The sequence below is a fragment of the Falco biarmicus genome, chromosome 12, assembly GCF_023638135.1.
Source record: "Falco biarmicus isolate bFalBia1 chromosome 12, bFalBia1.pri, whole genome shotgun sequence".
NCBI classification, from domain to species: domain Eukaryota; kingdom Metazoa; phylum Chordata; class Aves; order Falconiformes; family Falconidae; genus Falco; species Falco biarmicus.
Window position 1 is genome coordinate 13,422,549 of NC_079299.1, and position 288,358 is coordinate 13,710,906.

At 41.0% G+C, this 288,358-nt stretch overlaps 1 protein-coding gene across 7 annotated transcripts; it reads left to right on the forward strand.

Moving 5' to 3' along the window:
- The first annotated feature begins 60,468 nt into the window (after window positions 1-60,468).
- On the forward strand, window positions 60,469-223,464 carry EML4 (EMAP like 4). Of its 7 annotated transcripts, XM_056357045.1 has the most exons (25): window positions 60,469-60,830; window positions 112,261-112,278; window positions 149,770-149,952; window positions 161,524-161,653; window positions 167,359-167,532; window positions 169,662-169,790; window positions 173,056-173,081; window positions 173,534-173,566; window positions 186,142-186,265; window positions 190,841-190,990; window positions 192,499-192,568; window positions 193,917-194,027; window positions 196,406-196,501; window positions 198,653-198,787; window positions 199,020-199,155; window positions 200,965-201,116; window positions 202,628-202,753; window positions 202,895-203,026; window positions 203,653-203,720; window positions 208,165-208,253; window positions 209,433-209,530; window positions 214,165-214,252; window positions 215,512-215,610; window positions 219,998-220,128; window positions 220,626-223,464. In XM_056357045.1, the coding sequence occupies exons 1-25, from the start codon at window positions 60,806-60,808 to the stop codon at window positions 221,088-221,090; spliced, it is 2,988 nt and encodes a 995-aa protein (XP_056213020.1). In that variant the 5' UTR covers window positions 60,469-60,805; the 3' UTR covers window positions 221,091-223,464. The 7 variants fall into 7 exon arrangements, with proteins under 7 accessions (XP_056213020.1, XP_056213022.1, XP_056213021.1 ...); XM_056357047.1 differs by lacking the exon at window positions 112,261-112,278; XM_056357046.1 differs by lacking the exons at window positions 60,469-60,830; window positions 112,261-112,278 and adding an exon at window positions 99,272-99,393.
- The last annotated feature ends 64,894 nt before the right edge of the window (window positions 223,465-288,358 follow it).

Below are 288,358 nucleotides of genomic sequence, written 5' to 3' on the forward strand. Positions count from 1 at the left end.
AAGATTTTTATGGGCTATGAGGAAGTCTATGAAATCATTACATTATACTTCCTAGTTCTTATGCATAACCCTTTATAAACCTGAAACCTGATGATGTTCTCAGAGCAGGCTTTATCTCTCTGCTTTAGACAGAGGGAAGTAAATCAGGTTGCCCCAGCCAAGGCCAGGAGTCAATGTCCAAGTTGTGATTAGCACCCTGGACCTCAGCATGCCGTTCAGCCCCGTGCAGGGATGGTCTTTGACGGACAGTGGCTCATCGCGGTAGCACTGGTGGGCAGCATTGCAAGCTTCAGCCAGAGGCTGCTGGGGAGGTGCAGTTCTTTATGCAATTGGTAAAAGGGTTCTAGGTTACCAAGAGTTAAAATAAAATCAAAGTTATGACCCAAATGAAAAGTAAAATTGAAATTTTGTTAACTTGGGCTGTTTCTGAAAGACAACATCAAGCTGGTAGCTAGTGTGTAATACAAGTTCAGTCACCTTAATAATGCCCAAAGAATTCATAGCTTGTTCAGCTTTAGAATTTAAAGGACTGTTGTTTGTGCAAGCTCTGCTCAGAAGTATTTTGCTGTCAAAAACTGGAAAACATCCTACAGACTGAAACTTCAGATACTGTTCATTTGCCCAGAGCACAATCTTGGATACTCTTTGTGTGACCCATCTTTCTGAAGCAGCATATGCATCATTCCTCCTGGAAAGCAAAGCAGAGTCACAGAGGACTAGGAGCTGGACAGTGTCAGAAGGGCAAGAAGTCAGTTTCTGAACAACTGAATCACACCCACTGCACTTGGGTAATTAAATGGAAAGAGCCAGGGAGGCTATTATCTTACCAGGAGCTCTTCGTATCAAGCAAGAGGGATGAGTAAAACACTTCAGATTTCATTTAGCTCTAGTGTTTCTTCTTCTAACTCCAACAGCCTGATCAACACCCAGACCTGTGCATTCACCTATTGCCACTATTACAAAGTATCTCCAAGTAGTGAATGCTTTGCATAGTCTAATAATTCCTTGGCTAGAAATAAAAATCCTCCTTTTCCAGCATCCAGCTTAGATTACATTCCTCAAGTCCCTTTCACTACATTGTAGCATAATGGTGGAAAAGGCTATAAAGCACCTCTCAGTATTTCAGCTTCCCACCATCCTTGCCGTAAATGTCCACGTAGATAGCTTGTGTTCCAGCGCACTGAGTACTGTGTTTTTAAAATTATCATACACACTCACAGAAGAAGTTGCATATGCCCTTGAAGGAAGAAATGAGTTGCATGCTCGTGCCTACAGGGCAATCACTTCTAAACTTTTTAATTTTATTTATGGCAATATCATCTAGCTTCAGCAATTAATTACCTTGCTTGGTATGATGCAGCTGCTGTGACTTAGCAACTGATCATTCGTATTCTGGTCACAGGGTGGAAACCCCAAAACAGGTACCCTGGGAGAGACCAAGATTCCTGACCTTAACTGTAGGTGGCATTCTTCATCTGTTCATTTGAGTTATTGCTCAAGAAACAGAGACAAATGAGTAATTTTCATGTACCTTTGATTAATTTTATCAGCTCTCTCCTAAGTTTAATTAAATTTTACTTTTATTTGGAAAGAATGTAGTTCATAAAATCTGAAGTTGTGTAATTATGTTACCTGGAAAGATTAAAACAATTTTCTGCTGTTCTTGCCCTGAAAGCTGAGGAATTGACATGTGTTTGAGTGATCTGGAGCGTTTCCAGAGAAATTCTTCTGTCATGTGCTATAAAGAAGAAAAAGCTGTAATGCCCGAAGGTTTATCCATGGTCTAGAGACCATTTTCAATTACCTTGCAGCACTAGTGAGTAAATCCAACTACACTTTAAATTATCAGTGTTATCTCTAGGGAAATCTCAAATAATTTCCTTTAGTAGAGGGATTTTGGCATGCCCAGAATTTCTCATGTGTACTTGGTTATCTGAGACAACTCTGCACTCTTCCAGCAGCCTTAGAAAGGTTACAAGGAAAAAAAAGAGAAGACATTTTCTTCTTCAACTTAGCAAAAAATATAGTGAGCTTGAAAAAGAGAACAAATCATGCTTGGCTAGAGTCAGACTGAGCTACAAGCAAGCAAGTTATCTTTGAGTATCCCATGAAGCTCTGAGTACATTTTGCTCTCAAAGCTTTTCCAGCCCTGATTCTTCTGATGTAATGCCATCAGCGGTATCAGATTATGTGCATCCTTCATGACGCAGGCAAACATCCACAGAAGAGTAGGCTAAGGACACAGGGTTCATCTACACTTGTGACCTGGGAGGGTAGACAGCTTCTAATCCTGCAAATAAATCTTCCAAATAGAAATGCAATTCAATTAAATTATTCATTTCCCTTCTCAGCTTAATCAAGATTAAACTACAAGAGATACGTACTTGTGCCAGATAACTGAAAACAGATGGCTAAGATTTGTTTTGTTCATCAGAGAAAATGGTAGGTCAAAGACATTGAGTCCCTCAAATAGTAGGCCTTCTTTCTTTAAAAAACCCCTTACTTTATGGGTGACCCATCTTCTCTTAATATTTTTTTCTGTTGTGACAGTGAGGTACAGTCAAAAATGTTAAATGAGCTGTTTATCCACATGGCTGAGAGGATTACAGGAAACATTTCACAGGGATGTACTAATTTTTCCACATTTTTTTCTGTGTAAAATATGTTATCAAAATATTAATTTCAGTCTTCTGTATGACTGAATTAAAATCAAGTATTTTAGTTTTATCTGAGGAAGAACACTAAGATAAAGTCTAAATTAAATATTCTGGAAAGTTTAATTTTTTCAATGGCAGTTTGAGGCCCAATGCAAACAAAACAAAATACTGAATTCAGCTGCAGAACTGATGTTATTTTTGACCAGTTCTAAATATTATTGCTTTCTATTTCCACAACACTTATGAGCAATAAACCTGAAAGAATATGAATTCTTTGGTCCTTGCAAAAGTTTAGCTGGATGGAAGTGCTGTTCTATTTCCTTTGTAGAAAAATAAGTGATTGAAAGACAAAAATTTGGCAAAGACCTTTCCAGGAGTCATGGCTAGATTTCACTTTACCTTGTGTGGGTGTTCTGAAGATGGTGAAGGGAGACTAAGTGGACTGTACTCATCTCTTTCCCCTGTCTTCCATCATCAGTGCTTGGGTCAATGTGCCTTCACTGATAAGTGATAGGGAAGATGTCATGAGTCCTGTCTTTCCCATTCACAATATTGCTGGGTTCAGCCTTAGCTGAACAGAGCAGAAATACAGATCAGTCACCATGAGAAAACTGTGAAAGCCATGAAAATCCTGTATCATGCTGCATAGCACACAGATACACTTATTTTTTCCTGATAGAGAATAAATGAAAAGGTTCTGCTGTGCTTGTTTATGGCTTATTATTATTAAACATGCACAGAATGGTGTATTAGAATCTGGGAAAAGGGCATTAATTTATTGGTTTTCCCATTTGTTCATCTACTAAGTGAAGTGTGATTGTATGAAAACTTGAGAGAGCTGCCTATCAGGCCCAAGCCTCAATGGGTATCTCAAAAGGAACCGTGTCCACTGGGTGCAGGGCTGGGCTGCTGCCTGTGGGGAAAATACCATGGAAGTGCTGTGTAAGTGTAAAGACTAATAAAGTCAGTCTTAGATTTGCTGCTGATTACCACAAAATGACAAAATATTTCAGAGTTCACTAGTATGAACAGAATTTTAGATCATTTAGCTGTAATAAGTGGATAGAAAATGCATTACTAAAGCTGGCTCTGTACACTTGAGAATATATTACAGGACAAAATCCTGATGAGATCAAAGCTCCAAACTGCAACTTGGTCTTTAAAGAAGGCAAACATAAATGAAAATTGTGCAGCCCAATCTGCCTAAGCTCGTGGATGATTTAAATTTCAGCCTTACTTACCTGAATTTTGGAAAGGGTCAGCATAACAAGTTCTTGAGTTTTGGCCTTTTGACTTTCAAATTAGATCAGCGTTGATGAGGTCTTCAGTAGCATGGCTGATAAATATGAACAGGCGTATTCTGCATGAGGAAACACACCAAGGCTATATAAAATAGTCCTCTACTACGTTTTGCAGCTCCCTTCATGTTCTCAGATCTGGAAAACACATTTCACAGTGACAATTTAACTAGAGAGTGTGAGCCGAAGCCTGCAACAGGTTTCTAGGTTTCATTTTGGGTAGAGAACTAAAAATAAACAGCTTTGGCTTTTGTAAACGTTAGCCATTTTGGTATTAACTCCATCCTACAACTCGGGCTGTTTCAGATATACATGTTTTAGCACTGGAGTCAAGCAGTAGGTAAATGACTCCCTCACTCCCTCACAAGCATACTGCCATGCAGAGACAGCAAATTTAAAATATACATTCATAAAGGTGCATTCTACAGTGCAATATTTTTATCCCTTCAGTGAAGAGACACGTGATGTGGTGCTCCAGATGATATCACATATGTCACAACTCTGCAGGAAAACTGAGGTTAGCAGCATTGCAGTCATGTTGGCTGCCTGGGATCATAAACAGAAGTATCTTTAATTAATGGGCAACTGTGCAGCTATTTAGACTCTACCTTAATAGATTTAAAACTGCTTCAATGTCTTTCCCATGAATTGTTACAAGGTAAAATTCATGTTCACATAAACGTAGGTTAGTCAGATGGTTGTAAAACCTCTCCATTATGCACACAGTGAAATGAAGACGAGATGGTCATGGATCCTTTACAGCAGCCCAGGGACTGAACTAACACATCAAGGAGGCTGCACTTCATGTTCTGTGCCATGGCATCTGATTCTTAGAGGTGGTTGTAGGAATTAGTTTCGCAAATCCCTTTCCTCAGGTTTAATAAAAGGATTTGGCTAAAACAAAGATCACCATATAATCTGAAGAGAAACATTCAGAGGAGAAATCCTCATCACATTATAGACTTAATAATCAGAAGCTTCAGGTGACCCACCTGGACCACATCTTTGCAAACATTGCAGTGATTTTTCCAAATTAAATTCATTCGATGCTTTGGAAGAGTGCCTTGGAAAATGAAGTCCATGTTTCTTCTTGTATCGTGCTGACAGTGCGTAGGTATATTTTCCCATAGCATAAGAATAGATAGCACATTTTCCCACTCCCCTAGAAACTGAGTTAATGCAGAATGACTAATGCATCTGTTTGGACTATCAAAATACTTGTTGTAAACTCGATGCATCATTTAGCCTAAGTACATTGTAGCAAAGGATACAGTCCAAGGAACACAGTTTCTTTTCCCTTGATTAATAAAGGCTTGGAAACCATGCTTAAGAGCATTCTGTGGTCCCTCAAGGTCATGAAAAAGATCCAATACTTAGGAATTAGAAGTGGTTCACTCTGAGGCATTAAGCAGTACTTTAGCTCACCCTACATTGCTCAATAATTTACTTTAAAAACTTCTATGTGACTTCATCTACCCTTCCCCTCTCTCTCTGCAATGTTTTTCCATCAGGATGGACAGTGAAGACCCTAGGGCTGCCCACTCAGTCTTCAAGCCATGGGCAGTAGTAGCTCAGCAGAACTGTTGGAGGGAGGCGTGCACTTCATTCTTCTATAAAGCATCTGCTTCAATGGGAAATACTGTGCAGACCTCTGACAGGAATTAGGGCAACAACCCAGATTTATTCGCCTTTTTATGTATGATTTCTTGAGTTTGGAATTTGCCAACAGATAATGCAAGCTGACTTCACAAGGTTGCTATAAAACTTAAGGAAAGGTGGGGTTTTGTAGGAACTACAGGGTCAGGTTTTGTAGGAGCTATATGCAGCATCAGCAAACATTTTCCTTGCAGCCTCCTTCTCAGTGATTTATTTCTGCAGTGATTGTGTCCGTACTTAAAACAACTGTTCCCCTGACTCACCAGTGCTAATAAACTTTTGAATACACAAGTAACAGGGGTGTTCAGGCAAAACCAATGAGTCTTTTCTGACATAATACTGCTGAGGGCAGCAAAGAGAAAGAAAATATTCATGAAGAAAGATTACCAAACCAATGAGCATCACTCGGGACCTACCCATCTGATGCAGGAGACAAAAGCTGGAGTAAGGAACAGTATACATGACTCGTGGGGACACGGAGCTGTACCCAACAGCACTGGCTGGAAGGTGAAAACCCACTTGGTTTGATACATTTGAAAATGTATCGCTATGGCACAGCTCAGTGGTGAACAGAACATTTTCAGAATCCAAAATTTTATACCTTCCTCATGCTGTTTTACAGGGGGTTTTAGCCTTTTTACAGACAATGAAAGTGTGGTTCAATGACAACTCCTGTGTATTTGTTTTCCATAACATCTTGTGCACAACTTAGTACAGTAAGTTCGAAGAACTTGGTTATAAATGCTTTTGAACGGTTTCTTCAAACAGCGACACAGTGAAAGTACTATTTTCTCTCTGGAGAAAAAAAATATCTTTTAACAGCTTATATAATATACAGCACTGAATGTCTTGACTAATGAAACCCCAAGGGATATGGAATAAAGCTCATATCACAGGAGCGATTTTAAAGGCCCAGAAGCCTATTATTTTGTATGAATTACTATGGAAATACAAGCATTCATTGCAGCATGTTCATTAGGAGCATTTCTGTTTTATCATCACTGGAATACTCTTAAGATCTGCTAGTCATTTCAGGAATGTGAGGTTGCTACAGGAGGGAAAATTTTATAGGATGGAAGGTGTTCATCTATCTCAGGAGCTAGACTGGACAGATCAGGATAATATTGCTGTCTAGAAAGGAAGGTGCTTGGAGCACTAGAAAAAAGATGAATATCAGGTTCAGGTTTGTCAACACAGGACCTTAAAATCGTGTATTCCAAGTGTGCTGAATGAAGAGAAGGAACAGTTACCTTCTGGTCATCAACAGAAGGAAAAAAAACCTTAAAAAATAGGGGAAGTGTTTTCACTGCAGTTATGAATTTGAAATGCTCACAGATAACAGCTCCAGTATCATTTTACTGTTCCTCCAGTAATTATTGATCAGCTTAAAAAGAAATTAGAAATACAGTTTTATGGTTGTAACTGAGAAATATTAAGAAAGATAGATGTCAGTAAATACAATAATTTCACATTAGAACAGTTCACTTTTATTTCCAATATTCCTCTATAGAAGCCTACAGTTATCGAATTATATACAACTGAATAAAAAATAAACTAGAAGCAGATATTCTTTATGTCAATGAAAATATAGCTAACTTTGTCCAAAAAATATAAGGATTGGCAACAGCACAATACTATGACCAAGGCAAGGAAAGCAAACTGAAATACTCAAAAGTAAATGAAGCTTTAGTGAAAGTATGCAGTGGCAAAGAATATAGGAAAGAAAAGTTCAGGAAACATGCAGCAAAGGGATATAGCTAAAACAAATGGGAAAGAAAAAAAAATAAACAAGGAAAATGTTGTTTAAAAAAACAGAGCATGAAATACAGTATTCTACCTTCATTGAAAACAAATCTACTGTCTACTTCTTTTATACACAGAAGTGTAAACACTCGCTAAAACACACTGGCTTCCAAACAGCATTGCCAACATAAATACTGCCAGGAAACACAAGTTGTGTGTAGTGCTTGCCCCATAGTTAATTCTGTTGTTCTGACTTCTACAAGCACAAAGCACTGCTTACATTGTTCGGTAATGCTATACCTGAACAATGCACATTGAACAAAATGCTGCTGGTGTGGACGGATTGCTCAGCAAAGTGAGAGGGAGCCTGCCATGGGGCTCTTCCACGGTGCCCTGCGGGGCACCAGCCACAAACCCATGGGCTCCCTCACTGCTGCTCATAAAGCGGTTCAAATAGAGTATCTTTCAAATCTGGCATCTTATCTCTGAAATGCAGAAAACCTACATCGCATCGTATTTTACACTGGTGTCCCTCCACAGCTAAGGGTAATCTCACAGCTGCACCCTCGACAGCTGGAATCTGCACTCGGATCTGTGCTAGCTGCGTGACCCATTTCCCTAGCATCCATCTACACACGGTTGTGACAAACTGTCTGTGATCGAGCTTCCCTACTGACTTCAATAGTTTATCATAAAATAGCAGAGTATGAGAACCATTGGGAAACGTGAGGGATTTAAGTGGATGTTGCTCTGGTCAGTTAGAACTGGCGTGGTTGCCAAAGCTTGTGGACTTCATGGAAAACATGCCCACTGGCACGCAGCTACCAGATTCTGCTGGGAACAGACGTTACTGTCCAAAGGCTTTCTGGCTCTGTCAGTATCCTCTTGTTTGGTGACTTCTGCCCCTGGCTAAGAGAGGAGGCACAGTGGTGAACAAGTGGTTCTTAGAGTTTACAGACTCTGCATAGGGTCCACAACATATGCCTGGCATAGCACATACCTGTTCTTGGGACTGGCTTTATTCAATGCTGACATCAGTTTATTTGCACTCACTTTGACGTGTGAGTGAGATCATGTCTTTGCAGCCAAAGAAGACTCAAGTTGAGTTAGTTCTCAACAAACCTTCCTGAGGCTGGTATGTGCTGGCCACCAACAGTCTGTCCAGCAGTGTACATGAGCCAGTCCATGCCTACCAGTTCTGCTGGGATAAGATTAAGTAAATACAAGGTTGATTTAGGTCTAGAATATCACTGAGACTGGATAAAAGTCACAATTCTTTTCCCTTTCTGAAGAATTGCTGTGGTTCCTCCACACCCTTAAGACACTCAGAATTATAATCATTTTGGGAGGAAATGATTAAATACTTTTATATCGTGTTGTGGCCTTTTCTCCCAAGTAACAAGTGAAGGACAAGAGAAAATGGCCTCAAGCTGTGCCAGGTGAGGTTTAGGTTGGATATTAGGAAAAAATTCTGCACCGAAAGGGTTGTCAAGCATTGGAACAGGCTGCCCAGGGAAGTGGCTGAGTCACTGTACCTGGAGGTATTTAAAAGATAATATAGATGTGGCACTTAGGGACATGGTTTAGTGGCGGACTTGGCAGTGCTGCTTAACATTGGACTTGATGATCTTAAAGGTCTTTTCCAACCTAGATGAATCTGTGATTCACTGATTTAAAGAAAACCTTACCTGCCATGGCTTTGCCTTGAATATTCTTCCTTTGATGTAGGAAAGGTAGTATCATACTTAAAATCTTTTCATGGATGAATGTAATATATGTTGAATTTGTGTCAGGAAGAAACATTTCTCCCCTTCTTTATTGCCTCACCAATTAATTTTGTAATGAAATGTTTTCCTTATTAAAATTTCTGAGTTTGTGGCATAGACTTTTTTACAACTAGAAGCGTGAGTTAAAATAAACATATCTTGACTTGATCACTGTCTCCTATATATTTGAAAAGGTAGCCTATGAAGATACTTGCTGAACTAAAAATACATAGTGAGCCATCGATCTCTCAAAGCTATTTTTCCGATAGCCTAGAACCTGGAAATTAGTCCAAAGCAGGAATCACTTAAATACAGCATACATATAGGTAGAAAGTGTGACTCTCAGTAATGACCTTTTAAGGTTCACATACTTCTCAACATTTTCTTACCCAAGAAGCAATGTTCAGCCATCTGAGCCCTTGCAACGAGGTAGCAAATTTCTGTTGACAGCTATGAATGCACTGCAACTCGGATTTCCCTGAAGTCCAAGTCTTGACCCCACGAGGCTGATTTCCTATGTCACAAGTAAATCAAGTAATAATTTGATGTTAAATGTACAAAGGCAGGTGTTAGAACTTTTCAAAAATGCTGATTTGTTATTAAGCAGCATAAAAGTTTTAAGAAAAAACAGATAACAGCTTGTGTTTTAACTAATCACTTCACAGAAATAAAGTTCAGCTAATGCTTAAAATGTTGTGCAAACATTGCACATTGACTGTCTAACAGCAGAAAACTAGGGGATGGAGTAATCTGCAGTTTTCATTTCAGTAGACACCAGTGATTTTTATGGTGGAGAAGACAAACAGAAAACCTGTCTCAGGTATCTCAGGAAAGAGCTGCCCAGCCTGTTACTAAATAAAATTACTGGCAAAGTGTTTCCCAGCATAGTAGCATTAAATTCTTGTTTTCCCCATGCCCTACCTTGAGAATAAACAACAGGTAACAAGAATGACACTTTTAAAACTGTCCAGTGTTACAGTTTGGAACATACCAGATTTCTGAATGCTAGAATTATAATGCATGCATGCATACAGAGACAGATGTTCTTAAGTGTAAAATTAGAGTGCAAAATTAATGCTTGACTATGCAGCCTCTGGGCAATTTTAGGAGAAGGGACATCAAGTTCCCTGACTTCTTTCCATTTATCCTAAAATATATGAGCAACATTTCATGAGGGGTTTTTTTGCTTTGCTTACTTGATGGTTGTTGTTTTCTTTTACTACTTTTGTTTACTTTTACTATTTTCACATTTCATTTAATAGGTAAGCCTTTTACTTTTTTTTCCTTTTTTTTTTTTTTTTAAAGCTAGGCAATTTAGACTATCATAAAAATAAGACCTATGTGAAAAAAAATGCAGGCTGGTTTAAGTTAGAAATTCAAGAGGGTTAGAGTAATGGTCTCCAGGTAGCAAATTCCAAATCTTTCTGCCTGCCCTCCATGAAAAGTTAGTTGTTGCTCCTTTCTCCTTTCCAAGCAGTCTGACAATAGGAACTTACAACAGTGAAAATGCAGAGTAAATACTCCTGAGAGCACTTGACAGAAAAACAAGGTGTGTCTCGAATGGAAAGCTTAAAAAGACATTTTTTTATGGCAGAGGTTTTGCAAAAAGTTTGCTCTTATAAGCCAATGATTCAGTAGCATTTTCAAGATCAGGAAATCCTTTCTCTACAATAGATACTTTGTCATGCCAACACACAGATCCAAAATTGAGTTGTGACTCATTCATAAGGCATTCAAACATTTTTATTTTCTTCAAATGTCTGGAGTTTGAATCATCCAAATCTCCATCAAAAGAAGCATCAAGCAAGCACTTTCTTCTTTCAGACAGGATGTTTTGAGAAGAGGCTATGCCTTTTGCTGGCCGGCATGGACACATGTGGCACTTGGAGACTGGCAACAGCAGTCAGTGGTGTTTGCAATATCCTGGGCACTAAGGGGCTGCTTACCAACTTGTCTCTACAGATTTTTACCTCTTATAGAGCCTTTTAAAGAACAAAAGTACTTTGGCTGTGGTAAGGTATGTGTACATCATAATGACTTTGTACAAGCTATGTACTGTTGAAATTAATCTGTTTAGACAAGTTCCTCATCTGATTCACAGCTTAAGTAATGTACCCTGAAAAGCTTTTCATGGGGTTTTATTAATTTCCTGTGTTGCCTCTACTCAAGTATTATTTTTTTTTAGATGAACACAGGAACAGTGAAGTTTTTCATCATTGACACTCACAAAACTCCACAAATTGCTTTCAAAAGTGATTTTATCCTCTGGTACACTGTATATTCTAGAAAGCAACAATAATGAGTTCACAGGGGGGTTAAAGAATTAGTGCACAGATATTTTAAGTCAGTATTTGTGAAATCTCACTAATAATCTGTGAGGATTTATTTACTTTCTGAGGAAAATCTATTGTGTTGGGTTTGTTTCTCATTGTGATTATCTGCTGTGCTGTTCAATACTGAGCACTTTTTACTTGTGAGTAGTGGAAAATGGAGTCATAGGTGAAGTTAGTTTTGGTGTCTTCTCCCTTTTTCTTTTATCTGAGAGTGATTGGGTTTTATTACAAATTTAAGTAATTGCTGCATACAGTGAATTCAAAATGGATATGAGAAGAACCACACAGGGTGAAGGATCAAGAATTTTGCCTTTTCAATCAAGTGCCAACCGTACTTTGCCATTTGTTGATCAGGCACAAGTGCATCACGTCACAGAGAAAAACTAAGCTCACATCTTTGAACCAAATAGTACTGAAATGGCTGGTATGGTTATTAATATCATATAGTTAACCAATGATCACTGAACTGTAGATTCATGGTCAATATTGATAATGCAACAGATACACCCCAGTACCAGGCATTTATGAAACATTTAATCAACACCTGTTCTAAACACATTTCTAGTACCTCTGTGGTTACTGCTGGTTCACCACCAGCTGCAAAATTTCATGCTTCTTTATAGACCATCCACCTCTTCCAAAACTTATAATAACTATTAGCAATCAAGAACTGTGAAATATCTAGGTTCCTGCTTACAAGCCAAGCAAATTCACTAAGCTGTTACAAATTATTCATTCAGCTGCCACTGAAACAAAATACACCACCTCAAATTTAAGACTCTGTTCCTATGGGCTCCTACAAGCCCCTGTAGGACTGACTAATTTTACCTTGGGGACCAGTTCCATTTGGTCACTGACACAAAGAGAATAATGTGAGTAAAGTAAAATTATGAATGTTTGTTAGATTGATACTTTACGTCTTAAAAGCTGGTCTATTGAAAAAAAGGTACTCAAAATGTTCATTTAAACTTGTTGATTACTCTGACTTTATTTTAATGATAAATCAGGTTTTAGTCTCTTCATTGCAACAGTGTTCAGCAGCTATTTGCAAGAAGCTTTACAAGCTATTTTAAATTGTCTAGAATTACACCATGGATAGGGTTTTTTATTATTTTTCAAAAAGTAGTTTGAACATTTTATTAAAACCAAGTCAGTTCACAAGGTTTTAATAGACAAAGTTCAATCAGTAATGAGGAAATATAAAAAAAACCCCAGCTGCTTGCACAGTGTGGGGGCTAGTGTTTTCAAACTCACCAGTGACACAAAAAGGCATACCAAGCCAATGAGATTCCAAGTCTCAGTATCTCAAGATTCCCAAGCACTCAACCTTAAAAAGCCTTATGAATAGGAAGTACAGGATCTCCACATCCCCAATACTTGCTTCTGACTTCTGCAAAGCAAACTCTCAAATGCTGTGAAGATTGGCATATGCAATTATCAGTTAATTGAACACATATACCATGGCCCATATACCATGCATAAGTCGGTGCATTTCCACAAATGGCGTGTCTGACTGTAGCAAGATTTTGGAGGTACTAAATATGTAATTCCATATTTTGCGATCTAAAATTAGCAACATTTTTTTGCCATTTCTATCAGTTATAATGGCCTTTAAAAAAACTTTAATCTCCACAAAGTAGTTCTACCACATTTGTTTCACCATCAGCTAGAACATTACAGAAAAACAGTCTACCTTTTCTATGTCAGGTTATTAATCCATTAGAATTACCTTTTCAGATTTGGAGATACACATGCAATATAATATTTCCAGTCTTTGTTCACCTCTGTTCAGAGCTGGAACAAATCTATGTAAGAACTGCCAACTGGAAAAATACTGGTAGGACAACAGATTTGCCAGGGGCTGGATTACACCATGAAACCATAAAACCCCCAGGAGCATGTTTTAACCACTCTTTCTGGAATAATTTGTCCTTGTCTACTATAGCAAGTCTTATTAAATATAGAGCTAGTTCAACAGCAGCCTTTACTGACACCCACCAGGAGCAGTAAGTGACATTTTAATGTAGATCATGACTGTGGGCAAAATCATGACCTCAGTCTCTCTCTCTGGAATACCATTGACTCCAGTGGACAGAGGGCAAAAGACCATTTGAATCTAATTGCTATTTTTGGGGAAAAAAACAAAAGTCAGATATTATGTATGTCAGATAATATATTAAACAGCAAAGTAGATTGACATTTTTGCTTTATATGCTGGTGTCAACCAGCATCAGGCAGCATTTTAACTTCCAAAGGAAAGTTACGGCCAATAAAAGTCACTACTACCTGCCACTACTTTGCAGAGAAAACTGGCCATTTCCCAGCCCGTATTATGTACTCAGTTGCCATTGGGGTGGATGTTTGCCTCTGTGTGCATTCGCAGCCCTTACCATTATGAATACTCATGCAATAGTGAATTGAAGCTTGACTCTCTGAATTGAACTGTAAAACACACACTTCCCCGGAACAGGATATCCATTGATATACCAATCCATCTTAGAGAGCTTATGAATGGCTGTCATGGCACAATAAACTTACTTTGAATAAAAAACAATTAAGCTCTAAACAACACTTCAGCACAAACTGAACATGAAGTCTACATAACAGTAAAGCAAACAAACAGAACCTACTAGGAAGGAGCTTAGGCTATCACAGTAAGCCATGTCACATAATTTTCCTCGCTACCAGCCCTGTGGACCCATGAAAAAGAAAGTAAACATCATTAATGCCTCCCTGCAGTCCACCAGTCACTGGGTACCAGGCTGTCCTCTGCTTGTCGTTTGCTAGCACAGGTTGGAGCCAAAGTCGGGATTATCTCAGCTGTACCAAAAAAACCCCATCCCACTAAAGGAAGAAAAACTACAGCCTGCATTATCTGTGCTCATCCTCCCTTGATCCTGCCACCTTAGTGAAGAAAAGTTCAATGCTAATTGAATATGCAATGCAGAAAAATACTTTCGTATTTCAAGCAGAATGTGAGATGAATATACCCAAATATAGTTCAAGAAAAACAAAGAGCCCAGGAGTATTACTACTAAAACACTCCTCCAAGAGGGGCACGTGATTCTGCTGTTCAAAATTAGTTATACATAGTAAGAAGACCCACATGGTAATGACCAGGAAGCTAAGTAAGAGACTAACTTTTCAAGCCCCTTGTTCAGTAGGAAATGTTTAATGCGGCACATTTACATTTACTGTTTTGCTGATAACAAAAATGAGCTCTGTCCTGGAAGATGATGTTGGCAGTTTCTTTGGCCAAAAGACACGTGGCAGCAATTTCCTTCAAGTACTCCAGACAGCACAGTGACCCCCATTGACCTACCAGTCCTCCCAGCTTCAGTGTTGCTCAGAACAGACTTCTCTAGGGATGCAGAATGGGCGACAGAAGTGACTGTCCACCCAGATCCAGCAGAAAGCATGTCTTCTGAGCTCTGATACCAGCACAGGCAACTGGCAAGAGGGTTCCAGGTTTAGAGAGTAAGAAAATGATCAGAGGACTAAGAAAAATCAAAAGCAATTACTCATAAACCTGTAATCAGTCATTTATGGTAAGAGATGGTAATGGAAAAAGTTACCTTTTACTGTAATCCTGTCATGCATTTTGACCAAACTCTTATTTTAGAATTACTGTCAAACTGTTTCAGCAGTAGGCATGACATGAAGAGCATCTCTGGCTCCTACCCTCATGCACTCAACCTGGGTAATTCAGTGGTCTCAGAAACACCCTAAGGCTGCTGATGGCTTTGTACTGTGCACACATCTGTGTCCATTACAATACCCAGCAGTGCTTTCCTTTTGGGAAACCAAAAAAATACTCAGGTAAACATACTTAAGCCAGGAGAGAAGAGGTAGAACATTTCAAGCCTCAGTTACTTCCCAGGTGACTGCTGGTTACTGGTGACTTTTGACCATCCCAAACCAACACATAGTTTCAAATGGAGTCATCCTATTCTCAGATTCAATGCAACAGGCTAACAAGGGACATATGAGGAACAGGGATGGGACTTCTTCAGAAACAGCCCCACTTAGAAAAAATCACGCTTTTTCACTCATTCTTTCTTCACACTTTATTGTGAGTGCTAACACTGTACTGTGAGCATCAGTGATTGCAACGCAAACATGTCATGTAATCATGCTCTACGGCTCTATTTCCTCCATGAATCTCAAAGTACTTTACAAAGGAAGAGAAATATTGCTATTCCTATTTAAAATGGATGGTTCCTATTTCACAGATGTAGTTACCATAAAATACGGTCCCCTCAGACAGCAGCTTCCTCAGTGCAGCTCTAGCTATAAAGAGAATCAGCCCAGTGATGCATTCGTACCAACATGCACAGGAGAGACGAACACATGGCTTGAAGCATTTTATTTCAAAGTCTGTATCTCCAGAGGACATATGAAGATTAGAGATCTTTCTCACAGACACACAAGCTCAAGCACCTGTATGCTTTTTTGAATTTATTGTATATGATTTTTCTTTCCATTCTGTTTTACCAGCACATCTTCCTGACAACTGGAAATGGTTAGAAAACGGCAGGAAAATGGGGGTGGGAGGGAAGCAGGGGAAAAAGAGAATATTTACATGCTGCTTTAAATATTTTCCAGATTTGAGGTTTCAGGGTGGGGGGAGGAAAAGGAGGGGCCCGTTTTTCTAAAAAGCATGGGAATCCAAAAGTTGAAATCTTTAAATTTCCAAATGCCAAAATTACATGGCATTAAGTCAAAACAGATGTTTCATTTTGGTTTTGCATTTTGAAAATGGATGCAAGTTTGAATATTGTCATTTCATAACAAAATGTTCCATTTTTAAAAGTGCTATGAAGAACTCCATTTTCCTTTTACTTGCTTTTTTTGACAGAAGTTTCCCCAGGGAATTTTCAACAGGAAAAAAGAAGGGGCGTTCTGACCTCCTCTATCTCCAAGCTTGACTTTAATCTGCAATGAAAACGGCTCGCCTCATGGTCTTTATTATGCTGTGCTCAGAAAAGGATGACCAAAGAAAGTTTTAGAATATTCCCTATTGGACCTTATATGATGATACAATGAATTATGGTCATTGCAGACACTACCTTTTACCACTTTTAATTTAGGGGGGAAAAGTAGGATATAAAACTGAAGAAGTGAGTACAGTTTTCATTTTGCAATGCAGAACTGTATACTTCTTATAATTTTACAGCTCTGGGTGTCTTTATTTTGTATTATTTTCCCTGGCAAGTTTTGGATAATATTTAATGTATTTTTTATTATCAGTACTTGACTTTTTTTTTTTAGTTGCCATTTTTTGAAAGATGGTATTGTACTCACTTGAAAGAACCTTAGAGCAGTCCATGCAAACATACATATTTAGTATATGCAAATATGTATACCTCTGTATTTTCATTTTTAATCTACTGTGATACAGCATGCCTTCAATACAAAGGGGGAAAAGGAATTCTAAAGGCTGATTTTCCTTGGCTTAACTATTTGCTATATTGAAAATGCTGCTTTGTGAATGGTATAGTTGACACATTTGCCAGGAAATGTAAAATCTTTTATAAATTTTGAAACTAATCACCTGTCCTCTGCAATCCATTTCCCTTGTAAAGATTCCTGTACCACTGCAGTAACATTTATGCAAATACGCCCACTGAGATGAGACTGAAAGATTGGAAAGCAGTTAAAGGGATTTTTTTGGTACAACATATAAGAATAATCTGAGAGGAAGAAAAAAAGCAGTTGCAAAATAGAGTTCACGGTGTGGATCCTGTGCGGGGGGAAGGAGTAGGGAAGGAGAGGAGGGAACACGTGCCTGAGGACTCAAGCTAAGAAATACTAGAATTGCTTTGCAAAAGGCAGAAATAGTTCGTGTGCTATTTTTGTCTTTTGCAAAGCAAGCCTAAACAGCACACTAGAGCCCAAGGGTCAGATTTTCTAAAACACAAAGGATGTAGATAAGACACTTTGGGTGCAGAGAGAAAGTGTTATCTGGCATCTCACTCCCACTGCAAATCAGGACATAAGCAACCCATTAACTTTAAAAAGTGAACCCCCACCTCCACATGCAGCCAAACTGTAAAGCAAGTAGCATTTCCTCATTAAAATATTTCCATAATCCTTTGAACAGTGATAGCATACAAGAGCTTTTTGGCAAAGAGCAAAGTACAGCAGGAGCACTGCAGTACAGCAGGACATGTCTTCTTTTCACTATTAAATCTGCACCCTCAGTTGTCCCTTTGTAATACAGTGCAAGAAAATACATCCATTACATTGGGCTCCTTCATAGCTGGGCTGAGCCTGTGGTTTCACAGGCAAGAAGAAAGCCTGCAGCTTTCTGAAAAAGTGATTTTTGCTCCCTTAGTCTGGACCTCAGCCACACACTGTCTGCAGAGATGGGGCAACCTTTTATTCTTTTATGAATTACCAAGAATAAAACTTCAAAGCCTGGTGGGGTTCATTTACCCAGAACAGCATTTTCTGGGGGTGACGAGGTGGCTCTGGAAGTGGGTGAGCTGTAAAACCTGGCTCCTCCAGAGAGCACAAGCTTGCTCTTCAGTCCCAGAGAAGCAGGGATATGTTGCCTGTGGCAGGGATGGGTGAAGCATGTGTGGGAGCTCCCTGTGCGCTGGGTTGGCTCCATCCCAGGCTGTCAGTGTAGAGGCCCATCACAGAACAATGCTATGTTTACCATTAAATGTATTAGCACCACTGTCCCTGTGCTGGCTTTTGATTCATCTTGCTGCCTACAGGATGAGTAAATCCCATTTTATGATGGGAGTGTGCAGCTAATGTGCTCAAGGTTGCTTTTGGTCTGCGATGGGGCAAAACACTTCTGTGCTTGGAAAAGAGTCAAAGCAGAACAGCAGCTGTGGCCCAAAAAAGCTCTCTCCCTTTGTTTCCATTGGGATATTTTCTGTTATTATGCAACTTTAAGAGTAATCAAAACCAAATGATTCCAAGCAGCAGCTAAATAAAGTTAAGGAAGAGGTTAATATAAACTACACGGAAAGATACAGATCACATGGAAGAGTTTTCAGTGTAAGCAGACAAGGAGGGTCGGCCAGTGAGACATAAGGAGAGCCCGTATCCCACTCAGCATCTCACAGGGAGCTGGTGAGAGTGGTACAGCTTTCTGAAGTTAAACTTGAATCTCACTCCGTTTGTCTAGCTATAAACCCATGTGTCACAGTCCCCTGTGACACTCTTCAGTGGCTCAGGAGTGAGTCTTCAGTTCACGAAAAGCAATTCTTCAACTTTGTTTTTACAGTTTGGGGCAAACTTCCTCTTCCTTAAGTGTGTGGTAAGATAGGTATTTCTGATTCATTAAACACAATATGTTCATATGACTGTGTGTTTCAGCACCAGAGTCTTATTTCTGTGTTTACTAATATTTACAGAACACTATTTACATTTCTCATAACAATCACTAAACCATTGTTACTCAGAATGGTTGCTTTTTCCCTCAGAATCGGCACTTCGAGTTCTCTTTTCCTTTCTCCTTAGCCTATTCTCATTCCCTTTACTTTCCAAACCCATCCTGTTTTCTCTTTGGCGATTTACAAGGTCCTTGACCTACCACAGTTCAACTCTTGTACAAACTGGATGGACAGAATTTAAGAAAGAGGGTAGGTAGAGGGGTCTAAATGCTTGGCTGGTGGTGCAGCTTCCCCACAGCTCCGGCTGGGGCTGGGCACTGTTCACAGAGCTAGACGACATCGTTACACACCATTAGCTGCCCAAGGATTAAGCAGGTTATAACACTAAGTTTGCAAGAAATTATTACTTCTTGACATCCCTTTGTTTTGACATTAGCCTCTATTTTACTGTAGTGGGGTGATTGCAGTATTTCTTGTAGCATTTCCTCATTACTCAGAGCTGAACAAGTGCAGCCAGTGATTAATAGCACATGCATTGTGGGTCTTGGATACCTGGTGATCGGCATCACAGTGCTTAGTTCCCAACATCTGCTACATTCAGAAAACATTATGAAGAATGAGGCCTTTGTAATGTTTCTCTCAAGGTTTTTTAAGCATGTTTGCTTGCAGTGTGTTTACAGCAATCATGTCTATTATTCCTGAGCTGGTGGAACTTGTGAGGCCTGAGCTATGTCTTGGCACCTGCATGCAGACATTGTATAAATACATACAAGAGCAGATTTTTAGGCTGCTCAGGACTGGACTAGCTATTGCTTTCTGGCAATATCTTAGCAAGCAAATTTGTTGGCACAAATACTCATTAGTTAAAACAAGTCTGAAGTGGCTCTTACAGAGTTCTATTTTGAATTGGTATCATGAAAAATCTCAGTAGGAGCCCAGTTCCCTGAGGTATAGACATCTGATCGAGGAATGTACTGGAACAGTTGCATTCAGCAAACACACACTCGGCTTCACGTTTTTGTATGTTATTAAATACTTGCAGAGAATTGATATTTTCTACCGCCACTCCCCATCCTAAAATTCCTTGTGCTTCCACTACAACACTTTCCCTCGTGGGCTTTCATCAGCCAAGTCCCCAACAGGAGAAAACCTGCCCCCCCAAAACATCTCCCAAGCAGAAGGGATGCTAGTGTCTGTGCTGCTGGGGATGTCTGGGGCAGAACTGGTGGACTGTAGCCCCAATGAGCTGCTTCTCTCCCTCCCTGCCAAGGGAGCAGAGAGCTCAGCCAGTCTGCTCCACATCTGGTTGACTGCTCAAGCTTTTGGCACTGAATCTGCATGGATATTTGAAGTCTGTCAAGTGGTTTGATGAACATGTCAATACGATGGTCAAGCACGTCAGTTTTCATTTCACGTAGCATTGCCAAAGTATGTTTTTATTTAAAGTAAGGCTATTTTGAAACTCTCTTTCATTCTTCTGTGATGTCTCACAGATTACTGAAACTCATTTTTGGAAGGCTGAAGTGGCCTTTACAGCTTAACCTCCATTCTTCCCAGGCTGCTCAGGGAATCTGCACGCTCTTCTCTACCACAGACAGGTAGAATGGCTTTCAATGTTACAAGTTATGCGTACCGAAAAAATCCCAGTAACACTCACATTTTGCAATGTTTATACATAACTGCAGAACGATCTTTCTTCCTGTTGGAAGGGGCTGCTGGATCCAAACAGTGTAAGAGCTGTCCCACAACAGGGGAGTCTTCTTCAAGTGACTAGTACACAACAAAGAAGGAAAAAATAAATGTGTTTGAATGTGCCTTTCTGTATACAAGGGTTAAAATCTGCTCCCTTTCTTCCTTGCTCCTGTCAAATTCCCCCCTGCAGCGTGCTTCTGTAGCAAACCCTTCCCTAGGAATATTTTCTGCTCCCTTTCTGCTCCTGAACCATTACAATTGGCCTTATCTCACCCATATCAGTGGTTACAGCAAGGATTATCTGGAGGGACAAACAAAATAAGTATCACAGAAAGGCTAAAAAGCCTTTAAAAAGGGAGCTTCTAAAAAAAGGGGTGGAAGGATCAACTAATCCATGATACTGGGGGAAGGTTCTTCAGAAAAAGGTAAAAAACCTGTACACAGGGCCATCTCCTCATCCACTTCTTTGTCTGTAACGTTCCAAGGAGGAGACACCTGCTCTGCCCTCCTTCCTTGAGGTGGCTGGCGAGGGTGCCCGGAAGGCACCGCACTGATTGGCATCGCCTACCAGATAGGATGCAGTGTACCCCATTAAGCCTGGTTTGAATCTCTCCCTTCCTCCCTCTTTCTGCACTGGTCTTTTTTTTTGGGGGGAAGGGGCCGGGAAATATTACTGACTTCAAAGAGAAGCATTGTATCAGCCCAATTAGCCCAGCAGTCACTACAGGAGAAATGTCCCAGCATTATTTAAGTTCAGGCTAGTAACATCCGAGAGGGCTGTAGGCTTGTACAAATGAGGACACCCAGGAAAGTTAATCCTTATTTGTCTTTAAAGTGGATTGGTTAAACTAAATTAAATTCCCACATAAATGTTTTTACTCTTCCAAAGGGAATAAACACTGGCAGCCTCAGTGGTGTGTTTAACAGTGTCCACAGCGCAGTTTAATTCAATTTAATTAATTTATTTTGGAATTCACTCCTTTAATTAAATAAAAGCTCACTTTCTAAATATATGATTTGTTGACAAGCCCTAAATTAATAGCCCTTCAAACAAGGTTGTCTTTTTTGCTAATCAAAAAATGGGAGAAATAATTCTAGGATGCTAGTGCCGCTTAAGGGGAAGAAGCTGTACAAGAGTGCTTGGCTTTGTTTTAAATTACTAGCCTTTCTATGACATTTTGTATCGCTTTTCTATTCCTGTTTCAGGTTTCCAAGGAAGAGTTCAAGATGCAGTTAAATGATAAGACTGTCGCCTGGTTTGGTAAGGAATCATCCAGTTTCTGTAGATTTGTAATGACTTGAACCTTATCAAAAGAAAGACCAAACATCTTCCCTTAGACAAATGCATTAGAAATGGAGACTGCTCAGCCCAAGGCTTCATCCCAGGTACCAAGAATGGACAGAAAGTATTACATTCATTTTTACACAAAGAAATGCCAGCGATTTTAGTTCAGTGAGCTGAAGACTCAGAGAGATCCAAGACCTGTTGGATGACTAGATGACTACAGCTTTTGGGGTAAAAGAAAAATAAACTGATAATATAGGGTGCATTTATGGTACATTTGTTTATGTTCTGACGCCCCCCAGCCCATGGTATTTTCAGGATGCATGACTACGCTGGTGCGTAGCAACCTTCCAAAGCCTTGTTAAAAGTCAGATGCTGAGTGGAAACCTTCACTTTCTTGAATCGCTGTTTATTATCTGAGAAACTTTGGGCAGCTAAGATACGATTCCCCAAGGGGTTATTAGACATTATCTTAATCCAATGAAGCACTTAAGCACTGAGCTTAAGAGCTGTGCTGGATTTTTAAGACAGAGGGCTCTGCAGCACCTTGCTTATCAAGTCCCATGTGAAAGCTGCTTGGTGAGGAACAGGAAAACAAAGCGCTTCCAGCTCACTAAGAGTTAAAAGCACAGCTGCAGCATTCCAGTAATAACATCCGGGAAACATCAGTTCCCATAAGATCACATTGACCACAAAAATGTCTCAAGCTTAAACACTCAGAAAATTGATTACTGCTACTTTTTACAAAAGCCCTGTTCAGTGACAGCAGGTTTATGAAGTAGATTTATGGCCACCAGTTACAGCCAGTGTCAAGTGGATTTCCTCTCTGGAAATAGAGGATAGCAGCAGACACTGTCCGCCAAAGGTCTAAGAAAATAAAAACTTGAGGGACAGTTCAGAGACCTTTCTCTTGAGCCCTCGAGAAGAGGGAAGGTGGGCATTAGCAGTCATCGCCTTCCACAGTTATGCAAGCTCCAGATCACACACACTCATACACATGCATCCAACATAAAGCCAGTTTTCAGACTGGTGTACCAACCTCGCAGCGCTGCAACTACGTCTCATTCAACACCCAAGTGTTTCATACAGTCAGACGGATGGGTCATCAGTTTTGCTCAGTGATGATAGGGTATAGATACGTACGTTTGCTGGAAGCGTATGTACAGATTCATCACAGTCCCAGATGCATGAAACAGCTCTGTGGGTATTCTGGAAATTATCCATGAAGAGGCTGATTGGGTTTGGTGTACACACCCATGGTGGTATCGGGGCAACTGACCTTTGCTAAATGTCTGGGTGCTGCCTCAGCTTTCCCTCTCTGAAAATATATTCCCTGGGGTTGACTTGTCCTGAACTTCCCTTTCAAAGAAAGGAAGAGTCTGAGCACACAAAGTAAGTCAAATGTCTTATCTACAGATTTTCTGTTCTTCAGGGACTCCACAGGGAGTCTTCCTGCCTGGAGGGTGATGCGTTGCTGACTCTTATGAGGAGAGTTTTACCTTATTGATTGGGACCTTTTCATAACTCTTTCACATCACTACTTTCTTCTGGCCCTGGATGGTCAGCTGTGCACTTTACCCCTTCTCCACTTCAAGGAAAATAGCTTATGAGCCAACACCTCCTCTGGTTTCCACCTCAAGGAGTTCATTGATCGAAACAGTATATGGCTGATTCTTCCCCTGCCCCAGCTCTTAAATACACCACTTCATCTTTTTTACAGGCCTTCATCTCAGCCATCTTACACTTTTCCTTAGCTTCTCCTTTTATTAAAAAAATATTTTTTAGAGGTTGTGTTCCCTGCTGTCTTTCTGCCACTACTGCCCACCTACAATCCTGCCCAAGGCACTAGAGAGCTATTGCCCAGCTGCTGACCTCTCCAGAAACCTCTCCCCGTGATGCAGCACCAGTGACTCTCTGGGTTCCCATCACAGCCCTTTTCCATGAGGATTCCCCCCTTGTGAAGCCCAGCATATACGGGCCTCATCCCACCACTGCACTCTGCATCCAGCCTCCAAGCCTGCACCTGCTGCAGACACGATCAGGGAGGAAAAACTCATCGATACTGTGTAAGTTTGGGTCCAAGCCTTTGTTTCTGTCCCAGGTCAGTGCTGTCCTCTCCAGGGAGGCAGAGAGAAACCTTGAGTGAGTGGTGGCTGAGCTGCAGAAGACAGCCCCGCTGCAGTAAGGGTGAAGCCGAACTGCAGAAGAGGGAAGGGGGGGATTAACATATGGGATAACACCTGCAGCCGGTGGATAACATCAGGCTGACCTAAGAGGCTGAGCAAGGTGGAATGGCCCCTGCAGCCTAAGTCTGCATGAAACCTGCCTCTGATCCAGGCTGGTAATGAAACATAAATGGGTAGATCTGAGCCTAACTTACTTTTAAGCATGACAGCACCAAACCCCACGATCTTAGACAATACTGTAGCACTTGAAGACTAACAAGGTATTAATTTTTCTTCTCCAGGACTATTACTTGGGTTGATTGTCCTCAGCAGGACGTGACTGTGCATCCATGCAGACATATGCAGGGTGGAGAACTCACCATGCCTCGGTAGACATCTGTAAGATAGGAAACTGTCTCTTCCTGGGTGGTATTGATTTCAGCTTCTCATCATACTGATTCTTCCATGGCACCTTGACAATATTCAGATTTATCTGCATGTCTGGCATTAAGTACTTCAAAAACACATACATATGCCAAGACTAGCCTGAAAAAAACGTGTGTGAGATCTGAAAACTGTATGTATTTTTCCTGCTTTTGATACATCTTAGCTCCATTTGTAATGATTGCAGCCTCAAATGGCCATAACATTAACAGAACAGCATGTGGTATTTAGAGAGCAAGGATGATGCAGCAGTTGAAGCAAGGTCTGTAAGCAGAAGCAATACATTTTATTAGACTTGCTGCTGTTACAGGAAGAAAGAGATAAACTCAGACCTTGTGCACACTGAACATCTTCTGAATATCTTTTGTTTCCTTTTTTCTCTCTGCAAATGATGCCTTTCTTACGTCTTATGTGATAGAGGTAGGTTAAAGAAACAACAGGTAAAAATAAGAAGGCAAAGTTGGTTCCATCAGAAATAAAAAAATGAATATAACATTTTTCAAATGTTAAAATGTTAAGTAAAATCCTGGATTCATGCATGGTCTGTTTATTCCACTTTAGGTCTTAACATCTGAAATATGGCCCAGTCCATATATCTGACTTATTGCTTTCATTTTTATCAAAACTAAGTAGCCCAGAAGCTCCTTGCCAACCCATCTACTTGTGCCACACATGCAGAAAGCAGATTCTTTTCTGGTTGTTCCTTTTTTTTTTTTCCGAGGAGATCTTATGTCACTGTTCAAATCTTGGTAAAGGTCTATTCTCCAAGGCATTATAACCGCAGAAAATCAAAATTGCAGTCACAAATGCAAAATGTTTAGATTCTTGTTTGGGATCAATCTGTAAGTCTAGAAGATTCATCTAATTCTATTTCTGAAACATATGCAAGTACAGATGTGAAAAGAAAGGAATTATTTCAAGATATGAAAACTCAGTAGTAACTGAATCTCACGGGATTTCTTTCAACTTTGGCCAAAACCTTTGCCTTTGCTAATACCAAGGAAACTTGAAGGATGCAGTAAAATAATAGACGGAAATTCTTGCCTGGCAATTGTTTATTTAAAAGCCAGTTCAACACCACATAATAATAATAATAAAATAATAATCTGGGGCAGGTGAAGAAGGCACAGCCTTCTCTTGAAAGGGCAGCTGACAAATAAGCAGCAGTACAGACAAATAAGGTGATCGCTGAACTGCAGTTTACGGCTTGATCTAAAACTTTCCACAAACAAAACCACAGCGGGTGAATCAGAGCTTTTGCTAGGGTACCCACACTGCCATCACTATTCACGCAGGAAAATGCCTTACTGTGGCAGCAGGCCAGAGCCTCACGCCCTGGCTGGCAGCGGGGCCGCAGGCACGGAGAGGGGCACCCGCCAGCCTCGGCGGTGACCCAGCTCCAGGCCCGTGGGGTCGGAGGCGGCCAGGCTTTGGGTCAGCGCTGGTTGAAAGATGGGTCTATCAGCAATCCCTCTAAACTCTCTGTAGGTGTGCTTGAGGGGCTGACTCAGAGGGAAACATGTCACCTACTGACTCTTGCAGCAGCTGGGATTTTCCCTGAAAACTCCTGTTCAAAACTTCACACGGAACTTCACTGATTTACGGGTAAGGGATCATGCAAGACAAGCAAGACTCATCACACAGAACGAGAAATTGGATCTGCTTACTGGACTTTCTCTCTTTGCTTTGTACAGTTTAGACTTCAGTTTTTAGTCAGCTAAGCTACTGTAGATGTCAGAAAATTTTTCCTGAGAGGACCTTGTATGGTACTGCTCACCAAGTACTGTACAAAACAAACTGCGATTTTCCAGTGAAACAATATTTGCTTCAGTTTTATGGGATCATTCTGCTCAGGGCTATTCCCACAACTAGAGCCTCTGTGATTTGTATACATTAGCGTCAGTGGACTTCTTGCCCAGATTTGTAGTTGTCTAGAGTCAGCCTCCTTCCGTACATAGATTGTAGAAGCTTTACATCACTAAAAGAGCTCTTGATGATGACTAGTGGAAGAGTTCTAAAATCTGTTATTTTTTTATGATGCTGTTCTTTTACTTCTTTGTCTGCAGAGGGAAATTACTGTTATCTCTCTTTTTTGTGTGTGTGCCAGGTTCTGCTTTTGTTTACATTACTGTTAATTTTTAACAACTATTTTTGTTTATCTGTATTATTATTTGCATTGTTTACAGCAGAAACTGGAAGGCTTTTTTTTTTTTTTTGACAGCTAGTGAGCCATACCATACTTTGTTACATGACCATGCACTTAAAATAAACCCTTTCCAAAATCCATTGCATTTAGCAGAGGTAGCATTCTCTCTCACAGTTTTCATTAGTGATTCCAAAGTCTTCTTTTCCTTTGCATGAGATAACTCTCATTTAGATCAACTTCAAAGAGTCTTTCCTTGAGAAGACAGTGTCAAAGCCATTGTACACATTTACAAGCTAATTAAACTGCACACCAGCACTACACTTGCTGTTTCCAAAGCTGTGTAAAAAAAGAAGGTTCATTTTTTGCTGAGTGTGGTCCCAAATACTTCCAGGATGCTTTTGTGGCTGTTTCATTACAAATTCAAATTTTATGTATCAGAGGATTTAAACAAATAAATAGCTGAGTTAAAAGCTGTGCATATGTTGCCTGGCCTGGCTTTCTGACAAGATACCACCTATTTTTAGCACAAATAGACAGAAACACTCAGAAAAGAGCTCTGTACAATTCCCTGCTGTGTAGAAGGTGAGACTGGATTTAGATGTAATCACATTCTGGTGCATGCTCACTCATGTAGCAATTTGTCTTTTTGCATCAGGAATAAAATATACAAGCTGCCAGTTTAAAACATGCATTTTCCCTTCTTCTTCTGTTATTCTTTCACTGGCAGGCCCCAAAGTCCATATTCTGAAATGAATTTCCAGAGTTAGGGTATGTTTGCTTTCGGCAGATCAGATTTCAAGGCTTTTCTCCTACACGTGAGAGACCTGAGGTTAGCTGAGCCTCATTGCCTTAAAAATGGGGCTGAAAAAGGGGTGTAAGGAAAACTGACTAATCTGCCAGAAGAAAGGGGTCAAGCACCCACAAAGAGTATGGTATCTAGTAAAAAGAGTTTTCATGCTATCACTTGTTCAGAGCCTATTTTTAGTTACAAATATGATCCACGGTCAGATGGCTTTTTGTTGTCACAAGCAAAATGCCTGTTGCCTTCCTTTCACTGTTGGGTATCTCTGGCTGTTTTCTGCCAAAACCGGGTGAAGTTGAGTGGCCAGAAAGATCGCTTGCTACTGATGTAGGGCTTGGCAGTGCCAGGTCCTTGGTACCGGTGTAAGAGTTCATGGCTACCCCTCCTCTGGAACAGATGAGAGGACCAAAGGACAGGACAGCACAGAGGAACTGGTGGCAGCTCAGCACCTGGGCAGATGTGCTCCTTTCTTGGCCTCCTCACTGCCCCTTCATGGAGCATGGAAAGGCAGAAAGTTTGCAAAGGTGAATTTAGAGAAACATCAAACAGACAGAGGAGATAACATGGGGGAGGAGGAGACCACACTCTGTGTAATTCATTCACTCAGTCTCCTGTTAACATCCAGTATCTTCCTTATGCAATGTAATCTCTCACCCTGTAATTCTTCATTTCTGCTCTTTGTTCTGTCTCCCATGAGTGCTACATGCTCATGTTCCGGCTCCAGTAATTTGGAGTTGCCTCCTCCCACAGCCTGTTGAACAACTATGGCTCCCCTTAGGAAAATGAACACCACTTCTAGCTGCACTGAAAGCTGCTAAATTAATTCTTCAAGCATCTGCCAGCGCATAGGGTTACTTCCCATTTTTGTCAGCATTCAGCCTTCTGGCCATAATCTCAGCCGCTCAGTCTCTATCCTTCTCCCCTCCAGCCTGCTTTTCATTTCCTGCCACTCAAATCCAGCCCTCCCAGCCCCCTCACCGAGAAGGAAGAAGAGAAAATAAAACTATCCTAATAGCCTTTCACAAATTCACAAAGAATAAACTTATCTGCCAACTGTCAGGCACCAGAACTACCCACATCTAAGACACATTTTTACTTGCACACTGAGCAGCATTGTATATTGCCTCAGAGAAATTCAGAAAGAAGGGAGATTTTTGAAACCTCTGCATTTCTTGCCGTATATTCATTCTTTTCCTGCAAGGAAATGTAGTGCAGTCAATATATAAAATAGTGTCATTTTTCTTTGATCTACAACCATACCCATATTTTAGCAGGAGAAAAAAAAAAAAAAAAAGAAGATTTCCTAACAGCCAAAGGGAAAGAAAAAAAAGATTGCCTATTAAATAGCCCCAGTGTTGGTGAAAACAGATTCCGGCAACTTGACATTCGCATTGTCTGTTGCTCATTACAGCAGCACACAGTTGTACCGATTACAGCTGAGACTGTCAAGATTTCCATCCTGCACCACTTGACCAGATGTATTTTCTCTGGGCTGAAATGTAGCATGCTGGACATGGGGCATCTTTTATTAAGCAAACGGCAATTGAAATAATAGTGAGACCTTAGCCAGCACCGAGTTTCCCTCTCAAACCCATAAGCCCATGCAAACTACTACTAAAAGCAAGAAAGAAGTCTCCTGCACAGCAAAGCACTCTTGCAGCAGACGATCGCAAATAATACCACATTATTCATCACAATAGTATCTCGTAATAACAGATGGTTATCACTATAGCTATAAGCAAGACAAGGCTTCTAGGGAAAAACAATTTCTTTTATTAGACTAGTTGGCATATTTGGAAGAAATGAACAAGCTTTGAGGAACACAAACTCTTCTTCAAGGCACCATCTGAAACCATTTTCAGCCCGTTCTTTCCCCAGCCACTCCTTACTCCACAGAAAGGATTTTTTTTTTTTGTTCAGGGAAGTTTAAAGATCATAAAACAAGTTACCCTCTCAATAGATTTTGTCCTGGCAGATTGTGTTTACACCACAAATGTTATTTGTACCATGTAGCCAGGATGCCTGACTGTGCGGGAATCAGAGGAACTGTATATAACAAGGCATAAGTCAAAAGGAAACTGATGATGAAAGTTTTGGTGTAAAAAGACATCAACTTCCCGGCTTTAGTGATTTTTTTAAAGATTATTATTGTATTAGCTATGCACATTGGGATGAACACTGTAGGTGAGAGGATCAGCAGCTGGTAGGGAGGTCTCCAGCCCAGGCTGCTGCTCAGGTCAGGGTCCAAACTGGGCTATCGGGCTGCTGGGCGTGTGGCCTTGTCATGGCAGCGAGCACCCCACAGCAGGAGGGGGGCACCCACAGGGACAGGAGATGGGTGATGCTGGCATGCCAAGGGGGTCCCCTGGCCCCACAGCCCATGCAAAAGCCATGCCCTGTGGCTCTTCCCTGCTGCTACCCCCAGGTCTTCCTCTGGGTCTCCTGGGGGATTGTCACGCACCATAGTCCAGCACAGGTGAAAATCGGCAGGGGCTCCCCTGGGTGCCTCAGGCCAGAGGCAGAGCACCACCCTCCTCCTGCTGCCAGGCAAACCCACCCCTCACCCTGCCCTAGCCCCAGGTGACGGTCCCCTCCTGGCCGTGCCATAGTTCTCCTGAGGTTCAATTCCTCCAGGGCCCTGCAGGCAGCACTTCAAGTCCCCATCACACATCTGAAGCAGGGAATTGTGCTAGAAGGTGCAGGGGGGTGGGGGGTGTCACGGATCGCAGGAAGGCCAGGGAGGCTGTGCTGGCTCACTGCTGTCAGCTCCATGAACCCCAGCTGTTGGTAGGAGCGGAAGAGCTCCCGGCATTGCAGCAATGCACATGCCTTGCTTTTGAGGAGAAGAGCAGAGGACGCGTGTGGCAAGGGCAGTGGATGACAGCCCGGGGCAGATGCCGCAGTGCCGGGGGGACCTGGCCTGACTCCCAGCCCCGCTGCCCAGCGCGGGACGCGGCTCCCACCCAACAGAGGCACGGCTCACCCAGCACACCGGGGCATGCTGTCACACCGCCGGCTGCACGTGCCTTTCTCATCGGAGAGCTGGCAGCTGCCTCCAGCAGACTGCCCTGCTCCACCTCGGGCTTCAGTAGTCCTCACCTTCTCCTAAATACCTTCTCGGCTGGAACGCCGGGCTCGTGCTGCAGCCACCTCCCAAAGCCTTTTGGGGTCTCTAGTCCTGAATGATGAATCTTCCCAGATTAAGCCTGTCACAGCTTGCCTACATCTTTCTCACTGTGCTTCCCATCCCGAGCTCTGGCCGTACAGACAGGTTAGCTTGCACAATGTTATCAGAAGCTCATGCAGTCTGTAATTTTCCCAAGATTCCAGCTCTTGGCACACAGCAAGGTTTTGGCTTTCTGTTTTATTAAGTACAGTTCCAGCCCTTACAGAAGTAGGAGATTTGAAAATTAAATGCTATCAGTCCAGAAAATAAAAGGCAACCAAAACCAGATTCTATAGTTATTCTTTTAAAAAAATACATGATGTCAGACTGTCTCAAGATTTCTGAAGCTTTGGGGTTGGCAGTACAAAACCTGCCTCCAGTTCCTGGAGTCTGGAGAGACATGTATCTGTATCCAAAGCACATCAATAGAGATGTCATCCTCACCCTGTTATCACCCATCATCACTTTGCCAGGCGCAGGCACACACACACCCCCCAAACCCCATTTCAAGCAGTCTGGGCCACATCCTTGTTTAGAGAATAGTCTCAGCTTCCTTGTACTTTTGTTCAGTGCCCGCTTATGCCATGCGGCACATTAACGTAACAGCTGACAGAACTAATCAGCAGTAATAACTGCACTTGCATGACTTGACCTGTATAATCTATTTCAGGACATTTCTCTCTTGCCTGCTTTTTCACTCACCCTCTGCTTTTATGTCTAGCTCACTTATTTTTACTTGTCATCTGCAAAGCAATTTAAACACGCTGCAGCGCCAGTGTGATTGCTGAGTTACACTGCAGGAGTTACTTTTGGCACTGGCTATCATACAAAGCAGGTCAAATGTGTCTGCAAAGCTGGTTTGGGGCTGCCTTTTGTTAATTTCCCCCTCTCTCTCTAAATGAAGATCTGTATTGGAAAAATGTCATTTGGTGCAAGACTGAAAAAAACACCTAAAAATAAATCCAATTAAGTTTTCAAAAAATATTAAGAAGAGTCAAAATACAAAGTAAAAAAAGAGGAAATAAAGAGAAGGAAAAAGTGTTTCTTGGAAATGACCACAAGAGTTATTACGCTTGACAGGAGATATCACTCTTTCGTCCTGGTGTGTTATTGTTGTTAATGAAGTACTTTCACCTAACCCAAAGACACAAAAAGGAAATGCTCAGACTAGGGCAATGAATTTTTTTACAGATCTGTGGCGCCTTCATTATGAGAAGAGCTGAAAATGCCTGATTTTATTTCACGTGCAAAGAAGGAAATTATGAGGACGTGAGTAATTCAACAAAGCCAATAGAAAGGACCATTCAAGAAGAAATAATTTTCAGCTGTATTCCAGGTAGGACAGCTGTCTGCCCAGGCTGGTGGTGGAGACAAGGCAAGTCAAACACCAGGAAATTCCTTTTCATGAAACTACAACACATATGTGTGTTTTTCCCTGGGAATACTGTTTTGTGCTACTTCCCAAGGGCTTATCCCAGGACATTTGTGTCTGTGTGATCATCTGAAGGGTGATCTTCCACACTGACCATCCTGCATGGCATCTTAGCTATGATAGCAGGCCTCCAGCACTGGGCTGGCTCTTCCTGCTCCCATAGGTGCCAGGATGTGCAAGGAGAATCTGATACTGTGACTGATGTGGAAAAGGATGTCTTTCTGCCCCCAGCTTCTCATGCACATGGTGTCATTGTTTAAAGCACAGGCAGATGCAATTCCCTATGCTACTTTTAGATAGATGGCTAAGCTTCAAAAGAAAATGAGCATGATTATGTCAGGTTCTAGAAACAAGCTCATTTCTTTGAGGTGTGCAAACCTTAACACTGGTTAATCTTCACTGTTAGGGTGTTCAAAAAGAAAATCTGGAAACAGAATGTCTTGTTTGTTATTTACTGAGCTCAAGTAAAGAGAAAGAATTGTTGGTACAGATCAACAAATTCAGAGTAGATGGGAGAGGGTTGATTTTGGTTTTGAATTTTTCCTGTGCACCTCCTCCTGACAATCCTTAATGACAAATCTCCCCTGAGACTTACTGCTATTGGTTCCAATTAGATTTGTTAGAAATATCAGCTATTTTGGATAGGCACTCTGGTGTCTCAGTGTTTGAGCCAGGCCATTCACCAACTGAAGAGGTTCCGCAGTAGTTGAGGTTCTGGACTGCCCTGCACACCACACAGATGTTTCCAATAACTCCTCTTTCCTTGCCTTGTCAAAGCATAAAACTTTACCCCAGGAGGGGTTCTTCAGCTCTTTCTAAAATATCATCAGTTAATTAGCAAGCGTTTGAGGCTTCATGAACAGGCATCTATATTTGCACATGCTTCTCACTGGTTTAACTTGCAGATCCCCAAACTCAAGCTGATGGTGTTTCTCTATTTGTCTGTCTGCATTTTAATGAAACAATAGAGCTCAGGAGGGAAGCTTCACATAAAACTGAATTGACTGGCAAAGTTTCAGCCCTTCTCTACGCAAGTCTTTTTACACAGTGCCTGGCTGAGTTTTGGAACTCTTTGTCACAGGGCATTGCAGTTCCTAAGTGATGACATAATTTCATAGAGTGGGTGGATTAAGATATGTAAGTCAGCATTTTGGGCTGTAAAACCCAAAAAACGTTACCTCTAGGACAGGAAGACTCCAAGCCAGAGTTTTCTGGAATTGGAAGAAATACTTTATTGAAGTTCTTAAGCTTCTTCCCAGGATATACTATTGACCACTCTCTGTGGGAGGACAGAGCAAGGTGAGGCTATACAATCTTTGATTATCCGTTGTCCTCTTTTTTTTTAATCAACATATGCAACAAATAAGAAAGTTCTACAGGTATTTTAATTCACTTTAAATTTCCCAAGTGACTTCTATATGCAGTCATACAACAACCAGTAATTGCGCTTTCAGTCTGTCATGTTTTCTTCCCTAAAGCCAGTTCTTGGCAGCTCTGCTGAGTCTGATCCACAGGAAAGCTCCAACACTACTTGAGACCAATGGAGAAACTGAGAGGGTCTTGAGCAAGCATATTCAGAAGGTATCACTTGCTTCAGTTAAACGTAGAAAGAACTGGCCAACAAGAAATCAGCTAGAAGGCTCAACCATTTATATCTAGGATTGCCACAGCACTAAAACTAGTAGGCTGCAACAAGGCTTTTACCATCACATACCAAGTTAACTTCAATAAGTAGTTCCCACACCTTGCCCCAGCCTAGTCACCAATCCCCCACAAGGTTTCAACAGTTCATCTACCATTCATGCTGTTTCTTCATACTCTTCAGGCCAGTCGTTGTCCCTTCTCCATCCAGGGCACTCTTTCACCTCCCTCTGCTTCTCCCAGGTCTCTCTTCATTAACAACTCCTCCTCTTCTATCCCCCTTAGAGCTATTTAACTACTTAGCAGGAGCCAGTCACAGCTGCACCTTATCCACATCAGCCAACCCACCGCCCCTGAAGCCAGCCCACAGCTGTATTTTATCAATGCTAATTAACCTGCCTTCATTCCTCTATAATTCCTCTACATAGAACGTGGAAGTGGATGAGCCTACTTTTCATATGGTGGAAGGCAGAAAATGGCCAGCAAGCTGTGACCATGAAAAGGAAAAGAACTGGGTAAAACTGTGTAGCTGGAGGACTCAAGCAGCATCAGCAGCACAGACAAGATAGAAAGCAGCCTTGAAATTAAAAAATAGCAAGTAGAAGAAAAAAGGAAGTTTATAATAAAAATATGCATTGGAAATGCATTTCACAAAGCATTGTAAAAGCTTGAAAAGGGAATTGAAAAAATTAAGGCCAGCACAGTTAAGAAGAGATTTTTAAAAGATTGGGAGTGAAAGGACTAAGTTGTTCAGTGCATGTATTGGAGCAAATGGTCAGCTTTGAGAAAATGGCCAGATTTTCAATAGTAATAAATAAGTGAGAACATCTGATATTAGTGGGAAGGCCTGGAAAATTTCGATTCAAGGATCTTACAAGAACTGGCTGAGGACTTTTCTGAACTCCCTCCTTGAGTAATTTTTGGTTATGGGGTTTTTCTTTTTCTTCAGCAGATGTTGGAATGTAGGGGAAAACCTGGGAAGAGAGATGTAAATCCTTTAGGATTGTGCCAATATTTAAAACAGGTAGGTAAGATGAAAATTATTACATGGGTGCTTGTCTCTGAATCTTGAAGGATATATCCACATATCTCTCATCAGTCTTAAAGACTATATCTATATTGCACAGTGCAACTCTGCCGAGATAATATCTTGGTTTCAGGAACAATATAGCTGTATCAGTGCAGCCTCTGCCCTATTTTAATTAGCCTGGGCATACCACTGTGCTGATGTAGCTAAACTGTTCCCAGTTCTGGAGCTGGTTCAGTTGGAGTTATGTCAGGTATTGTAGCATATTTTGGTATTGCACCATAAAGACAGAAAGGCTAGACTCCATGTGTCTGACCATGTATTGCTCAACAGAAGGGTCATACTTGCAGCAGTAAAGAGAACTTGGTATTGGAAGAACAGGCAACAACACAACATAAATCTCAGCAGCTCTTCTTCCAGCAGGGTAATTTGTACTTGTCTTCAGCAATCGTGCACTTACGGTGTTACAAACAATGATATATGAGCATCCATGTGAAATGTGGTTCAGATGTTGCCACCATATCATGCATGAGACTTCTTAGTGCAGATGAGGTCAACAAGAAGGTGCCAACCATGGTGATTTATGCACACAGAACCAAAAGGAAAAAAAAAACAAAGTTGAGAGAAAACTCTTGATTAGAAGAGGGAATAAAAATACTGAAGACATAAAAAATCATCGCATATTCTAGAGCATAGTTTGTTAAAGAATACAAAATGGGATCTCTCATCTGTGTATCATTTTGTTTTCCTTTTTGGTAGTGGGATTTTTTTTTTTTTAATTATTTCTCTTGGAGTCTTACTTCTTCTACAGTAACTGCCCTGGAAGCTATTATCCTAATTGCACAGATAATTTGTGCAACCCACAGGCTAGTACTTGGACTTGGCTTTCCCTGCTGCCAACTCTTCTTTTTCCCCATCAGGTTTTCTTCCTTGTTTAGTGCCGCACTCCTCATCTTTCTCTTTCCCTCCCTGCTGAGAAAATATGTTTCTTTTCTGGTCTCTCTAAAGCTACTCTCGCCTGAGAAGGGTATCTGGGATCCTGTGGAGCAGTACACAGGCTGCTTGTAAATGGGAAAACAGGGTCTGCAGCACCTTAGTCTGCTGGCTGCCTGGGGCAGTACCCTCCCAAGTTACCTCCAGCAAACCCCTGCTAGCTGAGAAGCATCACCAGTCATTCCTGGAGGAGTGAGTACATGGCTATCCTGTTCCATGAAGCCAGAATTTCCTGCTCCCATGTACCATCACAGTACCTGGCGAGCAGCGCTTGGTGCCACCAGCTCGCTGCAGCGTGGCTCAGGCTCTGGCACAGCTGGCGCAGGCTGTATGCATATGGCCCTTTTGCTTTGAAGAACATCAGCAGCCCATCTTGAATGTACTTAATTGCCTTCATCTGCATGGCAAGCAGATAAGATTTATGGGAGCATGGACCAGAGGTAAGCCCACCTGAGCTCAACAACTGGCCCTCCCTCCTGTCCTTCAAAACATAACAGAGATGACAGACTCCCACCAATATCTGCCCTGCTGTTGCTTGGCCTCTGTCCTCAATATTCATGAGTTTTTGCCCTTACTTACAAGACATACCGCCAACATCCCTGAATATACATGCAAATTCTTACGAACAAAGCCGTAGAAAGAAAGAATAGTTATTGTCTGTGTCTGTGGCTCCTTCAATGAGTGAGGCAAAGTACTGAGGGGAGCCCAAGAATATTTCATGGTGGCAACAAGGCTTTCCTTCCCAAGCTAACACCCAATCTGCTTTACCATGAGATTAGGGAAGAAAGAAATACAGTCTTCATGATTAGTTCCAGAATTTGCAGAGAGATGCTTAGCTCTCCTCTCCTCTCATAGAAGGGCTTTTGTGTGTGTGCATATGCTTTTTAAACTCTTTGGCAACCTCCCATCACTACAATAGATTCACTGCAAACATATGCATTGTATTAGTAAGTTATATTGTCCTTTACCTTCCTTCATCATGTCAGCAGTATCAAGTTCTGGAATTAATTTGATGTCCTCTCTCTTCATTCTAATCGTAATAGACCAATCCTTCCCAGCTACTCATGTAATATTTTTAGTGTAATATTTCTAACTCTTGCCATTTGAAGGTTTGTGGATTTATTTTTTTTTTTAACTCTGGTTTCTAGAGTCCTGTACATCTAATTTAAAGATTAATTTGCCCCTGGGTTTACAGAGAAAAATTGAGATGAAATTATAAACTTCTAACAATCAAAACCAAATGAAAAGAATTGCACAGCTAGTATTTTTCGATCTCATGATTTTTAGACCAATCTAATGATTTTTGTGATCTGCCTTTCAAGTTCAGAATGCATAGGGCTGGTGCATCTGCTTCAGTCCCTGTTGCACTGAGGGGGCACAGTGTTCACACACTGAAATTCTGGCACTTCTTAGGGAAGAAATCTTTTATTGGGAGGTAACTCTACCATGTAGTTCAGGATGCTGCCCACATCCCATAAAGAAAGGAACAAATACTGGGTAACAGCAGCTCCAGCTGAAAGAAAGGAGACATTATCTTTTCCATCAGTAATTAAAGGTGGGTTTTTGTTTATTAATTTTCTGCCTGTGCTTCTCATGCTTGCTCAAGCATTACCTCCCAGCCTTTGCTCTGCAAAAAGCTTGTACAAAGCAGACATGAGTTTTCACTTATCAGGCAAGGACAGCCCATTTCTTCAATTTAGATCTTAAACTCACTGGATCAAAAAAACTTTACTCCTGATCTACATCTTTACAAAGTAGGAACAAATCAGGTTTATGACATCCTATGTTTCTCCTGAGTTTTTTTTCAACTAGTGAGGTCTTGTTACAACTCTGTAGGCGCAGACCAGGGTCCGTCAGTGCAAACGGCTCATTTATCTGTCCCGTGGACACCCGTGTACTGCCAAGTCTCAGCTCTAAGCCAGTTCCCAATACACAGGCTGTACTGTGCAGCCCAGTACATATGCATAGTTGAAGTAAAGTAAGTCTTTTCCTGCATTCTCTGCACGTATTTTGTATCTCTGTTTCATACAGCTACGGTAGAGGTTATTCCAAAAATGAAGGTGCTAAAAATATCTAGGCTTCAGAACTGAAATAGCATCCACATACTGCAGCTTTTTTTCATCTAGGTATATCCTTCTTATCAAGAAATGTTCGTAAGACTATACACAACCACATTGCATATAAAACAGTAGCACATGTCTTTTTTATAATTTTTTTTAACAGCATATACACAGACGTCTGGCTAATAATCATTGGAAGACATGGCGCAGTACTACCCCAGTTCTTGCATTTATACAAAGCGCTGAACCAAAAGGAATCTAGAAGACTCTTCCTCTCTTCTTTACATTCATAAATTAAATACACAACATGCCCCTTCTGGCAAATGCACACCACATTTCCAACATTTAGTCATAATGAGAACCAGAAGGCCACAGTCTGGCTGCTCTGGAGTGTGTACACGCTGCGGAGAGAAGGAATAAGGACCATTTCCTCTGTTTGCATGTCTCTTGTGAAGGAGCTAAAGTCTCTGCAAAATGGTGGGGTGAGAGGCTGCGGCCTCCATGTCCTGAGGTTCCCCCCTGTGGGCTCTGCATCTGCATGGGGTCTCAGCTGATCATTCAGCTCTGATGGACATCAGAGCTGGGGGGAAGAAAAGACAGGAGGAAAAATAGCTTTTCTATATGAACTAAATCTGATTTCAAAAGGTTGGAGGAGTAGGAAGTGTCCCTCTCATCTCACTATGTGTTGACTCCAGGATCCTCATTTTGCACATCTTGGCCCTAGAGCTGAGGGCTCTGGAGGCGATGGGCCCAGTGGAGACAGCACCAGCAGAGAGCTGGGACAGCCTCGCCGTAGCCGAGCGCTGTGAGGCAGCCAGGGGAATGCAGCAGAGCCCCTGGCTTTGTGGGCCCTCTGCAGAGGGGAGCCACGGTGGGCTTCCCCACCAACCTCCCATCTCCCCAGATGCCTGCGGACAACCAGCTGCCACCGCCATCTGCACCTCCATGGGCAGCAATGAGAACAGGGACCCCCTGCCCACAGCACAACTCAGCCACCTGTGAAAGGGTGAGGAAGTGGCACTTATGGTCCACAGAGGCCTTCTAAAATATTTTTTTAAAATTGGATAGGAATATAACATGCTCTTAGCTAATATACCTAAGAGTCAGCTGAAGGCACTGGGAACAGCCAAATCCTTTTCTCCTCTGTAAATACATACAATTTCCCTCCATCTGTGTACAGCACTGATGGATAAGAACAGCCACAAACTGTACTGAAATGTACTTTCCAAACAGTAATCAAATTTGCTTAATTTATAGTCACATCCTTTTCGGATCCTCTTTCTGAAAAGATCCTGCTGAAAACATCTCTTTTCAAGACTGCTCGTCTTGAAAGAGCAAACGTAGAAATTCATAAAGATATCGTGGAGGGGGTAGCAATTGCAGATTTGCAGAGACTAAGGAGTGGGCTGAGACAAAACGGTGTCCCAGGCAGGAATTGCTGGGTCTGGAGCCAGTTGTTCGGCTGGTACTGCTAGAGAGGTACCACCAGGAGCTGGTACTCAGGTGTCCCTCTTTCACTGAGTCTGCCTATGAGAAGTCCGACTCCTACACCTGCAGTGAGCTGAAAACATGGGCTGACTGCGTGGAAAAGGAAGAGAGGCTGAGCTGAACATAAATAATTAACTCTGTTGCCTCTCAGGGAGCCTAGCAGCCCTTTCAGGGTACGAGTAACACCATTAAAGACTGGTGACTAGCAAGAGAGGAATTTCATGGTGAGGGAAGGATTTGTTACCTCCTCCACATAACAAGTGGAAAACTATAAAGAGGGGAGAGCACTAAATTACGTATGCAATCTGCTTGAGGAACAGTTTGGAGACATGGAAAGTCACAGGTAATGTACTGTTGACAGGCAGAGCACAGGAAAAGGAAAACGCTCTGTTGTGCTAAACACATTACACCACTCTCCAAGGGCTCGCAGGAGAGAACGCTGAATTCTCCAAAGGATGCCAGCATGGAAGCCAGCAGGACAAAAGTTTATTTTCTAGAAAACTCATCAAATCCAAGCATTAGGCTTTAAAACAGTAATAAAGGAGAAATATAAAAGACCACTGAAATAAATAAAGAATTCCAAGAATTGTACGCAATGAATCGTGAAACAGAAATTAATGAAGTAATTGGTACATCCAGATCAAAACTCCAGATCACATTGTTTGAATAATAACTGTGTTACTTTGCTAGTGTAGAAATAGTTCTTGCAAAATACATTCTTCATAGATAGAACAATTCACAATCCATGGGGAAAATGAGAACTGCATTGCAAGTATAAATTAACGCATAGCTTTTGTTTGAAATACACTTAGATTTACATGCACCAGAGGTGGATCCAGTTTCCAGTGTTTTTTTGTTCTACTTGATGTTAACTGGCGCAGTAGATCTGACCGTGTTCCTATCTATTTGCCCATTCAGAGCAAGCACAAGGGATCTATTGTTCATCCATGCTTCCTGCAGTGGATTAGAAATAAAGATCAGGTTGCTGTCAGGGTGGCTGTTGCAGGCAACCCATTGATGTGATTAAGGCACTACAATAGCAAAAGAGGAAGAAAGATTTTTATCTAACCATTATCTCCCCAGTTTTCCTGCCAGGTAACACTTTTGTATGCCAGGTAACATAACTGTATAGCATTTTCTTCATCATAGATAGACCTGCCTTAATATGAGATTAAGGGTAACAGCTATATTTATGAGGATTTGGAAGACATCTATATTTAAAACCAAATCTTGGGAATGGGAGCTTTAGGAAAATGTTAAATTTATAAGATGTGGCCAAGCAAAAAGCTGTTATCACATCTAGACAGGATTTTGTCACGAAAAATGCTTATGGAGATTTCATACTTGCAGCTTCACTACAAAGGGATGATACGGTGCCGTAACGGAGTGTGTGAATTTGCAGAGCACCAGTTATCCAGCACTAGCTTCCTGCCCGGACACCCCTAATGCATAATGGATGTGAGGTACCTTATTCGATGTCTTAAAGTAAAAGTGGTAGCTTTGCTATGAATACATAAGCCCAAGACTTTGTCTTTTATGACAAAGTGGAGAGGAGGGGAGAGGCAGTTTGCAGAGAAATGCGTTACTGAGCTGTTATCTCCCCGCATGTCCCAGATGAAAGCAAGGTGTCTAGAGTGTTCACAGCAGGTACTGAGGAGGGTTTGGGATGATACCATGCACCTGCGCTTGACCTCTCCTATGTTGTCCAGCAGCAGATGCACAGTGCTGTATCTCCATTTTATTTTCAAAATGAGACAGCTAATGTGCAATAGAAAACGGCCAAAGCTTCATCCCTACTGTTAGAAAGGCGCATTTTTACTGTGTGCTTCCTTTCCCTTGCATAACCTTTGTGGGTGCGAAGCACTGAAGATCTACTGGAAAGGTGAAAAAGGTAAGGTTAGGCATCAGTAAATATTATGCTGGCCTGTTCTTGACTTAAACAAAAAAGACAGCAAAACCAGTTGGTTCTTTTCTTCACTTTTCCCACTAGCACCAGTTGCCTTATTGTAGAAACCATTCTTGGTTCAGTGAAGGGAAAGGACTGGGTAATGTGAGCTAGTAGGAACACAAAGCCCTAGGATATGAGAGGGAACATTTTTTTCCAGAGAGTAGTAAAACTTCAAAATTCCTTAATTCAATGCAGAATTAGCCCAGCAATAGCTTTCAGCAGTCATACATGTGTCTTTTATGCAATGTCTTGCTCTAATTCAACACTATTCTAAATAAAAAATTGTTCCATTGAAACCAAACTCTATGTAGTTTAAAAATACATCTTAAATTTTGACTGATACTACTTGGTGAGGGATTAACTCCTCTTTTGAAAGAAGATAGGAAAAAATGATTTGACAATCAACACAGAAAGAGGAGCACTCTGCCTCCCCGAATAATACCACCAAAAGGACTGCAAGAATTACTGTGGATATTAATAAAAACAAACACTGGAAATTTATACCTGATATTTATTTGTGAGTTCAGTCATGAACCCTTAAAAGGAAGGAAGGAAGGACGGAAGGAAGGAAAGAAGGAAGGAAGGAGGGATAAGAAATGATAAGGTTCACATGGTGTCATTTTAATCCTGTACTACATATCCCACCAACTACGGGTAGAGCGGTAATGGGAAACAGCAGTTCGGAAATTTGAAGGCAGTGGAGGAATGTCTTCTACCAACTCATTTTATGCAAATGGTGAAAGGGCACAGACTAAGTCATGGTGGTTTTCCAGTACCAGTAAACACCTAGAGAAATAAATTAAGCTAACACAGATTAGGAGGTGGATGTTAAAATCTTTTCCTGATTTTTTTTTTTTTTTTTTTATGTTCACAACACTCAGTGCCTGAAATGTGAGACTCCATCTGGCTTACCAGCCGCAGATTCAGATCATCTTGACAACTGATGGCCACCTCAGCATTGCCCTGGTATATGCAGGGAAAGAAGAAAAAAAAAAAAAAAAAAAAAGAGGTGATTTTAAACAGTGAAAGTAAAAAATAATTTCATTAAGACATACAGTGTCCTAGGAAGGTTTTCTTAAGTATTTCTGTCTTCTATAGGCAAGCAAACATAGCTTTACAGACTTTAAAATCTTCTTTAAACAATAATGGGGAAACATTAGTCATTACATACACTAAAATATAATCATATAAAATGAATTGAATTCATGGTGGAAGGCTATCTTTTCAATCACTGACATTATCACTTAAATAATATTGAAGTTTTGTCATTGACTTCAAAGAACACAGGATTTCATCCTTAATTAATTTTTTCTAGTGAAATTATAAGGCCTAATGCAAAACCTTCTGAAGATAATGACAAATACTCTAGTTGATGTCAGTGGATTTAGTGGGAGTAGGCTGTAAATTAGCAATGTATGAAGGAGCTACTGAAAATATGCAAGAATATTTCCCAAATCTTGCAGAATGCCTGTTTCAAATTCTGTACAGCATATTGGTTGTTCAGGCATATATCAGTAAGTTGGGTGAAATGAAAGGAATATTTTAAACTTGAGCCTACTGGATTTGGAGTAAGTGAAGGCTTGTCTCTCATTTTCGTTGGAAGCAGTCCTAGTCCTTTCCAAGGCAGAGCAGATCATGAAGTGAATCAGTGACACAGTATTGCTAAGGCAGGTTTTTCTCCTGAAAATTATTCGTGTGCACTCAGTGTCTGCTAGACACAGTCCTTGCTTCTTTTTTATGTAGTTTATCACAGAATCTCCTAATCTCTGAAATGATTACTGATAAATAATATTAAGCCACATTTCATCAGCATTCAACTGACAGTTTCATTTGGTTGAAGAAAGGTTGGAAAAGCACGGTCATAACTGGAGGGTATGGTACCAGACCTGTATCATTGCTTTTCTTGCTCTTGCTCTGCCAATTTATCCTTCTTTTCAAAGAGATGATGAAGAGCCATGTGTATTTATTCCAAATCAGATCCAAACTCAAGGGCTACACTGCACAGCCAGCCTGTAGTCGTTTGTCACACTGGATGTCCCCGACTTCCCCGGGGATCCCTCAGGCAAGGCCATGTGCAGGGGATGGTGTCCGTATCAGTCATGGCCAACCCTTCCTCATAAGGCAATGCTGGTGTGGTGCGACTGATAAATAACAGGTGGCTAGTGCAAAGGAATGCAGGCACATTACGAAGGCTGTATAGGGTTAAAACATTGGGATTTTGCCTGCAGCTGTCCACAATAAATATGTATAAGTTCATTTTTTGCTTAGTTATGGATTCATCCACCTGTTTTCCTGAGTGCCAGACATTTTGTACTCTAATTATTGCCAGGTTCTATCCCAAGTCCATTTAAGTTCGCAAAAAAGAAGTTGTCAGTGATCTCAGGGAACTGGGATCAAGCCATATGGAGCAGTTTCACCAGAATATTTATATTACAGGTTCTCAGTTTTGACCTTACAAGAGCAAGGCTTACAGAAAAAAAAAAAAAAAAAAAAAAGTGTTCTTTGTACAAGGGACATAAGATTCTGCGCCCTCCTTATTTCCAGGTAGTTTTAAAAAATAAAGCTGTGCTCCTGTTAAATTACAGATATCTTTGCAGAACCACAAAGTCAATGGAGGGTTCAGAGCTGCGGTCCTGGTCAGCAGAGATCGAAGCTGCTCTGCTGATTGATGGCTCCCACCTTGATTTAGACTTCAGACCTTCCCTGGTCAGCTTTCACACTCCAGGGAGCTGCTTCATCTGCAGCACAATGCTGCTTGTAAAGCAGATTTTATAAAACAAACTGTTGCTGCCACAAAAATGAGCACATCCCCTCCTTCTGACCACCACTTTGCTCCCCACTAATACATCTGATGGTTGCTGCTTTCTACCTGTTCTCTTTGACTGTTATCTTACCATCTTATGTCTGCCATTTATCTCTGTTGCCTGTGTACCCAATTAAGGCCATAGGGCATCGTACAGATGTAGTTTATCAGTGAATCCACAGGCAGAACAACAGCCCTCAGAAACACAAACCTACCAGGGAGATATAATCTGTAAGTGATGCAGAAAACTTCAGATACAGGCACCAAGATTTACCAAAATAAACAACCACAAAACAAAAAATAAGAAGAAAGGAATACCTAGAGGTAAGTTCCCATAGGCATAATTCAACAGCTCTGTAGATATCCAGATGTACACAGCATCGAGCATTACCAGTTTCCAGTGAGTTTTAGGATCCATTTCATAAATCTGCAACCACACCACATAATATACTATATATCAGTTATTAATACATTTAATGATGTAAGCCATCATATCATGCAACCTGGCCTCCTCTGTACTCCCTTTCCCCTCTTAATGAAACAATCAGTGAAGCAATTTCTTGAACATGGCTACTCTGAATTGTTAAATCTCATGCCTTATTTTATAACAAAACCTCTAGGTAATCGACATCAGACTTATCTCTTTCTATTACTGTCTGGTATTTACATTGACGATGTTGGCTAGAGTTGAAACTGAGGTGGTAGAAATGTGGTTTGCATTTAAACAACGAACCCATGTTCACTGACACCTCTCTGCGCAATTATTTTCTGGTGTGAGTCCTTTGGGATGGAGATTCTTGTCAGCCAGGTTTCGTGAGGTTCATGGATATGATTAGGTGACAGTGTCCCAAGTGGCTAGTGCACGCAAAACGATATGAAATCTGTCTTCCAGTCTTGGCAAGTAAATGGAAGAAGAGCTGGCCTAGATTTTTTTTCTTTAATGCATCTTTACTTAAATTTCTACATTAAATTTTTACATTTACATTAAATTTTCTACTTAAATTTCTTCATTCCTACTTTATCCTTAAGTTAGCAGACTAACCTAAAATGTTACGGGTGGTTTTCCTCTCTTCAATATTGTGATTTACGTTAGCTGTTAGCGTAGACCTACTTATGTGACCTGTCAGTAGCGGTCAATGGTTTGGAGCTGGGGAAAAAAAACCCCCAAGAAACAAGAAGATTATTTCCCCAAATCAGTTTGCTTTATAAAGGCTGGAAGACAAAGTTCGAAATATCTGCTCCTAGTATCACACTGGTGGGTCAAGATGTATTTGCTTGCTGATGACCATTTTTCACATGGTACTCTCGTGACTATTTGAGTAAGAAGAGCAAGAGGGCCCTCCCGATCCGATGTGGGATGGGAATCCCTCCGTCGGATCTGGATGTAGAGAAGCAGAGCTGCTCGCCCAGAGTGCCCCAGGAGAGGCTGAGAGCTTTGCTCTCTGCAGCCCAGGTTGGTGCCTCCCCAGCTGATCCATGCCTTCTCTCACTAAGTGTTGTGCAGTCAAATCTAAGATCAGATCTATTCCCTTAATAGATGCATTTCTAAAAAAATAAAATTGTGCTATGATTATTCCAGCACAGAAACACCGTATAGTATTTTCTGCTTCTGAAAATTGCTGCAGCTCTGTGGATGTCTAATGATTTACTCACTGGTTTTTTTGAGACAGACATCAACATTTCAGAAAAGACTATAGAACTTACAGATTTTTATTGCAATATATTGTATTAAAATACAATGTATACCATAGACTATATATCATCTAGTCAATACATTATTATGTATCTATCATATCATTATTCTTGTCATAAACTATAAATACAGTAAGATTGATGATGAAATTAGAAGTCTTTTCTGAAATCCTGAAAACATGAAATCTGATTACAAGAGAATTTCAGGTATCAGTTAAAAGCAATTTCCATATCCTCTAGCATGAAGAAAGCTCAAAAACCTAAGCTGAATGCAAACTGAAGAGACCAGAGGAGAAGAAATGTATTTGTCAAAGCCTTCCATAAGGTGATTTCATACTGTGAGTAGAAGCCAGATAAAAGTTGATTAGACGCCTAAATAGTAAAAATTGCTAGCAAGCAAAAACTGAAATGGTGCTTTGTACAAATACGAGGCTGTTACTGAACTCTGGGCCTGAATGCCTTCCAGCCTTCCTTGGTATGGCCCAGAAATTTTAAGAGCTACATTTTCCTTTTAAACTAATATTCAAAAGAAAAAAATAAGAGAGGACTTCCAGAAAAGAATCTCCTAGGGGTTGAACGATGCTTTTCACTGGAGTTTGCTGCAGCAAGTCAGACTGTACTGACTACTGCTGAGAATTAAAGAGGTGATTAGCAAAAAAGCAGTGAGAGATGCCCAGCTGGGTGAACATGTACAGCTCCGATGCAATCCTCAGCCCAGCATCTGAGATGAGATGAAGACAGACTTAAGACTTTGCTTTGCATTCTCCTTTGATATACAAATGCACATGCACAAGATTAAAGCTACATTTTTAGTAAAATCATACAGCTATAATACCCGATGCAAAATCGCGCTTGGCTTTAGAGGCCTGGCCTGCATCATAAACCTTATGTATGAGAAGTCAATAATTGATTTGGCTCTGTATTCAAGACAAAATCTTATTTCTCAGAAGCATCAGCATATGCTGTAAAGGGACTTGAAGCTTATGGGAAAAACATGCATCGCAGAAGCATGCTGATTTTACCATAAGTAATCTGCTTCAGGAAAAAAGTTCTGCAAAGAAATATCCCCTGAACTTAATAAAAAATATAAAGTGCTTATTCCTAGTAAGCCTAATTTTTTTCTGGTGAGATTATCCCATGCAATAAATTTGGCAAGAAACACCCCTTAAAAAATTAACTGGTCTTACTAAGCATCATTAATAACATATTTTAAATCCAAGACACATATGCAAAGATTAATTTAGCAAAAGATTTCCAAATTTTGCAGCAAATTATTTTCCTTACAGATGAGCATCCAGAATAATTTCAGTGTAAGTGGACATCAGCAACAGAAGACTTCATGGACACCAAGCAAGAATTTGTCCTTGTTTTACATAATACTTCGTATGTAATGAACCTAAGAACCTGGAATAGAATAAACTATATTACTAGTATATTACTATATAAACATAGTACTAATGCTAGGAATACTAGTTATGTTTTATCTACCTAATGGTATTAACATTACTGCAAGTGTGGATACTGGTATTTTAATGGTAAGTAAAAGTATCTTTGGAGTACTTTCAGAATGTAAGTGTTCTTTTATTAGTGTCTTCAAAGAGCTTGAAATAAATTTAATAAATCAGAGTAAATCTAGTTTAATAGTGAAAATCTTGACAGTCTGTTTTAATACTGTGTTTAATATTGCTGTGTGTCCTGCGACATTATGAAAAGATTTTGATATTAGGAATCTGAAGAAGTAAATAATTAAGTATAATTTTGCTAGCAGATGGATCCACTATTCACAGGTACCAGTTTTTCATCATTTTGCGTCTGGTGTAGTCATTCAGAGATCTGCAGAGTCAGTGTAAAACATTACAAAATTAGAATCAGGTCGTTCCAAATCCCTTTATGAAGGTGCACAAAATGTACGGCAGGAAACTGGAAAGTCACTCCCAGTGTCTTGTGGGTCTCCTACTGATACTGGGCTGGATTCTAGTTCTGTTCAAGTAAATTCTTCAGATCTGATCCTTTTTACTATCAATTCACAGTCAAAGAAGAGATTTAAGGACCTGAACTCACGAGTCCAACCATGTACAATGTGGCTTCATTGAAGAAAAGGCAAGCCGCACTAATAGGGGCAGACCTTCAATTAGCTTCCGTGGGGCTTTTTTTTAGGCATTTGCTAGAATTCATACAGTTAGAGTCTGCTCCGTGCATTTTGCTGGACAGAATATGCACAAAAATACTTTCAGACTAAATGCAGCTGGTTCTAATCCTCTGATAATTCAATCTACATGCATCCCTAGCTTTAACATGAACCAAGCCATCTGTAAAATGTTAGTTACATTAGAAGACACAAATCTAGTTTTTGACCAGACCTGAGTCAATCAATACAACTTTTTTTCTTTGATCTTTGTATCTTCTGGAATAATGGCAAGAAACTAAACAAAAGTCACCACAAAATCAATTCAAGCCATAATGCCGTCTTAAAACGACTAGGCGCTCTTTTTGATGAGGGGCTTCGCTGCTGGTAAAGTTTCTCTGCCTGCCACATGCATTCCAGTGGTGATTCAAATTCTTCTGCTGAAATGAACTTAGAGGATAAACTGTACTTGCAATCATACAGCAAGCAGTAGGAATACTAAAAAGGAAAGATGAATTTTATCTTAAAAGGCATATATGACCCTCCTTGCTTTTTCAGATGAAATCCAGACCAAATTTGTGTAAATAATCAGTATAGACAGCAGGAAGAATGCTGAGAAAAAAATAAAACGCAGCCAATTCTAAGTACACCAAAAGCCTTTTATTCACACTGTATGTTCACATTGCATTCAAACTGTGCTTATTCCATACTCTTACATTCCAGCTATAATGTGGTTTCAGCAAAACATTTACCAATACAGTCTGTATTTAAAATAAACCCAAGGTTGTTATAGTAAAAGGAAATGAGTTCACATGACAAATGCCATTTTTTTGTGAACGTCCCTTTATGCATCATGTAGTTTTCCTCCATTTGTGAGATGCACGTTCTTATGTCAGGATTCTCATGATCCTACAGTTCTTTAAATGAGAGCAAGCTGAGCAGGAATGTGCATTAAGCACTGCTGCTGGGGCAGGGCAGTGTTTTGATTTTGCTGGGTGCAATTGTCCATGCAATGGGCAGATGAGCAGAGTGGGAAACTCATACCTGCTCACCAAATCCTCTCTGGACCATGGGGAAAGACAGTAGCACGCAGAATGCCCTCAAGTAATTTTTTTTGGCTACGTGCAAAGATGATTCAAATGCAGCTCTTCACTTGCTGCCTGAATTAAAATGTTTTCAGCAGTACTCCTCCTACGAACCTAAACCCATAAGGCACAGAAAAATTTACTGCTTGACTTCAGGTCTGTTAAAGCAAGGCTGCTCCGTTCTTCCCATAATCAGGCATAAGTAATAAGTTCTCCTCCTGTTCCCCTCCCCCCCCCCCCCCCCCCCCGGGTGCTGCAGACTTGTATTTTTCTTGCAATTTTAGTTGTGTTTATTAGCTTTAATCTACATTTTTTGCAGTCCTCAAGATCAGTCACTCTTTTCTACTGATGTCAAACCAGCTAGAATAATTTAAAAGCCCTTCCAAACGTCCGTCATCGCAACCAAAATGTTACTGTTTCATTTACTTGAAACCCTTATAGTCTAAGTAGTGATATTTTCATTTAGACTACTGACTAAGGTCTACTAGTGCCTGATGGTGCTTTTTGCCATTTCCACATAGCTGTTATCTTTACAGTCTCCTCATAAACCAGAGGACTAGCTGCTCACCCCCTTCTTCCACGTTGGTAAAAGTTTTGGGCAGACTCCATCCTTTCATCCACTCTTCTGGTGTGGTGTGCCATGGCAAAATGGGTGGAAATGGTGTTATCCAGTTGTATGGTCAGTACAGATAACCCCTCTGGCACTCCCAGCCTGGCAGGATGCTGACATAGTTAGGGAGGGACAGGACAAAAAATATTCAGTGCAGATCTCCTGGGCTTCAGAACATTGCCTGAAACACAAAATATAGTAGCAATCATACTGAAATAAGAAAAATAAGAGAAATAATCTCCCTTTCCTATGCTGCCACCTGTCCTCTCCCAGCAAGAATCTGGTTTGATAGTCTTTGTAGAAAGAACATTTAAATCACATTTTGATCTCCATAAATTGTAACAGCTGGAACAGCAAAATATAAAAGAGCTTGCAATGGTTTTCCTTATGAAGAAATGCTGGACACATCTCTAAATCCTTTGATTTGGCAGAGAAAAGTAGTATGTATAGCCAATATAGTCTGTCTGGTGCATCTTTTATTCAGAAAGAAAACGAAATTCATTATCATGCATACTTCAACTAAAACATGCAAAGAGACAGAAAGAGAGAGGAAACCTTTAAAAGGCTTACATAGGAAGATCACTGTAACTTTGAAGTCACTTGGAGATCATAAGAAATTGTCTTTTTTAAATCTGAAACAAAGAACCTTCAGAAAATCACTGTCCGTTGTGGACTGGGACTGGAACATGCAGTCAACCTGGCAGGGCCATCTGAGCCAAAAAATCTCTTATGTTCCACAGTAGAAAAGAACATGGTGAAAGAATTAGCAGAGTAAAGAAAAAAAAATTTAGAAATATGTAGCTCTGAAGAAGACTGGGTTGCCTGATCTGAAATGTGGTAAAGGAATCTACAGAGCTTGAGATATCTGCATAGTCAGGGTATAATGTGCAGGAAGAGAAAGAAAAACCATCACATAAGAATGTCTGTCAAAACAATGGAATTGGGAGCTTGCTAAAAAAAACCTAAAAAAAATAAAAAAGACGCTATTCATAATGTCACAGGAATGCTTAACTTGAGACATTTTTGATGAATTTGATTCTGTACTGTCCCAATGCACTTGCTTTCCTCAGCTATCAAGCTGTAAAGGAAACTTGCCCTTTACACAGTTCAAACTTTATTTCCCTAAAAGATATTACACCTCTGCAGAGATGGAGCTGCAGAACCTAATATCGATGCCCCAAACTACCTGTGGAAATCTTACCTCTGCTGGCTGCTGTTTAAAGGGTGAACTCTTGAGTAGCTGGATATTAAATGAAACTTTTGTCTTTAATGCCTGTCTCACAACTTCGGTAATATTAGCTTTTGAACAATATTTTTCTTTCCCTTTTGAAAAGCATTGCCTTCGCCTATGACTCCATTTATTTATCACATGATGCTCAGGCAGCAATTTTCTCATACGTTGTTTCCAGTCTAAAACGTTCACTGCATCCAGCAGTAAACCCTAGGACTTGCAGCCCTGACACATGAAGGGAAGGATTTTGCCTATTCACCAATATTATATTTACAACAAAATAAAAAGATAGAATTGCTCTGGGCACTCCCTTTGCCTTCAGCATGATTTCTCAAGCATTATAAACCACATAAAAGGACAAAGGTTACTTCAGTGCCAGGCCAGAGACCTGAGCCAAGAAATACCTTTCCAGGATGAAGATCACAGATACTGAGATCACATGCGTAAAAGAAAAGGGAATTTTCAACTTATATTTTCATCACCAAGTAGAAGAGATGTCAGCCAATAAGCGATTCAGAGGCTACCCACCAAAGCAAGGAAGGCAAACCCCAGATGAGGATGCACGCTGTCTCTCTTGCTGCCATCTGCTGTTTTCTTGTGGAAGCATGGAAAATTCCAAAAACTGTACCATGATTTTTCTCTCTACTTACTGCATTAACCCTACCTACAATTTAGCAAAATTTCATGGGCCATGTGGGGCGATGTGTTATTCACGCTGATTCATTCACTCCGTGGTTGCAGAAAACAGCACGCGCAGCTCTTTCATTTGCAGAGTCACCCACAGCAGCTGCTGTTACTGAAGATGCCAGACTCAGATCTGCACCTGCAAGAAAACCAACCTGTGGAAGGCTAATGCTAGCTGCACACCTGAAACGCTCTGCAGAAGCTGCTCTGCTAATCCTTCGGGAGCAGAAGGGCAGCAGGGATGCACTAAAGGGCACCCCTTAGGAGCTGCCAAAGTTGTGGCGTGTATTACAAGAAACTTCACGGATGCTGCATGAAAATTGCTCCCACGCTTAGTGAGAAGAGTGTATGCCAGAAAGCTTTTGGAAATAATTTTTTATGTGTCTCTTTTTGGAAAGCGTCTGGTAAATTTTGCTCATTATCTTTAAAAGGAAACCCTGAAGTCCTTTGTGGTGCTATTATTGAATGGCTTGCTTTCTCTGAGATAGGGGCCGTCCTGTGGCAGAGGCGGCTCAGTCCCGTGACGTTTTTCACTTGACATGAGAAGGAATTGGTATTGTGTAGGACCATGTGTTTTCAGTTTTTAAAGGCAGTCCTATAAGCAAAATGAAAGGGAAAGCTTTAATTGTCCCAATCCTTTATTTAAGAACTATAATTTACTTATTTGACCTGAGAAATTTTCCTTTACTTCTGCTGCCTATTTCAAGGGAGTTTTTTTGACATGAATTCCCATTTGGGGGAAAGGGAAAGGATGATCACTTCTGCTGAAAAGCAAAGCAAGAAGATTAATAGGGGGAATAATGTATTCATTCTGGTGTATTATATACTTTCTATGAGTAAATTTTAATTGGAAGTCTTGCATAAATGGAATGTAAATGTGTCTACAGCACAGCATGGGTCTGGTGCTTGAGAAGCCAAAGTTCAACTCCTGATGTCATTATTTAGGAACTATAATTAGTAAATGTAGGGTAGGTAAAGGAAATTAAAACAAATGTCCTTTATTAACTAGTTCTTCAGGTACAGATAAATCTATTTGAAAATGAGTTCAGCCACCCCAGCTACGCACTGCATGCCCAAGACAGCCTTATTCTGAAGAAGTTAATAATCTACTGCCTTTGACTACAGAAAATCTAACTCCCCTGGTTACATCGGTTAGGGATGCACATCCAGGAATCATGGTGCTGGACAGGTTTGAAGGTTTGTCTTTGAGTCTTTACAAATTTGGTCCAAAGAAAGGTCAGTTATCACTGCCCCTGTTACACTAGCTGCATAAATGACTTTGAAGGCCTTCTTAAAGCAGGAGATATTCAGCTGAGACATGTTTTCATGACCATTAAGAAATCAAGATCAGAATTTTTATTTTCTTGATTGATAATGATGGTCCTGATATTATTAATTCACAAAGATGCAGTCAGGTATCTCACTAGGCTTTGCAAGTGATACACTATTTCTGTATGACTCGCAAATGCAGTGATGGTATAAGGGTGTCCAAAAGCCTGGCAGCCTCTTTGCTAGATCTACATTTTCTAATGGAGCAGTAAAGTAAATGTCTGATAGTGCAGATATGGAAGTTCAGTTGTGTACTGTGGGTATACAGAGAGCAGCCTTGCCCTTAATCCAAGTTATCTATATATAGATACTATTGCAGGACTAATAGTTTTTTTAATGGGAATAGAGTTTCTTTCCACTTTATTTCAGTTTAGCCTATGCTGACCTGGTTTTGGTCTTCATTTTCCAGCCTATGGTCTTACATAAACATCCTTGTTGGTGTTCGCAGTCTGTAAAAGGGAGGATGATCACTGTGCTGCTCACTGAATTTGGGTGCTAACACTATCTTTCCTAAAAGAAAACATCACACACCTGCCCTGCTAGCTAATAACCAGGCAATAGGACGGATGTCACAGCTTAAAAATGTAGAAATGGAAATGGGAAAGAATCCCAAACTCCCAGAGGGGAAAAGGCCAAACATAAGGGAGAAATTTATCACTGAGTATGGCATAGCTGAAAGACAATAAAAGATTCCTTAATCTGGGCATAACAACAGGACAAAAGAAAACCAAAACCTAAACCATGTCTGTTCGGTTTTATTGTGGGGTCGGCTGCAGACTGCCAGCCTGTTTTAAAATCAACACTTCAGAAACTGTACAGTAATGTATCACTTCTCTGCAGGCACTTCCTTCCCCCGACAAATGGTTCAAGTGGAGTAATAGCTTAAACAGAATCGCACAGAGGGGTGAGCAGCACTGATGAAGAAGGCTCTGTATGAGCATATTTATTTACAAACACATGCACACAGGCGATTGTGTGGACCAGCTTCTTATTGTGGATAATGAACTGTATAAAACACCAAGCTAGACGAGATGTTTTAACAATCAGGGGAAAAAAAATATAAATTCCACATGTATCGCTAATTTATTCTGTCCCCAAGGGGGATCTCCATAAGCTTGTCAGTCTAAAAATCAGCTCATCTTGCAGCAGTTTTAACACTTACTAGGCAGCATCGCTAGTTAACACTGCTAACCTGCTAGCTTTACCTTTTCCCAGTTTTTTTAAGTAAGGGGAAGAGAAAAGGAATTGCTCCAGAGCTCATCATAGCTCTCTCAAGTACAAGCTGAAGCACATTTTTTCCTGAGGCAGACAATAAACTGCACCCTAATGTAAATGGCTGATACTAAGCCAATGCACCAATTTATGCCTCAGCTAAATCCTTAACTTAGCACTTATGTAAGACATTAGGCTTTTATAGGGCTTGGACCAAGGTATGAACTTCATGAGGAGCTCACTAATTTGAGAAAACAACTGAGTGTGCTCTTTAGTACGACAAACCAGACCACTTATCCATCAGGGAGAGATGAAGGAAGATAATATTCTATTTTTTCAGCTTTCTTAAATGTTTTTCAGATTTCCTCATTCAATATAAGCTCGATACAAACAAAGTTTCAGAATAAAATTTTTAACCCGCTCTCCAGTTAAAATGCTAAGCTTTTCCCCTCATGAGAAAAAAAAAAAAATATTGCGCACACAGGGTTTCAACTATCTCTGCTCAAATTCTGCCAATTTTCAAATGCTTAGGAATCACACTGAATCTGCTCATTCCCCACCAGGGCTGGTGAATGAATTAGCACTAAAGCTCTGCTATTTTGCTCCTACTCGATAGTCACATTTCTAGGAGTCTGCCATTTTCTACATACATTAACACAATAACATGAAATTTGGCTTAAGCTAACAGGGTTTTGTAGGTTCTACACTTGAATGAAAATACACATTTAATGAGGAGCCCAGGAAATTATGCAGTTCTTGCTGAAGTTTCATTAATGGCTTGGAATTGCAATTTTGAGATAACCAAAACAAAGCAGCAATGTGTAAACTTGATTCTTCAGGAAGTGAATGCTCAGCACTTCCTCAAAATCTAACCATCTCTATTGAGCCTCTCAATATGTGGAGGCCCTCACAAATCTCTAAAAAATATGCTTTTTATTCTGACTGTTCGTAAATTGTATTTATCCTATTAAATTAAGACATTTCTGAACATTTGGGAACAACTTGGCAAACTGTGATCAAAACTGATTTGCAATAAACTGAAAAACTAAACATGCAGAAGTAAAGATCAGCTATATATAGCTGCAAAAGTCAACCCTGCCTCTTTACGAGTTTTTATGTTAGCCAGCAATGAAGTAGTAGCATTATAGAAATAAAGACTACCATCCACCGTACTACAAAAGAACTCACATAACCAGAGTTTAGCCACTTGAAACCTTTTGGCAAACTTTGATATTTTTGTGTTGGAAGACAATTTCTGTTCTTACTTTACACGACAATGGAGGAAGACCAGGAGACGCTCGGGTATGCCTTAAACTCAGACCTCTAGGAACAATTCACAAAACCTCAGTGAAGCAGATACACAGCAACATCAAGAAGGCTGGCATCTAACATTTATTATACACAAGTAGCTAGGTGACTTTATCAAAATTAATGAGGACAGACACAATAGCCAACAAACTCATCCCCGTTTAAAAAACCCTATGCCATATTTTAGTTAAATTATTTAATTAAGTGTAATTAAGAGCTATAATGGAAGCTCTCTAGTTCTCCTCAAGTCCCTGGCAAGACTCCTAGTGCCTTCCAGCCTATTCAGCATTACAGGTGCTGATTCATGCCCTTGGGTAATTTAGAGGGACTGAACCTTAAGTTGGTTCTGTGGGGAGGCAAAATCCCAGCTCAGAAAGAAAAACTCCAGAGACTCTGTGCTGGAGGTAAGAGAAGTACCCTCTATAAATCAGGAAAAAGTAATTTAATCTTCCTAAAGGTCAGGCATCAAATTTTTTCCCTTACATCAGTGACCCCTGGGAACTTCTTAAAACTCGAGCCTCACTTAAGAAAATTAACAATATCCCATGCCTTATGGTAAGCCAACAAAGCTGTTGTTCTTCAAAACAAGGCACCATAAAGAACCCCACCTTGGCTGCGAAGGATCAACATCTCAAACGAGATCCGGGAGTGATCCCACGCTGATCACACCAGCAGCAGCAGCTGTGGGGCACAGCTGGTCACAAATCACATCACCTCGTTCCCCCTTCCCAGGCCTGCAGGTGGGAGCAGGGGAGAGGCAGGACTAGGCTGGTGGGGTTGGGGCTCAGGCTCTCTGGCTGCTCCTTGTCACACATCTAGGCTCTTGCTGCTCACTCTGAAGAGGTGCACCAGAAAAACTGCAGGAGGGAGAAGATTTCTTTCAGATTTTTCCACTTTGGTCCTGGAAACCAGACACCATTTTGAGTAACGGGAGATGAGTGCTGCGGGAAGCACGTTGCTCTTTCTAACAGGTAAGATGAAGTGGCTCGTAGCTTCAGACTCCCAGCTTTGCGTACAAGAATCTCAGTAATTTCATTTTCAGTTGTTAATCATTTTTATGTTTCCTTGGTGGAAAAATGCTTAAATATAATTTACATTCAAGCCACCAAAAAGTGATAAACAATTCCCAGGCTGAAGGTTGCCAAACTATGTCAATTAAAACCAAACCCAACAAACCAAACAAGATAAACAAAGGTATTCTTACAAGAATTACTGTTCAAAAACCCCCAGTCCAAGAAAAATGTGCCAGAGAAATGAAACAATGGGGGAAAAATAGCCTGTTTCCTTCAGGGGCTGGGTAAAAATCTCTGGAATGTGCGTAGCCTCCACTGTGTATTTCAAGGTGACCTCTTTCTGTGGTTCATATTTTCCATAGCTTCCTTTTAGTAAGAAGGAGACTCCACATGTATGTCCAGGTCCTCAGCTAGGGTCCTGTCAGCGTAGTATGACTACTACCTACAGGTAGTAACCACTAATGCCACACTGATATACTGTAGCAGAGGCAGTAGCTCACTGCTCACCTGCTGCCCCAAGCAGCACAGCTCAGGCTTTCCCTCCCCCAGCATCGGTCCAGCCACCTCCCGCATCAGTGGGAATTGGAAAGGGTCGTGCTGCAGACAAGAATTTGGATTCCCGAAACTGTCAAACTGATGTAAAATTCCTGCCCTGTGGTATCACAGTTGTCTTTGTTTATTTACCACCTGTACATGCAATAAAGCACTGCATGGTTAGCTGATTTGAAAATTGAGGTGAGATATTTTAAGTTTACTCCATCCCTGAATAATGTAATCTTTCCTTAGCATCAAAATGTAAACCAAAAAGAGACAATCCTCGAGCTTGTTAAAACTTTGTAAGAATTATCTTGTTCATGTTTTTGAATCATTGTCAACTAAGAAACAGAAACTAAACCCTTTAAAGCACTATACCACTCCTCCTCCTTCCTCTAAGTTGAGCACTAGGTACTATACCGGAGTTAGGAAATCGCTGTGTCCTTAGGGTTTGCACCTGGAACAGTCATATTGTTTATCAGACTACAGGCTATATTAAGTAATTTGCCAGCACCTGTCTGAAACCTACACAAACAAAAGTATTTTTTGCCGTAATTGTAAGTTACTTTGCTCAGCAGCCAAGTAAAATTCTTAAAGATGATATACATGTACCTGCATATGTATTTACTGTAGATTTTTTGCTAAAACTCTGCTTGTGTATAATCTATACCACAATGACATCCGTTGTGTACACCACAAACGCAACCAGTAAATAAACACTTCAATCAAAACCCCTCCTAAATTTAGGTAGCATTCATAAAACTTTCCTGAAGAAGTTAACATAAGGACTTAAAAGCTGGAGTTTGCTATATTTTGTGAAGTCTGCATAGTGTTTGCTCTTCAGAAATTCCCAATTAACAAGTCACACTAATGCAAACTCCTTGCTTTTTAAATTCTTCAGTTTTGTTCAGTTCCTTAACTCCGCAGTGATACAGTTTTATTTTTAAAATGTTGGAACCAAAGTTTGAGACTTCAGCAGTACTTGAGTTACATTCTCATCTTAGGTTTAAGATAAGATTACAGAGAACTAGCGCTTTTTGCAGCTCTAACTTTTTATGTACTTCGGGCTCTGCGTGACACAGATAATCGAAGGTATTCATTCACCTCCTAACCAATTTCAGTAGGAATTAAACATCTAGATAAGGATTCATGCTGTCATCTTTACCTTTGTGCCTCAGTTTTCAGTCTATAAAATAGAGGCAACGCTTCTTAGAAACGTGAAGATGTTTGCAGTAACTCCGTCACTGCTGTGCCTGAAGGACCACCCTGCTGAGAGCAAAAGGCACAGCTGGGCATGCTTTTTGTTTGGTTGGTTTTTTTGTTTGTTTTACAAAACAGCACACAAGTTCCACCTGAAAAATTTACATAAGGCTCTGCCTCAGGGGGAAGGGGCCCTTTTCTGAAGGAAACTGTCCACAGGCTTAGAATTCCCAGGGCAGTTTTCCTAGCTGGAGGAAATTTCTCTCTGTACTCCCAAAGCTTTAAGCATCTTGAAAACCTGGCCTGAGGCAAGTAATAAATGGGGAGTGGAGAGATAGGACTGGAGGTGTAGTGCCTTGTTGTTCTTGCTTTTGTTTGTAAAATGAAGCATTTAAAAGGGAATTTTTACTGGACTGACTGCAGCACTTATTTGCAGTAGCTAAAAGACCATGGAAGTCTATACAGAGCCATCCTACAGCAACAGATCCCATGAGCTGATAGGAAGTCTAATACCTGCTAGTAATTAAGGCCAGAACTTAGTGGCTAATGATGTCCCATTTATAGCAGATTGATTGAAAGGCATCTCTTTTGACAAGACTACAGGATGTACGAAGACAGATTATTTATGTAGTTTGCAGGCGGCCACACTCACATTCATTGCTGTGGCAGATGTTCAGTAAAATTTTCTGGAAAATCTGGTGGAGATTAGGTTTTGATGAAAAATTTCAAGGCATTTTCTTCTAACGTGAGCAAGGATAAACCCCTCTGGGTTATTTTATATTGCACATCAGCAAGATAATGACACTTTTGCCTAAGCAGATGGAAGGTGCTGGGGAAGTGTGTGCTGCATCAGGTCTGTGCTGCTCTCCAGCACCACATTTCTCCCCACTCCTGTTCAACAACATCCACAGTCATTAAAGGACATGGCTGCTGTAGTGGGTTTGCATGGCAAGGTTGTTTTGGTAACGGAGGGGGCTGCAGGGGTGGCTTCTGTGAGAAGATGCCAGAAGCTTCCCACCATGTCCAAAGGGGCCAATGCCAGCTGGCTCCAAGATGGACCCACTGCTGGCTGAGGCCGAGCCCATCTGTGACAGTGGTAGTGCCTCTGGGATACCATATTAAGAAGAAAAAAAAAAAGATAATCTGTGCCAGTGTGAGAGCAACCGCTCTGCAGCCCCCCAGGTCGGTGCAGGACGGGGGGCAGGAGGGGCTCCAGGCACCGGCGCAGAGATGCCCCGGCAGCCCGCGGTGGAGCCCACGGTGGGGCAGGCTGTGCCCTCAGCCCATGGAGGTCAGCGGGAGCAGATCCCCACCTGCAGCCGGGGAGGACCCCACGCCAGGGCAGGGGGTGCCCAAAGGAGGCTGTGACCCCGTGGGAAGCCCACGCTGGAGCAGGCTCCTGGCAGGACCCGTGGCCCCATGGAGAGAGGTGGACACACGCTGGAGCAGTCTGCTCCTGAAGGTCGGCACTGCGTGGGAGGGACCCACACTGGAGAGGGAAAGAGTGTGAGGAGGAAGGAGCAGCTGAAATGATGTGTGATGAACTGACCTCACCCCGCATTCCCTGTCCCCCTGTGCCACTCAGGGAAGATGCAAAGAAATCAGGAATCAAGTTAAGCCCAGGAAGAAGGGAGGGGTGGGGGGAATGTGTTTTTTTCTGATTTGGATGCTAATAAACTCATTTTCCCCAAGCTGAATCTGTTTTGTGTGTGACAGTAATTGCTGAGTGATCCCCGGGCCCCTGGGCTGAGCTGGGGAGTGACAGAGCCACTTTGGTGGGCACCTGGTGCCCAGCCAGGGCCAGCCCAGCCCCAAGTGCCAGGGCCGTGCTGGGGAGGCGATGGCCTGTCTGCCTGTGCAGCCACAGCACCAGCACTTGAGCGCGTTGCAGGGAAGTGCTTGCAGCAGGGCAGGGTGTTGCAATGGGGACGCAGGTTTTCCTGACCAGGGAGAAAAGCAATGCCTCGCAAAACTTGGTGGTGTTGCCTAACACGCGAAACGCTCTCGGCTGAGGCATGAGATGGTAGGCAGCATGGCTGACTTGAATTTCTGGTTCTACTTTCTCTTTTCCCTCGTCATCAAGCACATGGCTGGCAGTTGCAGGAGGCAGCCGGGTGGCTGGTGGCGGGAGAGCGCCGGTACGCGGCTCCGAGCAGCCCGAGGGTGCGGAACTGACAGTTCCTCTGGCTCGGCGTTAAGCAGGGGCAGCTTCCCCAAACTAGTGTGACCCAACGTTCGTGCGTTAATCGAAGCACGTCTCCGGTGTGAGGGCTGGGATCATTATATTAAGCCGCCCCATTAACCCTCCCGCAAGCTGCCCCGCGTAGCGGCTCCAGGGCGCAAACCGAGCGTGGTGCCCGCGGGCGAGGAGCGGGGCCGGGCACCGGTGCCCCCGGCCGAAAGCTGCGCTCGGCGCCCCCCGCCCCGGGGGCCTTTCGCGCGCCGCGCCGGGGCTGCGGGCCGGGGGCTGCCCGCCGGCGGGGCCGGGGCCGGGGCCGGGCCGCCCGCGGGGGAAGCGGCGGGTGCCAGCGCGGGCGGAGTCGGAAGCACGACAGCACGGGGCGCTGGGGCGGCGCTGGCGGCGGCGGGAGGAGCTCGGCACTAGCGGCTGTGCTGGGGTCGCGGCGCAGGGACGGAGCCGGGCAGCGCCGCCGCCGGCCCCGCAGCAGCAGCAGCAGCGGGAGGTGGAGGAGGAGCAGCCGCCGGAGCCGCCTCCTGCCGCCGCCGCCGAGCGCGGGGAGCTGCCGCCGCCGCTGCCCCGGGCGGCTCATGAGCGCCGGGCTGCGGCGCTGCCGCCTGCCGCCTCGCCGCGGGTGAATGAACCTGTCCCGGCCGGCGTCGGCGGCTTCGCCTCGGACTGCGGCGCCGGTCTCCCCCCCCGCAAAATGGACGGTTTCGCCGGGAGTTTGGGTAAGCGGCGGCGGGAAGCGTGAGGGGAGCGGGCGGGACGGGACGGGACGGGGCGGCGTGCCGGGGGCTGCGCGGGGCGCGCACCTGCGGCCGGCGGGGGGTCCGGGCCGTTCCGAGCCGTGCCGCGCCGTGCCGCGGGGGCTGCCCGGGGACGCGGTGCCGGCCGGGCCGGTGCGCGCAAACGCCGCCCGTGCGGCGGCGGGCGGGGAGGGGAGGGGAGGGGATGCCAGTGCGGAATCTGGTCAGCTTCAAACCATCTGTTGCGAGCGCTCCGGCTGCACTTGCCTCCTTTGTTCTTTCCTCGCCGTGGGCTTGCGCTTCCCCGGAGTTAGTTGCTTGGGCTGTTGCTTTTCGTTGGTGCTTTTTAATTTTATTTTGAAATTACTGTCATGTTTTCCCTTTTCCCCTCTGGCTGCGGGGGCGGGCGGGCGCAGCGGGCCCGGGTGCCGCAGCGGGGGAGCCCCGGGAGCGCCCTGGCGGCGGGGAGCGGCGGGGCTGGGCTCGTGTCCCCCCGCCGTGCCCGGGCTCGTGTCCCCCCGCCGTGCCCGCCCGCCGCGGAAGTGCGGAGCGGCGGGGGACCAGCGCCTTCCCGGTGGCCGCGCATCCGTCCGTGTGCCCGGGGAGCCCTCCCGGCCCCCGCGGCGTCAGGCGCCTCTGCTTGCAGCTGTGGGGGGATCGCAAACGTTTACTGCTCGTTTATCCCAGTGTTCCCAGAAAACGGCCGGGCTGCGTTCTCCGCAGTTCTGCGGAGGCAGGCTGCGGCAAATTGTCAGCGGTTTCTTTAGGCAGAGTTACTTCGCCAGCCCACTTTCTGAATGATGCGGAGGACGGGCTGCGCGGCGTATGCAGTCGTCCCGATTAAAAGCGTGAGCCGCAAGTGTCGCCAGATGCCGGGGCTGTATAGCCCGCGCGTTCCGGCGTATGTTCCGCAGATGACAGGGTGCCCGGGCGCTGCGCGCGTGCCTACCTGCGCGCCTCCCCCGCCGGCCGCGCGCTCCCAGCGCTCCGCAGCCGCTGCGCGATCCGCCGCGCGCCCTCTCCCCTAGCAGAAGAAATCCGTGACTCTAAAAATCAGATTAATTTATTTTTACGGCACTCCTGTGAAATCTGTAATAATAGCGAATAGTTCTCAAATTTCTGGAAAATTTGACTCGTTTAAATACTGGCGAGCGTGATCCTAACCTTTCAGGTTTTCAAAATGTCAACTCCAGCATTTTGGGCACCTGTCCAAGCCAAACTGGTGCACCGTAATTAACAGTACGCTTTGGTAGTTTGGCTCTTTGCCTGACACACTCTCCTTGCTTAAGTAACTTCCACGGTCATTTAATATCCGACAATCAAAAAGCGACACAGGGAGGAATTGTAGGGGTTCTGTGCCCGGTTTTCAGAGGGGAGCTTGTGCCTGTGGGTGACAGATGCAAATGTGCCACGGTTAATATTAATGAACCTCTTTACCCAGTAGCGGAACTGATCACCGTATCAAAGGGCACCGATATTGCTTTTAACGCCCGGAGTATTTGCCCCGCTGAGGTGGATGTTTAGAATAACTGTTTTCTGTTGGAAGTGGAAAAAACCCCTAATTATTTTGAAATAATAAAGCATCATTTCTCCTGTGCGGAGCTTGCTCCCTGAGCGATGGCGTGGGCTGGCCGGGTGGCCCAGCACCTTGCGCTGGTGCAGGGATGGAGGGGTGATGGGCGCTTCGGAGCATCCCGCTGGTCTTATTAAGGGAGGCTCCATCTGGGCCTTTAATTTGTTTCACTGTTTGGTCAGGAAGGCACCGTGGTTTTATTAGAATTTAATGAGGATTAAGCTCAGCTCAACCTTTTGAACTGTGTATCGTGATATTCACTGTTAGTTGGCCTTTGATTTTGCTTTTATGGCGAGCACTGATGCGCAGTGGTTTCCTGGGCTTGGGCTGAGGGGAGGGCATTCCCAGAATCCGTGGCTTTGAAGTACACGACTTTCTTGTTCTCAGGTTTGAATCGTTTTGCTTAGTCCTCTTTGTATTTATAATCACTTGTTGGTTGCTCTAGCTGCTAACAAGCCTGTAGTGTCTGTCCACGACGGTGTGTGAATTGTTCTGAGATAATTTTTTTTTTTTAAACATCTCTAATTAAAATCTAATGGCTTGAATTTAATTAGCTGTCTGCTAAGTGTCTTTTAGGAAGGCCATAAATTAATGTAATTTAGAATGAAATGTAAAAATTAATTGAAATTATTGTTGGCAAAACTGTGCTATCTGTGTATGTGCATGCTCAACCAGTCAAGCGAGCTTATTAGAGAGCAAGTTGTCCTTTTAATGCCTCCTGTCATTATCTGGAAGGCAAAATGTTATTACAGATTGTGCCCTCCAGCACAGGCAGAAATACCTTCTTACATGTCTTGCAGTTGAAAATACTTTACGCAGCTGTTTTCTTTTGGCTTCCACACTGAAATTTTTATGAGAATAAAAAGATGAAAGAAACTATTTTATATGTAATTTAGAAAATTCTTTTGGTTATTGGTTTAGTAAATGCTTATGCAGCACTCAAGAGTATGCAACTACTGTATACAGTAAAAAAGTATCTCTGTATTATGAGTTAACTTGTACAGCTGAAATAGATGTTGATTTACTTTTTTGATAAAACACAGAGTTATTTCACATTTGCTGGGACTTCAGTATCTTTTTGAATATCACCAGCAGCAAAGTGAGTATCACCACCAGCATTTATTTGCCCCAAGTAGGAGAGTCGTACCTTACATTTGAGCATTCCCCACGCGACTATTGTCAGAGGTCTCAATGGATTTTGGCCAGCTGCTTTTTCAGATGCATCCCTGGAAGTGAAAGAATGTGCTTCTGAATGGGAACAAGAGGCCCAGGAACTTGGACGGAGCACCTAGGCTCCTGCCTTGCGCCTTTGCCGAGACAGGAGCACAGCATGGGTGTCTGGCTCTGGCTCTGCCAAGTTCTCTCGCGGCAGCATCTTCAGGGAAAAGAAAACACTGTTAATTCTACCAAAAGAATCAAGCTTAGAGTTCTACCAAAAAAACCCACCAACCCCCCCCCCCCCCCCAAAAAAAAAAAAAAAGGGCAGGCTAACCAGAAAGCCCATGTAGGACATAGTACAGCCAAGGCTGCCGGTAAGGGTCGTCCCGCTGTAGCCCTCTCCCTTTGTCCTGCGCTACTGCCCTGCATCATTTCCACCCTCACACTGCTGCTTGTGAGCCCGTGGTCAGCTGGTTCGGAGATGCCCATCAGAGGGCTGCAAGACTGTAGAAGACCAATGGTTTTGCAAACAGTAATTTTGATTTTTACGTGTCATCGTGGAGTATATCGGTTTACAGCCTTCCTGCCTGCCCCAGCTGTTTCCGTGGTTTTCTGCCGAAATTGGCTTTTTAGAGGGTAGGAGAAGCGTGTGGGGCAGGGGGAGGGAAGTGGTAGGAGTCCTCAGCTGGCGGTAGGTGGGATGGTGGCAGTGTGTTGTTGGCAGCTCTTAGGTGGCCCTCTTAAGCTGTTTGTTTATCTCAGTTTCTGTAAGGTTAATTGGCTAAGGTATGAGATCTACTAGGTTTAGGCTGATGAAGAGTAAGCTGTGACTGGCTGCCTGGGGCTGGTGAGGGGTGCTCCTTGGTGGACAGTTTTCCATTGCTTTTAGCTGTTGCATTGTTTTCCCTGCCTCTGCTAATTGAGTTCTGTAACAATAACTCATTGTAAACAAAGATATGGAAGCATTCATCAGATTATGTTAAAAAATGACTACAACCGTTTCCAAGTTTGTCACCAGTGTATGATGATAACATGGTATAAAGCATTTCAATAGAACTCTCTCCAGCGATGAGGTCTGTGGCACAATAATAACTCATAAAAATAAATGAAGTCTCAATTTCTGAGTTCTAGCTGTGGTTTTTGTGCAGCTGTGCAGGACGTCCTGAAGCTTATAAGTAGTCTTTACTGAAAAATTCTCTTATGATTGAAAATATTTTCATGGAAAAAACAAAATCAATCTTCTCTTGAGGTCTTGGGCAAGCAGAATAATTTAGGTTGTTTTTTTTAAAGAGTAGTTGAGCTTATGCATTTTTTTTCAGAGAAGCAGAAGACAAAGGAGAGCTGTAATGACTAATTGGAGACCAGCGTTTTGCTCTGTTGTTGATGTTATTGGAGGAAGAACTGGAGAAATAATAAAAGAATAATTTTTTCATTGTATGTAGGATCTACATACTGTTCTGTCACTGTATATATACTACTGCTAACTGCAGTATATGTACCAGCTACTTACTGGAGGGGTGGCATGTGGGTCAGTTCCTAATTATTCCCCTCTCCCCCTTTTCTTTTACTACATATTGTATAAAAGTTGTTGGGAAAAGTTCCTGTTCCACAGGTGTGTCTGGTCTGCATCGTGTAGCTGCTGGGGAGGTGACGTGGGTGCGGGCTGCTGCTCTGCGCTGGAAGAGCCAGCAGAGCCTGTTGAGCCCCCCCATGGCTTTGCTAAACCCCAGTCAGTGGTCTCCTCTGGAGCCCCCAGCGATGGGCCGGCAGGTACGCTGGAGGGGCCAGGGGAGCTGGAGCTGAGGAGCTGGTGGTGCTCGGAGCCTGGGGAGCATGTGTGCATCATGATTCATCTCTGGCTGGGTTCAGTACCGAGAAATGCGAGCATGTGGAATGACTGGCTACAGCAAGCTGGGGTATTTGTCATTTATTTGGGCTAGAATGTGAAGTTTTATGGTTGCCCGTCTAGACTGCAGAAGCGGCAGTGGTGCTGCAGAGCGATTGCTCATCGCCAGGGCCAGTTCAGCTCGGTCTGCGGGGCGCTGCTCGTGGGGTTGCTGTGTGCTATTGTCAGTGTGCTGGTCTTCTGAAAAATAAAAACTTTGGCAGGATGTCAGTCTCTCTTGCCTGAGAAGGATGGCCTTGGTTGGTGCCAGGGATGATTAAACTATAGCAGCAAGGAGAACAGGCTGTTTGCTTTAGAAACACGGCGGTGGCCCACCTTTTGCTGCAGGGGTCTCTACTTAACGGGCAGCGAGGAGGAGCCCTTTGCTCTGTAGCCAGCTGAGAAGCAAAGGATTGTGTATTTACAAAACAATCTTTTTTTTTTTTTTTTTTTGCACAGAGCAATTGGCAATATTTGGCCTGGTTGTGAGTAACACTCTTACTTTTAAAAACAAAAAAAGAAACAATCCCAAACACAGCATTCTCTAATAGAGAGACTCTCTTCTTAGTCCTCTAGAAAGGCTTTTAATGCCTGGGATGCTGAGAAGAATTTTTGGCCTCACAGTGTGTTTTTCATACTCTTTTTAACTGAATATTTTTGATATGGGAAGTACAGTTATTTGACACAATTTTCTCTTGCCTGAAGAGCCTACTCTGAAAGGATATTTTTTCTTCTGTGCTTCAGATTGTGAAGCATGTAAGAGGGAAAAAAAATGGTGAAGAGCAGTGCTCTTACAAGCCCTCTGAAGCATGGTTTTGTTTTGTAAGCAGCATTATGTTGCTAATTGTGCTGTTAGTAACATACAGGGAGAGCTCTATGTCACTCCTTGCTCTGCAGAGTAGCAGCTTCCCTCCTTGGTGTGGTTTCTGTCAATTATCGAGGTTTATTTTCCCTTCTCTGTTTAGGTCCTTGCTAAATCTAATCCTTAATGAATGTAATTTTAAGGCCAAGAATGTTATTCCTGCTTTACCCACACATAATGTAATAGGAAGGGCGCTAGAGCATAATTAATTTTATAGCACGTGGCATGTATGATGACAGTGCAAGTCTCTGCTCTTCTGGTGTTGAGCATTTCTAGTAGGAACGTGCTTCTGTTCGGGAGATGAGAATCACCTGATAAACAACAACTCAAAAGCTTCCCTACTTTCCTTTTCAAGTAATATTTTTATAGTTAGTTACGAGCTCAGGTGAAGCCACTGCTTGCCTCGTTTTTCCTCTCTGTAAACAAGTGAGCACAGGCACCAACAGTTTAAAGAGGAATTGTTTGCTTTCATCTGCTTGTTGAAACGGATACAGAATTTTGGTTTTCTAGGCTTTTCTGTCATTGGGTGCTGAAGGATGGGTACCTGGAAACACCACGTGGTGAGGTGCAAGCTCTTCTTGAGAGTTTTGAGTCGACTTCAGGAAACAGACATGAACTCAGATTTAGGAAGGCTGTGCTCGCGGGGCAGTTTGCAGCCTGAGCCCATAGTTCAGACAGTGGAAGTAAATGGGTGGTGCTGTATGTGGGGTGGGATGCGAAGAGAGAGACACCACAGTCATTAAAGGCCTGAGCTTATTGCTAAATCTTGGAACATCCAGAATGTTTTTTCTCTTTTGGTATTGCCCCCCTCCCCTTTTTTAATTATTATTTTTTTCTTTTTGCTCAGTGTTGTAAATAGTACATACCATCAGTGAGTACTGCAATCTTCTTAAGCTTTCTGCTCTAAGACTTCTTACTGGGTTGGAAAAACTAGGTTTTTTTATTAGGTTTTTGATTGTTTTGCCTCTCAGTTGTCTCTTCTGCTCATCATCAATAGTTTCAGCCTAATGTTTACTAAATATAGCTATGTCTTGATCTTTTAACTGCTGGTTTCACAATTACTCTCCTGACTTTTTAATGTCTGTACTGCTCGACTTTGCATGACAGTACTGTTCCTTGGGAAGGACAACTTTTTTTTTTTTTTTTTTTAGCAAGTCGGAGAATCCAGTTGCTTTCTTTGGTTGATGGTCTACGCTGCCTTTCTGCCCCATTTAGTGATGTGGATTGTGTGCTCTCACAGCTTTCAGGCCAGACACTTTTCAGTGCAAATTTGTCTTACTGTAGAAGTAGTCTTTTTGTATTTAAATATATTTTCTTTAGCTTTCTGGGGCTGTTTGTACATGAGTGACATGCATAATACAAGTGCAGTGGAAGGGACAAAAGTGGAAGCAACACAGCTGTGCTCTATAAACAGTTAAATATTTGGGAGAGGTACAACTACCTTGGATTTCAGATGTTGTATTAAATTAAAAAGAAATACTTATTGTTGTCTCTCGCCTGATCCTGTCTTGTTTCACTGAAACTCAGCTTGTGGCTGTGAATGCAGTGCTCCAGCCTGGAGTCAGTTCCCACTTCTCCTGCCAGTTTCTTTGGGCTTTAAAAAAAGGGGGGGGGGGGGCACTGAAACCAAACTGTTTTATGTTTGAATGTATTTTGGATTTGTGTAAACAGTTTTAATGCATCAAGCTAAATTGGCAGGCTTTCGTAATCCTCTGGGAAAATTGGGAGTTTGAAACCCAGTGGATAAATTAAAGTCACAAATGCTTCTAAGCCCCAGATTTGGCTCCCTACAGGGACGCTGTAAATTAGTTAGGCCTAGAAATGTGGTTTAGCTAAAGTAAATGAAAATACTTTTTCATGAGAACTTTATAATTTTAAAGACAGAAGAGTTGGATTTCTTTATTCTGAGTTGAGGACACAAAAACAAGAAAATGGCTATTAACAAGAGAAATTTATCGTTGCTGTCCAAACACAAGAGGTAATGATTTCATCACTTTTTATGGTTTTTAATGAAATTATGACATGAGGGTAGTAGAAACGGGTTTAAAATGCTTGATTTCAGTCAGCAGCTGAGGTAAGCAAGCCCTCACATGCGTGATGGCTAAATTAGCAATCCCAAATATACATAAAATGAATGGTAGAACTATTAGCTTGCTTACAGTTTATTGTATGTTACATTTTTTCCTCTTTTGAGAACAAAAGGAAAATGTCGCTTTTACGTCAGGGTTCTGACAAGCTTTGCGCCCAGCGCTGTGCAGAACAACAGCAGTAGGATGGGCTGTAGTTTGTTTCCTTCCCCCTTATTCAAGACCACAAGCAGACCATGCCATTTTCTCAGGAGGTTTCCTGTTGTGTGTGTTATATGGATCTTGAGTTAATTAGACCTCTGAGTTTCAGTGGCAAGTTCCGTTTAAGAACGGCAGAATAAAGCCTGGTCTTGCAGGTTCCGTTTTTGAGGATGGACGTCACCTCCCCAAACTAACCAGTTCTTTTAGACTTTTTATTATACATCTTGCAGTACCTCTGGCTTTTACAACTAATAGACAGACTTTGGAGTGGCTTTGGATTGTAGACGTAATCCTTTAGGTAGGGCACGGCTGACCGAATTCCTTTCCAGGAGCAGTGGATACTGGAAACCTGACTGTGTGGAATGGAAAGAGAAGTGTTGCTGTTAGAGATTTTCTCATACATCTCTAGTGTGATGTAGGTGTGGTGAAATCTTGCTTTTGAGTTGGAGCAGTTCTGAGATGAGTGCTCCACATGTACATCTGGGCTTCCCTGGGAGCAAAGTCCACTTCAGATGTGTTAATGTGTGTTAGAACTGTGACGGTTTGGGGTTTTTTTTGGATGCAGTTTGACTGAATGGAATTTCAGGAGAGCGTACCTAAAAATGTGCTGCTTGGTGTCTCCAAAGAGAGGTGTGGAAAGAAGGAACCTTGAGTGGTAGGAACTGTAAATTAAACTTTTTCAGTTGCAAGATTCAGAGACGTGGCGATACTTACGTCTGCATAGTATCACTTGACTTTTTTTTAAACAAGAGCTCTTAACAAGGAGAAAATTACAACTTTGTTTAGCTATGAAATCCTGCATTGAACTGCTGTCGCCTGCTCTCCCAGCATGTACTGTGCAAATGCCATCAGAGGGATCTAGCAGGAAATCGGTGGTTTGTGTGGCTGTCATGCTTGCTCTCTGAACTCTGAATGTGTCCGTTAAAGTCATGAGGCAAGGGGGACAACAATAACCAGCAGCTCAAACTTTTTTTTTTTTCCTAATAGGATAAGCATGAAAGAGCTCAGAGTCCTGTTGGCAGGTTTGCAATAGCTGCAATAAGCGCTGCTGTGAGATGGTTTTAGTCTCGGCATGCAGCGGGATAGGTGATGGGGAGGATTTCTGCGTGCCTGTTTTCTGAACACTTAACATGTGGGATGGCGTTTTTCCATGAAAATGATCTGATGTATTTAAGAAAGTTGACTTGTTGGCAGTGCTGTTCCCCAGATTTGGATTTGTTGCTGTATTTTGTATAATCTGTGACCATTGTATTTTCTTGAAGATGCCCAGAGGGGTGAAGGCTTGGTTAGGATGGGGTAAGGCAGCAGTTAGGTTTTGACCGTGCTAACAGCCTGCTTGGTTTTTTGCCTGCCCCAGTTCTTGAAGTGAATCCTCAGTAGAGGAGTGAATGTATAATTACTGTGAATATGTAAGTTGCTTTTGGAAGTAGACACAGTGAAATGCTTAGGAGCTTGATTTATTTGAGTTTATTCTTTACTGTAAAGAACCAGAGTAGTAAGGCCATTCATTTAGCCAGTGTAGACTTGATGATGGTATTCCTGATGTAAATGTGGTTTTCTTAAAGTATTATTTTTGAATTAAAAATGTGTTAGGGGAGATGCTGTATCTGTTAACACTTTTATTTTACATTGTTTTAACGTCTTTTTAATAGGCTGGATCTGCAAAACTACTGTAGCTTGGGCAAGTGTTTAGCCTGAAGCTAAAAAATACTTGAAATCTTGTTCTGAGTTTGGTACATGTGTTTGTTTTCCAGAAAGCTTCCCGAGGGATATATGTATTTTCTGCAGCATCCCTCCCGGCTTGTTTTCCTTTTGTTTCTCACCCAGTACCAGAAATCTGCTGTAGCTGACGTGGCTGAGGACTCTATTTCGGACAGGCCAGGTTAGAGGGAGTAGCAACTGCAAAAAGACACCATGTTGGTGCAGGGTTTATGGTGAAAGTGGTAGACTGAACGTGTAGTGTGGGGAGTGGTGATGAGGACAGATCCAGTAAGGCAGGGTAATACAGGTATTCATATAATTCCTCATGACTTCAGGTTCTGCCTAGCAGCATAATATTCTTTAATTCTGTAACTAAACCTGTGTTTTCTGGCTTTGGTAATCTAGCAGAGCTGTGTCCTCCAATTTGTATTGTTGGTTTGTTTGTGGTTGGGCTTTTAAAATCTTTTTTTCCCCAAGGTAGAGTATTTAGCCTTCATTTATACTTCTTTCAGTTCTGTTTGATTTTTAAAATCCTATGAACATCCACATATGATTGGTATTGTGAAGTGATTGGAAGCTGTAGCTGTGAGTGTTTGGTGGCTTTAAATGAAGAGGTAGGAGATTTGAGGTTTTCAGAGTAGCTTTAAAAAGGAAATTGCTTGTTTTCCTGTTAAACATAGAGGAAAATGGGTATTGGGTATAGTAGTAGAAAACCGTAAGCAAATCAGATTCTTGGGCAAAAACTTTTTCTTTTTTTAGTACTTGATCTGGCTTACTAGTGTTCCATGAGAAATGCAGTATGGCACCATTCCTGTGCTCTTTGCTAGCACAAATGGGTGGTCAGATGCAAGCATTGAATAGGTGTGTATCCATATCTATTACTGCTCGTGTGCCTCTTCAGTTCTGGAGGTGAACGTGCTCACCAAGTGGGACCAGTCCGGCTGGGTGGCTGGGATGCTCTGTGGATCGTAAGCTAAGGCGTGTCATGGTGTGGGACTGCAGTACCATGGAGGAACAAGGATACAGAAATTAATCAGCCCGGTTCTCTTGTGTGTGAGGGAGTTGGGAACTGCTGGGTCAGGAGCTCTGGTCTCATCCCGTGGTGGGCTTGGTAGGAAATGATTGCAGACCCCAAGTGCGGCAGAGCCTCAGGTGGGGCATCTCCAGAATCTACTCAGCACCTCAGTCAGTAATTATGGTACAAATTGATACACATTTGATTTGAAAACTTCCAAAGTGCAGAGAATCCAAGTAATTTCTGTGTGGGATTAACATCAGGCCTCAAGCTTTTCCATGACAGCTGATTTAGTGTAAAGGAAATAGATCAGGGCTTGCAATCTGCAAATTTATAAACTCTGATGTTTAGAACAACCGCAGCCAAGAACTGAAAAACAATCTGATTTTATTCATGATGTGGAAAAGTACATATTAGAAGTTACTGTTTAATCATAGAATGGTTTGGGTTGGAAGGGACATTAAAGATCATCAAGTTTCAACCCCCCTGCCACGGGCAGGGACACCTTGCACTAGATCAGGTTGCTTAAAGCCTCATCCAGTGACAAATTTAAATCTAAAATAGACTTCAGTTTTTCATTTTTAGACGCCAGATCTGTATATGTTAATAAGTGTTAGTTATTTAAATGTTGTGGACGCAAGCTTTTGTTTTAAGATGCATTGTATGGAAAGTACCTGTTTTTAGTTGGTAACAGTGCAGATACACCCAGTGAGTTGCTTAAAGACTTTAGGGTAATCAAAGTCTGACTGATTATATGTGCTAGCATTGGAGAGAGGAAGTGGGAAAGATGCTGATGCAGGTGAAGGGAGTTAAATATTCCAGGTAATCTGCATCAATTACTACTTTAGAACTGTTAAGTACATAGTGTGTATGGCACAAGAGGAAAAAGAACCCTCCTGTCCTGGTCTTTTGAGCATGACACTTCCATATCTTTAGATTTAATATGTGCAGGAGTCCCACCTGTGAGAGGGGGTAGCTCTTGTGACGCTGTTGTGTGCCCTTCTGGGCTTGCAGACAAACAGCTTTGTCACTGTGGGTCCTGCAATGACTTTGCGTGTGTTTTGGACGGGTTTTTTTAAAGATAAACTTGACGTGTGGTTCTACTTTTCACTGTTGCTGTTCAAGTAGAGAAATTAGATCCTGTGCTTTGGTGCATCTGTAAACAGCCTACTAAAACCTCTATTTAAAAACTATTTCCTACTGAAATCCTAACCCTACTTGGCTTTTCTGTTTCTTTGTCTGTGCCAGGCCAGCAATGTGATGTATGACATCAACATGCTAGTTTCCACTTACCTGATTCTGCGTGCCCTTTCACAGTAAAACTGCTGACCCTTTCCCCAAGGAAGAGCTTAGAGCTGTGGTCCAGGTGGCTGTGTTGCTTTGTGTCCCTGTTGGAAGCTGAATTCCAGCCCCGTGAGAACCAGGGTGGAGGCTGGCTCGAATTCATAGGAGATGCTGCGGTCCTTCTGCAGCGGAACCCACAAAAGGCACTTGTGAACCTTGAAGAAGGGCTGAGGATGCTGGCAGGAAAATGAAATACATGTGCAGGGTCTGTGAATGTATTGCCACAGTAACTTTGGTGCATCGGATTGGCAGTTGTTACCGATCTCTGATCTCGGTGTATGGCAGAATGGTTTCTTCTGAGTTGTGTATCTTGGTTTGCATTAGTAAACACAGGTTGCTTTTTCATTGGGATAATTTGTCAGCGAATTGTATGTTATTGGGCGGGATTTCAGCTGGCATCCTATTGTCTGAACTGCGATGAGAGGTCTTTTTTAACATAAAGTCATCCGAGTCTTGAACAGATTTTTGATCATTCCTTTTGTGTGTGTGCACCAAGCTTGTGGTTCTGCTGCAAAAGTGTTTGTAGCTGTGTAGAGTGTTTAATTGGAATTTTAATAGTCAAGCGTTGAAGTGGCCATTGGACTCAAGCATGAAGAATGTAAGCTGTTTAATACTGTGTGAAGGTATTGCAAAACACGTGGATGTGAAGATGGCGAACGGTGCAAGTAGCAAGCAGCGTCTCTTTCTGTGTACCTGTGGAAAGCCTCGTACGTGACCTGTCCCGGAGTGTGGCTGGAGCTGTGCGTGTGGAGGCTCTGGGCTGCTGGATGAGTGCTGCTGTACGTCTCTGCTCTGGACCCGGGGTGCTCGCCTGGGACCGGCAAGGAATTGTTTTGTGAGAGGGAGGAAGTTGCTCAGTGCGTTGAGCAAGAGAGTGTCTCTGGACGAAGTACGAACGCGCAGCAGCCCCTCCCCAGGGATTGCTCAGCATTTTTTCCTGTTGCTGTTACAGGGGGCTCAGACCATTGATACCCATCTGTTTCCTCCTATTTATTTGTCAGATCTTCCTCTTTTAAGTGGTACTGCAAGGCTGGGCCACCAAGAGTTAAACATCTGTCCTTTAACATATTTATGGGTTGTAAACTATGCATTTGAAATTCTGGCTGTGCTGAAGTCCAGAATAATAAAACCAAAAAATGTCCTGTTAGTGCTGATGGTGCAGATTTCACTTTCTGTGTCCCTGCCCTGCAGAAGACCCTGCTTCTGTCCTTGTCCTCCTGCAGCCTGGTGGCCTCTCCTGTCCCTGCTGGCCCCAGTGGCGCTGAGCATGGCTCCGCTGCCCTGAGCCTTGCCCGTGCGGGGTGGGGGCTGGGGAAGAGTAAAGAGGGAAGGTGGTCTGAACGCCAGGTAGGACTTGACTGACTTGATCATCCTCCCTTCTACCCCCCCAGCATACCTAAATACAGTGATCTGAAACCTTCAGAAATATGAAAATGAGAACAGGTGTTCGTGTGCTCTCTGGATATCGGTTTGGTTATTGCCTGGCTAAGTAATAGAGGTGTGTGTGTAGGTGTATTTGCTAATATGCTTTTAATTATCTGCATTTACGTAATTATTTGCACTAGAAATTTCAATTTCCTGTTTCTATAGCTATAGCTGCTTTACCAGCAAAAGGGCTTTAACTTGGCTGTTGGTTTTGTGAATTAATGGCAACATTTGCTGTTTGCTTTTTATAGACCACAGAGGGACATTTTTTCAAAGCTATAGATAAAACGACAAAGGGAATTGCAAGAAAGCAAAAGGGAATTGACAAGAAAGCATGCACAGAGTGTTTGCAGCATATAACGTGTATTTATTGGTATGTGCAGATTTGTGTTTGATAGGGTCACTTCCATCTGCCTTTCAGCCTTTAGTTGAAGTTAATTTAAACAGATATATTTTGAATGGGTTTTGTTTCTAGAACTAAATTTCCAGACTCTGGTGTGTGCATGTATACACACACCCTGGTTTTATTTAAAGGGCCTGAAGTCTGACCTTTTCTAGCTCATAACTGAACATTTCAAAGAATGTCGTTAGTTTGTTCTGGACCTGGTAATATCTTACAGTTTCAGCATCATCTACTACAGGGCTTTTTGACTTCTACAGAAACTGCGTAAAATCGTTACAAAGTGTTCCTATAATCTCATTCTTCAGTTGAAACATTTCTATTATGTTATATAGCCCTACTTTCAGGTACTTTATGTATGATTAATAAATATTTTAGTTTCTTTTCAATATTACCGGGTCTTGATTATGTCATGCATTGCAGTATATATTTTGGTTTTGCAAAACTTTAAGCTAGCTTTGAAGTAGCTTTTTTCCTCTTTGCTATATTGCTATTTACAAGTCTTTTGCATACAATATATGGATTAAAACTCAAATACCATCAAAGTTAAACTAATGGGCAAGTAAAAGAAGATAGAAATCTTTTCTAGAAGGAAGTAGTGACTTGCCTAAGATGAACAAGAAGCTACATTTGGCAAACAACTCTTCTGTACTATCCTATGATCTGTGTATGTATTTTTAGAAGAAAAATGGGTAGGGTTGATGTCATATAAGAGTTGCCCCTCTTCACTCTTCTTCATGAGCCTAATTACCCTTGGAAGTTCTGGACTCTTGAGTGGCAGTACTGGCTGAACAGCCTTGGGTACCGGCTTCTGCTTTTGAGCTGCATCATTCTCTGCTGTGGAACAGGGGTGCAGAAATCACCATTCCATAGCAATTTTAATCATCTGTTTCATCGGCTTTGATGTGTAGGTGTTAGTGTCCCCTCTTCTGTGCAGTGCATAGTACGTGTTGTATCCAGTGTTTTCCTCCAAGCTCCATGATGACTGTAGCTGGTTGGTGACCTTAAGCCACATGCTACCCATGGGCACCATCCTGCTGGGAGGCAGAGCTGGGTCCCCACTGGAGTTTGGGGTAACCCGTCTGGGGGAGAACCCTTCGCGCAAGATGAAAACCATCGCTGCAGCTGTTTGCTAATCCCACTGCACATGTGGTCCTGAGCAGTGCCTAGGGAAGCTGGAGATGGGCGGTGTGACAGCAGAGACCTAAGTGTGCTTGCATGAAACAGGGGTAGTGTTAATCATCAGGTATTAAGTGCAGTTAAGGCTTGCTGTGAACAAGCAGCATATTGTAGTAGGGAAGGAGAAGGCAGATATCTGCCCCTGGAAGAAAGGCCTCTAAATCAGGGGCTGTGGGAGCCACCCTGGTCTACCCTGGGCAGTGTCACAGGGATGCTGACAAGCTGGAGCAGTGCTCTGCAGAGCATGCCCTCTCTCTTCCTGTTGTGTTAGGCTGCCATAACATGTGCTCCTCACGATAAATGCCTAGGTTGTCCAACCCTATATAATTCTGTAGAACTTGCTCTCCCTGGCCCTTGAGTATCTATATGGATGTTTAATGTGGTTTTTTGTTTCTTTGTTTGTGTGTTAAACTTTCGTTTCTTGGAAAATACTGTTTTCTGGTTTTCACTGACTGCTATTGAACTTCAAGTTTTTGCCGAAAGTTTATTGAGGTGGGTCTTGAGTATTTTTGCTGTTTTTAGAAGCTGCACTCTGATCCCCCAAGAGGAGGTGGGGAAAGGTGCTGGTCATCCTGCTGGTATACTTTGCAGCAGAGAAATATGGTACTGTGGTCTTCCTTTGCAGTGCTGCTGCACTAGGGAGAATGGTGGAGGTGACATCAACTTAAAGTTGATTTTTATACATTAAAAATACATGAATGGTGAACTGGGGAGGCCATCCGTGCTTTCTCTGACTGGTACCTCGTGGATTCCCTAGCCCCAGCTGGTGACTGCACTTATGTTGATGCCCCTGGCTTGGGATCCCCAACCGTGTGTCCCCGACCCTGTGGTGGTGACAGAATAAAGCCATCCCTCAAATCTGGGGGCTGCTGGGGCATGCAGACAGCAGGGCTAGCACAGCCCTGCTCTGCAAATAGTTCTGTTTGTCCACATCTAGGGGTATGCAACATGCCCCCCTTGTTCTCCTGCTGCCCTTTTAGTTATCATAGGCTATTTTATGTCACGTCAACCTTTTTCTAACCTGTGCCCTCCTCAGATGCTGACTTTGGTTTCAGCATTATAGAAGCTATTTTCTGTCTCCTGGAAGCAGCTGTTAGAATAGGTTTTAGCATTTAACTTCCTATTCTCGAAATGGAAAACTGAATCATGTTGATGCTCTGAGAACTTGACGTGTGGCTGGGCCACTTCCAGGGAGCTTAGAGCAGGAGGGTGCTGCTGCTGCTGCTGCACGGTACTGGCTGTTCAGTCCAACCAGGATCTTCTAACAAGTTCTCTTCTAACAAGAACCATCCTTCTTATTAAACAACATGATGGCAACCATAAGGCTTTCTTCTTTCCCTTCTTCCCTTCTTCTAATTTTGCATGTGTGTTTATGTACTAAAAGCATCAGGAAGACTATTTTCCATGCCAGTGTAACACTGAAAGTGGGTAGATTTGTACTTGTTATTAAGGACAGTTTAGTGAATTAAGAAAATGTTTGGTTGATGTTGGTAAAATAGACTCCAGGTGTTCCTGAAGGCTCTTACATTTGTGGGGTTTTGATGTTTGGATTTTGGGGTTCTTTTTCTTTTGTTTGCAGAATGGTTAATGCATTTTAAAATAATTTACTATGGAAGTATGACTCAACTTGTTTTTCCAAAATAGAGCTACGCTTTTGTAATGTCTAACATATAATCTTATTTTAGAAGTATTTACATTGGAGAAGAGGTGGGGTTTTTTGTTATACTGTAAGGGATGCTTCACTACTTTGTTAATCATTACGGTTTGATTATTTTGTTTGATGTGTGACTCATTTTTCCAAGGACTTTTATGGCAGCAATTACACACGTACAACAGGAAGCCTAGAAAGAAGTGCAACATCAGATCACTGAAGATTCTCTGCTCCTTTTACAGATGATTTTTATGTTTTATGGTGGCAAAGTTAATGATTTCTTGCTGTGCGTCTTCTGTTCCACATGCATAGTGTATATCATGTCTGCCTTATGACTGAATATTTCTTGAACCCACATGTGCCAACATAATTAGTAGGAAACTAGGGTTTTGTAATCAAACACACAGTTGTACATAAGTGCTTTCCAGTGCTGCTGCTTTTGTTGATATAAGAAGTGACCTGTAGTAGCCCTGTAGAATAGTTACAATTATGAAGAGGTAGTGCAGCTCTTCAGCTACATAGTGTGATCTTGCTGTTGCTATAGGTGTTCCTCTATAGTCACTGCATTTCTCTCTCTGCTCCCTTTTGAGGAAGCCTTAGGGAGAAGCTGCAAATTGAACAGTTCAGCTATTTCCTAACTACCAGTGAAAGGTTAGTTTTAGTTTTGAGGCAGTATTTGCAGTCCTCTGGTAGGTCGTTGTTCCTGCCTGCGTGAAAACATCACTAAAAGTGTTGGTGAGGGCAAGTCGGGTAGACTGGAGTTCTGGTTGTGTTCTCACTGTGTTCCCTCCTTGGGCCACAGGCGATACTGCCTTTGGGACCATGCTCTGCTCCGTGTGTGTAAACGCATCTGCACGGTACCGTGCTGTGCCGCACCCGGTCTGGAGGTGCTCTCGGAAACCTGTGGCTCGAGCCACGTGGCTCGTGGGGCTGTGCTGGGGGACGGCAGTGGGCTACCCAGTGCCATTCAAGGAGCAGGCTCCCCAGTGTTGCTCTCCCGCCTTGGGGGAAAAAAAGGTTATTGAATTATTATTATTATTTTTTCCTCATCCACTTTTATAAAACTTCTTCAGGTGAAGACTGCCCCCAAGTGTAGCTATTACTCAGAGGCATGAGAAAAATGAAAAGTGAGTGCTTGAGGCCCCAGTAATATCTAGTATAAAATGTTTAGGATCAGCCGCGTGCCCATCAGCATGATAATGGGTACATTTCTGCAGAAAGTCGGCTAATCAATGATTTGGGTTGCCAGGCTAGATGGTTTACCTCATGGTAACTGCTTTCTTGTGTGTCCAGGGGTGGTGGCAGCAGTGACTCTTCAATCCTTTCAGTCATGCTGGAGAAGCCCTCCAGCCTTTCTGAGGAATTTGAGATGCTGAGCCTTGCAGGCTCAGCTTTGCCTTCCATGAGGAGCCCAGGTGCAGGAGGTGGCACCAGTGCCATCTGTGCTGCCTTTGGCTTCGGTGGATTGCTGTTAGCGGCTGTATGGGAGGTTACCGGGAGGAGCGATCTGGCATCTCTGGAGGACAGAAGACGTGGGTCTTGGAAGCGAGTGGGCGAATGGCGGTATGAAACCTTGGTTTGGAAACTGTAGAGAGAGCACTGTGCCTTTGCCAAAGCGTCTGCTCCCCCATTGCAAAGACCTGTCTGTCTCCATTGTGGAGCTCCTGTCTGCCAGCCTGGTGGAGCTGGTTCACTTCCCACCCCAAAGGTGAAAATAACCTCCTCGGGGCACGGCTCCGGGGCTGATGCTGTGAGGGAGGAAAACCTACTTGCTGTGGTGGTAGAGCAGTTGGGGAGCCAGTTGGATGCAGCTGAACATCCTTCTTCCTCTCTCCAAAACCTAGCTTTTTTTGCCCTTCTGCTCCTTTTCTTCCACTTCTTCTCTTCCTTTTCCTTGTCACACCATCCTCAAAAAAGGTGTGTGAAAAGGGTCCAGGTGTTCCCATCTTGGGAATGGGTTTTCCTTTCCAAAGCCTTCTGAAAAAGGTGAATGTATAGCCTTAGGCTATGTCATTGTGTAATTTCCAAAATCATATTTAAACAAATGTATTACTGGTTTTTTGAACTGAGCAAACCCCAACCTTCAATGCAGCAAATGATATAATGATCCCTGTTGATTATCATTATTTGTCTAGTTCTCCTTATTAAGGTAGTTATATGTTCCAGATGACAAAATATATTTTAATTTGGTTTTACTGTTCCTGTGTGTTAAAAGAAAAAGAGAAGCTGACCTAATTCAGCCTTTTAGCATGTATATGTTTTATGTAAATGGCCTCAAATTAATGAATTAACAACTTTTAACTTAGTATTTAGTTTACAAGACCAGATTGCAAGCTCCATATTCTAAAACGAGCATGTTGTGAGGCAGCTAATCATAAGAAGGGCAAATAAGTATCACATTACAGAATTTTTCTACATTAAAAATACGACCATATGTGCCTTTGAATAATTCCAGATGGAAGGCTGCTGGTTTATAATTTGTTGTTTTGGATTTGAGTTCGTCACAGTTCTTTCTGTTTTTTTGTAAACAGGTCGATCATAGGTATGTTACAAGCAGAAGAAAACCATGTATTTGTTTTGCAAGGTCTGTAAATCTAAACTTTTCACCTATTCATTCTCCTTTCCCACTGCCCAATGTTTTGGTTGCATAGCGAGCTATCAGGGATGTGTCAGCATTAGGTTGGTTGTATAGACCTTTACATATATTATCATTATGTAGTCCCTGAGCGATCACATTTTACAGTACAATTATTTTTTTAATATGTATTTTTAATAAGCATATTCAGATGCTTATCAAGAGTGTTCCCAGAGTGAATGTGAAACCTTTCAAATAAAAAGGTAAATATTTGAGAAAGTTACAAACCTCTGAAAACAGCATTATAAGGGAAATTGGTTTGCAGCCTTGGCTCTGGCTGCAGCACTAGTGCACGCTGCAACTGCTTTTGGGAGAAACATGCTCTGAGAGCTTGCCAGCTTATTCTCTAATGATTTCTTTCTTAAAAAATAAAAAAAAGAGTATTTTGTGTTTATCAGATAATTTTAAAGACACTTTTTTAACAAAAGCAACCTTAGAAATAGGTGTAAGTTTGGTTCATGTTGTCAGAAGCAGTGGTTACACATCCCATCTCAGTATCTGCGGCTGTACATGATGAGGTGAGAAAAATGCAGTTTTAGGTTATAGTTAATGAAGTCTTAATTGTTCCTGTATCTGAGGTCACTTGGGACTCCGTTGCTTCAGGAGTGCTTTGTAGTAATCCTGTAGTGCTCTTACCCTCCTGCCCTGAGCAACTTGATCGTTCTTGATACCCGTGGGGAGTGCCCGAGTCATGTTTCAGGTCCTTATCGATCCTTGTTTTTTATTCTTCATGATAAGGTACAAGGATATCCCAAGGTAATTCAGGATGATCATTGCTGTTCTTACTATGTGTGTCTATTTCTGTTTTCCTTGGGTTTTTTTATTTGTGACTTCCTCGCGTGGTTTTAACAGTATTTTGTAAGTCAGTATTGTAGGAAATAATAACTGTACCTGTGTCAGTAGGTTATTTATTTTTAGTTTCACTCAGAGCACCACATGGGGTCTGTGCATGACCAACATAGATGACGGGCTTGGCATCAGAAGTGCCTGTTCTAAGTTGGTTTTTCATCTTCAGCCCTCCCTTGTTTTATTTCTGCTGCCACAGTCCAATTTCTGGAGTTTAAGGAAGGCTATGTACTGTATTCACTCCATGGCAGGGGAAGGTGTAGGATTTAGTCTTGGCCATGACAATTACCAAGTCAGAATATCTGGAAAACTCATTTTCATGGCTGAGAACTTTATCCTTCTTTTACTGCTTCTTGGGGCTAAAAATATTGTTTATTGATTGCTCAGGAGTCATGTGTAGTATAAAATAGGACTTTCAGAACCTTGTGGCTTTTAAGCCTTTATAATCTTGCCCCAATGACTTTCAGCTGGTTGTTAAGAGGCTCCTCACGTGCTTTGGTGAGGTATTAGCTGTTCATGTCTGCAAACTGTGGGTCGCCTCTATGTAATGCAGGAAAACAGAGGTTTGTGATATGTCCTTTTTAAGATAAATGTAAACACGAATTAAATGTGAACATTTTCTAAAAATCAGATCAATTTCAATCCATGTTATGAGTATGTGGGATTTAAGGGAAATCATCTTGATTACTTGAGAAGCATCATCTTTGTGGAAAAGTGGAACTTGAGTAAAATAGTTTTGGGAGTACAGAACCTACTGTACAGTGCTATTTCTGAAATTCTGCTAGGAAAGAGGCCAGGATTAGAAGGAGAGCAAAATTTAGCAGTATGGAGGACTAGGATTGCTAACGGTAAGCATTTTCTCATGCTCGTGACTGTACCATTTTTACACAGCAGTCTTTTAAAACGTTCAGAGGAGGGGTGACGTGATAATGCCTCTTTGGGCTCAAGTACTTCTGTGGTCGTCTTTATCTGTGGTTTAGACTTTTTTTTGGTTTGAATTCTGTATTTTAGAGGGTTTTGGCACTTTTCTATGTGAAACCTTTGCCCAGACCTTTCAACATCTTAGGTGAGAGAGTCCTGTGCAGCTAGATATTCTTGTTGACTGGCTTGTATCTCACTTGGTGTTTAAGTTTAAACGTGTTCACAAACCCCTGTGTATAAGGAGAAAGGTATATTTCCCTGCAGTTGTTTTGAGAAACCGAGGAATGAATGAGCTTTTGCAATATTAGGCTTGTTTGTGCAGTGGCTGTTCTAAGAACCCCCTCAGAAATGCTGCCTTGCGAATGAAATCCTACCTACTGTTCGATTCATTTTGGAGTTAAAGACAACTTATTTGGTGAGCAGTTCACCTGGAACACTTGATGTGTAAGGCTGGTTCATGTGTACAGTGTGATGTTCTTTGCATGCATTTTTGTGTTTTTAAACAGCTGATGTAGCAGCAGTGAGGCACCATCTGGCATTTTGTTAAGCTCAGTGATCATTCTCCTCCGTCAGGGTTTCAGGAGGATGCTGCTGCCCTACCCACCAGCAGCTCCCTCTTCTCTGGGGACTCCTTTTTCTCCTGTTTTCTACAGTGCCTGTGGGATTCAGCCGTTCAGAAGCATTTGTTCAACTTGTTCTATGAGGTGACAGGATTTTTGCTTGAGAGTAAGGAGCCCTTGAGCAAAACTGTCTCAAGCTGAGAAAATCTGCCAGCGTGTGCCCTGGCTAGGGGCGGGAGGCTGGTGGGGGGTGTGGGTGCACCTAAGACCTTGGAGTAACATGATAGAAACTGCGTTTTGGAGCAGAAATGTGTAGATTGCTCAGTTATGTCAGCACCAATTTTCTGTGCAGAGCGTAAGGAAGCTGCTGTGGGGTGGATGGATAGACACCTTGAGAAGTGGCTGAATCGGTTATATTTGGTCTTTCTACAGAAATTACCTTTGGGTAGAAAGTGGGCATGAAGAGCACGGGCCTATATGGAATTAATTTGCTGGAGCTGTGGAGAATTAAGACTTGGAAAAAGGAAAGGGCATGCTGTAATGGGAGGTGTGGTTGGCACCCCCAGCGTATCCTTCTGCACAAGTGAACGGTGTTCCTTCAGGTGAAATGTGGGCTAGCGCAAAAGACAGCATTATATCTCTAAAACACTTAAAAATTAATATGCCACACAAATCTACGTAAAACTGAAGGTGTATGGAGGAGGGGATGTATTAGGAGCTATTACACGGTGTTGTCAATGCATTCCTAGAGGTGTCAGAGGTGACTGACTTACTTTAAGGATGAAATATTAATTGAAGAAATACCAAACGTTACCACAAATAAGACATCCATGCTGTCCTCTCCTGCAGAGCAAAATTTGTTATGAAAGTATGGACTTTTTGAATATGTAGTAATTTTTGTGCTATGCATAATGTGTAGTCTCACTTCTGTAGTCAGGGATGCCACAGGCAATTGCAGTAACCTAAATGTGTTGAAGGATAAGGTGATGCATTGCATAAAAATCCAGAGTATTGTTGAGTGACAGGACTTTGTGATACAGTTAATTTCTTCTCTGTGAAGAAATTGCTCAAAAACATTACTCAAAAAACATGCCATGGCTTTTGGCACAGATATGTTTATAAACGCAGAGTATTTGGTCTGAAAGGTACCTTTTGTTTACTTTGATTTTCTGTATGGGTGTGTTTGAAATTTTTAGTTTGAGACTACTGAAGAGGAAAATGGTAGGCATGTTCTTGATTCTGTAAAAAGGTGGTGTACCAGAGTAAAACTGCTAAAAAGAGGAGCTGCAACTGTTTAAAAAATACCTGTAGGCAGGTGTTCTCAGGTTAAAATCCTTAAATGTGTAAAAATGTACTGTGAAATGTTTCATATTTTTGTTTCCCTGCCTGGATTAGACAGTGGTTTCTCCAACTTTTTTTGGTAGTCTAGTTTGTTTACTTTAATTGTCCAGATAAGAAAATCTGGAGTGACATAAGGAGACCACTGGGGACAAAAGGGTGCAGTTGTACAATTGAGTTTTCTTGCTGTTTTTGTAGACGCATGTAAACCTCTAATCTGTATAACCTTCCTAGTTTAATGAACCGTGATACCAGTATTAGTTGTGACTACATGCTTTCTTCAAATGTCTAGGTGTTTGCTCAGTTTTTCTCTGTTTTCTAAATGGGTAACTAGGTGTATCTATTTAAATCCTGCATTTCTGATGTCATGCTATCTCGAGTCGTGAAGTGTGTCTTGTTCGCTCAGACTGCATTTTTGTAAATGACACTTGACAAGCCAGCACAGGAATTTACAAACTGGTCGGTAAGCGTTGGCATCTTCAGTCACTGATCAAACTCTGCCATAGTTGCGCTCTCTAAGCATTTTAGTGTTCTGATGTTTTTTCCCTTCTCTTTACATCTTTTCATATAGAACTTATTCTTTGCTCGTTAGCTGATTTGCAGCCATATGTTAGTTTGGTTATTTTTGTGTTTATTTCTTTGCAACCAAGGAGCTAGCAAAACCTGTTGGAATTAACCTGAGAGATGTGCAAATACACATTATTGATGTATGTGGTTTTACTTTGCCACAATGTGATGCTCAGAGTGTTAATTCGCAGCTCTGCAAGAATGGTGAATTTTAGCATTTAACATCTTTCCTGTGTTTTTGACAGCATTCCTGTGCTACCTATACAACACATTAAAATGCACTGCTTTTGTCAGATGTCTCAGAAGACTTAGCATTTTGGCCAGTAAAACAGGGAATCTTCTACTGAAATAATTTTCCCCCTTTTCCATTTTTTTGGTGTTTTTTTTTCCTTTTCTTACATGTATGCATATATAAATTGCACCCAGCTCAGTAACTCTTTTTCTACATCTCACGCAGAAACTCTTACAAGAGAGGCTACATTTTCCGAATGTCAGATTTGGCATTCTTACTAATGGTTGAGTACCCTCTCTGCAACGTGTCTCAACCTCTGTTTTTTAATTACAGACCTTTTCATGCATAACCTCTCTAGTATTTCAACTTCTAAAGTTACTTTAATCCAGAACTGGTCACCTCGGTCTCCTTGATTTGCTTGTGGACTTCTTGTTTGCAAATACCTGCAACTTTAAGCAAGGTGGAGTGAGTGAATATATTTTTTGGCATTGTAGTGCTGGACAGTCCTGTTTTCTTTTATCTCCCTTCCTTCTCCCTCCTCCCTCAGGCTATTAGTAGAAACAGAATTCTTCAAAATAGTGGTTTTGAAATGAAAATAGCATTTTCAGCAGAATAGATGAGGTCTGTCCTTGTCACTACAGGAAGCAGGAGGGTGAGTGTGCATGAGGTTATTACTGGCGCTCATCTTGTCTTCAGGTTCTACTGGCACCTACATTTTTCACCCATGTAGGTTCCCCTTATTTGTTTCACCTTAATAGGAAACCTAAACTATGGCCAGATTCCAGTCTTCAGAGTAAATTTAAGTTAGTCTCCTAAAGCTAACATGAATTTAAGTGACACACGGTGTCTTAATTATATTTATTAGCAAAAAGCAATAATTATTTCTATGTGTAGACTGGTTTCACATTCTCCAAAATGTTGGTGTACTTCCGTCCACTCCCAGCTTAAACTGCCAGATGCTGAAACAACCAGCCTCTTACCCTATTCTCCTTAGCAGAATTTCTGTCGTGAGGACTGTCCACCAATGTGAATCAAAATTATCACAACAGACTTCACTTAAGTCTTTTCAACACATGCAACAAAAGCATAGCAGGCCAGGACCACTGCCCTTGATCGTTATTGATCCTTGTTATTAATCACTGCCCTAGCGATTGACATCGGCTGAATTTCTGGCCCAGCACGTCCAGCACTCCCAGTTCCCAAACATAGCCGTGGTGGCTCTGAGACACCAGGAGGACGCTTATCTGGAGAGCGGTTTGCTGTGTCAGTTACAGAAAACCTGTTTTCCCTGAGCTGTTTGTTACAGACTCTTTATTGTGACTTTGGCTAGCTATCAGATGCTTCTGTCTAAACAGAGAATTTTCCTCACCAGGTTTTTCTTAAGATGTTCTGCAGTGAGACACCTCTGGCTGAGACAAGCACACACCTAACACCCATTTTGATAGCGACAGCAGGATTTGTTCAAATGCATTGATAAATCAGTCTTGGAATTGTGACTTCAGAGTAGGTTCTAGTGGGAGTAAACCAGTGGATGGTGCCTTGAAGAAAATTTCCATTTCAGAGCTCTTGTCTTTTGTCGCAGATGTTCGTTTCCCTTCAAGCCAAGTCTGTGCTACCAGCATCTGTACTACCTGTGTCTGTTGCTCAGGGCTGAGCAGGAGAAAGCTATGATCTGCTGTATTTAAGGTAGAAGTCCTTACGTACAGGTATGTCAGGAAGAACATGCGTTTGCATTTCTGGGTTTGGGGTTTTTTCTTCCCCTTCCCCTTTCCCATGAGTTTTGACAGCATTTTGGAGCATCTGCTGACAAGGGTATGTCAAAAGACTGTAGAGTAGTTATCTTCTATTCTTGCCTTTTGATTGGCAGTGCGTTTTGGCTTGCTGGTATATTACATTTGTAATCCTATACCGTGCATGCCCTCCTAGAATAGATCATAGAATCACTGGAAAATGTAGGCTGGAACCGCTGGAGGTCATCTGGTCCGATACTGCCCAGCCTTGGCAGTGCTGGCTTCAAAGATGGATCGTGTTACTCAGGGTCTTGCCCCAGTTGAGTTTTGAGTATCTCCAAGGAGGGAAAGGTTACACCTCTGAGTACAAAGGAAAAAAAAAAATAAAAAATTGAATTGAGAATAGTGAAGAGCTAAAAATAAGGTGGTTGAATTGGAGTTTCCCTTCTTGCAATGTGTGGTGGTTGCCTCCTGCATGCCCTTCACACTTCTGACTAGTTTGGCATGCTTTTCTCTGTAGGCCCTGTCCCACAAGGTAGTGAGGAGTAGAACTGGATCCTGCTTTGGCTTTCCTCTAGGCCAGGTGAGCCCAGTTCTTGCATCCTCTGGTCATACACGATGTGCTGCAGCCTCCTTATCATCTTCGTGGCCCTCTGCTGCACTCGTTCCAGTTGGCCAGTCTCCACTGTACTGGGGCCCCCCAGACTAGATATGTGTCTAGGGGCGACCCAGAATGGAATAATCATTTGCATTGGCTGCACTTCTGCTCATACAGCCCAGTGTGTGGTCAGCCTTGGTTGCTGCAGGGGTACCCTGCTGATCCCTGCTCAGGTTGTCCACCTGGATCCCCAGCTCCTCTCTGCTGGTCACCCCAGCCCACAATGCTGCTGGGTAACTGGGATAACAGGATAACTGGGGTTATCCTGGCTCTGCTGCAAGACTCTCTGTCTTTCTGAATATTGTGGGACTTCTGGCAAGCCAGTCCTCCTCCGGTTTGGTGTCATCGCAAACAGGGTGGGGGTGTGCCCATCCCACTGACCGGAGGAAGCTGTGCTGACCTTGGTGCTGACCCATGGGGGACACCACTGGAAATCACCGGCCAGCTGGACCATTAGACCGTTTGTGGGTTTAAGGGAAGTATGTGAGCAGTTCTAGGGGAAATACATGACAGTAAAAGCACGAGTGGAAATCAGCCACCAGTTGGGCCGTTGACATTTGGTCCAGACCTGTTAGACCACAAACGCTGCATTGGAAGCCTGATGTTCCAACTTGTTCCTCACCCAACCTCTGAAAATGATCATGTATCTTCTTTTCTCACCCAATCCTTATGTTTCAGAGATCCACATTTAATAAACAGATCAGTGGAAAGCTGAACAGTGGAACAGAAAATTGTTTTTATTTTCAACTTCTAAAAGTGCATCACTGCTTTTGAGAAGGAATTGGGAATTGTTTGTTAAAAGGACAGAGTGCAGCAGATGAACAATTTTTTTATTTATTTTTTTAACCAGTCTGTATTTGTGTGGAAGGTGTACATTCAAAGTGATTTGAACTGGAAAGAAATTAAAGGGAGAATTGCAATTGATCTGAGTTAATTTGATACAAATTTACATTGTTTGAACTTTATTGCGCTGGTCGCATGTGGAGGACATTTATGGGAAAAGCAATTGAGGAAGCGTGCTTTTAAGGGAAATACTTGATAGAAAAACCACAAAGTATCAGGGAGGGTTCAGCATATCGGAACTATTTTTGAATTGTTTTTGCTTTAAATTCGCTGAAATTTTAAGCTATCTTTCTGTATGACTTATTTATGTAAGATCTGGGAGACACTTTTCTGGAGCTGGTGGCAAATTATTGCTAGCCAGAATTTGCTTTGTACATTTTTCTTCATCTGAAAATGAACCTCACTTTATTTTGAATAACCCCAAGGCCTGTAAGCAGGCCTGTCCTGAAACACTTTGAGTTCATCCAGGTGCAGATTTGTTTTTCTTTTTTCCCCCTAAGTGTTGATACAATTAGTTTGAAAGTTATAATAAAACTGTGTAACACTTTCTCTCCAAATAGCTCTTTTAAAAAAGCAAACAAAAAACCCCAAACCCAAACAAAAATCCCAAGAATTCTTGCAATGAACTTGGAAAAAATCCCAGATATGAATTTATACAGCTGTGAATGGTACTAGAGATACTGACTTGTCAAATATAAAGGTGACTGGAGATGCATTGGCCTTTTATTCTTAGACACTCGAGTTTGCTGGAGGCACAGAATAAAATCATGGTCTATTGCTTAAGATGCTGGACTGATGCCAGCAGTAGTACTTACAATAAAGCGAATGCCTTCAGTTTTGAGTAGAAGCCTGTTTGGCATACCTTGAGGAGTAGTCACTCTCCTAAAAATAATCTGTTGTCAAATATAGGGAAAAAGTGAGAGCTGTCAACTTGCAGCCTCATTTACCTGATGGAAGATGTGTATTTTTTATGTTTATTATGTTAAGTTTTTATTTATTGTTATAACTTTTATTATTATTTCTTTTCATTGTTGACAGTGGAAAGCGTGTTTTTTGTTTGTTTTTTCCCCCCTCTCTACATGTTGCCTGAAGCTCTTCTGTGGTTGAATGTGGAACTGGGCAGTGAGCTGTGCCTGCTGGAAGGAGCTGCAAGTTCACCTTTAACTGCTCTTGCTGCAAAAAAGGACTTTGGTGTTGGGGGAGATGGGGCAGGGTTTTGGGAGGGAAAACCACGTGTGCAGTTGGGAATTTCCCTTACGGTGCTGCAGGCAGAAACCGTTCATTCTGTTTTCCCTGTGTATAATCGCTGGAGATCTTGGTCTTTGTGGTGACTTAGTCAAGATCATGTGCGATCTTCAAGTTTCTGACACAAGTCAGTAACTAGTTTAGAAAAGACCACTGACTTCTAAGCAGTTCCATTGATCACCAGGTACACGTGCCACTAGGTGTAACCCTTGATTTGCAATTATGAAGTTTAAATTTATAATTAAAATGTTAATATTTATATTTAAATTTATAATTTAAGCAATAATATTTATATTTAAATTTATAATTTAAATTATGAATATAAATTATATGCAAATATGCTTCAAACATATTGGTCCATAAATCTGATTGAAATTTAAAAATCAAGTATTTTGGAGAATATAATTTTTATTCTAATAACTCCTAGTAATCTAGTCATTACTTTGCAGCTGCATCAGTCTGAGGAACAGTTGTATTGAGTTTTTTGGTTGATTTGTCTTCTGTGCTGTTAGAAATGAGCACAAGAAAACTTATGATAAAAATCTGACCCTGATCTGTAAGTTTGTTAGCTGGAGCTGGTGGGGGTGGGTATGGACAGAGCAGTTTCACTGTGTGAACCAGCGGTGGTGGTGGGATCCCAGACTTGCCATTTTTTAGCACGCAGCTTTGTAAGGAATTCCAGCAGAAGAAACTTTATTGGGTTGCCCATGGTGTTCTATACACTGTTTTTTAAAGACAGATATATAGTTGAGGGCACTGTTAGCTGGAGAGCTTAGTTTTTTACTGACAGCATCACATACATGCTAAATTGGGATCTTCAATCAGAAAGCAATATAGGTGTGAAAGTATACTATAGGTTGTGCATGTCTTATTATGTAAAGCATGTTATCAGATGATGTACAAATTTTACTCTTTCACAGGATACTGAGCCTTAAGTGCCTGGTTCTGATTACATATGACTTCGGTTCTTTGAGCCTGTGATGTAGCTTTCCGTTTGTTGGTTGGTTTTCGGTTGGTTTTTTTTTTAGTAGCTGGTGTTCTTGTAGATAACTTGTTTTTTCTAAAATTCAAAGCTTTGCATAATTTCAGTGGATTCTGTGGTTTCAGCAGGTATAAGGCAGTGGATTCTAACTAAAGCACTTGAGCTCTGAAAACATCAGACTATAATATCTTGTCAGGAAGAAAGCTGGTGATGAATTCAATGTGAATTTTTGTCCTTTTTTCATGATTTGCTGAAACAGAAGGGAAAAATTTGTGTGTTGCTTTGCAACTGAGATTTGATACTTTTCTGTTATGCAGTGGTCTTATCTGAGATTGCCTAAAGTCAATTCTGTTATGCAGGAGCTTTTAGGGTTTTCTGTTGTATGGATGCATCAGGTTTGGAGCCGGCGTTCAGTCCATAACAGCTTTAAGTTTTACATTCAGTGAACATCATGGTAGAAGAGGAAGAAGAAACTTCATTTCTGCAGGAGCCTGAAAGCCTATAATGGGAAAATACTATATTCTTTGTTTCTGTCATTGATTATGTCAATGGATGGCCAGAAACTGTCAGAAGAAACATTAGCATAGCAAGCTTTAAAATGAACAAATGGAATTAAACCCAAAGTTGGAGCTGAAATGAGAGGCAATTTTAAGAAATCTGTTTGCTGAGTTCTGTATGATCAGCCCCCAAGATTCATCCAATTAGATAGTCACTTTTACCACAAAGCAAAAGAGAAATGCAGAAGTTCCAACTACTTTCCTGAATGTTTTTTTCTCTTGCAGATTTGAAGCGCTGACTGAAGTTTCATCTGCTCTTTGTTTGTGTATGTATGCGTCTACGTATAAATAAAATCCAGACTGCAAATAATACTTTGTAGCATGAGAACTGAAGAGCTAGAAATCTCTCTTGGTGATGCACTGGCCTTTTCTCCCCCACCATCTCTTGTTGTGCTCCATCCCTCAGCTCCCCTGGCTCGCTGCTGCGTTTTCTTATTTCCCCCAGGTGCAGGCAGGTGCTTAAAAAAACTTGCTGGCAGGGTCTAACAGCTTTTTCCTCTTTGTTGGCGGGATTTGTTGAGATCACACAGGCACTTGATCCAGGAGCTGGGAAATTGCGTTGCAGTCTGTTCCAGTTAGGATTTTGTGAGTAACTGCAAGCTTCCCATATCTGTATTGTCTTAAGGTTTCTGTTGTTAATTGATTAAGCTGCATGAAGCTGTGATGGCTATGATAAGCCTTACTGGTTTTATTTCCAGTTAAATATTTATAAAATGTGAATTTCACAGTGTGGCTTGAAAGTCAGGTGGCGAGTCTCTCAATGTATTTGTTTAACCATCTGTAGCCAAGTACAATCAGCGTGTACTGTAAGGACAGCGGTAATTATCCTGTCTAGTAAGCATGCAGAATTCTTCCTTACTGGAAGATTATTTTAATGTTCCCTTCGTGTAGCTCAGGGCAGCAAGGAAGTGGATCCCCGTGCTAAAAATAAGAAAGGAAGATGCACATCTGTGTGTTGCATCAGCTTTCAGCAAGCTTAAAATAATGCATTGTGCAAGAACACGTCTCCTTCAGCTCATTCTCTGAAGACTATAGACAATCTTAACTTCTTCAAACACCACCCCCCCCACCCTCCTGCCTGTGCACAGGAATAGTTCACGTGGAGAAAGCTGCATTCACCATCGACGTTATAAAGTAACTCATCCATTTTTATGTGGTGCTCTAAATTCAGGAGTATCTGCACTTCAGGTGCAGATTAAATTGCATGAAGGCAAGGCAAGAATCTGTAACACTTATCAAGTGGTGCAGGTAAGAGGTGACTAATGTCTTGGGGCAAAACAAATTTGTTTGCAGTTTCTTTCTGAATGAAAAGGCTAGTAGTTTGTTTCCGTGGAAGAGGAGAGGTAGTGTTAGCTTTAACTAAAATATAGTGTTTTGGATTTGATTGACTTGGCATGATGCCTGGCCTAATGAAATAGGTGCATTCTGAAAAGGTTGTTTAGGTGGTCCATGTACCAGTGTACTTTCTTCAGTTTCTTCCACTGGGAAGAGAATTGGAGAAGGGATGTATAATGTGAAAAGGTTTTTTGGGACTGAGGGGGAGGTTGGTGGGGTTCTTTAGCTTTTTTTTTTTTTTTTTTTTTTTTACAAGTGAAATCATATATGAGCGTTTTGGCAGTTTTGGAGTTCTGGGAAGTCAAGGCTTATTGTGTTGCTGACTTTGGAAATGATGCAGTCTTACTGCCTGCTTACAGGGCAGGACAAATAAATGAAGGAATTGGGTGCAGGATCTGGGAGATCATTCTGTCGTGTCTAACCCTCAGCTTGCTGTTTAGGGAAGGAAGAACTTGTAAAAAAGCTGTTAGTGTAACTTTTCCAAGTTGACCAGATTGTTATCGCTTGTTGATGTTTGAATCAATACTGAAATACAGCTTCTAACACCTTTTTATATTGGTGGTGGAGTAAAATGGACTCATATCATGGGAAGGGTCAATGTGAGCTTTTTTAACATGCTGTAAAAGGACTGATCTGAAATCATACGTGTCTTAATTCTGTTGTTAGAGCCAGAATCTTTTGATTGCGGCTGTTGTAAATGCATCCTTCCCCAAATACTGATTACGTGTCACTGCATGTATTTGCTCATAAGTTGACTAAAATAACTGTAGTATGAAATACCTTGTACGACTTCTAAAAATAACTACACGTTCCTCTTTGCTGTTTTGCTTTAGTTGTAGAATAGTATTTTTGCTCTCTGCTTTGGTGAGTTTTGTGTTTTTCTTCAATATAGGTGATACTTAAAAGAAGAGCATAAATGGTTGTTCTAGTAGGCAAAGTAGCTATTAACCTAAATATTTAAAACTTAGCTTGGAGATGTGAGGTTAGAGTATAACTTCCATAAATAAATGGTCACCTCCAATGTTTAAGACTTATTTATTTTCTGTTCTCTTTTTCACTGTGACTTTTTTTTTAGGTGTAAAGAAAAAGTAATGGCATCATTATGAAGAAAAAGTAATGCATATGTAATTCATACCTGTTAAGACACTCACACACACACACAAATTCACGTACGCTGTTTCCAAGCAGGTATTTTCCTTCCGAGGCGTCCATCCCCCTCAGCTGGACCTTGCTTGGTGTGTGGTACATCACTGAGCACTCCACTGCTGCTCCTGTTTGTTAGAAAACAGCTGGCAGCAGAGCTCACCTGTGAGCTCCCCAGGACCCTGTGTCCAGTGCTCATTGCTCTGATCTTCGTCTTTTCTTGGGATAACAGTGGAAACAAAGATGTCTACAAATTACTAAACTCACCTGAACTGAGTGATGGGTTTCTTGGCGATATGCTGGAAATGCCTGCTGCAGTGTAGGATATAGTTTAAAAAGCATACATGGATAGTAGTGATGGTCTGCACTGTATGTTACTTTGTTGGGGAGGTACTGAATTGTAGAATGTGTGTGCTTGAAAAAAGCGGGAATATATTTAACTTGGAAGAGAAAAATGAAGAAGCTGAAGAAAATGTTTTAGAGTGTGACTGTAATACTACAGATGAGGCGAGGTGCAGAAAATTGCACTTTTACTCAGGTGGTTTATTCGTGGTCTCAGAACCAGGGAACTGGTAGGCATGAAACAGGTCTTTACCCTCTAAAATGTTAAAGAGAAACTCTTGAATAAGGTGATGTTTTTATTTGTTTGGATTTGGTTTTTTTTTGTTTTAAGGAAGATGTGTGTATGCTTTCAAAACTTGCGTGAAGAGCTGACATTATTGTTTGTGCGTTTGTAAAACACTGTGCCATGTCTAACAAAGTGAACTGAGGCAATACATTGAGGCTGTTTTATGATAATTATTTTCACTACTTCGGTCAAAATATGAACCTGAGTGTAGTTCACAAATTAGACTTAAAATTGCAAAATGGATTTTTGTCTTTAATTAAAGGTTTCCAGATATTGCCACATATGGGAGTCTGAACGTACCATTAGTACTCTATTAAACTGTATTAAAATACCACTGTATTAAAAAAACCCAACAAATCCGATCTATAAATGTGCAGAGTAGAAATGCTACCATACCTAATAGACTATTGATATTCTGACAAACTGTACTAGTCTACAGTTAAATAAATATAAATTAACATTTGATTATTTTTTTTTCTGGCTTGAATTTTACATCATATTATAAGGGGCTTAATCGTGACCCCATTGCTTGTTACCTCCATATTTTTATGTAGAGTGCAAGGTCTTTTAAAAATAAATAAATAACCTCTGTCTACACAGTGAATATTCCCAGCCTTAGCTAATTACTGATACAGTAATTGTATCGGAGGTATAATTAGAGTTGTGTACCTTAGAGTTGGGTTTGGGGTTTTTTTTTTGTGGTGTGGTGTTTTTTGGGGGGGTTTTGTTTGTTTTTTTGCTTATGGTCAATGGAACATTTTGTTATACTTAGTTCTGGTTAGCTGTAGGGTTTTAAATCTCTTACTTCTGAACAGCGCTTTTGCATTTTGTTGCTTGGTGTTTCTTACCTCTCAGAAGTATGAAGAATAATAATTTTTTAATCAGTACAAAATCCCTTTTATACAATCCTGCATTAAAAGGTGTTTACTGGATTTTGGTAGTACGTGCTGATCTGGGAAGATGAGCTGAGCTGCGCAACGTGCTTGAGCAGGTTCGTGCCGCTCCGAATGCCCACCCCCCATGTGCACCCAGTACAGAGGCAGCTGCTGGGGTTGGCCAAGTCCTGCCGCATCAGTTGTAACAATCGAAACGTAGACATGCCAGCTGTGATTTCAAAAAAAATTAACATTTTTAGAAAGGTCTTTCTCTTCTATCTCCATCGCCCCCCTGCCCCTTATTTAAAGTGAAATCAGATTAGGTCAAAAATGTTTTGAAAATCTTTGTGATAAGACAATGGAAACTAAGCAGTGATACTTGTCTTTTTTTACATAGGAAATTATCTAGAAAAACCTCTCCTAAGTATAATAGGCAGGGGTACTGCTGAGGTGGTAACCCTGAACCAGTAACCAGTGCCATGCCCAAACAAGCCCAGTGCGTTTGTGGAGACAGGGTTTAATTCCTGCCTCCTACCCCTTCAGGCAGAAGTGTGCCATCGATAGTTCGACTTGGGAAGCAAAGCGACTTGAGTAATTAAATTTAGGTCATTAAAGTTTAAGTAATGTTCCATCTCGGAGAGGATACATGTGCCTGGGGAGGCGAGGGGCAGCGAGGAGAGGGAATGAGGAAGGCAGGGCAGTGCACCAAGGCTGGGCTGGGAGAGGAGCTTTGGAAAAAGGGAATTCAGCCCTCCTGAAACCAATACAGAAAGCCATAAAATGCATCAGGCAAACGTATGGGAAGGAAACCAGAGGAGCGATAAGTCTGTGAAGCAGATGGTCTGCTTTATGATGAGTCACCTTACAGAAATAGGAAGTAGTAGTTAAAGGAAAAAAAAATGAGGTGGGACTGCGGTGGTAAGTAGTCTGGTTCTGTGAGGGTTTTGGGGTTCTTTTGTCGTCTTAGTAAGGATGAAATACTGTCAGGCTTTTGGGTGTTAAGTGTAAAGATGCTCCAGCCAGTGTATTGAAGCGCAGCAAACTGCTGTGACCCATTGGATACGCCAGAGAATTCTGGTAGCATTTAAAGATGATGGGGTTGCTCTGTTCCAAACGTGTGTTTTTTCTCTCACTGTGAGCAACGTGGTGAAATGGCAGAAATTGTATGACAATAATCAGTTATTTAATTTGGGTAAGATTAGGCATGTTTATGAAAAAATACAGAGTAACCTAAGGAAGCAGCATAAGTGAGCAACAAGGAGGTAAGGACAGCACGTTGGACTAAGAGGATTTACAGAGGCTTAATTACTGTCTTAATTTGCGAAGGAAGGGGGCAGGACAAACACAAATTTACAGATAAAGGAGTGCCTTGATACAGATGATAAATCCAGAATTGGGCAACCAAATTTTAAGTACATGGGATAAACCAGATTCCTTTATCTTAGTGCTCGTCTCCAAGGGATGGGGGGGGGGGAAAGATGGGTGGGTGGGGGAAGCATATGAAACAATGGAAAGGTAGAGCATCTCCTGTGAACAATGAGCACTCAGCAAAACTAAATCCAAGGAAAAGGAAGTACTCCCACCCGCTCTTTTTTCCTTATCCTTTTTCTCACAGAATTGGTGTTTACATTGAAAAACACATCTCCTTTGGAGGCTACTGAATGCAAGAGCTCTCCTGAGAATTGAGATTATTTAGGTATTCATATAAGTAGCAAGTAGGTGGTGCTGGAGTAAATAATCTGGTTTTAGAGAAGTGTAGAGTTATCATCACATTTTTCAGCATAAGCGCATTTCAGAGGTGTGGTGCGGTTTTTTTCCCCTCCAGAAGAAAGCATCTCTGAATCTGTTATTAATGAATGGAGAAGCAATTGCTGTTCATTTTTAGAAACATGGCATAGGTTGGATTCACCAGGAGTCTCACCAGACTTAAAAATTATTTTCTGAAGTACAGCCCTGCTGTGTGGGCAGCTCGTGACCATGGTGTGCGTCAGGTCCTCCTAGGATGGGAGGTACGTTCATTTGCTTCCTTTTAAAAGCAAAACAAAACAAAAATCAAATGCTTTGATTTGTACTTTGCTTGACTTTTGCCTGGGGAAACCGTAAGAAGCAATTTGTCTTACAAACATAGGAGCCACATCTTCTCTCCCACTTCTAGGAAGTCGGTATGAGATTGTAGCATCAATGGAGATGTTGTAGGCGCTTGGCTCTGTGAGTATAAACAGAATTAAGCAGGGATTGCTCTGGCTGGAAACTGAACTGCCTTAGCAGTTCACATGCCTCCAACCACTAGTGACTGTTGGAGCCGTGTTGCATCCATCTGTCCAATTCTGGCTACTTTGCAGCCACTGCTGTCACCAGGGAAAGGGATTGTGGGGAGGAGCTGAGATCTGCCCTGTAGCACAGGAATTTCTCTCTCAGATATGGAAATAAAGATCTGAAGGCTGAGCAAAGGCTGGTGCAGTAAGAGTCAGTCAAATGCTGTCAAATGCAACTCTTGACTTCTCTTTCTAAAGTGAGTTGATGTCAGGTTGTCGGAGTTGGATCTTCTTGTCAGTCCTTGAGATCTCTGGGGTCTGTTGTGCAGTTTCAAAATACGATGCAAAAATGATAAGCTGAATTTGTAGGACATGGGTATTTTGGCCAGTCACGCTGGAGAGCAGTTTAATGTAGTGCAGATGATGGCTGGTGGTTGTGCCCCCCCGTCTTGTGGCACAGGGAGCTCCATAGTTTGTGATTATGAAGTAAACTTTTCTTTTGATGGTCAGGTTAAATCCTATCCAGTTGTCATTAGTAAGCATCAAATGGAATGAAATATTTTTTCAGAGGAGCTTTAGACTTTATAATGCTCTTAACAAGTGTTCTTCTCTCATTCATTATGTGTTACAGAGCACGTCTGCAAAGCAGTTTACATGCCTACTGCACTTATACTGGATTTCTTACTTTTTTTTTTAACCCAGGTATGTGCGTGTAAATCCTTCATGCATGAATTGCTTGTGCAGATGTGTTCAAGTAGAAACCCCACACTTCAAAGTCTGTATGTTAGACTTAAAGCGCTTTATTTGGCATGAGGATGCCTTATGTCAAAGTGTTGCCTCAGTGCACGTTTGGGAGGCTTGCAAAAGGAAGGTGCTTAACGAACGTTTCTGCTTGGGGGAAGAAACCCCACCTTTTATTACTGTTTGCATTGAATTACTTTAGTTAATCATTGCTCTTTTGTGTATGAGTTTGAGAGAGAATGTGTTCACTGCAGGCAGTAAATCTTACCAATTCAAGATGTTTTCTTCAGCTCTGTGTGTGCAGTGAGATATTCAAGTATGCTTTTCCTGTGTTAGGTGCTTTGAAAGCATTTTTAAAACCAGTTACTGTTGGTGAACAGTGTCTTAAGAAAAACGGTCTTGGGGTGTTTGGGTAGTGTGTATTCTGAAGCACGGTAAAACTGAAGTATAGTTGTGCCTCCTGAAATAGAGTTAAAGCCACCAAAGCATCAGAGATGACAAGTCACACGTTCGTCATAGGCAAGAAAAATACAGCAATTGCATCATTTTCTTCACTGTCACTCAGTATTCAGTTGGCAATATTCTGTGTACTGTAACTGAAGGGTGAATACGCAGGTGAATTAAAAGAAACTGCTGTTTTTAACAGTTTTGTAGGACAGCCCTTAATAATAATTTCCACACACCTGGTGACCTTCAGTATGAGAACGTACTGTTGAATGTCTAGTCCGATATCTTGTATTTAACTTCAGGCACCATCAGCAAGATCAAGAAAGGTGTAAAACCTTCCTGCTGAACAAATGTGGGATGATCTTCCTCCTTATTCTTGATAGAAGTTGTTTCATGTCCTTAAGAAGAGTGCTTTGTATCTCTTCTAAAGCACTTGTTTGGTTTATTTTTATACTCTTGCCTATCATGTCTGTTTTAAAACTGGCTTTTCATTGTGGATTTTTTTAATGCCTACTCCTGTCAGTAGTCATCTGAATTTATTCATTGCCCTCCTGAAAAGAGTAAGTGGCATTTGTAGGAATGGTTGCAACTTTTGACTTTGCATTTGTTAAATGTAAATGTTTTTATTACTATAAATACAACAATACTTGAAATTAAGAGTGCTGTTCTATCTTTAAGGAGAATATTGATATAGCTTATAGAGCCTGATGTTAACAAATATGAAAATGTTTCTTTTCCAAATATACATGTGTGTTAGATTTCCTAATATAAAGGAGAACAAAGTCTGTAGTTAATATTTTTTTTTTCTCCTCTTCTCAAAATTGTTTTGAGGGCAAAGTTTTCTTCTCCCAACATCATTAAAATGAGGCATTTAATTTTGTTTTACTTTGGCAAAGTAATATGAAACATTTTGGTTGTAAGGAATGTTAAAAACGAGGTGTAATAGAGAAGAACATGAGCCTCTGAAATATTGATTGCCGTTTTTATGGATCTTTTTGTTCATGTTTATTTGTGGTCAGTTGGAGGGAAGTAAGGACTTTGCATCCTGCTAAGTGTGGAAGGCTTTCAATATGTGTTACTTGGTGTTAGCTTTTTTTAAAACATTACTTATGACTGACACATCCTGGTGTAGTTTACTCTTCCCGCTAGTGACCTTGAAAGCATGTCTGTGCAATAATTGCTTATTGCTGGAACAAAAAATAATTCTGTCTAAGATTTGTTTGAATTCAGGAAGCAGTGTTTGCCAAAGCAAAATCTTGGTGACGCAACTATGTCAGGTTTCAGCAGCCACACCTCTGCTAAGCAGTTTCAAGTTTTCAGCTTTAACCTTTGTTCATAGCTATATTCCTTTTCCAGCAGAACATCTGAGGCGGTTTTCTTTCTTCCTTTTGCAACGAAGCTGTGGTAAAGAAATGGAGAGTTCTAGCAGAAGCAGCAGCAGCGAGTACTGCTGAGGCTTGCAGTAATTTTGTGTTGAGGTAACTGCATGACAGACAGACAAATGGATTCTCTTCCCAATCACTGTGGTAAGGATAATGCTTGATATTTGGAAGTGCTGAATGGTTTAGATGGTGTGGGTTTTGTAGCATAGGATTTCATAATGAGCTATGCTTGATATCCGAAAAGCAACACGGAATGCCATTGCTGGGCTCCAGTCGCCTTCCGTTGCACGGGGATACTGGATCAAATTAAGTAGGTACATCTTCACTGCTGTAGTGTCATTTCCAGTGCGGCTTTGGGGTATTGCATTAACACTTGTCTTTGGTATTGGTGTTTAATGCAAGAATACCTTTCTAATGAGCCGTGCTGCTGAAAGTGCTCCCTCCAGGACTGGGTAAATGTAGTTTTCAGTGCTTTATGATGAGGATTTTCTTTTCTGTAATTATGGATTTGTAAGAATCCCTTCAAAATTAATAGTTTTTGGACAGCAAATACAGTTTTGAAGCATGCTTCGCTATTAATGCGCTGAGCTGCTGGGTTGATCGCTTTGCCTGCGCCGTGCCTCTGTTCCCATGCTGTACGTGCTGCGGTGAGCACGGGGCTGGGTCTCTGATGAGTGTAACTTCTCACCGTTATCAAACTGAAAGTGAGCTTGTAATTACAAATTAGCTGTTCTAACTGCTTTGGGGGAAAAAAAAGTTCTGAAATCCTAAAGGATCACTATTTCAAGAGGAGATCCATCCATTTCTGCCTGGAGCCATCCATATTCGTGCACTTGCATACACATGTGGCTTTTCATTATCAAATGCTGAAGTTTTATACTGAGACTTCTGAAATTTGCCCCTCGGATACAAAGTTTTATAAAGCCCCTAAGTGCTTTAAGCATCCTTTTTGAATGTTTGCCGAACACAGAGGGCAGGAATCGAGCCATGGTCTTGGGAGAGCATTCAGTGTGTAGTTCATACTCCTTCCCAGCCAGATGCGATGCCAGGGGTTGAACCCTTGTTTACAGCAGAAGTAAATAAAGCAGTCTTTTTATAAATGACTTGTGAAGAAGTGATAGTAGTAGCATATGGAGCCTCTGTAGTTTTTGTCGTGTTCAGCTATGCCTCATCTTCATACTGCCCTGATTTACTGCCAAATTGTGGAACAGCTGCCAAAGACCCTTACCAAAAGGAGTTTGTAATCTTCTGTGGGGAGTTACCTTTAAATACAGCACCGTGCTGAGTACTATGTGACATTCATCACCACAGTCCACTGTTATGAATTAAAATTGGAATGCAAAACTTGTCATTTATGAAAATAGACTTTTTTTTTTTTCTCTAACTTGCCAAGAATGCCATGGTTTTTTCTCTTACATTCCTGTTTTCTGACTTATTCCAGGACTCCTCAACACTACTCCTTTCTTGGGGGGGTGGGGGTGGTAAAGGATATAGGCATATTCTCTATGTTGAGGGACTAAACTGTAGTTTCCACTAGGCATGGACTAGGAAAATGAACTTACAAACCCAGTTGTTTTTCTTGGGCTGCGCTGTCCAACTGAGTGGCCACTAGATTCAGATATTTTAAAAAAATTATTTTGTATTTAAGATTTTAATATGGTTACTGCAGTATTTAGTGTGGTTTTCCATTAGAAAAAAAAAAAAATTTCCTCGTTGAATGCATTCCCAGTCATTGATATATGCTGACGGGCCTGCTGCAAAGCAAACAGAGATCTACGGTGGTCAGAGGTTACATCTATCCAGGAAACAGTGAGTATCTGCAGAGAGAACAGCTTCAGCTTTACTTGATGTAAATCTGTACGTGATAGATACAAGATACCTGGAACCAGATCCAGATGCTCGTGTCTCCCAAATGATAAATAAAAGAAAACTGCGTACCTCAGAGGAAGTTTGGGGAATACTTCCACCAAGAATCAGGATAATTGCTCAAGTATTTGATATTTGCTGAAAGTTTTCTTGGGGGGGCGGGGGGAAGTTTTTCATTTTTTCCCTTTATATAATAGTCAGAAATGTCAGGCCTCAAATTAAAATGAAATAGAAAAAGCTTGCTGTGAAAGGGAGTGAAAAAGAGGAGGTATACAACAGCTGTTATAGACGAAAAAGCTCTCCTAGCCTCTAGGAGACTGGCTGTTGCCTTCCCCTTGGGCCACAAAGTAAGTGGTGAATGCTAAGGTGATGTGAAAATGGGATGGTAAAAGACTTGGAAAAAGCATGAAATAATCTAATTCAAAAGTATTTTAATTGAGCGTTGGTTTTCTGGCTGCGTTTAGATATAAATGATACCCATTCACTTGGTGCGTGACAGTCTCTGAGAAAGGCTAGGGTATGCTGTGGGGTTTTTTGCTTAGTTAGGAAATACGTAAAATCAGGAGGGTTGATAATGGAGGACTTAAATTTATTCTATGCAGAGATGATCCTTGTACTTGAAGACAGATTTATGTGATATTCACAGCCCATAAGTCATTCTTGCATTGCCTCCCTGCAAGACTATTGGCAGTAGAATATGTTACTCAAAATATGCCTGTTTTCAATTAGCTCAAGGAAAATTCTCTAGTCACGGAAAGAACATCCATCTCTATTACCTGCCCCGAGAATTAAACACCGAAATACATTTGGGTGAAGATTACCAAAGCTTACTCAGCATGAATAGTGATTAGTGCTGATTTCTAAATAGGGGAGGATAGGAAGATTTAACACAGCAGCCTTTGAAATGTTTCTTATCCTGAGATTCAAGAGTTGTGAGCGATTGTGAGATAGCTCCAAAGTAACAAAGAAGTGCAGCAAAAAGCGTTCTCGGCTTGGAAAGCAGGAAAGGTTTCGGAGCACCATCCATGGCGGGGACGCTGTGTGCTGGAGCTGGTGGGTCACGGCTGCGGGGTGTCGGGGTGCACCCAGCTTAATGGCAAGGCAAGGTGCTGCCTCATGCCCCCTCGCTCACTTTTCCTCTGGGTGGGACAGCAATGCTGCTGTTTGCTGCTTTTCCTCTTTAGCAGCAGTTCTTTGTATGCTCTGCGTACAGCCTTCCCCCTTTTCATCTCTGGGGTGGGGGAATTTGAGAGCTTTTTAGTTTGGGCTTGTCTTCTCTGTACCACACTTGGACACCCTGGCTTCTTATTGCGTTATTGCCCATTTCATTGTGCTTTGGTTAAAAAATGGTTGTTTGCTCCGTGCAATTATAAGTTACAGCACAGATCGTTCTGTGCTCTCGGCATGTTTCTTGCATAGCTAGTTTTACCTCTCCTGTGTTGACTTTGCTCTCTTAATTGGAGAAAAGGCAAGGGACATTGCCAGCTTTTACAAAAACCTTCTTTTCTTCCAAGGGAAATTGAAATAGTTTTCGCCTGTGACTTTTTCTATTGAAAGCCTGGTTTGTGTGAATTGGCATACCTGGAAATGAACAATGTCCCATTAACGAGGTTGATCCTGAATCCCTTTCTGAAGGCAGAATGGGTGATCTTGGTTTGTGTGAGGTTGCCAAAGTAAATGTCAGTTGAAGTCTTGTGGCTTGCACTTAGCTGGAACAGTGTACCTGGCCTTTAAATAAAGCTTTTTTTCACTGCCTGATCCAGGATGCAGAGCTAATTTTATTCTGTTTTGCTGTTAGTGAACAGATTTCTGAGGGTACCAAATGAGTAAGCACAACTGTTTTCTATTTACTTCATTTACTTCAGCATGTACATTGTGATGTGTAAAACTTACAATGAAGATACAACATTTTTAGGAGTATCTTGTCAGTCTAGAGGGGAGTACAGCCTGCTTGAGAGCACGTGTGTGTGTGTATAGATTTGGAGGGGTCTGTCTTGTGAATGTATGTCTGCTGCTTCTAGAAAGTGAAAATTCTCATGAAGTGATATTGCTGCATGTGTTTAGATAAAAATCGTGGGGGTGTCTCTTTAGTCTGCTAAAATGCCAAATATCTATGCGTATAATTAGTGGCCTTTTTATTATGGTCAAAAGAAGTGGGTCATTTTGCAGTGTGCGTAGAACAGAAGTAATCACAGTGGGAGGTTACATTGAGGCTTGTTGCTCAGACATGCATAAGAGTACTAAAGAAATACTTTATGTACATCTATATACTCAAGACTGATAATTGCCATTTTTGTTAATAGCGCATAAGTCTGTGTTTATGAGACTTGAAAAATACTTTAGAGATCTTCATGCAGTTCATGGCTGTTCAAGAAGCTCTGTGTGATGCTGTGTCATTAGGGGTGTCACTAAAAAACTGGGCTTTTATGAAAAACTTTGTAGGGAATTTGGAAGTGTCCGCGTTTTACCGTGGCCTGAAGTACCTGACTGAAGGATCTGTGGTGGCAGATGCGTGTTGAGGAGGACCTTTGTCTGCTGGCGTTACGCTTCCCAAGATGCAAAATACTGTTTACTAAACCTAAAAACCTGTCTGTGGCTTAAATGTAATATTTGGAGGAATGGTATCTTTTTATCATATTTTTAGCTGGAAGGTGGGGATGGGAGAAAAGGAGGAAAGCCCTGATCGTGATAAGCTGACTTGTGTAGGTCCTAGGTCAAGGGGTAGCAAGTGCCATTCTGTGTCCTAATTTTTTATTATTTTTTATTTTTAAAACATCCATGGTCTCAGGCTTTTGAAGGCTCAGGCAGACTCATGCCCAGTTCTTAGCTGTACTGAAGGGCTTCTGGAAAATGTCATTTGTCCTTCACTTGCATAATAAAAAAAATAATAAAAATGTACAGCTGGGAATAGATTATTTATTACTTAACTGTAGGTTTTGTGCTTTAATAGCAATCGCATGCTTCCCTTTTACAAATGCTTTTACCTTCTTGACTATTGCATCCCATGTAAACACCTTTCACTTGAGGAAAATCATGAACTTCCTATTCCTGCCACAAACTTGACAGAGCCTGTATTTATTCATACATATTTATCTATATATTATGTATACATATGTAAAAATGTGAACATCATAGATACCTATAAAATAGGTATATATTTGGTTTATATACATATTACATACATATATTTGTATATAGGTTTTTTTTTTGGCTGGTTTTCTTCAATAACCATTAGTACGATGACGGGTTACGGGAGTTAAACCATTTTGGTACAACTGGAAGGGCAGGGGCGCTGGGGTTGCCCCTGTAGCTGTGAGGTGGCAGCGCGGGGGGGGGGAGGGGAGCGCTGCCATCACACACAGGCACGCTGTGCCATTCGGTGCGCCAGGCTGCTGCAGTGCCGGTGGTCAGCTCAGCTTCAGTTTGCTGGCAGTGGTGTTGCCTAGAGTCGAGTCTTAACAGCTGAGAGAGGTCCTGCTGCTTTTGGGGTTAGTGGGTGCTGCGCCCTTGACTTCTGGGGCAGAGAGCAGGTGAACTCCCAGAATAAATTGAGATGTGTGTAAAGCTAGAATCACGTGCGTCTTGGATGTGTTAATATTTTGTTGTCATCAGGAATGTTTTCTGGAAGAACTTTTCTGAGGGGTCACTGGGTTATTACCGCAACCCTAAACTAAAACCGCCTGGGGCGGGTGCTATACTGAAACGTTGCACCGGGCCGCGAGAGGTGGGCAAAGCGGGTGCCCTGCTTTGGGTCGCTTTTCAGGAATGGACGATGTTCTTTACAGAGCTCCATTTTTATGCTTTCCAGAGAGCATTTTTTTTTAATTGAAACATCCTGTCTCTTCAGGTTGTTTGGATTGAGCTCGCATGAGCACAAGCAAGAGAATAGATGCTTTATGCGTGAGGAAGCGCTCTGTTCAGCATAGCCAAAGGCTGGTATGTGCAAAATATATAAAAGCAAGAAAACTGCTCTTTATTATGGAGGGATAATGTATTTGAAAAGGAGGAAGGGGAATAGAAGGAGGGAAAAAAAGGTACGATGGGTTTCTTCCAGCCCTGAGTGATAGAATCTCTGTTGCTTACATAATTTGTGAGAAGGAAATAGCCCTAATGGCTTTCCATGGATCATTGGTTTATGGGCTTGGCTCCAGAAAATCTTGCAGAGAATAATTTAGTTAAAACGGTGATGCTAATCAAGTGAAACTGAGCGGGTAGATGCTCAGCAAGTTCAATAACAGGATGTTGATTCTGTTGTTGATGCTGTCTCTCCAAGTCCAGTAACTGTGGGCTCCCCAGCGTGACTCGGGTGGCACCCGAGAGCTGACTCCGACCCCTTCGCCCCCACCCCGTGGCTGCGTTTGCCATGAGCCAAGGAGCTGTGCATCCGCCGGGATCCAGGCTGGAAGGCAGATGATGCTCAGTGAGGCTTCTGCATTTGAGGCAGTGCTTTTTGAAAGTCGTGAACTCTGTGCCTGAGCCACCTTTGGCTCTGGCAGAGGCAGTGCTCTGTGGAGGAGTGAGTGTGCTAGCACCCAGTCCTGCCGGCTGCCCCAGAGCTAGGATCAGCAGCAGGCAGTGCCCAGGCTCAGCAGAGGGGTCATGGGCTCCCAACCCCATATGTTAATAGGTCTTTCCACCATCCTTGGTGGTCTTCCCCAAGCTTCCCTAGCAGCTCCTTTTTGCTGCTTGACAGTGAATGCAGCTCGAGAATGGATCGGGTCAAGAAGGCCCTGAACTGTGGGACACCTGAGGTTCCCAGAATGATAGAATTCTTGTTGCCTAAAAGAGTGTTAGTTCTTTCTGAACAGTATCGTAGTTTTCTGAACGAGTTCCTTCTTACTGGTCACTCCAGTATGCTTCCACAAGCAGGATTATTTTCACCAAGTTGCCAGTTTGAGCTAGAAATGGAGATACTGTTCCTTTTTACCCTGATGTCAAACTCCCTAGTGGGTCTCTAGTTCAGAAGTAGGTGGTGCCACCAGCTGGTATGAACTTGCACACAGGAGATACTGGGGCTCACAGCACTGAGCTGGCAGTAGGTCCTGGAGCTAATATTGCTGCTAATCACATACTCTGTGGAAAAGCTCTTGGCGATAGCTGGGTTTTTCATCCATGTTTTAAAAGCACGCAGTCTACAAGTTTAATGCGAGCAGTTTGATACTAGTACCAGTTTGAAACCTCCTCTGAACTGCACAGTGACCAGTTCTTCCAGTGGTGTGAAGGTATAGCAGCTGTGGGGGCATTCCTGTAGGGAACGGGGATAAATGGTTTCTTACACGAGATGTATCTGCCGTTCCTACGGGTGCCAGGTGGGTATCAATTGAAGGATGCTCCTGTTATGCTGGCGGAAGAAATGGTGGGAGTGCTTGCTTAGAGTGAGTTTCAGATGGCACTGATATTTAACCATTAGTGGTAATAAGCCCCATATTTAGCCTCTTGCATTTAAACACAATAATTTATATCTATAAAAATTTTCAGGGTCTCCAGTGAATTTCCCTTCTTTTCCCACTGCTATGTGAAACCAACAGCTTTGTTCAGGAAGAGTTTTCTTGCTTTTTGGTCTTTCTTTTCCCACTGCTATGTGAAACCAACAGCTTTGTTCAGGAAGAGTTTTCTTGCTTTTTGGTCTGTGTGTGGTTGTCGTGTTTGCTTTTGACTGCATATAATCCCCAAACAAAATTAACTTGATGTACTGTATTTTCAAAATCGATTTATAGCAGACAGAACGTGTTGATGTGCTGTCAAAAATAACCACACGTTCCTATGGAGGAGGGAAGGAAGGGAAAGGACAAGAGTTCCTATAAGCGCGACTAACTGTATTCTCATAAAGCAGAGAAAGGTGGTGAGAGAGAAATATTAAATACTCTGAACAGTTTTGAATAGGTTGTATACTGTCTTAATTTATGCTTTTCTTTAATAAAACCAGCAAAATAGATACACTGCTCTGTAAAGGAAGCTTTGTGAAACATTTCTAGTGCTTCTACTAAAAGCAAAGAAAAAAGAAGTAGTCATTCCCCTGCAGTTGGAAAGTCTTGATTTATTATTATTTTTTTTAAGCTGTTTGTCCTACCCAACTGCTTTTCTGGTATCCTTGCTTACTTTATCAGGTTTTGAACAGTAGAAACATCGGGTGTGGGTTGATGACCTGCAAACGGCAACACTTGAACATAAACTGAAATAAATTAGGATGTTTACCCTAGGACTATAATTTCAGGTTCTTATATGCATGCGATACCTTTTCTTATACACCAGTCTTGCCAGGGCTTTTCAGTGAGGTTTAGACCTCATCATTTATGCATAGAAAATAATGAGAAAATAAAAAAATGCTGAAGTAGGCTTAATATAACTTTTCCTTTTCTTCCTTTCTGTTATCTCCCCCCCCCCCCCCCCCCCCCCCTTTTATTGACTGTAAAGTTGCCATTGAGCAGGGATAAAATCAGAATCAGTTACACAAATCAAGTACGTTTTCCTGCTTTCATAGTTCATCATATTGCTTTGGACTTGACAGTAACCTGCTGCTTTTTGACAACTACAGGCAGTTTTTCACAGCTTACCATTGCATAATTTATTGAAAAACATTCAAGAAGGTAGCTTTTTTCAAAGCTCGCTACTCCAAAGTATTATAGGGTGTGGCAAGCTGAACTTGTCCTAAAAAATCCCCAACCCAAACCAAATGGCAAAACAAAAGTGGCAAAAGGAGGGGGCAGAGGGATGGCTGGTTCATCAGAAGAATGCTGGCGTGCTTTCCAGTAGGTAAGACTAGAGGTATGGCACCTGCAAGATAATATGTAAATTTACTGAAAAACAGTAATTTCTGGGCATGCATATAATTTCTATTGAAGTGTCATACAGATAACCCTTTTAGGCCTTATGCCTGCCTTACCAAGAATATGAAAACAAGTAACATGCATGTATGCGTATCTTTACAATTTAATCTTTAAAAATTAATTTTAGATGCTATTGTATTTTATATATTGCAGGCAGTGCAGGTATTCTTGTTTGCTGGATGCCAGGCAGACTTGGGAAGACAAAAAAAGTTGCTGTGAGGCATTTCCAAGCAAATGAATCCAAAAGTGTAGGTTTTCTTTATAGTCCAGAACAGTTAAACAAACCAAAGGTATTGCCAGAGAAATGGGATTCAAATTAAGTTTACAATATCTAGAGTTTGTGACTATATGAACCCGCTTTGCGGTAGGATATGTTGGAGGGAATTTCCAGTTTAATTTTGAAAACTTATTTCAGTTTGAAACTAAAACCTAAATAAATACATCCTTTTTCTTTTAGCACTGAGATTTTTAGCAGTGGGGAACTTCTTGTCAAAGTGCTTAGTGCATACCTTGTAATGGAAATTGTGGGAGAATGTGAATAGAACAGAAATAGACCCAGCGTTTATCTGACAGCTCAGCAGAAAGTAAATATTGAGATTTGTTTCTCTTCTTGTAATGGACTATTAAAGTGTAGCTGACTTGGGAATGGAGGGCTGGAGGGGACAATTTTCCCAAACAGTCATATAAAAAAGAAAAGTTGAAATCTAGGTGGGCCTGTTTCTCCCTCTCCCTATGTGTTCTAACAAATGTAAAGCATTAGTAAAAAGGCTTAAAGAGTGAATAAACTGTATTGTGCCCTCGGGAGACAGTAAAAAGATCATACACGTTGTTTTTTTTCCTGTTGTAGCAGGGAATGTACTAAATGTGAATGTCTAGCTGAGTGGGGGAACAGACCATACCTAAACTACAGAAGTCTGACTCAGGAAAGATTCACTCAAACAGTAGTAAAGATGCCAATGAGGTGCCATGCAGACCCTGCTGAAGTTTATATTCACACTGAGGTGCAGCTTGCCCTTCAACTTCCCAGCTGAAGTAAGACCTCTTGCTTGGGGGCAGCGGGAGCCCTTCCACTCCTGAGCCAGGCAGCGGGCTGTTGGAATTTTTCTTTTTCTGTCTCTCAGATAATCAGCAGAAGCTATCAGTACAGAATTTAAATTACTATAATATAGTGTGTGGCGTATTCATGAACCTCCTTTGAACTGTGTCTTAGGAAACTGGTCAGATTGAACACCTGAAGCCTTGAGCCAGGAGGGCTTGGGTCGCCTTTGTTCCTCAAATGTTTGAGGTTCTGTCTTGAAACAGTTTTTGCTCCTTTACCTGCCCCAGCCAGTTTGGCAGGCACTGCCACCCTTTGCACTGGGACCAGCCTTTGCTTTTCACCCCTACACAAGCCTGCCTTTTCCTGTGAGGTCTGCCCTGCTTTGCGAAGACACACCTACAGAGCTGTGTTGCTTTCAACACTTAATTACTAGGCTAGAGCATCCCGAGTGCTTTAGCTTCCCTTACAAGGTGGATTTTCTCTATCCTGTATATTCTGAGTAGCCTGCACCTGTTTCCCTTAAATTGGTTTTGGGGAAAGGTTTGTGATTTTGTTTTGCTTTAGACTAAGTAGCCGCAACTATATTACAGATAGGGGTTTACCAACACTTTATATAATTAATTGATCCTGGCTTTCTACTAAAAATACTTCTCTTTTTGTGTATGCTGCAAAGCATTGGTATTAAACACTTATTAAATAGACTAATATGATCCTGTGATGTTTTGATGTTCTGACAGCTCCCTTCTCCCCTTTTATCTCCTGTTAATGGGTCCCAGATCATAGCAGAAGTCATTATTCAGAATTGTTTTTCACTTTATATGCTTAAATTCCGTTGCATTTGTGTTGCTCCATCTAACACAAAACACTCTTTCATTTCTGAGATGCTTTCACAAACAGCGAATTCTCCAAACTTTGATTTCCCAGAAGTCATTAGTGGATACCTGCTTTTTCATATAGTCATTGCATAACTCGTTTAATAGCCCTGATGTCACAAAACATAAGGAAGCCACTACCTTGTCATTGGTTATCTTACCTTTTTATTGTCTGTCTTTAAGCCATCTTTGTCCATCTTTAAAGTGTTATAGGTCTGTTAGGTCTGTACGTTCAATATTCCATGAGATGTCATATCAGTTCTTGCTTTAACTCTGGATTAAGTTCATGGCATTATACTTTTTTTTAGGAATAAATTATCCAGGTAAAATCAAATTTGCCTTGTTTTTATTTCACTGTTCAATTACATTGCCTTGATTTCTTTTGCTCAGATCTTGTATTATCAAGATCATACTTCTGCACTTGTAGCACCAAGATTGCTTTTCCTTCTCTCCCAAAGTACTTCCTGTCCCCCTCCCTCTTGTAATGATGTTTTGCGTATCTGCCATTGTTGTGTGTGCCAATTATTTCAGGGAGGTGGAGATTATCCAGATCCCCTTATTTCTTTGTTGTAAATGGTCTAATTTTGTTCCACACTACATGTGGTAATAACCATTATCCTATCCTCGTTTTCACTGTATCATTTTGTTACCTTTATTGAAACAGAAGGCAAAAAATTCACTTCAATTGATATTTGTTCCTGATTATCTTTTCCTAAACGTCCTCTTAAAAATCAGTGTGTAGGTAGCTGCCTTTCTCTCCCTCTTTTGAAGCTGCAGTACACAGTAAAAGTGATGCCCCCAGTATTTCCTTGCATGGTTCAGCTCAAGCAAGCTCCTAGCTGGTTTTACTCTTCTGTTTGTACCCTGTAATCTCTGAAACATGCTTTTCTTTCTTAAGCTTTTTTTCTGCTTGTAGAAAAAAAGTTTTCTGGTTATTTTTAGCATTACAGGTTGGGTTTTTATTCATCCAGGTAGTCTGGAGTTCACCATATTTTGTTCTTTAACTAGGAAAACACACCTGAGTGGAAACGGGTTTCAGTTGGAGTGCAGATACCCTCTGGAATCTTGCCCCATTAACAGATTCCAGTTGTTTTGTGAGCTTTGCCCTTCCCAAATTCCAGGCTGTTTGACGTGTCCCTGGGAGGTGATGGGAAGTGGTCAGGATTGGCTTGTGATTGCTTGAGCGACTGGTCATCTCTCTTGTCCAAGCATGAACTGGCTCTGAGACAGCATCCCTATAGACCTGTGACTGACGATGACTGTTGACCAGAGTAATCCTTCAGCTATCCTGTCTGTGTTGTTGCTAACATTCATGGGGTTTTTTGTTGTTTTTTTAAAAAATTATTATTCTTTTGGGTTTTTTTAAATAAAATGTTGGTTTCCCAAGAGTTCACACTTTTTGTCAGCATTTTATGAGGGATAATCTGTGGACTACCGTCTGTGTTCAGGTGTAAATCTCTGTAGGATCCCAGTTGCTCTCCAAAGTGATAATCGCCAAAAGTCTGTTACATTTCGGTTGTTCTTTATTTCTTAACCACTTCTTTGGTATACAGTGATTCCTCATTATATATTTTTTTTAATTTTATTTTTTAAAAATCCAGCTTGAATATCTTGCAGCCTTTGGTGCCTGTGCTGCAGTTGCAGTTGGTGTGTAGAGGGTTGGTGTTGCCAGCATGCTGCACAGCAGCCAGCTCTGCATTCTGAAGTCAGCCTGATCCTCCTTGGCAATAAAACATATAGCAAGTTGAGCTCTTAAACTCACTGATACGGTCACTTGCTCTGTCTTTCTACACTCGTCAGTTTTGATGGATGGATGAATCCGCCGGTGATTTGTGTGTGTTGAGTATTTCTTTTCCTTTATTTTTCCTCCTCCCTCATTGACTATCCTACCCAGCAATTTTAGCCTCTGTGTAAGTACTGGCTAACCTCTCAAAGGTTATGTCTCTCTTAATCTACTTCTTGTATTTCACAATATGGCAACACATTTTCTTTTGAATCTCTTCATTGCCTGCTGTGGCAGGACACTCCAGTGCTAGTGTTGTTATCTTAATGTGGAAAGAGATCCATCATACGAGAGAAATGTGTGGCTGAATTAATTTTTGTGTGTGTTTAAAAAAAACTTTTCTGCAGGAGACTGTTACTTTAGGACCAAAGACTGCGTGGGAGAGCTGAAATTGCTGGAAACGTGCTTATAGGGGAAATTCTGGCAGATTTTTAAGTGCTGTACAAGAAATGTGGCTGTTTAAAAACAAGAAGTCGTAAAATTCTTTTTCCAGGCATGATCCATTTACCTTTAATTGAAATTTTAGGTTATGAAAACGTTCAGGAATGGAAAGACTCATCTAAAATGTCTAATCATACCAATAATTGACTTTTTTTTTCTTTCTTTCTAATTCCTTGTGCACAGTAATGCACCTGCTTGAAGGTATGTGTACTATATATGCAGTTGTTGGTGGTTCCTCTCTAAAAGTGGCATGATAGATGTTAATTGTGCTGTGAAATAATGTAAGCTTTGAATGGTTAAAATGTACTTGTACGTCTGGATCTGCTATATATCTTAGTGTACCATTTGAGTGTTGCCTTCATTAAAGATGCTGAGACCCTCTTCTGTGCTTGCTGGGTTTTTTGTGGCTTTGTTCTGTGTGTATATGTGCTTTCTCTTTTCCCTTTTCTCTCACTTTTTTCCCCTCTGTTGTTGGGTGAGTGGGTGTTTTTGTTTAGCTTTACTTCTTACTCCAGAAAGGGAAGACATCATCAGGTCTGTTACTTGTGGGTCTGTAGGCCTGGGTGTGCAGAGGGTGTGGGATTTTTTTGTTTTTTTCTTCTATTCTTTGAGTAAGTGGTGAGGAGAGATGGGCAGAGGGAAAGCATTAGCGAGTCATGATGCCTGGCGGGGTTTGATTACATTTGAAATAACTAGTTGTGATTTATGTTGCTTAGTTTTCGATGAGGAGGAAGAGGAAATGGGACACATCCTGCCTAACAACTTCTGTAATGCTCTATGGTTTATCTTTGCAGCAAGTGCAGTAATACTGTTCAGATTATTTTCTATGTGAAAAATGTTCAGCGTTGTCAATTATTGAGGCTTCTACCTAATATTGTCTGTGCTGGTGGACAATTCCAGGCTTGATTCTTCTCTGTAGACCTTCGCAGTCAAGTAGCCCCAGGCATATTGTTGCTGCTGCTCTCTTAACAAGTGAATGTGTTTTTAATTCGGTGCCATCAGATTCAGGGAAGGAGGCTGAGTGGTTCAGAAGGGGCAGGCTGAGACAAGGTCTCTGTTACTCTGTCTAGGATTTACAGAGATGTTAGTGTCATCTCCCTTTGACCAGTGACTCACAGCAGAGAAGGGGTCTCAAAACTTTTGAGCCCAGAAATTACTCATTTATAAATACAGTTTTGTCTCCTCACTTAATACAGTACTTCCTTCCTCTCCTTGATGATCCCTGAACAGTTACAGCACCTGTTAAAACTCAGTTGCATTTTACAGCCGGCACGCTGCCTCAGTGCTAAGCTTGTCCTTTACGCACCCTAAGCGAGCTGCTCTGAGGGGCCAGCTACGTACCTGCCTTCGCAGTCAGGCATGCGTGCGTGCACACAGACACGTATATGCAAATAAATCGGACTTGCCAGCTGTTTTAAACTACATTTGGGGTTAAGTTGCTTCAGAGCTGTGGGTGGTTCAAGGTGCTACTGAGCCAGCAGAGCTCGTTGCTCAGTGTGGGTGGTTGCCACGTGGGGGGCTTGCCATGGTGCAAGCTCCCCTCATCTGCTGCAGTGGAGCCCTCCCCGAGGAGCGCGCACGTACTGCCCTGGCAGCGATCGGGGTTCCTCCGTGCTCCTTCCAGTGAGGGGGCATGTGCCGGTGCCTGCAGCGGGGGGATAAGGTGCATCGGGGCCATGATTTCGTAAGGAAGCCTGCTAAATCTTGAAGGCCACTTCAATTTGTCTGTGTCTGTGCAGGTGGGATCTTGTTTGCTCCTATCACCAGGGAACCTGCTTAACCCCATAAACAGATTATTTTTAAGATGAATTCATGTTGAGATCTAGGGACTATTATAACCAAGACCTGCTTTGTCAAGAAAGGAAGTCTTTTATTTGGGGAAGTGCAAATCTTGCCAAGTGTTGAGATCTTTTATTTGCCCCTTGACAAACAAAGGGTTAGTTCCAGGTCTTTCAGCGCTCTGCTTTTGGGCTAGGAAGAAGGGAGAAAACCAAGAAATATGCGTTTGAAATCTTGCTGATGTTTGCTAATCCAGGTGTAGGTTTCATTGTTATGAAGGCCCTGTTGGGTAGTAGAATGAAGTGTAAATTTCAAATCCCTGTCAGACCTTTTGATGCTCAGAGGGAGCTGGAATTGTGTGTGTTGTGAGAATTGGCGGGCTAAGGTGGTGTGTTTCTAAGCAGAAATACCGAGAGAACGCATTAGGTTGAGTAGTAAAATATATCCTTTCATAACACATTGAAGCACCTCTTTTAGCACAACAGGAGCCTCAAAACAGTCCCCGTCATCAGCGGTCCGTGCTTTAAATAGGCAAGAAAAGCAAAAACAGGATAAAAGGAAATATTTAAAGGAAATAAAGGTATTTTGCTGGCCCTCTGTTCTCCCCTCGTTGCCAATGTCCCCTGTATATTGTTTCTCTCTTGGTGCATGGTGTCTACGTGCCCATTTCACACCACCTCTGTTCCCAAAGCTGTGCAGTCACCACCTTTGCGCATGTTGACGGAGAGGAGCAAACTGTTATAGTGGCATTATTTAAATGCAATTTCTGGAGGAATTTGTAAACATACCCTTTGTGTGAGTGCTGCTGGGAGCTTGTGGTGTGTCCTTCCATGGTGCTCCCAGGAGACCATCATGGCTCTGGCGACACTGGGGCTGGCATGTGTCACACTGTCACAGAGCTGGAAGCGGCTTGTATCAGCTAGAAAAGCATTGCAGCCAAGGGTTCACCTGGGGAACGGCCCTGTTCAGTGCCAGGTTCGGGAGACAAAATGCTGGCTGGAGTAGGGAGATCCGTCCTGTCACTAGGAGAGTACAGGAGGGCTTGCGGGGTGATCCATGTTTCTGTGGCTTGTGTTTTGTTTTTTACTCTGTGCATCTGCAGTGTTGCTGTGTACCTCTGAATTGTTGGGCATGGCTAACAAGTTACCACTTTGCTGTATTTCCCAGTGGATTCGAAATTTGTCTGTTTCCTTAAGGCAGAAAATTCATGAGTTTGTTTTTGTCAATATGCTTTACTGCTTTGTTTTCATGATCTACAAAGGAATTACAAAATTGTAACAGGCACAAGATTTTGGCATGTATCTAGAAGAACGAATAGAATAAAAAAATAAGGTCTTGTCTAGTTTCAACTGAAACTTTAGGAATTTTGCACTGATAATTCAGATATATGGACTTGCTGTTAATATGCAGCCCCTCCTAACTGTCCTGGGAGTAATCCAGCAATGTCAGCAATGCCTGGAGCAGGGTATGTGGTTATTTTTTTTAGGCACCTGAAGTGGTGTTAATCTGTGGGAAGGTTAGAAAGACTCATAATTCTTCCTTATCAGTTCTGTGTTTTGAAATTACTTTGCAAGTGTACCTGCCCATATATGTTACTTTGCAGAATGGCACACACTCCGGTCCTTTCTGATACAGCCACTTGCAGTTTCAATAGGCTAAATAGAAAAGAGTTTTAGAGGCTTTCTGCTTAATGCTCCAGTGCAATTAAATCCTGACTTTGTTTGTAGAAGATACAATCAGCACATGTTGGAACGCCCGATATGACCCATAAAAATAAGAGGCTTTGTTCATTTCTGTTGCGTATGTTCTCGTGAGCCGAAGTGAAGTGAGTGTTACCAAGGGCTGTGTATTCAGGGAGTGAACTCCAGCAATCCTGCTAGTAGAGGGGGCCATGTAGAGCTCCTGACGTGGGGTTTTTTACATCATCAGCCTCTGTTGCTGATGGATATGACTTCGTTGTGAATGTTTCAAAAGTTTTGGTTTTCTTTAAAGTTGCTCTTGAGAGCTGTTCAGTACAAGGAAGAGGATTTCTGTGTTTGTTAAATAAAGCTGGGAAGTTTAGCAGCCCTCAAAGCTGCAAAAGGAAAAAGCACGAAAATCAGGCTTCACAGGGATACAGTTTTAAGGGAAAAAATATCCTGGATTAACAAACAGAGGATGACCAAAATAATCCTCCCTTCTCTCCCTCCTTTCCCCCACTCCACAGTAATTCAGCATTCTGAGGTTGGTCTTGTATTTAAGATCTGCTTCATAACTTATAAAAAAAACTTGGATATGGCAGATACCTGTCATATACCATACGGTTTAAACAAGCATCTAATTTAAACTGACACTGTTTCTAGCTGTTCTGTTCAAGCTGCCTTCTCGCTGAACAGATCCTGTTATCTAGTGGCTCTGCCCAGCAGAAAACCTCACGTGTTGGGGGGGGCTTCACTCTGCTCCGGCTACCCTGTATGTTGAAAAATATTTTTGCAATTGTGGAAGAAACTGCCCCCCTCCCAGGAGGCTGATATTCCTCCCCTCCCCTTCCTCTGGAAACATTGGATCATTTCAAAAGCAAATCCAGAGAAGCCGATGCATTGGTGTGTTACGTCAGCTGTGCTCAGTTTGGGTGAGCTTGAAACACTGATTCTCCTGTACCTCTGTCGCGTTCTGTCAAGCCAGCAGAAGGCTTGGAGTAAGTTAATGCTTTGTGTAGGTGGTACACTATCGCTGCTTAGGCTAGATCATAAAGAAACTCAAAGCAATGGAACATTTGGGAAAAAAACCCCAAAACCCACTGAAAAATGGAATGCCTTGCTCTAGGAGTTATTTCATATTATTCCCTAACATGAGGGGTGGCGTCTACAACAGTATAGGGGCAACAACCTATAGGGGGAAAAGATGACTTTCTATTATTAGCTATAAAGATATTTATATTTCAGACTTCAGTTGTACCATTGTACCTTTTCTATTTCAGATAGAGCTAAAATGTAAATGACGTATCAGTAACACTTTCTTTCTAAGGAAAATGTCTCTAGTAGTAGCTAGTGTTTCAGATTTTAAGAATGAATTAATTGATGTGGGCCAATTTTCAGGTTTACAGTCTACTAGGAAGCAAAACTTTCCTTAATGTATTACTGTATAACACAAAATAATTTTAGTACATAGGCCACTTACCTAGTATCTTAGTACACATTAGTGGAATATATGTGGTGAAGAAGAAAGTCAATAAAACCTGTGCTGGTCATACTTCATGGGATATTCTAAAGCAGTTTTTTTTCTGTGGAATTCTATTAAGTCCCCATATTTTTATTTTGTCATCTTTATGAATTCATTAAACATTTTTCTTTTCTAGAAAAAGAAGTATGAGAAATTACAGTACTTGTATAATTTACAATTAAAATTTAAATCTAAAATTCAACAGATGGAGTAATATTAATAGCCATTCTTTTTTACAAAAGTAGCTCTGATAGTCATAGGGAACATGATGCTATAAAAGAAGGAATGACAGTATCATATAATATTTACTAATATAACCCAAGTTGTCTAAATGCTGTTTAGGTATGGTTTTATTAAATACCTTTTTTTAAAAGACTTTTGTCTACAGGGATGCCTTGTGTTAATGATTTGTTGGAATTGCCATGTTATGTTAAATTCTATCAGGGTATAGGATATAGCAGTCTTGAGGTGAGTCTGGATTCCCTTTGTAGGTAACTGGAGCTTCTCACTGATTTTTAGCCTGTTCAGCACCTCACTGAAGGATGCTCTGTGTTCAGAGCTGTGTCCCCCATCTGTCCCGTGCCACAGCTGCCAGGCAAACTCTCTGCAAAATTGTGCAGCAGGATTTAGAAATTTCTTACCAAATCAAATCTTCCAACAGTGAATCTAGTTTAAACTGCTAATTTGCTAATGATCTAAACCGAACTGACTCAAGAGGTGCATGCCAGGTAGGGGTTGTTTCCACTCTAATCCTTTTACTGAAGGAGAGGTACCTTGAAAGCAGTTATCTGCAAGTGTTTTGTGGCGTGTTTTCAGGGATGGTTGGACTCGTTCCTGCAGCTGATGCCAGGCTCCATTCGGTCTGTAGAAGAGTGGACCTGTACTGAAAAGCCACCGTGCTCTCTCCACCTGTATGTGGTGCGGAGCACCTTAATGCATGTGTGTGTGGTACAGACAGCCTGAGCTGTGGCTCTGGGTTTGAAAATCAGTAATGTGTTCTTGTCGAGTGGAGGACTTCACTGAAATAAACAGCTAATTAATGTGTAAAAATAATTGCCACTACAGATTCATGCAGGTGGGTGTGTTTTTGTTTTCTTTAAAGTGCATGTTTTCTGTATGCCAAACGCTCATCATGTTTACTTTGACATGTGATGCCCGTGCTCAGTGGTCTCAGATGCAGTCTGCCTCTGGACCATTTAGTATGGCTCTCGGAGTGGACGATCAGAATTGGATTGCAGATTCAGTTTATTGTTTTGCTGGTTTGTTCCTTGCAATGCATAACCTGCCTAAGGATAGCAATTGATTTTTATGTGAGAAAAGGAAGGAGACAATGCAAATAAGCAGTCTTCATTCAAGTTGATTTTAATGCCGTAAATTTCATCAGTGAAGAGAGAAAACAGCACAATGCTTCCTCCAGATTGTTGTTTAATTTAATCTTCTCTCCACTTCTCCCCACCTCCCTCCAATGCACATATCCTCCATGAGTTTTGAGGATACTGCAAGAACAAACTGATTTCCTCTGATTGCAGATATGCTTTCAAACCTGTAACTTGCCTTAATGGAAGGTACCAGCGATGAAGTAGACAAAATCAGTTGCCTTATTACCCATCAGATAAATTACTCATTAAATCAAATCATCCTCCTTTGGTGAAACAGAATGAGTGATTTGACTTCTGTCAAGAGACTACCAAAGAAAAATACTGAGGTATCAATCCTTTTATTAAGAAAATCTTGAAAGTTACGAAGTATATTAGTTTGTAGTCTACAACTGCTCTCTCTTGACTTTGTTTTAAAGGAGCTGGGGGAAGCTGTCTCCTTGTGAGCCACCTTGCAGATTGATAGGCACTTTTCAACAAGGTGGTGTGTAATGACACGGGGGTGGAAAATGCAAAGCAGTTCTTTTGAGAATTTTGAGATACACACAAGTATGTTTTCTGTTAAAATGTAAATAACCTAGCTATTCAAGTATAGGAAAGCTGCACAAGTGACTTGGAACAATTCATTAAGTCCTCATTGCTGTAGTGTAATTTTACACTTTATTTCCATATAGAGTGGCAGAATATTGAGCAATTTGACAGATGAGTGAAAAACTGTATTTTTACTGGGATGGTGACTCTTAAGGTTGCTTCAAATCTGTTACCTTGCAAACTGAATGCATCCTCAAATTATACCTAAAGAAACACACAACATCTAGTGAAAACTTCAGAAAAGGGACTGGAATTTTCTTTTCTTTGGTATTTTAGCTTGTCTTCTCATTGCTGCTTAATACTGTTCCTTTCATTCTGGTGTCCTGCAGTATGATTTGGTAGTGTGTGCTTTCCTGTAGAAGCCATCATTAATGTTGAAAATAGAGAAAAAAAAAAAGCATATTAATGCTGTAAATATAGCCAATGGAGAAATATAATAAAATGTCCAGCATTACAGGTTTGTTGCTTTCAAGTACAGTTTGCTGTGGGCTGTGTTATGTTAGTAAGTCTCCAGCACTTGGTTGAAGGAAATAGCTGAGTCTTCCTGTTTATAGAGGTAGCAGGCAAAAAATTTCTTCTAAATAAAACTTACACTGAAATTGTAATATTGTCAGCTGCTCAATGTCCTGTAAGCTCCTGTGTCGATTACAAAGTTACTGATAAATAAATCACTGTTATGTTTTGTCTTCTGAGACTTTGTTTTGACAGAAGTTTTGTACACACACAATAAATTATTTTGGCTTGGGGATAGAAAAAGGAGGAATGTGGTTTTTGGGGAGTTTGTATACTGGACTGAGTATTTCAATGGTCAGATGTAACCTATGTATACATGATATATACAAAAAATATATATTTTTTTCTCTAATTTAGAGCACTTTGCTAAGATTAGGACATCTTTTATGTTTTAAGACTGTCTTGAGATCAAGTGTCACTAACTTTAAAAATACGGAGAGAAGAACGTAGGCTGTAAATACAGCGATGCTTTATTACGGCCATAATTTAAAAGCTGTGTAGCCATGTGCATTTACAATTCTGTAATCCTTTTGGCTTTGTGGAGTGCTTTAAGCATCATACAAGTTGATATGAGAAAAAGTGTTTACAGCCCATTTCATAGGGAATATGTAATTCTAATAAGTTTTATGTTCAGGTTGTCTGTAGGTTAGAACTTTGTGTTATAAAGAAAGACGCACAAAAAGCATCTGCAAAATCTGGGTTAAAAAAAGCAATGTGTAAAGGTGTTTGTCAAGTTGCTATCTAAAAATCCTATGGTGCAATTGTGGTTGTATCTGTCTTGATCGTGCAAACTTGCACGTAAGCAGTTAGTTACATGAAACCTACTGACTTAATGGATTGGGGATACCTTCTGGTATTAAGAAAAATACAAACGTGGCCGTAGTCTGTGTTTCAGAAAAAAGGTGGAGGTGGGGAAATAGTTTTCATTCTTTCCATTCGCTTCCTATGCAAGTATACAGATTGTTCCTTATCCTAATGCCTGAGGAGCTTAGTACAGTCAGTACCGTTGTCTCTTCTGCTAGTGAAGAAGTTGCTTTTCCTTGTAGTCCCACCATCCCTGGTATTTTATTCACTTAGATCATGGACGTTCATCCTTGTCAAGGAACAGATAGGTAAACTCTTCATTTGAGGCTGTTGAAGTCATGACTTCAATATGTTTTGGGTTCTTCTCTTGTTTTCCGGCTCTTACTGAAGATGGCTAGGTATGTCTGGAGTACAGAAGCTTCTTGTGGTGAAGTAAGGGCGTAGAGAGCTTGATCACACACTGCTGTAATGATCCCCAGCCCCTCAGGCTGGTGGTGTTGCAGTGTATGAAAACGCCTCTTACATATATGATACCATCAAATTCCTGCCGCTTCTGACCTTTAGTAGGGCTCTGAAGCTTTGGTAAGCTGGATTCCTGAAAAATAAAACTGTGTTTCTTAAAGCCACCAAGGACCATCCCCATTTTCCATGTGTGGTGTTTTTCCCCCATGGCATGGTGGGTCCTTGCGTACAGCACTGCCGCGCAGCCCCTCTGCTCAGCCAGACCCCTGGCACCCTCAGGTCCCCCTCTCCTCCTTCTCTCTAATTAGCCTTTTTGTTCTTTGCTCGGGCCTTTAGCTGTGATAACAGGATTGATGATCCAGAGGAAGAAATTATTCTCCCTGAGCTGTAGAATGGTTTTTTGGCAACACCACCACACAGTTCTGTAGTCAAAAGCTGACCCCTTGTCTTGACCTGTGAAAAAGCTACAACTGAAGTGGTGGGTTGTTTGTTGTCTCTTACTGTCCTCTTGGCTTTTCTCCAGAGAGGCTGTCAAAGGTATCAGCTAGGGCAGGTTTTTGTAGCAGGGTTTGCACACAAAGGTAATGTTTGCATCATTGTAGCAGGGTTTGCAACAATCCTGCAGAAAGAATAAATTGGAAATCAATACTTAATTTTATTATTCGGACTTTCAAGTAAGCCTCACTTCTAGTCTGGCAGATTTTATTTGTTGACTTAGTTGAAAGATCTCTTGACGCCTGTGTTATGAACCAAGCTGGTTCCTTCTATTGACAATTTTTTTTATCAAACAATTAATGGAATTAGTGTGGCTTGTTCTTCCCATTGTATATTCACCAAGTTTTAAAATACAGCTGAAATACAATACTGAGAGTACTACTGAAAAACAAGAGAAGAAACCGGGAGTTTCCATATTTGCCTTTTTAAAAAAAATACGTGTATATCTCTTATGTTCTTCCAGCAGCATTGTCATAAGCCCTGCCTGAGGATTTCACAACAGTTCAATCCTGTATTTGTAAATAAATCATGATGTTTATTATTGTGACCCATTTTACTGAGAGTACCAAATCTGCTGTCAGCTAAATTCAAAGGAATGACATGGATATAAAGCTGCCTGTACAGATTCCTTTTAAACCGATTTGTGTAGTAGTCTGTGCCATCAGAAGGGTAATTAATTTATGGACTGTACAGCTGTTATACATAATATGTCAAAACTGTGGCTGCAAGTGATCTTCTCATAAGGTCAAACTCTGAATTGTAATAGTTGAAGATCTGAGACTACATCACATTTGCATGTACTAGATGATATTTAAATCAGAGATATTGTGTTTATGCTGCATGGCCACAAATGGAGATGATGACCCCACCCCTCAGGTGGAAGATTTGGGTTCTGCTGACATATGCAGAGTGTGGAAGCTGAAAGGTGTTCCTAGCCATCTAGATTAAGCCAGACTAGCATCTGTGGCTTTTGTTCCTCATTTACGTGCCATATGAAGATGCATGCTTATGTCTGAGCCACCCCGGGATGCATTTCCCATCGCTATCTGCTGCCCAAAGGGTAGCTTTCTATGCACAACAAGGATTGTGCCATCCCAGCGTGGTGCTGAGCCCGTCACCTGCTGTGCAAGCCCTCAGTGTCATCTGCAAATCTTGTGGTGGATGTCCTCAGTAAGATTTAGTTTTGTGTGAAGGATTGCCCTTTTTGTCGGTAGTGTTTTCATAAAGGCTTTTCTACTTCCTCACCATCTCTAAGTGGATAGTAAATGTCTGGTGTCTGTCATAAATAGTGGGCTCTTTCAAATCCTGTTGGTTTTTTTACACTTCAAAAGTAGTGAAAAATAAACTGCATTGCAGCAATGTTAGTGGAAACAGCCAACATTTGGAGATGTTTTGATATGGAAGAAAAACATTTAAGCATTTATAGAAGTAGATACTTAATTTTGAAAATGCTGTGTTAGAAAACACTTTTGCAGTTGGCCTGTCCACCGCTGTTTCCCCACTTCTGCGTGGCAAAAGCAATGTTTTCCTTTCTGTTGGCATGAGCTAAATGGTCGGACAGTGGTCACTTAACTATAGCTAGTCCATAACCATAGCTTTGGTTTGACTAAGGCTACCAGTTAGTTGTCTTTATGAAGAATTAAACTTTTGCTGAATACTTTCAGGAAGCATAAATGCTTCATATTTAACAGCCTTGTATGATTTACCTGTAGTTTTAAAAATCACTTGTGTAGAACTTGTGTCATTAAATCAGCATAGGTTCCTGACCAGAGACGAAACTGTGATTATCTCTGCAAAAATACAGACTGCGCCTCTCAAGGAGGATGCTGCTCTTTAGACTCTTCCTTTCCCCAGGGGCAAGGTTGCACGTTTTCGTGGGCTACCATATAGAATCCATGTTCTGGGCTGTAGTCTGGAGCATAAAGCCAAATTAAAATTTGTGGGAGAAAGCTTTTCGTGGCTGTGTTTTAGACTTGATGTGTTTTCATCTTGTTTGCTGGCTGGTTCTGCATTGCGCTTGATGGGTAGGCAGGAAAGCAGCTGCAAGCAGCCTGCTGTGCAAGTGCTCCAAGCAGGCAGCGGAAGGCATGCTACAGCTGTGGTTTGAGGTTATGCTCAGTGAAATACCAGCCTTAAAACGTTGCCACCCGTCCTACCCTCTACATCGGTCTGCTTCCATCTCCGTCGTGTTGTGCAGCTGATGCAGTAGAAAACCCACCTGACAAAAATAGATATTCAGGTGGTTATTCTTAAAATACGTGTGTGCGTTTGGAGGGCTTTGTATTGTGTGTGGGTTTTCTTTTTCGAGTTAGGCAGTGTGGTTTTGGGGAGAAAAATACTTTCCCGATTCAGATCCCTTTCCTGGGATAGTATGACAGAACTGTGTGGCTGCAAACGATCTTTTAATAAGGTCAAACTCTGAATTGTTGTAATAGTTGAAGATCTGAGGCTACATCACATTTGCGTGTACTAGATGATATTTAAATCAGAGAAATTATGTTTATGCTGCGTGGTCACAAATGGAGATGATGACCCCACCTCTCAGGTGGAAGATTTGGGTTCTGCTGACATTTGCAGAGTGTGGAAGCTGAAAGGTGTTCCTAGCCATCTAGATTGAGACAGACCAGCTTAATCCACATGGATTAAGTTGACCGCGTGGACGTGGGTATGGCTGAGTTGTGGAGAACAGCCTCGGGACAACTTTTAAGACCTGGGTACACCTGTTTCTCATGTTTTCTGCATGCTCTCTGTTTGAGAAAAATGCCTGTAGGATGAAGCTCAGTTTAGAGTCTGGGAGGGGGTGACAAGGGAATGGTCTCTGGCACCACTCTGTGCTGCCCACCATGTCCTGCCCTGGCACTGCTCCCTCGGGAATTTCACTCTCTTCTGTGTCAGTTCTTGTTTCACTCAGTTTTCTGGCAATGAAACATGCTTTACAACTGCAGCTGTTTCCCAATCACCTTAAGTCATCCACAGGCAGAGCTGCTGTTGACAGGCTCAGTTCCCACTGCTCTTTCCAAAGGGTGCTGCCACCTCCCTGCTGCTGCAACAGGGTTCATTGTGCCATATGCCATATGACTGGCCGGGTGAGTTTTCTTGTTTTGGTGCTTGGTTCGCGTTAGTTTGCATGCTGTTCAGTTTCCCAGTGTGCTTCCCTGTGCAGCCCCGCGAGCTGTTGTGCCAGTGCCAGGAGCAGGATGAGGATGGGAGGGATGCGGGAGAAGGGCAGGGATGCTTATTTTAGCAGTAGCGCTGCCATATGCCAACTATAAGTGACCTTGATCATAGCCAAAGGTCCTGCCTTCCGTCACTCTTGGTATTAATGCTTCAGAGAAGGGGACTTTAATAGGTTTTATTACAGTGCCAGCACCTGGAGTGAAGAGGAGGAGTGAGCAGAGTCTGCTGCATCCCACGGGTGTTAATGGGAGCACTGGATCCTGCAGGGCTGTCCTTGTCCTTCACTAACCTCGGTACACCTGGCAAGTCTGGCTGGGAGCAGGCCTGACGCAATGAACGTTCTTGACCAAAGCGTGTATTTTAAAACTGCTTAATTTACTTTTGGCTCATCTGATGAGATGGTTCTGATCTGTTGCACTAGTTAGGTGAGTGCAGATTAGATGTGGTTTTAAACAGTCTGGTTTCAGAAAGGAATTTTTTTTCCTCCTTTCTAAGGAAAAAGGAATAGAAGGCTTCAAATCTTTAGGAATTGGGTAATTATTAAAGAAATCATTGTTATTCTCTCTTTTCCATGGGGTGAAGGTAATACTGGAACAGAGATGCATGCAGCTGCTGAACAGTGATGGGGTTAATTGCCAACTGAAACATTGCTGCAGCTCCTTTTCAGGAAGGAAAAAGCAAAATAATTGAAGGATTGTTTGCCAGTGGAAACACGATTGATTTCTTCGTATACATATGAAGAAACAAAATTAACTAGTGCTGCCCTCTTGCAGTTCAACAGCAAGACAGTCATTGAACTGGTCTCAGTAGTTATCACTTCATATTGTTTAGGTACAGTTGCAGCTACAGGTTTTCTGAAGGAAAGGTGGGTAGGGGGAGTTCCCAGTAATCCTTTGGAGGGAAGATAACAATGAGATTGCCTCGTGCAGCAGCTCTTGGATCCTGAAGTTGAAGGACATGAAGAGACCCTGGTTCTGTGAAAACCGGTTTCCACATTTCATGTTAACTGCAGATGTTTTCTTAGTAACTGCCAAGGAAACTCAGTAAATAATCTTCCTCTTTTTAATTACTAAAGGTGTCTGTTCTGCAGTCTGTGTGGCTGGGGCTGTGGTGGCTTTGGTGCCACCCACCCACCCACACACACACACACACACATACACACCCACCCAGCTTCCTTAGCTGGCTCTGGGTCACTGGAAGGCAGTGGTTGGGTTATGGGGCAGGGGACCTGCTTCTTCCTCCTCCTTATGTCAAAGTGATGACTCCAAAGAGTTCGTGCCCTCCTATGTCTCTCTTCAAAAGCTGGAGGAACAGTTTGCTCCCACCTCTGAAGAACAGGTGGGTTGGAGTGGTTTTCGGTGCGTGAAAGCCTGAAGCGTGTCTAAAATGATTTAGGTTTATAATCTGACATGCTGCCGCGGTCTTTGAGACATCCGCTATTCTTACCAGAACTGTGTAATAATGTTCCTAAATAGCTGTATGTTGAGGACAAACAAACGGCTCTGTACTTGCGCAATGTGCAGAGCCGTGTTACTGATCTTTGGCTTTATTCTGTCAGATTGAAAAGGGTGGTTTCTTCATGGTGTAACACGGTACTTTGCACCTCTAATATCCTGAGAGTTTTTTTTCTAGGCAAAGGTTACTTTCCTATGTCATATGTGTTTCATTTTGGTCTATGCCATATTTTAAGTAATTCTTTCATCGTTTGTGCCTACCTTAAAATATCTAAAAAGAGTGTCTCCTCACCCCCCACCATTCATGTTAAATAACAGCAGGGAAGAGGAGCTTGAGATGGTATTTAAGCCTGCAAAGGTTAGGGTAGACAGCTGTTGAAGATAGATTACTTAGAAGGATAGGTATGGGCCAGAGCTAGAGGAGTGCAAAATCCTAATGAAGAGCTAAGGCTTTCATGAGACATCTAAAGGCAGATGAAGAAATTTTGATCCAAGTCCTCAGTCCAGCAGGGAACAGGTGATGGGTAGATTGAGATTGCTTCTTCTGTTTTCAGGGTGAATTGTATACAGTGCACCATCTGAAATCTTATTTCAAACGCTGACATTCAGAGGATCGCTCTGAAGGTGCTCTAACATTTGCTTTAGTTCCTTCTGCCTCAGCAGGCATTAAGCTCTGTTTAAAATACTGCCCTAGTGCAACATTCCCCCCGCCCCACGCTGAGGAAATCCGTAGTTTTTAGAGCTAAAAATTAGGGCCATAGGTACCTGGAAATACCAGTATTTCATATCTTTTTAGTCCAGTAGGGGATCCCAATCTTTTTTTAAATACATGGTATTTAAAAAAATGATGCTTCTTGCCAGTTCTATGTAATCTGTCATTGTTGGGAGCACTAACGGCCACTTAAAATTGCAAATCAAGCCTCTTTGCGCTCTGTGCTGGTCTTTACCAACATGTACAATGTATGTTTGGCCTCATGGCAGATTTTTGCCCACATTTTCTTTCAAGACTTCATAGTTGTGTTAGGAAGGATGTTGAATTTGAAGGGATAGCAAATAGTATGTCTGTGCATGTGAAACAATCCTGTGTGCCCAACCCACCGAAGATAAGACTCTGTGTTTCTCCTTGCAATGAAGATTGTTTAATCTGATGATGTGATGCAAGGTAGTGGCAGGGACAAGTTGGAAGCATGAGTTCTTGGTCAATCCTAGTGCCATGGCTGCGTGTTGAGGCGCATGGTTTCATTAGGGCCCTTTCCTTAATTGTGTGCCCTTTCGTTTTACCCTTTATCGTCTTGCACCATTCAGTTTCTCAGTCCCTTCCTTTTATTAACCATGGTAGTTGGCTGGCAGGCCTCATACTGCAAAGCTGGCTCCAGCTGACTGCCTTTTTTTTTTTTTTTTTTTAAAAAAAAAAAAAAAATCACTGCAGAGGTCGATTCCTCCAGCATGTCAGGGACTGCCGGTAAAGGAAGATACTCCTGAAATCACAATAGGCTGGTAATTCTGGGGAAAACACACAAAACCCATTGTGTGCTGTCTTAACTGCATGTGGTGTTATGAACCTTCTTATCAAGTCTTTGTGATGTGTCAGAAAGGGCTGCCCCTCATTTTTCAAATGGAGGCATGGATTTGCCCTCTGTGTGGGATGGGTGTGTGGGGTTGGTTGGGGGTTTTTTTGTTTGTTTTTTTTACTATCCCACTGTTGTCTGGAAATCAAAACTTTAATCCAGAGTCATTTAATACGCTTGCAAAGCTTGAAGATAATAAACTATTTGAAGTATGATAGAAGAAGCAAAATCTATGCAGTACATATTCACAAATAGTTTTGTTTTGACATTTATCTTGCTGTAGTCATTCTGCCAATTGGCTTCAGGCAGGGCTACCAAAAGAATGAACACATGTTGCATTCATTAGTTCTCATCTGGCTGTGCTTCGTCTTGCAAGGCAGACAGAGTCGTGATGGTGCGAAGCAGACGGTAACGTGTGTGCTGCGCGTGCCCGTGTGGTGAGCAGAACCCTCGCTTTGCAAATCTGCTGCTTTTAAGCTGCCGTGTTTTGTTTGGTTTTAATAGAATGGGTTGTGAGTGTGTTGCCAGTGATGTCATGGCTTGCTCGAAAGATGTCATATGAAAAATATTCAGATGCAATGCTACGGGGCCAGCCTCCCCTTCTGCTTCCCCCCCCCCCCCCCCCCCCCCCCCCCCCCCGTGTGAACTTCTCACGTCGGGCCTGGCCCGCCGAGGGGTCGGTGGGCGTCGGGCACACGGACGGGCCCGGGGGCGCTTTGTCCCGGCCTGCCCCGTACAGACAACTCCTTTTCGTTCGTCGCTTGTGGTGGCTTTTCGCGCTCAGCGCGGGCGCGGGCTGGTGGCTGGTGGCTTCCGACGGGGAGTGCGGGAGCTGGGGGACGGGGCGGGGGGGAGCCGGGCGGTGCGGGAGGGCGGGGAGGGCGAGCCTGGCGGTGCGGTGCGGGAGCCGGGCCGTGCGGGAGCAGCCGCCGGTTTCCCGCTGGGGAGCGGGCCGGGGAGCTCCGCTCCCCCTCAGCCACGGCGGCGGGGCCGTGTCGCGGCGGCGCTGGAGGGGCGGCTGACGTCTGAGGGCTGGCCACTCCCTGTGGCGGCCGCCGCGGTCGGTCCCCGTCCCACCCCCGGAGCCGCTCGCTCTGCCCGGGGCTGCGGGGAGGCAGAGGCAGCGGGGACCGGCCGCCTCCCGCCCCGCTCTGTGGCCTGGGAGGAGCCGCTGGGAGCCCGCGGCATGCCGGCCCGTCCGGGGCGCGGGGGCTCGCCCTGAGGCCGGCCGGGAGGGCGGCGGGGGCGGGCATGGACGGCAGCAAGGACGGCAGCCTGCCCTGCCTGGCCGCAGCCTGCGACCCCTCGGCGCTCGTCAGCTTCTGCACGGGTAAGGTGCCGGCGGCCGCCGCGCAGCGCGCATGGGGGGTCCCCGGAGGTGCCCTCCGGCGCCCTGCGTTCAGCGGCCCCCTTCCCTGCAGCGGGGAGAGGGAGATCCGTAAAGTAAATACTGGGGTAAATATCTATCTGTGTGGTTTAAGTGAATGTTGCCGCCCGCAGCGGCGGCAGGCAAGGTGTGCGTACTCGGGCTGAGGCGGCTCGCTGCCCCGCAACATCCTAACCTTGAGAAAATTAATTAAAAAAAAAATTCAATATGATGTTGATGTATGCGGACAGCAGAGAAAACGACTGGAAGGTGACGATGCTAAGCGAACGCTGGCAGGGCAGGCGGCCCCCGGCGTGGCGGCTCCCGTGGGCGCTCCGTGCCTCCTCGGCAGCGTGGGGGGGGGTCCCCGGCCCGGGGCGGGGGGCTGTGCGAGAGCCCCCTTGGCAGCCCTGGGGACGAGAGCCGCTGCTGGTGCCCAGGCTTTCGCTTTGACCCCCCGGGTTTAGGCAGGGCGGAGCGCGGGGAAGCCCCGGCCCGTCAGGCGGCAGCAGAGGGTCGTTCATCGGCGACTCCGACGGGGCGGCTCGGTGGGCTCAGCCCGGGCGCTTGACCTGCGGAGCTACGACCTTCCCTCCCCGCTTTACTTGTACTAAAATTGAAATACTTAAAGACATTTTCTTTCTTTAAACGGCTGCTATTAACCTAGCCTCTCCCGAGTGCAAGTCAGGTAATGAATAGCAGCATTCTAGCTGCATCAACCAAAAGTATTGTGAGTGAAGTCTTAAAAAGACCAACGAACCAATAGCCCCCACCGACAAATCTCATCCCAGATGAAGCGGATGGCTCCTGTGTGCGGTGGGGAAGTTGTTCCTGCGAATGAAATCGCAGAACAGCGATTCTTTGTTTGCTGATGCACGGCGTGCGGGTTTGGTAAAAAGCACAACATCCTGCACAGAGAAGTGTGCCTTCTGCCCTAAACCGGCATGGGCAGTAGGAAAGCTGGTTTAAAAAACTCCAAACAAAAAACAACAGCAAAAAAACAAAATCAAGGGGAGGTATTTAACACGCAGATTTTTATGTGTGTTTAGTGGCAGAAAGGAGTGACTTTGCCGCAATGTACTTCCTTAAAGTGAGCAATGTGCTGTGCTTTATCTGCGTCAGAATTCAAAGCATTCGGTTTAGAATTCAAGATGTTGCAACCCTCGGGAAACAGGGAGGGTAGATTGAATATTTTAAAATTACAAGCACTTCATACAGTCTTTTGCAGGCTTGCAAGGATTTTTACTTTAAAAAAGAAGGGCTAATGTTCAGCTGATTATCTTCAGAACAAAATTCGCAAGAGCAACAATTTTTATAGCTACAAGTTGCGACTTTGTTACTGATGAGTACAGGCTTGTGTTAAGACGTATCTGTTGTCTTCAGTGGCTTTTAGCAAGAGTGTCTGATCGTCTATAAAAAATAGCAGCCTCTCAGACTTGAGCTTGAGGCATCTTGGATTTTGGAAGATAGCATGACGTGACGGACTTACCTTTGAGATTTGTCTAGTAATCCAGCAAAACAAGGTGCACGGAATACATTCTTTCCTCATGCGTATGTTCTGCTTTAATTTTTTTCTGCATTTTAGAAAATAATTTTGACTAAAATCTTGGTGTAGAACTGAGGGTTTTGCTGAATAAGACTTAAAGACAGCATTTATAATTAAAAGAAAATGTGACTATGGATAGTCTTAGCAGTGTAATGTGTTCTGCTGATTTAAAGCTTGATTCCTGCTTATGTTATTAGACCTAATATACCTTTATATAAAGTTTGCTGAGCAATGTGTGTTTACTTGCAAGTAAACTCACAGTGATAAGAAGCTCGTATGATGGAGAATCAACAAGTGCTTTGTTCATACGAAATTTCTAACCTCATCCTTGAGAGCTCCTTGCCTTGAGGGCCTTCAGCAACTTTGCAGTGGTAATCAGCAGGAAAAAGCCTGAGATTAAGCTGTAGAAAGAGTTTATTTTTGTAAAACTTTTTGGCCATACATGCTTGTTCTCGCTTTATTAGAAGATTAAGGCTTTGTACTAACAGTATGGTATTTCAGGTGAGGTGTTGGGGGACAACTTAATTTTTTTTTAGTAAGTGTCCTATAGTGATATCCTTTTCTATAGAACTTCTCTACCTTCTCTTTAATTTTGATTTGTTTTGTGCACAGGTATCATTGTACATACATCCAGTTGCTCAGTTCTTGCCAAAGCTAAAAATAAATTCTAATTCTGTAGTGGAGGAACTAGTACTCCCTTTTAACATATGGGATATCAGTGCTGATGGGCAACTTAATTAGATTTTTAAAAAAGCTTGTTTGATGTCAGTAGGGATGCCTTCTTTTTTTTTTCCTACTTGTATTTAATTAGCTGGTTATAACTAAAGCTAAGACAAGGGCTTATGTCATAACACATCCCTTCAGGAAAATCTTAGGTATCAAATTAAACCTGGGGTAGAATTTAGCTTAAGTGATACAGATCAGGATAGAAAATTTCAATTTGACCAAGGAAAATATTTACCTGTAAACAAAACTTCAGTTTGGCACGCTTCTTGATTAAATGTTTGCTTCCAACGACACGACATTGTAAACAGAATTTATAAATGGAAAAAAACCCCAACACCAATGTCCTCAGATTTGTAGGCATTATTGCTTGCAGAATCTTAGATTGATTTGTATGCATTTATCTTTAATGTTAAGATTAGTAGAGAGTTTTCTTGGGGGGTGTTTCACAGTGGGGATTTGCTAGTTGCTGGAGGTGTTGATGGTAAAGGTGGTGGTCATCTTGCGGTGGCCCTGCAGGGTTTCTACAGGGGTGAGACCAAGCCCTCCTCAGGCTTGGTGCTGCGCACCAGGGGCTCTCACCGTGCCATGGAGGGCAGCTCGGCCAGCAGAAGCTTTGTTCTCTGCCTCGCTGGCAGGGAGCGACATGCCTGGTGCATGGTGCTGTTCCTGCTGCCTCGCTTCCCTGCCTGCGCGCTTGCAGAGAAGTACTTACTTTGAGTTAGTATCTTATGTAAGGAACTTTGGTTTAAGTATTTAGATGTCACAAGGGCATTTTTCTTTCTAGTGCCTATGACGTAGGCAAAAATAGACAAATTTGACATAGAAGTCCTACTTGCAGCTTGATATTCTACCTAAAATAGTTAGGTACTGGATGGGGACCAGTTAAATAAACCAAGTAGCAGCCTATTTCAGGGGATTACATCTTGCTAAACAGTTTGTTTCTTGTCTTGCACTGCCACAACTACAACATTTGTGTTGATGCAGTGAAGCCTGTCTAAACAAGACAGCTTTTGTTGTAATTGCATTGAAAACTTTTCAGCTAGCCTTACTCTAGGTGCTACCAGTAATAATGATGATAAATACAAAACTCCATATCACTATCTTAATACTTATAAAAAAAAACAACTAAAAAAAAGTCTGAAAAAGTCTGTATCCTCTTAGTTGATTCACCTAGAATGTTACAATATTCAGTGTTTGATTGAAAATTTAACTCGCTGTGGATTTTGGTGCATTTGACACGCAATTTAACTATGTGAGAGTCAGTGCTGTCATAGCTAGTTGTTTTAAAACTAGTTTAAATTATTTGTAATGTGTACTTGTTAAGTAATCAGTCTGTGTTGTCATTTCCATCTCCCAAAATATCAGACTCAGAGCGAGTTCTCCTGCCTTCAGCTGACACATTTTTACAAAGGAGGGTGAATTCCCAGCAGCCTGCCTTATGAACCTACACGGCTTACCTAGTACAAGAATTCCAACTGGCAGGACCCAGGGGAAAGGCTTTTGTCATACCACGAGTATGAATCCAGAGTTCAGTGAGCAGCCATTTGCACTGGGGGATGAGGGTCAGGCTTGCTAATAGGCCCAAAACTCATTTAAGCATTTTTGCTATCGGGAAGTTATATCAGTGAGGAGGTTTAAAGGATTAAAAACTATATTAGAATAGTATTGTCCACAGTCTTGGGCTAGAAATTTGTTAGTAGCTTCTCTGAACTTGCTTTCCTGTTTTCCAGAAAAAAACCCCAACATTTGATAGGAGCACACTTAAAGAACCACAGTGAGTTTCCTGGCTGAAGGAGGCAGAGTGTTTTATTCTCTAGAAATAATGACATGCAACCCAGCTATTCTGTAAGACCTGGAGCTCCTTCTCCCCAAGGTTGCGGTAGTCCAAATGCTTTGGGCTTTATTTTGGGGGAAATTCTCTGCTTCCTATTGGTCCCCTGAAAGAAGGGCAAACTGGTCCCTGCCAGGAAGAGCAGTAGTCACCAAGAAAAGAATGCAAATGGTTGCATTTTTGCAGACGTGATCATTCATGCTTGTAATTGATGGGCTTAAATGGCTGGAAATGGAGCTTTCCAAATGTAGCAATGGATGGGGAATTACTCTCCTTTTGTGTGCTTCTTTGCTTATTATGCTGTACTTTATAGAATGGAATTATGACAGCCACCACTTTTTGCTGGCATAATTTTCCACACCAGTTTGACATCTTCAGCTAGGATTCTTGTCTGATGTTTCCAGGCTTCATTACATTAAATTTATTGTCAGAGTGCTATTTCCTCTTCAGATGCTACCCCCTGTCCAGGTAACTGAGGGAAGGGACGTGGCTGGTGTGACACAGCGGTGCACACACAGTACAGACCGGTGCAGTGCCAGTCGTGCAGAGCTGTGGGGATCCCCCTGCCAGGTCACACACACTGTTTGACTCTGCATGTCGCCCACTGTAGATGTTTGCACGTACTCAGCTCGTTAAAAATCTTCCAATGTCTGTCTTGACTGAGAAACCAAAATAGTGCATCAGGTACATACTTTGCTAAATAACTGCTTTATTAATCTGTAGCATGTGACTAAATACCTGCAGTATTGTCCTGTAGCAGAAGTGCTATGTAGATACAACATCAAATTACCACTATCATAAAGGTGTCCATAGGAGTTTGCATCTCACACTGTTTAGAAGGTTAATACTTACCCTGACTCAATGGAAAAAACTTGATTTCTTTAACTTGATATTTACCCTTTAAAAATGTGGTTACGTTTTTTGGTAATGTTTCTTCTGCTTTGCCTGTTCGGCATCTTGCTTCTAACAGTTCTAGGAATATGTATTAGTCATCAAAAGGGGGTTGAGGAGATAATGGTGACTTGTGGATGATAATGGTTAGCATTTTCTTAGCAGTCGCAGAAGGCAATTGCAAGGTGAAGTAACTGCAAGCCATGCTCGGAAGCTGCTGACGTATCAAAACCAGTGAAATATCAAAGGTGCAGTTGACTCAGCAAACTTGTTAAAGGTCAGATAAAAAGGTTCAGACTGCACACACTTTCTCAGCACTGAGTCTTTGCTCTCAAACTTTGAGTGATGCCCAGATTATGAAACCTAAGAAAGTATCTTTATGAACCCTGCGTCACGCTGCTGCTTCACATGGATAAGAAAACTAATCAGGAAAGCAGCAGCATTGGAAGAGCTCCCTTTTGCAGCATGCAGAACTAAAGTGCTTCTTCAGCCTGCCTCTTCTGCCGTGAGCCAAAGCAGCTCTGAGAGCAGAACTTGCAAAGAAACACAGAAAACATGCCTGACCTACAGATCCCATCCTGTGAACAGGGAAGGAGAAGGAATGACCAGACATGACAGTCATTAGTCACAGTGGTTTATTGTGTGATGAGAAGACGCTCTGCTGTATCATAAAAACAGATAGAATTTAGGTGTCATGTCTTCTGCTTTTGCTTTTCTCTCCCAGCATCATTTTTGTGCTTCGTGCGCTCTAAAAATGCATTAATTAGTTGGGGCTTGCCCTTGTTTCCTCTTCGGAAGCATTTAAAACCATGAGAATACCGCAGTCAGACCTCTGATACCTATGAAATGCATCACAGGGAGCATTCCCTTCCACGAGAAGCTGAGGTGGTCTTCCAGGTTTTTGCATGCTGCTGCCACCGTTGCTTTTACCCATTTTGCTCTGTGGCTTTAGTGGCATGGTATCTTGAGCAGTAAGGTTTTTAGGAGTTAGTTTTCTTAGGTGATAAAGGGGCAAAAATCAGAGCTGGAAGTGGCTTTTTATTCCTGAGTGGCTTGTGCTGACCACGTACAATTTCTGTATTGGGGTTACATTATGTGGCCGGTGGTGGGGTGGCCCTGGGGGGTGTTGGGCAGGGGTTTGGCAGGGGCAAAGCTGTGCTGCTGGCTGTGCTCCCTCCATGCCAGAGCAGTGGCGCTGCTGGAGAAGGGTCACTTGTCCTCTCTGCTAGAGGGTTGACGCCGGGAGGTCTTCCCCAGCTCTCTCGACGGCTGTGTTTCGTGTCATGCTCTTGTACGAGGGCTTTTTGCTATGTAAGCTGCAAGTCGCAAGGGGTGGCCACACCTAGTTGGCGTGCAGGCTTGCACATGGGTTGCAAAGGGTTAAGTGAAGGTGGGAATTTACAGCATGTTGACACAGTAAGTTACTAAATGTAGATTAGTAGGTGAAACAACCTGGTGTTTAGTCTTGAGTAAGAGCCTGTGCTTGAGTAGTTACCACATGGAAGCTGTGATACTGTTAACTCCCTCTTGGGCTCACTCCCTGGTGGTTTAGGTGGCCGTCCCCCGGGTCACAGCCCAAAGAACATTCTCATACTTGCTCGGTTTTAATTCTTTCATGCTAACACTAAAGATAAAATACAATTCATAAAATAAGATTATCGGAAAGGTTAGAAGATGCTGAAAATGTATAAAACAATTTTGTTATTGATGTATTCTGTTGAGGGGGAGGGGGGATCCTTTTCATGCATGAAGGATCCTGTTATTTTGGTTGCCAGTATTATATAGAAATAGCATGCTTCTGGATGGTTCTTATATGTATAAATATCTGAATTAGTATAGCTAATGCTTAACAAGTGTGCGCAGAATGAATGAATCTTAAAGCATAAGCATTAGATGAATAAACTGGGTAATTTTGTTGTTTGAGATGATAGGTACTTTCAGAATAAATATTATTTTTTTGGCTTTAGATTGTTCCCCCCCCCAGATATGATACACAATTAGAGAAATTTCCAGGATTTTTAAAAGAGAACCGAATTGCAGACACTGGAGACCGATGATATATAGCTTTTTCCAATACATTTTTCACTTCATTAATTTGAAGTGTATTAGTATGAAACTGTAAATTTTATTTCTATGGGTTGCGGGCAGGCTTTACCTAGCATTGCTCTTCCTGATCTCTTCTTAAAAGCTGGAAGTGATGCCCAGTGTACTGAAGAGCTTTGAGGAAGGTGTGCAAGGGAGCGATGGCTGGCGTGGCAGGTTGTGTGGCAATGCAGAGGCTGCCCGGTTGCATTGGTGCTGGTGTGCATTTGTAGCAAAATACTCCTTCTCTTTTTGAACTTCTGTATTTTAGCACATAAAGATTCCTCTTTCTGAGGAGACTGACTGATGTCAGTTCTTGATAAATTAATAACTTGATTTTGGGGAAGAAGGAGGAAAACGGGAAAAAATGCAGCTTAATTCTGGCTTGTGACACTGCTGTTACTTAGTCCACACCAGATTTAATTCTTGTTTCCCTATCAAGTATTTGTGGTACTTGATCATTTCTAATACTAGACACATCCATGATCAGTCCTGTCTCCCTTGCTATTTGCAGGGATCTTTTCTGTACCTAAAAACTGTTGCTTTGTAGCAAATAGTAGGAAAAGAAACCTGGAATATTTTTTTTTTGCTTCAGAGGCTCCATCTGTGGAAAGAACAGATGAGTAATCTGTTTATAATACAAGGTGTGATGTATTAAAGCAACTTTGATAGAAACATGATCTCTTTTGGGTTTAGAAAATTTGGCAAACCTTCCACATAAGAAATGTATGCGTTTTCCTACAGGATCCTTTGAGAAGGAAGGAAAAGGTATCCCTATGAAAAGGCATATGTTTTTCCCATGCAGGCAAATTCCATGCATGCATTCATGATGGTTTCATATGATTTATCAGTAGCAATTGTGACACTTCAGTTTTGTGCAGGACTTCTATGTAAAATATGTTCAAGGTGAAATCTTAGAAGGTCTTAGCCTGCCTGTGTTGTCCAGCATGTTCTGTTTGGTGATTGTTTTTTCTCTGGGAAGTTGTATCATCCCATAACACTGTGTCTGTGTGTTTGTGTTTGCTTGCAGGTGAATTGGTTCTGAAGCCTGCTTTATGGCTTAGCCTAAATAAAGATGAGACCTAATTCCTTCTTTTCCAGTGGACTTTTCCATTTTAGGTATAATAGTGCCAGGATTAGCAACTGAAATTGTCATTGAAACTGGCTTCATTTTCATGTATTATTTTCTGTGGAAGCAGCTTAACTATAATGTTTTAAAATACATGTGTAGTCACACATACTGAAGTCTGTTATGCTCTTCAAGAGTTCTTCATCAATTAAGCCAGTTTAATTTCACAGTTACCGCATTTTTTTGTGGAGCATTTGTGGAAACTTACCTTTGATAGTGCCCATGCGAAGGAAAACGTGGCAATGGTTGATGGTAGATCTGCCGTCTGAATTGGTTAAAATAGTATCTTTCTTTGTAAAATAATAAATTTTGATATTAAATACTTCTGCAGCTGTTCAGATGTGGTGGGTTGCAGAACGGCAGGATCGATGCCCAAGCAGTCAGCCTCCTGTCAGGCAGCAGCAGCAGCCACAGTGGCAGGCAAGGTGTGAGCAATGCTTTCCACCCACACCTTGTTTATAGGTGTTAACTTCAAAGCTTCGCTGGGGCTATTTATTTGCTAACAAAATAATAATAAAAAAGGAGTTTAAGTAAAGAACTAGTCGGGTTTTTTAATTACATTTATGCTCGGTTCCCCTTTTTGAGGGTGGCTGTTGACTTATACCGGTATAGCTATTTCTGCTTGCTGTCTGGTCTGAAACGTTTTCTGTGACATACAATGTGAAAATATTCCCTTTTATTTCCCAATACTTGCTCCTCTGTAGTAACTGAAATGGAGATTGTGACTAATGTGTGATGAGTAGTTGCAGATACCACCTTGCAGGTTGGCTGTGTGGGAGTCATGCAGCTTGTGCTTTATTCTTGAAACTAAGCAGAGAGCAGTGGCTATAACACGAGTAGTTTGTACAGAGAGGTTTTAGTTCCTTTCTATGCAACAAAACCTTGCAAAACTGCTGTTTATTTGGTTCCACCTGGAAGAAGCAGTAGTTGTTGTAGAGGTGTTCCTCTAGTACAAAAGCTGCAACCAGTGGCAACATCTGGGGAGGCGTCTTGGTGGAGGTAAATGAAAGTAGGATTTTGGCTGCTGCTGTTGCAAGTGTTGTGCTGGATCTAACTTGTGATCAGAGAGATTTAGTCTCGTGCTCCCAAGGAACAGTGAACTTTTAAAAATATCAAAAGCACACCTTATGTCTGTTCTTGCCTACAAGGTACAGGAGAGGTTTAATGACCACGAGACCAGGTTTCCTGCTGCAATAGTGAGTGTAAGGTTTTCAGTGCGGAGCTGGGATAAGAGGTGCCTCCTGCAGGAGATGCTGCCCGCTGGGTCGGAGCATGATGGGCACGCAAGTGTGACTGGTTGCCCTGGGCCGGCTGCAGCAGCGCCTCAGCTCTGGTGGGTGGTCACAGGACAAAACCAGACATGGGGATTAATACTCCTTTATAATTATTACTCCCTCTTAATAGAGCTTTTTTTTTTTACATTGTCATCCTTAGCTTTTGGATAAGGAAATGTAAAGAAGGATGATAACTTTTCAAGGTCACTTTAGCTTGTCAGAAAGAAAGTTGGCATTTTACTGAATGGGCTCTGGTACGGAGAGGTAATGAAGCAGTGACGTATAGGGCTCTGCATAAGTGGAAGAAATTCCTATACCTGAAATACCAGAAAACTAAGATCAGGCAGCGAGTTGCTAAGTCTCTTTCCAAACAGATTTTACCTTTATCTGAAATCACCGTGTCCTGTGACTTGGAGAGATAAGAGCCTTCAGATACCCTGCTGTGTACAGCAGCCCTGGTGCCTCTCCCCTCCTCTGGTGTAAGCGCATTTCTGCTGAGCACAGAAACCCACCGGGTACCACTCTGCCCTGCAGAGCCCAAAGGGAGGGCTTCCCCCGCAGGGTAGGGAAGCGTTTTGGGAGAAGGACCTCCGAGTGCCCAGGGGAATGCCAGTGCCATGAAACCAAATTACTGTGAGTTGGTGGCCTGTGGAGAGCCGCCAGCCTCCCTGGGAGGGGGTGCAGGACTGTCCCATGGGAAGTGTGGCATCCTGCCCTCCCGTCAAGGTACCCCTGAGAGGCTCGCTGTGAATTTGGGGGAGTGCTGCTGAGCAGGGGTGTCTGCACTTAAAGGCTGAATTTGGGGCCTGAAATGATGCTGCAGAGGACAAGCTTAAGCAGTTTTCCCTTAAGCACAAAGGAAAATGAAGTTGAGTGAGAACAGCGTGCACTGTGTCTGTGTTTGGAATCGATATCAAGAAGTGAATCTCTTTAATGTGGCAGTACACTAATACTGGTATTTTTATATGCATATCCGTCATTTCAATAGGAGGCTATTCTTGTTGCGTAAACATAATACTAAGCCTGCAAGATAACATCCTATTGCCTGTGAAACACAAGCAACCACTGACAGCTGCACAACCTTTACAAACCAGATTTGTAAGTGAACACTAAGGACAAAAAAGTATTTCTTTGGGAAAGGAAATAAATAAAATAGACCAGCACTCTTATTTTTCCTGACTTGTTGGATTTTTTCGTAGTGGCATTTATGATAGAGCAGTTTAGAATACCGTAGAATGAGATCAAAGAAACATAGTTTGTACAGTGGTATTTTTGATGTTACAAATTAGATATCAGTCCTGGGGGAAAGAAAAAAGAGCAGTACAATGAAGCAGCCAGAACAACAAATTTCAGAAATGTTCCAACACTTTTAATTACAGTGATAATGTCTAACTTGATTGCTCGATAACAGAAGCTGGAGATTATTAATTTGTGTTTCAGGATTTGAGATTAGTAAAATTTTGAAATAAACATTGCATGGTACAAAATAAATTGTATCTGTAAAAGAAGAGGGTATGTTGCTTTGCCTGATGTTATCTCACTGAATGATTTCAGTGCTTTTCTGTTTTGCTGCTGAAATTATACCCTAGAATTGATGAGAATATGGCAAGCTTCAAAGAGTAGAAATAATTTTTCTCCAGGACAAGAACATTTTTATGTTCTTGTTAAAAGCATATCACAAACAAAAACTCAGGTAAGTTTGCTGCCTGAATAAACAATAAATATTTAAGGTGTTGGCAGGTTTCTGTAAGTTTCAGAGTAAAAGTATGTTGGTACTACTGAATTCAGATGTTTTGCAGCAGAGGAGATGCACTACAGTGATGGGGGACATTGGACTTCCTATACATTGTTACAATCTAAAGATTGAATGTTTTGCAAACTTGGATTTTATTGGCACATTACTGGAAAAAATACATTGGAAATATTTTGGAAAATCAGTTCATAAAGGTTACCTCTGGGGTTTAATTTCTGACAAAAAGATACCCTACATATATGGACCGTTCTCTGAGCAGGAATTATCACCATCGCTCTGACAAAAGCAGTTAAAAAATAAGTGGCATGGGGACAGGGAGGGCTGCAAGGGACAGGTGGAGAATCTGAGATTACTGTGAGTACTCTTTAATTCTTTTTTCCCCCTCCTAGATTACTGTGAGTACTCTTTAATTCTTTTTTCCCCCTCCTTTGCCCTCCCTTTCCATTTACAAGCCTTCACACCAACTTCCTTGCCTGCAAATGAGTTTGCAAAATACTCCAGGAAAACCAGAGTGTTTCAGATGATCCCATGTTTTTTGGTGAACTGTGCAATGTTTGCTGGATTTGTGATGTTTTCAATAGTGGTACTTTTGTCTGAGCCTGAATATGGTTATTATTATCCTTTGTTGTGTTGAGCAGATCATTGACAATTGATGCTGTCTTTTGTAGATTTATGCAGTAAAGACATATGGTTAAAGAAAAGTGTTATGAGTGGGAAGTCAAAGACTTAACATGAAAGTCAGAATTGGGGTAGTCTCTCAAGCCTATATTTAATCTTGTGGATTGTAGCAGTATTAAGATGCAGCCTTTAATTGCTCGATCATAGCTCCCCCAAGTCAGAACTTGGAAAAGGTGATTTTGCCTAAAAAGCAGTTGCTTGGTATTTTGAGTTGCCTTTGTTTTCTTTGCGTGTCTCCCTCTGTTATGTTTATGGCAAGGCTTTTTGTCTTGCTTTTCAAATACGTGCATGAATTTAAATATCGACTGCTGTAGTACTTACGGTAGTGCCTCAGTAGCCCGTAAGTGTTAAGTTTTATGCGGTGTGGGACTATGGTTGTATTTAGCAGATGAAGAGTGAAGTTAAAAAGAGATTAAGGTCAAAAGCATCTGCTAATTATCTGATTTTCTAATTAAGTAATTGCCCAATTTGAAACGCTGAAGACTTGATTGTCAAAGTGCATGGGTAGGACAGTCCTGTAGGCATCAAGAGCCTGACCACTTCTGGCCACCTACCTGTGAGAGCTCATCACTTTTCAATGCTGGTGTCCAGTGTTTCAAGTTAGGCAGGACATGCAGGTTTTTCCTCCCTCCGTGCAGCCTTGGGAGTGTGGGAGAGATGCTGTCCTGCTTTGGCCACCCTGGAGCCCCAGGCAGTGTCTGGCTTCCCCTCTGTCCTGCAGAGCTGGAGCCTGTTGATCCTGCGTGGGGTGGCTAGGGTGCCATCTGCTCGTGGTGCAGAACCCTTGGTGGAGCGGACGGTGTCAGAGATCCAGTCCCTCTTCAGCATGTGAGAAGTTGTTTCGTTAGAAAATTTTAATTAGATCCATTTGGGCATGAGGGAGGATAGGGGAAGTGAATCCAGGTCCTGAAATTTTTAGCTTAGTTTCATGCTTGGTGAAGTTATTAATTTTTAAATTAGCATTTTATCATGTCATTCTATATTAGAATATCATATATTCTAATGCTTCTAGCACAACATGAAATACTTTCAACAGAGGAGTAGTAATACATGTGTGCTGGAGCGTTTTTAATGCATGCCTAACTTGGAGCAGCTCGTTGCAGCTGTCTCTTTGATTGCTGCAGGAGCTTCCAAGCGTATGTGTTAGAAAAGATGCTCTCAGCCCCTCTTTCTGTTATGACGTGAAAATAGAGTGGCATCAGATATTAGACTGGGATTGCTGCTGAGAGAATTACATGGGGGATCCCAGGCGTGTACCTGTAACCACCATGAGTTCTGTCTACAGAGGGTAGAGGTTGCTCACCTGTTGCAGAAACACTATTTTGGAAGGTAAGGGCTTGTCATGTTGGTGGAAGGCCAAGCACCGAAGAGTCCTGAGCTTCAGAACAGTATCAGGAACATCAAGAGCTAAGCAGTGTTAGAGGAAGAAAAATACTTAAAAACCGCAGGACTTCTTCAGTGGTGAAAATCCCGTGAATGATCCTACTGATGCATCGTAATGGCGGTGGAGCTGATACAAAGTGTTCAGTTGGGGAAGGATACGTGACAGCACCAGCCTAATTACCTGCCTCCATTACATGGTAATTACATGGATACCAATGTCAAATACGAGAAGTGTATGTAAGTGTTGGCTTTGTTTTGCTTTCTCAGTCTACCCATCAAAACTTGTATTGGCGAGTACAAAGTCTGATCTGTTTCTTCTTAGAACTTGTATGCCCAATAAATTATAGTTACCAGAAACTTGGGCAAGCGGAACACTCGTGTTGGTCAAATACAGCATGGGTGGAGTTATGCCCTGCAATTCTCATGCTGATGTATTTCTAGATTATCTGTATTAAAAATAATATGAGTGTTTGCAGCAGCAGATGCACGGGCTTATTACAAATATATTTTTATCATAACTTCTGTTTATTACAAAGTTATTTTTTCAGGATGTTTTTGTATCTTCTTTTATTTTTTTCTCTCCCTTGGTTTTTCATGTCAGGAAAAAAATAGATATGAAAGCCTGTGTGCACAAATCTGTTTAGCATATACAAACAGAGCTACTAATTGTTAGGGTTAAAGTGGCAGATCATCTTACATGTCAGACCAACCCTTTAAAATGAGATTGCCTGAAAACATAGATGATGTACTATATAATGTAATGGTGCAGTAGTAGGCTCGTGGGCATAAACTTGCTTCAAATAAACCATAAAGCAGCCCACAAATAGAAAAGATCAGTAGCAACTACTGCATTGCAGAGCATTCATGTGCTACAGTAAAATTATATCATGGATCATCTATAGACTAAAACCTGCAGTTGTATAATGAAAGTATGTCATGCTTAATTGAAAATTCCTAAGGAAGCTTTGTCCAATGTAGTTAATATATTTTTTTTTCTTTTAAAATTTAATGCTGTGCTGTAACAATTTAAATTTCTACTTTACGGCCCTTTTGTTTTTCTAAATTGAATTTTGGGCTGTATGATTATCTATACAGTTATATACAGACCTGTTCAGTTCTATTCCAGGTGGACCAGTTCAAGTCATGCATAAATTCTCAACAACACAAATTATATTGCTTTCAGAGTTTTGGCTGAGGTTTTTAGACACAGTCTAGATTTTCAGACTTGAGTGAGGGTTGGTGGGAGTTTTCTGGGGTTGGGGAGGCTGGGTTGTTTGTTGTTTGTGGGGGTTTTATGGTCAGGTTCTGTATCCATCATTTAACATGGTGGATTGCACTGATGTATTTTAAAGTGAGTAATAAGCAATCTTTTTACATGGTTTATGATCAAAAATGCAGATGAGCGTTGGGAAGCTCACTTCTGATGTTTAAGGCACTATCCCCTAGACATCGAGCTCTTAATTTATGGTCTGATTCTGCAGTAGGATCTGTGCAAATAGATTTACTGCTTGCTGTGGACTTGTTAGATGGCTTGTGAAAGGCTAGTGGAGAGTAATATGTCCTTTTTTTTATTTTTATTAACTAGCTTGTAGGGGACTAAAATAAGATTGAACTATACAATGTTAAATAATCTCATGAGCTGTACAAGGAAGGCAGTTTTGTCAACATGATGGCCCTTGTGCAGCATCAACCCTGAGAAGATGAGTAGTGTTTGACCACATGCAGCTTTACTGAAAACCTAAAGAAATGGCCGTGGAAGAGAGAAATGTGAGGTTTAGCTAGGGTTGGAAGTGCTAACATGCAGTGTATGAGAGCCATGAGTTGGCGCAACCACTGTCTGCAGTCAATGAGTTACCTGTACCCATCTCAAAACATCTGCATTATTGTTTTACAAGAAAGTAAAGAAAGAACTTAAGCTTTGTCGCTGGCAATAAGTGTGGTATCAAGCAGAGCATTGTTTTAAATTCTGAATGGAAAAATTGGGGAGATTAGGGAAAGAGAACAAAGAAGTAGCAAAGGAGGTCAGATATATGTGGGGTAATTGAGAATGTCTTGCATTTGCAGGAAGGGAGAATTTGAGGAGAACTTCCCACAGCACTTCCATGGCACCAGGTCTAGCTTCTAGGGACACGTTAGAACTTAATACTAATACTGTATCATTGGGGGGGGCGGGGGGAGGGGGAAGATTTTTTAATCTTCCACATTTGTGTTGTGTGTTTTAATTCCTGTTCTCTTTTTCTTGCCGTGACCTGTGTCCTCTACAAAACCAAGATAATTTGTCTGTGTGTTGGCATCTGGAGGAAGTGAAGGAGATACTGTGGGAAAAAGTGTGGAGTCAGATTCTGCTTTTTTTGTTTGGTTGGGTTTGGGTTGGTGGTATTTTTTTGAGATTATGTATTGGAGATATGCAACAGAATTCCTGATCTTTGCACCCTTTATAAGCTAGTCATACAACAAGTGGGCTGCAGAAAACTGCAGAGAATTATGTTTCACTTAACATGGTAGGAAAACCAAATTTGTCAGTTATCTCTTGGGAAATGCAAGCCTCATCCAGAGTCAAATTATTCACTGTTCTTCAGAATAAAAATTACAAGTTGTGCAAATACATACCGTCCTGAGCATATGGACAGTTTGTAGCCCTAGTGAGAGAGGGGTTTTTTGGGCCAATTATTCCCTGAAATTGTCAGGCAGATCTTTATACCAGTCCAAGTAATTTCTGTTACTTTTCTGTAATAAAAGACTCATACCACTCTGGGGGAAACACAGAAAACCGTGTGGGTGCCATGGCACACAGGGTTTTAAAAATATCTGTGGTTTGTGTGGCTTTATTGGATAAAATGTAGGATTTTCCACCCTGTGGTTTAAATTTCCGTGTGCTGGAGTTTGTAGAATCTGTTTTTCTGAAATGTTGCTTATGTGTAAAACGAAGCCCTTATGTTTAGTCGAGGCTGGGAGGAATTGACTCAGAGGAGTGATAATGGTTGGTCTGGAATTGTTGAGGGGCCCCAGCATAGGCAGTTCAGTAGTAAGATATATTTTTGTCAAATGTAGTCAGTTCAAATTTCTCACAGGCAGTGAGCGATAAAGGATGATGCTTTTCAAATGCTTTTATGCTCACGTGCCTGATTGGTGACATGTGAGGCGAGGAGTGATCCATGGGTTGGGAGGTTTGTTAAGTACCATCACTGTGTGCTGGATACCCGTTTTTGAAGTTCCTGGCCAAAGTCTGAGGGGTAGTTTGAGCTGATGCTTTGTGTGTTCTGCTGGGAGTGGTTTGACACATGACTGTGAGGGGTCCCACGCGGCTTAATGAGTCTGTTCAGTGCTGTTCACTGGCGGTAAAAAATGAACCCTCATTTTTAGGATCATCCAGATGTCTCATGAGTACTGAATACAAGCATCCCATACACATCTGTGCTTACTGTAAAAGCAGGAAGAACTGATGTTTTAACGGCTAAAATTAAAAATCAAAGTAGTGGACTAGGATAAAATAATAAGACATCTTTTTGGAAGTTACAGTACTGTATGTTTAGGCCTGGCATGTTTTTGCTGTCATTTGAGTGTCAATACTCGTATCTTAAACCACTTTTTAAGATTGAAGGACCTTAGATCCACATCTGTGATCCGCTACCAGCAAGTGCAGCAGATGATGCTTTTTTTGCAGTGAATCTTGTTCCCAGTGGCTCTTTTGAAGGCATAGGTCATGGACAGCTTGGGAAATGTGACCAACACATCAGAAACTATGACACTTGGTTGGAATTAAAATAACCAGATAACTAAGAAGGTCTTTTTAAAATTAATTCGGTGAATGAATGGTCAACTGCACTTGCAGATTTCTTGCTATATTCCCTTAACAAGTTTCCCTCTCTAAATATATAAATCTTCCTCTGGTTTTGTAAATTAAGAGTGGCTCATGGAAGGTCTGGATAGATACCTGAGACAGCACGATGGCAAGATGTTTGGAAGTGGGAAAAGAGGAGGGGGAGGGGAGGAGATTAACTTCTCTTCACAGGTGACTGACTTTGTACTTGTTTAAGAGCTTTTTCCCCCCCTGAAGGGAGAAGGGCATGCCCTTGAAGAGAGATTTTAGTTCAAACATCTTTTGCAATAGTTCTTTAGATTATAATAATGTATTTTTAACAGAAGAAGAAATCTGGAAGAGATTTTGAAAACTTCTATAAAAAAAAAAGTACAGTTTTGTAATGTGCAGATTTGTCAAAATGATCGCAGTTGTGTTTACTTTCACAGCATCTTCTTCTAAGCTAATCCCTAGCTGACTGACTTTTCAAGACATTGCCAAGAAGGGCATGTTGGACTTCAGTTGAATATTTGCTGTCATGGGTGAGGTATTTGGGTTGGGAATCATTCATTTTAATCCTCTAACAGTTGCCAGGGTAATAGATGATTGTCATCACTTGAAACAGATGCTGCTTTTGTAGAGTGATAAAGAACAATAAAATATCTTCCCAGTGTGCTACTGTGTTCGTTGATCAACCAAAATATTCTTGATTTCCTAGTGATCTTCTTGCTACTGGCTTCTTTCAGTTGCTGTGCCTCGTGTGCCCTCTCTGCAGAGCAGCCACTGGTGGTTTGAAATGTCTTTTTGCTCATTGTACACGCATAACCCATCGCTTTGCCTATTTTTGAATCAGCGAAATGGCTTAACCTTCTTGGTGTCCTACTCACACCCCATCTATACAGCTATGACCTCTGACAAGGTGCTGGGCTGAAGTTGAGGGTCCTTCTGGCTCTCCATACCCTGTCTAGGGTTTAAGCCTCTGTAGCACAGGTCACAGAGGTGAACGTTGGCCAGCTCCTCTACAATCTCATTTGATACATGGGGGAGGTCAAAGCATTGCAACTCACCCTTCCAGGGCAGAAAGATTTGCTCTCCCGTTCTCCTTTGGAGTTCCTAATTACTGACTGTGGCTTCGGGAGCTGCAGAAGCCATCTGCTGTGTGAGGGTTTTTGGGGTGCTGAGGTCCAGCAGAAACAGTCTAGTTAATGTTAGTAACTGGTGGAGAAAAAAATATGCCCCATCGGGGTGAGCACTTGCATCTGTGCTGATCAGAGAGACAGACCAAGAGCGGAGGCTTTCCTGGGCTTTCCTGGTTTGGTAATTACTATTATTTGGACTTCACACAGGGAACACAATAAAGTCTGGCTTCTAAAATGATGATTTGACGTAGTTACTTATTCCTTTTACAAATGTTTTGTAGTGATCTGCTGTATATTTATCCAGCATGGTAATTAATCCATAATTTATCCATTATAAGACCTTTTAATAGTTCATTAATTAAAGACTTTGGCAGGCAATAAAGGAAAAAAGTTAAGCTTTCATTTTTTTCTTCTTTCTTTTTTTCTTCTTTAAAGAAATGTCAAACTTTTCTCTTCTGTTCGGACTGCTACCCGGTGTAAGATAAGTTATAAAGATTATAATGTTTTGTAACTTGTAATTATTTTCTGCAGTGTTCATTTTGACTGGTCCACTGCATATATTTAAAGGCTAATATTGTAAGGATAGCAAAAGTATTAATTACATGGTACTTCTTTTAAGTCCCATTTACTTTTCTAAAGTAAAAGCTTTTCTTCATGAATTAATGTAAATTTACCTTAGTTCCTTTTTATATGCTGCATAGGTATGTGTGCTTGTAGGAACTTCTACTAGCTCCTGAAAACAGATAGAGGTTTATGTTTTGAAAATGAGGATGCTAATAAAAGAATCTTAACAGTCCTTATCGACTTGGGGTAGCTGTCGCTGGTCTGGATTTGTACCTTTGAGAGAGCATTGGATATGTTGGCCTGTAGAGCTGTTAAAATAATATTTCTGTATATAGGAGGTACAGTTATGACTGGTGATGCTACAGTGTTTTCTTCAGAGTTGTTCTGATCTGTTGTCTCCAGATCTCAGTCTGATTACATGCCTTATTAATTCCCCTGCAGTTCTTTTTATTTATTAGCCTGAATTAATGCAGTATTAACCATGAAGGGATACACTTCTGCTTTGGTTTAACCAAATGGTGAGTTAAACCAATATGCAAAGCTGTCGTCTTGTAGGAGTTGTTTTATCAATGTAATCTTAATCATTGCTTTCAGTTTAATAATAGTTATGAGTACATTTCACTACTAATAATAGTTTGTTTTGTAATTCCTTGTAGGAATTTTGTGTTGTGAAGGTATTATTGTGATTCTTTATTTTGGTTGGTTCAATTCTTGGTCTTTCCGTAGCAAGTATCGCATTTTAACTGAATGGAAGTTGGCGTTAAACTCTTTAATCTCTTTCTTGTGTAATAATTATTCATTGGAGGGGCTTGTCTTAGTGTTTCTTTTGCTTACATTTATTTTAGAAGTGCCCTTATGCAAGTATTTCAAAGATTAAGGATTGTGGCTTATATTAACTTTTTTTTTTTCCCCTTGGTATGTCTTCATGAGATTAGTGAACTAAAGTTTAGATTGTATACAATCGCGGTAGTAATACCAGCTATTTTACCCTTACATGTAAATTCACTGTTTATATGTATTTCATAGAATATGGACTTATACTGTCTGTTTGTGTAATACAAGTAAATTTTGTAAACCGGTATTAGAAGTTACTTCCTGACTTTTCACTAAGGCTAAACCAAAATGGATAAGAAATGGAAATTTGGTACCTTGTGATAAAGCAACAAATTATTTTATGATCTTTTCTTCTTCTACTACTTTTTGTGTTGTTGGCTTTTTTTTTTTTTAATGCATTTGGCCTGTGAATTATTGGAACAGCCAAGTACAAAAATCTGTTACGTGTTATTTTGGCTTGGCAGAAATAATGCAAAGAACTGTCAAAGGCAAAGAGTACGCAGAAGCTGTAATTTCCTTCTTACCACTGAAGAATAGATTTGGCTGCGTTACGCCTTTAATGCTAAACTATCTCTGTGTGGCCAGACAGACTTTTGGAACCTTTTTGTAGCATATTTATTTTCTGTTCACTTCAGGCCAAATGTTACAATGCCATATGCTTTTTTGGCACATACAGGGTGGTGATGTGAAGAAAGTTAGAGAAGGAATTGAAGTTAAGAACTCTGATCTAGACCATTTAAATTGAGATTGTTAGCCATGACCTAATTGCATCAAGTGGCAATACTTGCATGTTCAACAGTGGCTTTTTTTTTTTTTTAACTTTACAACTTGCTTTATTATTAAGGATCATAGTTAAAATTCTTCAACAGTTCCAAAAGAATATATTGCAAAATTTTACCGCAGTTTTATAGCTTTTTAGATAATTCAGTTGGCTATTTAAATAAGCTGTTTCAGTCTTCCTTCTACTGGTAAGCATGTTTTTCTTTCTATGCTATTTTAACAGAAAACACATTGCCTCTTATGATGGTAATAGGGCCACGCTCCTTAAGCCTTCTGTCTTAGCTAATGATCAGTAACATTTCTGTCTTGAAGCATTAATTTGATGTGTCTAACTTAATATCCATTCCTTATTTGCCTGAACATGCTTGTTTGAATGTCTTCAGTATTTGAAAATGATGGGTCGGACATGCTCGTGCTGTACATACTTCTTTCTGTGGCTTTTAGTTTAGAACAAAACAGTTGAATGCCTCTTTCTGCTCTGCTTTCCTGCTGTACAGATGACAGCATCTCAGCTGCGAGCACATCTGATGTCCAGGACCGCCTTTCAGCCCTGGAGCTGAGAGTGCAGCAACAAGAAGATGAAATCACCGTGCTAAAAGCAGCGCTGGCTGATGTGCTAAGGCGTCTCGCTATCTCTGAAGACCATGTAGCTGCTGTGAGAAAATCAGCACCAAATAAAGGTAAGCCTGTATTGGGTAAATTCTTTCTAGAGTTAGAAGGTTATAATTGGGAATGTTCTCAATTGATAACTTCTTTTTTTCCTTTCTCATTTGGAAAGGCAGGTTGAGGTGGAGAGGTTAGTTTTTTGAGTGGCTTTATAGTATGTAGCTAATAGATATCTGAAACATGCTTATTAATTTTGCTGTTTGCTAACATTTAAATGTATGTGACACCCCTGAAAACTTACCTTCTTGTGAAAAGGTTCCTGTTTTAATTTTAAGTGGTGAAATGTTTTACAGCTGCGGTCTTTAACCTGCCACTGGGGGTTCTGGGGCATATCATAGACTGGTTCGGGTTGGAAAGGACCTTAAAGATCTTCCAGTTCCAACCCCCCTGCCATGGGCAGGGACACCTTCCACCAGACCAGGTTGCTCAAAGCCCCATCCAACCTGGCCCTGAACGCTTCCAGGGATGGGGCATCCACAGCTTCTCTGGGCAGCCTGTGCCAGTGCCTCACCACCCTCAAGGTAAAGCAGTGGGCTTTGTTTGTTAGCAGTTGTGAGTGTTGGCTTTGACTTCACCTAGAAATTGCTCAGCTGAAGGGGCATATTACAGGCTATGTTTCACCATGTCCTAAAGTTTAAAAAAAAAAACAAACAAAACAAAAAAAAAACCCAAAACAAAACAAAACACACACACCCCCCCCCCCCCAAAAAAAACCAAAAAGGAACAAAACCCCAACAAAATACATTGCCATCTAATAAGGAAGCTTTCTGAATATAGTTACTGTTCATCTACAGAGATAACTCAAAATCAGTAGGTTTCTTGTAAGAAGTGGCCAAGTAGCCACTCAGCAGTATCTGTTTTGGTTAGTGACTAGTAACTTTTATATTGCAACTTTGAAATACATGATTGTCGTAAAGAAACTCAATGCTGTTTACACAAATTTTTACATACTTCCCCTCCACAAACATTTCCCTTTCTATTCTGGATAACTCTTTGAATAGAGTTCTTTGAATTTGCTCCAGCTTAATGTGGTGTGTTCGGAGAGAACTACAGCTGTGAATGTTTGTGGTATATGTTAAGCCCCTGAATAAATAAAAGGTTAGGTCATATTCTAATTTGCCATAAATGCATGTATCCCCATCACACTGTGCAGTATAGAGTTCTTTAGGATCAGTCCCTGTATTACAGCCTCGGAGTGCCCCCATTACACCAGTGCCAGTTTAACACTAACCTGACACATCATAGCCTATCTTTGTTTGTACGGCTGCATTATACAGCTGAAAATGCTGGAAGTTTGAATTATTTCAGATGTGGCAGAGAGATCAAATTTCTTAATTAAGTGTTTTTGCAGTCTCTCTGCCAGATGGAAAGAAGTGATGACGCTTAATTGGCTTGGGCTCTGAATCTTGCTATTCTCTCTTGCTTGCTAAATGGTAGGCTTTTGTCATCCCTGCGTAGAAATACAGCTTTTTTCTACCTGTTATGCATCTCTGGTCTCACCCAGCTTGAGACCTCTTGCTCTAACTCTATAAATATAGCTCTAGCAAATATTTCAACTAAATCACTCTGCTATCTGCTGTCCCATTATGAAAAAAAGAAAATGTCCACGTGGAGAACTGTGGGCAAAACGTGTGCAACATAGAACCATATCTTCCCATTGAAATGCAAAGGAGCTGGGATACGCACAAGCGTGGCTGAAGGCCTTTGGCTCGGAGCTGTCTAGTACTGAGCAAACCGTGCGCAGACAGGGCAAACTTGCTGCGTTCTGCAAAATGCCTTGTGATTGTCTTGTTACTGTGACTCTGGGGGTCTTGGGGCCATCCTGAGTCCTCTAGGTGAATTTGTTCGGTGAAAAATTAATTAATTCTTTTGGAGTGTAGTGGTAGAATGTCTAAATAGCTTCAGCTATTACATCTATACCAATTAATTGACAACATCATGTAACTGAATAAAGTTACGGGGGCAGAGGCGGAGATGTACACATATGAGCTAATACATTGAACTTAAATGAGTTAAGACTAATTGGCAGAGTATTTAATTTGTGGTGGATGTGTCCCCTTTGTGTTCAGTTACCTAATATCACCATGCCACACATTAACTTCACTGTTTATCATTAAACCAGCTGCATATAGACGGTATAAAGATGTCATAAAATAAAATGTTCACATAAAGTCACTGGAATTTTGTACAAAAGTTTAAAATTAGATGTGAAGCTTGAGATTGACTTTAATTTAATCCTAAATATCAGTATTTTAATAAATACTTCAAAACAAGTTCATACATACCTTTTTGCAATACCTTAGGTCCTACTTTTGATTTCTGTATGTTGAGTTCAATAGATAAAGAACTCCTGAAATGTTTTAGGAGAGAGAAATGCGTACTGGTTTTGTGAACAAGTGGGATTAGCAGAAGATCTGGATTGTCATACAAAAATAACATTCAAAGAAGTCGTTAAGTTTTTTTTAATTATTTTAGGGGTATGAAACAGGCTTTTACTAGTCAAGTTATGGTTGCTGCAAAGGTAATTGTATTCCTCTAAAACTCATTATGGTGTTCATGATCCTGTCAAGAATCTGGATTTCTGCATTACACAATTGCAGTTTCATGGTAAATATTAAAGGTAGGTTTTCTTTTTTTAAAAAAAAATAAATGGTCTTTGATTCACAGAAGTGTTTGTCTCCGCAACAGCCCTTAAAATACATGCTGACATAAATGGTGAGTAAAGAGAATAGATGTGTATGTATTTCTGAATACATTGAGAGAGATGCGTTTAATTTGAAGGATGGCAACACAGTGAGATAAATACTTATAAAATAAACCGAACTTACAAGAATGATGGTACTGGAGAAAAACCATTTTGAATCTTCCCATCAAATGAAAGATTTTTAGTCTGAGTAACAGAAGATATCTAACCTAGTTTGAAGGAGTCTTTCCTACTTGCTGCTGAAATGTGTTTTTAGGAAACCTCTCCGTTTTTTTTCTTGTTGCCACCTCAGCAGTGTCTTTGAATAGAAGTTTCCTATAGGCTATAAGTAAGTGTTGTGTGCAGGCTGTGAATCGTGCCTGAAGGTACAATCCCGATCACTTTTTCACTGATTTTTCCCATTCTAAAGTTGATGGTCCAGCTTAGTGGAAAAAGAGATCTCTTCATCCTTTGTGATATTTTGTCTGAATTGTATACCTGGTGAGCTAATTATGTTCTTATTTTTCTTATTCATTTATTTGAGATTGACAGATTGGGTCAACCATAGCTGAAGATAATAGATAATTTGTTTTGCATTATCCTTGTAGTCTTTGTTTTTCTTTTTCCCTATGTTTTCGTTGCATGCTTATTTTGAATTTAATCCAGTCTTCAGTGAAAAAATTCATATGGGCATGGGTAGATTTTTATTTCTACGCTGTGGGCTATTGATCAGGAGGTTACTACCTATGATTTTGTCTGTCCAGCCCTGTCTCAGAAGCAAGCTGCTCTTCGTACAGGGATAGGTGATTTGTGAACTGTATGAGACAATCTACAGGGTGAGATTTTTTTTTAGCCACTTTAGTGCCTCCTAGTAAAGCATGAAATGGAGATACTGTATGAAGGAAGTACCTTTAGTAGGGATTGCAACAGAATTAGCACCTGTCATTGCACGGTGAAAAGCAGACTGGAAGTCTTCGCATGTGGCTTGTTTCCTTTTCAGTATTTCTCAATGCAAAGTCATTGTAAATAGAGAAAATCTTTTCAAAATAATAAAGCTACAATAGTACTTCTCCATTGTGACACACAGCTACGAATAACTACATCCTTAATAACAAAGGAGAAATTACTGGGTCCAAAGATAGTGTTGGGGATTAGAAATGTGAAAGGGCTTGACTATAGAACAGGTCCCCAGCAGCTACGGGGCTGGGGGGACCTTAGTTTGTGGGTGCATTTGTGGGTTGGGTTTTTTTCTTCCTTTCTTTCTCTCTTCTTTTTGAATAGATGGTTGGTAAGAAGGATTTCTTTGGTGGGAAGTTCTTTGCTTTTGGCAGCTCAGTGTTCTTGTTGCCACATGTCTCTGCTGTTGATGCATGATTGATGCTGTTAACTTTCACAAAAAATTGCAAAAACAAAGATTACCTGGACGCTGAAGAAAAGGAAGACATAAAGCGGTCTGGTACTTGTGGCTGCCAGCAAGATAGATTGGCTCACAGCTGGTGCCTGGTAAACCTATTAAAATCTTCCAGGGTGTCAAAATGTGTGTAACAGGAGAATCCATCCCTCAGGCTCTGGGTGTGGAGATGAGTTTGTGGCACACAATGGCACCAATAAAATACCTCAGACTAATCGTATCACTGAGGTATGAGCTCTTGCTTGAAAAAGTGGTCATCTACCAGAAAGTACGTCTGTAGAGAAAGGAGTTCATGTCCTCTTTCTGGACTCGGAAGTGACGAGGAGGGTTGTCACAGGTTAAAACTTTGAAGGAACATTTCCCATCACTTCCAACAAGGATTAGTATCAAATAACTCATATGTAAATTCAACTCACAAAATGAAACTGAAACAGCGGATGGCAGTTTGCAGAGAAGGTCTACCACGCTTTATTTTTATTTAAAACAGTGATACTGGGGACCTGCAAAAGCAGCTGTGTACTGGGAATGTAGATTATTGTTTGGCTGGGGTTTTTTTCCCCCTTTGTGCAGTGGATTTTTAGAATAGGAATAGGGAGAGTTTTCCTTCCTTTCCTGATCCCTCCTTTCATGTGAAATAAGTGTCTCCCTTCTACAGGAAAAATCCTAAGTAGTCTCTTGCATGAAATTCTGTCTCATTGCACTAATTTAAGCAAAGTGCTGATGTAGTTTTTACCTTATCTCAACAATGTTTTCATTTTAATAACATTAAGCCATTTTGTTTTACATTAACAAAAATTGAATTCAGGTGTTCAGCAAGCTTCATTAATGAAAGCATAAGATAGACTTGCCTTGGTGATTTTACTCTTAGCACATTTTAATGTGCAGAATTGTTTGAATAACTGGGTACATGTTTATGTTGTCTAATCAGTAGATGTTAAACAGGAACAGAAAATATAGGTGTAGATAGGAAAATGCTTATGGTAGAGGTAGGATATAGGCTTTTATCCACAATATTAAAACTAACCTGGCAAGCTTGTATGTGTGTCATTATGCTCACGGGAATGGTCCGATTGAAGTCTGCAGGCTGTATGCTCACATAACAAATAATGATACTCTTGAGGTCTTAATGGATTTTCCAGATATCAGTTTTAATGCCATCTGTTCTTTCTGCATTAAAATTATTTTTTTCTGCATTTCTTCCCCATTTTTTTGTCTTCTCCTCTGTCTTTAATACTTTATTTCTCTTCTGTTACACTTACTATTCTTGATGTTCTTCAAATATTTTTCCCTAATCCAAAGAATTTGGATGTAGGTTGTAGAGGGCACTAATAAACTAAGGGTTGCTAACGAGCTAAACCAACTTTAAGGAACGAGAAGTGAAGAAAAAGATTCCATTGTTTTGTTTTGGTTTGGTTTTTTAACTTCTGTAACCTAATAATCTTGTTCATTGGAGAAGGTATTCAGAGCGTTGTAGAGGAGTATTTTTCAGTTGTGGTGATAAGTGTCAGTATTTTTCCATATGTTTGTTAAAATTTTGGATACGTTTTGTGCGTTTTTGTGCCTTTCTTTAGAACAGCGTGGGCAAATTCTGCTGAGCAGTACTCCGCTGTTTTCAGTGATGCTTCTCAAAATAAGAATTGCAATGTTGGAAGAGTTAAATGGTGCCACTGACTTTTTCAGATAAAAACTGCTTGTTGTTCATAACACTTGAGTAGCTCTTTCATCACTGTTCGCCAGAGTATATCAAATTGTTTCAGATTACCATAGTTGAAATTTTACTTCCTCTGCTTGGAGGTAGCTCATTTGGCAATTGATTGAAGTAGTAGATGGTGCCTCTGGGGAATTGTAACAAAATAATAAGGTAGTAGGGAGGGAAGAGGAAAAGGGCTGTGTGGTTTGAATAAGCAATTAGGTGTCCCATGGCAAAGAAGTCTCCAGTTTCCCTGGGCAGTAGGTTTTAAAATGCCTGCCCAAAGAGCTGAGCATCAGAGCAGGGGGATGGCTCCCCTAGACTCATAAGAGCATAACACCTGAGAAACTGGTTGTATGTCCCTGGGAGGATCAGGTATAGTTAGAAATGCATGTGTTCACAGGTTAAGTCACTAGCTATAAAATTTTTGTAGGAAATCTCTGAAATAGATAAGTAATTATTCTTCACATTGCAGTTAGTTTACCTGCCTCTTGGGAGAGATTCACTGGCATCTCAAGATATTAATGCATTAGCTATACATTCTCAAACTGTTGCATATTTACATGCCTTTATTCACACAGTTCTTCTCCTTTTAATAGGAAATGAAAAATAACGTATGTTTAATAGCCAGTTGTCAGCTGAGATCTGTGAAATCTGGCTTCAGTAAAAAGTATAAACAGCATTTTTTTTTAACTAGACATAATTACTGTACGAATAATAAAGTTTTTCAAAACTTGTTTTTTTCTTAAAATGGGATTATTAAACAAGATGAAGTATAACCCATAGGTAGTGAACAGAGTTATTTTTTCCTGATTTATATTGGTCATTATTTGAGAACTAGTATCTCACCTTGATCTGTAACATTTGTTCACGTGATAGAAGAGAACATTTTTTTTCTACTTAAGTCTCAATGAGAATTTGACTTTTACTATGTAAATAAAATAGTGGAATAAAATAAAATGCCGAAGAAAATATTTCCCTACCCTTCAGAATGCAGTACTCTATTTGAAAAGAGTGTTAGTGCTCCCAACCTATTCTTTGCCAGCATCTTCCATCAGCTGAGGGACTTGGTGTCCTTTTAAACTTTGGAAGCAGAGTGATGACTACAGGTAGTTGCTTTGGTTCAATTTATTGTAACATATTGAAGTAAGTTTAGAATTTGTCATAATTTCTAGTTCTTTTTTGATGTCTATTTTAGGAAGGAAATGCAGATAAAATCTTACGTTCTGCTGAACTTAGAACTATTTCAGTCAGGTTTTCTGTCGCTCACCTGTGTGAGTTCTCTGATAACTAATAGCGTGGCTGAAGACACACTGTATGCTGCTTTAGTAACAGTACTAAATTGGGTTTCTGTCCTTCAACCCATCAGTTTTATTTGCACAAAACACCTCACCATGTAATATGTTTGAAATCTAGAAATCTTTGTCAAGTTTTGCTGAAAATGAAGTAATCTAAAGTTGTTGAAGGACTTGGATATTGTATGACTTACTGTTGAAAAAAACAAACAACCCACAACACACCCACAAACAAAACCAAAAAAACCCCAACAACCAAACCCCAAAGTTTAAAAAAACACACTGTAAATCCCTTTTTTGTAACATGTACTTTGTTGAGCTTTTTTGTTTTAAGTCCACTTGAAGTCTAGAGAAGTTATTTTACTGTAGCTGCAGACACTTCAAATCAAAATTACTTGAAGAAGAGAAAGAAGGGCTGGGTTTTTCTCTGGAAGAAAGGCAGTTTACCTGTCAGGATATTAAGCAACTTGTTGTTCCAGTTAACACAATCAATAACATGATAAACTATGTTTTAACATAAAATCTGAAACTTTTGGGTTTGTGGAAAAAAGAAGTGACTTACTAAGTGATCCTCAGCACTAATACCTTATATGTATGTTTGGAAGGAAAAGCTATGTTATCAGAGGACACACATTTTCAGAACTTACCACTGTCTCTCTTAGAGCTTGGCTTCAGCTCTTTCCCATTTAGCTAATCGAGGCTGATAAAGAGTTGGAAATAGATTCTTAGTTTATTGTGGTCTGTTTTTTCTAATCCTACTTATCTTTCATTCACACACTTGTATACTTGACAGATGTTAATGAAATGCTGCTTTTGAACTCGATACTATTCTATGAAAATTATCGGAACGGAGATGAATCCATTATCCATAAACCACATTTTTTACCGCTTTGATCTCTGACAATTTGGCTTTAATCCTGGTCACCATACACTGGCTTTCATTTTGTGTTCAGTTTATGTCTGGCTTTTTGTTCCAAGCTAACAGATAAAGCTGAGTGCTATTCAGTCTGAAAAATTTCAGACTGTTTATGCTAGCAGGTGACGTATGACATGATATTGGCAGAGCTGTGCAATCCAAGCGCTGGGAGAACTCAATTGTTTTAGTTAATTGATCTGGAATTTGTGTTCTCCTGTGCTACTTCTTTATGTCCCGGGTCTCTGAAGCGCAGTTGCCTGACTGCTATGAAGGACTGTCTCTGCAGTGAAGAAAGAAGGTTATAGCATTGTTAATTTTTGACATCTTTTGCCTGCAGAGATGCCCTGGTTAAAAGTCATGGAGAGCTGCATGGTGTGGACTGGTGGGTTGGTGTCCTGGGGTTCTGACCTGGCTGGGAAGACCGTGGCTGTGTGTCTCTGACCCCGTGGGCAGCCAGGCTTCACTGCGCAGCTGCCTGCCATGTGCACAGGGCTTAAACCTGCCTGCCCTTCTCATAGCTCAACATTTAAATGCATTTTCTTTACATATAATTGCCGGCGATTAGTGGAAGTTTTCAGTATTTTTCTCTTTGAAAATAGGTATTCTAAAGGTCAGTTTTGAGTATCTAGTTAAAATGGAATACACAGAGAGTCTATAAGGAGGCTTAAGAGTGTTGCATTTGGGATTTGGGAGGTTTGGGTTTTGTTTCGGGGGTTTTTTTCCATTGTTTTGTTTTTTACATTTTGTTGCACATTGTGTGGCACAGTCAACTGTGACTGACGAAGATTTTGTTCTGGAGTGTAGGAAAGCCTGATATATTTTTGATGCTTGAAACAAGTCTGTCAGTGCAGTTTTTCCTAGATATTAATGTTTTGGTCTCTGTCCAAATGTTTCAGTCACTTTTTCAAGAAATTAATGAATCAAGAGATCTGGGTTATGTGTAACCATTAGTCATTTTCCAAAAATTGGTTTACTTTGATTAAAAATCTTAATATCAAACTTAATTTTGCATGCCACTTGTTGAAATTAGGAGGTACTCTGCAGATCTACCATCAATATCCACTTTACTGAAAAGCAAATAACCCCCAAACTGCCATATGGATCCTTTTTAAAAAAAATATTATTATTGCATTCATCTCTGTGTGGAGCAGCGCATATTCCCATCATGAGTGTACAATGATGTACATTTGTTTGTAATCGGTTTTGTACTTGGACGTAAGCAGGAGCTAAGGCTTTTCACACCTAGCAGGGGGATTTATTCTAGATGTCATCAGCGAACAAAATAGCAGCGTGCTCCTTGCTTGAGAAAAGTGAGACAATTTGTTTGCCATTTCATTAGGTTCCTCTACCCTGCCTGTAGCCCTGTTGTTCTTTACTGTTTCCACTGAACGCTTTCCCCACCGTACTGCGAATGACCGCTGTTACGTCTCCTGATTCACGTTTCTTCTTGAAGGCCATGATAGTGATGGTTGGAGAAGCATTGATCTATTGCAATGAGCAGACGGAGATGTTAAGGTCATATACAGTTCAAGAGTGAATCATATCCTTGATATTACACATTTCCTCAAAGAAGATGATTTACTTTGTCACTGGAAATAAAATAAGCTAATTTATAGGCTTCTGATGCTAAAAGTGCTTTTTAAGCTCATGCACTTTTGTTCTTGCATCTAAGTTATGCAGAGGGGTGAAAATCTTCTGAGCTTTAGAGGTTTTGTACAGAATATTAACTTTTTAAAATAAAATCTATATTCCAAATATGTAGATTGCAAATGAAACTGTGTTTAAGAAGTACCAGCTGGAAGGAATCACGCTAAGGTGATTTATGCAGAATTTAGGAAGAACAATGATACTTGCAGCGTTTCTGTATTCAAGTGTGTCTTCACTTTCTTCAGATTTCCTTTGTTCTCATTTCTGCCTGGGATATTCTGTGTGCTCCTTTTGGCTTTCCTGATCTGAATTTCAGATGTGGTGACATGGTGCTCAGTGCGTTTGAAGCAGTACATGGTTAGCACAGGTCAGCCCCCTTCTGCCTCCATCCAAATACTTCTGAAATCTAATATTCCCTTGATGGGTGTCTCTCATATGTAAACTGCTGGTTTAAAATAAGAATTGATTTGCCTCTCAGCCTGCCTGATAGAGCTGCAATGTGACAAATGGACCAAATGCTGGTATTGTTCAAATGGTGCATCTGTGTGAGTTAGCCCTCTTGTGTGCCGAGCAGTAGATTCCCCCTGGCTGCTTTTTTACTCCTCGCTTTTCTTCAGTGTGTGGCCTCATGCCTTATCTATCTCGCACTATTCCAAGCCTGCAACGAACACAGACCTGTTATTTTCCCGTCAGTTGTGTCCTTTGTGCTTGTCTGTGAAGTCAGAGTGACCGGACACGGTGACCCCACGAGATGCAGTAGCAACTTGCTGCTTGTGGAACGGGGATGTGGCGTGGAGATGGGGTCAAAAGTGACCGCTGATTTTTGAATGCTTAATGTTAGATTAGCCCAGGGATTTTTTTCAGGGCATGTAATGATTCAGAGGGGAAAAGCACAAGTTTAGCACTTGGGAAGAGGAGGGGGGAAAACTTTCTCTGAGGTCTTACTCAGGATAAGAGAGGCACACAAAAAAGGAGAGGGACACAATTAGTAGGAAAGGGTGAAATGTCAGGTTCGAGTTAAATGCCTTGTATTTCACTGATGGTCTGTGGCAGAGGCAGGTCTGGGAGCCAATTGCCGGGCTAGCATTCAGCTCTTTAAATAGAAGAGCCTTCCCTCCCTGTCTTCCTTGCAATCCCCTCCCACATTCACTGCATAGTTTCAAACTTCTGCAATGAGTGAAGTGGGCATCTGACAGACAACAGCCTTCTTCACATAGACAGTCTTGATTCATCCCTGGAGGGAGTCTGTAATGTTCACTGGATGTGGCAGATGTTCTATGGAGTGAACTTTACCAGAAACTTAATAACTATACCATAGTGCATATGCTCAAAGGTCAATACCTTTTTAAGATGGAAGGGGCAGCTGAAAAACTTCATTTTTGAACCCTTAGAATCACAACCCTTAAATAACTTAGTAATTTTTTCAGTATGAGGAGGACTTCTGTGTGCAAGTTCTTTAACTTTAGGAAAAAAACCCAAACAAATGGAAAGGAACAAACCTCGTGTGGTGTTATCTGAGCTGTGATGGTTTTGAACAACAGAGTTGAAATAGTTAGATCTGCTGTTCCACAGCTATTGGAGCCAACCAGCTTCCCAAGGCTTGCTGTAATCTATAATTCTTCCTTTTGACCGCAACTGGAAAGCAATGTGGCATGTCGCTGAATTGAAGTATTTGCTGGCAGCGTGGCAGTGGAGAAGCTGGTGCCTCTCAAGGCATATTTTTGCCTGTCTTAGTGTTCCAGGTCTCCTGTCTCCAGCTGCCTAGGTTAAAGCTTTCATGACTGTGTGTCTCTGGATATAGGCTAGATGGTTGTCCTGAATGCTGGGGCTCCTGCCGTGTGATACCAGGTCCACATCTGAGAGCTTTTGGTTTTTCAGACGGATCTTTGGATACAGCTGTAAAACCTTGCATTCTTCAATGATTGTTTTTTTTCCCCCCCTAGGTCAGCCAACCCTTCGAGAAGCTATCTCAATGTCCTGTATAACTAACGGGAGTACAGGAAGCAGGAAAACAAGCCACAGTTCATCTGTTTCTGTTGCCAGAAAAGAAACTCTTTCATCTGCTGCAAAAAGGTACAGACTTGTAATTAAATTTGATTTTTAAAAAAACCCAACAAAAACAAAGAGCAAAAGTTTGATTTTTTTTTTATTTTATTTTATTTTTTTGCCTCTGCATGACTCTCAGCAGAGCTTCCTGAAGTCCAGTAAGGCACAAATAAACTTTTGAGATGTACCGTGTTGTTAGGCTGCTTACAGCAGGTTCTTAAAAGAATTCATGAGTGGAGGGTATTTCTATAGTGTATAGTGTCCAAAATGCATTCTCACTAAGGGACAGAACAGGTAGATATATTTCCAATAGAAATGGAAAATTCTTCCTTCTGGTATTCATCTGCATCTTTTTTTTTTTTTCCTCCTCTTTTTTTTTCAAGGAAATTAAAGGACAAAACTGACTTCATTTCCTGGAGTGTAAAGCGTAGACAATAGCAAAATAGCTGTGAGACAATAGGGGATTGTGCAAGATAAATTTATGGTTTTGCCTAGAAAATCTTAACACAAATTATGGCTACTTAATCTTCATGAAGAATACCTGTATCAGATCTCAAATGCGTAGAAATAACACTGCTTATTTTTTTAAGTTAAGCTAAGTACCAAACATTAACTTTTTTCCCCTCCATGTGATGGTTTCAGCTGCATACAGCAAACAAAGTTTGTGTATAACTTTCTTCTGCGGGTCTGTTAGTCATTGCATGGGTTCTTCAGTTAGTAGGTTTTGCATTTTTTTTTTCAGCTTTTTGCAACTTTTCCTATTTGTTGAAAAGAACAGGCTGCCAGAAACAGCCGCAGGGCAGAGAATACTTTAATGTTTTAACTGTGGTGAATTACGTGAACAAATTCTTGGCTTTTGTAGAGTGCTGTAGTAAATCCAGTGGTTGGTTTATCTTCCACCATGGGTGTAAATACACTGCTATCTAACAATACAGGGAAATTATATACTTCAGGGAATAAAAATGCTATGTGCAAATATAAACTGTATGAGAATAAACCAGGAAAAGCTTTCATGCCCTTTGGAATTTGGAGAGCAAGGGTAATGCCCTGCTCTTTGCTCTTCTCCATTGTGTGGCACTGCATATCTTTCTTTTTATTGAATTCTTATGTTTACTTTTCAGCAATAAATCCAAAGAGATCACAGTATGTCTCTGTCTGCTAGTGTGACAGGCACCAGTACAAAAGACATTCCTGCAGGAAGGTATTTCTTAGTTAGCGCTTTACCATTAATCTTGCTCCTGTGGCTCTTGGCGCTCTGGTGAGAGCCAGCCCGCTCCCCGTCATGTCCAGTTTGCATTTGCGCTGAATCACCTTCTTGATTCACTGGGTGCTCTGCACCTGACTGCAGCAGAATTGCAGCGTGGAGTGGCCAGCAGCTCCTTCATCTGAGTTAAGGTCTTTAAAAGAAGACCTGGACAGGCCAAAAGGAGAAAAAAGGAAAACCTTAATATGAGGGAGGGCAGCTCTCCCGGGGCCCCCATATAACTGTCCAGTGGAGGTTTTGGTGCTTCCGGTGCAGCTGAAGGTACTTGATTCCCTTCTTCAAGGCTTGGTTTAGGAAGACCCGAGTCCTCTCCTCAGCTGTTTTGCCAGCAGTTCCTTTCACTTTCCTGTCTATGCATTCTTCTATGAAATTAGTTTGGTATTTGGAAGAAAATAGACTTGCCTTTTCGTAAAATTACCAGCTAAGAAAGGTGAAAGAAGAGGTCTAACCTCAGGCTTTCTGGATGTGTGCTTTTAATAACAACAAAATTGTTAAACACCAAATAGTTTTCCTGGTAGAAACAAGTGAATGTCAATAGTAGTCCCATTTCATTAACAAAGTTAGGGTAAACGTGACTGTTCCTAACACTCTTGTTACCGTGAAGAGGAGGAAGGCCAAAAGGAAGTACCAGCTGGTCATGGGATACTTCACCCCAGCTTGTCCAGGCTTTTCTTTAGGTTGGAGGTTGAACTAGTGCAGCCGGTGGACACTGTCATCTCTTGATGTAGAATTATGCTTTACTTACCAAAGAGACCCCATAGCCTGCCTGTAACTTTTTGTGTTCTAAATGTATGTAGCTATACATCTAGTCACATATAACAGAAGGCCCACTTGTGTCCAGAGCATTATTGTTGAAGTTTGGTGTCTGTCTTAATATTGTACATTTCTAGGGCTCTGGCCTCTGTAGACCTGCCATCTCTGAGAATTTCTTCTATAGACAAACAGTTTTATTTCTTGGACTGTTTAATCCTTGTTCTACCAACCTGAACACTGAGATCATGGAGATGGTCTGATGGCTCCGTAGCTGCACAGCAGCAGCACATCTCGTTTCAACAAAGGTGTGCTAAAATATCCACTGTCACTAAAATCACAGCCCAGGAACGTACCATGAACAGCTGGTAGAAGATGTCCAGTTGACAGAGATGAAATCATGTACATGTTGGGAAAATTTTAGTGCTATAGTCTGGAACTGACTTGTGATAGAGGTGTCAAAACACTTGAGAAAAAAAAACATGCTGCATAGCTTGTATATCACCAGAGCTGGAAACAGGTTTGTATTTTGTACTGCAGATGACTGTCACAGAGACCTGTTTGATCATTTCCCTTGGGACTAAAGGTTCTTCTGAAAACAGCTGGTAGGAATAGTCTTCATGTTTCAGAAATGACCACCCTCCACAATAGCTGCCAGCTGCTGTGATTCAAAGGGTGAAACGTGCAAAGTGAAGTTAGAGAATCTGCACAATTAGGATAGATACTAATAGCTCTCAACTACTCACATTTAGACTGAAGAAATGCCTCATTGAGTTGGGATTTGGAAAGAATTTTTGGATGCATTAAATGACTGCTTCCCGGAACAACTAGTCTTTAGAAACCCACAAGAAAAGGTGCTGGTTTTGATTTGTGTCGGTTGTTGCACAAGACCTGGTTGAAGAAGCGTTAATAGGAGAGCCACTCTGTAATAGCCGGTTATAATACAATTAGGTTGAAGATTTTAGCAGTAGTGAGCAAACCAAGTAAATTCAGCACAAAAGATACTCAATACCCAGACTGCCACATATGTACATAATTCACCTTCCAATTTAAGTGCAGTCAAAAAAAGAAGCCCACTTGCAACTTAGTTGTAGATAAAAGCACTGTATTGGAAGCCCAGGTATACCTTGCACTGCAACCCAGAGGGAAAGCAGAGCGGTCCAGTGGTTCTTGTGCCCCAGCAGAGAAGTTAAGGAGTGAACCTAATGGCAGAGGTGTGAAATGTGTAGTCAACAGCTGACAAGCTCGGTGAAGACATTGGAGAGGTTGCCACCCTGAACCTGTGGTGTCTAGGAGATGGATCCGATGAGCTAAATGAGTTTGGGCAAGAACACAGAAAATAAGAGACCTAATTGGTAAGTTAGGTGATATGCTGCTATCAGCAGGTGTCATTCACCTGAGCCTGCTGGAGGAGCGCAGGGGTGAATTGCAGGATTGCTGGTGTGTCTTTGTAACAGGGTATTACAAAAAATGTGGTGAAAGGGGCTGCAGGCAACGACCCCTTTTATGCTCCTCTCAGAGACAGGGCATGGTGCCAGGTGAGCCATTGCTCTGACCGAGTAGGACCATTCTTTGTAGATTTGCAGGCTGGAGTTATGGGAATCATTTGTGTGTTCTCTCTCCTCCTGCTTCCTTTATCTTTTTTACTATTATTAGGCTTTATTTTGAAATCCCCAAGTACAGGGAAAGGGAAAACTGGAAGCCTGTCTTTCTAAAAGGTAGTTTCTTTTAAAAAAAGAAAACACACACACACACAGGCCCACCCCTCCAAAAAACAAAAGCAACACTCCTCTGTCCTAGTAGATGGGCTTCATTATGAGAAATCCTGTGTTTATGGGAGAGTGAGTGCAGGGGTCTGTGGTTGGACCTGTCGGAGAAGGACTAGTGACTCTTGTTTTCTTTAGTGATAAGATTCCAATAATTTATTTCACTATAATGCAATTCTTGCCGCAGACTGTGAAGAGATTAAGATCATGTAGTGTGCTTTTGCATCCAGCAATGCAAGCTAAGTCTTCTGATTAAAAAATAATAATTTTTATGCTTCTAGTTAATTAAGGACTTCTGGCTATAAATTATTAACCAAAACCCCACAGTTCTTCATGCTTTGTTCTCTGTGATCACATATATACCCTCAAGAAATGTGAAAGCTCTTTCTGTTTTGTTTCATCTGTGTTTCTGAAAAGAAAATTAACTTTGATGGATTATATGAGTTTTTTAACTAGTTAATATGGTTTACAGAAATAATCCTGAGTGATCCTTATAAAATGTATTTTGGGTTTTATATTATTTTTCACATTTTGACCTGTTCTTCAGTGCTTCTTTGCAAGCATTTAGAAAAGTTGAACTCATTATAAGCATTGAGGGCCTTGTCTTGGTGGTAGATGATATATTTTAATTGAAATAGCAAATGAAACAAAAAAGGGTCTTATGAATGTTGTATTAAAATCAAGGGCCCATTTTTACTCTTTTTTTTTTTTTTTATGTTGTCTCACTGTTTTAAATTTGCTTTTGGGGGAAAGGTGAATGAAAACACAAATAGTCAAGATGGGCTCAGAGCAGGGGGGGAATTGATGTGGGGGAATAGAAATCTGGATTCTTCCCTTCAGAAAGATGCTGATTCTTCTTTACTTTGCAGGTTGCTTTGAACCTAAGAGAAAAAGTCTCTTTTCCCTTTTTAGCTGGTGTTTCCATCTTACTTTGTTCACTGAGAAATTTACCATGGAATATTATTATTTTTTAATCTTAAAAAAAAATAGGCTGTGTACTACAGAATACTCTTCTCTTTCAGGTCCTGTTATTGTTAGTGTGACTCGGTATATTGCAAAGCACGCTGTTTTATAGAAAAGCCTTTTAATTAATCTTTCTGTTTACTTAATGGATCTTTGCTTTGGATTTTAATGAATTTATGGTTGTTAATGACGTATTTAAAGCTGTTTCAAATGTTAACCTAGTAAATACAGCAATATGAAGTTAAGATGTTTTCTTAGCTGTCATTTACTGAAGACATTAAAGAAGTGGCAAGACAGTCTGATGTTAGTCAACTACAGATCAATATAGCGATGAGTTGTTGGGGATAATTTTCTTTGAATTCTGGTGCAGCCAGGGAGAGCCCAGGGGCCAGCAACAGCATTTCACTCGTTCAGTGACAGGGCAAAGATAAGCGGTACCATGCATGTCCAGAAAGACAGTGCCAGAAGTATAGTTCCTTCTTTATAGGCTTAAGCTGATCAGAGAATGGTGCAAGTCACGCTCCTGCCCTTTGCTTGCCCCGAAGCACGGCTGGCAGCACGGTAGGGTCGGCGGTGAGCTGAACCAGAGGATGGGGTTTTTTCTGAGGGATGGCGGAGTTTTCATGCATCAACTTGTGACAGCTTCGAATGTTGTTGAAACACCTGCAAATGAAGAACACACTCAAATCTAAGTTGTATCTATTTTAAAATCAGAGTAAACTTAGTGCAACAGTATAGTAATAATAAGTAAATAATCTTCCATGCCTCCCTCCCCTTTTTCATTTTTGGAGCTCGTGAACAAATCCTATTTCAGCAAATGCTAACCTGAAGAGAGTGAGTAAATAATCAAAGTGTTCTTTTGGTGATTATATACAGTAAGTTGCTACATGCTTCTCCCATCTTTTACAGAGGACATTTTCTCCCACCTTTTTATTTGCTTGTTCTCATTTTTATTTTTCCCTCCCCCCATGTTATACTTTATTTTACAGCGGTACAGAAAAAAAGAAGGAAAAACCTCCAGGACAGAAAGAAAAAAAAGAGGAATCTCATTCTAATGATCAAAGTCCACAAACTCAAGCATCACCTTCTCCCCAGCCCTCCTCACAGACTCTCCAAACACACAGGCAAACTCAAGAAAGCAAGAGTTCTGCTCCAGCTAAAAGGTTTTCACAGTACCACAGTACAGAACTAGAAAATTACTGTAATGATACCAAGTTCATATTTGACAACAAGTCATGTGAAATAGTTCTGATCTCATGATCAAGTTAATAAATGTTTGATACTTTTTGTGCTAGAGAAGATGCATTCACTGTGCATTGCAACAGACCATATGTAAAAATGCAATTTTTTTTCTTTGAGTAAATTTTTAAGATTACAGAGGTGTTTTTGTTCTCTGTGACTGAAATTCTTATACGGTAGATTATCTTTAATCAGTCATCATTCTAAAATATTTAATGGTGACTCTGAATTGATCCTTCTCAAAATACACTTCACAGGCTTTGGCATAGCTGAATTGTGCTGTGTGTTTTGCACATGGCTGTGTTCTACAACTCGTAATAGCAATTTTTAAATGTCATTGCAAGTCTTCCTTTGGGAGTTTTTCTTCTTAAATTATTCTATACAGTGACTGCAGTTAGAAATTTTTTTTTTTTGTGGCCCTTCTCTTTTCAAGTCCTGCTAAGTTGCAGGGTTGTTCACTTTTATTCTGATTCTTTACATGAGTGAAGTTCTGAGTTTACACCCAAATCATAGAACTGCTTGACCTCAGTGAATGTAGACTTTTATTTAGGATTGCCTCTGTGTTCCCACTCATTTTAGTTGGAATTAGGCACAGAAAAAACTGGTAGTTTGGTTTTGTTGTGGTGGTTTTTTGTTGGGGTTTTTTTTTCCTTTTTTAGATAGCTTTTTAAGGTCAAGGAAATGGATTTTAAGATTTGGGTGATTACTTCTGAGTTTCAAAACTATGCAGATCACTTCGTGTGATTTCTTTTTTTTTTTCTTTTTCTTCATTGTCACCTTGTTTAGGATGGTGTGAAATTTTCTAGGAGACTGAAACAAACTCTCAAATGAAATTTATTCTTCTGACATTTACTGTAGTTCACAAGATTATGTTGTCTTGCATTGCTCGAATTCACAGCTCTAATAAATATTTAAACTTTCACTTGACTGATGCATGTCATAACACTCCATAAAGGCTCTGTCTCCATGTCTTGCACAAACTCTCAGTTGTCTGAAGCTGAACTTGTGGCCTGTTCTCCTGCCTGGTATCTCACTGTAAAGATGTTTGTCTGAAGTCTTGCTTACTAATCTTTTGCAGTGTGGCGAGGAAAAAAAAAAAAAAGGTGCCTTTTGTAGTCTCCTAATGGTTTAACTTGATTTGATTAACTTGTTTGTCGCAGGATCTTTCAGCTTCTTGAGGTGCTGTGGAAGGAGCTTGCTTGCCGTTTCTAAGGTTGCAGTTCAGGACTTAATCCTGCAAAAAGCATTTCTGACGGGATGAAGTACGATACTGTTAGCAGGACACGTGCAGACCAGCTTGAAGAATAATTTGGGCTAGATCACTTTTGAACATGTTTTCCATGATTAAAATGTACATGAAATTAATGAACCAGTGACTGCAAAACATGCAGGTCCCCATTAATGTACATTGGCTACAATAAGATTGCTGAAAAATTATACTGGTATTCATGGATTCAGTCCTCCGTAGTATTGGGCCAAACGTAGCTTGCCTTATTCATGCAAAAAGTTTGCGGATGTTTGTTTTAAGAAGATTAAAGCCACTAATGTGGTTTAGAATGTGCTGTGTGCAAAACAGCCGTATGAAACTAATCTTACAGAACTGTTCTGCCTCAGAAATCAGTGTGTTAAATCTGGTGAACAGTTAATCAAGAAGGGAAAAAAAATTTCTACTTTTCTTTCCTACCTTCTGTAGTGATTTTTTTAAAAAATTGTTTATTCTTTAAGGCTAGTATACTGTAGACTCACTTTTCTCCACATTTGTGATTCGTTAGCAATATAATAATGAAGTATAGAGTTATTTTGTTCAAGTCTTTATGTAAGAGCATTTGGAAATGGAAAGGAATGGATAAGACATTTTGCAACTGTCTTGCTCAATTGTTTTCATTCATCCAGTTAGAACTTTTTGACTAATCTTTTTTTCCTGTTTCATGCTTCAGCTTGAAGGAAGACCTAGCTCTGCTTTTGTCTCCTGCTGCTTGATCTGTTCGTTGCGTACCAGTTCCAGTTATTGTTATTATCTTGTAATTTTAAAATACATTTTTGTTTCTTTTAGCATAAAGAAATCCTTGACTGCGGAAAAACCTCACAGTGCTTGGGAGAGTTCTGATGACAGTCGTAATAAGCTGCTGAGAGTAGCCTCGACATCTAAATTAATATCCAAAGTGGCAAAGAATGCAGACAAGTATGTATCAGTTTGGTACATAAAAGCAAGTGAACTTTACAGTCAAAATATTATGAAATTGCATAATTTTAATGAATTTATTTATGAATACGCTGAGACAGTTTGCATTTTCGTTTTTACCAGGAGTAATTATCTACATAACCTGCCGATGTTGTGCTTCTAGGTGCCTGTGGAATCTTAAAATCATTATAAAATGTGAATACAGGATTTGAGTATAAATGTGTTTTAATGGTAGCCATTTGGATTAGCAGAATTATGCACTGTGAGTTAAGATTTATGGCTTAATGCCACTGTTGTGAAGATTCCAATCATTTTTTCCCTCATTTCACTTGCATTTTCAAATCAGTCTTATTTCCTTGAAGTTAATTTACTGAGTTTGACATAGTATGTGTATTTCTAAAGTAGACTGTAATGGTAAGAATATATTCTTACTATTTTTCAGGTGGGTCTCTCAAGTTACCTGTTTAACAGGTTCCTGATTGCAGGTTCTAGGTAATAGGCAGGATCTTCTTTTCAGCTTCACCTGCAGGAGGTGATGTGCTATAGCCCATCATCCCTCTCATGCTCTTCTTCAGCAGCAGGTTTTCTCAGTTTGTGGCCTCCAGTGGAGGCCTCACCGAGGATGAAGAGCACGGAGTAGTTACTTCTCCTACTCCTGTCATTAAGAGAGACAGGAGTTTGCTTTTTGTTGTTGACGCCTATTGTTACCCACTTCTTGTCCTCAGTATTCTTTGCCAGTTGGGCTTCCCACTTCATATTCACTTAATTTCTTTTTTTTTTTTTTAACTTTATTTCACTGAATTTGTTGAAATTGATGTGCTGATTCTTTGACTGACCCCTCTCCTGTTTGCCGAGATCCCCACAGTGTGCTGGCAGCTTCTTGCAGCTTGATGTTATCTGCAGATTTCATACATCTGCTCATTAATCTTCATTCAAGTACCCATTAACTAGTCCAAGGCAAAACTATTTGAAAATCCCTCCCACTATGACAAATAAAACTCTTCAGAGCTTTCAGAGTAATTACCAGTTTTGTTATGATTGTGTCTGTAGGCGCTCTCCTTAGCTTGCATATAAGACTGTCAAATACATACTTAGAGTCAAGAGTAGTGCAAGTGCATTCCTCCTTTCCTAGGAATGGGTAGAACAAAAACATCTTAAATTAATCTTGGGTGTGGATATCGGTACATTTACTAAAAGCCTTATGCTTAGCCTGAAGAGTTCTGCAAAGCAGTGAAGTGCTGTGTTTGAGGGATTTTGGGTGACGTATTTTGCAAATACTTCTTTTCCTGTTAGAATTGATTTTCACTGTTAGAATTTAAAAGCCCTTTGAATTTAAATTTATTTTAATTAATTAAAACATTTTTATATTTTATTAATTTTTATTATCTTATTTATTCTTACTTAAATTTTATTTTTATTTTAAAATTTTAATTTTTAATAATTTGAAATAATTTTTAAAAATTAAAAATATAATTTAAAAGTCCCTAGAATTTAAAATCAATTCAGATTGCAGCAGGATGCTGTTAGGTAATACTTTGGACTGAAAAAACCCTCTGTCTTGATTTTTACTTATCAACTTTCTTTTCTTGGTTTTTGTAATGCTACCAAAATATCTTTCACAATGTGGTATACTCAAATTTTCTAATAGTAAAAAATAAATTTCACTCTTACTGACATTTTGTATAATGGTTCAGGCATGGTCAAAATAGAGTATCTTGATGCATTTTCCTGTGATTCTACTTATTTTCTAAAAGACTTTAAATGATGCCATTCTGCAATCTAATGTAGAAAAAAATCAGGTATCTAACAACAAAGCATACAAGGAAAGATTGGGATTCATTATTGTGGAAGAAAGTTGTCTGTTCATATTTTGTCTTAAAGGATTTGGCAACAAACAAGGCTTCAAACATTATCAGTTGTAGACATTCATCTGATTGAAGGCTGGCTGTTTGTATACCTTGGTCGTAGCTCAGACTTACCCTAAAAGCACTATTTGCATTCAAGAGCACACATTAACACTAATTTCTTAATCACATCCTATGTGCCCATTTTCTAAAAGAATTGGTTAGTGTTGTTCAAAGGCATATTGTTATATTGCATTTGTCGTTCCCAGTGAAGAAATGGTGGCCTCATCTGCCTGAAGTTACCAGAGTCTTGTGCAAGGAGCAGAATTCAGCCCCTCATGTGGGCCCCAGGAAAGAAATGTTTTACATATGCTTTGCGTTATCAGCCCAGGATATGAACTTTGTTTAGTAAGCTCAGTCTTTAAGTCAGCACTGGCTGTAAATCAGCCTGATAAAGCCGTAAGAAGTAAGAGGGTTCCCACCCCACAGCAGCCTATCGTTCAGTGTTCTTCAGGCAAGGCTGGGAATCCAGTTTTAATTTTTCACGTGGAGTGTGGTGAAGGGTGAGTCTACCAGTAGTCCGAGATGACTTGCCTCATGCGTATGTTTGACCCTTTGTCACTGTTACAAAAATTTGACCTCCATCCAGCTAAAAATACTGGATGCCATTCATACCTTTCTGCTGAATTTCAAATTGAATTCAAGAGGGTTTTTTGTGCAATACATTCTCCCATCAAGGAGTGTTATTCTGGTAGGAAGTAGCTCTGAAGCTGGAAATTAGTATTTCTTCCCTCTTCGGAAATAAAGGACTGATGTTTTTTGTCAATAGTTCATTCTTAGTTCTTAGTCTCAACTGCACTGCTTTGAAGACTTTGCGTTGTACATCCAGTAATGCATGGATCCAGTGTGAATGAAACCACAGCTTGCTAATATTTAATCCATGCATCCAACAGGGTTAATTCTTAGAAAAATTTATGTTGTTGTGTGCTGACAGCTTATTTTGACAGGTGTTAAATGCCTTGCCTGCAGGCCTGAGGGTGTTTGGCAGCTTAAAACATTTGGTTATTACAAGTTTGTTCTCTCAAAATGGAATTTTCCATGCACAAGGAATACGTCCTCCATCATTTAATTTTAAGAGCTTTTTGTATTTTGTTGTTATTACAGTAATTATTAGGAACCCTTGCTATAGGGCCAAAGACTTTTACATGACTCAAAAGATACAGTGAACTGCATAAAATAATACATGGGTAAAAAGGTACTGCAGTGACCACAGTTATTATTTAGCATCCTATACTACAGTTACACTGTACACAGAATCTGATGAGATTGCCAAATGCGATAATGTGTAAGAACTTGATGGTATGGGCTTGATAAGAATTTCACATATTATTAACAATTTTTTTTTTTTTTTTTTTTGCCAGGCACAAAGATGTCATTGTCAGCCAAGGTAAATAAAAACATTTATTTTTAAAAACTGGATGAAGTTGAAAAGATTGGCTTTTGACTGAATAGTATTTCCTGTAAATGAATACACTGGGACATCTGCTTATGAAACAGGGATATAGAACTAAAATAGCATTAATAATTACTCCAAGAATTCATCTGGCCAAATGTTACTCAAGACCTATATACGGAACTTTGAAATTATGGAGAAATGCCTCATCAAATTGGATCTTTAGGAAGGACAGAAATTTTCGGTGGGTGGTGGGAGGATTCGTTTTACTTTTGTAAAACAAAAAGCCTTTTTGATTATTTTCTCTGTGTGTATGTGCATAAATAGAGAGAGCTTATGAAAAAAAAAAAGTAAAGTTTTGACCTATGTGCCAGTCTTCATCCAAGCAGGTATGAGTGAGACTTTAGAAATAGTTTTAAGATATTCTATTTCTGTCCCATAACCAGCAAAAATGTCAACTCGTGAAAAAAACAGCCAAGGTAAGAATTAACCTATGCCCTTTGGTTGCTTTCTAATTTAGCGCTCTCACAAATCTTTTATTTGGCTTTTCACCATCAAAGAGCATCGGTGCACGATCTCTTAAAAACTTTGAGCATTTAAATAAATATTTCAGCTTTCTTGTTATGGAAATATGTATGCATATGCACTTCGCAGTCTATGTAGGGATTATTTGAGGGTAGTCTAAAATAAATTACTACGCACATAATTTCCTCAGAGAAGAATATGTGTTCAAATAAGGTTCTATAAGTCTTGCATTGTTGCCCAAGATACTAGAATATTAAGAACTGCCAACTAAAAGATTTGTTTTATCTCAGCTGTCTTGCCAATGTTACAACATATACACTCTGATTAGACAAGAACAGAGACTGAAGGTTTTAATACAGCCTCCTAAAATGAAAAATTAGTCTCTTCTAACGTGTATATCTTTGCACTGATTAATCTTGCATTCTGTGGCTACCTGCTGCTGCTGGCTTGTTCAGACAGAAAAAGGAGCCATCTATCTGAACATGGTGGGACATGACAACAAAAGAAACCCACTTGTAGTGCCGCAAAACTACTCTGCTTTGATGTCCTGCAAACTGTACTGAAGCATGCAGTTTCAAAACTGAAGCATGTAACCCAAGTGCATGCTTTACAAAACATGTATCTATGTACAGAGGTTTTCTGTCATGCTTTTTTGCTAATTAACAAATCTGTAATCTCAAAATTCTGTGCTGTAAGCAAGATTACATTATACATGGTTTGATTACATTTGGTCTCCTCTGGATTTTCTTTCAAAAAGAAAGAAACACTCAAATTTTTTAGGAACTTAATATATGAATTGTTGTAATGAAAGCAAAATCAACTTGAATCCAATTGCTTTATCTTTTTCTAATTCATAGAGAAATTACAGATTTAAAAACAGTTTATATTGTTACTTACCAAAAGCATCCTTCAAAGACAAGAGGGGTGAAAGGATGTATAAGCATCAGGAACAAAGAAAGGAATGTTCCAGCTGTGGAACAGTACATATGTGCAGCAATGGTTACCGTAAAAAGAAAACTAATCAGTATTGTCCAGACCAGATGCAATTTAGCTTTCCCAGAATTAAACTGTTACATTGAAAACATCCTTTCTAGCAAACACAACTTTTCACAAAATGAGGTTGCATACAGCTAAAATACTTTGAATACTAATTCTTTTCTTACAATGTGCTGCTTACAATTCTGTGTGTTCTGCCAAAAATGGACCATCCTTCAATTTTCTCATCCTGGTAGCTATAACTTACGTGGCCTCGATGTGTGCCCTGCTATCCGTTGTGTTACTCTGCAGATGATGTGAACTTTTGCTGAATGATGAACAGGCACCTTCCATGTGTGTGCTGCCGTAGTCTGTTCTGAGCCCAGCTGGAATGAAAGAGAAATATGATGCACATGACGTGGCCCCAAGTGTATGGAGAGGAAGTCTTGTCATAGAAAATGCATTTACTAACATTTTAAACATGTTATAGTGGCAGAACGTCATTCTGCCTTTAACATGGATGAAGTTAGAATTAGCAGGATTTAGCCTGCAAAGTTTTGGGTTTTGTTTTTTGTTTCTTATGGACCAATGAATATATCTTTTGACAGCCTTTTGAGTATGTGTCTGTGTGTGTGCGTAAGGTCTGTTAGGTTTTGGGTTGCGTTTACTGCCATAGAAGTAACCACCTGTTAGTTACTGTAGTTGCAGAGGGTCCCTCCATCCTTTCCAGTATACGTTTGGCAATACTCAGCTGGTTCTGTGTAGTGCAATGTCCTGTTCAGGGCAGCTGACTTCAGCCTGGTTTGTACTTGTTGGTTGCCACGTAAATAACCAATTTCGAGCTGGCACCCTGACTCAGTGGGTCAGGAGGTTGGCATGGCACAGGCAGTTAACATGGTTTGTGGAGGTAAATCCTGTGCAGCTGGACAGAGTTGGCTCAGGCAGGGTGGGATGAAGGGTAGCCTCTGCTCATGCCGCTTGGGCAGGACCTTCCTGCTCTGCAACCCAAAGGTGTGAAAAGTTACAGCTGCTTTAACACTCCCTTGTAGCTTGCCAGCCTTTGCTGCCAGACCCGAGCAGTCTCTAGCACGGTGTTCATTAAGTTACAGCAGCTCCCTTGAACTGCTCTTGTCAGTGGGCTGTGTGTGAAACACTGCGCACCCACCCCCCCGCACCCCCCACCCCCGGCACCCACCTCCTTGCTAACAATTGTGTCAGTGCGCTTCCTAGAACCTGTGTGAAGGAGGCTCTTGGAAAGACTGCCGGTGTGCAAACTGTCAAGCTTCAAAGAAAATCTACATAGATACGTTGTCTTTATACACACATGAAACAAGTTTGGAAACGTAGTGCAACCACGAATTATCACAGCAGAAGGTGTTTGCATGGGGTAACGGGATGGAAGATGACAATTCTGTGTAGCTTTGAACATCCTGGAATCAGTTTGTTTCCTTTTTTTGATTCATCTGTTAAAGAAACTGCTTTGGAACCTGTCAGTATAGTGCAGTACCACAGAATATAGAGAAATATGTTTTTGCACATCTTATTTTTTGAGCAGCAGAAGTCACTGCAGTATTATCTGTGTTGTGACCATCTGTGCACATTCACTGTGATTTCTGTTGATAGCATGTGTTAGCTGTACAAGTGAAAGGCTTGAGGAGCGAGTGAGGACCTTAGCTTCAGCAGTGAAAGACATTAGCTTTGACGTCTGAATCGCCTTTGGTGTGGAGTCCCCAGAGAGCATGCTGAAGGTGTTGCATGTGGGTGGCAGCAAGACCCAGGCAGTTCTCCCCTGCAGCTGCCCCCAGGCAGCCCTTCAGGTTCTGTGTAGCACCGTGCCCAGGCCGCGTGTGTTACCGGTGTTACTCACTTACCTTCTGCCTCAGTACCCATTTGTTCCCTCTGTGCCTTTCTCGCTCCCGCTTGGGCTGAGCTGCATCTGCTCCACGTTAAGGTTAGTCCTGGCTTTATGCAGCTGGGTACACGCTGAAGCAGAGGTAATGCAGACAGGAGCACTTCGGTCATGCCAGTGCAATGAGGGAAATACACACACTTCCATATATTTGATGAAGAGATTTTTGGGTTTAGGTTTTTCAACTTATTTTTGAACACTTCTTCGTTTAGCTTTGTAAACCAGGACAACCTTTTTACAATAAAATCCAGTACTAGGAGGTATTAAAATTATGTGAAAAACCAGTAAAGCTGTGGGTGAAATGAACAGGTGCTTACTAAGCATTAAAAGGACACTAACTAAAGTTACTGTTTTAAATCCTTTACCAGCAGGTGTTTATAATTGCCTATAAAAGCCATCTTGCTTTTCACTTCAGCAGAGACATTTTTGAAGTATTAATCATAAAGTATTTGTATTTTTATACCCAGAAGTTGAAGACCTGGCTTATTTTAAGAGGAAAGGTAATTTTTTTCACTGAGGTTCTGTGTTTGAGTTTGGTTTTCAGTGATAGCAGCTCTGCATATGAATCACTTGTTCACTTATTATAAAGTAATAAGAGACACTTAGATGTTTTTGGATGGCAATAAAAACCATATGTGAAAGCATTAATGAAAAACATTCACTGCATTCCTAAGTTTGTTTCTTTTTAGATTGCACTTTATTAGTTTCCAGTACTTTTTCTTCTGTTAGTTTAATACTAGTACTATAGTTCTAGCTTCACAGAGCAATTGGGAAGCACACAATGGAAAAATTTACCCTGCTGACAGTGTGCCCTGTCCACCAAGTGTGCAACATTCAGTAACCACCACAGATCAGGTTTTTTCATCAGACACAGATTTTCTGTCACATGCTTACTGAAGGTGCTTACGCACCTGAGGGCAAATGGAGATCCTGTTTATCTCATTATTATTGGGCTGCTTGCTGTCATTCAGGCACAGTGCTTGGCAGTAAAAACCACAGATACTGTCAGAAAAAGAAACTGGTATTTGGGATTTTTGGTCGTGGATTCTTGAAGTCATGATTTTATTTAAGAAGGGAGCATTTAGATGCAGTCTTACTGCACTTGTGTCCAGCACTCCTTTTTGAGTCCTTTTTCTTAATAAAAAGCTAGAGTATAATATTAAACTGGAATTATTTCAATGCAGATGGTGACTGTTGGTTAATACCTAGATTCTTAATGTCACCTGGTACATGCGAAAGCAGGGGTTTAACTATGATTTACTTGCCTAGTTATATAAAACTAATAACGAAAGATCTAGTAAAAAATCACAAGGCAAAGCAGTAAAACCATTCCAAACCAAGGCAAATCTCTCATCTGCTTTTTTTTGACTGTGTGGCTTGCATTGCAGCACCGCTCGATAGTGTCAGTGCATGTCGGCTTGTCAGGTTCAGCAAGCATTGACACGTCGCTCAGGGTGAGAGACGGCAAACCTGCAGCCGTGTTTGAATTCCTTCTTCAAATGTAATGGTCTGCGCATGGTGGCTGAATTTGATTGTATTCATCTTTGTGCTGTTAGCACTAGTTTAAATTAGAAACAGGCTTCTAAGCCTTTGTCCCTCAGGTTAGTGGTCCTACAGAGTTCTTGGACACAGGCCTGAAAGCAGAAAGCTTGTGGGAAAGAAGCTATTTGTAGTATTAAAAAGCATAACTTCACTGGTCAAGTAACTAGAAGGTGAAGACAGATGAATAAATGTACTCTGGATGTGGTAGTTTATTGTATATTATTAGAGTTCTCCTTGGCCAAGCTAGTTGGAGGTTTTTTGGGTTTATCATTTGCTTGGAAGTCATTTGAAAGTTAAGATTCAGCTGCTAAACACAAGTAGAACTGAGCTGAGGGATTTGATGCATCACTTCATGTTGCTTTTTCAAACTAGGGGGGGTGGGACCGATTAAAAAATAGTCACTAATAACTTGCAAGATAAGATTATTGTAATGATTTCTTAAGAATTAAATTTATGACCATTTAGAGAACCAGATAATTTTGTTATTTAGTCACTATTATCTACTTTGTGTATGTATGCGTATATATATATATAAAAATAGACTTTATATATAAAATCTACTCATTAGACTTTCCATTATGCATACACTTGCTAGCTGAAGAGCAGAGTATTACAGCACAGATTTGTGGGGCTACCTCAAGGTCTGCCTAAATGAGGAAAAGTGTGATATAAAATACGTCCTTCTAATATTTTGTCTAGCTTTGTTGACGAAATCAGTAATCGAAGATGAGGGCTTCTCACAAGCCTCTAGGAGACTCCTGTGTATTCCTTGAGAATTTCATTTTGATGCATATTTTTTGGAAACCAGGAGGATTTTGGGTTTTTTATGTCACTGTCTTCAAATTTCAGAAGGATCTAAACAGTAGCTTTCATGTCTCCTGAATTGCTCTTCTCTGTAAGTACTTCTGACTTAATCTACAAAGGCTTCTTTGATCTTTTTTTTCTTTTTTTTTACTACTCCTTTCACTTCTTATTATTATGGTCCTCTGAAAACCTCGCATATTGCCCTAAGAATATGATTCACAGAAAGTAATAAATTGCCTAAGTGTCATTGCATGAGTCTGTGCTGAGAAGCGCCAATTCCAGCCTTTCAGGTGGTTTATATTGCCCTATCTTTGCTCTCTGTTATCACCTGCCGTGTTTTTCATCGGTCTTACCTGTCTGCTTGCTTTCCCGGAATTGCTGGGTTTTACACTCTCTTCCAAGAGTGAATTAATAGGCATTGTTTGAAGTTGAATTTTACTGTTAACCTTTGTGCTGCTTTTTTCTTTTTTTTTTCTGTATTTCCCCCTTTTTTCTTTATTTCCCCCTTTTTTCCTCTCTTGTATAAGGCCTGATTAAAAGCTTATTTATGTTAATGGAAATTTCCTTTTGAGGCAACGAGGCTTTGCAGAAAAGTTTCAGCCACTGTCTGCTGTTTGTCTACAATTTTTTTTACTGGCCCCTAGTTTAGTCCTGGATTCTTGGTGTTGCATGCTTTACCAGCAGTTTCCTTGCAGGCAAGGTAAGTGCGCTGGCTTAGAGTGACTGTGAAGAAGATGCACTTGTTTCCTTGCAGATCTGGCAGGCTTCTAGGCCTCCCTCTCAGTAGCAGCACCTTGTTTCACTGATGTATTTATTCCTTTCTTCTCTAGCAGGCTATAAACTCTCAGAGAACCTGCAGTAGATACTCCAGTTGCTAACATCTGCCTCCAGCCTGCTGGGACCTATTTGGCTTAGTGTTTACACTAATGAACTTAACACAGGAAAGTAGGAGCACTGACGGAATTTCACTGATGACATGAAACTGAGAGACCGTACTGATATGGTGGAAGCTGAGATTTTAGTACAGTAAGACCTAGATGCTCCTGAGGCATGGACTAGTATAAGACAAAATTAAATTATTCAAAATCATATATGCAGGAGTTGCTGGCAGTGTTTTAGCTGGTTATTTGCTAGAAGTAAATGGCGAGGAAGAGGGCTGTGAGATGCTAATTATTCATACAAAGATTGAGCTTATTTCACTTATTAGGAAAACACAAATGCAATCCCAGGATTTATCAGAAGTAATGCTAAAGGAGAAATGCAGCCTTATGGAAAATGTTAATGCATCAAAACCCTGATGGGTTCTCTGTAACACTGCATGCTGTTACAGCACCCACAGTCATAACAAGGTAAATTTTGTGGTGGTGTGGAGACAGACTGAAACCTTATCACACAAAAAGAGAGTTAAATAGCTGGACATTTCTATTTTTGCCACATGAAGGCTGAGAGGAGGAAGGGCATGATCACTGTTTTCATGCTCACATAATGGACTTTCGGGCCGCAGATGGGCAGACCTGAGCTGAGGTTAACAGCCCGCACGCACAAAAAGTGAACGACCTGGCTATGCTTTACTGTCACCTGGGAGCTGAGGGCTCCAAACTATTAGAAGAAGGAAGTTTTCACATGGTGTTCCAGAATCAGCAGTGTGTTTCTGTGTATCCCAGTGACGGCCAAGTCTCTGCTGACCGAAGTCAGTGCTGCAGTACTCTGCCTGCATCACTCCCATTTTCGGTCGGTCAGAGAGGGCACTGGGGGACACAATGTGCATCCACTGGGCTGAGCTGGGCTGGGCTCAGCTGTGATGTTCCTCCAGCTCATGACATGGGCTTGCAGAGCCTCGTGGCTGATCAGCGCTCAAATCCACCTTTAGGTGGGCCCTCACCGAGTCGCTAGGCTCTATCTTTCTTGTCGCTGCGTCTGTCTTTGTGTCATTCTTCCCGAGTGATGTTTTGTGCCCCTTCAGCTGACTGGTGAAATCATGGTGTAGTCAGATCAAGTGTTTCTGCATCTTTGGGGCTGAGTTAATAATTTCCTCAGTCCTCTGGGAATCCCACAGAGAGAGCTGAAACCTACGTGGAGTTTGCTTGGCTCCAGTACACCCAGGGGGCTCCCCTGTGAGGCTAATAAGCCTGAATCCTGGGAGCAAAAATTGGGAGTGTTGGTCCTGCATCCTCTGGCACTTGTGCAAAGAGATTGTTGAGGCTCCAGAGGTGAATTATTGTGGAGCCAAGAGGAGTTTGGCAAGGTCTGTGAATCTGAGCTCAGAGCTGCACAAAAGCAGCTACAGCTGTTCCCGGTGAAGAGCTGTCCCCTGAAGCCGGAGCACTGCATCCACTTGATGCTGCTTTTTGCAGCAACCCTGGGCCTGAGCTGTTTCTTTTTGTGTGGTGTGGGTAATCCCTGGCACCTGAGTGTGCTATTTACAGAGCTTCAATTGTACTTTTGGATTGGTTTGATCCATATTTGAAGGAGTTTCTAGGATGTCTGCCATTGCAGATTCATTAACTTAGCAAGTGCCAAGGTCCTTTCAGGTATGCCTTCCAGCACCTTCCCACCTCCCCCCACCCCTGAAATGCTTCTGCACAGTGGGTGGTGGGGTCCAAGCATCACTTTATATGGGGTAAAGAATTTTTACTTTCATGCCTACTGTTTTCAGCTGGTAGATACCAGAACTGTTGAGGACTTCTTGTTTGTTGGGGTCTGTGTCCCCCCTTCCTTTAAAACTTCTATCTCCCATATACTCCCTTACCTATGTGTTGCTGTTACGAGATGGCCAATTTCCTCCAACAGATATGTGAGGAAAAAAATAGTCTTGACATACTACTTTGTACCTGGAAGTAGTGAGAATGCAGGAAAGAAACAGGTAGTCTAATGGTCCTGAGCGTTCAGCTGAGCCAGTATGCTATGAAAGAGTTAAATCACTGATTTTCTTAACTTGCAAATACAAGAATTTGGCCTCAGGCAATTAATTGCTGTTTGAGAATGTCTTTGTTGATATGCTGCCATACTCTCTAGTATTTCAAAAGATTTTTACATTAATATTGTATCTCCCCTACAGGTTATTCTGATGAAAGGAAATTTAGTCTTAGGCAAAAATCTTTCAGTGGATTCTCTCTTTAGTTGTTTGGGTGGGTTTTTTTTTTAATTCTTCCTCTTCTGTAGGGAGAGACTGAATCAAGTTATACTTAGCCTGTGCCCCTCTAACAAGTGTGTTAAATGTGTATCTTCAACGTGACAGCTAGCTAATAAAAGCAAAAACGTTTGTTCTTCAGTGGGGAAGTTTAGAGAGCTAATTTGTATCTGCATGCCCTGCAGATATTTTTTTCCCTGAGCTCCAGGAGAGCCTCTTCCCTTCTGGCCAAAGACCTGACTGAGTTCCTCTTGGACACTCCATCTCTTGTCTGCAGAGTCCAACAGGCACAACTGCCTCCATCTGTATGTATGTGAGTTGCAGTTTGTCTCCACTGTTCTAAGCAGCGATGAGAAATGTGATCCTACATTTCTGGAGTCGTTTTGTACTGGTCTTGTGGAACCAGAAGTGCCAAGTTCAGTGTTAACTCAAGAATTTGACTTGCACAAACCAGTGGTCTTTTCTAAATACCTTCAGGCTACGCTGTGTTTTAATTTATAAGGGTGTGAGCGCCAGATCTTGATAGAAAGGTCATTAATACGTTACTGTTGGGTTTGGCCGGTGTTGTTGTATTTTACAGAGAAAAATACTATTAAAAATATTTTGATGGAAAATTGAGATGTGTTACTAGTTTGGAGTAATTATCTAAACGTTTGTGTCAAACTAGTGACAACACCAATCTTTAGCTTTTCTCAGCACTGCAATTAAGCAGTGCACATTTGGTAAAATAACTATTGCTTCTAATTTAGCTCCTGGGCAGTGATTTTCTTTGTCCTTTGATCTGAGGCAAGTTTTCTGGTGTTGTCAGTGGAGGGACTCACAAGGTTCTCATTCAGAGGAGGTATATTTATTTGTTCTTAGAAAGAAGTGGGAGAACTGTTTTTGATCTTCTCAGTATTTGTTCCATTGGTGCTGGACTTAAATGGCTCAGCTTTCATGATATTAATATTCTAAACAAGGAAAAACTTTTATGCTAATTTTACATAGCTCAATTTTTACAAATTGTGTTCAGGGATAGTTTTTGAACGTGTGGTGGTTTTGCACTAGTTTTCTGTTATATTTGGACTGTTACAGAAAAATTCCCTTTTCTTGTCTCCAGCACAGAGTAAATCTGTCAGGGTCGAAAGCGACACAAAATCAAGTAAAATGAATTGTTGGTCTCAGAAGGTTGACTTGAGTACACTGAAAGTGGTAAAGGAGTCACATTAATCATGTCTTTTATTTTATAATCGTTGCTAAATTTGATAAACTGTGATCTGTTTCATCAGTTTAAAAAAACCTGTTTAAATAGTTAAGCTATTTAAATCAAACTACTGTCTGTTAAGGAGAAAAACAGAATGTTTTGACAAATTAAGCCGTATATGTTGTGAAATCCTCAAAGTGAGTATCATGCACATAGTAGAATACTTGTAACCGCCTTATGTTCAGGTGCGTGGATTCATTGACCTAGTTAGGTTTGGGAAATGCTGTGACAAGCAGTGTTAAAACCATGCAAACTTAGGGGGAGTTACTGAATATATTATATGATTTGGTCACCGCAGGTTTTTCCTGGATGTGTCGGTGCTGTCCAAGCCATTGATGTGTGCTAGGGTCATCACTGCTGTATTCAAAGTTAGTGCTTTCTAGTGTTTTCAGAGCTGGGGTGGTATTCAACAGAATTTCACCCGGCTCTGATAAAATCCTCTATGATCAGAAATATTTCTTTTAAATAACCTGAAATATTTACTATATTTTTCTGTTAGACTGATGATTGTCAGTCTTCTATCTTACCTGGCTGTAGAAGAAAGACCTTGAGTGTCAAGAATTCATTTCCAAACTTTGTGCAAGACTGCTTTATAATTTTGGATGAAAATAGTTACAGGCTCTTCCTCTCTCTTTCTCTTCTGACGGCGGTAAGACACCATGTTTCTGCAGTTTGTGTAGTTAGGGGTGTTTCATATTTGTAGAAGGGTAGAGACTCTGGCTTAAGGTTGGTCTTGCTCACAACTTCATTTCTTGATCTTTGCATCTTCTAAAATGTTTTCTTTAAGCAAGAGACTATTTTGGAGTCTACGTTGCTTTTGCTGACACTGAAATTATCAGCTTTCTCTTGCCATTTTACATCTCCAAGTTTGACTTGAGCTGTGAAGCTATAATTCTGTGGGAATAAGTCTGAGTTTCTCCTATTTTCAAATTTAGATGTTCTATGGAATGCAAAACATAGATTGCACAATCATGCCGTCTGAGTAATAATCTTACATTTAATTGGGGAATTATTTACAAGCATTCCCTGGGCATTTAAGGCAAAGTGTGTCTCATGTTTGCCTTTTGAAAGAAATACAATAGTAATTGTTTAAAGGTCTTAATTTTAGAGCTCAATATTGGTTGCATCGAATGCAATTAGAGATTTCTTAATACTGTATTGCTCATTCACAGCTATTTTACTCCAGTCCTATTCGGCTGTTTCATTTTGGTTTGAAACTCTGACTTCCCTCTGTCTGCTGTGATTTTCAAATCCCTACTCATAAAAAAAAATGTCAGAGTCCCAGACTCACAGCAGAATATTATATCACTTTGGGTTTGTGATATCGCTTACATTAACAATGAGTCTTAATAACTGAAGAAGTTGAAAAGTGATAGGTTGCCATTTCGTTGGATGTGAAATCAGCGAAATACTTGGGCCTTTGCTATCCGTGCGTTTCGAAACAAACTGCGGTGTCAGCAGCGTTGGAGGCTGGCATTACTTCTGGTGGATTTGAGGCCTGATTTAACAACAGTTAAACGGCACTACAGTGCTGGTTTTGCCGTGTGAGTAGGACATAAAGGCTTTTAAAGTCTCCAACGGGTTTCTGGTCTTCTGAAGTCAGATGATGATTATTGTCATAGTGTGGAGGGAAGACTCCTGTAGGGCACCTAATACACTAGTTGCAGTCATGTATTCCTTAAATCTAGATGCGCTTACCTTCCAACCGCTAGCTAATGTGTTTGACCAAGCCACTCAGCTACTCAGTAATTAGTTTTCTTTGGTGGAAAATAACCTCGTGTTCCTTGAGAAGGAACTCCTAAAGGTTTGTGAGGTGCTCCGATGCTCCAACGGACACGCATGTATTTTGTCACAGCTATAGACAGTCTCACAGCTGGAGTCATTAGGAGCTGTTGCTTCTCTCCATTCTTCAGGATATGGTGCAATATGCGATAGCGTGCAATTGGAACGATTTCAGTAAATTAGTAATTCAGGTTAGTGTATTAGTTTGTGATGATATGTAATTTCAGATGATATTCCTCAGCAAAACTTTGGACACTTTTCTTCTGCAGCATCCTTACATCTTAGCTTGGCTGTCATGGTTTAGCTAGGTGAGTGAAAGAACCAGCTGGTGGTCAGTGGAGCCTACAGGGGCTGGACTCGGACCCTTCCTGTTTAATGTCTTTAGCAATGACCTGGAGTGGTCAACATGGCACACTCTCAAGACAGCAGACCAGGGGGCTCATTAATATGCTGGAGGGTAGAGCTACCAACCTGGTACCTGAGCAGGCTGCAGGGATAGGTCTGCAGGAACCTCACAAAATTAAGCAAGGACAAATGCCAAGTCCTGCACAGGGGGGAAAGAAAACTCCCTGGCAGGGATACAGGCTGGGGACAGAGGGCTGCAGGGAGCAGCTCTGCTGGAAAGGTCCTAGGGGTCCTGGCAGACAGCCAGGTGCCAAGACAGGTTGTGTCATCTCCATCCTTGGAAGTTTTCAAGACTGGACGAGGCAAAACTGAGCATCCTAGTCTGAACTCATGGCTGAGCTTGCTTTGAGCCAGAGGTTGGACTTAAAGACTTCCTGAGGTCACCTTCAACCTGAAATATCTATCCTGTGATTCCGTGACTGCTTATTCAGTTTCAGATTCGGGTTGTAAATTTGCCTTTATAATTCAATTTGCATGTCTAAAATGTTACATGCTCTGTTTGTTCTATCACAAATTCAACTAACACTGTGTGTGTGTGCTCACGTGTAGTGTTCCGTTTAAAAAAAAACAAACAAACAAAACAAAACAAAAAACTGAGCCTTTACCAAGCTCACAATTCAAAAATAATTGTTTTATCACAAGCGTTATTTGCATCTCTGTACTTTATTACTGGTTTCTTCTGTGCTTGTTTGTAGTGTAAACTTGCCACATGACTAATATGCTTTTTTTGTTTCAACAGAGGGAGAATATATCAAGATGTTCATGCGAGGCCGCCCGATCACAATGTTCATTCCTTCTGATGTAGAAAACTATGATGATATTAGGACAGAGCTGCCTCCTGAAAAGTTAAAACTGGAGTGGGTGTATCCTTAATATCAGTAGCTACTTGATGTTCCCTTTTGTCTTGCTTTTTCTTCCCTTTACAATCTGGTCTTGTGTCTTCTCTGTTCAGAGATAAAAATTACTTAACAGTGGCGGAAGAAAGTTTAACAACTGAAATGGTTTGTAGCTACTGTATAGTACAACTTTAAGCTGCAAAATATGTAAGCAAAGAAAAGACATACTTCTTTTGTTGTTTTGCTGTTGAAACTAATTGCAATTTATTTTTAGTGTGAAAGTCTTTGGAGAGTTAGAGTTTCAGAAATGTCCCCCAATATATCAATGTAGGCTTTGCATTCAGATTGTTAGTTTTCAGTTTTTCAATCTCTGTTCATTTTTAGGAGGCTTTAGAGCTATGAAAGATCTTGCATTTCTTGTTGTCCTTGCCTATGGAGTGAGGATTACAGAAGCAGCCATCCTTTGCACTGCTGCTGTGTTTCAGCTTCAAAGCAAAGGGGGTTAATTTCTTGGGGACCAGTTTGCATTAAATACATGAAATAAATCTATCATTTGAAGAACGGAGTTGGTGTGACTGCTGACAATTCTCCAGGCTTAGTGGTTCAGATGTTAAGTTCATTGTAAGAGAGGTGCTACTGCACAAGTTTGGGTCTTCCTGTCACCCCACCCCCCTCCACCCCCCATCTCGGCAGATTCTTCAGTAAGCTGTGATTAAGTAAGTTTTTTAGCGTTTCAGTAAAATAACACATCTAGGCAGCACTTGAGTTGGTGTCATAATCTCAAGTCTGATCCTTCTGATGTTGCTGAAAGCAGGCATGCTGGATGAAGATCAGATCTACTTTTTCGGCAGCAGTGAGCAGTTTGGACTGATGAAAACTGATCATGAAATCACACCCTCAGTTAAGTAGGTGCAAATCCCGATGTGGACACACTTATTTAATGTCCAAAGGCCTTAAGTTCAAGTTAAACCAGTTTCCTGCTGAGGGCTAATTAAAGGTAAATAAATCTAGTGTCTAAACAGACTGTCCGTATATTTTTGGGATCTGTTTAAGGAAACGTTATCCTAAATCAGACCAGTATATTTATGAGCATAGGGTATCTTCTGGATAGGATGGTGAAGAAAACGATGAGGAAAAGGCAGTAAAATTTGCAGGCTTGATATTGGTCTCTATGAAGTTGCACAAAATTGTTCTTCAGTTTTGGAGGCAGGAAGATACAGCAGCAGAAGATCTTGTACTTCATGCACAGGTTTAGCAAGGGGAAGAAAACTGCAAGCCAGCTGTAACTTCCCTATGTGAAGGCAAACTGAAACCTGTACCCCTTATTAAAAAGATGTGGGGATAGTGGTTCACAGAATATTTTAGTAATGTCAGGTGTTTTGCAACTGAAAGGTCAATTGAGCCTTGAATTGTTCGATCTATACGTTTTTGTTTGAACACCTTTAATTCTCCTGCCTTCTGGATGTTTGTTTGTAATTGGGTTTTCCTTTGATACTACTGTTTTCAAAGATGCTGATCAGCTATGATCAACCTCACAGCAAAAACAGAAGGGTTCTTGGGGTGGGTGGGTTCTTTGTTTGTTTCTTTGTTCAGTTGGTTGGTTTGGGAAGGAGATGTCCTTTTCAGATGTACTGTGTCCTGCAGGTATATTCCACTAGATAGCCAGTACTGTAGACTCACAAAACACACTTAGTTTTTATCTGCCCTGCAGATTACTTCCCATTGAAGAAATGCCTAAGCTGCTTGGCAAGATAAAGTAGCTCCTGGGGAAGTCTGAGCTCTTTACTATGTCTGGTTCATGAGTGATTTAATTTAAATAATTTAATTTGTGTATCCCTGCTTTGTAGTGCAGTCTTCCCTACTGCACTTCGGAACTGGTTAAAGTGTATCTGGCATTTCTAGTAACAGCAAAGTGGGCTTGTAGCAGCTACAGGGTCACAGTCAGTGCTGCTGTGGACAAGCAGTGACTTTATACTCTTTCTCCCAGTATACAGTAGCTCGGTTTCTGGAGGGCATTTCTGACTCTGTTTTATAAGATTATTTTTAGCACTGGTGCTCTTCTGTCTAAGAATAATTGAAGCCAGTGGTAAATATACTGTTGAATTCTGGTGTACAGGGGATCACTTTTCATGGGGGTCATGGCTATTCTTAGGCAATTAAAAAGAACAAGAACCCCAAACTAAAATCTCTTCAGCATATCAAATGTGACAAAACAGTCCTTGTAACTGGTGAGAAACGTTCCTGATATGAAGACAAGTATCTCTGAATTTTCCTGTTGAAACATCAGTCTCGTTGCAAGATGAATATTGAGATTTAGGGGAAACTAAGTATCAAATTCGTCATCCCTTTTTCTGTGGAGAGAGACAGTCAATTATTGTATTAGCAAGCTTTGTTCTGAGGGTGTGAAGCAACAGTCCCTCTCATTTTCTCTCAAGGTAGTTTGGGATGGACAATGAAGAAAGCAAAAAAATTTCTTCTGCAAAACAAGTTGTTCCTTTACATGCTCTTAAAAAAACATGGTCCTAGAAAATGCAGCTGCTCTTTGGTACTTTATTATGTAGGAGGGGTAAAGGAAAGGAATGGACTGAGAAACCGTGACCGTTTTTTGCAGCCTCGTGAATGCCAGAGTTCAATGGTGGGTGCCAAAATATTTAGCCTTAGCTTTGCATGGCAGATTTCTACTGTGGAAAGGCAGGTTTGCATAAATCTTTAATGCTTTTTCTAGGATGAATGTTCAAAGATGTCAATCTTACTAAATCCTTATCAATACATTCCCTATTGTATAAAGCAGTCTAACAAGATCTGCTTTTCTCCGCTGAGAAGCGTTCTTGATGCTTCAAGATAGAAAAAATATTTTCATAGGTTTGTAGCCCATCATTTTTGAAAGTTCAGTGGTCTGATTGTTTTAGTTTGGGGGTTTTTTTTATGTGTCTCTGTGTTTGGGGTTTTAGTTTTTTGTTGTTGTTTTTAATAAAAGGCAGTTCTGGAGTTTATTTTTATTCCATCGGTGGTTAAAAGAAGAAGAGAAAAATTTAGTGGGAAAGTAAATAGTGATGCAGGAGAAACAGAAGCATCCCTTTGTTTCCGCCCTCAGCATTGGTTGTATCAGCATTTCCCTTGATACCGTTTGCTAAGCAAGCCAGTGCATAACCTCTGCTTCAGAGGAGCCATTGTGTTTTTCTGTAATAAATGGAAGACAGCAATATAAAAATCTATTTCGTTTTCCATGTTCTTAAGAGATTAATTGACACCAGAATGCAGTGTCTCTCTTTGAACCATTGCTTAGTTACAGCATGTGTTTAATGTGTTTAATTTTGCAAGTGTCCCTTGCAAGTGGTACAGCAGCCCTGGGCTTGAGTGGGACCGCAAGAGGAAGGGTAGTGTGGGAGGGGGATTTTTTAGGGTGGGGGGTGGCACTGAATGTGGTAATGTGTGTGGATTGTTGGTGGAAAAGTAGTCCTTTTCCAAGAATAGAGGCCAGGCTGTCAGCTTAGGAGAGGTCAGTTTAGATACTCCCAAACTTGGACTACTGCACCTGCTTTCATTTATGAGGAAGGGCCAGCTTCATCCATCTAGCTTTCTCCATGTGGGACTTTGACTTCCCTTTTGCTTACCTGGTTAACCAGGACCTAAGGCTGGAATCCTTTAGCTAAAGTTGCTTAATGTATTTCCCGTATTTTCGCTGCTGTTGCAGGTGCCTTAGTTGGCAATGAAGTGGAAAGCTCTCTGAAGCACAGGGCGTAACAGGAAAATTGTATTTTTTTGAGGCTACAGAGCTACTGTTAAAGTCTGAGTTACGGTATTAATTGTACCTAGTGACCCTGGGAACAGAAATACAGGCAGACAGGCACGTTAGGAATCTAGATGAAGAAAATGTCACCTGTTTCAAAGAAATAACGAGTTGTAATAATGTTTGATTAGTGCTAACCAAGGGTGGTTTGCAGGCTGTAAAACTTCTGAATGTCATTTGGCGTCATGCAGGATTCCTACAAAAATCATCCCTTTATGTATTTTGGGTAGATTTGAATAGGGTATTTTTCACTGTGTCAGTTCCTTTTGAGCTTTGTTTGTTTTAAAAATACTCTAAAATGGTCTAAAGAAATATTTCCTGAACTTGGCAGCTGCTGTGCAGAAGCTTGCCTTTTTCTGAAGGGCATTAGGAATTTTCACATGCTTGTTTTAAAAGGCCAAATGAAAATAATACTCGGGTGCCTGGAATGCAGATGCACAGCTCTGTTGCTGTGAAAAATGTTAAATCAGAACGGCCAGTCCTGCTGTTCCTTAATGAAACTTCACATGGAGGGCTTTGAAAATAATAACACTACATTTCTTTTACTTCAGTATGCCATATATATTTTATTTTTAATGTCAATGAGCATCACTTTTTAAGGGATTTGGTTTCCTGAAGTCCAACTGTGTGGGGTTTGTTTTTTTAAACTGTTAGTGAAATTGTGCTGTAGTTCCAGAAGAAAAGCATAGAGGCCATTTGCTGACATGAAAAGTCCCCAAGAATCCTTTAAGAAAAAAAAAGTTGGGTGGTGTTTTTTTTTCCTGGTACACAGTGATTATGAAAACCTTGACTTTAAAAAAAAATACACATAGATATGGGTATCGTGGAAGAGACTGTCGAGCCAATGTTTACCTCCTTCCTACCGGAGAAATTGTATATTTCATAGCATCAGTGGTGGTACTGTTTAACTATGAGGAGAGAACTCAGCGACACTACTTGGGTCATACAGATTGTGTTAAATGGTTAGTATATAACATTTGCATGTAAGTATGTGTGTAATAATGCAGAAATAATTTTTCTTTTATTCTCTCCTACTGTATGTATGAGCTCATTAATGTCATCGTAATTGTAGTTATTTTCCATTTCATCAGTCCCAGTAGTAAACACTGCACAAATGGATGGTGCTAGAGCAGTCCATGCTATTTTAGGATTTCTGGCTTAAATGTAAAACAACGGGATGTGTAGGCAATCTAAGAGTGCCAGATTAGATAAAGGATCTTTGCGTAAATTACTCTAAATAGATGTCCCAGAAATTAAAATTTGTTTGCAGCCTAATTCTAAATCAGTTGTTTACAAGCAGTATGGTAAAGCTGTGGTCTTAAAGGAGAATTAGAAAACCAAATGGAAAAGTGAGGAATAATTTTCTCATTTTTTAATATATGCTTCACCCATTAAGACTGTCTCGGAAATCAGAAAGATGTTTGCAAAACAGAATAGAGAAGCAAGGAAACTGAAGCCAGCATCATTGTGGGTGTAAAGGCAGTTGCTGACTTTACAATGGTAGTTTGAAGAGTAGGGCACATAATGTAATGGTGAATGTAAGCTCCCTACCGTACCTGAATGGAGCAGAGTTGCCATCTAAACTTCTTTTTCTCCTGTCTGTGCTTTGATAACTGTAATTGCTCCCTGTGGGAGGAATGCTGTCAGTCTTGTGTTCTTCACTTTCATTCAAAAATCTAGACCGAATTGCAAATGTGTTTGGTGTCCATCATTCAGGATTCCACCTGCTCCCCCTTTCCTGTTTTGATGGCTTTCTTCACCTTGGTAATTTTACAGAGAAAGCAAATAAGAAGGTCAGTCAAAAATCGCTAGGACTAACTAAGAGGATGTGCACTCTGAAATCTGTTTATTCCCATCAGCTTCAAAGCAATATGTGATAAGCAAAATCAGACTTTTACTTAAACTAGTAGCGCACATACCGGAGAACTTCACAGGTACAATTACATCAGTAACTCGTTTCAGGTGGCAGTAATCCCTGACTCCTGGGTGCACAAGCCCTCAGCCAACTTCTCCGCTGTTTTTTTCCCTAGGTTCCTGCTATCTGTAGGTTTAGGCATAAAACATGCCATAGTGTTTATAAATATGGCACGTAACTGCGTGTAGGAAGCTCATCATGAGATAGTGTGTATTTTGTTGCAGTGGACTCCCAATACAGGGCAAACCTTAGATTTGCCAGTGCCCATGTGGAGGCAGCTCTTCTGGCATTCCTGGCTGTGCACCACCAGCCATCACAAGAGCCTGTGTATGGCTTGTAATGTACATCACATAAAGCCATACACATTACATCAGTACCTTGTGTAATGAAATAGTCTGATGAAAAGCATTCAAGCTGTCTCATTGAAAGTGGGATTTAGGATCATAAGTGTCTTCATGGGCTTCTGTTGAGAAAGAAAAAAAATTTACAAAAAAAACCTCTCAGTTTTGAAGACCTATGACAGCAAAAAGCAAGTCATATTTCTGTCTGTCTTAGTCTTGCAGTTCATCCAGACAAAATTAGAATTGCAACAGGACAGTTAGCTGGAGTGGATAAAGATGGAAGGGTAAGTAATAGAGCTGTTGAGTAGTAGTATCCTTGTTTTGAAAATCAGGAAAAAGTGTTTGGATTATTATTTTTTTAAATCTCATTATCACCTTCTGTTTGCGGTTTATTTTATGCACCACGTTTACTGAGATATTTTGCTGTTTCTAAGGTAACAGCCTGTATCTCTAGCAAAAGACAGTAACAGCTAAGCACTGAGACATGAATCAAAAAGAGCAGAAGCTCATAAAGTCTTTTGTCTGTGACACAGGAAACTCAATTTTAATTCTGCAAGCAAACACAAAGCTTGTAATCAATTTATAAGGCCATATCATTTCTGTCACATTTCTTTCAATAAGTCTTCCCGCAGAGAGCAAGCCCCCAGTTCTGTGGGTCACTGTGCTCTTAAGGTTTTGTGGAAGATGAAACCAACTTTGAGAATTCATGGAAGGTGTGTCAAGCTTTCCTACAAACTTGCTCATTCGAGGGCAGGTGTGTTTAAATGCTCTTGTCCCTGGCTCTTGGCAAATTCTGTCAGTATTTGAATAATTGGATTATCTTCATGAAGTTATAGACAGAGGGGGGAAAAAAAAGTGGGAGGAAGAGATACTATGAGGTGTAGGAGCATGTTAAATATAACCCTTACTCAGATGTTCAGCTGAATTTCATGGATTTTGTAAGAAATTGATTCTTTTGTATAGCTGTTACGATTTCAACTGAACATCTGTTGACTCTTCTTAGGGCTGGTCGGTTTGTTTTTCCATCACTGGGATGATTTATTGTCACTTTCTGTGGTGAATGCTGTCCTTAAGCCAACTTAATTCCCATTTCATTCATGTTTCTTTCACATTTATGAAGCTAAGCTGGTTTGGGATAGTGATTGTATGAAATACAGCTATGGATATTTTCATTGAGTGGTTGGTGATGGTTAGGGGACTTGGTGCACCAGGGTTTATTTTTTTAAATTATTTTTTCTTCCTACTTCATATATAAAAAAAGAAGGTTTGATCATTGTTTTCAGTTGTTGCGTAAGATCTGGGGTCTGAAATGCAAGAGGACTCTTTCATTATTTGTTCAATGACTTAAATTGGGCAAAGATTTATTTTCACAACTACCAAATGCCACCATACGTAATTTCCTGCCTCAGCAGCACTGCTAACGTGTTTGTAGCCCAGACACAGGGCGCAGGAGTATCTAGACTCTCACCTTTGAGCTTCAAGACACTATCTAGCAGCAGCATCCACACAGGTCATCCTGCATTTCAGTCTGCCGTTGGTAATTCAGGTAGCTCCTGCTTAACGAAACTTGACGTCTGCATATGATGCTTTCCCTGTTGATGACACTGTTTGTCCCATTGCTTTTTCATGCAGCCTCTGCAGCCCCATGTTAGAGTGTGGGACTCGGTGAGCCTGGTGACGCTGCAGGTTATCGGCCTGGGGACTTTTGAGCGTGGAGTGGGGTGTTTGGATTTTTCAAAAGCGGTAAGACGGGTGCAGTTACTTATGCTAAATAATTTACCCAATCCTATGTGAACAGGAAGGAAATCTCTGGATGTTTATGCACTTGTCTAGCTGATCTGTTTTGGTATTAAAAGCATGTCGGTAAAGTCTATGTATTCTTTATAAAACCAGCTGAGGGTGAGCTAGCTGGAAAAAACTGGAAACTGCACATGTGAAAATTGTGGTAACAAACTAGCACAGTGAATGAATAGCAGGCAAGAAAAGCCTTAACTAGAAATGGAAGTCCATGTGGGGTTTTGTGGCTCAGTTTGTTTGTGAGGGGCTTGGATTTTAGTTTGGATGTTAAAAATAAGTTTGTGAGGTTTGTGAAGATGAATTTTGGTGGGTTCTGGTAGAAGGGATAACTTTTCTGCTTGCGCAGCTGGAGTTGGTTTTTATCCACCAACAGGAAATGAAAAAAAAAAAAAAAAAAAACAACCAACCAACAAAACCCACATTATATTGTGGGGGTTTTTTTTCCTGAGGAATAATTTGTTTAATTTATGCCTCTACTTTTACATTAAAAAAAAAAAAAAAAGTCTTGTTACTTGGCCTGCAACGTTTATCAGAAAAATCAGTAGTAAATGAAGATGTGCGACTTGGCATTGCTAAAGTTCTCATTTCAAAATTGGCCACGAGTCCATCTTTTTGTAAAATACGTGTATATTTTAATCTTTACACTGCCTTTGTATTTTCACCAAAGCGCTGAAACATATCAGACCTCCTGAAAAACCAGACTCTAATTTTTGCATCCCAGATTTTGCAGAATTAATATGTATGAAAATTAAAAAATGCAGAGAAAGAATGTCTGCTGTATTTTGCTGATGGGGAAGAAGATTCACAGAACAGCTGAGGTGGGCAGGGCGGTCTGGAGGTCCCACCACCCTGCTGACAGCAGGCTCCCCAGAGCCCAGCTGGGTGCCCAGTGTCACCAAGGGTGGAAACTCAGTGTTGCTGGGTGACTTGTGGAAACAAAATGCTTAACTCTCTTGCTGCAGTTTCAATTAACATTGAAATGTTGCTAGGTTTGTTATATCTAGCTTCTGTCATTCAGTAAATAAAATAATTTTTTTTTTCCCTGCAAATAGGGGGTAACATAAATAAAACAGAATAATGTGAAAGGAGTACTGTCATTCCTGTCACTCTAACAAACCAATAACACTGTTGAGCTCGGATACTTTTTTTTTTTCCCAAGGAGAATAAATACACATTCCATAATGTTAAAAACAAAACGGATCACTAAGGAGTTTTTTGAGGACTAGATTTTAGTTTTTATTAGTTCAGTTTTGCAGCTGAAACTGATTTTGATGCCTTGTTGCAGTCTCATGTGATTCCTCACCAAACACAGATGTGCCATACCTAGAACTACGGGTTTGCCACGTAATTTCACTAATACACACAAGAGCTGAGTGTATTGCCAGTGCGGTCTCCAGGGTTTCTTTCCACTTAATAATTTACATGTGTATTTGCATATTACTGCTCATAATAGTACCTGGGCATAAAAATTTCAGCCACCTCTATTTTCATAATTTGGTAGAGAATGCAATTGAACTGCAAGAATCAACTTTAAAATAAATAAGGCCGCCTCCAAATCTTTCTACACCTGTCCTTGAAATGACTGGTTTGTGCAAGTATGTGTTGCTGTTGAATAAGTACGTTTTTGTTCTAAGATTTGCTGTCTGTTCTTTTAATTCCTTATAGCCATTTTACCATTTTGTTGTAAAATTCTTCAAAATAAGCTCTTTTAGTTATTTAATACCGTAGATGACAGTCTTCCTGCTCTCTAAGCATTATTTTATTTAGAAAGCGTTACCTTTGCTGCAGTTTTACCAACTACATGATAATGACTGTTGCTACTTAATGAGGAAAAAATGAGGTGTGCTTACAAAATCCGATTGTGTAAAGTTGTGTGTATGTTATGGTGATGTTTAAGAAAAAACAAGAGGATCTGTGTGTCCGTCCTCTGAGACCTGAGGAAAAACAAAACATTTGCAGAACAAGAAAAGGGAGAAACCTCTTTGCTGCTAGCATGATACTGCAAACAAGAAGGAAAGGGGGGAAAAAAAAAAAGACAACAAAAACAAACTAAAAGGGAAAGACTTGGCAAGATACTTCTAAATCATTCCTCTAATATTATTGGAAACGTTCATATTTTGTGAGATAATGCAAAACCCTATGTCTCTTTAAGAAAAGAGGAAAGTAACAGTTATATCAAGCTCATAATTGCTTTAAAAGGACTTATTTATGTTTGTGCCTTTTGTGGTTTTTTACGATGCTACTGCACTGCCCTGTTTCAAAATAGGGTATGGTAGTACTTTGTCAGCACTTCTTTTCTTTTTTTTTTTTTCTTTTTCTTGTAGGATTCTGGTACTCATTTGTGTGTAATTGATGACTCTAATGAGCATATGCTCACTGTGTGGGATTGGCAAAGGAAATCAAAAATAGCAGAAATAAAGGTAATTATTGCACAAATTAATATTCTGAAATACAAGTGGTTTTATTCCCATAAATAGAACAGTTTGTGAGATGCACATTTGATCTTACTTGGAAACGGCAGCTGTGTAATACTGCTGGCTTGTGTGAGGGCACAAAACAAATGTATTCTTAACTTGTATGTTGGAAGGGGTTTGAATGTTGGAGCGCTTGCAATTACATTTTGCTCATCCCGAGGAGCCCATCCAAATAAAGCAATTCTCTAATATTTTCCTAATTAAAAAAAATAATAATCCTGGGATCTTTTAAGTAACTGAAGTGATGATTCTATCTGTAGTTGTTTATTTGAAATAAATACTTGCAGACATTCCTTATTTTTATTTTTGTCTAAATTGAATTCCACACGTTGATTCTTGGTACATGTATCTCTCCTCATTTAATAAGTCCATTATTACTTTTGTAGATTGTGATCTTGTCATCTTTCCTGTTTCTTTTGTAACCTTTTAAAATTCTGATCGATGAGAAGCATTCAAAGGTGTCGTGCTCAATGTTCATTTAAAGCTGATTCCACTGGAAACACCCAGTCCAATAACTTAGTATTGAAGTCCATAATTTGAGACACCTTACTTTGTGTTACACGATGTCAAGCAAGGAGATATTATGTGGAACTGAGTCATTTTTAATTTTTTTTGAATCATGATTCCGCAAGTGGAATACACTACAAACATGTATATGTCTGTATGATTATAAACCTGCAGTTTTAGATAATAAAATAAGGTTGATTTGACCCCTTTTCTTTAAGTAATGTTGATCAATACTGGTTATATTGTTTTTGTAAGTTTTAATGCAATTCTGTGTCAGTATTTTCATTTCCTTGTTAATATTTAATGTGAAGCTATTTGGCATGTGCCTTGTATTTCCCATTTTACTGACATCTGTTTTGACTATTTTCACTCTCCAGGGAGTTCCTTGGTGTTTCAGAATTGGCTAAAAACAGTTGGCAGGGCCAGCTTGCACTTCAGCACTTATTCACATTTAGGACTTGATCTTGCAGTGTCTTAAGCACTTTCCATGACAGGTGGTGTGAGCAGAGTTTCATCCGCTGAGCCAGGGTGCAAAACAGAAGCCTTTTCTCAGCTGAACTCCATTAAATTTTTCAGTCCTTGGTTTCCATACAGTTTGTGGATATATCAGATCCATTTGCATAGAGGGAACTGTGCGTGAGAAGTGTAGTTTGATAAATGCGGATATCAATAACTGAAACTGAAGCAAGCTGTTTTCCTAAAGCGAGGCAGAAATGGTCAGGTAGGAGAGGGTGCTCCCGCAGGTTCTGGTTCAGCAGCACTTTTCCGGATACTCCTGTAAAGCTTGAGCTTAAATCCCGTAGAAGTAAATGCACTGATGCAGTTACTGGTGTTTGTGGAGTCATTGCCTCCAGGAGGTTGTCTTCAAAGTCAGTTGGTTGAATATAAGTTAGAAGTTAGATAAATGACTGCTCAGGTTTTTTACATTTGTAAAATCTCTTGGTAAAGGATGAAATACTCACTGAGGTGTTGGTAATTCAGTAACAGTATATGCAGCCAGTAAAACTAAAAAAAAAAAAAAAAAAAAAAGTGGGACCCTATGTTTCAGAGCTTTGAGTTATGCAGGTTCCTTCTCTTCTTCCTGAGGGGGAAAGGAGAGGAAGAAAGAACCCGAAGGAGCTTTTATAGAATTTCAAAAAGAGAATGATGGATATAATCCTACTATGCTACCATTGTCTCACTTGCCTCTGTCACAGCTTTGTTATCCAGAACAGCAAACTAGTCTGTGTAAAAACTAATTAGGGGTTTCAACCCCAAAAAGTGTCTTTTATACACCATTTGCTTTCCACAGCAAAGTCTTAGCTATTGCAGAGAACAGAAGCTTTTGAGATTGAAAAAGTGAATGTAAACCCCTGACGTTTCTACTGAATTTTTGTTAAGATCTCTTACAAAGGTAAAAAAAATCAATATATATATATGTATAAAATTATATGTGCAGTCATTCAGATATCTGATTTAGCACAGAACACTTAAGGAATACAAGGAGCTGTCTTAGCTCTTCATATCTCTGTTGTGAAACTTAGGATTTTACATGTGGTTTCAGTAATTAGTGTCTCATCTGAATAAATAGTATTTCTGTTGTTGTTGCAGACTACAAATGAAGTTGTTCTTGCTGTAGAATTCCATCCAACTGATGCAAATACCATAATAACATGTGGCAAATCTCATATATTTTTCTGGACCTGGAGCGGCAATTCATTATCAAGGAAGCAAGGGATATTTGGGGTAAGAATGTCTTGATGTCAGGTCAGTTTTAAATAGTATGATCAATGGTACGATCTGCTCACGCTTTCTATAACTTTGCTCTGTTGTTACCATGTACTGTTTGAGCAGAGAGGTAAACAAAGAAAAAAAGTTAAAATCTGCTTACGTGTATGCAGGGTGTATGGGTGTGGATACTTTATACTAATTGTGTAAAGAGTACAAGCAATTATCGCTTCTGCTTATTTTGTTTCAGAAATATGAAAAACCCAAATTTGTTCAGTGTTTGGCTTTTTTGGGAAATGGTGATGTGCTCACTGGAGACTCAGGTGGGATAATACTTATATGGGGCAAAACTACTGTAGAATCTACTCCAGGAAAAGGACCTAAAGGTAGGATACATTCACAGTTAATAGCAGATTTTAGGTAGTCTGTAGAAGACAAACGTAAAGGCTTGCTTTAGAAAAGGGATAGGGAAACAGGCCTGCCTAAGGGTGTACGCTTCCTATTGTTAACAGGTGGTATGAAACTCCAAGTCACTTGAATTTGCTCGCTTAAGAGCAATCTAGAGTTTCTCAGTAATTATTGAGACTGTGCCTGAAACGAATGAAAACTACTTTGCCTAAATGTTTTGCATTGAAAAAATGTGCAGTTAATCAGCTTTGCTTTCATCTTGAGATTTGAAAAAGGCTGGAGGATCAGCTTGAGGATTCTGCAGGCTGCCTTTGCCTATTAAGGCTTATGTGGTACCATGCTTAGTCTCAGAGGAATACCATTAAGTGTTGAAGTTGATGTTAAAAGGACTTGTATGTGAAGGAAAAATATAATGTGTAGTTGTACCAGTTACACAAATAACAGTATCTGGTTTAGCAGATACTCAAGTCTTGGCTGTAATATATGTTAAAACCCATCGTATCTGAAATTTGGATTAAACTTACTCTTTAGGGCAAAGCTTCTGTGAAAAAGAAAGGAAAATTATTTGTTACCCAACATATGCAGACCTGGCATGGTTGAGCCCTTAGGTAACTTATAAATTTAAGGAGTATTTATTTTACTTGGCAGCTGTTTAAAACACTGGTTTAAACTGGTACATCAGGAAAACATTCATGTAAAAAGTAAATTTTTAATGTTAAGTCTGTTTTTGAAGGTAAATCTTTTTCTTGTCTTTCAAACTAACTGCAGTGGAAAAGTAATTTAACAGATTATCTGACATTTAATTTTGAGGTTCTTGTGCAAAAATAACCTTTTCAGGGTATAATCTTAACAGATTGAATAGAAGATTTATTTACATTGGCTTAATTAAATATGGGATCTTTTAGTTGGTTTATCACATTAGATTGGTCTCCAGACCTGGTCTTAAACTCTTTTTCACAATGTGAGAGCATGCTGACTTGAACTGACTTGAGTTATAGGCAGAGTCAGCGAAGTTAAGATGCTCTTTTTGGGTGTTTTTTTAGGCTTTTTCTGGGATTGCTATTTGATAGCACCAGAATCTTGTTTTTTTTAAAAGTGTGCTTTCCTGCAGGAGTTCTGTTGACACGAAGTCCTGATTGGGATGCGAAAAGCTTCCTTTACTACCTTTGCTGTTTAATTTTCTCATCTGTCTTTTTGATCTTTCCAGTGTTCTCCTTTGGGTAGACTGCTATATTGATAGATGCCAGATGCTGGTTATGCTATTTTTAAGTGTGGCAACATCCAGCATTAGACATTAGTTTCATGCATCCTGGAAACTTTGCTATAATTAATTTTCTTTTTATTCCCATAAGACTATAGACAACACGTCTTGGAGTTTCTTTTAATAAAATAATGTTAATTCTTTTCTAATAATCACTTGCTAAATACTTACTGACTGGAAAGGACAGTTTCTCTTGCATCTGGAAAAACTGTGCGCCCTTGGATAGAAGAGAAATTAAAGTGTTTTGCAGATAGTTGTTGTTATTGCCTTTACAAGTTGTAGGACAGTCAATGTCAAAAAAAGTCTCTATTCAAAAAGACAGGCCCCTTGTTTTATCTTTTTATCCTGTAAGAAAACACTACCACCTTGTGTTTGCAATACTAATGCAATACTAATAGCCTGACAGGCCAAACGTAATTATTCATTATACACTGTTACTTAATTCTGCTCCCAAAAGGCACAGCTTCTTGTAAACTCCAGGTCAAAAAAAAGTGGTGTTCTTTATTATATTTTTTTGTGCATGTAGGAGTATATCAGATAAGCAGACAAATCAAAGCTCACGATGGCAGTGTGTTCACGCTCTGCCAAATGAGGAATGGGATGCTACTAACTGGAGGTGGGAAAGACCGAAAGATCATCCTGTGGGATCATGATTTGAATCCCGAAAGGGAAATTGAGGTAAGAAAGCAAGGGTGACAAGGAAATTGCCTTGAGAAAGATATTGACTGGCCAGACAAAGCCCTCCCCACCCTTTGGAGGACCGGTGGTGAGGACAATAGAATATCTTCTGGTTGCTGTCTTTTTAGAGGATGACAAAGTTTTATTACAAAAATGTTTAGATTTTCAACCTGTAAGTGAGCCTATTTAAGGCTTCAGTTCTCCTCTGTTTAAAATGAACAGAAATTTTAAGTTTTTCTTTCCTCCAAGCCTTTCCTTAGTTTCTTTTATTCGTCCCTCTTTTGAGTGTTGCCAGTGTTTTTGTTAAGCTTGCCTGTCTGGAGGAAGGCAATGTTACCAGGAATTGAGGGGTTTAACAGAATTTTTGACACAAGTGAAATAATTGGTAGGATACATGTGGGATAATTCCATGAGATTAATTATTTTGTTGAAATGGTTATGTTGAGGAGCTTGTTTTAACTTTATTCTGAAACAAGTGTTTAGTGAATATGTATGTCTTTGGGATTTGGCTATACGGCAATGCTAGGTAAATAGGGACAAACTAGAAAAAATTGTACATTATGGATTTTTATTTTTTTTTTTTCACCCGTGGCAATAAAGTGACCTTTTGAAATAATGTGCTAATAACGGATTACTCCGCTTACCTAGTGTCACATTGATAGCAACATTTTTTCCTTAACACTTCTGTTAGGTTACATCTAGAATTTATTACCTTGAAACCACCATTGACCTTTAGAAAACATGGCTGAGAGTAAGCAAGCATTAGGCTAAAGATACACGCTCTCTTCGTATCAGTGGTTTGGTTTTTCTTTTGTTAATAATGTTATGTTAAAGCTAATTTTTATATTGAGAAATATTATGAGAACCCTAACAGACAACTTTCTGAATGATTGATATTCTATCTTGTAGCTAATATTAGTCTATTTTATAAAGATAGATCATTTAGAAAACTGAATAAATGCACACTGTAAAATAGTGTATTAAAGCTTGCAATAAGCAAATTCAATAAAATCTGGAGTCATTGCTGACATGAGGCATATGAACATTTACTTAAGGCTAATCAGGAAGCATTAAATAAATCAGAAAGCATTTACTGTGCTACAAGATTTTTCTTGTTTTTCACAATGTATTTTGGAAAGTAAGCGGTAACTGTCTATTATTCCTGTCCTTACAAGAGATATTGTAACATTTTGGAGTGCGTTCGTTTGGTGTATTTGATGCTTTAAAATCCATGTAATTTAATTTGAAATTTTTTCCACTGAGACTTATTAAAATGGCATAATTGTGATTGTCTTGCAGTGAGATAGTCTTGTATGCTCGTACTGAACAAATAAAAAATAAATGCGGTAGGTTTCTGGTGAAGTCCTGATCTGGTGTATACATGATTGGATTGTTCCTTTTTACTGGGAGAACTGCAGTCCTGGTACTGTTGTTGTGCGCTATTTCTGGCCTTTGAAAATAAGCACCTATCAAGATGCGTGATGTGGTTTTATAGATGTTTCTTTTCCTAGGTTCCTGACCAGTATGGAACAATCAGAGCAGTAGCAGAAGGAAAAGCAGATCAGTTTCTAGTGGGTACTTCAAGAAACTTTGTTTTGCGGGGAACTTTCAATGATGGTTTCCTGGTAGAAGTACAGGTGAGCATAACTTTTTCCCTTTTTTTTTTTTTTTTTTTTTAAAACTATAACCCAAAAATGTAAAGGCTTTCGCTGCTGGTGTGTTATTTTAAGAGAGTCTTTATTTTATTCATTGTTAAATCACATGTGTTTTCTTTCTAGGGACATACAGATGAACTCTGGGGACTAGCATCCCATCCTTTCAAAGACTTATTTTTAACATGTGCCCAGGATAGGCAAGTTTGTATGTGGAGCTCTGTGGACCACACGCTGGAATGGACCAGGCTGCTAGATGTATGTCAACCGTTTAATGTTAAATAGAAAGCTGGAAAATAGGAAAAAGCATTAGCTTTATTTAACACACTTGTCCCATCTGATTGCAAGATAAGCAAAAATCCTGTAGTTATGGCTTTGAAAACGGCTATTCAGAAGCTTCGATAAACTTAGTGAGGCTCATCAGACATCGTATAGACTGTAATCTGGTTACCATTGTCTGATGCCATTCTGACAGTCCAAGTTGAATAAAAAATAGTCCTTTGCTTTTGTTACAATTTAACTTTTTTCTTAGTTATTCAAACAATCTTAAGAGGATATCGTATGATTGTGCAAGGTTTGGCTTTAGATATCCTTCCTTACTGTCATTGTTCATTTCATATCATGGCTAGTTCTGTCCTAATACCCCAGGAAAAAGTATCTTTTTACACAGAAATTTAGGCTTTTTACTTTCAAGAAGGTCATGTAGTACATGCCACTGATACATTAAAAGAAAATCTGTCAGAGGAGTACAAGCATGCTACTAGCTGATTGGTTTTTCCGTTATCAGTTCACTTTAGACTTTTAGGGTAGCTTTGGTATAAGGAGATATGTTTGACCGTAGAGAAGTGAGTGGGTGAGTGATGTTTTTGTGCCTCTCTGTTCAGGAACCAGGGCACTGTGCTGACTTCCATCCCAGTGGAGCAGTGGTCGCGATAGGAACACACTCGGGCAGGTAAATAGCTTTTGGCTAAGTTGTGATTATTGAAAGTTTAAAGGAGACATTGTGATACTATGCATCTTATCTGTTGGAATTAATTTGCTTTTTATTCTTTTTGCTTGAGGCTAGCCTAAAAAGCCTGGGCGAAGGGGGCAGATCTTTCTGACATGGGTTAGATGAAGACAGAGGTGTTAGGCTGTTTTGGTTTTTTAAGTACTCTTTCATGAAAGCCCAGATCTTGATTTTTATTTTTTTTAAACTATTTTTGTACAGGGGTTTCAGTAAGCACTACTTATTGGCTTTACCAAGTATCATATATTTTAATATTGTGTGCATGTTATCTTAGTTTGTAAGATGCGTGCGGTATAGATCTTTCGCTTTACCAAATGAAACACACTTGTAACATTTTAAATTGGTATGGAGAGACAGGTAAACAGGCTCGTATTTTGATTTTTGTGTAAGACAGAGTTCAACATGGCACATTGCTGAAATGAAGTGCTATTGAGCTGTTCATATTCTTCCTGAAATCGTTGTGTATTTGAAATCTCAGACCCATTACAAGTAATTAAATAACTTGATTCATAGCCCAAAATGCTTAAAGCAGATATTAAATGAGTCTAATCTGTTTAGGATTCAGTAAAGCCAAACCTTGGATGTGTCTTTATCTGTTGCTGTTCTGGTGCTGCTCTGCTGCCAGTACGGAGGTCAGTAAGGCACAGGGGTAGGGCATTAAGGAAGTTGGGTTTGGTAGTTAAAGTTCTGACATCTGAAGAAAACTGGATTTTTACTTCTCTTCCCCTTCTTGTCTTTTTTGTTTCACAGTGGCGTGTTTTTATCAGGCCAGCACATCATGGTTTTGGTGTGTTTTTTACATACCATTTCCCATGATGAGTATTTCTGTATCATTTCCCTTTTTGGACTGTGTGCACATAGTCTGCTGCAGGTTTTGTTACCACTACATTAAGCTGAAGAAGGCTAAATATCCCTGGGAACCCTAAGATGGGTTGATTTGTTCACTCTGATTAATGCTTTGCAGGTTCAACATTCAGTATTAAGTAAACATGGGAATTGCAAGTGTGAGTGAAAAAATATATTACTACTTTGGAATACCATTTCCCTGATGATTTAATCAGAAAAAGTCTACATTCACAGATGTCAATTATCAGTAATAAATGTCTGTCATGGGTCAGAATTTGTTTTCCAAAAGAGAGTAGTTTAGGGGGGTTTGTTTCTAATGTAATTTTTAGATAGATTATTAGTATTTTTTTAAAGCAAAGGAATGGGAAGACAAGAAACAGATGAACATGGCAAAAGTTCTTTCTTGTTTACACGAACTCACAAACAAGTTAAGCATGTTTTCTTTGGTAACAGTTGGGAGAAAAATCAATAAAAAGCCAAAGAGTCACTATGTTACAGCTGGCACACTACTCATCCACTTATTTCATCCGATCTATGGCTCAGAAGTTCAGTTGGCAGCCAAGCTTTGCATTTCACAGCCCTTAGGACTTTTTCAGGATCAGCTGCAGTTCACGTCTTTCATTCCTTCACTTTGGAAGGAATTTCCTCTCCTGAAACACAGCCTCAGGGTGGACCCCAGCTGTTTGTGAGAAGGGCCTGTGTGGGGCATCCCCATGAACTGCTGTAGCTGCTAGACTGGAGACATGTTTCATGGAGACTTGCTGGCAGTTGCAGGGTTTGCCACAGCATTGGGTGAGCTTGGAAGATTGAAGAGAGCACGTCTGATTACAGCTTGTGGAAGCATCAAGAAACAGCTGAACTAGATGTCACCAGTGCTTCCTTTCTTAAATTATTATCAAAATTGTCACAGTGCACTGACTCCTTCCATGGTTAGCTTAGATTGCTGCTAGGTCTCCTGTTCAGAAGAATTTTTGGAGAAGGACTGGTGTCACAAAATGCTGTTTCCTGGTGCCAAATGAAGTTCACTGTACACTGTTGAGAGGAGCAGAAGTTTTGCATTGTGTTTGATGCCATACCATACCACCTCTGTGCTTTCAGTAAAATAGGGCGGATCTGCATGTATTTGAGGCTTTGGGTGTTTTTTCATCTTAGATGATATTAACTGGAGGATTACCTGGTTCAGGTAGCAGCTTCAAAAGACCAGCCTAAAGAGATGGTCTGGGGTCCAGCATCAAAAGGCACGTCCCTGCTGCAGCAGCCTCCCTGCCTTGCCCTGCCCTGGCTGTGTATTCTGGGATGCGGAGGGCTCAGCCCTCCCCTTGGCTGGCTGGCAGAAGCACTGTGCAGCATGGTCACCCGCAGGAGGGCATGGGAAAGGGGTGCCCACCCACTTGTGGAAGAAGGCTGCTTTTGGTTGTTACTGTGCTGATCATCAGGTTTTATATCCAGGCACTGCAATTATGCTGCTCAGGATAAACAGGCATCTTGCAGTGTCTAGATAAATAGATTTTATTTTACAGTGTAGTGCCTAAGTTTTCTGGTAATGCAAAAACCTGTTTTGCTGTCTGCCCACCTGGGCTGAAGCAGTGAGGAGCCTCCACCCTGTGCTGGATTCAGGAAGATAGAAAAATAAGAAAATAAGCTTCTCATGTTGCTTGAAACCCAGATGACTTCAACTCAGTGATGCCTCCATGTGTGTTCTTCCCACTTCTCTTGTTGTCCCATTGGGATGTACTTCTAGAGCAGTTTGGCTGTCATGGTCAAAAACAGTCACAAGACTGTTTTTCTTTCTGTGGTGGCAAAATAGCACAAGTACCCTCATTCTTCCCCCGTGCCAAACTCTTTTGTGGTTTTAATTGGGTTTTGGGGTTGTTTTGCGGTTGGCTTTATTATTTATCAATTTATTTTGGTTTGGTCTTTAATATCCACACCCTTATCAGCCAGGTAAAATTGTAGAAGTGTTTGGCAGGGCCAAGGAGGGGCGTAGTTTGAGCTAAATAGCAGAATATCAACTTCAAGCTCCTAATGTATTTATAGAACCTGCAAAGCTTTGGTTTTGAAGATTGGAAATCAGAAGTCCACTTTCAGCAGAGAATTACAGCAGAGAAACTAAGCATGGTTTCTGCTGCTGCCCAGTGGAAACATATTGGCTGTTTTCCACCAGTTCCATCTGCCTTGCACACAGATTATTCAGCAGTCCGTGGCATGTGGGGCTGGTTTTTTTCATTTGTATGTCATATAATTTCTTTCATGTGGTTCTCTAATTACAAGCTGGTTTTAAACCAATGGGGTCTAGGCAACTTTCCAGACACTTAGCTGCCGGACACTGAATCAGCACGAGCTGGAATCTAATCTCCATCCATAGAAAGCAGCAATGCGCGCTCTTACTCCTGGAGTTTCTTTTAGGTTATGTAGGTTTGTTGTGGAATAAATGGTCCTAGCTTTAGCAGCGTTCCACTGAGTTCACTGTGAGGCAGCAGGCAGAAATAGCCTTACTCGTTTGCACAGTGTGTGAACTTGCCGTTTGCCACTAGAGATGGAAACCTGGCTGTGGTGTATGCATACAGGTGTGAGATCGGAGGTTTGGAGCCAAAAAATAAATTCAGAGTACAGCTTTAATGTGTTTAGCCATGTTGACATTGCTGTTTTCATTATATACACGTATATTTTTTTTTTAATTAAATTATCGTTGTCTTTGCTTTGCTAATGTTCGCATACTTAGGAGTTAGGTGGGCTTTAGAACCGTAGCCAAATGCTCAGGTTCTGCTGACCTTGCCTGTCGTGCAGTCAGTGGCTGTTTCGGTGTACGGGCCGCAGAGTTTTTGTAAGCTTCTCTGAGCTTTTTACATATGCCTCATAACTAATACTGCAGGTTAAAAGTTATTGTTAAATAATTAAAAATGCAATTAGTTACCTTAGTTATAAACCATCCCGATAAATAAAAAAAAAAGCTAGGTTATGAACCATTGAATTTCAGTAAATGGTTATTCTTCCTTACTTTCATCAAATTATTCAAAGAAATGGAAAGGACTGAGGGGAAAATACTGAATTAGAATGTACTTTGTGTTTAAAATTAGTATGGAAATGTTCTCCACTCCCCTCTCCTCCTCTTATTTTATTTTTTTTTTAAACTTTGCTTCATGCAAATTGAAAGATCATTCTTTTATATCACAGCTGTTCTTCAGAACAGGGAAGAAGTAGTAGTTTACAATTCAGCTGTGGCCTTAAGGCTTCAGGATGATAAGGTGCAGTCATATTAGCTCTCTGGTGGCATGTTTATCATCCAGTAGACATTTTGGTGATTACTGCAGTGTCCAAGGGATGGGGAAAAAATTGGGTGGTGTTTAGAAGCGTTTATATATTCTTCACTGAAACTCGTATGGCTTCATGAACCAGAAAAATGTTCCATTAAAAACAGATGTGCACTGTTTTGCCCTTGAGGGGCGAGCATGGGAAGATGAAGGCAGCAATGAGTATTGCTGTTTCCCTTGCTTTTCTTGTTTAGTGGGACTGATACTCATTGGAATTCTCCTCTCTCTAGGTGGTTTGTTTTGGATGCAGAAACGAGGGATCTGGTTTCAATACACACTGATGGCAACGAACAGCTCTCAGTGATGCGCTACTCAGTAGGTAGGCACACTTGTACATTCAGAATAAATGGTGATAAATGCAGTGTCTGTTCTGTTGAATGTTGTTAAGCTGTTCCCCAATCACTAGAAAAGGCAAAGCTTTGAAATAAATCGCTTAAGATGCTCAATATATACTGAGTACTTGCTTACAGATTTGTCTGTGTATGCTAAATCTTGTGGGTTTGTAACTGCAAGCATTACAGTTGCCTTTCCCAGCTTTTCCTGCATGTCAAACTGTGCTGTTATAATAAATGTTAGCTTTGCTCCCAGAAAAATGAAAAGTTCTTAACTAGTTAACAGGTTAACAGAAAAGTCTGTAAGAAGCTTAGTATTTCAGTGATGTTTTAATACACTACTTAATTAATTTTCAAGTTTATTAATACAAAACCATAAAACTAAGCTCAGGTCTGTCTGAAACCCAGAGCTGTTTATTAGGTATTTGCTATGGGATTTGTAATCCAAGCCAGTATTGAGTCTCCTCTTCAGACATGACATGACAGATCAGAGGCTGACTCTCCGTTAAAACTGGATGGAAGAACACTCTTGTAAATCTGTTTCTTGTTTGGTTTTGGATAACATGCCGTGTCAGTGGGCAAAATGTTCCACTGCTACTGCCACATCTGCCAAGTGTGGCGATTTATTTTAAAGCACTGATGTTCATTGACACTAGAGGCATTTGATCGTGATTCAAAGGAACTCTTGCCCATGTATTTTATTTTTTTTTAATGGAGATGACATAGGTTAGAAAACTGCTTATGGTGTTTGAATGCTCTAGTTCTTCTTTAGACATTTAGTGCTGCTTGATACGCATTCTCCACCTCCAAAGCTAAGCTAACTGTAGAGTAAATACTGTTCTGCATTTTTTGTGTTACAGAAAACTCAAGCCTGCCTGCTGTTGACAATTTTCAGAAGTCCAGTGCAATCTGAGAATTAATACCCTGTCCATTGGACACTTAGTTAGAAAAAGCATAAGTGAAAGAACTTGCCCAAAACCTGTACCCACAAAGTAAACAGATAGTGACCTGAAAATGTGAACATAATGTAAACAGTTATGTAAACCTTAAATACAGTTTGTAAGCAGTAGTTTAATTGAGACTATTGTCTTAGTGATAAATCTGAAATCATTACATTTTGGAAAACAATCATTCTGTTAATTTATGTCAAATATTTTGTGTTGTAGATGGCACCTTACTTGCAGTTGGATCCCATGACAACTTTATTTACCTCTACGTAGTAACAGAAAATGGAAGAAAGTATAGCAGATACGGAAAATGCACTGTAAGTTTTGGAGCAAATATAATCAGAGCAGTTCTTGCATTTCAATGTTACACATACACTAAAATGTTAAGCAGTGGCACTGTATGCGAAATGATGCTTTTCCATTTTTAGTTTTGGTTATACATTTTATGGGTTTTTTTTCAATATTTGATTGATTTTAAGCTTCAGTCTGATGGGTACTGCAACCATTAGTGTTAGGTGGACACTTTTGCATCAGGTATGACTGATTTCTCAGACTACTGACTTTTTCTTTGAAATGGGAAATTAGCAGGAAGATAAGAGAAGTGCCTTGGTACCTGTATACTGAAACTTTTTTGGGGGAAAATATTACACTTACTTGGGAGTATTTTCCCCCTGTTGATAAAATACTCCTTGGACCTGCATAGTATTAGATAGTGCAATTTCATTAGAGTATGTAATTTTGAGGTTGCAAATATGTGCTATTATCAGTTGTAATTGTTACTAGAAAATTTGGAATTGGGGGGTTATGTTAACAATACATTTCTGGCCCAGGACAAATAAATCGTAAGTGTAGCAGCCCATGTAGTGGAGTTTGTATTTACATGACGTTATCCCAGTGCTAAAAAGACATACTTTTTCCCTGAAGTGTTCAGTTATCTAACATCCTGGCCTTAAGTTCAGCTATCTCTTAAAGGTTAATGGGAATATTTACATAGAGAACATCTGAACCTTAATGGGTTTTGCAAATGATACCGTAAAAATGGATTCACATTTGAAATGTGAAGTGTTTTGGGGGTATTTTTTAAGGAATGCATCCCCCACTCAAAGTGCTTGTCATGTGTTTGTCACTGATTGCATTTCTTTGGTTTTGAAAATAAGATAACTTCTGAAGTTGCTTTGTTGATTTGAAAATGGGAGGTAAGGGGACCATAAAGCTAAACTGTGGGGGTTTGGTGGGGTTTTTTATTTTATTTCTAAGAAAAAAAAAATATTCCTACAATGTTTGCTGCAAGGCTTGCAGTGGAAACTTAGTGTAGAGGGAAATGAACATGCATTAGCCAGTCTTCTAGTGCCGCACGTGGTGCCTTTGAGAGATTCCTACCCATAATTTGCTGAGGATACCACGTGCTGCTAGAGCATGGGGGTCCAGAGCAGCCTGTGTTCAGCTGTGGCCAGGGACATGGAGCCGCCAGGGCGGTCAGGGGGGTCTCGCTGCTGGCATGGGGTGCAGCTGGCACGGGAGGCTGTTGAGTGTGCTGGGGACTCCTCAATGGCAGGGTTGTGGTGTGGAGTAAGTCAGAGCATCCTGCAGCCCCCAGGCAGGGTGGTGATGGGGTTAGCCGATAGCACAACGGTCATGAGATGAGAAATCAGATCTGCAGCCTTCCCAGGGACCTCAGGCAGTGGGGAAGAGGCTGAGCCTATGGGGGGGGTCAGGCTGGGAGCCCAGCGGGGCTGGTGGGGTTGGCAGCAGGTGGCTGCACCTCAGTGCAGCATTTCACCCTGTCACTTATTTTTTAACCGTAAAAGATAAAATCACTCAGAGATGGCTAATCTTAACAAACATAATATTTAGCTTGCTGTGTACTTCAAGGTCTTTCTGAGCTCTTTGAATATGTGTGAGATCTTAGATTTCTGTACATCATATGAATTATGTATCAGGAGAGAACATTTTGTAATTTAAACCAGCAGCTGTATTTGTCTGTCCCTCTGCCTTGGCAGGAAAGGGGTTTGTAAAAATGGGGATGGGAGAAACGGGCGTTGTTACACTCGGGCAGAAGCGTTAAGGCTTCAAAGCAGATTTCTGCTAACCACTTTTCTCAGTCTGAGTGGCTGCATGTAGAAGCCAAAATTAGCAACCCGGTTTCTGTCGGGGCTGATCTGCCCCAGCCCTTCCAGCCTGCGCGGCAGCTCCGTGTTGGCTGCCCGGAGCGTGCTGCGAGGCTGCCCACCCGCTGTCCCGCACCCTGCGCCTCCCCTCCGCTCCGTGCCAGCTCCGTGCCAGCACCGGCTGACCGCCGCAGGGACACCCAGGCACGCTGCGGGCCGGAGCGCTCTCCTGGCCGGTGCTGGGGTCCTGGCACCGCGTCCTTCTGGCGTTCTTCTGTCATTCAGTAGCCTCGCGGGTGACCTCCAAGTAGTATGACTCAGTCCTCCTGGTAGTCAACTTCTGGTTGTTTCTTCCAACTTGAATACGTTATTTGAATACTTTCAGAAGGATTTTATCTACTGAACCGGCATCAGCTTGTGCTTAAGGGCTCTGTGCCCGCTGTTAGATTTAAATCCCCTTTCAGCCACAAACAGGCTCACTGCTGCTGCCGGGGAGGCCAGTCTGTGACCTGTGAGCGTGTTCCCACAGTGAGGGATAGTGTTGGTTGTGACCAGAAAGAATTTCAGATGAGCCGAAACAACCGTTGCGACTAGTGCAGCTGTTTTTTGAGGGCTCCAGCTATGCAGTCAGCAGGGTGAAGGTATGGGCTGGGGTATGAGCTTCCAGCGTGTCAGCAGCTCCAGGGTAGCTGGCGCTGTCTCTTGTTTGCCTTGCATCTTGAGAGGTCTGTTAGCAAAGTAGAAGCAAGTGCTGTGCATTTACCCGAGAGAGCTGCGGGGTGAAAGCACCGGAGGCAGCTGTGCTGAAGTGTTTGATACGCTGGACTTAACCTGAAATAATTAGTGTGCCCATCCTATAGGCTTGTGGGCATTTCAGCCCTTGCACTACTTATGTCTGAAACAGATAAACATTGCCAATTAATTGGGCAGTTTCCTTTTATTTAAATAGTTTTATTAGCTAGTGATAATATAGGTAATTGTATTCATTGTATATAAAGGTACAGAAAAGGAAAGAGTTGCCGTATCAGTGGACAGCTACCAAACAAAGATTTTAATAGAAAAGGGGATCCTCCTGTTGAAAATATTACGACAATGTTATGTTCCAGTTCATCATTCGGTGACTGCTTGCCTGAGGGGATTTTGCAGCACGGAGCCCCCTGGCCAATTGCTTTATTCCCTCCCCCGCCACCCCCAGGAATTTTAACAGCTGCCAAATGTCTGGCAGGATTTAGTAAATGACTGACCAATTCTTTTCCATGTTGGAGTTCACTTTCAGATTTGAAGACTTGGAAAATAAGGGGAAGGGGGAGAAAAAACCCTAGCCAATTGTGCTTTTTTTTTTTTTTTTTTTACTTTATTTTTTCTTTCTCTCAAAATACCAGGTTTGCATGTCGATATCATATATCCCACCCATGACTGCAAAGCAGTTATGTCAATACACCGTTCCTCTGCTTGAGGCAGAGACTAGTTCATAAGTAAATAAAGCTTAAAGGCTAGCCTTTCTCCTAAATGTTTTTGCAGTCTCTCACAGAGGATTTGGGGACAGGGAGACAGACCCAGTGTATTTCTACACGTAATTCTGGGAGCAGTCAGCATCTCTTAGGGCTCTGTAGAGGAGGATGGTGTGGCGGGTGGTGGCAGCTGGGGCAGTGCTCCAGGGTGGCCCTGGCACAGCGGGTGCAGGCTGGGCCAAGAGACCTTGGGCAGGGGGGGCGAGGGACGCTATTTTCATAATGCTTGCTGAGAAAGGGAGATGAATTGGTATCAGCCAGCGAAGAAAGTGGCATTTTGTTGCCTGGCAGAATGACTAGGAAGGGGAGAAAATGGCTGGTCTTGAAAGAGGACGAGAAGCAGTAAGAAGAAATGGAAGGGTAGAAGAAGAAAAAGAACGACTTGGATGTCACATTGATTTCCTACCCTTTCCTCTACAGAGAAATAATTTTTTCCTACCTTTATACAAATGTATGGCTTCTCTGGAGCCTCTCATAGCTTTATTATTTCTGTTATTATTACTACCAACAAAAAAGCTCATGCACAGGAAGAATATTCTGATCAGCTGCATTTAGCTTCTCCCTCAAAAAAAAAAAAAAAAAAGAAAGGGTGTTTACCCCTCAGTGTGTTCTTGATTGTGATAACTAAGCTATTAGGCCATAGTGTTTGATTTTTATATAGATGACTCTGTGCCTATAGGGAAGACTCCTCTCAAAGCTGACACTAACATGCATGCGGTGTAAGATGCACAGCAGAAACTTTCAAAAAACTTACGAGAGTATTCTCTAACACCTGTCCTTGATCTTGTAGTTTTATGTGGTGGTTGTAACCTTGTAATCAAGGAATCCTAAGTTTTAGGATGAGCGAAAGGTTATTTGAATGAGCGTGCATTTAATGGTAATTATTTTGAATGGATAGAGAAGTAAAATACGGGTCCTGTCTGTCACTTTTCTGTTGGGCTCTAAAAATGATCCTGTGCAAGTTACTTGTCTTTCTCAATTAGTAGCTACATTGACTTTCTTAATTCAAGTACAACTGTGAGTTCATCTATATTCTAGCAGTACTTTCTAGGAGTCCATTGGGACTGGGGTCCGAGAGGGACATGGTTTCCAAGTGGAGATTGCACCGTGCAGGGGCAGGGGTGGGATGCCCAGCTGGGGTCTGTTTAGCTGTTACACTCACGTCTGGCACTGTGGGGTAAAGAGCCTCTCCCGAAAGAGCAGCAGCGGCACACCTGGGGTGGGTGCGGAGGTGCTTTTTTGCCGTTAGCTGTCCCGTCGGTGGGTGCAACTTCTGCTTCTGTTTGAATTAAAGTGTGTGCTTCACACTGGTGTTACTGCATTCTTCCCCAGGGACATTCCAGCTATATTACACACCTTGACTGGTCCCCAGACAACAAGTATATAATGTCAAACTCAGGAGACTATGAAATACTATACTGTAAGTATGAAATTAAATATACTGGCAACCAAAGTATGTGTTAGCTGTCCGAATATTTAGAAGAGTGTGTTTGATCAGGACCGTACGAGATGCTTACTGACAAAGGAACCGATCTGAACTCGAGTAACCTGATACCCTGATGTTATTCAGAGCTGTGTATTACCTAATGGCAATGCCAAATATAGCTTACTTCTTTACAAGGTCATAAATCAGTTTAACAGCGTACAGAACAAGTGGCACTGCATTTTGGTGTTGGCCCAAAGTTCTATACATTGAAAATAATAGATACAGTTGTCTAATTAGTGTCAACAAACCCAGTTATTTTAGAGGAATAAAATCAGTGGGTCTGTGCCACCGGTCTGTTCTAGGGTTTCTTTTCTTTTAAACTTTATCTTGGCTGATAGTGTTGAAAACTAAGCAAAGCAATAGTATTTCAGTGAGTTAGTGGTAATAATGTTTGTCTCTTTTAATATGTGAAAATATGAATTTAATATATAGTGGTTATGTCAAAAGTTCAACTTGCATAGTGCATATCAGCCTGTTTTTAAATTGTTTTTTGTATTGTTGTCTTCCTGTGGCTTTAACTAGATCCAAGAGGATTGTAGTTCTGTTCCTGTACAGGCAAGAAGAGTCAGCAGTTTTAAATACCAGTCACTATAACATGTTATTTCTGCCTGTCACAACTTCGGTTTCAAATCTGGATAGTGCAATATCTCAATCTACCAAAAAGAACTGTTGGTGCTTATAACTGCCTGTATAGAGAAGCAAAGACCTGTGACCCATTAGTACTGGGCTGGTATACTGCAAGATGGACAATCTTTCCTTTCCTAGTTAGAGGTTGAAAAGCAGCCTAAGGCTCCTCTGCCAGTAATCGCTCACAGTTTAAAAGCAGAGCGCCCTGAATGATTGATTGAATTTTAGCACATCAGTGGAGCTGATAGGAAGGAGAAATTATTCTATTACAGACTCTGTTAAAGTGTTTTGTAGAGTAGGTAGCAGGGGACTCAAGCTGCAGGGAAGTATTTTTGAGGTGTGCTGATGCGAAGACGGAAATGAGAAGTAAATGTGACTTAAATATCAAGTGAAGCTTCAAGTATCTGGAATTTGATAAAGGTGCTGATCTGTCTTTGCCTCTACAGTGTGATTCCAGGTTGATTGTAAGATGCATGTATTTACTGTCTTAGCACCCTCAATGAGTACATATGTAAATAAAACTTTATATGCCATATAACTCATCATTTACTTTTTTTTTATTACAGGGGACATTCCAAGTGGCTGTAAACTAATCAGGAATCGTTCTGACTGTAAGGATATAGATTGGACAACATATACTTGTGTGCTAGGCTTCCAGGTGTTCGGTAAGCACCATTTAACTTGCTTTTAAGCTGTTCATGCTGTGCTTTTGTGTTTCCTTTTGCTTCAATTTGTCATTAGAAATAGGCTCTAAATGACTATTGAGGATGGTCTTGAGATGACAGACCAAAGAGACTGTCCATAAAACTTGTCTGTGATACAGAGCACTGGGTGCTCTGCAGGCAATGTACGATTGATTTCCGTTTAGTCTCGAAGTTTGGGATTTGGTATTTCTGCTGTCATTTTAGGCTACCAATTTTGGAGGCACTGAAGCAAAAAGCTGGTATTTTAAAGTGCTCATATGTCACATGTGCATTCCTCTTTGCTTAAGCTTGTGTTGGGATAGGAACAAGACTATGTGAGTGTAGGTTATAGTTCGTGACTTCAAAACATGGTGGCACTTTGATACCTGTAGTCAAAGGTGAGTAACATACGCTACTTCTAAAGAGTAAAAATGCTTTAACGATTAAAAGGATTCTTTACCTAGTAGTTTATTTTTAAAATGTACAAAAAGATTTACAAAGCTGACGGATCTGATTTTAATAGCGCGGTCTGAGACGGGCCAGGCAGTTCAAACTGCTTGTGCTGAACGCAGCTCTGTTGGCCATAAATGTGGAGCTGCTCTGTGAGGGGTGGAAAAGTATGGTTCAACCTGTCAGTATTGTAAAACCGAGTTGTATGAGCAGGATGCCGAATATCTCACTTCCACCACTGAGATAAGATACCCTGCCTCTGTCCTTCACGTTATTGGAAAGATCAAAAGCAGGTAAAATCAACAAATTCGTTAGAGGTGAAGGTTAGGTCTACAAATCTTTTCTTCACAGCTACTAGGAGTTCAACTGTGAAGATTAATTTTTATGAAGGGTAGAAGAAAATCAGTTAACTGTGAGTGCTTTCTGTAGCTTCTGGCACCTGTTGTGCCAGTTTTAGGACCGTTACGTGCTTCATGAGCGAGTAGCCTTAAAAGGATTGCAGTTGATATGTGGGCTAGCGCTGACTCTTGTGTGGCACATTGGTTGAGTGGATGGTGTTTGGTGCTTCATAACCAGGCTTGATTGCCTTTCTGAGTACCAAAGGCCTGAGGCAGAGCAGGGAAAAAGGGGTCAGAGAGGGAAGCTGACTTGGGTGATAAACAATGCGAGTGGTTTTGAGTTGTTTGGAACTTGAAGTAGGTAGCAGAAATAAACAGTAGCGTGCTGTTTCTGAAGCAAAATGCTAGTTTGAAAATGTTGGCTCCCGTTAGCCTGAAAACTGTGATTCGGGTTGTGTACGTGTTTGGTTTTTATTGTCTGTCTGGGTTAAGTGGAGTGCATGTCTGTTTCCTCCTGATGCTCTATGCACGTAAGCCTGGGCTGACAAGGAATTGCTCCACAGCAATCGTTTCTGCACTGTCTTTGCTACTGTGACTGAAATAATAGTGCAACACAAATGCCTTCTTTGAAACGGAGTTGTCAGAAGGTTCAGGAGACGCCAGCAAAAGTGGAAAGCAAAACTTTTGATGCTAATGTGACATCTTTCTGCAGGAGCAATGAAAACACTTTGTAAGGACTGAATATTCCTTCTTGGAATAGCCTTGGAGCTGAAGCCATTTTACATTTTATGCAGAGTACTTAAATGTACCAGAAATGTGGAGGTAGCAGGCTGTGGCTCTGTTGCTGCTGAACTTTGGCAACTACATTTGGTGGTAGAGCAGACAGAATAAGAGGAGCAGCTCTCTGAATCCCAGCGCTTTCCCAGAAGTGTCCTTTACTTCTCAGCTAAGGAGTGAGGTGTGGGTGTGCAGAAGGAGTTTCGTTTCACATCTAGACCATTGGCTTTGTCTCTAACAGCTGTCAGATAAAAGCTACTGGTGACTGGGGCCAGGCTGGAGATGAGCAGCTCTGTTTTAAGAAGCCTTTTTACTTCTTGCTTTTAAAAAGTAGACAAGTCTGCTGATCCTGTCTGCATTCCCTTTTGGATTAATACAAACTTTAACTACTCTGGATTAAGTTTAATTAGTCTCAACTGCTCTCAAAATCTTCAGTGTGCCAGAGGACCTGGGAGTGAAGTAGATAAAGCAGATAATGTGATGTTATTCTGGGGCAGAACAAATATATTTAAACTTCCTAGCCAGGATTCATAATGCATTAATTTGATATTGTCTGGTAGTCTGACACCCTTTGCAGAATCTTAGAATTATGGCTCAGTCTCAGACAAAGGCAAGTATTTTCCCATTAAATCAGACGGTGCAGCTAAGCCAACCTAGCAGATATTTGCTGCCCAAAGGAGAAGTCTGGCTTTGACCTGAGGGTCAGCTGGCTCAGGGATCCAAACAAGCTGGGGGCTGCTCACTTTGACGTTCAGGAGAGAAGGTTAAGTTTACGGGATTTGGGCTTTTGGGGTATGTGTTTTACTAATTTAGCTCTGTGAATAGTGTGTCCGTAGGCTTAGGCATTGCACTGTTGTCAGCAGAAGGGGATGGAAGTGCGTGGTTTGGATGAGAATAGCATCGCTCCTTTTTGGCAGTTGATGTTACTGTGTTGGCTCGGCAGTATCATCAGTCTGCACCCCGCGCACTTGAAGTCATTCTCTGACTTACTGCACATTTCCCACACTTTGGTCTGAGCAGATTCTTTGAGAGGCTTACTGCTGGCTAGCAGAATTTATTAAAAGTGAAGTGGTGGTGTCGTACCTAATAACAACGTCCTGTGATTTTGTATTTTTTGTTATTTTTTTATTTTGATATTTATATATTTTGTTACTTTAAAAGTTATTAAGAACTAAGAACTTGGTCATATTAATGTCTTGGGTTTTCCATGTTTGCCTGATACGTTGAAAGCAGATCCTGCTGTCTTATGACAGAGGGTTGTCTTACCTTTAGAGCTGCTAAAGTAATTTGTGAACACAAAAGATGTTTAATAAGAGATGCAATCTTGAATATTAGTCTTTTTAATCTTAAATTAAAAATAAGAGGAAATAGCATAGCTGCTTGGCACAGTCTGCCTAAGGTGGTAGCTGAAACTTCAGGAAACTCTTTTGAAGTTCGTTATTATTCCCAGCTGATGACAGTGTTCTATATATAGAATGCAGGAGAAAGTTAAAATTCATTAATTTTGAGCTACTTGAAAAGTCTTGAATAGTATATATTTTTCAGATCGATTTCATTGATGTGAAATCACTAAAATATTTCTGAATGCTTTCCTTAGCATTTCATGTCTTTATTTAGTAGATTACCTACAGTGTAGCTTATTGGCATTGTAACAAGCTTAACAAGCTACCTTTGTTATTCTTAAGAGAAAATAAAATTCTTACTCCGCCCACTGAAGAATAAAAAAAACAGCTTTAAAAGTTAAACACTATTTGCCATTTTGTTTAAAAACAAGAAGAGATAGTGTGAGTTAAAAAATAAGTTGGTGATTTGAGCTGTACAAAATAGTAGACAGCACGTGTTTTTTATTTTACCAAAGTCAGTGATTGTAAGGGAGGAAGGAGATATATTCATATCTGATAATGAACATCCCTCTCAGTCAATTGGACAAACAGGTCTTTTTCGGGGGGGGGGGGGGGGGGGGGGGGGATGTGAAATTTGAGGGGAGGAAATTCCTCCTAACTCTTGAACTAATCAGAAGCCCAAGTCTGAGCGGTAAAAATATGATACCTTTGCATAAATAAGTATTTATAACCCTTTGCTTACCTTTTCTTCAGCTTTCCTTGCAGATGTGAATCATCAGTTTTGTTACGGGAATCTCTGGGGTCTTTATTTTTTGTTCAAACTAGAGCTTCCCCCTCCCCAATTTGTTCAGTGCTTTTCGTCCAGGCAATGTTGTTATTCTTTTGTCTAGACATATCTGTGTCATTCTTTTCACTTAAAAGCATATTGAATTGTACTTAAGCATTTGACAGTACTTAGATCTACGAAGCCCATACAGGCTAGGTTTCTGTGCAAAGTACCATCAATCACGCAAATTTGAATCACGCAAATACTAAGATTTAAAACAAAACCAAAATAAATCTCTGCATAATGTACTGTACCTGGGCTTGTTCCACACTTTGGCATCAGTTTTGCCTTTAAAATGTTTATGCATGAATGAAAGTGCTAAATTAAGGGTTGCCAGTTTTAGCAGTAAACTTAGATAAGCTTTAAACAAGACTGAGGTTTTGAACAGGAAACCTGTATTAAGCTGAAGAGGTTATCCTGGCTGAGGGAATGGCGTGGGGGAGTGGCATTAGAGTAGCAAAATATTAATGACATTTAATGCAATGCATATTCCATTTTCCAGTTGAATGTCTTACTTACCTTTTGTTAAGCTTGCCTTTTCCCACAGCTTTATGGAGTTTATTTTTGTTTATGAATTCTCTTTTAATTTGTTTCCAAAGCTACCATCACTAAGTATCTGCTCTACTCTCTCCTAGGAGTTTGGCCCGAAGGATCAGATGGAACAGACATAAACGCCCTTGTTAGATCCCATAACCGAAAAGTGATAGCAGTTGCTGATGATTTTTGTAAGGTCCATCTCTTTCAGTATCCCTGTTCCAAGCCAAAGGTAAGTCTAGACCAGTCTAGTCTGTGTGCTTGTTTGCATTGCATGAAGCTTTCATTGCCAGGCACCTGTTCCAGCTTGGTCATTTCAGAACCTGGCAGCTAAATAGCTCGTTTGTATCTGAGAACAGTGCTAGAGACAAAGGCACGGTTTTCTCCATTAAGTTTATATATAAAATAGAAAAGATAAAATAATATGCCTAAAAGGGAAGTGACAATAATTTTCCTAAAGTTCTGGAGCAGAGGCTTGCTTGATGCTTTCTGTTCACTAGCCTTGGTGTTGTCCATGACTTTTTGCATAAAGTCTGTCCCAAGTTACAAGCCTTAAGAAGAGAGGCTGTCTTGTGGGGGAAAACCTAATATGAGTATAGTTCTTTACTCCTATGTGAATTAAGAGCTTTCTTCTTGAGGGCTAAGCAAAAATAACAGGAGTTCTAGATTTCGGTATCATGTGCTCTTCTAGTCAAGCATGTGATTTACGTTTCTGCTTGTTTTCAATAGGCTCCAAGCCACAAATACAGCGCTCACAGTAGTCATGTGACAAATGTCAGCTTCACCCATAGCGATGGTCACTTGATTTCAACTGGAGGGAAAGACATGAGTATTATTCAGTGGAAACTTGTGGAGAAGGTAACTCTACCACAGAATGACATTGTCGTAGACATCAGTGCAACCAAAGTGCCCATCCCTGCCAGTGAAAACGTTGTACAGTCTCCTGCACCTCTCCCACAGCCTTTTAACGAAATGAACCAAAATGAAAGTGTAACTGGCAGCTCTCCGGCTTCTTTGGAGAGCAACTTGGAGCAGTCTGTGGAGGCCAGCGAAGAGCAAAGCGAGGAGCAAAGTGAAGGGAGCAGCCTGGATCCTGCTGAACCAGGCTATGAGGAGCCTTCCAACGAGATGAGCGAGGAGCACAGCGAATCCACGGTCACTGAAGAGCAGCAAGATAACTCACCGGTGTCTTAATGCTCCCAGCTCAGGCAGTTGTCATTTTCCCTTGGTGTGCGTGCTTTCATTACCGGGTGAGGGTTCAAATAGGGAAAAGTAGCTGAGATTCATGACCACTCCAGCTTTTGAGTTTCAGTGAGATGATTTTTTTTAGTCTGAGCTTCAGTTTGATGTGTGGAACCATCCCAAGGGCCTGGCTTGATGGTCTGTGTCAAGATCTGGTCACAGTTAGTAGTGGACATTACCATAGATCCATTTCAGTTCTGAAATTGCTGTGTCAGGAAGTGGCATGAAATACATACTGGAAAAAATTTTGCTCTGAGAATTAGCTGAAGTAGACCACTTTAACCATGTGAAAATGCTTTCTGAAAGAACTAAGCTGATGGGAAGCACTGAGCTGTTCCAGCTGGGGAGTACTGTGCTGCTTTTTCCAGGTGCGAAGACAAACAAAACAGAAAAAAACAACCAAAAAGCTTTTTCTAGGGCTGTTTTCCTTTGTTGTTTCTATTTTTCTCATTAAGAAAAAAAAAAGAGAAAACAACATAACAGTGCCATGTGTATGGCAATGCCTTCTTGATCTAACACATATGCAATTTTCTAACACTACTAATTCCTAGTGGAGTCTGGATGTGTTCGCAGTTGGTCCGCCCTGGGTGCTGCTAGTTCTAAGGCAAATCCTGTCGAGGAATTTTGTCGGCTGTTCCATTTTCATAGAATATTTAATAACAGACTAACCAAATACAGGCATGTTTCACTTTTCGTGACTTGAAAGTTGATTTAAACTGTAGGACGTAATTGTCTCTTCAAAGAATTGCTTGCCTAGAGAGTCTGAAACTTAAAGAGAATCTTTACAGTGACTTTGATGTGAACGGCAGAGGAAGCATGGCAAGTACACAGAAGTCAGATGGGCTCCAGAGTTAAACTTCAAGCCTTCAAGCAGAACTTGCTCCATCCCTAGTAGGAGAAATATAAATACAATTAATTTAAATTATTAAATTGGTGCTTAGGATTAGTATATTAAGTTGATAGTTTTCTTCTGAATTTTTAGAGGTAACTCTTAAGAATCATTAAACTGCAATCTTACTTCCCCCCCCCCCCAGCCCCCAGCTCCTTTAGCAGTTGTGATATAAGCATACAGTAATTTAGATGATGATGATGTGATTTTATTTTTTTTCCTAGACTTGCTGATCTATTGTTTTTGTGATATTTTTTTTTCCTCCCACTCCTCCCTGGGTTGCTCTAAGCCATGCAGCTCTCATGTGGCTATACCTGGCCAGTTACGGGATATCTTGGCATTTGTTATGCATTTGGAAAGTACTTTTTTTACGAAGTTTGTCAGATAGCTACATTTTTTTCTAAAGTGCATATGTTTCCTACTTTAAAAAGATATAGATTTACTGACAGATATCCATTTCCTATGTACTTGTTTATATTTTGATTACATAGAATTTTCTTTTTTAACTTGCTGCATTGTGCTCGTATTTTAGTTCTTAGTTAGAATATCATGTTTAGAAACTTTGGATGAGTTCATAAGTCTTAATTGTGCAAGCGTTTACGTGATTGTGCCATTCCAAAGTGCATCAAAACTGTCATTCCCTTACTAGTATCTTCTCAGGAGAAATGCTACAGATCAGGTATTTAGTCATCATTTGGAAAGACAAAAACAAATGGACTCCCAAAGGACATTTAGAACATTTATATATTAAATATATAAATATATATATACACACATATATATAAAAAAAATATCCTCTTGTTTACAACAGTTCCAGAAAACCTCAAAGTAGTTCCCTTCAGATGGAGGGAGATATGGATTCCAAGCAACCCATCTGTTTAAACTGTGCTCTGTACATAGGGTTTTACTGGAGAGCTCTCGTTTGCCTGACTCGCAAATTTGCCAAACAGGAGCAATGGAAGATAAAACTCGTCAAAGTTCTTGGTTCCAAATGAGGAATATGCTGTAGGTTTAGCAAATAATCTTAGTAAAGGAGAAAGGATTTTAGAGCTAACAAGGCACAGAGCTCTCTCTCTGTCATTTTTATGAACTCCACATAAGCAACACATTTCTTTTTGGAACATCTGTCACCTGGGGTTGCCATGTAAAGTGAGAGTTATAGTTGTGATATTCTTGTGTTTGTAGTTCCGAAGATTCTACTAATATGCAAAAAGCCTTACAGCTTTCAATTGCTGGCAACTACTGTTTAACAAATAATTAAATCTGTGATAATGGATGGAAATGGGTGGGATTACGTAACTGTAGATGTTTTAGAAAAATAATTGTGAATGAATTATGATTAAGAGTGTTTCATGTGAAGATGTTTGAGCCATTTCTATCTATCATGCATTCCTGTCTCAAGGCAGAAAATTTTGAAGATTAAAATAATCAAAATAATGTGTTGCAGTGTCTTTTCTCCATGTCTGTTCTGGTTCCTTCTGTATATAAAGTGGATGCTGTGATACAGTTGCAATGTCTGGGTCTATGATTTTGGAAGAACCTTTTTAACTTGTGCATTTTTGTTAACCTCCCAGACTGCCTAAAAAGAAGCTAATTCAGCATTATGAATAATGCTGACACTCCTAAGTATCGACCTTGTTTACTTTTCGAAAGTTTTATGACATTCCCCTTTTCCATTTTTGATTAATAGCCTACTAGCATTATCCTCCTGTAGGTGATTGATGGGCAGCAGGGGATTAGAAATAGGCGTTTTGTCCTGGTGTGAAGTGCAGTCTGCCTTTCAGGGTTCTGCCAGAAGCTTTCTTCTGCAAGTCAAGTGAAAAGTACAAGCTTATTTTGGATATAACATGTTAAATACCATGATGCTTCCACATTCCTGATAGTCTCTGTCCAATTGCAGATGCAGAAGGTCACAAAATGTTGAATATATTCCTTGTGAAAGATTCTCAGTCTTTAAAAAAAAAAAAGGCTTTGAATCATCTCCATTTCTTGCAGCTGGTTTCAGTGTTCTTGACAAAGGGAGAGGGTGGGGCAGAGAAGGAAACCTGCAAGTTAGACAAATACCTCATGTTTATCCTTGCTTAAATTAAAAAGCCAACAAAAAACCATCGTTGCTACCCCCTGACTTTGACTGGAAACCTCAGTGACTCTTATTTTCCACCACATTGTCAGGAGAATGCTGCTATTCTAACCTGAGCAACAGGGAGGTGTCCCAAGGTCATGCTGTGCTGGTTCCAGCACACCCGCAACATCATGAACTGCTTTGCCCTGGGGGCATCTGTGCAGTGCTGTGCTTTTCTAGGCTCTGCTCCCTTTCTCTCCAGATTTAGCTCAAGGCTTTTGTTACCTCTTTTCCTGGGATGCTCGGTAAGGCAGGAGTCTCTCTGAAGAGTAGGTAAGCTGGTCTTCTGTGAACCTCCCTCATGGTGGAGGCAGGATAGGGCTTCAAGTGCCCACTTTTATTTGGGACAGCAGAATCTGCTGTCGTTTTAGGTAGCTGCACCGTTGGTGTTTGTCACGTGGAGCTGAAGTTCCGGTTGGAAGTTCCACTGAAGGCGTAAAGCTGTAGCATCATCCCATTTTACACTATTGAAAATTTAAATAGAAAATTCTGCATTAAAATTTTTGTATAGGTTGCATGGTAAAATACTTGAATGTTAGGAAATGCAAAGCTTATGGATTCTTGCAGCGTGTGTCCGTATTGGGTGCATGCCCTGCAAAGTGGTCTTAATTGGGCTTTACATAGAAATGGCACTTTTAAGGATATGGCCACATGCTTTGGTGGGTTTTTTTTCCTCATAGAAGCTCCAGGATAGGTCAGGAAGTGGCTGGGTGTGTGGATGGGTAACGATGAACCAAGCGTTTCTTGGGTTTGATCTGACTGTAATTTTCATAACTATTACTAGTTTTTGCATATGATACTTGTCGAGTTCCAGCCTCTCATTTTTATTCATGCCTGGAATGCATAGATTCTGGGTTTGTCTCTGAAAATAAGGCAAAAATTAAATTTTGATTGATATATTGATTATAGTCTATGCTAAATAATATGTTGTATTTTCTACTTTGTGCCACCCCGTAAGATGTATATCACCCTCTTATATTTCCTTCAGTTCAGTGCAGTATTTTAGTTCAATCAGGATAGAATGTCCTCGTAAAATTTAAGCTTGGCCGAGCCAAACAAATTCTCCTTTCTGCTGCCTCATGCTAATAAAATGTTGGTTCCTGGCAATGAAAGGATTAATACTGCATGAGATGGATTTTTACTTGTGTGGTATTTGTGCTGCTTGTTTGCTTTCCTCCTGAACAAGTCTGAGCCCATTGCCTAATCTTTATTTCTGACAGATGTTTTATGTACTAATACTTTAATCAACTGAGAATGAAAAACTGCTTAGAGCAGGATTATGCATTTTAGAAGACTGGGCAGTGTACATGTCTTAATGTATTTAATGTGCATGGCCTGTCCTTGTGTGCATACACACATATGCAAGCATCAAACATATAGCTGCTCAAGGCGTTTGAGAGAAGCATGGATGACTTCACACCGCCGTGAATTAAGAAGTTTTAGGAGCCCAGGGGAAAAAAGCATTCCCAGGAAGGCAAGAGGACTGGGAGAGGAGGCGCAGTGGTGGGACAGTGGTTGTACCAGAGCTGTTTCCTAGGTTGGGTCCCCGGTACCCTTCTGTGCAGGTCTGGCTGTCCCCCTCCATCTGGATGGACTGAGCTGAAGCTCCTGGCACATCCCCTAAAGGTTAAAGTACCCTAAGCAACATTTCGCAAACACAGGACACTTCCAGATAAATGAAAAGCCCCTTCAGAGGTCTGCCAAGCTCATTACCTTAAACTTGCATAGTTACCTGAGCACGGACCTCAGATCCCTCTTTATAAAAAGAGGAAAACTTGACATGGGGAAGCTCGGCTGGCTCCTGCAGGGCTGAGCGTGTTGGGGAGCGCTGCGGGGAGGGGGATGAAATGCCCCATTGAGGAGGGACTCTAGGGGATGGCCCTGGTTACCATGGGAGAAGGAAGGGAAAAATCAAACTGAAACAAAAACCTGATGCTGTGCTTAAGGCACTGTATCAAAATGAATGAATTAATTTTAAGGGACCAAGGAGACATTCTTTTTTTTTTTTAATTATTCACTGATAAAAAAGAAATCAAAGAAAATAAATAAAAAAAATCTTTTCCCCACTTCACACCCAAGATTGCCCTCTGTTAGGTTTTGTCTGTATGCTAAAACCTAGAAAAGTTTTCACTGCTTCTGTTAGATGTACTGGGTGGTTACAAGGTAGTTTTGAGAACAAAGAAGTTGATGGAGATTTTGCCTGGGTTTCATTTTAAACAATTCTAGAAAACAGTTCTTTTTTCCAAAAAGTTTCCCTAACAAACCAAAATCTGGAAAGAGTCTACATCCTGAAGGGGTATGCGTGTCCTTGTGACTGAAGTGGTGGGGTTTACAGCCCAGTATCCTCTTCGGAAGGCGCCTCTTCCCAGCTCTCGCCAGGTGAATGATCTCCCGCGGAGTCAGCAAGGTCCGCGCCTCGCCGCTGCGTAGCTCTGTGTGTCTCACGGTATTTTGCTCTCGGATAACTGCCACGCTTTGTTGGTTCTTTGGGACAACTGTAAAAAAGCACTTTCTATAAATCCTTAAGGACTGACTGAAGTGTAGTCAGTTGCGTTGTCCCAGCTTTATTTTTTGATAAAGTACCTTTTAGTTACTATTTCTAGAACATGCTTTTGTACGGTAGCCAAATAAGTGTTCCAGGTAGCTCTTGAGACACTCTGTTCCCTATTGCAGAATGTTTCGGTAATTTGATGTTTGTCATGCATCGCTTGTTTTGCCAGTCGACCTTGCTCCGGATCGTCCTTGTCACGCAGCACGCTCTTCAACCTGTGTCCATCGCTGCCCTCCCAGGCTAAAAGCAGGAGGTGACGTTCGCTTTTAATGCTGCTTCAGAATTTATTTCAGCTTCCTTGAAATACACTGTCTTGTCATTCCAGTTAGTGCTGTGTGTGTCCCCTTTTAGCCCCTGCCACTCTATCAAAGAAGAAACCAGTCCTTGCTCGGGCAGTGATTTTTCATTTTAGTCTCTCTGAAGTCCCGTCACACTTTCTTGTGCATCTGTAACTGCTGCATACAGGAAAGTCATGGAGAAGGAAAGTCTTAAGCTGTCTGCATCAGACAAGGGATACAGCTGCAAATGCTATCCAGTATGTAGGTCCAAAAATCCCTAGTATTTTGTATTCTGTAAATTAGTGTCTCCGGTGTTGTGTGGACGCAGACAGCAGAATTGGGAACTGAAAAAACTGAGATCCTAGGTAAAAGGAACATGGAACAAAACTGGTGTTACTGCCATATCAGAGAGGCCTGGAGGCTTGCCTCATACGTCAGGAAAACAAAACAAAACAAAAACAAACCCACAAAATACCAGCTAAAGCTTTTGGCTTTAGGAGGGCAGCGGGGGAAAAAAAGTTTTCAATTTGACAGTGGAGGAAGAGGGAGCAAACAGAGCTATGTAGTGTGTGTACAGAGGAGGTATAACTGTGGCAAAATTGCTCTTACTGTGTTTCTTCTGGTCCAGAGGTGGGTACGAGCCGCACCCCCACTGTGAGTGGGCTCCCTCTTTTCTAGTGATGCTGCAGATTCTACCACAGGCAGAATTTCTGTGGAAAACCTTGTTTTCAGCACTGCATTGATTAGAATTTTTCCTTGAAGAACTGGACAATGCAGAATTAAGAGTGGAGAGAGCAGTCATCATCTTGTCCGTGCACAGGTATCCTACATTGCTGATGCTAAACAGAGATTCGTCACAGATGTTTGACTTGAAATGGCTGTAGGGCAGACAGGGCTCTTGAGAGGATCCCATTTCCCCCAAGTTTGGCAAATGGAAAATTAAATGTCAATTGAATGTGTGAAGCTGGGCTTCTTACATCAAAAGTTGCAATGTATTTCTCAGATTGATTCACAAATCAGGAGATCTGCAGTCCCGTGGATTTTCTGCCGGCTGGGAGGGAAATGGGTGTGAAGCATTTTAAAGTTTCAAAAAAGCATACCTAGGAGGGATTTTTCAAGAAAGATATCCATTCCACTCTTTGCTGGGACCATAGAAATCTGCTTACATTATATTTTGTGTGTGTGTATACACATAAGTTCTGCTTATATTGGAGTATTTTGAATTAGACTCAGTAATTCTCTATGAAAAAAAACCAAACAAACTCCACGAATAGTTATCATCCAAATCACCCTATCAAAAGCCTTCCTAGAGCTGTGCGTCTGAAACATCTTTCCCTGAGCAGGCTTCTTGCTCTGATGGGTTTTTTTATTCGATTATACAGAATGTTTCAAAATTGATTTTCTCTTAAGAACATGATGGCTTTCCACGGCATTTCCAGTGATTAAATGGGAGTCTGACTCCCTACACATCAAAGAGGGGAATGGCTGCGACTCGCACAGGCCTCCTGTCTTCTGAAAATTTTGGTTAAGGCTTCAGCTGCCGAGATGAAGTTACCCTCTGCCACTGTTGCAGTTACAGACGGAACAGGCTGGCTGTGTATGTACGTAAGTGCGTACCCTTAGGGGACCGGTGGGGTGGGGCTGTGCAGGGCTCTCCAGCCCACGGGGGCTTACAGAATGCCACCAAGGTCTCCCTGGGGTTTGGTAGAGCACTGTGCTGTGGCACGTCATCCTTACCAACCCGTGTGATATTCCTGGAGCAGTTTCATTTCCATGGATTGCTTTCTCCTGGAGTGTTTTCAGTTTAGCGGCAGCACGCAGGCTATCGCAACCCATGAGTTTCTCAGAGAGGAGGGTAAGAGGTTTTCATATGCAGCATTCTCATTTACTGCTTTGATCTTTGCTTTCTTTTTCTTCATTCTTTTATGGATTTAAATCTGTTTGACCAGAAATGGGTGAAGGAACACCTTGTCACAAAGCCTGCCGCAGGTTTGGCTGGAGAGCTTATTTCCATGTTACCCCTGTCTCTTTGGAGCCTGACTAATGTCACAGATGGCGTGAGAGAAATTCTGGTTTAGCTCCGCTATAAGAAAAGGCATGGGGGAGCTATGGGCCATATCCCATTTTTGGTTCCCAAATTATTGCCAACTATAATATTTCCCCACTGCATGCACTATCTCCCCAGAATCACCCCGCGGGAAGGGTGCACAGGGGGAGGCCTGCAGATGGGGAGAGCTGCCACAAACTGCTTACTTGACAGTCTAACTTTTTGCTGAATTGAAAACATTTGTAGAGACTTGTCTCACTGAAATCCATGGGAAGTGGCTCACAAGTTTCAGGCTGGATATATCCGCATGAAGTTGCATACACAGAGAGCTTGGCCTGGGGGTACTGTGCGCTGTGCACATGTCCTTGCTGCACATCTGTCCTGCCGTGTCTCTGTAAAATATGTATTTAATGAAATGTACATGAGATGGAGGGAATGGATATCATGTGCAAAGGAATAAGCAAGTTTTTGATCAGCCCAACATGCGACATTTCTGTAATCCTTAACCTAATCTGTTTGTTTTCCCTTCTTCCTGCAAATTTTCAAAGGCCCTCCATAAGGATTATTGCTGGTAGTTCTCAAGGAGTTCCAGTTCAGAGTGATTCTCAGGGCAGAGCTGCGTTTAAACAGTAATAAAATGCACCATTTTTTTCCTCCTGTGATCCAAAATCGATCAAGCTACTGCTGACGCTCTGATGAAACATTACAGTGGTGAGGCTCCACAGTTACTGAATATAGTAGTGAGAAAAAGCCGATTGAAACTGTAATGGCAAATAAAAGCCAAGTGCAGTAAAGGTATACCACCATTTGTAGTGCAGGTGTGTAGACATGGTTATTAGACTTGTTTGCCCTTAGCAGTTGCTTTGGCTGAGCGATGCTGACACTTGTTTTTCCTTGACTCTCATGCACCAGCCACTGACCACATATGAGTATAAAGACAGCTCTTCCTTCCTGACCTGTAGGGCCGCACATGAACTTCGGGCTTTTTGTTGACATTCATTTAGAAAAAGCTCAAGATCCTTCCCTTCTTATGGTGAATACTTCACGCCAGGAAAATTTTAAGCTAGCATCAACAAATATTCACATAAGAAATTTCACAGGTACAAGTTTAAGCTTTGAAGTGGAAAGGTGACTCTGAGCATTGATTACAGGAAGGAAATACGTGGGTTCATGTGACTGACACAAGGAAAAAGGGGGTGCACCACTGAATTTTCTTAATCATAACCGAGTGGTCTCCAGACACAGGTATAGGCAGCCAGGTTAATTCAGTAGTGGGTGTATTCTAGGAAATAATGATACGTTTCTTGAGTAATTTGAAAACTGGAAGGAAGGAGAAAGCTGTAAAAGGGGATTTGCATGGATGGGTCATCCTACTTTTCTTAGCAAAGGAGTGTGCTCACCACACAGCACATTGCAGGCTAGATAGTGGTGTTGTCATTCTCATTCTCTAAACTACAAGAATTTGAACTTTAAAAAGGTTCTTTTATATTCTAGTAGAGAAAAGGCAATAGTATGTTATGCAAATAGTATGTTATGCCTTGTCAAAACTTGTTACAAAGCAGAATTTCCTAAAGGATTTTTCTCACTGATTGTTTTTAACCATTTTTTTTAGTGCTTTTTCAGTCTATGGCCATTAGAATTAGACACACTTATCTGGGGATGTTGTTCCATTTAAAAAGAGCTCGTAGAGTCAGTATGTGGATAGAAATTCTCTCTCTGTTCCACAGAAATCGTGCCCTCGCCCTCAGCTGCACGCTCCAGGAGACCTGGATTTCATTATTTTGCTTTTCTATTCAAGCAGGTTCTGAATATCTTCCATCCCTCAGATATTCTGTGGCTCTGCATTGGCACTTTCCTTAACATACAGAAATATATAATGGTTCATTTGACCATTGCGCTTAAAGGAAACACATTGCCATTGAGGAATTAGATATTCAAGCCTAAGTTTTCAACTTTGCCTTCCCATTTTCCTCTGAACATCCTATCTGTTATACAGGCCACCTCTGACTATGAGATCCTGGGATATTCTGGTTTATAGCAATGGCCAGCCCTGTTGTTTCAGTTGTGCTATAGTGCCCCTTATTCATCTCTGACCACCATGTCAGTATAAATTAAAGCTGGACTGATAACCAGCTGTGTTGCTGCCTTTCTTACCAGCAGCTGAAAATCTGCCTCTATGGAAAGATGCTCACACCTCCCAACTTAGACCTGTAAAACTCTGGTACCCAGTGAAGACAGGAGCATACACAATAAGACTCTTTCCTTTTTCATGTTGGAGCAGCATGTATCTTGGGAAACCCCAGAGCTTTGCAAAAGTTTCTACAAAGACATTTCAGCAATTATATTTTTTTTAATTTCCCCCTTTCTTGATTAAATATTTTGACTAATTTACAGTACCTTTGTTATAGCTTCAATTGCCTAAATGGGCTTTGTGTACACTTGTACTTACTGACACTAAACAGTGCGCACAGTTATTTTTAACTTAAGAAATGTCTTCCAAAAATATGGATATATTTTTCATGGTTTTTATTTTCTCATTCACTTGTAGAACAAGTGGTATTTCTTTTTGCTGCAGCTAGAAACTAATAACTGTTTAACTTCTTTATGAAAACTTTGACCCCATGGTGAATGGCATCAGTCATCAGGACCTCTAGCGTGGACAGTGGCCAAAAAGGTGTTTCTTCCTCGTTTTCAGCTGAGAGTAGACTGTGAGTGTGTGGAAGTAGGATTTTGCCTCTCGAGAACATTTAAAGATAGGTGTTTGTTGCTGGTAGGTTTTTTGTTTGTTTGTTTTGTTTGTTTAATTAGCAAGTTGTATTTTGATGTAGCTGGTCTATAAGGCTCATGTTTAAGCTGCTCGTTTTCCGGGAAGGAATGCTGCAGGTATCCTGCTAGCACTAACTGTGGGGTTTTGCCATGTTGGCTTGTGAGCAAACACTTCTCTCCAGCTCAGTCCCATCTTGCAAGCAGCTTTGCCAAGAAACTGTGAAGGGCAAGTGAAATTCCACTAGATACTTTCAGCAACATATTAAATCAAAGGTATTGATCTCGTCTTTGCAGACAATGAAAAATTGTCACACTGATGAAGTGCAGGTGTCAGATCCTTGCATCGCACTTCTTGCTGCTGAAGAAGTGCCTGACATGGGTGTGAGCCCTTCCACAGCGAGCAGCTGCACCTGGCTACCACCAGGGAGGCTGAACTCTGCCTTGTAAATTACATTCAGCTGCTTGATCTGGTCATCCACAATACAGAACCAAATGTTTGTATAAGTTTGAAAATCTCTGTATATATTATGCTTCTAATGCACAGGTTGCTTGCTTTCAGCTTTATTTGCTGAAGGAGGAAGTCAACCTTCCAAACCAAGCGAGGCAGCCAAGCATCCCTGCGCCTCGGTGTAGCCATGCTGGCGATTACCAGGTCCAGGTGAGGCTGGGTGCTGAGGGCTGTGCAGGACCAGCCTGGGGCGGGGGGATGGACACAGTCTGCAGCTGCAAGTATGCAGGGCACAGGAAAGTGCACCTACGGGCCCAGCTCCATGACATTGCATTTCCTACCAAGCCCAAAATCCACACACAGACCTTCCAAAGGCGTGCTTGCCATGGCGGGCTGGAGGCAGCAGCGTTTGAACATTAGTTTTGTTTTCTTAGGACACCGCACCTTTAAAATTTCCAGCCGAGGCCCTTGGAGGCAGGCATGTGTTGATTTGTTTGCTGAACTTTCCTGATGGGCGGAAAAGCCATTAATAGGAAACTCTCCCTGAGTCTCTCCAATCTGGAAAAGACAAACTTGGTAGTGAATTATTTGGTTTATTTTTCTGAAGGGACCATGATTACACGCAGTAGTGATGATTGAGTGCTAATAGTTTCTTGTCAGAAAGGACAGCACTGAAAGGGTCAAGTTTTGTGGAGAAAAGGTTTATGGAGAGGTCTGTCTGCATACACACGTGAAATCGGACCTGCCATCCGAAAACTGCTGTGCGGTGGGTGAAGAGTCCAGCACAACGTGGGGTCAGGGACCGTCCTACCCCCACTCTGGCACTGGTCAGCTCCAGTCTCCATCCCGGCTGGTGGGACTTTTCCTTCCCCGGCTCTGGGAGGTGGCCCTCCTACAGCTGTGGGTTTTGCAGCATCAGCTGCGTGGGCTTACCCTGAGCTCCACGATACTGCAGTGCATGTTGAAACATTGAAACATTTAGGCACTGGGGATATGACTCGGATGCCCGTGCCAGATACGTGAAAAGAAAGTAAGAACAAAAAGTAAACCCTCCAGAAGGAGGGGAGGGCCTGTGTGCATGTTTAATTGAACAAGAATCAGCCATTTTAAAGCCTTTCTGAGAAAAACAAGCCTAAACCTTAAGCTAAAATGCCGTAAGGCCATTTTGAAAACCATTCCTTCCCCTCCAGCTGATATAACAACTGGAACCAGTTTCCACCTCCATCCCTCTTTTATCTGTTTTCCTTCAGTAAAGTCTGAAGAAAGTATTTCCTCTCCCTCAGCCTCCTTAAACCAGCAGGCTGCCTGATAGCCCCTGCATCCACCAGAGATGGAATGAAAACTGCGATGGGATGACTTGTTCTGATACAGACGTGCACAGCTCCCTGTCCCCAGGGCACAGCTGAAAGGTGGCAGTTCTGTACGTGCCGGCGACCGCCTCAAAAAACCCGGCCTGAAATATGTATATAACGTTGTGGGAGAGAAGCATGAGGTTTTTAAGCGCACGTCTTTGAAAATATGAGAGCTTAAGAAGAATTGGGTCACATCTGACTGCTACCATCTGGCCCACTTCACTCCAAGATTACCCAGGAATGTGTTTCACATGTGCCTTTGGAACAAGATTGTGAGCTGCCAAAAAGAAAATATTTTACAGCTGAGCATTGCGTTTTGCTCTGAATGGTTCAGATGCAGTAACCCAAGGAGGAGGATTCCATCACAGGGTATCACGCAGACCCTTTGGGCTCAGCCCCTTTGTTTTGTCTGCGCAGTTTTGTAAGATGGGACTCTTCACTGACTGCTGCATTGGGTTTAAAGGTCCTTGGTTGGGACAGCAGCTTCCCAGCGGAGAGCAGCCTTTCAAACTGGAGTCCTGGGCAGGCAACTGTGACCTTGTGTTAAACTAGATTCCCAGCTTAGCGAAGGCGGCTGACCTAGTGCAAATTGCACCTACGGGGCACCCGTGGGGATAGCTGTGGCTGGCTGCAGACACCTCGGCTGGTGGCATCAGAGCGCTGCTCCCCACTCAACGGGCAAACTTTCACCACAGGGCTTCACCCTTATGCCTCAGTTTCCCTGTGTGTAGAATGAGGGCGTCTCACTTCGGTAATGCTGAGGTGTGCTGCCCTGCCAGAAATACGTGTGCATATATATATTTACATAAAGATAAATATTGTGTTAAATAATACGTTTTAAAACATAAAAATAGCTGTGGTGATGATGATATTTACTTGCAAAGATGCACAAATTTCTCCATGGTAAATTGGCATGTGGGCCAGGAACTTAGATGATGAAATAGCACGTTGTGCCGGTTGTACTTGGGCTGAACTAGGTTCATTCCACGCATCGTGAGACACCCTTCTCAGTAAAATGGGAAATGTGAGGGACAGCAGCCCTACCCTTTGCCTCCACCTGGGCATCCTGTAAGAGGAAAGGGAGCTTTTTGCCAATTACTCTAACCAGGATGGAGTTAATTCTCTCTCTATCTCAAGCAGGAACATTCTCAGGACCAGAAAGCTGAGCCAGCTGTAGCGGTTTCATTTCTTGCAGCGTACTGGAGGTGGTGAGATGCTGAGGTTAGTGAAAAATACAGTCTCTCTGGGGGACGCTGGGATAATGCTGAGAAGAGGGTGGGAGTGCATCCTTCCTTTTTATTTAGCAATTGGAATCAGCCACAGTTCAAGTTCAATTTTGTCTTTAATATTTTAGGGTTTGAGTGAAGGGAATTCTGCTTTTAAAGACTTGACATGATACCTTCATTTATCTGTAGGATATGAGCTCTGTCACACAGAGTGCAGTACGGAGCCGTATGCAACACTTTTCCTAGCTGGAGCCACCTGTCCTAAGCTCTGGGGTGTGGGAGGGTGTGTGGTGAGACCAGCTTGATGCTTCAAAAGGGTGGTTACGAGCAAGTCTTCTCCAGACCACTAGCTTACAGAAGCATCTCCACACCCTGCCTGCTAATGAGCTGCTGGACTTGCACGAAATTCTTCCACCACTGGCTACAAATAGGCACAGTCTCAGCAGGGTGGCATCTCTCTTGTCTTTCAAGATAAGGCTTTAGGGGTCAGAACAGAGGACTTTTGGTTGCAACATGAGGAAAGTAGTTCAGGGTGCTTTTGTTCACACAGTAGTCGCACAGCAGGCAAAGGGTTCAAATTGCTACATGTTTGTGTCTTACCCCTCTCAAACTCAAATGGTTTTAACCAAAGAAAAAAAGAAAAAGCAACCCCTGAATCATGCTGATTTCTCGCACCGCGAGGATGTATTTGCCTCATTTGGGAACATTTACTAAGCAGCTACGAAATCTTGTTTGTCCTCTAAACCAGAAGAATCTGGTAACTTTTATGCCACAGCCCATACTTTTAAATTATAACAGGCTCCAAACACCGACAGCAAAAGTGGTATTCCATGTCTTTGCTGCAGTCTGAAAGCACCAAACAGGATGAGAAAAGAATCGGAATAATAATTCAGAATAATTCATGGAATTATATCTTAGTCCACTCTGCCCTTTTCTGCTAGCCTAAGATAGGCTGTATTTTTCTTAACAAATCTGTCAATCTCAGCTTTCTCTCAAACACACCCAAGGAAGAAGACAGAACTGAGCAGCAAATAGACTTTACCTCAGACTGTGTTTTTCCTGGGAATATCTGTGCTCCACCCCGACAGACTGTGTGAGCCAGTTGTTCATAACCACGTGTAGCCGTCACCAAGAGAAGGGACTGAGGTTTCTGTAGTCTGGGTATCATTTTCTGGGAAATCTTGTTTTACAAACACCTGTTGTTGGGTGTGTGGAAGGTTTAAGAAATTTCTTTTAAAAGTTGACGCTTCTCAATTTTTCCTTTGTTGGTCTCGGAGAACGTCTGCAGCATGGGAACATCATCCTGGCCAGGAAAATGCTTTCCCTAGCTTAGCACTAGGAAATACTTAATCTCTGTTTGAGCTATCAGAGAACTTCTTCCTGCCCCCACACTCTGCCAGCCTAAAATCTCCCTTCAAACACCACTAGAAACATGTAGGGAGCAAAAACTTTTGTCTCTTTCATCTCTGTTCATGTCTAAGGCCATTTTCAGAGCCTACAAGCAGAGTTTTCACCTTGTGTCTCTTCAGGGAGCTGTGGGGCATATAAAGATTTCAGCTGATGCTTGCTGGGGTCAGTAGGTGCCTTTCATCTGAAATACAGAAGATGTTCCTGGTCCTGTGTAATGTGTTTGCTTCAGTAAGGGATTTGGATTTTGTCTTGGTGGGACAGAAAATAAATCCCATAAAGCAAAGTTTGAAATGAACATGACTTTTTTGGGTTTTTCCCCCCGGCCCTCTCCTCCATTTCAGGGCATTTCTAGAGTAATTCGAGCATATTTTTGTCACATTTAGTTCTTCCATTCGCATACGTCATGTTATGTGCTAAAATCTAGAGCACGTGTAACAGTCTAAACGTAGTCACCTAAGAACTGCAGGGCTTTGTTAATGGCAGAGCCTTCTCAACCTTACAAAGAACGTAATTATTTCACTCTTTCATAATCTCCCCCTCTGTTATTTCATATGCTTTCCTTGCATGATCTCAGAAAGTGCGTTATACTGCCAGTGTAACTGAGGACTTAATTTTTGGTCCATAATTTCTTACAGATAAGAGCATGCCTTTTGGATTCCAACGTGCTTAGCACTAGGTGGCACTCTGCTATAATCTAAATCAGTTTGCCTTAGTTTAGAAGTTTGGTAAACATTTTAGCAAGGGGAACAACAAAAAGAGATTAGATTCATTAGCAAGTTATCAGGGTAGGCACCCGTGTTTTGATAGGAGGGGAATTTTCACTAGACTGTAAAGCTGTCGAGCCTCTGTAATGTCCATGGGATGAGAGAGCAGGGAGGAAACTAGATCCATCTACTTATTCTAATTGAGCCATTCCTTGTACTTACTGCTGAGAAACCAGTATGGTGTTTTGTGGGGTAAATAATGTGGTGCCCTTTAGAGAAGTGTTGCAATTCTAAAATAAATCAAGGCCACTTCAGCAGAGAATAGGATGGTGATTGCAATACCCCTACTAGAGTGTCTGTTCTGCCCCATTTGTTCTTAGTACATTTGCATCATGGAGGCTGGGGGGGAGAAGCTGCGCTGTTTATAATTTTCATGGATTTGCATTGCCATCGTTTTTTTTTTTTTAATGGACTGAATGTATGGGGGGGGGGTGAAGATAATTTTTTTTTTTTTTAGAGAGACAGGTGGGTTTCTGGGACAAATGCTACCTGGGCATGTACAGGACCAGCTATGGGTCCGAGGGGAGGACAGGGTCCTGGTGGCGGGTAATGATGTGGGTATGTTTGCAGGGTGAATCATTAGAGGAGGAAACGGAAGGGATGGATGTAGGACTTGAGTGCTGGAACTCAGTTCTAGTGATAAAGAATAACTTTGGAGCGAGGCATTGTGACCCGTCTAAGGTTTAATTCCAGGAAGAGGTGGTGTCTGGGAATGCTGCTCAAGTTCCCCTCTAGTGACATCAAAAGCATGACAAATGGAAGAGGGATGCCTCATGTGCCACACATCTGAGAAGGAGCTCTGAAATGCTCTCACAGAGCTAAATACAGGCAATAAGACAATTTCCTGGAACATGACTGGGTGAAAATCATCTCCAGTCAGGTATTTCAGGGACCAAATCAGGTGCCAGAATTTCAGTTAACAGAAGTTGCATTGATGCTAAAAAGTAACTTGGCCCAGCAAGACCAAATCCATGAATCTAAACATGCGGTGCTGAACTCTTAGCACCCATGCTTTACATGTTTCAGTGCACAGGTATACTTTGGGTTAGCTCTAGCCCGGGGCCCCCGAGTGCCCCTGCCAGCTGGATGATGTCCTCTCGGGGCTCATCTTCTAAGCAGGTTTCACAGGAAGGAAACCTGGTTTGCAACTAGTGAGACTGCTTGGGGGTGTGAACCCAAGCACGCTCAGGTGATGGCAATCGGATTTGTTTTAAAAGATCTCTCCTGAACCAAGCTAAAAAGAAAACAAAATTTTAAAAAGCCTAGAGGCAGTAAGACTGTGTCTAGGGTGGCCGACATCTAGAAATGGAACCCTCCTGCCTGCCTTGGAGGTGAGCAAAGCATGGGAAGGTGTTACTGTTCTCTGTAGCTCCTACCTCATCCCATGCAGCCAAGTCGTGTGTCGTAGGCTGTCAGCCGGTATCGGTGATCAGCCCTGGCAGGGCAGCACAAATGCTGCGTATGCTCTCTGCATACCTTCAAACCTGGTTTATTCACGGATGGGACAGAATTTGTGTATGTGCTGCTCGTCAGGAAGAAACAGATGGTCTTAGAAAACCCCAGTTCATGAGTGCTGTTAAGGAAAGTATCTGACTTGGAAAATGACTGTCAACCATTGATCTTAGTCAATGTTATTTCTGGGTGGCTTTAGGGGAAGGGTGACCTATTGCCCAGAACATAAACCCATCTTGGGATTACCGCTTTGATGTTTGAAGGCTAATGACACAGATTTCCTATGTGACCGTGAACACGATGGCTGGATTCAAAGGCTCAGCTGCTTTAGCCTAACCCATCCCCCTACTCACAGAGTTCAGGACCTGAGACTGCAGCCAGTATGTGATGAGAGTTAGGATGTGAGATGGACAAACGAAGCATCTCTGCTTTGGTGGTTAAGCTGAGGCATGTTGGGAAATTTCTTTTGTGTTTGGCAGAGCTTGAAAGGCATGTCTGAGGCTGCTGGAGGTACCTGTCCCCTCCGGAGCCAGAGCCCAGTGTCTTCCCAGCAGGGAGGCAGCTGAAGGCATTTTCCAAGAAAGCCAACCAGAATCACTCTTTGTCCTTGAAAACGGGGCTGGCAGAGAAGGGCACTGTTTTTTATGAACTAATTTCAGTGTTAGATATCTTTGCCAGATATCTTGGGAACCCTGGGCTGGCTTTATTCCTCGGCGTGTGGAGGTGCATGTCCAGAATCGCCGTCCATTGGGAGAGAGCTCCAGGGCAGCACCTGCAGCACCGGGCTTGGAGGAGCTGCGGGGCTTCCACCCCCCGCTTGAAGAAATGCCAGGGGGTAGGAGGGTGGAGGGAAAAGGGAGAGAGCCTGGTCCAGCCCAGGGCATTTGTTCGGAAGGGAAAACCGGGCTTCAGGTCCCTCTAAACGCCAGACGTTGCCAAAACAGAACAAATCTGTTTCATGTCAAGTGGGTGTGTGTCTGTGCGTTTCTTGCTGGTGAACGCTGACGGTTTAATGCTAGTCTGCGACCCTTGTGGTTTGGGTCCTGTCCCTAATATTAAAGGCTCCCTCCTGAAATACCTTTTCTTGTGCTCTGTGTAGACCAGTTCTTTACTGGCCCAAATGACTGGTGCTATTTTCCTTGGCTATCTGGCCATATAATTTGTTTAGCACTTTTTTCCCAATAGTTAGTTTACTGGACTGTTTTCTTTGCCCCTGAATTTTAGCCCAGGGCTTGTTTTGTGCTTGAAGACAGCTCTGATATTTTGGAATACCTTTATTATTTGTTCCCCTTCAAATACTTGCAAATAATTAGCTTAAATTTCGGTTCCATTACAGATATTTGGTTGGTGTAATGGCAAAAAGGGGCATATTTTGTAGATTTCTTCTTTTCTAAAGGGAAAGAAAGCCCAAAACTTCTGTGTTTCTATCTGAAGACATACGTACAAAGAAAGATAAAGCCAAAGGAGAAAAAATGGTTATCTGTGCACACTTGTGTAAAGGCTACTTCTTTTTTTTCTTTAATCTTTCTGTGAGCTATTGCTTCCCTCCCTGTAAAGATTACATTGCAAAAATTTCCATATAAATTCAAATCCTTCTGAGGTGGTTCGTGGTGAAATGTGCTCTAGTTAACTGTTCCTTGTGGTGGAATCCAACTGCAATTGGTGGTTTCAAATCAGTCCAATATGTGGTGGAGTACTGGTAAAACACACTGAGGCAGCCTGTCTTCCAGTGTGTATTTCTGCTGGCAAAGACCCTAGATCTCTTTGGCCAAGCATTCAGCACTGGGATATAATATAGATTCCCAGCAAATTCTCAGTTAAGTGCAAGATGTTTCTCGAGCACGGAGCCAGAGATCAAACTGAAATAAGGCTCGCTCTCAGAAATATCTCGAAAACTGTTTGAATAACCTAGTGTATACAAATATTTTAGGTCAACTATCATATTCTCTCAAGACTTGTAGGCGTTTCTGTATGGGTGCCAGCAGCACTGCATCTCTGAAGAATGGAACCAATGCTGATTTCGTACTTCCACTACTGTGTCAGTGAATCCACCCACAGCTTGATAATGTCAATGCAATGTGATGGAAAGTTTTAATTATCGTTTGGCTCTTGTGTTGTTTTAGCAAATCTTTTGCGTCAGTGTTGTGAGAAAAAGGAGAGGGTAGCATCCAGCGTTATAAATCAGAAAGTAAGTCATCCAGCTGTTTGAAGACAAACTCACCTGGTCTCAGTTTGCAAAGCAGTGCTGGGAGCCAATCTTTCTTTTATTTTTTTCTTTACTTTTAAAAGTCTGGCCTTAAATTAGAGGATAAATAACCCTCAGCAATTTCTTCTATTGCATTCCTGAAGGTCTATAGCATCACATCTGTGAATGGCACACACCCACTCACATGCCTTCCTAGAGCCACAGACACGTTAAGATAATCTGTTGATGGGAGAAAATATGACTTAGGATGTATTATACCAAGAGATGAGCCCAGATCAACAGACCGTACCGCTAACTAGCTACCAGCTTGGTTAAATTTGTGGTGCAGACAGAGCTTAAGCCGGTGTCTCACTTCATCACAGTAACCACTGTGCAGTCTGCTGACCAGCTATATTTAAGTATTTTGGCAGAATCCTGTTTAAAATTGGAAGGAATGCTTTTAATAGTCTGCATTTCTCTTGGAGGCCTGCATTAAGGATATAGTTGCATCCCACACATACATAAGTCTGATTGGAAAGCACGATATGGCGTGGATGTACATTGTGGCTATGGGATGTCAGCAAGGCACATTCAAAGTGCTGTTGGCTGAGTGACAGAAGAAAGCTTCAGACCTTTTAAGGTGAGAGGCCAGGTTCAGATCTTTCATATATGAAAGCAGAGGCAACTTTGTTGAAGTCAGTGGTGTTACTGTGCTGTAATGCACATGAAAAGATTCTGCATACTTCATTATTTGAACCAAAGCACACACATGCTTTTATGTCACTTTGAGATTCTGTACAAGGAGCTGTGAACCTCCTAAGAAGCCACCGCACTTGCCAGCTGCTGTTAGTTTTCACACAGGAGAATTTAGCTCATCCAGAATTCATGCAGCAGTTGAGATGAGAAATCCATTGCTACTCGGCAGTCTGTTGTATCTGGAAAGGGATGAGTTTCCATATACCTCCAGTCAGGTTTTTGGGGTTGTTGAAAAGATACCTGGTTGGGTTCTGAATTCTGTGCAATTAAGAGAGCTCTGTGCTTTGCATGCACAATGTACAGATCTCACTTTGCAAAAAATGTTTGCAAATAACTGTAATGGGGCTGGGTCAGTATGTGGGCTGGATGAAGGGGTTGTCAACCACGAGATTTCATGGCTTAAGCATTAGTCCCTTCTCTCCCTGCCTCCCCTTCCCAGATAAATTACAATAAGGAGAATTTATTTTCATCTTAAATATTCGGGCTGCCTTTTTTTTTTTTTCTGGCTCACAAAATGAAATGATGCTCTTGGATTACACTATAAAGCTTTCCTTTACAGCTAGCAGGACTAGAAATTTATTTTAAAAAGCAAGTGAAAATGTAACCAACAGATGAAAGAGATGATCTTTCCAAAAGTTACTGATTCCTGAAAAAGGCTTGAGGGAAAACACCAAGAAAGAGAACACCAATACCCAGAGCCTATTAAGAGGATCCCAAGAAGAAAGAACAGTGAAATAAAGGACGTCCTTTACATTTTTTTATTACTATTATTGTATAAAAGCTAAAACAGGAGCAATATGAGCAATGTGTCAACTATGCCTTGAGCAGGAATAACAATTTCCTGGAAAACAGTGATAAGGCAAAACACCTGGAACGGGGAACATGTAAACTGTCATCCCACCCATCGGAATTTTGCTGGGCAGAGGAAGACATTATTTACCTGGCATGTAAGTGAAACATCACTTTGTGGTACTCTTTTTTTCTTTGAAGAATCAGAGAATGTTCTACAGAGTGAGTCTTCTTGAATTAGGTGATGTGGATCCAAGTCTACTCTTCAAATGGGAACTTTCATAGCAGTTTAATGTTTTGTGGTACTTAAATATTTTTCTAACACTTCCATGCAGAATTATGGAATCAGATGTTGGTCTGTGCTGTGGATGTGGCTTCATTTTTTTATATACAATTTCTCTGTTGCAGTGAGGAACTCAAATTTTGGTCTTCTCAACAAACCTGAGTGTTTTCAAAGACTGCTGACAAGCCTTTGAGTAATCTGTGTTGGATATACACTGACTACTTGTTGGCAAAACAGTTTCTAAGTATAAAAAGACGTGTGAATCTGTAGATAGGTGATCTCATCCTTAGAAGCCTTGGTAGTGTATTCCACAGCACACCCATGCCTTTGACAGCATCTTCATGAGGACACATGCTAGAAGGTATTTCCTGAGATATTTGTACATCTACAGAGACCGACACACCTACCTCTCCTAACAGCAATCATGGGACTCACTGTGACCATGACAAATATTGAGGGGTATAAAAGAGGTATATTTGAGAGAGGTATATGTGTAGGTGAGGTAGTGCAGGTGGAAAAACAGTCAAAAGAAGGTGAATAAGGATTATCCAGTGTCTATGAATAGGCAACACAAGGAAGAGTAAGTCTTTTCAAGTCTCACTTGATTCCTTTTCAGATTGGTTTGGATGAGCTAATTATTCCTCTAAGGCTATGCTGACATTAACAAAAAATGCTTTGCAGTAGGAGATGATCTGTAAGGTAAAACAGTTAGTGCTGGGGAGCCTGATGTCTGCAGCATACGCCTAGAGGGATTTTATTTTTGAATAGCTCTAGTCTGATCCTGTGGACTTGCTGCCCATTAGCACAGCATGCACACTCCTGGAGTCCATCATCCTGTTGAATTTAATGCATGAGGAATTAATTGTGTGCTCTGAAATAGTCTTGGGATATGAACCAAAACACAGTGAGTGGGATCAACCAGGAGATTTGCTTCAAAATTGTGCTGCTGACCCCAATGAACACACAGATGCTCCAGGCCATGCAATTTATCCTCTCTCCTGCTTTTGGGAGGACTGTACCTGGGAATCTGAACCCTGCTTGTGTCTGTGCATCCATCAGTCTGTCCTGCTGGAGGCTTTGGGGAGCTTGGCCAAGCACCCCTGCTTTCCACAGCTTAACTGTAGAGAAACAAGGGATTTAACCAAGAGGAATTCCATTCCGGGGAATCCAAACCAGGATCTTCCGGATCTTGGCTGCAGTTTTCAGTATCAAATCAACATGAAGGAAGTCAGAAAGGAAGATTGGAACAAATCCACCTGATGTTTGTTATTTACTACATGAGCATGAGTGTTTCTCTCAAAGCCAGGAAACCGAAAAGAGAGGACTCACCTGCTGGCAGCAGGTTTTTCCCCGTGTTTTAATACTGCATACTCACATGCTGGGTCTTAAAATCTATTTTCTGCATATCAGTAAAAAAGGTGCATGTTCACTTAATTACAGCGCAGTTCCTTGCATTAGTAAGTCCTAAAGCTTCCCTCCCTATTGTCTGACTTTCCATTTTTAGCTTACATTTTTATATTCCTATGGGAGGTTCCCCACTTTCATTTCCATGCAGTTTTGAAGCTGGGAATCCCATTACTGTTGTTCATATGACCTCTGGAATGTGAGTAAATGTTTCATAGCAGTCTATCTTCTTGGCTCTTCTCCAGCGTCTGTAATTAACTCCACATATATTCATTCCTCTATCTATTGTGCCGGCTTAAGGTCTGACAATAGAAGCAGTGGAAGCCCGAGTAAAAAGTAAAGCTTTATGGAAAAAATCAAATTGGTGTAAAAGGGTGCCTGTCTAAAGAAAGTGTTTTTTGCTTGCTGATAAGTCTTTAAGTGTTTACTGTGCACACTCTCTCCTTTTAACAGGAATGCACCTCTAGGGAAGTGCTGCAAGTATAAAGCAGCCCTTCTAAACAAGCATGCCTACTTGCAGTGTGCAAGAGCACACAAAATAATTGGGCATCCTTAATTTTTTTAAAGCATGATGGTGAGCATGTATCACTTGTGAGTGGACTGGATGAACTTTTAGTTAGATAAAAAAACTTTTTCATTTAATTAAGTCATTTAAGTATCTTGTCATCCTGACTAGCTAGCGCATTTTTCAAAAGTGGATGCTTTTCAGTTAATATACTTATGTCATTCCTTTTTCCTTTTTCCTTACTATGATATTTGCTTCTGGAAAACTTTAATTGACTCTATTTAATTCTTTAACGATTTACACCACGTTTTTGACATGACTGTAATTCTAGACCTGGTGGGGAAAAAAAGATAGGATTCATAGAAGTCTGATACATTGTATAACATACATCCTTTGCTGGGATATCATTTAATTCTTGACCTATACTTAGATCAGACCAGATTCAGATCTTAACTATGCTGCTGTAGATCTGGAGTAATGACACTGAAACGAGCGCATTAGCAGAGCTGAAAGGAGAACTTGGCCTTTGTTTTATTAAGTACCTCATTAGAATTTCCTGTCTTTGATCCATTTGGTTTTCTGTGCGCTGAGTTTATCTTCCATATCTAATTATGTATATTTAACCTTGATTAGCATAACTATTCAGAAACAAAGGCTTTCTTATGGTTTTTAGGTTTAGGCTATGGAGAGGCATTAGACACCACTTGTAGAGAAATGTTAGTGTCTCAGCCAGCTTTTGTATCATATTCCTGCTGATGGCTTTTATGTGTCTCATTCACCTGAAACAGATGTTTTCCCTCCTGCTTTCATCATTCACCAAAAACATCTGAAAGTAAAATTAAAATACAATTAATATGCATGTCTATTCAATTAATTTAAATAAATCAGCATTAAAATTTATTCTGGATTTATTTAGACACTGTCTGTAGCAGCCAAAAATAATCTTGATGCGGGACTGAATTTTACCAGATGCCTCAGTAAGCAGCAGAGACGTTTGGTTTTTTTTTTCAAAACAGGAATCTTTATTACAAAATGGTAGTTCAGTCCTTGAACCAGCCTCTGCTTTCTGTGAGCAATGTGAACCCTTGGATTTTGGTCTGCTGGGAAAATGGTAGAGAAGAGCACTACTTTGAAACAGGGATGATGACAGTCAGTTGAATTTACTGAGATTTTGGGAGAGGATGACACAGATCTACTGGATATAATTATGCTTGACAGTATGGACTAATTTAAAATTCTGCACTGGGCACTGGTTAGTCCAGCAATTCCTAGACTAGAGGTGTTCTAATGTGCTGGAAACACGGATTACAGGAAGTTGGAGGCTCAGGTAAAGAGAATTATCCATCCATGGTCAAAGAATTAGATATCCAGAATGTTAGATTGCTAGTGGAATGAGGAAAGGGGAGCATATTTCAGCATTTGGTGCCTTTCAACAGCTACTGCCTCTTTTTTTTTTTTTTTTTTTTTGTTTGTTTTGTTTTGTTTTGTTTTTTGTTCTTGTTCACCCATAAAAAATTTGTCAGCTCTTCTGGAGACCATGAGCTAACTGTGATGACAGTGTGGTGGCACGTTTAGAGAGAATCTCCTATGAAATCAGCCTAATCATTTTCCAACCCAAGGTCCACAAATATATTTTTAAGATTGGCCATGATCCCATACAGGTAGCTGGTTTGGACTTCGCTGACTATAGGTTTAGTTGAGATAGAACATCTCTTTCACTTTTAGGATTGAGACAGTTGGAAATGTCATGTTGGTGTGGAAACCGAGTAAAATACAGATACAAGGGCTTTTATCAGAGATGTTTCAAACTCAGTTACAAGATGATAGTGGAGTATGAACACTAAAATATTGCCTATTCTTAGTGTGAAAAAATCAGGAAAAGCTGAACAGGTTGAGATTAGAATCGGCTACACTTTCTTGCATGTTTTCATCCTCCCCAGGTTGCTTTCTATGGCTGAAGATCAGCCCTCCAGATCTTGGCACTGCAATCTTACAAGTGGGCTGGCGAGGCCGGGTTTGTGACATACCTTTGACTCCTGGAGATGCCAGCATCCCAGAGAAGCGACTGTCCCCAGCAGTGCAGCAGGTCAGTCAGGAGCTTTGTCGCCAAGGAAGGGGTGACTCCAGGTTCTCTGCTAGGACACCTCTCTCCCTTTCTCTTTTGGATTTTCTTTTGTACATAAAACCACTAAACCAACAAGCACAAGTAGATGGAAGTTCCCTCACTGTGTGTTCTAATTAAGCCTATAAAAATAGCAAAGAATAAGAAACCATTTTTTAAAAAGGTACAAAATTAATCATGATCATTTTCCCTTTCCTCCCCCGGAATATCATTTGTTAACCTTGTTCCTCCCACAGGCTAATGATATAAGATCCTTTAAACAACAGGTGAAAGCTAGAGTTGAACCAGAACACTAAAGAAGTCTCAGACAGTCAGAAAGATTTACCAAGTAAGCCTGAGTCACCTGTACTTTGTTTCTTTTAACCTAAAACCTGAGCTTTCTGAAAACTGATGTCTTGGAATTTGTACCTCACTGCAACAAAAAAACATAAACATACAAAACACCTGACATTTTCTTTTAATGAAATGATGCAATGAAATATCCGTTTTGCTGGCTTAATAAAGGTTTTGTCAGCATATGAGTGAAAATGATGAATTATATTGTAGTTTGTGCATACCTTTTGTGGGCAGTTGAGTACAGTCCATATGCAGCAAACTATCGGTAAGCTTTTGGGAGTCTGCGAAAACAAATATGTAAATAAGCATGAGTCATGATGTGCTTGCTGGTCTTCTTTCTTTCCTGGATGATTTAGTGCTAATTTTTTGATGTGATTTGTCAGTTTATTGCTTTAATCTATTAGACCTTCTGAGTTGAGTAGGTGTGAGGGCAGGCGTGGGATGAGCGGTTGGGATGTCAGTGCTGCTGCTTCCCCCACGCAGGGAGATGATGGTCTGGTCAGGGTATGATATAGCATTGTGTCTCATTTCAGCAAGGAATTAACATTAATGTCATTGATTATGAACTTACTGCAGTGATCTTGCAAAAAACAGAGACTGATCTTATGATGCAGGTAGCCAAGGCAGCCGTCAAAATTACCTCTTTTCATTCAGGCAGAATCTTTCCCTTATGAGGCTAAAATGTTGCTTGGAAAAGGCAGCCCTTTCTTGTCGTCAATAAATGTTGATGAGATGCCTGTATTCTGTTTGTAAATGCAAAAAGAAAAAAAATTTAATATTTTTGCCCTTCATGAAAACATTAAAAAAAATAATATTTGAATAGCTTAGTTGAGAACTGACATATGGCAGGGATTATAGCTTTCGTTGGGAAGGACTTTGGAGAGTTTCAGTGGAAATTGGGTTTGATTTGGCCAACTTTCTGAGCCTTTGAAAATATCAAATGGATAATGCCCAGTATGTTTTTTCCACTAAGCTCGTATGGATGTATTCATCACGCATTCCAGTGCGGATAACTAGCGGTATTATGAAATAGGAAATGAAAGTCCACAGGAACCCACAGCTCTCGGGTTCTGGTAAATCATCTGTTGGATGAGCCACACAGGGCAGGTTGCTGTGATGAGGCACCTGGGAACTGTGCTGTTGGTGGATGGACCTTCCCAGGCTCTGGAGACGTGTGGGATGGCAGGGAAGGGGAGGTTTCATGGTGGAGCTTTGAGGAGGGGGCAGCGTGATGTTGCTTAGAGGCTCCCCTCCCTGCAGTGAATGCCGGTCATGCAGCTGTTAGGAAAGGCCAAACTGAGTGCTCAGACCTTAACTTGGAGCTTTTAACAAGTATGCTGCATTCAACTGCTTGACTATGCCTGTTTACGAAAAAGCAAGATGTGGTAGCACTTGATCCTTACTGCCACCCTTGCTTTTCCTGCGCTGTGCCTGGCTGTGCTGTGCCTTCTGCACCAAAGCAAAAAGGAGAGCATGCCCCTGGGGCCAGATCCAGCCCCCAGCGTGGCAACATGTGCCGGCGGTTATAGGCCACTGGGGTACAGAGACCACCTGCATTTCCACTTCAGATAGTTTCTTTAGTCCTGTCCTCGCCTGAGGTATGTCCTGATCTTAAAATCCCCCCTGACTAGGAATTCAGAAACACCATTTTGGTAATCTGCTCCTGTGTTTGTCCACCTGTATTAGAATTGTTTCCCAGTCTTTAACCCACCACCTCTCTGGCAAGTTTTTTTGTTTTTACAGAGAACAATGTACTTGCATCCTTTTTCCTAACAGTCTTCTAAATATTACAACTGTCATTGTTGCCTCTTTGCCTCAGTTTTTGTAAGCTGGACAGACATATTGCTCACCTTCTTTCTTGTTTTATACAAAATTCTTCTTTGATGTCATTGCAGTTGGCTCAGATAGTCAGTTCAGTAGAAGAAATATGTCCGAAGTAGTTTGCTAGTAATAGCAAATAGGGTTCTCACACAGAAAGCAGGAAAGCTGGGGTGAATCCACAGATCTCTTGTTTTTCAGTTTTTTCTCCAGTTCTCAGAAAATCCTACAGGTCAGGGTAAGGTAGGTGGAAGACATATCTTCTGTGTCTTCTTTTCAAGTACAGGAGTGTCCGGTGAAGAATTCAGTATTGCAAGAGTAAGTGTGATCCTGGCTCAGCAGCCCAGGGTCTCTCACTTAGGAGGAGGAAGCCATGGATGCTGCGCCTGTGCCTTTTTATGTAAAACATAGATATGTTTCAGGAGCAGAAATCAAAGCTGGACACCCCCCTATATGTAAGCTCATCATCTAGCTAGGGGGTGGACACTTTTCTGCAAGCAGGGTCCTAGCCTCAGAAAGCTTACTGCTGAAATAATCTGCTGATACACCCAGCTGACACATATCCTGGGGCCGCAAGTGAGGAACGGGAGAGAAAGTAAACTGGAGAGGGAAATTCCTTACCAGTTTCATCTCCAGTGTGACATTTCTTGAGTGGTTGCAAGGTCAAAAGCTGGCAGGAAGCAGGAGGACTCAAAGGAGATTGTGTAGGAGAACCCGTGCTAAAGATGTGCTTTGCAATGGGTTGTGGTCTTTACATTAATACCCCCTGGGAGTCAACATGCTCTTTCAATAAATGCCTCTCCCTTCTTTATGAGGAGGTAGAACTTCACAAAATACAATCTATTTTTACTTAAAACCATTCAGTAAATTATGAATATAAAAGTATTTATTCATATTTTCAAGTGTATCCTGAGAGGACGTTCTCTAAAACACTTGGCAGACTTTCCATAACAAAATTCTGTTGTTCTCCATTAAACGTCCCCAAAGATTTCAGTCGCTCTCGCATAACAGCACAGAGCTTTTCACATGTCAGGGGATAATTTATTTCTTGAATTAATGAATGTAATTTCATTGGGTTTAATATTTTAGCCAGGATTTATTATAGTGCAGTCTCTAATTTACGTTCAGCTCAGGTGAATAGTGCCTTACATTTGTCATCATAATGATGATTGATTGGAGGTCTGTTATTACAAAGCAGTGGTGTGATGGCTCCCATTTTATTCCGAATAGGAACGACTACAAAAACCACTGCATTATGTGACACTTTCTTGTCGTTTTTCTGCAGTCTCAGATGAGGCCAACTGAATTGGAAGGAATCTTCTTCTGCCTTTCTGAGGTCCTTTTTCAGGCCCAGTTCTAGGGAAGCGAATCAAATCTGGGAGACCCCTCACCCAAACCTTGCATTTCTGGTGTGTGCTATATACCTATAGTCTTTGGGTTTTAAGCTTTCATTTTTCTTGAGCCTAAAACTCACTCCTAGGTAGAAATCTAACCTCAGCAAATATTGATATTTTGTGAATTTGTCTAAGACATTGCTCACCTCTGCCATAACAAGGATCAAGGAAATAAAATTGTGTATAATTGTCTTTATATCTGTAACATGACAGCATTTATCCTTATCTAACTTTTCAAAATATGCTATGAGCACTTAGAATATTCCTCAGTTATATTCTTTGTCTTTCTTTAGAGGTATGGATTTTGGCTTTTTTTAGTATTTGTTCAGTATTATTTGCGTTAGCTGTAGGAGTTAACTGCAAGCAGGATATTTGGTATTTGCAGTATGGAAAAGTAACAATTTACTGACTAAAACTGCTTTGCTGGTTGCCTGTGTAAATGGACTTTGGACTGTTTGGATCTGAAGAGACAGTTAGCAGACACCAGAGACTGAGATGAGGAATAAAACTTGTCCCACTGAAGAACAAAATGACATTGAACTGTGTTTAAGTGTGCACACCACTCTGGACATGCACACCCAAGACTGATCAAACTTTGTAACTGTACAGAGCGTAAAAGGTAAAAGCCTATATTTTCTGGACCGAGCCTGAAACAATGCCAAATCAGCCACAGCTTTTGCTGAGACCTAAAGACCTCTGCTGACGTAGTCTGAGAGCACAGGGCGCCTTTAGGCCAAACTGAATCTGAAAATCAAAACTTTCAAGGTCCTTGGATTTGTTGCTCCCTTGCAATTTATCGTGGATTAAAGCACTGTTATACAAGCCAGGATTAAAAGCATTAAACCCTCCTAAAGAAACATAAGCATGTCATTTTGTCCAAGTTGCCAGATAATAGGTCTCAAAGTCTTTTTTGATTGTTTAATTAGAACATATTCCTTGTTTGGTTTGGACTGACTAGCCAAGCAATTTGAAAATAAATTACTACAATCTGAGGGCTTTGAGAGTATGTCACGGGCTGACCATCTTCCTCATCTACTTAAGCTTCAATCAGGTTTAAGTGTGGACAGCTCACTGAACTACAGTTACATATATGCTTTACTTTATCATACACGTGGGAATTATAGCTAGGGTTTAGTCCAGCCAGATATAGTCCTAGCGACCAAACTTAAAATACAAACTTAGGTGATTACTTGTACTGTACTGGTAAGCTGTGGGTATGTATTTGAATCATTCTAAACCCTCTTAGAGTTCAAAAATAATAATTTCAAATATTTAAATATAATATTTATTGTACATTTAAAGTTAAAATATACATTACAATTGTATTTAACAATTATTAACATTGGTACTAAAATAAGTACAAAATATTATTCCATAAATTCACAAGACAGACCTGCATATTTTTGAAAATTGGCTACATAATATGCTGTAAATGTTACGCTGAAATATAGAATTCATTTGGAGGGAGAGATTCTGTAGCATGCACTAAGAATGACTAAGTTAACTAAAGTACAAATTTGTCAGAAGCTGCCTTATATGAGCTGAAAGAGCTAATGGTGGTTTGTGAGAGACGCATACAGGATCCATTTGGCCCAGAAGAGACCTGTTCTCGCTTTCCACAGTGGGAATGAAATCATCCCAGTTCATAAAACAAGCTGTCAGAAACGGCGCGTGCTGTAAGGAGGTGCACGGCACAGACGGGGGAACACAGATCCCTGGTGGTGTTCAGGGAAATGTGGAAAAGGACATTTAGATATTAAATCCAAGGTCAAATGCTGCGCCTAGCCTCCCGCAGGTATATGTTGGAAAACAGACCTTGTATTTTATGTGCTAATTTCTGGTCTGATTCAAAGCTGGAAATGTTCCTAGACTAATTTAGGCAGCTTGTGGAGTTCTAAATTTTAGTACCTCCCCAGGTCTGCCATTACCTTCGTTCTCACCCTCGAGTGCCCCTCCGCCTGTGCCTGTGGCCAGGGCAGAGTGCACCCACCGTCCACGGGTGGCGGGGCTCACCAGCCTCGGAGGAGGGCTACCAGGGCAAGCTGAAGCCTTTGTCTGAGCTGGCAACGGTTGTTTTCCACTGGTATTCAAGAATGGATTAAAAATTCGATCGCTTCTAAGGTGTAATATAAGTGATTGCAGGCAGGCAATTTCTCCCTTGCTCTCCCAGTAATTGCATTTTATTATTTCGTGGCTGTATTTTCCAGGCTTCTCAATAATAGTAAGTGCTTTCTCACGTTAGTACTCTCAAAGCCTATTCTGATGGCAACTGCCTTGCCTGTGCTGACTGTACAGCCACAGAGAGCAGGTACTGTCCCTGGCACAAAAAGCTAAGAATCAAAAGACTCAACATAAAATTTGCAATTCTCAGTAAACACTGTGATGTGTTCTTGTGCAATCATAATTACTAGGTCTTTATTTCCATGTATTTTCTGCTCTTTGTTCTAGGAGTGATGCACTTAAACAAGGACCTATCTCCCAGAGACATATGGCTTGTTTCACCAGGAGCTCTGAAGGAATGTAGTTATTTTTCTACAGGTGCTCTGCAAATGTTGGTTAAGTTACAGGTAGAAAGGATTTATCTGTCAAGGATTAGCTATTTAAACTTGCCCTCTAAACATTTGACTCAAAGTACTTCGGAAAAAATCAAATTTTCTAGGGAGCTGCAGATAAAACAGCTGAGTATTGAACTGGTAGCCATTAGAAATTAATTTTGTTAGCTACTGGTCACCAAATCACATCAGACTTGCAAAGACAGACACTTGGAAAGGATCAGATAGTTTTTAAACTTCTTTTTATTGGGGATTTTCTGAAAGAAATTTAATAGGAAAAAAAACTGAGACCAACAAACCACCTACTGTTCTGTTCGGTTTGGATGTGTTACATTTATAACTGGAGTCAAACCGATGTTCTGCTGGTAAAAGTGATTTCCAACCCTGAAGCTTGACCATGTCTGCACTTTTTGGTTCCTCTTCTCCTGTCTCCATAAAAGGCCTAGATTTCCTAACTGCCTTCCTATTCCTCACCAGCTTTTCTATCGGCCACCACAGGCTGGTGCTTCTTGACTTACTCTTCTCTTGGACAACCTCATCCTTTCTCATGTCTTCTCTGATGCATGGCTTTGGCCAGCTCTTTTCAACTTGCTCTCCATTCAAAGCTGTTCTTAGTAAACAGCCTTTTCTTTTCCCTTGCAAGCTGCAGAATACGTGTTTTATCAAACTGTATGTATCATATAAATGCATATCTCATAATTTTTTGATGGTGAATAATCCTGATGTTCTGTATTTTTCCCTAGTTTGCCATCTGGTCCTTGAAGTCATGGTGCTGGAGCCTTTACTGTTGATGCCTTCCAAACCTGACCCTGTGAGTTGAAATCATTTTGTCTGATCTTGGCAGATAGCGTTATGTTCGGGAGTCAGTGTTCTGATTTGCGCATCCTGGGGTAGATATTCAGTGTGGGAGTGTTTTCTAACTTTACTTTCGTCAGCAGCCCTGCCAATAATCCCACAGGACAAGAGGTTACTCTGCCATCAGCCCAGCTGTCAGTTTTTGCTCTCAAGCTTACTGGTAAAAAGCCATGTTTGTCATGAAAGATGCTGAACAAACATTTAAATTAGTTTATCTTACATAGGCAAATAGTTTCAAATTCATCGTGATCTAGCAAGAGATACGGTTATTTAAAAAACCCACAGAAAACAGCTTGTATTTGTTAACTGTTTATTTCAGTGAATATCGAGTGCAAAAGAGTGGGCTGAGTTAGTACCGTGCTTTAACAAGGAAAGGGAGAGGAAAACACAGTGACTGATATCATTGTTCAAGCTTGTACTTTAAGTAATGTCACATTTGCGGTAAAGAGATAAGAAGGGACTAGTCTGAGGTACCCTCGGGGAGCTGATAAGTGAACTACTGGAACAAATGGAAGGAGGATTATGAGACTGGGAGGGAATAAAATTAAAACTGATAACATATGGAGTCTTGCAGCTAACTCTTCTGCCTCCCAAAGATTCATTTTAGCTGATGGTATTTTTTAGTATGATTTAATAATGAACAGAGGGTTATGGCTTAAAATGCTGGCAAAAGGAAGAATTTAGCTAATGTCTGCAACATGGAGGTCACAAAAGCTGAGGACTGTACTGGCAAATTGCTACTAAAGCAATTTTCTTGCGAACTCAGGAGTGGTAAATGTATATCTGACTCAAAAAATAAAAAAAAAACAATGAACAAAAGGATGTGCACACAATGATATGTTTGATTATGGTCAAACACTTGTATTTATTTAAAAACTGTGAATGCAAGTCCTTGTGCTGTTGTTCCATGAGGTACTTATAAGATGTGCAAACTGTGATTTCTGTGTCTCAGTGGGTGCTGAATAAAGGAGGCCCTCAATGACAACAGTGATGTTCAGAAGGGTAGATAATGGCAGAAAATTTATGATATTGCTGCATGATGAACTGAACTGAGCTCAAACAGAATTCACTTAGTCATATTAATCTTTGCAAAGGTAAGATAGCCACACTTTGGATTTAGCTTTATCAGCCATACTGCAGTGAAATATACCTCTCCATCACCAGAGTTTCAACAGAACTTAAAGTAAATAATAATAATAATAAAAAAGTAGTGGGGTGTGTAAGCCAAATAGCATTTTTGTGGGAGCTGACTAAGGTAGACTGCTGGTTGTACAAAAACCCCAATAAATATACAAAGGGAAGAAATTTAGAAGCAATGGTTCTGCAAACCCCGTCTCCTCTGTCACTTGTTAGCCCATTGAATCCCACTTACATGGCTATGATGACCAGAATATATATCTCCCTCACCTTTCACCCTTCTTACAGGGTTAACTGTGAAGTCTACATTTTTGATTGCATGACAGCCACACCTCTGAATCTCAGCAGAGTGTGAGTTAGGCACCAAGCTTCCAGCATCACAGATGTAGTCCTGATCATTCTTTGACATTTAAGTGCGTGGCTTAAATCTGATCTCTGAGGTGAGATGGCAGCTGAGAAGGGCATCACACTCCATCTGATGTACCTCAGAAGGGGATATATACTGTATTGTCCTGACTTATGGACAGGAGTTTGCTGCCAGCCAGCACTGAGGCATGTGGCGTTTGTTTTACCTTGCATGGGGGGGTCTTCCATGAAATGTCATTAGAAATCAAAACTGACTGTCAGGAAGGAACTGCAATTGTATTTTATCACATTGGAAGGAAAGAAAAGCATCTTCCTTGCAGAAAGGATTGATTTTTAAAATCTTTTTCATCATATAATCTATTCTACACTTGTGTGTGCGGTTTCTGTGACTAGTTTGTTGGGACCAGAAATGTGTGGGTTTAAAAAACAGCTTTAAATTTCCCATACTTAAGAAGATAAGTTGTGTAAAATTCAACAAGCTATTATTTCAATAGGCATTTATTTCTTATATCTTGCTTGTCTGATAGATCTCTCTTTTTACAAAGAAAAGAAACCTGACTGGTGGTGTAATCGAAATAAATGTTTTTCAAACCTTTTTCCTAAAGTTCTCAAGTGGATGTGTGGACTCCAGGCAAATGATGTAGGCTTATGGAGAAGGAACTTGCTTTCCTCAGTGAGCTCTCATGGCCTCTTTACAAGTATTTCAGAGATCCCAAACAGGCTGAAAAATAACCAGTTGGGTCAACTTCATTTGTCTATATATTGTTCATGTAACTTTTGTTATTCTTAGGGGTGAAATATAGATACTATTTATTATGTTTTGGCTTGTTTGTGCATGTGGGAGCAATGGAGGGTAGGTGTTCTTTGCTTTTGGTGACAGTTGCTTCTGGCATCTCTGGTAGCTTGTACCAGACCTGCAGACAGCACTTACAATGATGGGAGTGACCAAAACTTGAGCCACCCTGGGTCAACAACCAGTTTACAGTCCCTTTGCTGTCCTCTCACAATAAAAATCATAGAATCATCAAATCATTTAGACTGGAAAAGATCTTTAAGGTCACCAAGTCCAACCATTAACCCAGAACTGCCAAGTCCAACCACTAAACCATGTCCCCAAGCACCAGATCTATGTGGTTTTTAAACACTTCCAGGGATGGTGATTCCACCACCTCCCTGGGCAGCCTGTTCCAATGATTGACAACCGTTTCAGTGAAGACATTTTCCTAATATCCAATCTAAACCTCCTCTGGCATAACTCGATGCCATTTCCTCTTGTACTATTGCTTGTTATCTGGCAGAGGAGGCCAACTCCCACCTGCCTGCAGCCTCCTTTCAGGCAGTGGTACGAGCGATAAGGTCACCCCTGAGCTTCCTTTTCTCCTCGCCAAACAGCCCCAGTTCCCTCAGCCGCCCCTCATCGGACTTGTTCTCCAGCCCCTTCCCCAGCCCTGCTGCCCATCTCTGGACATGCTCCAGCACCTCCATCTCTGTCTTGAAGTGAGGGGCCCAAAACCGAACACAGTTTTTGTGCATATACACATCTACAGTACAGACTGAACCCACCCTCCCATAATTTCAACTCCCACTGTCTGCAGAATGGAGCTTTTGTGCCAGCATCAGTTATTTGAAAGTGTAGAACAATTAAAGGCTGACATACTCAATTTGTTGCTTTTGCTGGACTGCTGCTGCCAGCATCTGTTGCTTCAAGAAACCTATTGTAATCCTATTCCTCTGGTTTTTTAAAGCATGTTTATATGAAGCCCCACTCACAGCGGTTACTCAGTCAAATGCCTTTGTGGACAGATAAATAACGAAGAAGCAACAGGAATATATTGAAAGTAGTCATTAACATGTACCTCACATCAAATAAAAAAGTACTGCAATTAATCATAAGGACATCATTTTTTTTAAGCACATTTTAGATTGCTGTTTTAAGTGCAATTTATGCTCACACCCACCTATGTCTATTTTAATCAAACATTTTGTACTGATGGGTAAATTAAAGTTGTGTAAGAATAGAAAACTGAGACATGTGATAGAACAAATAAAAGGTTGTTAGGCCCCTCATTCCAGCACTACAATGTACCAGATAAAAGAGCAAAACCAAAACAGGTAACTTTTTATCAAATAAGAAGACCTGTGCATGCTCTAAACCAGTCTGGCAAAAAGTCAAAGTAACAAAATGTCTTTTCCATTAACCGTTTGGTGTCACCCGAGCATCTACAAAAAATAAAGAAATATCACCATTCCCATGCAGGCAGAAGGTGCTCTGATTGCTGGTCATTTCTTGCAAACATCATAGATGTGGGAAAAATAATTTCATTTGAATATAAACAGTTTTGTTTCACTGACAGACTCTTCCTGTATAACCATGTGCAGGGTCATTTGTGCCCCAGCTGTCATTTATAAATGGCATTGATCTATTGATGTTCTTGGTGCAGATCCTGATCAAGTATGTTACCTGAAATCGGCTGCTGCTCTTCACTTTGAACTGATTTTGTTTTTCGAAGAGGAAACTATCTGTATGAGCAACAGTCAAGTTGGAGAGAGTGTGTCTCGGTAGCAAAAATTCCAAAAGCCTTGCTGTAAGCTGTCTCACTGTATCAGTAGCCCTCCTACTGTTTCTTGTGCTTGAATTTCCCCTCTGGATATACCACCTGTCTGCACGTACATGTTGAAACTTCAGTCTAGATAGTGGATCAGCCGAACTTTTATTAATGAGCAAATATGAGTGTAAATTATTTTTGCTTTTACCACTGGTCCAGCAAAGCCTCTCTATCTAAATCAATAGGAACCATTCCCAGAATAGTTCCACTAATGACATTTCCCCCCACAATGGAACATATTGGGAAATTGTTGGCAATATTGGTATTTTTGACACCACAATATGGTGCTGTATCTCCCCCCTCCTCCCCTGTCGCCCCCTCCCCCCTTTTTTTTTTCTTTTTGAAAAGGTAGTTGATACACCTTTCTATGATGTTTTCTTCTGGCTCATTTTGTTCCATCTCAGACATATGATTATTAAGATTACTGTTTTTAATATATTAATATATAGTCTAAACTAAGTTATTCAGTAATCTCAATTCAAATTGTTACAAGAATCCATGATGAAATATTCAAAGTACTTGTTCTAGTGAAAATGTCAAGGTAAGTAATCTTCTAAATAGAAAAAAGAGGGGGGGTGGGGAAGTCAGCTTTCCACTCAAACAGAAATAATGTTTAAGACTACGTGCTTCTGAATGAATAATGAATCTGTTTCAGAAATTCACTTTTCTTCAATTACTTCAACACCAGAACAGAGGTATCATGCCAAGGTCCATCTAACCCTGTACTGTATCTTTGATGCAAATGATAACTAATACCCAAGGAAAGGTATAAGAACAGGGAAGGCACAGAGTTATAGGCACATCAAGCCTTCAGCCTTGAAAATCTGACTGGTAACTTCCTGAAATTGTAGCAAACAAGGATTTCCAGTTAATGCCCAGGAAATGAGCCAAAACTGGCAGAATTTGGCCTTTTTTTTTTCTTTTTTTTTTTTTTGTGAGAAACAGCATTTCCAGCATTACCAAAAGAAAACAGTAAGTGGTTTGCATATCATTTTCCAAACAACCCTGATGTTCAGATGCAAGCAGGGTTTGCCTTTAATGATGGTAGGAAAAAACACTGCAACCCCTGCAAGGCTGATGTCGGTTATTATTAATATGGACTGAATCTGCTTTGGACACAAGCTCTTTGTAAGCAGAAGACCTGAGACTGTGATCCGGATTTGCTAAAAGTAGAACATCCTCTATAGACATGTCTGGTTTAGGCTGTTAAAAATGTTATTTGACCGGTTTTTCACCGCTGCTGCATCCATTTGTTCCCTTGTGTGGTTACCTTGGTGAGCAGTGTCCTGAGGACACAGGACGTGCCACCGTGCAGCTGGTGTCCGTTCCATCTTGAGATAAATGGTCACAGTGAACAATTCTACTTTTTAAGCCCTTGGATGAGGTGTGGATATTTGCAGGGGCATGCCCATGCCATGGATTTTTTTGCTCATAAAATACCTAGTATAACCAGACTTTAAGCTTCCAGTGGCACTTGGGCATGTGATGGTTACCTTTCTGGAGCTGTCTGTGATGGGATGCTACCCTTATTAATCAGTGGCTGTGTGTGGAGATGGGGGTTGATGAGGTGATCGGGCTCGAGCTGCCCACACAGTGTAGCTTGCTGCAGCGCTGGGTTGGTGTTTCATTGCGCTCCAGCGGTGCAGGTAATTCACTTTGCCTGGCAGTCGGCTGCACCCAGGCTTGCTTACGGAGCAGCTGGCTGCCTCTTAATCCTGACAGGTTAACATCATGCTGCTGGGTTGCAGAAAATACTGCATAATTATCTGGGGGAAAGATTAATCCCTTACGTGGGTTTAGCAAACTCTACACTTCCTTGAAACTTACAGCTTTGTTCATCTCTAGAGCACTGTGCCATTACAATCCCTAAATGTCCATACATCCATATTATGCCATTAAAATGCCTCTGGCAAAGTTTCTGTCTGTAACCTCTGCCAATCAAGGCTTGCCCTCTTGAAAAGTTACATTCTAGTTCCTAAATCTTCTCCGCTGATTAACTATTTCCATAATGTATCTGTATATGCTAAGATACCTCCAGGTCTTTTGTTTTTTTCCCCTTGCAGCTGGTGTGCTGCGGGGGTACCTCGAGGGGCTAGGAGCCAGGGGTGACCCTCACCCATGGGGTGCAGTCCCGCAGCATTCAGGCACCACATGTAGGGCAGGGTACCAATAATGGGGTCCATTGACAGCCCCTGATGCTCTTAGGGGATTAACAAGGTCTGGTGTCCACTTAGGGAACCCAGCCAGAAGCTAAAGGAGATAGGGCTGGAGGCACAGTTCTAGGGTACATCCAAGGAGTCCATCTTGGAGGTAGGCTACCCACAGTGTAGGGTCAAGGTCCAGCCAAGAAGCAGGGCCAGGCGTGGGGCTGGAAACTGGCACTGCTGCCATGTCACCAGGGCAGGGACTGACAGCTCCGAGCTGAGCTGAAATGGGGCTCCTGGGCAATGGGCAAGGACAGAGAGGGCAGTTAGTACCCTCAGGGTCCTGACATCAATGCCCAAACCACCAGTTCGGGTTTTAGCATTTGGTATATGTGTATTTTTTTTTTTTAAATGGTCTCAAAATGTTAATTATAAAAAAACAGTGTCAAAACCCAAGGAGGAAGGCTAACATTCCAGAGCCCTGTGGTGTACTGTAATGCTGAGCTGATGACCACAACTCCTGAACACGAGTCAACAGCCTGGGAAAGCAACTCTGAAAGATGACAGGGATGATGGCATGGCCCTGCACCAAAGAGCCGTCACGCCGTGCGCTCCATGGTGACAGCACAGCTAACGGGTAAGAGCCGGGGAGCAGGGGCTCTGGAGGGGAGGTCTTGTCTCCTTATCTCATTGCTGAAACCAGCAGATTGTATTCGCAAAAGAGATTCAGGACAGTGAAACAAATGATGGAGTAAATACACTGCAACTGTAGTCAATAGGCATTGCCCAACACTTTGGTGCCTCAAAGGACTAGGAGAACATGGGAAAAGAAAGTTGATAAGAGAAACGAAAATAAAAATTGTGTGTAACAGTTTAGCTACCAGAAAGTTTACTTCGCAAGCTCTGGCTTGTAAGGAAAGGAAAAGAAATGAAGGGGCAGTAAAACCAGTGCTGCCAGTAGCTCTGCTGTCTCCTCTTTTTTAAACCAGGAGGTGGGGCAGAACTCTCAGGGCTGCAGGAGATTTGTGGTCACTCCTCAACCTGTCCCTGAGGACCTGGACCCAGAAACATGCAGAGGAGAGGCATGTTCCTGCTCCCTGAAATCAGAATTCATACAGAAATCTCATTTTGCTTGTGTCTCTAGTAGACACTCCATCTTTATTTGTTTCCTATAGAATTTTCTGTTCTTTAATGTTTTGGTTTAAGCTCTAGTAAATTAGAGTTGCAGAAGTATTAGTTAGGTTTTTGCAAAGCTCCATTGCCTCTCTATATGACAGATGTTAGAAGGAATAGAGATGAAAACTTGTACCAAATACTTCAAGACATCTTGATTAGCAGAACATTTTTCCATAAACAGGCTTATATTTTACAACATTTGAAACCCATCTAATTACCACAGAACAGCAGAATGAGTTCAGGATGTTGGGAGGATCTGGAAGGTTGTTATTTGACTGTAAATGGCTTTAATCATCCTGATAACAGAACAGTGCTTTGTGCATAAAGAGTCTTGTTTCCTTCCCCGCACCCCCACCCCCAACTTCGTATCAGCTTTCCCTCAGAGGATGTGGACAGTCATGTTATATTCCATTTGCTCAGTCTGCTGATTAAATGGGAAAGATTAAGCTCATGTCGTGTCGTCCTTTTAAAAATCATTGCTTTTACAAGTATGTGTTCTGTATTTCAAAGAAATTTACCCCTTGAAAGAAAGAGGTTACAAGAGCATAAAATAAAGGTAGAGTGGTTAGAATTGCACCTAGTCTATATTTTTGCCTTTAAACCAAAAATATCTTCATATTTTATCTTGCAGTTCTCCCACAGCCTTAGCTGGATTCTTTGAAACAGATCATCTTTCATCATCTCAGATGTGTATCTGGCAAGGAGCTTCTGTGCTGAGATTGAATTCATAGAATCATAGAATAGTTTAGGTTGGAAAATACCTTTAAGTTCATCAAATCCAACTGTTAACCCAGCACTGCCAAGTCCATCACTAAACCATGTCCCTAAGTGCCACATCTACACGTCTTTTAAGTACCTTCAGGGATGGTGACTCGGCCACCTCCCTGGGCAGCCTGTTCCAATGCTTGACCACCCTTTCAGTGGAAAAGTTTTTCCACCTGAGCTCCACACATTTTGCTTCCATCAGAAGGAAGAAGGTCACAGATAAACTTAATTGTGATGTTACTGCACAATTAGGGTTATGAGACAACATCTGGAAATAATTTAATCCGCAATTAAAATCCAAAAGGCAGCAGAAGGAAACTAGTATTTTTATAAAAGCAACAAAAGGCATACAATATCCTAGCTATTGAAAGTGAGTTGGACAGATGTTGAATATTTTTGGCTTACTTGATAGTAACAGTTCACAAAAGTTGCTCACAAAAATGATGTTGATTTCATAACCTTGAATTTAATATTGTCACTAGTGTGCATTTATGCAAAACTAACACATCCTTTCTCTACAAAGTTATGCCTTACTGTGGAAAAATACATCTCCCCTGGACTTTCAGACCCTTCACACTGACTGTCTCATGCGCCCCAGGGTGCCTTCCGAGTCATCGGTGGGCAGCTGGGGACCCCGGGGCTCTCTGGCAGGGAGCTGAGCCTCTGCTTTGTCTCAGGTCCTGCTTCTCAAGACGTGCTGAGTTCAAGGGAGGCTGAAAGTGATGGGACAGGAGGGGGTCCTACATGAAAGGTTCACATGCCAAGCACTGGATAAACTATAACTTCGCCCATGTGCTTCTTTCATAAAGAATGACCATTTCCAATTGTCTTTTACTTGCTATTTTCACTACCACAGCTGGCAATGTTTTAAAACTCACACAGGTAAGCCTGAAGGCAAATCCTAACAGCAAGTCAGAAAGCAAAGCCTAAGAGATCACTTAAGATCTTATCTTATGATCCACTACTGTGAATAAATGTACCTGCTGGAATCAATTAATTGCTTCCTTTCCAGTGCAAGCTAATTATTCGTTGGTTTGTTTTTGTCAGGCAGGTTCCAGCTCGCTTTATGTTTCACAGCTTCTTGTAATTGCAAAGGGAGGTTTACCAATTCTGTGAATCACTTTGTTAGGTATTTAAGAGCAAACAGGCTGTGAGAGACATCGAGTAGCAGGAGGGTCTAGGAGCAATCACACTGTAGCTGGGGGTATCTTTTTGGTGCACACTCCAAAGGGGCTGCCGCTGGGCAGGCAGAGAGAAAGAAGTTGTGTTGGCACCAGCTTTCCAGAGCTGTTTAACAAAGCAGCACAGAAAGGATGCTAATACAGTGAGTGCCTGGTTAACCTTTTCATTTTCAGGTGCTTTTTTTCTCTCTCTCCCTAGATCAAGAATTTATTGTATAAGCAAGGCTGCCCGGAGCATGCCTAGCTGTTCCCCAGGAACTCAGCATGTTTTTTCTCAGTCACTTCCACAGAAGCAAAACAGGCAAGAAATATGATGTGGTAGAAATCTAGCTGGTTGGCCAGCCATAACGGATATGAAATAGTGTCCATGCTTTGTTTTCTAATAATGTGTATATGACAAAAAGCTGCTTTTGGAGAGGGGTTAATTTGTGGGGTTTTTTTCAGTGATACAATAATTGCATCTTTGAATGTTACAGCTGGAATTTTCTATTTAGCCATTCAAGTTTGTTCCTATGGCCCAAGATTTTTCTTGAGGAAGAACACTTCACTTCTAATGTACTGGTAAAAATGTCCAAAAAAACCCAACTGATTGTTGCCAGCAACTAGGTTACAACTATCAGGTAACTATGACCGCTGTGAAAAAAAGCTAAATAATCAGCGTGGTAAATCACTGCTGTGTGGACCTTAGTAGGGCTGGATAGGACTTGATAAGATGCCATGACTCATATCTTGAAATTGTTCTCTATGTCTCAATAACAAATTATTTAAACAGGACACATCTCTGTGCTGCCATTGTTGGGATAGTTTTACTGACACCAAAGACCAGTTCTCCACTGATAATGCTGAGGTCTGTAAGTAGTTAAGGATTGCTATAAAATTGCACCCAAGAAGGGACTTTGAACTTCCTTGAAAGTCTGATTAAGACCAGGATTTCTGAGAGGTGATGACTGCCATGCAGCAGCTTTGGTATGCTTATCCCTCTAGAGGTTTGTTCCAGTTCTCAGCTACCTGTCTGAAATCCAAATAAATTTGGTACTATAAATCCTATAGCTCTGCTGCTTGTGGTATCTATATGTGCATGTCGGTCTTGTTCATTACACAGTTTATTTCTTGTAGTGTTTCTAGTACTAAAACCCAGAAGAAAGACATACAGACCAAGGTAATGAAATGCATAAATTGCTAGCCTAATATATGGTCACACTTAACTGCTCCATCTGACCCTAGAATCCCATGGTTCTGGTGGATTCCAGTGTAGGCTATGAATTAATCACTTTATATATGAATATATAAAGAGGTACAAAATGCTACACAATTTTTCTCATAGAGATCTACCAGCTGGTGTATAGAACATCCTCCAATGTTTTGGTATTGATCATATGCAGTGTTCAAAAATTAGCAAGTACGGAGATCTAGTAGTAGATTAGTTTACTAGGGTCATGGGGACACAAGGACACTGCTGTTGCAGGTTGTGCTGCACAATACAGCCTGAGCATGGGAGCTGGGCATTTTTTCTTGAGCCTGTCAGACGGGGACTGAGGGATTTTGAGGGCTACAGATCCTTTAACTAAAGCACCTTTCATCTATCCTATATACACCTAGGGAAAAATAATGAATAAACAAAGAGAAGGGGAGAATTTCCTCTTGTGACAAACATCTCTGTGGCTGAGCATAGAAGCACTGGGATGAGGGAAGGTGGGGTCTAACACAACAGTTGCCCACGTCTTCTGATGAAAGTTGCTGTGTTACTGCACAGCCTCCCACCCACATCGCAGCCACAGGCAGCTACATCCAGCCCTGTCTATAGCAGTCCTAAAAATGTGTGTCCAAACACAGCTGCAAATAATATTTTTAGACACGCACAGGAAGACTGACTATTCTGCGTTGTGTGATTGGAAGACTATGAAAGGTTCTGGGATGCCTCAGTAAATCCAGAAGGGATACTTTCAGCACTGTGGAACATTAGAGGTTCCCAATATTTTTAAAGTTTTATAATGCAGTGACAAAAAATATCACTCAGACTAGGCAATCTTCATGGAAATATTTAGTCTTCTATCATGTGGGAAACAGACTGCAGCTCTTAAGTTCTGTTCTGCAAATTCAGAGTCAAAGGGTAATGATTCCCCACATGGGATCAAATTGATATATTATATGCAGTTGCTGAGAGCAATGATTAGGAATTAGGAGAAGTCCTTGCAAGACTCCTGAACTCTAACTTTTTATTATGTCAATGATGATATTGCTTTAACAGAGATAATTTAATAAGTAAAACAATACTGTCCCTAAAATGGTCATTCTTCATTTTTTCCAACGCTTTGGGCTTTCTTTTGCATTAGACCTATTAGCCTAAATTTATCCTTGCTATAATTTCACTGGTGCAAGTGGAGCCGTGTGGAGGAGGTACACATACGCCACTCTGCAGCCATAGCACATTGTGAAACTCTTCATAGTAAGTGGGGCAGTGTGGACTGCACAATCTCTGATGGTGTTCCAATGTAATCTCATCCTGTTTAAACTGACTGCAGACAGGGATGGGCAAGAAATGTCCTGTTCGGATGATTGTGCTGTTTGGAGGTTCGTTGCAACACCAGAATTTGTTAATTACCCCTTGATGCTCAGATTTTACCTTCATTATGTGCTCTAATGGATTTACGCAAACTTATCATATTTCAAGAATGCTCATGATTTACTTTCGTAACCACAGCTTAATTAAGCCATATTAACTTTAGAAAAACCCAAACCACTACATGCTCTTGAACCATATACTCGTGGTATTTTCGCTTTGCATAAAGCATAGCAATATTTTGAACCAGTATCCTACATTTTAACAGTTTTAAAGAGCTTTAAACCAATGATTATGAATATATGTTTTGCATATACACCCACTTAGAGGACAATGTGTATGTAACATCTGGTAATCACCGTTAATCTTTCCAGACTGCCCAGCACAGAAGTAAAATGGCACCGGTTATCCCTCTCCTGATCATGTGCCAGGATTTTTATATGTATATGTCTAGAGGTAATGATGTGATTTCCACCTTTACTGAACTGTGATCTGTGTTTTTTTGTCCTTCTCTCCATTTCTTGCCTTGAGTCCCCAAAACAAAGCCAACACCCCCCTCAACCTATTACATTGAATTAGATATTCTTAAAATATGTCACAAGTACATTTCATTTCAGATTACTAGTATTGCAGCAGGTATATGATAATTTCCATGTTAAATATAAAAATTGAAATAGATCCTGTAAGACACTTATAAACCGAAAAAGGTGCTGTCACATACCAGGCTTATCTCTCTCCTCCTCCCTAGAACCTCTTTTCTTCTCTGTAGCTGAGGGCTTTGAAAAGTGGGGAGCTTTACACACCTCAGAGAAAAGCAGCCCAATTTTAGTCATAAATCTGCCCTGTGCAGCCGGAATTATTCTTTCCAAAACATATGAAATGCAAGCCTTGGGGAGGAAGGAATGACTAAATGACACAGAAAATCTGCACTTTACCCCAGGTGGTGGTGAAACACGTGCTTTATGGCTGTTACAGGGAGCCAGGGGAGAGGATTGTGTGCAAATAAGTTTGGGGATGTCAAATCTGCAGGTGGTGGCTGTCACAGGTGAGAGGTGTTAATTAGCCCTGCCTCACAGTCAGCCCCAGTGCTTTCCCACTCTGCTGATTCACACAGAATAATTCATTACCCAGCTCTGCTCTTTGACTGTCACAAACAAATCATAGGCTGGGATTTTCTGCATCATTCTCTCCACCTAGGGGACTGTATTTTGAGTATAATGAAGCTTTTGCATTACATTTTTTTTTAAATTTTTTTCTTTAGGACAACAGGTCAATAAATACGATTTTAATATGGTTTTATTCATATAGCACCTAGTATACCCAAATATCATACCCACTTGAGGAAAAATCCATGTGTCGTTACACAAAAACATTTGTCTCCTAAGGTTTGATGTGGTCACTGAAATTTTTTTAAGCTAAGGTGTTTTTTTTCTGTTGCTGCACTTATTAGTCTTACCAGAACCAGAATGTGTCAAGACAGTGCAGGAGATGATGTTCTATATAGAAGATAGATACCAAAGCAATTTCATAAGAAAATATTTACAAAGATGCCTTTTATTAATGATTAAAAATGTAGATGAGCATGTGGATATGATGTGATACTTATTCAGACAGAAAAAGAACATCTGCACCTACCCACTGTAATTTCAAAACATACAGTGCAAGTTGCTGCCATGACAGAGACAACTGGCTCATGTGCTTTTAAGTGACAGAACTGTGGACCGAAATCCCTTATAATTGAAGAGGTGGTTTTTCACAGGTAGAGCAGAGACACATATGGAGATGTAATTCAGTGATACACTGGGGCAGCGATGAATAATACTGAGAATTGTCCTGTTACAGTGCCACTGTGGTGCCCACATGGGATATTTCCAAGTTTGTAAACTAAGAGCACCTGGGGAGGTACTTGAACTGAATGCTGGCGTTTAGCTCATTAGAGACTGTGATTTTTGACCTTTTTTACTCTCCCCTACAGTGCTGAGACATGAGTATTGGAAAGTATGGAAAACTAAGATGAGGACATTTGGACTTAACTGTGTGATGAATTCTTATTCCAACATACTGCAACGATTATCGTGAGATAGACAGGAATTATCCCACTTACAGACAGCCCAGGCAAGACCTAAGATCAATGCTGCAGAAGCAGCTTAGGCAGAACAGCTATCCAAGGGTCCTTTTTTTTTTTCTCTTTACACATTTCCCAGGAACTTGGCTGACATCTCTAAGGTAGAGAAGAGCAATATTCCTCATACTGTGGCAAGGGCAAGCTACGGTGTTTTCAAGGGGCTAAGCTACAGCCCTGAGCATTGCTTACTAGAAAGGGGAAATTCTTCCCTCCCCAATACCTGCAGAGTTCTCAGTCACAACCAAAATTTTCTTGAACCTTACCAAAAATGAAAATATATTTATTTCATCGTAAGACTTTTCATACTAAAACTTAACCTGAAAACATCCTGAACCTTTTTTGTTTTGTGGGGTTTTTTTTGTTTGTTTTTGCTTTTTTGGTGGTTTGTCTTTTTCAGAGTGAGAAGAGTTAAGCGCTTGATTTTCAAAGGGAATTCAGTTTGGCTCTCAAAATTTTATTTTTGCTCTTTCACCTGCACAGAATTATGGCTAGAAATGCATATCGTTTCTTTCACTGGTTGAAGGTTAAGCATGCGTTTGTTGGCACAATCAGATAATTATCTATCCAAGTAATATAAAACAATTGTAAAGATATTTTTATTCAAAATTACCATAAAACTAAGAGAATGTGAGGAATGAGGTCTGGCTTCATCTTTGAACAAAGCAGAGACTTCTAGAAAGTACACTTTAATTACATTCCTCCTCTTATTGGAATAGTTGTACATCAGGAAAAGTATTCTAAGTCTTTTCTGTGGCAGAAATGTAGCCACCATATAAAACTTGTAATAAGAATTGTCAAATATAACAATTTTATGATGCCTCTGTCATCTGGGCAGTTAAAGGAAGCTTTCCTTAATGAATGCATTGATCTGACAGATGAGGGCCACAAAAGAAGTGACACAAAAGCAATACCGCAGCTTCACAGAAGAACACAGAGGCGAATATTTGTAAGACAGAGGCACAAAGAGGTTTTACTTGTGCGCAGTTGTTTCGCCATTGCTGGTGGTGACAGGCTGAAGGCAGGTGATAGGTGTGAGTGCAGCCAGGACCGGGCAGGGCTGAGAGCCCGGTGTGCATTGCCCAGATCGGATGCCTTGGAGGGTGTGTACATCAGGTATGCTATTGAAGTTTGGGTTCTTGGATGTCTTTAAAATCAGAGTGAGATTACAACTTACTTCTGTAGATTGTATGTTTATACTAGGCTGTATAAAATAGCATGGATTTTGGAAAAGCGCATAATTTTCTCTCTCTCTCCATGCTGAAATGCAGCTGTAGCCTCAGTGTGGGTGGCTAAGAGAATATCTCAGTGGCAATGAATGATAGCAACCTTTTCTAATTTTTTTTTTTAAATGAAATTTACAGGGGTTAGAGACATTATTATTAAAACAGTCAGGACCTGAATGCTGCATGCTCCCACTGACATCAGTACAACCCTGCCAAAGCAGTTATGCTCTGGTAGAATCAGATCCTGCTGGCCATGTCTGTGGTTGTTTACACAGGTGTAAATTAAGTGTGAACCTCCTGTGGCCAGTGCAAGCATTAGTCATCATGTCAGTGTAATAGAGAGTTGTCTTCAACCCTTCATTGAACTTCCTGAGGTTCCTACCCTGTGATAAATGTACCAAAGCAAAAGTGACGTGGAGATGCTCATCACGTACCATGATGTCCCTTCTCATGTACACAGGTATTTTGGAGCTGGTACCTACAGCACCAGTGGTGCTTTAGGTAACTGCTCTGTGGTATGTGTGTGGTAACCGTGAGGGCAAGTGTTTGGTCAGGCTCAAAATCTGTTTGCTGAAACTCTTGGCTGCTGCATGAGACCTTTCTTTCTCTCCCACAGACCTGTTTTGTCAGATTTGGTACTGCCAGCTCCCGAGGAGCTGTGGTCCTGCTCACAGCATGGAGCAGCATCTTTGGAGGACAAATTAAGTCAGAAACAGTCTGAGGCAGTACCAGCCCTGGAAGGCAACGATGCCTCAGGTGCTTGGAAAGGAGCCTTAATGCCTGGTGGAAGTCAAGATTTACATGGTAAAATGGATTACTAGCTACTACAGTAAGGTATCTGTAGGAAAATTTTATGAATCCACAGGTAGATAGTAGGGGTTATAAGAAGAATATTATTGCAGCAGTCTAGTGTTTTCTTTCTCACTGAATTGCAAAACTGAGTTTCGTATTGAGATCAATTCAGGTAGTTGAGCTTGTTCTTAACAATTCATTATTGACATTAGCAATACAGATTAAAAAATGTGGCTGGAAGATATTGTTCATCTTTAAAATACAACAGACAAAACTGTTGATCTGAAGTTCATACTGAAAAGTTGGATCTTGCTGTTTGTAAACACACACACAAACACAAAGGGAATTTACTTGCACTTAAACAGGTCCTGAGAAAATCACTGCTTTTTGCATGCATTTTCTTTTCTATGCTGAGCTCTGCAAGACTGGTTAAAACAAAGTAGGGAAGGATTATTATTATTTTTTGATAGAAATTTCCCTCTTCATAACTGATGACTTATGGTTTCTGAATGTTCAAGATGAGTGTTTTTTTATTATTATCATTGTTACTATGAAGGTAAGCAAGGACAAGGACACAAGCCATAGGCTTTACCTAGAGCACTAGAGTGGACCACGACATGTTCTGTGTGTGCTGGAGCAGTCTGCACCTGTGCTATGGGGAGGAGGAGTGTGTGTCTGTGCAACACAACTGGTGTGCAGGAATCTTCTCGGGATGTTGTGAGTGAGCCTGAGATGCAGACACTGTGATCATGCACTGCTCAGCTCAGGTCTGAAACCTCCCAGCAGGTCACAGGAATGAGCTAGGTCTGTTACGGTTTCCCATTTTCATCTAAACTTTGAAGAAGTAACTCTGAATAAACAAAGGTGCATATTTTGTTCAGTGGTCTGCACAGATACGATGTACCGTAGTTTTAGTCATGGAATCCACTGTTCTGGAGAGATTTTATTTTATGTTAATGGAACTGTCTCAAATCAAATTTCTGGATTAAATAAAGCATTTGGGAACTGAAGCTGAAACTTGCTAGTGACCTTATGAACAGGATTTCTAATGCATCCAGATTTTAAGGCTTTTCACACATTTTCTTTGCAAATCTCGTTTATATTTTGGGGGCTGAGTTTGTGTTTTAATGAATCAGAAAGCGTGAAAGCAATATGAAAATAAGTAATTAAGTCTTGGGGGGAACAGTCATTCAGAACTGGCTATCCATAGAAAACTGCTTTCAATAGGCTTTGCAAAAGTTGAAGGGGAAAAGGCCTAGCTATACAGATAGCAATCTACATAAAAATAGCTATTTTAAGACTGTACGGTACCCGCCTTTGTCCTCAGAAAGAATACTATGAATGAAGGCTTAGTATTTTCTGTTAGATAAGTTTCTGTCTATTTATTTCACAATTAACGTAAAAATAGAGAATGTACGTAAAAATATAGCTAATATAAAATTCTTAGTAAAATTTAGAAAAAAATATTGGAGTCACCAAAAGCCTGCTCACATATATTGGGAGGAAAACCTGACTTTGATTTTTAACTGTCCGGGCAGTGGTTTAGTGGCTGCCGTGGAGGTCCCTGGCATGTATCTGTTCTGAGGATTGGGATGCTACAGATTAATAGGCAATGCAATGCTGCAAATAATTTTGATTTACGAAGTTGTGGGCCTTTTTTTCCCCTCTGAACTTGAATAACTGAAGGAGTTTTAATTTTGCCATCATGGGTGTGCTAAAGGAATATTACCCAAATACTTTTGCTCACTGATACTATAATAAGTCTGAGAGATGGAGGAGGTGAGCATCAGCATCCCCAAGCATTCACTCAGCCCAGACATTGAAAAGGCTTAAATGCAACAAAAAGAAAACAATTTAAACAGAATAAGCAAGAATCTGTGGTGTAGTTTGGCCAGGGAGCCACACAGAAGAAAGCACAAGTGCAATTCATAGATGCAACTTCTATAACAGACGGCAGCAGCATTGCAATGTTAATGTTTTCATTTTTAGGGTGAATCAAATTACAGATTTTTTTTGTCCAATATTTCTGGTACTGTTCTTTCAGGCCCCAGAATACAGTATTAAAGGAAAGACAAGACTCGGGTTCAGATGCCATTAGGTTACTCAATGACATCTGAACAACACGGGGCTTACAAGCAGTTTGTGGTTTTAAATTAGATTTGCCAAATGTTATGTAAAACAATCAGATACGCACAAATCAGAGCTGCTGAAAGCCATTTACACACTGAATTATAGGGAGACAACGCTGAGTGGACATTGCTGTCAACAAATAATATGACTTGTTTCTGCAATGAGTACTTGAGATAACTGGTGGCAGGTTTTAGGTAACAGTGTTGACTTAAAATACAAAATAACCCTACCCTTTCTATGACTTGAAATTAGGAAAGGCCACTAATATCACCTGTAATTTTTCAAATTGCAGACAAAGGCTGTTTCATGCCAACAATTTTATTTGCGTGCATAAATCTGAGATACGACAGCACCTCAGCTATTATCAGACCCTAAACAAAATAGGAAAAGTGTCCATTTTAAAAACCCTTGCTTAACTCTTTAGTCAGCTCAACCAATTACTGTCCTGTTATGGACGTAACTAGGAATAACTAGGAATAATAACTAGGAATAATAACAAATAACTAGGAATGTGTCTTGCTGGAAATCCTGGTGCACTTTTTAAAGGTTTGCTTTGATTTGCCATCAAGCTTGTATTTTGAATTCATATGCTTGTCCAGGTGGTAAAATCCAGTATTAGTTCAACCAGTTCGCGTGCACAGCAGCCCAATCTTTTCACTGGGCTTCCCAGCACAGCTGATTTTTTGGATCAAGCAGCACTCTTGTAGCTTTATATCTTAAATAAATTTGCATAAATCAGAGGAGAATTGGGGCCTGCAATGATTTATGGTCAAATATTATGCCTTGAGTTGATAGTTCTTTATTTTCCTCAGGACTGTGACTGCGAGAGTTTAGATCAACCTGTGTATTGGTTTAGACCAACTCAAAACAGATTAATTGTACCTGACAACTCAGGGAGAGCCTGGGAAAATACTGCCAGTGAAATCTTGGCTCTTACTGGAAGGTAGCAGGAATTGTGCCATGAATTTCATCTGGGAGAGATTTCTTCCTTTTTCTTCTCATGCCTGGTGGAGTCTGCTTAATCCCCTTTTGGGCCAGCAAGATGGATCTGCAAAGAAGATGGCATGGGTGCTATAAAGCATCAGGAATAAGGCATAAAAAGTTGAGTTCAGAGGGCTAGATAAATATTAATCTGTCCTACGCCCAACCACAGAAGGGAAAGGAACAGATACATGTTATCTTTTCTTTCTAGAACAGATAGAAATGCTTTTAGATCTTTATAACCCCTGAACAAAATTTCTCAAAAATCCCCTTTGTACTGTGGAAAGACTTTAAAGTGGAGTAGAAAGTTCTGTTTCTTAAAAAAAAAAATGTAAAGAAGAAATGGGGAAAAAAAGCACAACTGCTTAGCATAAGAAACCACACGCTCATCATATACATCAAATGAAAAATCTTCAATCTATTAATTTACATGAGTAGTTTTACACATGGCAGAATAAAGTAAATTCAGAATATATAAAATATTCCAGAACTGTATGTGCTACAGATTGCTATGTCTGACTAAATTGTCCTTCCTGGATTTATGTTGCAAAGGAGTTTCAGCAATGCTACAAATTTGTCATAAATAATCCTTAACAAAGGCAATATTTCAGTGGGGAGACCTGGCAAATGTGTTTCATATGCCAATGTCATTTCCAGTTCATATGCAGTCAGCATTTTCTGCATCTCCAGCCTGTCACTCCCTATTTCGGACCTGATTTTCAATTTCCATTGCTTTCAACTGATATTAGCTAAATCTGCCAGAGAAACAAACCTTCTTAAAACTAAATCCACAATGATTAGTAATATATAAAAGAGGCCAATATCTGTCCCTTGCAATTCTATAAATGATAGCTAAGGTAGAGTCGGGTGTTTTGCTACAATAAAAGAGCAAATCAGAAGAAAATGGTATGTGCGATAGAAGACTGTACTGACTGCAAAGAACTGTCTTCACTATTAAAAAACCAACAGTTTTGCCAAATTCCCAAGGTATTACACTACACGCAAATTATAAAATCTTTTAAATATGGTTTTAAATAGGCACCTAAATACAGGTTGCATTTCCATTCTCTAGGTATGCTCAAATTTTTGCAGTCTACACTGGGTTACTGGGTTTAGTCCAAATGTCCTTTCCTACCGTCCGGTGTATAAGTTTACATCCAGACATTGGTTTTGATGGTTTTATCTTTTGATTCTTATCCCTTGTGGTATTGTCTTCCACACTGCTGTTTTAGGTGTGAATATTGCTGGGTTGGTTTGGGTCTTTTTCTGGTCGTGGTAACATTCAATACGTGGTCGATAAGAATTTATGCCCTCAAATACATGATGACTACAGATACTCTTCCCACATGCTGCTTTTTGTGCAGGCTCTACTTGTAGCTCCTGTGTTGCTGTCTTTATATGAAGCCATGGTCCTCAGGGCCACGGGGAATGTCAGCTACATCCCAAATGATATAAATAATTTTTGGAAGGTTATAACTATATAATGAGACAAATTATTACTCTGTGAGTGAGCTACCATTGTAGCAGCTGAGAACAATCAGCAATGGACTGATGTTTTATTGCATTTGGTATTGGAAAAAACCACTACAAGGTTATGTACTAATGTGAATCAACAAGTTCTTTTCTAGCACCTTTTTTCTCTGAAATCTGACTTGGTTTATATAAAGCATTAACTACTAAAAGAAGTTAAAAAACCCAACAAAACAGGGGGGAGTCCCTGTGGTCAAAGATTCTTTGGTGATAAAACACTTCCGTTTTGTGTATGAGTTGGCAAAGTTTAGTTGATGTAAGTAGGAAGGTTCATATGAATCCCTTAGAACTGATACAAGATCCACTGGATCTCATTCTTAAATGAACTAGATGTCAGGAGCATAAAATATTTGATATCTATGTAAATTAATCATTCTTTGTACCCTTTAGTACAAGTAAGTGATGTTTACTAAGAAGAAAGAGTCAGAAGAACTTGAAACACCAAAGAAAAAAGTTTCTCACTCCTTTCAGACACAGATATTTGAAACATTAATTTGAACAGATTGTTTCAGTTTGGATCTTCTGATGTATTTTTCAATGATCAGTTTTAAACCATGCATGCCTACAGTGGGGCAGGACACAAAGTGTGATGGTGACATTTACATCCCATTAGAGACAATGAATTGCCACAAAGCATTGCTGTGATAAAAGAAAGTAGCCAAATTTAACCTTCTTCTTTTAGTGCTGCAGCAAACAAGTGAGGAAGCGCTGTAATCAGTTTTGCTCCTTTTTAAGTAAAATCTAGTTTTTGCTACAAGTGATCTTGCAAGAGCAAAAGATGACTTTTTACTGAAGAGATCTGAAATTCATGGTGCTTTAAAATTCATTACTGACATGTAAATACACTCACCAGGACCAAAAACGTTGGCTATGCAGTTACCCAGCAAATGAAATGTGTTTTTACTTAGAGGAATTACCACCCTAATCATAATATATACAAGTAATAAAGCCAATATTCCTATACCATCGAGTCTTTACATGAACTAAAATCTTTTTGCATAGAACAGCACCTCTGTCTCCCTCTCTTTCAGAATCCAGGCCAGATTTATTGATTTCAAATGGTCACAGTGAAATCCAGTGGAGGCTGAAATCATCATGAAGGATTGCCCGGCTGCACAGTACAGAAGTTGGTCACCAGTGACTTCCCATCTGAGCTTCCCTCTGGGTGGATTCATATCCCCCAGTTCCTGTCAGACTGAAATAGCTACTAGGATATTTGCATTTTTGAGATGATGCTCATTAAGCTCTGCTTACTTACACCGTTCTGCTTGCATGGATGGACTTCCTAGCAGCTCGGGAGGAGTAAATACAGCCTGGTAAGGGGAGGGCCTGTGGAGGGGAAGGGCTGGACTTCAGTTCCTTTTCCAATGTATGTTTAACAAAATACCTAAATAGTGACAGGGAGACATATTCCCTACTGAAGGAAAATTTCCTCAACTTTTAATCATGCTCAAGATTATTCTCTGTCCAAAGGCATATTTCAATAGTCTGTTGAAATCAAACCGTTCCCAAAGACAAGACTAATAAATGTACTAAACCCATTACAGGTGTGGCTCAGCACAGGCAAGCTGGAGCTGATATCTGAGGTGACAAGACTGAGAAAAAGGAGATGGCAAAGATGAAGGGACAGAAATGCAGCGGCAAGGAGACACAGGAGACGTTGGCAATGAAGCCAGCCTGTAAAAGCAGACTGCTCTGCTCGTCTTCCTTCCAGGACCCCAACCCAGCAGATGTACTTTGAGCGTGTCCATCCACCAGGCTTCGCAGAAGGGCCAGAGCAGTAACCAGCTCATAGTCCCCAGCAGGGCTGAAGACCAAGCTGGAAGTTTTGTTACTCTGGCTTGTCATGTTGTAGGTACCTTGTGGACACCCAGAAGCAAACCCTATCCCCTCTCTCTTTCTCCAGAGCACTACTCTTCAACGGCCACAGGAATGAAGGCACTGAAGGTGCAGGAATGAAATTTTACTCTTTGATGCCTGGCTTAAGCAGTTAGCCTAATTATTACTGTCAATTTGGCAGGCAAGTTGTCTTTCTAACATGTTCCCACTCTTCTGAACTATCCATATAGATTGTGAAGACTTTTTCTATATTGCTTTAAAGTGCCAAAGTTCAGTTCTAAAACGCAAGAGCCCAGAAGCCAGAAAAGCCTTGTTCTGCTGTCAAGCATAACCTCACCTCTCAAGCATTTGGAAGCCTGAAGGGCTTGAAAAGAGAACGAAGGGTGTCTAACTTTCAGGGAAACATGGATTTCCTCCCTGATGTCTTTATTTATTTTAGTAAGAAGTATACAGGAAAACGACAAATATGTTGAAGTTAATCATGTGGAAGTGATTTCTGCAGGAGAGGCTGTGGGATAACTGCAGGAACCCAAGCAAAGCCCAAATCCTGCTCTGTGATGTGCTGGTGGATGGAAACCTGCATTACAAACAGCAAAATGTGCTGTGACACACACAGGACTGAGCTGCTGTCAAGGCCACAGTTTGCTTACACAGGGCAGATCAAACCCCAGCCAGAAGACGAGGCCTCGCATAGTGAATAACACAAGTAAAGAGAAGATGAGGTGGAGCTATACGATGCTTTTCCAGTGCCAGTGTCAACCAGCAAGGCAGGGGTGACAAATCGTGACCTGTGTTCTGCGGCCGGTTGACACCAACATCACCCCCTTGCAGGAAAGAAACTAGCAGCTTCTGGGTAAGGAGGCTGCTCATATTTAAACATTGCTACTATATTTTTATGCTATGGCCATCACTAAAGAGGGAAATACCAAGAGAATTAGTGTTTGGTCAATGCTCAGTGGGTATAGGAAAAGTATGGGGGCAGCACATTCAGCAAGCCAAGCACCAAGGCTTTGGGAAGATTTGCTCCCAGACATGAGATGCCCTTGTGAAACGCGCAAAGCAATGTAATCCGTGATTTATGAGCCTGAACTTTAGGAGTGAGATCTTCCAAAACAGATTTCTAGCAGCAAGGTCTATGCAATCCTGGAACATTTTGCTAGTAAGTACCGTCTTTTTTTCTTGCTAGCAGTATAATTTGCATTTTGATTAAACTAACCCAATATTTTGTTGAACAAAAGAGCCTCTTAGTAAACATAATTATGTTTTTAGTCTAGATGACCTTTTTCCTGAAAAAAAAAATAAAATCCAGGTTACCTTTTCTATTAATAAAAAGTTGATTAATGTAGTTGGATAAATTAATAAAGAACAGATAACTGAATTAATCATACTTAATGTAATAGAAGGTTGCTAGGAGCTTATAGATTAGTCTAAGAATTTCCCCTCATGTTACAGACTAATATAAATAAACTTAATTCGAAAGGACTGTGTCCATTTTTTTCCTGGCCTTACCCACAAATTAACAGTGCACTAGTAAAAACTCCTGGCATACAATAGACACAGGACGACACCTGGGATAAAGGGACCACAGAGGTCCATGGGTTTTGCTACTTGTTTTTAACAGAAACTGGAAATCTGTTCTGTTTGGAAATACAGATTTTAATTGTCACACAAAATAAAAGTCTGGTATTAATTCAAGATGGATTTGGAGCTATTCAGACCTTGTGGCTGATGAATCAGTTTTGAGCTGCTCTTTAGCTCTCTGGTGGCTTTGTTGGTTTCTGTCTAGCAAGGTGTGCTTCCTGAGATCTGAGATAGTGCAGCAGTTGACTGATGCTCTTTCTTGTGTTTTTACATTAAGAGAAAAGAAAGTCAATTCTTTTCTTCCTTTTCCTTTGTAGACCTTGCTATCACACATCCTGTAATTACATCGACAGGTGGGACACATGCAGAGGATGAACAAAGCAAGCGGGAGCCAGATGATAATGTTTTTCCACTCTCTGGGAGTGTGACTCTTCTTGAAGGAAAAGGCTGTCTGAAACCACTGGATTCCAGTGTAGCTCAGCCTGTCATAGACCCAAATGTATAATCTCAGCCCTGAAAATGTAATGAGTCCCTAACCCAGAGTGAAACAATTCCAGACATACATATGTGACATGGGAAGAACCAGGTGCCAAAAATTTCTCTTTTGTCTCGCCATAAAGTGCAAAAATATTCTCTCTAAAAGGTAAAAATTCAATGAGCTCTCTAATATAAAACTTTGTTTATATATGTTCTCCACCATACTTATCTTTTTAAAGAATTTTTAAGTACCTTCAGAAGAGTGTTTTTTTAAAAAAAGGACTTGACGACTCCTCCTCTGTTCAGCAGGCTATTGGGAAAATCCGTTTATGTAGTTTTTATGCATGTGAACGTATGAGCATGTGTGTAAATCCAGAGTTGTACTGGACCTTTAACAGCATCCAGCTCAGCAGAGAGCAACCAGCAGGGAAGACCTAGCCTGCTTCTCTGTGCCATTGCTGGTGGTTCCCACCTTCACCATGAGCTTGTGGACGAGTTGAGAGGGAGGATAAGGCACCACCTACCAAGCAGAGACTGAGAGGTGGCGGCTGTGGACAGGGAGGACAGTAACACGAAAAAGCGGGTGATGTTCAAAAGAAGTCGTGCAGTAGGCAGCATAGGAGGTAACCACAGTTTCAACAGCTGATTCAGCTGAGCAGGGCTATATCCCATCCAACAGCCTGCATGCGTGTGAGAGACAGGCAGGGCCCTCCTACCTTCTTGCATCTTCTTGCCTCCTGAAAACATCTAAGGTAATGAAATAACTCCTGCTAAGGTCATAAAATAGTTGAGCTTTTGGAGGCATGGTGTCAGTTTGCAGGCGCCGAGCCCGTCGGAGGGCTGGCTGGGCTGGCTCAGGCAGGGTGGTTGGCTGTTTTGACATCTTACCTGTCTTCGGAGCCAGCTTTGAGCATGTGAGGAAGGTGTAACAAACAGAAAACTGAAGGAGGGCAATCTAGCCAGCAATCCCCAGTGGTTGTAACGGACCCCATGGTACCAGACAGCCTCTGTGTTTAGTCCCATTAATCGTTATAATCCAGTATATTTTTCATACCAGTTTAATGTTCAGTTCTCTTTTAACTGACTTAGAAATTCTGAGGCAATGAGGTCTATAATTTAATGATGTGCAAAGTGTGCAGGCTTGTATGGGGAAAGGGGAGGTGTCTTTTTTCTTGTTTTTGAAATTTGCAAATTCTCATTTTCATGGAATTTAATGTTATTGTTAGATCTGAAGCTGCACCTGGTGCTCTCCCTGCTTTAAGTTCTGTCTAATGGTTATAAATACAAATAGCAAGAGCAGAGCAAACAAACAGAGCAATATTTGCTCACAATATTTATGGTATGACCAGTTAAAACATTCCTGAGCTGTATAAAAAACATTGTGTAAGCCATATTTGAAAGGTTAAAAATATTCCTATGTTTTGTCCCAAAAGCTTCATTATAATTAGCTCCAGCATAGTCTGATACTTTCTGGCTGTAGAAAATGAATAACACAGTTCACATTAGCAAACTCAAATGGTTCTAAAAAGACCATTACACAATTTCATTTTTTTAAAAATTAGTTAATCTCAAGCTTAAAATTGCCTAGAATCTGTTGAACAGCTTTCAAGACTGATATATAAGTAGAAGAAAGGATGATCTCTAGAGAGCTAATCTTGCAGCTAGTAATGCTTTGGGTTTTCAGCCAAATAGGATTGGAGACCAGGTTTTCTATGAAGAATGATTAAACTGTCTATATGTAAAGCTCAGATTAGGAATTAAAAAAAAAAAAAAAAAAAGGATGAGAAAAGGCTTTATTGGAAAAATAAAATCTCACAAATCTCCTGTTTCATTAAAATCAGTACTCTTCATTTCAATGGAAGAACTTTTGGTTTATTTTGTTTTCATTGCATGCAATTTCCATGGTTGTACTTGAAATTGCAAGAAACTGAATTCATACAGGAGAGATCACGCATCTGATGTTGTGTTCATTATACTCAACCCAGTATTACCAGCACAGCCCTCTGGAGCATGCATTGGGCTGCTTCTCCTTATTTCCACGTTCAATCCCAAACACCAAAGTGAAGCAAAAATGTCCATATATTCTTTAGCAATACCATGCAAGCGTGAATAATGTTATACATGCGTGAAACAGAAGAAAAAACATATTTTTAAGTCTCAAGTGAGCCTAGATTAGGACCCTGGTGACCCAGTGGAAAATCATGAGAATATTCTGGTCCAGGAGGAAAAGGAATTTCCCAAGAGAAACTATACATTGTTTTCATGAGCAGGCTGGACAAGTCAGAGTGGGAAGCAGGGAAAAGGCTTGAAAAAGGCAAAGCTGACAGAAGTATTACACCACATGTTTAAGTTGTTAATTTTTGTATGAAATAGTAGCTGATATTGTAGATGTATAAAATATAAGCCTTTTTCACAATATAAAAATTGGACATGAGGTTGCAAAGTGTTAATGAGGTCAGATCTTCCTGAAGACACCCAGCTTTTGATAATCTAAGAGAGGGAAAAAATACAACTATTAGCTGCCGAGTCCTTAAACAACTGTGATTTTGGCATGGTCTTTCTGATCATACGATGAACATTCTACTAGGGAAATCAGAGTTGTGTAAATTCTTTCAAAGTATTTTTAGAAAGGTATGAAGAATTGTCTGGAAGCAAATCAGAGGAGGAGAGAATTGCCCTAAATTATAGAAATTATTTCATTTCATTGTTAAATACCTGAGAAAACTTACAGGAAAAATAACAAGTGTCTCTAAAAAGGCTGTAATAAATCACTGTGTATAAATTTTCCATTCTGTGTATTGCTCTTGCCTAGGTTTGTCATTCAATTTCTACAAGCACTGTGAGAAATCACTTTGCCCAGAAGATTTTCAGGGTTTTGTAACAGAAGTAATATTTCTGGAAACTTAAAATCCTGACGTGACTTGATATCCCAAACTGCCATTCTGCTGTTAAAGTTGTGAGTCTGCTGAACTCACAACGTTACATACGTACACACTCCAAAGGTGGTGTTGTCCAAATAGGTATTTATACATATTCTTCTAAAAGTGACGGAGTTTTTCTTACAGATCACGTAAATGACCATACTGCAGCTTCGTCATCTGCAAGCGATCTGCAGTCTGCAACTTCTGATCTGATTAGTTTGATTCAAGCAAATGCACCTGAGCCCATTTGTTTATATTTCCTCTATTTTTGATCAAATGGGTTCCTTTGAAAATGAATGTTTCCAAACAAAACCTTGCTTTCCTCTGTAACGTTCATTTGCACCCCTGCCTTATGACAATTAATTGTTATAAACAGGACATTCCTTTTCCGTGTTTCAGTAGTGTTTTGTTGCTGTTGTAATGATTTCAAGGCCAAAGGAGGCCCCCTGACAATCAGGGCCAAATGTAAGACCTTGGCAGTGGAGGGGGTCACTGCTGGAGACCATCCCATCTCTGTTCTCTGAGGGTTTTTGTACATCTCCCAAACTATACATGACATCATGTGCATCGTGCTGAAGGCAGAAGGAAAAGGTTATCCGGATGAGGATGATGGCTCTGAAATAGCTTGCATCTTGATGTTCAGTGCTTTTTTTTCCACTGCACTCCATTAGGGTGAATTTTGTGAGGTGATGCATTTTTCCTAAGTGGTGATGCAATAGCTTCATCTGAAGGTCTGTAGACTCTTCTATGAGATATTCAGCACTTTTATACTATTAAGCCCAAAGTGGTCCTATAGATGGTGGTAAAATAACTTTATTTTTTTTTTCCAACCCTGAAAGGTGAATGTTTCATATTCGCTTAAGTCATTAGGAACCAGAAGTACTCAGCAGCTTGAAATCTGACCTCTTACACTTCAGAGAATGGAAAAACTATTAAGAGAATGGGACGGTAGGTGCAACAATAACTATAAGGGCAGAAAGAATCGAGATAAATGCCTGTTGCAAGTCTAATTTTGGGAAAGGTCTGAATCAGAGCTAAAAACTTACCGAAAAGCCATTAAATTAATGTTCATTCTCATAACCTTTATAAAATCTGTGAACAACAAATGGTATGAAATTACATTGTATAAAACATAGTCCTCCAATCAGGATTAAAACAGTACTTTCCTTCCTCTCATGACATTGTTAAAATCTTCACTAAAAATGTGGAAGGATGGCCAATATTTTAAAAATGGAGAAACTATCTGAAATGTGATCACAGTGCGAGGAATTGTATAAAATCTCTTTAGTAAGCTCAACAAAACAAAGCCAGTTTATTCTCCTTATGTCAAACAACAGTGTTTTTCAATATCTGCGGCACAATGTATAATTAGAAGATCCTGAGTGAACGAGCTACTATAGATTTCTCTATTACTGTCAGCACAAAAATCCATCAGCCGCAAAAAGTTTTCTTTAAGAATCAACCAAAGGAACTTTGTAGACTCCACTTAAAAAATAAATGTAATCAAAAAGAGTGAAGAAATTACGTGAATTAAATTAATAAAATATTATAGTGTCTCATCCAAGTTCAGAGTAGCAGCCATCTTCATTTTATACCCTTAATGAATGTATTTGTAAAGCCCGATATAACATCAATCAGCACTTTTGTTCAGTGTTCCTTCCCATGGTGAACTTGTTATGTCTTTTGCATTAAGCAAGGAAATGTGTAACTGTATAAATGTATTAGTGGGAGCTGGGGGACAGAAGTAAGGATGCAAGTAATGATGTCAGGATGGTGAAGCTGACTTAGATTAATGGGAATCAGAGAGGGTCTCCCTGGTAAACAAAAGTGGTAGGAGGAGAAGAAACACTGGCTCAGTTTAGGGTGGGGAGTATTTGAGGGGGATATAGGAGAGTAAGGATGGGGAATAGTCCAGGGTACTACCTAGAAAGGTAAGCTCAGAGAAAGTTCAGCTGAACTGGAAGGTGTTGGGTAATAATATGGGGAGACTCCATGTATATGAAGCCAAAATACTTCTTCTTTTAAGTCAAATGTTTACATACTACAGACTTGTCCTATTAGTTCTAACCATTTCCAGTACACAGACTCCCCAGCTTTCCTTTAATCCCATCATACAGCAGTGCAAGATTGCTTCTCCAAGCTTCAAAAAGGTGGCAAATAATGAAACAAGAAAGGTCTGTCTGAGCTGAAGAGATAGCAAGCCCAAATTTTTCAGATGCAGCAGCCTTAGAAATTCCCCTTTAATATTTTCTCTAGTAATAGAGAGTTTTGACTGAAAGAGGCATCTTTACAAGAAACTGTTTTGGCTTATTTTATATTCAATATATTTTTTAATCAAAGCCTTCCAGATGCTACTGCGCTCTCTTCATTCAAAACTGTCAACAGCCATATGCTACAGAACCAAAGGCTTAATTGCAAAGATGTATCTGGAATCACACAGAGTCAGGGCAGAGGAGGTGGAATTTTGTTAGTAATTAGGCAAGCAGACACGGGCAAGATGAATAAGTAGCGAGGAAATATGCTCAGCATTCTCGCTATTGAGCAAGTTTTCGATTACTTCCAGGTCCTACGAAAAAAGCGAATTAAATTGGTGTCTCATGTATATGTATATGTTCACTCTCTATTTCCTTAAGTACCAACCAGTAATTGTTACAGGAGAGGTGAACACAGTGAAGAAAATAAAACGTGAAGAAAACACACAAGGCTACATTTTGGTCGTGCCTCAAAACTGATTGTTTGAGGACTCAACATCTATCCAAGAATGGAGTCAAAATGGAGCCAGTGGGAAGGCGGCATCTGGGGATGGTTGCAACTGATGCATAAAGATGAAAATGTGTGAGGTTGTTGAGGCAGAATTTGTGGTTATTTACAACGACAAAGTGGTTTTGACCAACACAAAGAAAATAGCCGGGTCTGTACCTCTTACAGAACAACGTTAGCCTGGGTCTGTGCTATTGGTGTATTTCACACACTGCTGTTTTAGAGTTAGTTTAAATTAAACTTAGGAGCAGCATAATAGTCATTGTCATTAATCACTGTTCTTTCTTTGTTCTGGTTTCATGCTGCCATTCCAATAAAGTATCCTGATATACTTTGAGAAGACAAGTCACATATACTCTGATTTGTTTTGTGTTTTCACGTGGTCAAGCATATAATGCAAATTAAATATGGTATTAGTACCCAAAATTCCCATAGTCCTCCTAATATCCAACATAAATTTTAAAATTATTCCAAAATTTACCTCATTTCCACTAGAGGTCAGTCAATAGATAGTAAACTTTCATGTTGTAGAAATGCATATTGATAACTTCTTTACCTGTGTAACTTGTGCAATCATGCTGAAAATTATTTTGTATGAAAAACTTGCACAAGAAAAAAATGTTTTAAATATATGCTGAATTTTTAGAACCTTTATCCATTATTACTGCAAGGTGAAGTGTCATTAAATGCTTAACTATGAAACAAGACGTGCATGATGAATTGCAGTTCCATAGTTGCAGCACAATCTGGATAGACTCTGCTTATTGTGGAGTGTTTTGTAAATTATAGGAACTGATTGGAAATCTACATAAGCCTTTTACTAAGCTGAAAGCTCAGTAAAACTACTGGTCTTTTTTAAAGGCAATCTGTCTTAACATAAAACTTGAAAGCACCAAAGTGCAAAGTACAGCTTTGTGGAGTTTAAAGCTATTTCTCAGGCAAATGGGGATTCAAAAATGTTTCACCAGCAGAATTTACTGCTGCCCTTATTTGCAGCCTCCAAATGTGGAATACTCCCCAGGTGTCTTGATGTTGAAGAGATGTGGCTGGTTAATTTATCATGCTTTTAGTTATTACCTTTTCTGCAAGCAGCATATCACTCCTTATCATTGTTTCTGGATATTGAGTTCAGTTTCTTTTTAAGGTAATTGCATCATTTATTCATCTCTCTCATCTCAGATGAAGCCTTACTCAGTAATGTCATCCTCAGCCTCAAATATTCTTCTTTAATTCCAGACATGAAGATAGTGGATCTTCAACCTAGAAAGCAGTTTTGTTGCCCAAGATGGTTTCTTGGGAACCACTGAAACTGGTCAGTATCTATGCCAGGTGTTATATTTTGTTCTCAGTGAGCATTTACTTCAAATTTCAGTTTAAATGTTTCCGCTATTCTTGCAAAGATCTCCCATTTTCCACTAAGTGTCACCAATGATGATCACTTTAATCATACTCAAACATACTTTTTTGTTGCCATGTCTCTGCTGCAGCTGCATCAAGGCTGAGACACAAGCAATTTCTCCTAAAGATTCACCACAATGTTGTTCACACATGGAGCGAGAACATCATAAATGCGAGCATCAGTACTGAATCTATCAAGATATTACGTATGTACAAAGGTTATATGCCTTCATATCTCTGCTTGTTACTCAGATGCAGGTAAAATTCCTACCTAGCATTACTCAGGTATAACACTAAGATATTCAACCATCCAGCTTCAGGAAAATTGAAGTGCAACGTTTCTAATTCAGGAATCTTTAGCTGGCCTCTGCTTCAAATCATGTGATGCATGATTAAGACAAATTTTGAAATCTTTACAATATTTTAAAATTGTTTTATAAAAGATAATCTTTATGCAGTTCTTGGTAGTCCCCAGCTACAAGTCACTAACATCTTAACCAAGATTCATGGAGCAGGAGTACTATTAATACTGAAATTATTTCATTGTAATCGAATTTGACAGCTAACTATGAGACAACAAAGCCCATCTCTGTAAAGGCCCTGGAGGAGCAGAACTAACATTTTCAAAGCTTCCTATTTTCCAGAAGGTATCTGTTGGATTGGACCTCTCAGTATTAAACTGAAGTGGCATGCACAGTTCTGAGCACAGGTCAGAGGATTTTCGAATTCAGTGGCAGCATTTTCAGAAGAAGTTATGTCTTTGCCCTGTTAACCATGCTTTTGCTGATACATGACATTTGAAAACCTATTTCTGGCTGTTTCAGCCAGAGAAGGATGAGCTTGTAGCACTCTTGAATCCACTTTAAAATATATTTATGAAGTAGAAGTGTGCTTTGAGATAAACTTGTTGAGTTGGTATCCAATATCTCAAAACGTTCAGGTTTTTTTTTTGTTCTTTGACTTAAAATCTTCTGTTTCAATCTCAATCAGCTGAAGATTCAACTCGTGGCATCTATGTGAAAATGATGAAGAAAATATATCCAGAATCTTGTCCATTTACAGCAGCTGAGGTTTTGGCAATTACATCCCTTTGTTCTTTTTGGTATGACCTGCAGCAGAAGGCCACCTTCAGAAACCTGGGAAATCTTGGCTTTGACGCATCCCTCTTGTGCTTTTAGCAAGGCTGATGGCTTTCCCCAAGAAAGAGCACGGGAGGACAGCAGAACTGCACAAAGTGATGAACATGCACAGAGGTGGTAAAAGAAACTCATTTTGCTTGCATGTCAGAAGAGGTGGAATATGCCCAAGGGAAGCAAGTTTCTGCCAAAAGTTGCTGAACTTTCCATCTGATGCTCACAGCAGCGAGCACTTTACCTGATGGCTACTCTGGGAAGTTTACCCTGGAGCTCTTTAAACACATGCTGACTACAGGAAATGCAGAGGGATTTATTTTTTTTCCCCCTTACCAAGTGAGGCAAGGCTAAATGAATTTGAGTTTTCACTATTTCAGGCTTCTCTGAAGATGCCCATCACACTCCTGGGAGGGAGGCCCACAGCTCTGTGGGCTATGATCTCCTTTGCATCCCTGCTTAGTGCAGTTGCAGCCTCCTCAGAGCAGTGGGGAACACCAGCCTGCCTTGGAGCTGTTAAATAGCACAGTGCCACAGCTGAGGTGCATTGGCTCTTCATCCCAATCTACAGTAACACCTGGGATGTTCTTGTCTCTTCTTCTCTCTGCCCTAGGCTGTTCCTACCAGGCTGAACAGACAAAAAACTCCTGCTTTATTAAGGGCTCATTAAGGGCTCAATATTTACCTCATATTAAGGGCTTTGTTAATCGTAAAAATTCCCTACTAGCTGGCTAGGCTGCTGTTATGCTGCTAGGAGTAAACGTGTATCAGTGACTCCAGACTTGTGCTGGGGTGACAGTTCCAGTGATCTCAGCATGGTCTTGCTTATTTAACTAAACTGTGAACACATCTATTCCAGCTGCATGTCCTGAAAGCAGGTAAGCCGCAGAAGGGTTGCGTTTCTAGGGATAGTGCCTTGCTATGAATATCTTCAATAAGCAAGCCTGCTTTGGCTGGGTTAATAATTCCTGGTAAGTTATGACTGCTTCCCTCAGTGTGAAGAACCCTTGAGGGCTCTTCAGGTACACCTGAAAAATGCTATGCATCCTTCAGATTTAAATTGACATAGCTCCTATGACCCAAGTGCAATTTTATCATTTTATACCAGTCTTGCTTCAGTCTCTGCTATATGAAGTTCTGGTCTAGCAAAAACTATTAAGAAAAATGCTGTGAGACGTCTTGTTCACTTATATCAACTGATGTTCAGAACCATACCAGCTATTTATGCGCTTTTATTTGAAGACATAATAGAAATCACCTTGGGTACATAAAGGATTAATATATGTATGTCTATGTGTACATATTACAAGATATTATAGCCTTACCTATTTAGTTACACAGGTTTTGGATTGAATTCAGTAGAAAGATGAGTATGGAAGGATAAAAGAATAATTGAGTTGAGGATTCATAGAAAAAAATCTTTTGGAATTGATTTTAGGTTTGGGCAGTACATGCTTTTTGCATGTTAGTTTTACTTAAGTTCAACACACTACCCTGCTGTGAAGAATGGCCATAGACAACATGGTCTAAGTCCAGCTGTTAGAGTGCCAGGTAAAGTAAGACTCTGGGAAGCATTTCTCATCATATATCACAGAACAAATTGATATCAAGAAAATACTTCGGTGGTTTTGAGCTCACAGTGTTTGGCATGTCTTCTGAGGGGAAAAAAAGTTCAGTTTGCATGCCATTCCCTTTGCCAGTATGTACAAGACTGCAACTTGAAGAACAGAATACTTTAAAAGCTGATACAATAAGACAGCTGCAAAATCCCATAAGAAAAAATCCACAGAGAAGCAGAGAGATGAAAACAGACTGGACATGAGATACTCTGTTCGGGACTGGCAATCCAAACCTTGGCTGCTAAGCCATAATCAACATTAGTCTGCTACCTGATCTTCTTGATTCCTCACATACCCGTGAGAGAGAAATTAAGAAGTGCTGAGAGTTTAGATAGCTGGAGTCGCTCAGATATGGTTGGGGAAAAAAAGAAGAGGTGATACGGTACTGTGAAATGTTGATTATTTTATAACCAGTCTACCACGTTTCCTCCTGCCAAATCCATGACAATGTTAGGATGCTAAAAAAAACCCAAAC

What these genes read in the sequence shown, in the direction of transcription:
- EML4 (XM_056357042.1), top strand. Translation starts at nt 128,749, where the DNA reads ATGGACGGCAGCAAGGACGGCAGCCTGCCCTGCCTGGCCGCAGCCTGC. An exon ending in GAGTGGATAAAGATGGAAGG is followed by an intron (nt 192,569 to 193,916) that starts GTAAGTAATAGA and finishes TTTTTCATGCAG; the next exon opens with CCTCTGCAGCCCCATGTTAG. An exon ending in ATAGGAACACACTCGGGCAG is followed by an intron (nt 203,721 to 208,164) that starts GTAAATAGCTTT and finishes TCCTCTCTCTAG; the next exon opens with GTGGTTTGTTTTGGATGCAG.